The 273,030-nt window shown below is 54.5% G+C and overlaps 15 protein-coding genes, 3 long non-coding RNA genes and 1 other non-coding gene across 47 annotated transcripts; 10 read left to right on the plus strand and 9 right to left on the minus strand.

Annotated features, from left to right (window-relative positions):
- Window positions 1-27,413: 27,413 nt before the first annotated feature.
- Window positions 27,414-30,335, minus strand: LOC134476564 (uncharacterized). The gene is made up of 2 exons (XR_010048364.1): window positions 30,005-30,335; window positions 27,414-27,943 (listed from the first exon to the last, which is right to left on the minus strand). It is a non-coding gene; the product is annotated as an uncharacterized LOC134476564 (long non-coding RNA).
- A 12,693-nt stretch (window positions 30,336-43,028) lies between these two features.
- Window positions 43,029-49,268, minus strand: Aarsd1 (alanyl-tRNA synthetase domain containing 1). 4 transcript variants are annotated; one of them, XM_023563942.2, is made up of 11 exons: window positions 49,111-49,268; window positions 48,906-49,037; window positions 47,496-47,655; window positions 45,773-45,830; window positions 45,207-45,318; window positions 44,818-44,948; window positions 44,564-44,630; window positions 44,298-44,389; window positions 44,041-44,095; window positions 43,717-43,811; window positions 43,029-43,245 (listed from the first exon to the last, which is right to left on the minus strand). In XM_023563942.2, exons 1-11 carry the CDS (start codon window positions 49,147-49,149, stop codon window positions 43,110-43,112), a joined length of 1,077 nt encoding a protein of 358 aa, XP_023419710.1. In that variant the 5' UTR covers window positions 49,150-49,268; the 3' UTR covers window positions 43,029-43,109. The 4 variants fall into 4 exon arrangements, with proteins under 4 accessions (XP_023419710.1, XP_013005147.1, XP_005002524.1 ...); XM_013149693.3 differs by having other exon boundaries at window positions 45,045-45,318; window positions 47,496-47,614; window positions 49,111-49,267; XM_005002467.4 differs by having other exon boundaries at window positions 45,045-45,318; window positions 49,111-49,267.
- On the minus strand, window positions 46,555-46,692 carry LOC111755963 (small nucleolar RNA SNORA2/SNORA34 family). The gene has a single exon (XR_002790495.1). It is a non-coding gene; the product is annotated as a small nucleolar RNA SNORA2/SNORA34 family (small nucleolar RNA).
- A 2,335-nt stretch (window positions 49,269-51,603) lies between the features above and the next one.
- Ptges3l (prostaglandin E synthase 3 like) lies at window positions 51,604-55,196 on the minus strand. 2 transcript variants are annotated; one of them, XM_013149694.3, is made up of 7 exons: window positions 55,007-55,196; window positions 54,643-54,756; window positions 54,485-54,551; window positions 54,308-54,406; window positions 52,887-52,976; window positions 52,550-52,603; window positions 51,604-51,957 (listed from the first exon to the last, which is right to left on the minus strand). In XM_013149694.3, the coding sequence occupies exons 1-7, from the start codon at window positions 55,012-55,014 to the stop codon at window positions 51,916-51,918; spliced, it is 474 nt and encodes a 157-aa protein (XP_013005148.1). In that variant the 5' UTR covers window positions 55,015-55,196; the 3' UTR covers window positions 51,604-51,915. The 2 variants fall into 2 exon arrangements, with proteins under 2 accessions (XP_013005148.1, XP_063107708.1); XM_063251638.1 differs by lacking the exon at window positions 51,604-51,957 and having other exon boundaries at window positions 52,569-52,738.
- A 228-nt stretch (window positions 55,197-55,424) lies between these two features.
- Rundc1 (RUN domain containing 1) lies at window positions 55,425-62,774 on the plus strand. 2 transcript variants are annotated; one of them, XM_003467132.4, is made up of 5 exons: window positions 55,425-55,931; window positions 58,575-58,733; window positions 59,884-60,082; window positions 60,411-60,530; window positions 60,874-62,774. In XM_003467132.4, exons 1-5 carry the CDS (start codon window positions 55,425-55,427, stop codon window positions 61,737-61,739), a joined length of 1,851 nt encoding a protein of 616 aa, XP_003467180.1. In that variant the 3' UTR covers window positions 61,740-62,774. The 2 variants fall into 2 exon arrangements, with proteins under 2 accessions (XP_003467180.1, XP_063107702.1); XM_063251632.1 differs by lacking the exon at window positions 58,575-58,733.
- Window positions 62,775-65,025: 2,251 nt separating this feature from the next.
- On the plus strand, window positions 65,026-66,922 carry Rpl27 (ribosomal protein L27). 2 transcript variants are annotated; one of them, XM_063251640.1, is made up of 5 exons: window positions 65,026-65,160; window positions 65,357-65,439; window positions 66,034-66,203; window positions 66,634-66,744; window positions 66,830-66,922. In XM_063251640.1, exons 2-5 carry the CDS (start codon window positions 65,359-65,361, stop codon window positions 66,876-66,878), a joined length of 411 nt encoding a protein of 136 aa, XP_063107710.1. In that variant the 5' UTR covers window positions 65,026-65,160; window positions 65,357-65,358; the 3' UTR covers window positions 66,879-66,922. The 2 variants fall into 2 exon arrangements, with proteins under 2 accessions (XP_063107710.1, XP_063107711.1); XM_063251641.1 differs by having other exon boundaries at window positions 65,149-65,259.
- Window positions 66,923-67,466: 544 nt separating this feature from the next.
- Ifi35 (interferon induced protein 35) lies at window positions 67,467-74,535 on the plus strand. Of its 2 annotated transcripts, none has more exons than XM_003467134.4 (7): window positions 67,467-67,667; window positions 72,881-72,979; window positions 73,453-73,600; window positions 73,669-73,775; window positions 73,848-74,034; window positions 74,116-74,222; window positions 74,314-74,535. In XM_003467134.4, the coding sequence occupies exons 1-7, from the start codon at window positions 67,482-67,484 to the stop codon at window positions 74,503-74,505; spliced, it is 1,026 nt and encodes a 341-aa protein (XP_003467182.3). In that variant the 5' UTR covers window positions 67,467-67,481; the 3' UTR covers window positions 74,506-74,535. The 2 variants fall into 2 exon arrangements, with proteins under 2 accessions (XP_003467182.3, XP_005002525.2); XM_005002468.3 differs by having other exon boundaries at window positions 67,467-67,655.
- A 113-nt stretch (window positions 74,536-74,648) lies between these two features.
- On the minus strand, window positions 74,649-80,146 carry Vat1 (vesicle amine transport 1). Its single transcript, XM_003467135.5, has 6 exons — window positions 79,772-80,146; window positions 77,232-77,439; window positions 76,803-76,973; window positions 76,634-76,723; window positions 75,754-75,995; window positions 74,649-75,485 (listed from the first exon to the last, which is right to left on the minus strand). Exons 1-6 carry the CDS (start codon window positions 80,144-80,146, stop codon window positions 75,402-75,404), a joined length of 1,170 nt encoding a protein of 389 aa, XP_003467183.1. The 3' UTR covers window positions 74,649-75,401.
- On the plus strand, window positions 80,060-85,311 carry Rnd2 (Rho family GTPase 2). Of its 5 annotated transcripts, XM_063251636.1 has the most exons (7): window positions 80,060-80,195; window positions 81,434-81,594; window positions 81,704-82,491; window positions 82,672-82,838; window positions 83,468-83,577; window positions 84,065-84,199; window positions 84,583-85,311. In XM_063251636.1, the coding sequence occupies exons 3-7, from the start codon at window positions 82,133-82,135 to the stop codon at window positions 84,841-84,843; spliced, it is 1,032 nt and encodes a 343-aa protein (XP_063107706.1). In that variant the 5' UTR covers window positions 80,060-80,195; window positions 81,434-81,594; window positions 81,704-82,132; the 3' UTR covers window positions 84,844-85,311. The 5 variants fall into 5 exon arrangements, with proteins under 5 accessions (XP_063107706.1, XP_063107705.1, XP_063107707.1 ...); XM_063251635.1 differs by having other exon boundaries at window positions 81,434-82,491; XM_063251637.1 differs by having other exon boundaries at window positions 81,434-82,491; window positions 84,595-85,311.
- An 8,496-nt stretch (window positions 85,312-93,807) lies between these two features.
- On the minus strand, window positions 93,808-137,214 carry Brca1 (BRCA1 DNA repair associated). Of its 6 annotated transcripts, none has more exons than XM_063251651.1 (24): window positions 137,121-137,214; window positions 136,294-136,504; window positions 133,987-134,082; window positions 125,692-125,745; window positions 123,325-123,402; window positions 122,361-122,449; window positions 121,724-121,863; window positions 120,544-120,646; window positions 119,804-119,849; window positions 118,716-118,801; window positions 114,687-117,839; window positions 114,302-114,390; window positions 113,309-113,477; window positions 109,212-109,338; window positions 107,422-107,609; window positions 105,606-105,844; window positions 103,324-103,411; window positions 102,414-102,491; window positions 102,022-102,062; window positions 99,730-99,813; window positions 97,343-97,397; window positions 96,109-96,182; window positions 95,872-95,932; window positions 93,808-94,893 (listed from the first exon to the last, which is right to left on the minus strand). In XM_063251651.1, exons 3-24 carry the CDS (start codon window positions 134,076-134,078, stop codon window positions 94,769-94,771), a joined length of 5,259 nt encoding a protein of 1,752 aa, XP_063107721.1. In that variant the 5' UTR covers window positions 134,079-134,082; window positions 136,294-136,504; window positions 137,121-137,214; the 3' UTR covers window positions 93,808-94,768. The 6 variants fall into 6 exon arrangements, with proteins under 6 accessions (XP_063107721.1, XP_023419713.1, XP_013005152.1 ...); XM_023563945.2 differs by having other exon boundaries at window positions 113,309-113,480; XM_013149698.3 differs by having other exon boundaries at window positions 113,309-113,480; window positions 117,708-117,839; window positions 120,544-120,649.
- Window positions 137,215-137,264: 50 nt separating this feature from the next.
- Nbr1 (NBR1 autophagy cargo receptor) lies at window positions 137,265-155,858 on the plus strand. 4 transcript variants are annotated; one of them, XM_003467137.5, is made up of 21 exons: window positions 137,265-137,461; window positions 140,417-140,533; window positions 142,242-142,304; window positions 143,061-143,079; window positions 143,938-143,960; window positions 145,613-145,807; window positions 145,994-146,071; window positions 146,325-146,533; window positions 146,752-146,919; window positions 147,020-147,229; window positions 147,624-147,783; window positions 147,872-148,171; window positions 148,735-148,881; window positions 149,092-149,167; window positions 149,613-149,723; window positions 149,891-150,058; window positions 150,669-151,089; window positions 151,887-151,978; window positions 152,399-152,456; window positions 152,905-153,010; window positions 154,701-155,858. In XM_003467137.5, the coding sequence occupies exons 1-21, from the start codon at window positions 137,375-137,377 to the stop codon at window positions 154,872-154,874; spliced, it is 2,982 nt and encodes a 993-aa protein (XP_003467185.2). In that variant the 5' UTR covers window positions 137,265-137,374; the 3' UTR covers window positions 154,875-155,858. The 4 variants fall into 4 exon arrangements, with proteins under 4 accessions (XP_003467185.2, XP_063107723.1, XP_063107724.1 ...); XM_063251653.1 differs by lacking the exon at window positions 149,613-149,723; XM_063251654.1 differs by lacking the exon at window positions 146,752-146,919.
- Window positions 155,859-155,993: 135 nt separating this feature from the next.
- Window positions 155,994-161,310, plus strand: Tmem106a (transmembrane protein 106A). Its single transcript, XM_003467138.3, is given in 10 exon segments — window positions 155,994-157,293; window positions 157,631-157,694; window positions 158,551-158,704; window positions 159,376-159,409; window positions 159,412-159,515; window positions 159,634-159,674; window positions 159,980-160,033; window positions 160,284-160,420; window positions 160,785-160,947; window positions 161,142-161,310. Coding segments are annotated over 10 exon segments (1,116 nt in total). The 5' UTR covers window positions 155,994-157,097.
- A 216-nt stretch (window positions 161,311-161,526) lies between these two features.
- Window positions 161,527-165,056, minus strand: Ccdc200 (coiled-coil domain containing 200). The gene is made up of 4 exons (XM_063249724.1): window positions 164,899-165,056; window positions 162,900-163,185; window positions 162,451-162,509; window positions 161,527-161,685 (listed from the first exon to the last, which is right to left on the minus strand). The coding sequence occupies exons 1-4, from the start codon at window positions 164,989-164,991 to the stop codon at window positions 161,659-161,661; spliced, it is 465 nt and encodes a 154-aa protein (XP_063105794.1). The 5' UTR covers window positions 164,992-165,056; the 3' UTR covers window positions 161,527-161,658.
- A 9,233-nt stretch (window positions 165,057-174,289) lies between these two features.
- Window positions 174,290-176,062, plus strand: Arl4d (ADP ribosylation factor like GTPase 4D). Its single transcript, XM_005002472.4, has 2 exons — window positions 174,290-174,622; window positions 175,010-176,062. Exon 2 carries the CDS (start codon window positions 175,104-175,106, stop codon window positions 175,704-175,706), a length of 603 nt encoding a protein of 200 aa, XP_005002529.1. The 5' UTR covers window positions 174,290-174,622; window positions 175,010-175,103; the 3' UTR covers window positions 175,707-176,062.
- Window positions 176,063-197,081: 21,019 nt separating this feature from the next.
- On the plus strand, window positions 197,082-215,567 carry Dhx8 (DEAH-box helicase 8). Its single transcript, XM_003467007.5, has 23 exons — window positions 197,082-197,278; window positions 199,236-199,321; window positions 199,768-199,840; window positions 200,330-200,415; window positions 201,433-201,542; window positions 201,832-202,188; window positions 202,733-202,877; window positions 202,949-203,152; window positions 203,494-203,581; window positions 204,591-204,688; window positions 204,992-205,139; window positions 206,372-206,553; window positions 206,928-207,122; window positions 207,569-207,754; window positions 207,836-208,046; window positions 208,504-208,685; window positions 209,933-210,073; window positions 211,308-211,463; window positions 212,693-212,830; window positions 213,139-213,267; window positions 213,356-213,552; window positions 213,640-213,819; window positions 214,224-215,567. The coding sequence occupies exons 1-23, from the start codon at window positions 197,131-197,133 to the stop codon at window positions 214,441-214,443; spliced, it is 3,660 nt and encodes a 1,219-aa protein (XP_003467055.1). The 5' UTR covers window positions 197,082-197,130; the 3' UTR covers window positions 214,444-215,567.
- A 444-nt stretch (window positions 215,568-216,011) lies between these two features.
- Etv4 (ETS variant transcription factor 4) lies at window positions 216,012-226,474 on the minus strand. Of its 9 annotated transcripts, none has more exons than XM_063251646.1 (12): window positions 226,336-226,474; window positions 225,816-225,960; window positions 225,573-225,666; window positions 225,338-225,385; window positions 220,623-220,676; window positions 219,578-219,704; window positions 219,180-219,323; window positions 218,817-219,070; window positions 217,456-217,530; window positions 216,970-217,142; window positions 216,785-216,886; window positions 216,012-216,599 (listed from the first exon to the last, which is right to left on the minus strand). In XM_063251646.1, exons 2-12 carry the CDS (start codon window positions 225,873-225,875, stop codon window positions 216,375-216,377), a joined length of 1,356 nt encoding a protein of 451 aa, XP_063107716.1. In that variant the 5' UTR covers window positions 225,876-225,960; window positions 226,336-226,474; the 3' UTR covers window positions 216,012-216,374. The 9 variants fall into 9 exon arrangements, with proteins under 9 accessions (XP_063107716.1, XP_005002530.2, XP_063107718.1 ...); XM_005002473.4 differs by having other exon boundaries at window positions 226,074-226,410; XM_063251648.1 differs by lacking the exons at window positions 225,816-225,960; window positions 226,336-226,474 and adding exons at window positions 221,272-221,501; window positions 223,694-225,187.
- Window positions 226,475-226,538: 64 nt separating this feature from the next.
- LOC134476565 (uncharacterized) lies at window positions 226,539-231,789 on the plus strand. The gene is made up of 3 exons (XR_010048367.1): window positions 226,539-227,703; window positions 228,182-228,406; window positions 228,919-231,789. It is a non-coding gene; the product is annotated as an uncharacterized LOC134476565 (long non-coding RNA).
- A 15,355-nt stretch (window positions 231,790-247,144) lies between these two features.
- Window positions 247,145-256,702, plus strand: LOC134476566 (uncharacterized). The gene is made up of 2 exons (XR_010048368.1): window positions 247,145-249,062; window positions 251,590-256,702. It is a non-coding gene; the product is annotated as an uncharacterized LOC134476566 (long non-coding RNA).
- Window positions 256,703-260,082: 3,380 nt separating this feature from the next.
- On the minus strand, window positions 260,083-267,317 carry Meox1 (mesenchyme homeobox 1). 2 transcript variants are annotated; one of them, XM_013149466.2, is made up of 3 exons: window positions 266,582-267,317; window positions 261,102-261,268; window positions 260,083-260,467 (listed from the first exon to the last, which is right to left on the minus strand). In XM_013149466.2, exons 1-3 carry the CDS (start codon window positions 267,018-267,020, stop codon window positions 260,249-260,251), a joined length of 825 nt encoding a protein of 274 aa, XP_013004920.1. In that variant the 5' UTR covers window positions 267,021-267,317; the 3' UTR covers window positions 260,083-260,248. The 2 variants fall into 2 exon arrangements, with proteins under 2 accessions (XP_013004920.1, XP_013004921.1); XM_013149467.2 differs by lacking the exon at window positions 261,102-261,268 and having other exon boundaries at window positions 260,268-260,467.
- Between the last annotated feature and the right edge of the window lie 5,713 nt (window positions 267,318-273,030).

Here is a 273,030-nt window from a genome sequence, read left to right on the forward strand (position 1 = left end):
CTTAATATGTCCTAATCTAAGTTGTGTACTGACTATTTCTGACAAGGCTAATAGCTTTTCCTTAGGCAGGGGCCACTGAGGTACCCAAACCGGATCATTTGATTTTTAGGTGATTTTGATCGAAGTGGGTAGGAGAGCTTCTTTAGCGGCCCCTAAGAAAAACCCAGCCCTTGCCTACCTTTTTTGTTCTCTACTGGTATTGGGGATGTCCGACCCTGTAGGGCATTGCCCAAGCCTTTGCCGGGGGTATATCCCTGGTTCCTGAGTATATCCTTAGCCTGGGGGGAGCAGTTTGACGTAAGCGTGACATCCATCTGAGTGAGGATGTCCCTTCCCCATAGAGACACTGGCAACTGCAACACAAATGGTTGGAAATGGCCCTGATGACCCTCCTCATCGCACCAGAGCAGGGTTGAAGCACTAACCTGAGGAGCTGACACCATCCCCAGGCCCTGCAGCGTGTTATCTGCAGTGTTGGTGGGCCAGTTGGAGGGCCAATCCTTTCTAGAGATAATGGAATGGTCAGCTCCTGTGTCTAGGAGCCCTGTTATATTCTTGCCATTGACCTTAAGTGAGAGCATGGGCCTTTTATCAAGTGTCATATGGAGTCCCTCAAAGACTTCCCCTGAGGAACCGAAACCTTGACTTTCTCTAATTTTCTGCTTTGAGGGAAATCTCTTGTGGAGACTGGGGAGCAGCAAGAGCTGCGCTATCTTGTCTCCTTTATTGATTACCATAGTACCCACAAGAGATTGAACCATAATTTTAATATGTCCTGTGTAGTCTGAGTCTATGACCCCCGGGACTACTGTGAGACCCCGAAGGGCCGTGGAGGATCTCCCGATCACCAGACCCACGGAATTTTCGGGTAACGGTCCCTTAAAGGTGGTTTCAACCACTTGAACACCCATATCAGGCACTAATATAAGTCTGGAGGCGACACTGAGGTCCACACCTGCCGACCCAGGGGTGGCCCTTGTTGAAGGCTGCCATCCTGAGCTGTCCTGTCTCTGGGGCGGGGGCCCGCCTGTGAAGGGGGCCCCCTCTGGCCGTTTTTTGGCCCTCTAGCATCTCGTCCACAAATACGGTTGCCCTGAGCATCAAAGACCGACCTACACTCCTCAGCTTTGTGTGATCCCCTCTTGCATCGCCCACAAACATATGGTTCTTCATTCCTAGGACGAGGCCTAGCATCTGTATTGTTTGGGCAATGACGTTTAATGTGTCCTGGCTCCCCGCAGGCAAAACACCCTTTAGCCTTACATTCCCCTTCTAACCCGCGAGGTCCCCTCTGCTGTACAGCCGCGGCCAGGAGAGCAGCCACTCCCGAGTTGGAGAGCGGCCCCCCTATCTCTCTACATATCCTAATCCAGGCGTTGAGGTCCTTGTTCTTATGAGGAGCTATCGCTGCCTTGCACTCCTTTGTACATTGCTCGAAAATCAGCTGCCTTACCAGCGGTCGAGCCACTCCCGGATCAGAAAATATCTTATCGGCAGTATCTTGCATTCGGGCCACAAAGTCAACAAATGGCTCTGTGGTACCCTGAATTACTGGGAAAGAACCCTGCGACTCCTTATCGAGCGACTTAGGCTCCTGACAGCTGGTCTCTTTGGCCTCCTTGCCATTCAACTTTCCCTCGTCCTCGGAGTCAGACGACTCCGAGGCTAGAGCCCCGTCCTCCTCCTTAGCATCTTTGTTCCCCTTGACGGGCCCCTCTCGGGAGCTCCCTGACTGGGCCTGCTCAAATACCCTGCGTACTTTTGTAAGCTCTTGAGAGCTTTCTCCACAACCACCCTCGCTCTTAGTGTTGCTACCTAGCATGTTTCCCATCTTTTAATATGTTACTCACCGCGTGAGGCCCAAGGAATCCGCCACTTACGCGTGAGCCTGAGGGGAGTCTAAAAGCCCTGTAGGTGCGCGCCACCCAGAGCCCAGGCTTATCCCCAACTCACCTGTCTCGCAGCTCTGTACTGGAGCGTTGTCCACTGTCACGTCTCGGGGGTGATCAGTCCCCGTACGGGCCACCAAATGTCGATGTCCGCTCCCGGCCGGCAGGAAGGACACACGACAAAGTCTGGCAGTGGACAACCTTTTCTTTTATTTTTCTTCTCCGTACAGCCTGCCCTGGGATCGCTCCCAGCCGAAGCCTCCTTTGGTCCGCTCCCCGCGGCTCCTTCTGGGCTTCTACTTCCGGGCTTCTTCTTCTCCCCCAGGGGTGGCACCAGTATATATACGGATACAGTGTCCAATCATGTTAAAGTGAGCAAGGCAAGCTGATTGGCTAACATCATCAGTTGCCAGGCAGACTATATTGTTGAGCGGGTTGCTTACGCGGTAAGCAGAAAACTAACGTGCTCGATGGGAGGGGTAATCTTCCTCAGGCTTTACTCTTTACTACAGGCCTCACGTCCGCCAAGTGAGGCGACCGGGCTCGGGGCTGCGGCTCCCAACAGGTAATGACTCCTTTTCACTTCCCTTCCAATTCTGCTGAACAAGTCCTAACAAAGTCGGGTTGCCCAAAGCTAATCTTTATGATAGTGTCTAGTACATTTGAAGACAGGCAATATATAAGTATGCAGCAACACCCATTTAACTCTGTTTCTAAGTGTGAAATTGTGAATAAGATTATAAAAGCCCATACCTTTGTATAGGTTGGAACTGAGACCTGGTGAAAATCTCAGCATACTTCCTAGGAATTGTCTCTTTTGGAACTTTTCATCATGTGAAATAATAGAAACTTTGCAGAGTGACCTTCAGGGTGAGACGAAAATCACAATCTTCATCCCTGGAAAAAAAATGGCAGCTTGCTAGAAGCTAGATAGAGAATCTCTCTGGGGAAAACAGCCCAGATGGTAGAATATGACAAGGTGGACAGGGCCAGACTATTGGAGAACAATTCTCACTAACCCAGGAGGAAAAAGAAAGAAAAATAAAATTAGGAAGAGGAAGGAAAAGCACGGAGGAGGGCTGAAGCCTGACATGCTTACTGAAACCCATTCTGTGCTGTGCTGGGCGCTCTGTGGAGTCGGACAATTCAAGGTTGCACCGAAGCCACAGCTGCCAATAACAGGAGTTGGTGAGTCCCGGCCCTTGGCATGAGGACGCAGCACAGTGTGGAGTGGAGCCAAGGTGGAGAATTTTATTGGCTCTCAGTGAGTGCTGGAAATTGGGTCCTGTGGCGTGGGAGGGTGACTGGAAGACATCTTGGAGTAGGGCAGAGCCCCGTGCCCTGGTGGCATCAGTCAACCACCCCTGGCCCAGACAGGACTGGCTGGAGCAGCTTGGGCTGAACCACACCACTGGTCGGGACCCAATAGACAGGGACAAAATTGTTCTGACCCTGTGACGTCCGCCACAGCACATCGTAAAGTGAAGGCACTTGCAGGTTGACTGCCTCAGAGGGGAGGGGCCAACCCGCAGGGTCCCTGTGCACTACCTCAGATATCAGCAACTGGTGAGAGCAGCAAGCCCCCAGCCAGCACACTTTAGAAAAACTGTAAGTAATACAGAGACAGCCTGAGTCCTCCTCCACACACCTGTCTGAAAGAAACCAGAAACATAACAAGAGCAAAAGATAAGACAAAACTTCCAGCCACTGACCCTGGGAAAATAAGCGCAACAGAGGTAAACAGAAGAGAACCAGTCCAGCAATCATGCAATGTAAGCCACAACATCAGTAGACATAAAGAAATACACTCGTGACCTCATAGATGAACTTAAAACTGAAATTCTAACCCAAGTGAGACAAGAAATAAAAAGGTTAATTAAAGAAATGCTAAACCCCTCTCAAGAAAACACAGAGGGAAGAAGGGAAGAACCCAAAAAGGAAGAGAAACCTTTGGTAAAGAACATAAACAAAAGCTAGAATACCTGAAACAGATCCAAGAGACTACCAGGAAACTAAAAACTCCATTGAAAGCTGGCAAAATGCCTTGACAGAAACAAAAGTTAGCCTTTCAAAACTTGAAGAGAGATTTACAATGTGTGATCATGAAAGAAAAGACCTATTAAAAATAACAAGGAACCAAGAAATAACAATTCAAAGGTTAGAAGACAACAAGAGAATCTATAACTTAAGAATAAAAAATGTAAGCGAAGAAGCAGGAGTAACCACAAATGAATTACAAAGACTATTCACAGAAATAATTAAGGAAAACTTCCCAAGTATAGGAAAAAGAAATGATATCCACATAAATGAGGCATACAGAACTCCAGTCAACTACAACCAAAACAGATCATATAATAATCAACATTCCAGAAATCCACCACAAGAATGGAATATTAAAAGCAGCCAGAGAAAAGAAGCAGATCACCTACAAAGGACAAATTGTCAAAAAGTGTTAGATCAACACAAACACAAACTATTAAATCGAGAAGAGCCTGTGGGGAAACAGTACAACCTCTGAAAGAAAATAACCTCTAATCAAGATTAATGAACCCTGAAAATCTCTCTCAAAATTAATGGAGACAAGCTGGGGGTTTAGCTCAGCAGCATAAGCGCCTGCCTTGCAAGCATGCAGTCGTGAGTTCAATCCCCGGTACTGATAAAAAAATTTTTTTTAAATTAATGGAGAAACAAGATGTTTCCAAGACAAAGAGGAACTGTGGGAGTTCATGGCCACCAACCCAACCCTACAGAAAATACTGAAGAATATTCGAGAGAGAGAGAGAGAGAAAATACCAGGATTCTAGCAACAGTGGCAGAGAGGCCTCAATGAACAAGGAGGACAGTGGAATGAAGGAGAAAAATGGACAAATAATAGTGGAAAAATAGAATAGCAGAGTTGAGGCAGAGAAGGTGGGCTATAATTTTTAACATAGCCTAGATACACTAACAAAAAGAAACACAGGCAGAGTAGATTAGGAGGCAGGATCCATCAAGATGCTCTGAATAGGAAATATACTCAACCTGAAAGAAGGTTAATAAACTGAAAGTCAAAGATGAGAAAACGAAGCTCTAAGTGACAGGGAACCAGAGAGGAATAGGGACAACTCATCTAGCAGCCGCAGATAGGTTGGAAAGTTATGACACTTTTGTGCAGTGTAGAACTACAAAGCTAGAAGGAAGGAAAACCTTGTGGCTTTAGTAAGTAAAAGAGTACAGCTCAAAATCAAGCTCAGGGGTAAAAAGGTTCAGCACCACTCAGATAACGGGTTGCCCCCTTAATCTAAAAACTAAAGGAGTTAGTGGGACCCAAAATATACAAAGCATCCTGAGAAAGGGAAAAGTGCGGAATTGCCTAAAAAAGGAAGGCAGAGGACATTGTTAACAGTGTGTCAGGACTTAAAAGCCACAGTAATCTTATCGTTCTGCTTAGTTTGATTTTATTTTGTTCAGCTCAGTCTACTCATACTAGATTTGAGGGCACAGATAGCTACCCCCAAAATAGCAAGCTATGCCACAGTGACTATCCTTAGTTTCCTATTAACTTAAACTGAATCCCTGTATTACTTACATTGTCTTACTGTGACTGATCTTATTTGAAGCTGGTTTGTTAAAATGCTATTTTGCCTTTACTGATTTTATTCCAGTTTGGTATGCTTGATAATATCGAGTCTAAGAGTAGAGGCAACCACTCTGAAGATGACAAGATGCAATAATATACCCATTCTGATTTGATTATTAACTGCTTTTGAAGTCCTACAAATGTCTCCAAAGTTGTGTTTTTATTAAAATAGCTATGTAATGCTATGTTCATTATTAAATGTCTGATAATGTAGACAACTCTATTGAAAATAACAGGAGAAAGCATAGTAACTACTGCAGATCACCTAATAATGTGGTTTTATATGTCTTATTCATTTCATGTTTTTCTAAGAATTTGTTTTTTTGTCTTGTTATGATCTGTTTTCCCTGTAATATAGAAAGGATAGATATACATGTAGTGATTCACACATGGGGAGGATTTCTGAATAGATTATATAGTGCAGGATGTAACAAACAGATACTCTGAAGAAGAAGAGACACTAAGAAACCCAGTGCTAATTCTGTAACATTATGATATAAAATTTAGCAAAATTATTATTCACTATTCAGAGTGATATTAGTCTAGTCTCTTATGTTCAATTTCAGCATACATAAATATAAGGACAGCTATTGTGAAGAGAATGAGAAACATTATGGCAGTCACTATTGACTTCCCCAATGTCAGGTCTTGAAGACCTAAAAAGCCTTCATCATCCTGTAATGATTTGATTAGTTCTATAATGTTCAGAATGTATTCAATGTGTTTGAAGATGAGGACAACTATTTGGAAGAAAACTAGAGACAATAAGACAGACAGTGAAGATCTCCAGTGGACTTGCTTTGAAATCAGTGTTTCTTAAAATTGTTTCCTTATGATCTGTTTTGTTCTGTTTTGGTATGTTTAATCTTATCCTCTTTAAGATATGAGCAATTCTTTTGAAGACAGAAAGAGGCATTATAGTAGCCGTTGTTGATCACCTTGTATTTTGTTTTTACATCATATACTATGTCTGTTCTTGTTTTAATTGACTCCATTTTGCTTTGTCACATTTGGTTTTATTCTCTTCAAACAAAATAATAAGAACTGTAGGAGTAATAAAACCTAAAATGTGTAATTGTTATTATAAAAAAGAGAGGAAAAGAAAGTGCTGTAAAGGATATAACTGCATGTATGTTTAAGTTGTAAAACAGATAACCATATTACTAAGTTTTTGTTGGATCACTGAACAGAACTGTTTGCAGTCTCACTCTTTAAATGTCCACTTTGTATGCTTTAATTTTGTAACTTGAACAGTGACTTCTATGATTTCTTACTGTTTTTTTGAAATTCTGTATTACTTCTACCCTTTTTTCTGTTTTGCTTTTTTTTCTTTTTAAATAAAATCCTTTATTTAAAAAAAGAAATAATAGAAAATTCTTTGGCTAAATTTTTCCTAAGCCAGATTATTTTCATCCACTAGAATTTCCTTTGGTCTGGTCTAGAATGAAAACTAATCTGGATTGAAAATTGCTTCCCTAATTGGGTTTGGACTGAATGCTCTGGAGGAGGTTTTTGCTCTGAAAGTTTATTCCCCTTCCTCAGAGGACAGGACTATATTCTGACACTCAGAATCAAGTCATTCATCAGTCTTTCAGTTATAACCAGTTATTTCTGTAAACAAATGCTGCTTTGTCTTTTCAAGAAGGCAAACTGACCCAGTTTCTCCCAACAGACACCAGAGGGGGTTAAAGATTCCACATAGGAAAGACCACTAGAAGAGAGTTCCCAGAGAGCTAAAAGCGCCTCTTGGCCATCAAATACCACCTAAAGACAGGAGCGTGGGGAGTGCAGTCTTGAGCACCAAGGAGCTGGATCAACTGTGTCCTAAGTTCTTCTTGGCATCAAGCATCTGAGGTTATTTCTCCCCAGTTCTCAGTAAGATGCTCTTCAGATAGGTAGCTCGTGTCCATTTTCTCTCCCAAATGAGCCATCCTCATTCATAGATATGGGAGCAGATGGAGCACTCTACCCTGATTCCTAAAGATCATGACTCCCTAGTCTACCCATCTCCTGAGATGTCTGGTAGGCTCTGGGGAGATCCACACAGAACAGTGCCACCCTAGCAAATTCCAACAAATGCAGAAATACCACCAGTGGTGACACTGAGGCTTCTCTCACAGTGACCATCTTTTAAGATGACAAACACCTAGAAAGCATAAACTAATTCCTAATAAGAACACTCTAGAGCCAAAACGTACTTAACAGTGTTGACTCAGACTATCTGTGCTTTGTATCTGTGCTTTACATGAAGGAGAGTGGGCCCTGGGATAAAGTGACCGCTCAAATCTAGGCAGATAAAGTCAAGGCTCAGAATCCAGCGCGCATCCTACTGCTCCCTAATGTTATGGTTCTGGGTATGGAAAAGAATATGCAGCAGAACCCTGTGTGGAAGCAGGGTGCGAGTGGGAGAAAAAGGCTGAGCGGAGGATACAGAGTAGAAATGTAAGGCTTTCACCTTCTTCAGATGCGTGCAAGGGACTGGCCCAGGGTTTCTGACCTATCTATGTTACAACTTCTCCATCCCAGTCAACCTTCCTCCAAACACAAGTAAAGCACCCGTGTTCACACCAAGCCCATAGAGAATGATCATGGGTAGAGCCTCTGTAGGAGAGGGTGGGTGGTCCAAGGCCCTGAGGGGAACTTTTAGTTCATAACCTGAGAGTGTAACTGTTCGTCACAAAGCTTGTGGATTGTTTAACACTAACTCTGGCAGGGGGCTGAATCACATTAGAGTTGGAAGCTGAAGCGTGCACTAGAAGCAACAGAGTAACTTCAGAACCCCACCTCTCTGAGTTTGGAGGGCTGAGATGTGACTGAAAATCTACCTAGCCTGCCAGTTGCATAACTATGCTTTAATAAACATGCATACTTGAAGAGCAAAAGTATATACTCATTAAAATGTGTGCAAGACAACTTCAAAGCACTTGTATCTCGCTTTGGGCCACACCTCTGGCAGCTGGTCCAGTAGTGTCACATAATGGAAGCTCCTAAGTTACATAGGACCCAAGGCTTTCCAAGGGGTTGAGTAGCATTAAGTTGAATCCCTACCACTGGCTGCTGTTAACTCTGTACTAAGATACCTGTGAAACTCTGGCTTCTGAGGCAGAGAAGGACATGGAAATTAAGTTCTAGTTTTTGTTGTCTCAATAACCAGCTCTGTGGCTTGGGTGAATTCTCCCAGCTGCTTAGCAAAGATAACTGCATGTGCTGTATGCCACCAAGGAGCCTAAAATCTAGTGAAACAAGAGGTTGAAAAACCCAAGCAACAACTACTACAATATGTGGTATCCAAAATCCAAGGGAGTACACATAACACAACATGCAATGTCACGAAGCTGGTGAAGGGCTGGGGCTTTGTTATATCAGGGGAGATCACTGAGCCTCAGCTTTCTCACGTGTAAAGTGAAAGGCTGAGACAAGACCATCTCTGAGGATCCTGCCAGTCCTAATTGTATTTGTGATCCAACAGAAAGCGAAGGCAAGAAATTCTCAAAGCAGTCTTCCTTAGGGTTTATCAGAGCCTTGAGGTTATGCAAATGCACTCTGTACTCCTTTAAAGTTCTCTTCTATGGGACTCCAGATCTATAAAAGGAAGAAAGAAAGGAAAGGAGGGAGGGAGAGAGGTCAGAAGGGAGGGAGACAGGCAGGGAGAGAAAGGAATGAAAGAAAGAAGGTAGGAAGGAGGTTCACAGAAAGTAGACAGATGAAAGGGTCGAGGGAAAAAATTTTTTTTCTGATTTTAGGAATCATAGCAAGGGCCTTGCACATGCCAGGCGAGCGCTTTACCATTAAGTTACAAACCCCAGCACAGTGGATATTCTTAAATCTCATCTTAAAGACTATATTCATGGGCCGGGGATTTAGCTCAGTGGCATAAGTGCCTGCCTAGCAAGCACAAGGTCATGAGTTCAATCCCCGGTACCAAAAATAAATAAATAAAAACTATATTGTTATGGTTTGAGAACTGGTGGTCAACTTAACACCAGCTGGATTGCATCAGCATGCATTGAGAGAAGATGCTCCACCTGCAGAGGGCTGCCAGGATAAATAGGTGGAGAAGAAGGGAGGTGTTGAAGGGATTGAGGCATTAAAGAGGCATGTGGGTTCTCCTACAAGTTGCTGTCTGAGCTGTTGGTTCTCCTGGAGAAGCTTTGATCCTCACATCGAGCATTGATTCCTGGCTCCGGAGGGGAAGACATGTGCTGCTTGGTCTCCAGGATGAACTCATCACGCTGCTTCCTGGCACGTACCCGACTGTGCTTGTCATCGGAGGAGCTCGGGGCCTCTTCCGATGCACTCCGATGTCGCCGAGGATGGCTGTGGTGCCTTTCAGGACAGCCCTGGTCTTTGTTGTGAGTGTGACTTCTTGGCTCCAGCATAGAACCCTCATCCCAATAGCACAGCTCCTTCATCCTGCTGGCATGGACTTTCTGGCTTCCACCGCTGACCCTTGGGTCTTCCCAGCATGGATCTGTAAAAGAGACTGGCGTGAGTCCTTCTTGTGGGCTCTGGACTTTCAGCTGGACTCGTGGAGGTATTGTCCTGAGTTCTGGGTTTTTATCTAGACTCATGTGGGACATTGCTGTGGGGTTTAGACTCTTGTCTAAATAATCTATGTCTCTGGTGTTGTGGATAGATTTCCTGCATTTCCCTGGGTTAACTTCTGGTGACCATTATAAAAATATTATAAACTCTATGTCCTAATCCTAGTTCTCTGTGTACAACCCCTGACTACAACATATATTCATAATGTCTCTGTACCTCCTATAGAAAAAGTACAAACTTGTTTCACAAATGTTAAGTACTGATTTGTATTGTATGTCCCCCTTAACAATTCCCCCACTCTAGCTCCCACTGTGAAGTTTTGTATTTTCTTTATACCACTATTATGCTTGATACAATTGTGTCAAATTGAGAAGTCTCCAAGCTTAACTAAGTGACTCAGCAGCTCTACATCCTGAGGTGTACAACACAAGCCTTTACTGCTCTAGGATGTTGTTCAATTTAGCAATTTGAGAAGGTCAGATATTTAACTAAGTGACTCAGCAGGGTGCCAGGGTCCTTACTTTGTAACATCCTCAGCCTGGGCAACAGGACGACATCCAGATGGTGTGAATGATTCACCCACCCAAGGGTGTAGCCTGTTTACAACATAAAGGAGGAAAACAGGCTTGCTCTTCCCTCCTTTTTGCTGTTGTTAGTTTCCTGTCTTCTGCCACCTTCAACAGTTGCCCCTGTGCCATGCTACCCTGCCCTGGAGCCAGCTGATTATGGACTGAAACCTCTACAGAATATGATCTAAAAGAATCTTTCCTTCCTTAATTTTGGGCTTCAAGTATTTTATCTCAGCAACAAGAGAAAAGTAACCAGGACAGCATCCATGCTTTTATTAAACCATAGCTATCCACCTAACAGTCTTCTTACTACCCTGAAGACTGAGACAGAAGCCTAATAAAGATGAGATCCCTGCATCAGTTGGGAGAAGAGATAAATTGTATCCAGAAGGAGTGCATGATGATGAGATAACAGAGCTCACAGATACAGACAACCCAAATGCTGAACATACCAAGCCAGCTCTATGCTGGAAAACCCATCCGGTGGTGATAAGAGAAAACGAAGCAGCGCCAGCTGATGGCACCCAGTGGAGTGGCACCAAGTCTAGCCCAAATGACAGAGGTTACCCTGTACCACCATGGAATCTGGGAAAGCAATTCAGGCAACGCCAGGGGAACCTCTGGTGCCGGGTTATTGTGATTGTGGGATTCAGAAATAGATGGCGTTCTGTGTACTGGGTACCTCTCCTTTAGCCTTGGCTGCAAAATAGCCACCAGTATGGACAGGGGACCCACTCCATGCTTGAATAAGCTTATGCAACCATTCACCCAGTATAGGCCAATGTGAGGGATGTGCCCAAAACAGTAAGGAAATGGCAGTCATTCCTGTACAAGGTCAGGTCCTGTGGGAGCTGTGTACACAGCAGGAACTGTTTAATATTGAGGGGGCTGATGATGAATCCTTCACTTTAGGCAGGGAGACAGCAGTCCCTCCACACTGCATCACGGACGTCCCAGACAAAGATGGGAACGGGCAACCAGGGATGCCCACAAAGGTCACACATACATCTGAGTGGACAGATCTACAGGGAGCAAGAGTCAGTCAGGCCAAGACTGACAAAGACCTGAAGTGCTACCTCACTCAGGTAAAGTTACAGATGTTAAAGTTATAGATGGCTACTTGGTGCCATGGCATTAAGGGAGTGGCAACTTCTGCATATCTCCCAGGAATATAAAGTGTATGCCTCCACTACAGGAGTACCTCTCAGGAGGTGAGATACTCCACGGACTATGGCTCTAAATAACGACAGGGGAATTTTACTTGTGAGCATGTACTATGAAGGCAACAGTAAAAGGTCACACAAATCGCCCCCTCTTTAACACTGCTGGAACCCTGAAGGGTTACAGTTGTGAACTAGTACCACCCACCAGGAGGACATGATGAAATCAGCTGGGTGATCCAGGAACTGGAGAAGGAAGGAATTATCCATCTGGTGCATAGTCCTTAAATTTTTCCCGTATGGCTCCCAACAGCTCCTGGGTTAAAAATCTCAATGGCTCCTGGGAGCTAAATATGATCACTTCCCTGCTGCACACCACTGTACCCTTCTTTGAAGACCTGATGGATTGCTTTAGTCAGAAGGTGACTACTTGTCACTTTGTAGATTTGGCTAATTTAGCTTTATTTTCTAATGACACAATCCCTGACATCCAGGACCAGTTTGCTTTTATATGGAATGGCTTTTATATGGACTTTCCCAGTGCTCCCTTGAGGATATTTGTATCTCCCCATCTTGTTTTTTTTTTTTAATTTATTTAAAGAAAAGGAAACGAAAAAAAATACATGGAGATTAAAAAAAAAGGGTAGAAATAATTCTAAATTACAGACAAACAAAAGGTAAGAAATTGCCCATTGATAAGTTACAAATTGTCATCTTCGAAATGGCTGTTCAGGTTATAGAATTAAAGTATATAGAATGACATTCAAAAAAAAAAATGACCCTACAAACCATTCTGCTCTATGGCCGAACAAAAGCTCCGTAATATTGTGAGAGTTGACCCCCCTGCTATAACCCCCTCCCCGAGTTATAAAAAGCAGCAAAGAATGTTTCACTCCCTAACTCCCCAGAGCGGGGAATGAAAGGGTTAACTCCCTAACTCCCCAGAGCTATCAGAGCAGAGCAGAAAGAAATGCCTAACTCCCCAGAGCTATCAGAGCAGAGAAAAAAAAAAAGAAAGAATGCACCTACAAGGTTGTTCTGTCTCAACGAGATAAGTAAGACAAGTAACTGTTCTGTTCTGGGCACATAGTGACTGGGCTAGGACCCCCAGTCTCCATGGTTACTCAACCCCAAACCCCTCCAATCAATTTCTGCCAAATCCTATGCTGCTCAAAATTAACCAATGCAATCTGCTTCTGTAAACTCGCTTGCCTCCCGTTTGCGCCCTTAAAAACCCTGCACAATTCCCCCTCAGGGCCCTCCGCACTTGTTTGCCTGGGGGACCCCATGCGCATGGAAATAAACTTTTTTCCCTCACCAAGAGTTGAGTCCTTGGGGTCTCTTTCCCTGCGGCATCGGCCCTAACAATATGATTATCAGTCCCACCTATTTGTTTTACATCTCTAAGAGGATAAGGTTAACCATATCAAAACAGAACAGAACATTTTAAAAAAAAAATAAAAAACAATTTAAAGAAATACAGATTTCAAAGCAAGTCCACTGGAGATCTACCTTATCTAACTGTCTCTAGCTTCTTACAAATAGTTGTCCCTAACTTCACTCACTTTCTATACTTATTGCATATTATAGAACTAATCAAATCATTACAGGATGATGGAGTCTTTTTAGGTCCTCAAGTTCCAAATTAGGGAAGACAATACCAACTACCATCGCATCTCTCATTCTCTTTGTGATAGCCGTCCCCATCTCTGCATATGCTGAAGTTGAGCTGAAGAAACCAGTCCAGAGTCATTTTGATCAGCAAGCAATAGATTGCTAGAATTTATATTATAATGCTACAAAATAAGCCTCGGGTTTTTCAGGTCTCTTCCTCAGAGTATTTGTTCCTATCCTCTCTGTATTATAGGGAAAACCAAGTCATAACAAGACAACGAAACAATTTCCTAGATAAACATGCAATGGATAGGACTTATAAAACTATAATATAAATGATCTTCCGTAGCTACTATGTTTTCTCTTGTTATTTTCAATAGATTTGTCGACAACACTGGCTTATTATAGTTAAACATACTATCACCTATTTTTATAAAAACTTATCTTTGACTGCATTGTAGTATTTGAGAGCTGTTACTGATTCATACCAGTATGGATATCCTTTACATCTTGTCATGCTCAGAGTAGTTTCCTCTACTTTTAGGGTTGATTCTAACACGCATACCGATTTCAAATAGGATCAGTCAAGGCCAACCAATAGTCTTATGATTCAGATACAATTAAGATCAGTCATAGTAAGACAATGTAAGTAATACAGAATTTCAGCCTAAGTCAATAGAAAAGTAAGGATAGTTGCCGTGGTATAACCTGCTATTTTTGGTTCTAGAGGTCTGTGTCCTCAAATCTGATATGAGTGGACAGACCAGAACAAATTTAATTCAATCTAAATATGTCACTAAGACTACTGTGTCTTTTAAATCGTTATACACCATTAGCAATGACCTCTGCTTTTTTTTTTTAAATATAGTTTCAGAGCTGTCTCTACTAAAGACTAGCTTACCGTCTCTGCCTCATGTCTGCTACTCCACTTTTCTGCTATAATTTGTCCACCTTATTCCCTCATTGCATGGTCTGCCCCATTCACTGAGGCTTCTCTGCCACTGTAGCTGTAATCCTGATATCTCTTCCTCTCTTTCTCTGTAATGTCCTTCAGCGCTCTCTGTAGGGTTGGATTGGTGGCCACGAACTCCCACAGTTCCTCCTTGTCTTGAAAGTATCTTATTTCTTCATTAATTTTTAGAGAGAGTTTTGACGGATATATGAACTTAGGTTGCATATTTTTTTCCTTCAGGACTTGGAATATTTCTCCCCACTCCCTTCTTGACTTAAGAGTTTGTGTTGATAAGTCTGCTGTTATTTTGATAGATTTCCCGTTATAGGTAACCTGCATCCTTTCTCTGGCTGCTTTTAATATTCTGTTTTTTTGGTGGATTTCTGGGATCTCGATTATTATATGCCTAGGCGTAGATCTGTTTTGGTTGTAGGTAGCTGGCGTTCTGTATGCTTCTTTTATCTGGATATCATTTCTTTTTGCTATACGTGGGAAATTTTGCTTTAATATCTCTGTGAATATTTTTTGTATTTCATTTTTGGATGTTCCTGCTTCCTCACTCACATTCTTTATCCTTAGGTTATGTATCTTTTTATCATCTTCCAGTTTTAGAATTGCTTCTTTCTGGTTCCTTGTTATTTTTAAGAGGCTTTTTCTTTCACGTTCATAAGCCCTAAATCTCTCTTCAAGTTTCAGAAGGTTGTCTTTAGTTTCTGTCAAGGCATTTTGCCAATATTCAATGGAGTTCTGAGTTTCCTGATATTCTCTTTGGATCTGTTTCATGTATTCTAAGTTATGCTTAAATTCTTCTTCAGATGCTTCTCTTTCTTTTCTGATTTCCTCAGTTCTTCCATCTGTGTTCTCTTGGGCGGGGCTTGTCATTTCTTTAATTAATCTCTTTATATCTTGCCTCACTTGGATCAGGAGTACATCTTTAAATTCCTCTATGAGATCATGTAAGTACTTTTTAATTTCGGCTGATGCTGTGTCGAGTAGAGGATGGTTACTGTGCTTGTTCTCTTCAGTGTTTAGTTCTCTTGGGTTTAATTTCTCCTGTTGAACAGCTGGAGGTTTTTTTTTTATTTTTATCTCTTGTCATGTTTCTGGTTTCTTTCAGACTGTCCTGGAGTTCTCTGGCCCTCTCCGAATTGCTTAGGGCCTTTCAGAAGCGTGCTGGCTTGAGTTTTTGCTGTCCTCCCCAATTTGCTGTCTAGTCTCTAGCCTCTGTGTCAGTTAGTTCATAAATTAGGCTGTACTTTCTGGTTGTCACTGAGTTGTGACTATTTTGTGTCTGCTTATTGGGCCCCAAGCAGAGGCTTGGTTTAGCCCCAGTAGCTCCTGCCAGTTCTCTTTGAATCAGAAGCAGCTGAGTAATGGCACAGGATTCTGTCCAGGTCCCAGCCGTTCTCTTCCAAACCTCTCTGTGATAGGTGCACCAGAAAAGCAGATCTGCCCAAAACAAAGATGGCTCCCACTAAGTTCTCTGTGTGGAGCTGAAGCCAGCAAGTAATCAGGCTCTGCCAGGACTCAAGATGTCTTCCACCAGCCCTCCCTACAGGGGGACCTGGTGATGTCACCAAGCTGCGGTTTCTGCCACCAGGCTAATATGTCTGCACCAGACTCTGTGTTATTGATTTCCCCGTGGTGGCAGGCCAGCTGTTTTCTGGCCAAACCCAGCAGCCGCGGGGTTTTCTGTACTCACCAGAGTCCGGTGCAAGTCCTCGTTCCGGGACCGCCGCACACCAAGCTGTCCACTTTTCCCCCACTCGCGGCTCAGCGCTGACCGGTCAGATTTCTGTGCACCGTTTAGATTTGAATCGCCAGAGCTTTGTACATCCACTCTGGTGCAGCGGTGCAGAACTGGCTGCTACTTGGAGTCTTGATCTGGGTCTCAGTTTCCCGCGGTCTCCAAAAGCAACTCAGCTTTTCGTGCTGGGTCCACGAGTCTGTTTGTTGATTTAAGGGCGCGGGATTTGTAGCCTCCGGTCTCAGCACGACTTTAAATCCTCCAGCCGTACTGTCTTGGTTAATAAGAATCGCTATCGATTTGTCTGGTCCTCTCCATGCTGTCTTTTTTCAGCTTTGAGTTTGAATTCTCTGGAGAGATTCTTCGCTCGATCCCCTAGCTCGCCGCCATTTTCAGCACCTCCGTATCTCCCCATCTTGTGTCACAGCTTGGTGGAGTCAGAATTGGCTCTCTGACCAAAGCCACTGTCTTTGCAAATGTATTACTGATGATATTCTAATCATGTGTGACTCTCTTACAGACCTTGATGTAGCTGTACCAATGCTCCTAACAAAACATGTGGTTGTGTGGTCAACAGGACAAGCCGCAAGGGCCTGGACTGACAATCAAATTCTTGGGAGGTTCTCTGGTCAGATACAACAAAAGTTATCTCTGATACAGTCAGCGATAAGATGCCTACTGTGGTGACGCAGTTACAGACCTTTTCAGGGCTGTGGAGCCACTGGACAGCTTTCGTGCCACTCCTGGCCCAGGTGCTCTATGGTTAACAAAGAAAGTCAGCTGTTGGGGCTGGTACCAAGAAGTGAAAATAGTCTATAACACTGCAAAAAAAAGACTATAAAGATGGCTTAAGCCTTCTATGTCTTTGACATAGCCCAGTTGGGTGAGCTAGATGTCCATGTGACTATAGACAGTTCTGAGTGTGTGCTGTGGCATATGTTAGGACAGTTCTGACAACTGATAGGTTTCTAGTTTCAAATATAAAAAGGGGCCAAGGATAAATATTTACTGATTTGTTTTTTATTTTTGAGACAGGGTCTCAGTACATAGTTCAGCCTGGCTTTGAACTCACTATGTAGTCCAGGCTGGAATCAAATTCACAACAGTCCTCCCACCTCAGCCTCCTGAGTACTATGATTACGGGTATGCACCATCACATCTGACCACAGATACAGTCTTGAATAGATGGAGTCTCTCTGAGATGCTCCAGTACAAATGAGTGGTAAGCCCCTATTCCTGAAGATACCACATACACCGGATAGTTCAAACCACAGGCAATCAGCTGCTTAGACAGTTGTGTCAGGGAAGCCCCTTACTGACATCATATGGTTTGACACAGCAACAAGAAAGAGCAGCCAATGGGCCAAACTGCAAGCTGTATGCTTGGTAGCAGCACATTAGCTCTTATGGCTTGTGTCTAGATTTTCTCTGAAAGCCTCATGCAGTCACAGATGGAACTTTGCAAAGGTGGCTGAATCTAGTGTGTGAGGCTGGGACAAAGTGTGTGATGCTGGGATTAAGACTGTGTGATTACTAAATTAATCCACTGACTGGCTTGGCAAAGTTTTGGGTATGGATACCGGGAAGGCCCACCTGGGTGTGAGTGCTGTCTCTCTTAGAAGCACGTAGTCTGGATAGAATGTAAGGCATGGGAAGAGAGATGCTGCCATTGCTTGCTGCTTGCTGCTTTCAGCGGCTCCTGCCTTCTGCCTTCCACACCATGAACGGTTTTCTTCTCCTCTGTGATTCCCCTGTGCCACGCCACCCTGCTTTGGAGCCAGCAGATTCTACAAACTGTGAGCCAAAATAAGCCTTTCCTGCTACAACATTAGGTGTTGGCTCTTGTGTCTTTGCAATGAGAAAAGCAACTAAGAGGTTAGCCACCCCATTCGTGATTTGTACTGACAGCTGAGCAATACAGGTGGGGCCAACTCTCATGGTACTTGAATGACCAGACAGTGTTGCATTCCTCTCCCCCTTGGGCAAAGAACACTGAAAACTTCACCTACTGCGCCCAGCAGCTGAGAGGCTTTCAGAGCAAGGCACGAGGAAAGCAGCACAACACAGTAGTATTACTTGCTAGCTGTCTGCTAGCTGTCTGCCCCCTCTGAGAGGGTGGGCTGATGTGTGGTACAGTAATCAAACACTGGTGATTTGGCTTGACATATATTACCCTAGTACCTATGGTAATATATGTACCCTAGTACCTAGGGTAGTACCTAGGTAGTACCTAGGGTGCTACCTAGATACTACCCTAGATACTAAAGCCAATGGTACTGCTCTTGTCTTGCATACTGCCCATTCTTTTAATTATACTCAGTGGACCCGAGGACTGTTAAATGAAGCGCATCAGTTACACAAAACTGCTTTGCAGAACAGGATGGCTTTGGATATTCTCAGCCTTGTGAGGTGGCATTTGTGCCTAAAGTGGATTCTAAATATTGTGTGTACACACCACATAAACATGCCACGGTTAGTCAGGCATTGGGTGCTTGGCCAGAAAAACTACACAAACAGAGCTGTGTGCACGATAAACATGTAAACAAGTAGTCTGTATCTGTGTTACAACTTTTGACAACTTGCCAGCTTTTATAATACCGTACTTAAGAGAGACTTATCAATGTTACTGAGGTATTAAAGGCATGTCAGGGATTCACACAGCTCTGTGACTTTTCTTCAGGCTGTCCAAATTCCAAGTGAACCTCTCCAGTCTGGAACTGTGGCACAACATTATACTTTCATTCTAGGATTCTTGTCAGTCAATACTGTGACTAGAATGTACATCTCTGCCTTTCTTCCACTCCACTTCTATCCTGATAAAAGATTCCAAAAAAAGTGGCAGGTTAGAGAGAAAGTAAAGCAGCGATTATGTAAGAGGATCCAAGGAATTTTGTTTTACAAATTAAAATAAATTCTAGCTGGGAGTGTTGGTGCAGGTTTATAATCCCTGTACTTGGAAGTCTGAAGCAGGAGGCCTGCTGCGTGTTGGGGGACAGCCTGGGCTACACAGCACGAGGACTGCTGCAAGTTCAAGGCTATCATGGAATAAAGGGACCCTATTTCAAAAAAAAATTTTTTTCAATGAAGTTCTTGCAAAGCTAGCAGACTCCCAAGCAAATGTTGTGTACTAAGACAGTCATCTTTGTTCCTGAGCCCTTATCTTTAATTCTAGCTCTCCTGCCACTAAAATTTCACCAATTAGGTTTAATTCCCTACATCTATAGGTGACTGATTCTTTTTCACAGAGAAAAATGAAGGCATTTTCTTCTCCACAGAAACAATATGTGAATCAGGTAGAATGGGTAAAACTGTTTTGGAAGAAAGAAAAAGTTTGGGGAAAGCCAGACCCAGACTCTCTACATAAGCCAGCACTATTCACAGACTGTGGAGGGAGAAAACGAGGCCTCACAAAAAAGGTGATACCTCCTGGAAACCAGGGCCATGCACAGGCCACTGCCAGAGTGGGGACAGCCAGGCCCAAGCTCTCCCCATGAGCCAGCACCATTCGTGGACTGTGGAGGGAGAGAAAAAGGCCTCATCAAGAAGTGATCCTCTCCTGGAAACCATATCATTTTCATTATTTTGTTGGATTGGGTTTTATTCTCCTTTGTTTTGTTTGACTATAGACATATGATGACCATTGTTGATTTCATAAGGTTTTTAAGTCCTGTATCACTTATACTGGTTTATTTGGAATGGTTTTGTTCTATTTTATTTTATTTTCCTTTGCTTTATTCTCTTTAAAAAAACACAAAAGAAAGAACAAAGTGTCCCGTGTACGTAAAAATCACAATTTCGGGGAAAGCATCACATGACCTTCCATTCCCAAAAATAGTATTATAGAAAAACTTAAAATATGTATGAAAACACTATGAATATGACATTAGACATTTTCATGTGTAAGCTATTTTCTCAAAAAAAGTGATTTAAAGAAAGTGAATCAATGGAGAAATTTCAAAATATACTAATATATTTGAAGGTAATTTTTACCTCTAAAGGAAAGTTTTCTTTTAGTTTTTGTTTTTCTTTTTGTTTTGTCTTTTTGAGACAGGGTCTCACTATGCAGTTCAGGCTGACCTTGAGCTTCTTTTGTAGCCTAGGTGGTCTCGCACTCCCGATGATCCTCCTGCCTCAGCCTCCCGAGTGCTGGGATTACAGGCGTGAGCCACCACACCCAGCTCTAACATGAATTTTCTTGAGCAACCAAGGGATAAAAATATTCAAGATCTGGAGTTAACCATTTATCTGTTATGTCCTCAAAAGACTGTAATGAATACGATGATGGTATAGCCTGATCCTGTTAATAATGTAGGAAATCACGTTTAAATTGCCGTTCATTGTAAACCACTCCTTTACTGCTGGGTGCAGTGTTAATCACGACATTACAGAAGACTACCCAGCAAGCAGTCAGCTGAACATGGAGCTGGCTTTCCCAGCTCATTTGTGTGGGTGCCTCTGCCCACTTTCATGGTGAAGAGAGGCAATCGTGAACTGCTTGGTGTGGATGAATGACCATCCTGTGTCTCAGCCTCTCATTTGCACTAGAGGTGGGGATAAGACCACTTTTCTGTTTAAAATTTTAAGTGAGACGATGGACCCCAGACAACTCAAGCTTGAGGACCCAGTTTTCAACCACTGATGCCTCCAGGGCACAGATACAGTCCACGTCCACACACTAACACTGGCCTGCACATGAGGAGTCTGAGCTGCTCTGACCTTGCATTCCTTCAGGTACGGACCTTGCATTCCTTCAGGTACGACAGTTTAAAGATAACTGAAGGAACATGAGTTTTAGAACAACAATGTAACCTCAAGAATAAAAACAAAACTGAAATATTAAAAAGTAACAGACATCTCTACTTTACCCTTTCTTTTTCTGCTTATTTTTCTATATTCAGTCCCAGTTGTGACAAGGACAACCGATTCCTTTCTCCCACCTTCAAGCATCCACATTCCTTTGAAGAGATTTTTGTAGCTTCTTTCCTTGAATACTATGGGTTGTAGTCAGGGGTCACGCAGAAAACAATTAGAATCGGGACATGGAGTTTATAATATTGTTTTAGGATGGTCACCTAGAGTTAATACAAGAAACTGCAGGAAATCTATCCACAACACCAAAGACATAGAATATTTAGTCAAGGGACTAAATCCCACAGCAATATTCCAGATGAGTTCAGATGAAAACCCAGAGCTCAGGACACTAACTCCCATGAGTCCAACTGGAGGTCCAAGAAGTCACACCAGTCTCCTTTATGGTTCCATGCTGGGAAGCCAGAAAGTCCATGCCAGTGGGATGAAGGAGCTGTGTTAGTGGGATTAAGTTCTCTGCTGGAGCTGAGAAGTCACACTCACAACAAAGACCAGGGCTGTCCTGAAAGGCACCACAGCCATCCTCGGCAACATGGAGGCCCCGAGCTCCTCCGACAACAAGCACAGTCGGATACGTGCCAGCGTGACAAGTTCATCCTGAAGACCAAGTGGCACACATTGTCTTCTCCGGAGCCAGGAAGCAATGCTTGGTGTGTGGACCAGAGCTTCTCCAGGAGAACCAACGGCTCAAACAGCAACTTGTAGGAGAACCCACAATGGCTCAACAATGCCTCAGCTCAATAGCTTCTCCTTCTCCTTCTCCACATCTCTGTTACGCTGGCATCTTTCCTCAGGTGAAACATCTACCCTCAGCAGCATGGTGATTTAATTCTGCTGGCGTTAAGCTGACCACCAGTTTTCAATCCATACCACTGTTTTGGCACAAACTTCCTCTCCCTGTGCACTTAAGTACAGTCTGAGAGGGTTGGATAACATGATTAAGTACAACACTGTACTGTGCTCAAAAGAGCTCATATTTTACTACTATTATATTTTTGTATCGTATCATTCCAATCTTTGTCTCTATTCATTAGATGACTTTGGTCCCACAAACATCTAAATACTACAGATATTAGTCTCGTAATATGTAAGAATGGTTCTACTTTTGGGCCTGGAGCTCAATTGGGTTCTCCAGGCCATATAGCCTACACTGTAAGATTTCTCCATGGTCATGGATGTATCTAAATTTGCTTGAAAGGCCTCACTAGGCTCTGATTGTGTTTCTTGTTCCTGGGGGGGAAGGTGCCTGATACTTAATGATTATAACACAGTCAGAGTCACAGACATTCAGTGATATTGGAACAGCATGAAAGGGACAAAAGGTAGTGTGAAAAGGGAGCTGCATATGCATTCGCTCAAGACTGGCCATGCATTAGGTCCAGTGCACAGAGTAGAGGCTGTTAATTTAGCCTGGGCCCAAATTGCAGCCCTGGGTCATCTATCCTTCCCAGCCATCACTCCAGAGTGACGCTAGATGAGGAACAGATTCTAAAGATCAAATCAATCACACCAGATTTTCTGCCTAAGATAAATGATTACTATAGATGTCTCTTTTTTTTTTGGTGGGGGGAGGCTCAATGATATCCCCATTATCCTTAGAGCAAATTATCAGATGAAAATGTACTCTTCAGTTGTAACCTGTAAATCTGTAAACTGAGGATGGTTAATACCAACCTTCTCTGGATTCCTCTTGAATAGACCCAGTGGATCTATCTCTAGCCTAGAATATAATGCCAAGAAACAAACAGCAGTAGGCACTGATGGCCTGTCTCCACTCTTAGGTAAGAAAGGCTTGATTCTTTGCCAGGTTTCACCCAGGACCATGACCAGGACATGAACTTTATCTTACTTTCTTTCAATGCAGGGATTTTAAGTAACGGACAAATTTGTGAATCTCTGAAAATCTATTCACCTAAGAACCACTACACGATATAAAAGGCATGCTGCTTCCCTTGGCATTCAAATTCCCAGAAAAGGTAGGAAAGGAGAGAGGATCAAGCAAAAGAAATACGCCATGAGGCAAAAGGGTCACTGAGAGTTGGAGGCGCCTGTGCTGCTCCACAGGGACATCGAGGCCAGCCTGAACCACACAGCAAGACACAGTCTCAAAAAGCTAAAGAAAATAAAAATAAATTTTAAAAAGGAAAGAAAGAAAAGAAAAGAGATGCCAGAAAATTAACACAGTTTTGGGAGCTGATATAACTTGTTAGCATTCACTCAACCCAATTTCCCCAAGTTACCTTACCAGCAAAGCTTTGTGGCCCAGGCTGTCTGCCACATTTCTCACTGTCACTGTCCTGACCACAGCTGTCCACTTTCACCAAGCTGACATCATATCCTCCTGACTCCTCCTTCTCCCTGTGAAACTCTACACCTTGCTGCCAGCCCATCTTTTCAGGGCCCCTAGTAGGGGGCCGCAACAAGGGACTGACCTGCTGACAGCCTCCACTGTTCAAAGTCAAACTGCTCTGCGGGTGCCAAGGAAGGACTGGGAGCTCCCCACTAGCTGCCTTCTCGGCCTTCACCTCCGCTGTGCACAAGAGGAAACAACCTTGAACGGTTACTGTGAACCTGGAAACACAGCTGTCATCCTATCACTGTGTGACCCCACTCTGCCTCACACTGTAACAACAGTTGCCTTTGCAAGCTGCCTCTTCCTTAGCTTGCCCTGTTTGGCCTGATGGGGAGGGCAAGGGAGACCTGATGACAGAACAGGAAAGACATCCCAGTTAGTTATCCCCTAAAACAGCCTTTGCTGCTGCATTCCAGATGTTTCAGCAGAAAACTTGCAGGTGCATGCTCTTGGTGACTGAACAAAAATAAAGAACACCTGAAATTCCCAGAACTAGCAGTTACCAAAATGGGTTTGATTTGAATTTGCCGAGTCTTTCTAGACCACTGAGCTCGTACTTTGGGGGTATGTCCATATATGCCTGTTTTCATTTCAAATGTTCCACACTTCTGCTAAGATCACAGTCCCCAAAAAACAGATACTGTATTTGGATGAGTAAGGAGATCTGTAATTTAGAACACAGTCTGGGAAATTTAGTTACTTAGCAAGACCTTGTCACAAAATAAACATTCACAAGGGCAGGAGATGTAGCTCAGGGCTAGTCTCTAGTCTACCACCACCACCACTGCAGACATTGTATCCTTTACTCTTATAAGATAAAACAGATACCAAAGAATAACGTTCATACAATATGTGACAGTGACTGTACTTTAATGAACTTTATATATCTAATAACTATATTGTGTATTTTTAAATGGTTTTGTTGTGTTGTTCAGACTGGTCTCAAACTCATGGGCTCATGATCCTCTAACTTCAGCCTACTGAGTAGTTATGGCTCCAGGCACACACCACTGTGCCTGGCAGTATATTGTCTTATTGTGCCTGTTATGGAACATATGCTTGCATACATGTGTGTACATATGTACATATGTATAAAATAGAAATATTTCCCGTAAGGTCTCACAATGAAAGAAAGCATTTCCCTTATGTACTCTGCAGTCAGAAAAGCCTTGTTTCTAATATGGAATTATCTTAAAGGAGAAAGGTAGGAAGATAGTGCTAAGGTTTTAAAGAGTGAATACAAGGCTGGGGATTCATCTCAACAGCATAAGTGCCTTCCTGACAAGTGCAAGGTCGTGAGTTTGATCCCTGGTACCAAAAAAAATTTTTTTTAATTTTTCTAAAGAGTGAACTAGAGGATATTCACTTAAGGATATCCATCAGGGGCTGTGGGTGTAGCTCAGTGGAAAAGCAGTTGGTCAGTGTGCATAAGGCCCTCAGTTTGAACCTTACCATCATGAGAGACACAGAAACACAAACAGACTCTGTGTGTATGTGGCAGCTAAGAAATGTGCTGTAAATTTCATCTGGTCTAACAAACCCATTACTTCATACTCACTTTTCCAGTGTAAGTGTATCTCTCCACATTTCCTGACTTCATATTTTAAAGAAGTCTCAGATATCCCACACTGATCCTAAATTCCACAGATTTTTTAGGTAGAGGACTTAGAGCACGGCGGACACAAATATGTAAGTTTGTTCAAGTTCCAAACAAAACTCATAGCCCACCCAGAACCATCCCAGGACACTCTGACCCATTCTTGGGCTTGCACTGGCTCCTGTCTGCCACCAGAGGGGGCCAGACTGCAAGGTTCCTTACCTGCTAAAGCCCTGTAGAGAATTAAGGAACCCAGAACACCGCACTCCTTGCTTCTGCGACTTTGGCCAATGTACTGGCTGAGACTGTGCAACCAAGACTGGGTTAGAAGATTTCTTACGGTTTTCAAAGTTTCCAAGTTCAGATTTTATGATTACAATTGTTTCTTGGGAAATTTTCAGAAATAGAAGAAATCTTCAATTGAAATACAGCTTCACCAGATAGAGGAGTCTGATTCCCTCAGTAGTTGTCTCAGACACAGATGGTGGTTTAGGTAAAAGTTCTGTTCCTTCTCTTCCATCGGACTTCTCTGGTAACAGGTCCACCTGCGTATTAGTGACAGTAACTAACATTTGTGCAGACAGTCATGAGGCACCAGAACTGTGAAGAATATTCTGAGAACTTACTGAGTTCTGGACCCTGACTTGCTGGGTTAGCTGTCTGATTTTGGCAGATCAATCTGTCTTGAGCTGGTATTTTTAACCACGTAACAAGTGATTTCCTCTATATACCCTATAATTTTATAACACACAAACTGAATTCTTCAAAACTGTGATGTGTGGTACAGATATGATCTCCCCATCATCAATAATGTACCACTCTCTCAGCAGAACTGGAAAGCAGTGAGGTCAGCTTAATCAGCTTGTTTAAAGAGCTCTTTGGCAACAACTATCAAGAATTTTTAGACCTGGTACCAAAAAAAAAACTTTAAGGGCTGAGGTTGTAGCTTAGTGGTAGAGTGCTTGGCTAGCATGCGGAGGACCCTGAGTCCAAACCCCAGGAAGAAGAAGGAGGAGGAGGAGGAGGAGGAGGGCAGGGGGGAGGGAGAGGAGGGGGAGGAGGAGGAGGGCAGGGGGAGGGGGAGGAGGAGGGGGAGAAGAAGGAGGAGGAGGAGAAGAAGAAGAGGAGGAGGAGGAGGAAGAGGAGAGGAACAGGAAGAGGAGGAGGAGGAGGAGGAGGAGGAGGAGGAGGAGGAAGAAGAAGAAGAAGAAGAAGAAGAAGAAGAAGAAGAAGAAGAAGAAGAAGAAGAAGAAGAAGAAGAAGAAGAAGAAGAAGAAGAAGGTTTAAAATGACCAAACCTTTGGACCTAGTAACTCTGCTTCTGGGAATCCATCTTAAGGAAGTAATTCAAAATGCAGGAAAAACATTAGGTGTAAGTCATTGTAACCTTGTTCCTCACAGAATATAAAAAGAAACAAACTGAAATTCAAACCTAACAATTTCAAAGTTTACAAGCTAAATCTTAGAAACAACCCAAATGCCCATCAACCAAGGAATGGATAAAAAAGACATGATTGTTTTGTACAATGGAGTACTTTTCAGCAAAAAAGGAAGATAAACTGGAGATTTTGTAAAGGTAAATGGATGTGAAGCTGTGCAAGCACATGCACTCCACGGAGAAAAAAGTCAGCATCTCTCGAGAATCCACCATGCTGGGACTTGGGGGACCAACCAAGAAATCAACCAGCCAGGCTTCCGGATAAGCTATGCCAGCCACAGGCATTCCAGGGAAAGAAAACACAGCACCTCCCTGAGTCTACCAGCACCTGAGCTGAGAGTCACACAGTGTCCACCCTCCATTCCCACCCCCGTTAGCAGCTGGATGGTTTCCAGGACAGCCTGAGTTGATAGCAACTGAGGTAGAGAAAGCAACTACATGCTTGTACTCTTTAGTTGATTTTGCAGGCCTGGGGCCAGTGGTCTCAGCTTTTCTTGAGTGGGTAACAGTATGCAATATAGCAAATATGGGGGATTTCCTTCTATCTTGTCTTTGAAGTCTAATATTGTTTTCATTGTTTAGCTTTAGTCTGATTGTTTTGCTTTATTCAATATTTTTATTGTGCTTTTATAGTGTTTTGTTTTTGGTTTAATTTTGCTATACCTGATGGAAAGGACAACTATTGTGAAGATAAGATATACTATCATTGTTTTCCTGGCATCCTGCTCTGAAGTTTTATACCAATTTTGCTGCATTGTCTTGATTAGCCTTGTTCTGTCTTGTTTTTCTGAGTTTACTACATTTAAAGTTAAAAAAGAAAAAGGTAAATGGATGCAACTCGAGACCGTACTCATAAAATAAATCAGACTCACACATGGAAACATCTTATTATCTCCCTAGTGTGAGAAACTGAAAGAATAAATAAGATCCACAGTGTACAACAGATGGTGTGAAATGCCAAGAAACTATTCAAAAGGAAAGAGAAACTGGGAAGGGGAAAAGAGAAAAGAAGGAAGCGAAAAGCAAAAGAATAAAAATTGAAAAATATATATCACAGTATCTTGTTTTGAAATTTTTACTTCTGTTTAAAATACAAATTTTTTCTCTGTAAAGTAAAATTTAAAAACCAAGTTTACAGGGTTTTAAAAAATTACATGGAATAATCTGCATCTCTCAAACAACCAATGATGTTTATCATTTTTTCATATATTTATTTGCTATTTGTTCTTCAATCTAAGAAGCACACAGATGTCCATTTTTGGATTGGACCTTTGAAATCTGAGGGTCTGACTTTTTTCAGTCCTTTATAGATTACAGACATAAGTCCTCTGTCGGAAGGTCAGTTGGCTAACATTTTTCCCCATTTTGTGAGCTGTCTTTCACTCTGCTGGTGATGATTTTTTTTTTTATGTGCAAAAGCTTTTAAATAAGATGAGATCCCCATTGTTGATTATTTGAAGTACCTCCTGTGCAGTTTGAGTTTTGTTCATGAACTCTCTGCCTACACCTATGTCTTTAAAATTTCGGGCCAGGGATATAGCTCAGCAGCACAAGTGCCTGCCCGGCAAGCACCAGGTCACGAGTTTGATCCCTGGTAAAAAAAAAAAGAGAGAGAGAGAAAGAAAAGAAAAGATTTCTACCTGATTTTTTTTCCAATAGCTTTAATGTTTCTGTTTTAATACTTAGCTCTCTGAAGCAGAAAGAATAAGTAGGATCCAAAATGTACAATAGGTACTGTGAAATGGAAAGAAACTGTTCAAAAGGAAAATAAAATTGGGATGGGAGAAAGAAGAGAACAAAGAAAAGGAAAAACACATACATACATTCATACATACATACATACAAGACAGTTAAGATAACAATATTACTAATTCCTATTAGGTTATTGAAAAGAAAGGTTTGTGCCTATATTGTTTGACCAATTTTTCATACCTATATCTTGTAATATGGGCAACTACTTTGAAGATAACAATATGCAGTAAATGAACCATTGTTACTCTCCTATCCTGTTTTCAAATTTTGCATTGTTTTTTCTCTTTAAAATAAATTTTTTTAAACTAAAAAACTTTTAAAATAATAAATAATTTGATAAAATAAAAATGTCATATTAAAATTTTCTAAAGTTACATGGGATAATACATTCTCAAGGAAAGTGGAAAATCAAGATATAAAATTGCCTATACATATATTTACTGGTATTTTATTATTTATTTTGGGGGAGGACACAGGAATTGAGCTCAGGACCTCATGCTTGCCAGGCAGGTGCTGCCCACTGAACTAAATCCCCAACCCTGTAATTTTTTGTTGTTGTTTTTGGTACCAGGGATCTAACTCATGACCTCGAGCTTGCCAGGCAGGTGTTCGTGCTGCTGAGCTAAATCCCTGGATCCCAGTAATTTTTTTTTTTTTTTTTTTGTCTTTTCCTATTTTATCGGTACTGGAGATCAAACTCACGACCGCCTGCTTGCAAGGCAGGTGCTTATGCCGCTGAGCTAAATCCCCAGCCCCTCCCAGTAATTTTTTAAAAGGATATTAAAAAGTATAAATAAGCAGGTAGCAAAATGCTAAACTTATTTGGTGTTTTCTGTTCTTTGGAGAAAGAGCGGGAAGATGAACAGGTACAGTGTTTCTTTGTATCCCATTCCTCCAATGTCACTCCCAGCTGCTCTGTCAATAGCATGAGTGCCAAACCCTCCAATGCCAGCTAGCTGTTTCTTCGTAAATCCCCTAATCAGGGTAAAATACTCTGTTCTAATTGACTGAGCAAACTTTTGTCACTAGTCTTAGTGACCAATGTGGGGAGGGTCCAGGACTAGCTTCACAGCTGTGGATTAGTGTTGTCATCTATGAACAAAAAAGAAAAAACAAAATTGATATACTAATCTATCTTATAAAGCATTTTAGAAGGGTAACAAGTGTTTTCAAGGCTGTGGATACAAACAAATCCTTATAATCAGCAGGAATCTAAAGGACTATTGCCATTAGGGAAAATAAGACAAAGATTCCTCAAAAAATAACAATCATCATCATAAGTGGAGCATGGTAGTATCTATCTCTAGTCTCAGCTACTTAGGAGGTGATGGCAGCAGGACCACTTGAACTCAGGAGACAGAAACCAGGCTGGCAACATATCAAGAGCCTGTCTCGAAAAAAAATTAAAAGCAGAACTACTACTATGATCCAGGGTGCATGCGACAGGGTACACCTAACAAAAAGCTACTTTGAGGAGACAGCTGCGCTCCCGTGTTGAGTGCATCACTTTTATCCAAGATAGTCAAGATATGGAATCAACTTAGGTGTCCATCAAAAACTGCGGGGGATGCATCTCAGTGGCATCAGCGCCTGCCTGGTAAGCACAAGTTGCTCAGATTGATTCCCGGTGCCACAAAACACCAAACAAAACTTAGAAAAATAATCAAACAATAAATAAACAATTAAAAGAGCTGTGGATAAAATACTTTTTTAAATTTTAAAAACTGAATAAAGAAAATGTGAGATATTTACACACACACACACAGAGATACATACACTGGGATACTATTTAGACATAGAAAGAATAAAACATGGGACTTTGGGACAAGATGGGATGAGCTGAAGGAAATAAGTAAGTGAAATGGCCAGACACTGAAAGAGAAATACCGCGTGATCTTACTTATCTGTGGAGTTGAAGAACACTAATACTGTAAAGTCGCAGAATGGTGACGATGAGGTGATGCTGAGCAGATGTGAGGTAGTGAGGAGCTGCAGAGGGGAAGGCTGCTCAAACCATGTATAACTACAGCTCCAAAGAGTTCAACAGCTCAACAGGAATAAACTCCAGAGACCGACTTTCAGCAAGGTGACCAGTAGTCTTGAAAAATGAGGGGCTGGGGATTTAGCTCAGTGGCATAAGCGCCTGCCCTGCAAGCAGGCAGTCGTGAGTTCGATCCCTGGTACCGATGAAAAGGAAAAAGACCAAAAAAAAAAAAAAGAAAAGAAAAGAAAAATGAAGTGGACGCTGTAGCACAAAATGTTAACTGTGCGAACAGTGTGACTTTTAATTACACAGATTAACTACTCCACAACTAATATATGCTTCACAGCATCATGTTATACCCAGTAAACACATACAATGTTATGACAGTTGGGGAGGCTTGTTTTTTTTGAGACAGGGTCTCACTATGTAGTCCAGGGGCACCTTGAACTGCAAACAATCCTCCTGCCTCAGCCTCCCAGGTGCTGAGATTAAAGGTGTTTGTCACCATGCCTGGCATTATGCCAACTTTTTTAAATGTTAAAACTAAACACATTTACTGCATCTTTTTAAATTTCATATATGTAAAATAAAATGTATTTTACATAAATTTAAAACCCAGTGAACACAAACACTGTCCTCTCCAGGTATTTCTGCTAATGTCAATTCATTTCATTGAATTTTCTAGAAATCACATGTCCCAAGATAATAATGTATTCTTCAACTTCTTTGGAGTCAGTGATGCTTACTTTAAACCCTATAAGTCTCTACGTAGCCTGGGCTATATACAGTTTAAGGCTAGACAAAGCTACATAGCTAAAGGATGTCAAAAAATAAAAAAAAAATTTTAGAAAGATAAAGGAAGCATGGATGGATGGATGGATGGATGGATGGATGGAAGAAAAAAAGAAAGAAAGAAGCAAGCAATCACACTATAAATAAATTCATTGTTACTACTTAGCTCTGCATCCAAGCCAGGTATTTACAAAACCCAAAAGATTTAACTTAGTAATTTAAGGATCTTGATTTTGCCCTAAAGTATCCCGTATCTTCCCAGCATGTACAGTTTAAAGTAGATGATTAACGGTAGTTCATGTGATTCTCAAAATACACTAGTGTTAAAGTGATGCTTAGCCTGTGAGTCCAGGCCATACCTGATTCCTTTAGCTCTTTAATTTCCAAGTCTACACCCACCTTTCGATGTTCTGAAGTTAGTCCTAGATAGATACTGACACCAGGATAGGGTTCACTTCTCTGCACCCTGGGGCTCTCCATTGGCTGGGTTCTCTGTGCTCCAGTGTTCTCCTGTGACACGGGAAATGTTGTCAAAGGCGTATCTGCAATCTCCTGACTGTCACTGGTAGAAACCAGCTACCTATCAGATAAGCTCCCTCTTCTTGGTGGATACCCCGTAGTCCTTATTAACTACTTCATTGCTATCCCAATACCATGAAAGCAGTAATAGCTACCATTCACTGCATGCCCACTGTGTGCCTACAGCACCCCTACCCACTATGTGCTAACATCCTCAGCTCCACCCCTCCGTCCTTACTACTTACACTGTGTTAAGCAGTTAGGCTTTCTCAGCAACACACAAGTAATGTAAAATGAGGATTTCCAGGGCTTTCCACGGCTTGATCTCCAGATTCCTTTTGGCCTCTCAATGCCTACTCTTCCAAGATGGCTAAGTAGAACCAAACTCACAGGTACTTCAGGGCTTGCCTTTAAGTCATCCTGCAGAATATACTGGGTATCTTCAAGACTCATAATTCTGTTTTTCTGCTTGACTTGGACACCTGACTTAACAACATCATAGCAAGATTTTGGAAGCCTGGCATCAGCTTCTAAAAAGTTTCCCAAGAGGATAGCTTCCTTAATAACTGAGCCATCTAAGTCATTCCAGGGCACATCATCTGTAAGGAGGAAGGAGCAACTGTGAGAAACCAGATGCAATTGTGCAGCCACAGTCAAGTCACTCAGCCCCTTTATATATTAGTGTTTTGCTTTGTTTTCTTTGGTACCAGTAATCGAACTCATGACCTCGCACTTACCAGGCAAGCACTGTGCCGCTGAGCTAAATCCCCAGCTACACATTAATTTTTTTTTCTGAAATAAAACTATCTGGAAGGCCAGTCACAAATGAGAAGCCATCTGGGGATGACAATGCACAATGAAGTACGGTACCATTGTTGCCCCCTGGTTGATGCGTTTTGAAATTTTGTTGTAGTTTGTCTTTCTCCTCCTCCTCCTCATCTTCCTCTTTCTCCACTTCTTTTCTTTTTTATTCTTGAAATAAAATAGATTTGGAAAAAAACCAACAATACAAGAGAAGTCACTTCATTTATTTACCAAGAAAAACTCTGCCAGAGGGACAGGAAATAGTATTACCCATATCGTGTGTATACAAGCTCTCCCTCTGGCAGCCTTGGGGCCCCAGACATGCTTCATGGTATTCAGCTGAGTACCCCAACACATTCACCTCATGCCAGGTGCAGTGTTGTCTCCGAGACCACAAATACCAGGAAAGGGAGGTGATGCTTATTTACTTCTCATGTGAATATGCCTTCACTCACTGTGTGTAGGTATGTGTGGGTTGTGTGTTGTAGCTCTTTTATGTTAAGTAACTTTTGTTTTTTGTGGTGCTGGGGGTAGAACCCAAGGTCTTGCACATACTACATAGGAAAGTATTCTACCATTAAGCTACATGTGGAGTCCTTCTGTTCCTCTCTTAAAGAAGCTCTCCGGTCCTCACATATGTGACTACTTCACATTAAAGACCTGTAAGTCTCAACAGGCTTGCATGAAGAGACATGTAGGGTCTATGGGACCCTACCTATATTCAATTTTATATTTAGTTTTCAGAACCCAACTTTATCCTCATTTAAAAATGCTTAGAAGCTGGGCATAGTGACATACAACCCTAATCCCAGCATTTGGAAGGCTGAGGCAGGAGGATCACCACAAGCTCGAGGACAGCCTGGGGTATAGTGAGTTCAAAGTCAGCTTTAACTACATAGTGAGACCCTGCCTCAAAAAACTAAAAAACTGAGCTTAGTGAAAAGTCATGAGCCAGGCATAGTGGCTCACGCCTGTAATCCCAGCACTCAGGAGGCTGAGGTGGGAGGATTACTGCGAGTTCGAGACCAGCCTGGGCTACAAAGTGAGCTCAAGGCCAGCCTGAACTGCATAGCAAGATCCTGTTTCAAAAAAGACAAAAAAAAAAGAAAGAAAAGTCACACAGATTGTTAAATATTAACTCTCCAATTTAAAAATCATTGCTTGGAGGCCAGGCATGGTGACAGATACCTGTAATCCCAGCACTCAGGAAGTAGAGGCAGGAGGATCTCTATGAGTTCCAGGCCAGCCTGGGCTGCAAGGTGAATTTAAGGCCAGCCTGGACTAAAAGACACACACACACAAGGTGCTTGGGAACCAAACAATGTAGTCAGTGGTACAGCACTTCCCTAGAATTCCCAAAGCCCTGCATTTAGCCTGAGCATGAGGAAAAGCAATTACATATATTTGCATGCATTACCATTAACAAGCAGATGGATGCGCTTTGCTGAGTCTTAAAGTACAGGTACAACAAAGATTTCTGCCAGATCGCCATCTTATATTTTCCATAAACACAAAGAAGCATCCTAGAACAAATCTCCTAAGCAAGGTGGAGTGGCACAGCCCTGTAATCCTAGTACTCAGAGAGCTGACATAGGACAATCACGAGTTTGAGGCCAAGGCCAATCTGCACAATTTAAGGACAGCCTGTCTCAAACACTAAAACCAAAAATCTCCTATAATCCTGCATTTTCAGAAAAACAACGAAAATTTAAGGCTTGGTTAATTTGATCACCAGTTAAAATCTCTCATGTGATCAGGGAAAAGCTGTAGATGTCTGACTTCACCGTGGCTGCCTCCTAAAAGATCAGTTCCGTTGCGGCCCAGTTGTACAGCTCAGTGGAGAGGAGAACTCGACTCAGGCCCCTGGGTCCACCACTGCCCTGGCTACAGAAGGAAGCACACAAGGCAGGGATCATGTCTTCAGGGGACACTGTGGTCACCACACAGTGCTTTGGTGAAACATTTGCTATAAAGACTGGCAAGCTGCCTGAGCTTCTGGAAACAGAGAGACCCTGAGCTAACCCACACTGCCTCAGCACCATTCCAGCACCTAGAGTTGCTTACCATCCCTGCCAGTCTAGGGCCTGTCTGGCCCTGACTCAGCTGGCCACTGTCTCCTGCTCACTGGCTCCACCCAAGTCACAGAAGCCATCTCTCAGTTACTCCTGCAGGTCAAGCGCATCACCACCTCAAATCTCTGTACCAGCAGCTTCTTGTGCTGCCATTCTCTGCCCACGGATCGTAGCACAACTTCTTGTGTCACTTGTTTAGGGAAGCTTTCCTTGACCACCTACTCTGAAGGAACCCTGTATCAGAGGCTTCAGAACTTTTATTTTCCATGCAAATTTCCTTTATTCATCTGGTGCATTAACTATCTCCCCTTGACAGCAGTCAGTTCTCTGGGAACAGGCACCTTATCTATTGTACCACTGTATTCCCAAGTTCACACGGGGACTGTGGGAAGCCCTGTAATTGGCTGCCACCTTATATCTGCAGGCCGCACCACCTTAACCCCCTCTAGGAGTTAAGTTTGGTAGTTAAGCAGCACCTTGCCTAGCTTGTTTGGCCTTTTCAGGGATTATGCTTATGAGCCCGCATGTGGGAAATTTGAAAATTTGATTTAACCTAGAACCCTCAGTCTTGCCACTGTTGCTAAGTTACCTGCTGACATCTCAGAACCCAACTCCCTCCTCCCCCAATACCCTATATTTTTGTTACTTTTTCCTTGAACAAATGAGACTTGATCGGACTTCTGTCCTGTCTCCATTCTTTGCGTCTCTTGTCCCCTTTCATCCCCACTGCCCCTCTAGGGTCTCCGTGGACTTACCCACAGGCCAGGACACAGGACCTCAATGCTTACTGTTGAATCAGTCAATATAAGACTCTCTCCAAACCTCCCTCAAGTTCCATCTTCTGAATCAAAACTACCTGGGTCTCCTCTAACACCTTGCCCTTCTGGAAATGGATCTTCTCAGTTTAGTGCCCAAAGGTTCACTGACTGCCTGAATAACTCATCTTTCCAGATTCCCTAGGCTGGGGCTTGTTTAAATGTCTTCTCGTTTCTTTTGTTTTTTACTTTAACTCCTGGAGTGCCACTTGTTAGTTGTCTATATCGGGTTGCTCTATTGGTGGTATGCAGGGCACGCAGATAATGATTCCTAAGGTATCTTCCAGATGTAGCTGGGTTTTGGAGTCTGAGTCTGTTGGAAGATCTCGCCTCGTCAGTTTGTTGGAGAAGCTATTGCTTGCCTGGTTCTTTGTCACTGTGTCACAGTATTCTCTGTGTCCCAAATCAGTCTCAGTCATGGATTATCAGGGCCAACAGCTGTTTAGAACAATTATGTCAATTTTGACTGTGATGGCACCAATAGCATCAAACACAGCCTATAAAACAATAAATTCAGCCAACCTGATTTGCAGCTTTTAACGATGTAAACAGAGTTTGTGACCATATAACAGAATGCAGAACAATTATATACAACATGTAAGTCCATAGTATGTCAATTCTGTGCTCAAGAGTTAAGGTTCAAAATGGATTAAGGAGAAAACAGAGAAGTGGGAACAGAGAAAGAGATTACTGGTAGGTTGGAGGACAAAGATGGATCCCACCAACTTGGGGAAACTGATGCAGAAGACTGAGGGAAAAGAGAGGTGGAAGGGATAAAGGGTAGAATAGAGCAAAGCCACACCCACAAGGAGGCCGGAGCCACACTCAAAAACAAACAAGAAGCAAGAAAAAATTTTTAAAAATCAAGAAAAAAGGGGCTGGGGATTTAGCTCAGTGGCATAAGCACCTGCCTTGCAAGCAGGCGGTCGTGAGTTCGATCCCTGGTACCGATAAAAAGTTAATAAAAAAAAAATCAAGAAGAAAGAAACAAGAAAAAACGCGAGCCCACTTCCAGATTCTCTCCGGATGCGCCCTGAGCTGTGTCACTGCAGCCCTGCAAGCCAGGAGCTGCCTCCCGGGAGCAGCAGCAGCCTTGGCGCAGCCCCAAGGCCACAGTCCCGGTCCGCGCCCATCCGGGCGCCGCCAGGCGCCGCAGCACCCCGGTCCCGGTGCTAGGCTCACCCGCCCAGCTCCAGAATGGCCGGCTGATGACGCCCTCCTGGGAGGACCGGGGCCCAGCACTCCGCGCCACCGGCGGAGTCCCCCACGCCCGCCGCATCCGCAGTGTCTCCCCCAGAGGCCTGCGGGGTGCCGCCCGCCGCCGCAGCTGCCGCCTCCAAAGTATTTCCTCCCTGCAGAGCTCTGTGCCCTCCATCCCGACTTCAGACTCTCCTGGCCCGGGGAGCGCACTCCCACCCCGCCCCGCGCCCCCCGCCCTCCCCCTGCTCTGTTCCCGTCCAGACGGCCTCTCCAAGTGGCTGTTTTCTCTGCTGCCCACTATTCCGCCATCTTCCTGGAAGTCCAAGTGTAGTTGTCTGACTTTTAGGTCTGACAGTATGGACAGCTATTTTTTTATTCTATTTACTTTTTAATTTTATTTTTACTTTTATCAGTACCAGGGATCGAACTCACGACCTGCTTGCAAGGCAGGAGCTTATGCCGCTGAGCTAAACCCCCGGCCCTGGACAGCTATTTTGAGACCTTATGGTAGCCCTTGTTAAATTCCTATTGCCTTATTTTGAAGTTCTGTATTGCTTTCATTGTTCTGTTCTGATTGGCTTTACTCTTTGTAGTTTGGTTTGGTTTTATTCTCTTTAAAATAAAAATAAAATAAAAATTACTCTCAGTAGACAATTTCAGATAACCAATACAACAACCAATTTGTAAAAATTCGACACTGATGGGGCTGGGGATTTAGCTGCCTCCTTGCAAGCAGGCAGTCGTGAGTTCGATCCCCGGTACCGATAAAAAAATAAAAAATAAAAATCGACACTGACTTTCTCAAGCTGGAACAGGCTGGCTTGAGCACACCACTGTCTCACATGCATGGCAGTGAGTCTTGGTATCCGGTAGTGTGAGTTCTCAAACCCTGTTGTTCTTTCAAAATTGTTGTTTACTTCAGGGGTACTTGCCTCAAATTCACAACCAATATAACTACATCTATGTAGGTCTTCTTTACTTTCTTGTATCAGTGTCTTAGTTTTCAGTACAGAAACTGTACATATTAATCATGTATGTAACTGTTGTATGTTTTGTGCTGTTTTGGGGGGGGTTGTTTTGTTTGGTTGGTTGATTTTGGTACCAGGGATCAAACTCATGACCTTGCACTCACCAGGGAAGCATTTGTGCCGCTGAGCTAAACCCCCAGCCTATAAGTCGTTTATAAATTCTTGTTTAAAAAAAAGTTAGGAAGGGTCCTTTGGAAAGATTTTTATCCTGGCCAATGGAAGGGATCCAGCCCACTACCCACTTAGGGTCCAGGGTGTGCTTGTGTCTTTCCAAGGACACTGAAGGGCCTATGTGGGTGCCAAAGATACCATCTGACTATGTCATGCAGCCAGATCTAGAGAAGTTGATTCCGCCTCTCAAGAAGCGGACACTCAGTCCTGTGACAGTGATGCCTCTGAGACTGCTGTGTGGCCAGTAGGCAGGACGGGCTTGAGCAGACCTGGAGCCAACTAAAGAAACTCACGCAGAATGGCCCAGAGATGGCAACCAAGACACAGAACTGAACACCTGAGAAGAGTGTTAGAAATAACTGAGCTAAAGGTCATATGAAAGAAGGGGCCATGGAAGTTAACAGTATTTTTTTTCTTTTTTTTTTTTTATCGGTACCAGGGATCGAACTCATGACTGCCTGCTTGCAAGGCAGGCACTTATGCCACTGAGCTAAATCCCCAGCCCCAACAGTATTATTAAGACAATTACAAAAATTGTATAATTACAGATAGAAGGTTTTATTCCTTCCAAATTCTTTTTTTTTTTTTTTTTTTTGTCTTTTTCTTTTTTATGGATACTGGGTATCAAACTCACGACCACACAATTGCAAGGAAGGCACTTATGCTGCTAAATCCCCAGCCCTGCTTCCAAATTCTTGTAAGAGATCTCTGCTAAGCAACCTCCAAATAATTCTGGCTAGTCTATATATAATTACAAATTTGTAAAATTGTAAAAGATTATTATAAAATTTAATTTGGCCAAAAATACATCTGAGTGACCTCTGGTGTTGTAGGTAAACTGTCAGTCTGCCTGTGTTACTGTCTACTTGTCCAATCTGTTAAGCTGTGTACTTGTTTGTCCATTTGTCCAATAATTTCACAGCTTTTATTTGAACTCAACTGTTTTCATTTTTTCTTTTGCATTTTGGATTGTTCATAATTTCATTTGGCTTATAAATTTTTTTTAAAAAAAATTTTTGTTATCGGTACCAGGGATCAAACTCACGAGTGCCTGCTTGCAAGGCTGGTGCTTATGCCACTGAGCTAAATCCCCAACCCTGGCTTATAGATTTAAAAAGCATGCATGGGTTGCCAGCTGGTCAAAGTGATGCCAAAATTGTCTGTGTGAATGTAATATATATTGTTTATGAATGTAATATATATTGTTTATTGTTTATATATTGTACCTTGAAAGCCTCTCATTGTTCAAAAATAATGTGTTAATCATTGTGATTGGGTTTTCATGAGTCATCAAAAAATTATTACGATAATTAAACAGAAATCCCTTGGGGATGTAGACAAACTATTGGACAGGACTTTAATTGATGAATAAGGAAGCAGCTACCTGAATAATTATCCAGTCTTAGTTCATTAATAGGAAGCCCCAGTGATTTTTATTGCCCTACAGGAGACACCCCATTAAATATTTAAAAATACTATTATGTTTACATTGCTCATTCATCAAAAGATTAAATTTTCTAGACACAGAGATTTTTGATTTAAAGATGCTGTGGTACAGAGGCTTTCACATGGCTGTAACTGTTGGGTTTTGTAGTGTACTGACTGTGTTCGTGGCTGGAGATGTGCAGGTCTCCCAAAAGGTGAAACAAGAGTTGCTTCTAGTGGTAGACTAGACTTTCCTTCCAGATTCAGACCTCTGCCTTCAACAGAACCTTCCGTGATGTGTGTGCCACTAAAGGTCAACAAGTTAGGCAAGAGTTCCCTGTGTATTAGAGATAGCTTAAAAGGTCATACTGTGTTGAAATGGAAATTCAGGTGGTGTCACAAATGTCATTCTGTAATATTATGTATGGTGTTTGATTTCTAATTTGCTTTGTAAAACGTGTAACTGTTAACATTCTACAGGGATTCAGCTACTAGTGTCAGGGCAATTTTAAATGTATAAGGGAAACTTTTAAAACCTATATTCCTGGGCCGGGTGTTTAGCTCAGCGGCATAAGTGCCTGCTTGGCAAACGTGAAGTCGTGAGTTTGATCCCCAGTACTCCAAAAAAAAACAAACTTACATTCCTAACACTGTTCAAGGATGGGGCTGGGACGTGCAGCCTGTTCCCAGTTAGAAAACTACAAAACCAGGGATTTAGCTCAGCAGCATAAGTGCCTGCCTGGCATCCGCAAGGTCATGAGTTCAAACCCTAGTATCAAAAATAAAAAAGAAAAACTACAAAGCCCAGCTGGCCTTGCCATGCCCCATGCCAGGTGCAGCTTATAAGTGTAACAGCCACACAGCACATCTTGTTAGGTTTTACTTGCTTCCAAGTTTTTACCTCAAGAACAGCTCAGCTCAGTCTTAGACAGTAATTGGTCCCTCATGTTCCTATAACCTGGAGCTCCTGTTATACGACGTTAACCTCAATTAGCTTACGGGACATGAATCTTGCCTGGTAACATAAGACACCTATGACCAACTATAAAACACCTGTTATCTGCCATCTGTGTTTCCCTCTGAAAACCCTAAGTAACTGTTTGCCCCAGGGCCAGGGCTGCCGATCTGGAACTGTGATGTTGGTTAGCCAACCAGCATCATAAAGCTGATCGCTTTCCCAAGTTCCTTGGTGCTGTCTTCCATCTGCTCTGGTCCTGAATTTCACAGCACTACAATGCCCATGGTTAAGTGGAAATAACAGTTTTATTTGTATCTCAAAGTGCTTGAAATGCGGGTTGGAGATTTAGCTCAGCAGCATAAGCGCCTGCCCTGCAAGCGTGTGGTCCTGAGTTCAATCCCTGGTACCAGTAAAAAAAAAAAAAGTGCTTGAAATGCAAATAAAATTACAATGTAATATCATTAACTTTCTCTTCTGGATGTTCAACAACTGAAGTTTGGAGCCCAAAAACTAGAAAGATGGATAGGCTGGGAGGACAGCCAACATTGTGGCCCGAGCCCTGAAGTCAGTAAGGACCCAGGACATAAGACAACCTCGCTGCAACACCTATAACTTGGCAAGTCCCTGGTCTTCTGACCAAGGGGATTGTAGGACCACAGAGGAAAGTGGTCAGTGGTCAGTAGTGCGCCTGAGAGTCACCAAGAGAAAAGTCTCCCAAGCTTTCACAGAAAACAAGTTGGTGGAGCACCGGCTGTGACTCACCCAGAGGTGACCCTGACAGAAAAGCTGAGCAGTGCGGTACATGGTTCAGGATAAACCGAGAGGGGCCGTGACTGGCCTTGGCTGACAGCCAGAGGCTCGCCTTAACTCTGCCTTGAACATCTGGCAGGAAATAACTATGGAATGTGTACAGCAGCGTCACAGTAGCATGGTGCTATGAAAGGAACGCAGTCACAGACACCGTCTGCCCACTGCCAGCCATGCTGGTCGGTAAGTCCTGTCGGGTGAGCGGACTGTATAGGGTCAAACTGCAGACTACAGGGACCTGAAATCTTCAGACTAAAAATCTTTAGCCTAAACCAGCTCACTCAAAATGGAAATGGTTCAAGAATGAAAGGCCTTCCACAGAGCTTTCCAAACAGCCCCTCCAACTTCCACTGACTTCCAGCCGCTTATAAGTGCAAAACAGAAACGCGGAGGTAGAGGGGGCAGCTGAAGCTGGAGAGGATCACTCACGCCAGGACAAGCAAGGCCCCCCTGAGAACAGGAGGCTGAGGCAAGCCACACACACAAGCTGGTCCAGCCCCCTGCAGGCGAGGGGCCCAGGCCAGACAAGTTGCTAGGCAGTGGGGTTGGAATTGACATGGACCTCCCAGTTCAAATGCACTCCTGTGGTTGAGCACCCTCTTTTCTCCCAGCCAGAGGGCTCCACCACCTCGGCTTTCCGTGTACTGTGTCACTTTTCTCTCTCTATCCTCTCCCCCAGGAACTCCAGAGCTGCACAACAGATGCAGCTGTTGCCAAGTTGTCCAGGCTGGTCTCAAGTTTGAGACCCTTCTACCTCAGCCTCCCCAGCCCCTGGGATGACAGTGAGCATCTGTGCCCTGAGGGTGCGTTACAGCGGTGTCACATGGACCCCGTGTGTGCACAGAATGTTCCTACTCCACTGAACAACTCCTGTAAACCTCATAAAACATGAGCGAACCCTTCCCCTGAACACTGGGTCCCTGTTCCCTGTTACTGGATGGGGGACCCTGGGACAGGCAGGGAAGGCATCACCAGCGCAAAACCACTGCTTCTCCTCCTCAGACACCCGAGCTCCACCTTCACGGACGCACTGGAGCCCAACTTTTCCTAACTGCCTCCCTCCCCAGTGCCATAGTCATAGCCTGCGCTCCGGTCAGGATGTGGACCCAGGTGTCTCGGAGCTCGTGGCCACCAGCTGTGTGCAGGCTGTAAGGGCCCTGGGGAGACAGCCCAACTCCTGAGTAGCAGTGAGCAACCAACCCCCTCCCCCCCACCGTGTTGCTGCACCCTTGGGGGGGTTCTGGCTGTGTCCCCAGGGAGTCCACCTGCTGAAATCCCAGCCCCCAAGCCATTCAAGACCGTTCTATTTAACTTTGGGGGAAGTCGTCTAAAATTATGATTTGGGTTTGTCCAGGCCCTTGTCTCTTGCCACGCAAGCCAGCTGTGGCCTGGCACCGTGGGGCAGGGTTACATCAGCTGCAGACATCCTGGTTCCTTCAGAGCCCGGTAGGAACTAAAACACAGGGCTTCACCTTGAGAAAAGGACAAACCCATCGACTGGCTATCTCTCTCATCTTCATCAACACAGGCCCCCCGTTAGCATGAGGGCCCCCACCACCAGCTTCCGAGTCAGCCAGCACCCCCTCACCACTGTCCCCGTGTAACTGTGAGCAGCAGGCCACCCCACTCCACCACCTGTCTTCTGTGCCTTTTTGCAGTGGACCATAACACCTGGCAGGAGCCCGGGGTCTACTGCAGGGATCCCCACACCAAGCAGTGACATACGGTGTGATCCAGAAAGGCCCTGAAAATGTTTTAGTAAAAGGAAACACCACCAATGCCCTCAGGACCCCCTTCCTGGCTTCTCACACACTCAGCTCATGGCTCTTGCACTCTCTGCAGCAGGCCTAGAATCTTCTGAGTGTCATGGGTTGCACTGTCCTGGCTGCCTTGATGTCCATATTTCCCTTCCATGGTCATGTGGAAGAAGACTGGAAACGCCAGGCAGAGCAGGCACAGATGTCTGATGAACCCACTTGCTGTTGTGACCCAGCGGCGGCATTCACTTGGTTTTTTTTGTACCGAGGATCAAATTCACAATCTTTGCTTGCCGGGCAGGTGCCTGTGCTGCTGAGCTACATTCCCCGCCCACCACGCACATCTTTGGTCACACCTGTCGAGCGCTTCCATCAGGTGATGGGGCTCTAACAGGTGACGGTCATGGGGCCAGTCCTCAGAGATGTGATCAGTGCCGTCACAGAGCCCTGTAGCCTGGCCTAGCAGCACACGCCCGTCACCCATCACTGCAGGAGGCTGAGGCAGGAGTACTGCAACTGGACATGGCCACACAGGGACCTGGCCATAGTTGGTCGCAAGCAAACACAGAAGTAGACAAGCCAAACACACAGCTGGTGTGGAGGCCCTGGGTTTAATCCCCGGTGGCACCGAGAAGCAGACAGCTGTGTATCCACAGTAGACACATGTGCCTTCTCAGCCCTCCAAGCCCCGCAATCTCGCATGTTTCTGCAGCAGTGCCTGCGCCTCCATGCGCCGGCCCATCTTGGCGGCCTTGCCCTGGTAGCGGCCTTTCTTCCCGGCTCCTTTTCCTTCCAGGACCTCAGCCACCCTGAGGGACAGAAAGGGCTTTGGGAAAAGGTAAGCTCCCAAGGGCAGCCCTGGGACCCTTCTTAAAACTGGCAACTGGGGAAGGTAGGGTGCAGGCTGGCAAAGCCAGGAAAGGACGAGCACTGGGGGAGGGAGCACTCCCGGCTTGCCCAGCCCCCACTGCACATGTGGGTGACCACGCTGGTGACAGGTGTATGTCCACACGAAAGGATTCAAGATGGGCGTGGGGCCCACAGCTGTCCTCCACAGCAGAAGGACTGTAAGTCCTAAAGACCAAAAAACGTGAGCGCAGGATACCTGGAGCCACAGACCAGGCTGAGTCTCGGCTGAGTCTCGGCTCTGCTGTCTGCCAGAGCCCTGGCGGGGACACGAGGTCCCTCGTCTGCCAGAACCTCCCCACACTGGCCCCGTGGTGACAGCTGGGTGCCAGCCTCTGACCCACATGGGGGCCCCAAGCCCAGAAGAGCTTTACCTGGGTCCCAGGGTTTCTACGGTTTCAGGGGGCCCAGCCAGTAAGAAGAGCCCGGCCCCCTTCTCGTCCCCCACGGTTAGGAACAGGAGGGTATCCTGGAAGGGAGGGACAGCCAGACAGTGAGGGCCCGGCCCCAGGCCGCAAAACCCCCTGAGCCACCGCAGGAACCCTGAGGCAGTGAGAAGGAGGAGGAAGAAGAGGAGGAAGAGGCAGGGCCGCTGGCCACTGTCAATGCCGGCCACCTCAGCCTCCCAGCCGAGTCCCATGAGGGGCTTCCACAAAGGCCCCAGGGCCTCGCCAGGCCCAGCCCCGTGCTGCTCTCACCTCAGCCCCAACCTCGTTGGCAATGATGTTCATGAACTCGGAATCGCCGTCCTTCCTGCGACACAGGACACAGGCTGAGACCCAGGCACCCAGACCCTGGCTCAGGGCTGGGTGGGGCACCCCCGGCCCAGCCCTATGAGCCAGCACAGCTCAGGGGGCCAACACAGGACTCTGGAAGCCAGGCCCAGCTGGGAAATTCTGGGGCAACCAAGCCCAGGAGAGTGGGCTCTCAGGCCTCTGGAATCCCAGCTCCTCACCTGTGCAGCGCCACCACTCCACCCCAGTCTGGATCAGCCCTGAGGCTGCGGGCCACGTGCACGGCCAGGTCTCTGAGCAGGTTCAGATTGTTCTGAAATGGAGGGGACAGGGTGGTTGACAGGCAGAAGGGGACAGATCAGGGCGCCATCTCCCCAGCCTCACTGTTCCCTCCCGATCCCCTGGACACATCTACTCAAGCCAAGGCCAAGGCAGGAAAATCTACTCCAGGCGGGGCGGGTCCTCTCCACACCCGTGGACCAGTTACCTTTTGCAGGAGCTTCACGGAGCTCTGGAGCTTGGTCACCACTTGCACATGGTCCTCGGCCCCACACCTATGGGAGGAAGGAGGCACTGCTGCCCGGCCTGGGGTGCTAGAACAGGCCCAGGAGGACCAAGTGGGGGACAGAGGAGGAGGTAGCTCCGGGTGGGCCTGGCCTACACCCCCAGTCTTCCCACGGATGCAGACGGCACAGCTAAGGGCCCAGGCCTGGGGGTGGAGACAGAAAGAGACGGACGTACTTGAGCAGCGAGGTCAGAGCCTTCTCACTCTCGTGGCTCCGCTCCACCCACTTCAGCACACGCTGCCCAGCCAGGAAGAGCAGGTTGGTCTTATTCTTCTTTCCCTTCTCGGTGCCCAGGATCTTGATGATCTACGGTAGGGCCACAAGATGCGCACTGTCACATACAGGTGTGTACCACCTCAGGCAGGCAGGCAGCTACCCCACCGCCCAGGAGCCCCGCCCCACCTGCAGGTCACTGAGGTTGCTCACGTGGGTCCCACAGCACATGCTGGCGTCCACACCTTCGATGGTGACTACGCGCACCGGCCCTGCGTGATCGTCCGGCAGGCCCCGGCCCCGCACCTGCTCCACCTCCGGGTTGTCGGGGCTCAGCTCACGCACACTCACCATCAGCCGCGCACGGATCTTCTCATTCACACTTTGCTCGATGGCAGCCACCTGCTCCGCAGTCACGGAAGGGCTGTCCAGCTCAATGGCACTCCGCAGGCGGCCCAGCTCCCTGCCCAGAAGGAGGGCGCTGCCAGGAGCCACTCGCCACCAAACCCCTCAGACCAACAGTTTCCTTTAACCCTCAGAGACCCTCCAGGGCCAGGTGTGGTACCCCGTGGCACTCACTGCCCAGCCTGGGCACTCAGCGGCAGAGGCCCCAGTTTCAAATTTAAATAGGGATAGGGACGCAGCTTTGTGCGAAGGCCAAAAGGCAGAGCCATCCTTCCTGCCTCACAGGGAAGTGTTAGGGGACAGGATCAAAGCCATAAGGCCAGAGTGGCGGCGTCTGGACGCACTCTGGGTCTCTGGGTCCCAAACACCAAACTCTCCCAAGTGAAGGCGGACACTGCTTCAGTTGCCCTTGTGTTCCCCTGGGCAACCTGAAGTGGCCCCCTCTGGTCCTCCCCCCTCTGTCACCTCCTACTCCCAACCCATCTAGAGACAGGGCAGGGCTGGTCGCTCACCATGAAGTGGTCTTCAGTCCAAATAGCTGCTCGGCAACTGCGGTGATGAGATGCTGCCCTAGGTGACAAGAGCGAGGGACAGGAGCAGAGTGAGCCACCAGCTGGGGGGCGTGCCTGTGACCCCAGTGCTCAAGAGGCTAAGGCAGGGGGACGCAGAGTTCGGTGCCAGCCTGGACTGCATGGTCAGTCCTTGTCAGACCTAGACCTTGTCGTCTCAACCCCTCCACCCCTAAAGGAAGCACAGTAAGCAGCTCAGCTCCAAACTTTGCCAAGGTGTGGCCGCAGGCCTGGGGGATGCAGCAAAGGTCCCTGCTGAGGTCAGAATGACCTCAGCGACCGCTTGCTGAAGCAAGATTTCAACCCCTGCTCCTCTCCTCCTCAAGTATGCCACCAACTGACTGCGGGACAAGCATCTGAGCCAGGATGACTGCACTTTATGTAGAAAACATGCGTGCAAAGCAAAGGCTGAAGATAAACACTACAAACATGGTCCCCTGTGACAGAGCCAAGAGAAAACAGCAGTGGCAGGTCGCTGAAAAGTGTTTATCTCATTCTAAAATAAATAAAACAAGGATAATTTAAGTCTATACTTTTTATCCTGGTACATGTAATTAAATAAAGTTGAAACTGTAAGAGAGAGACTTGTTTGTTTTTTGAGACAAAGTCTCACTATGTAGCTCAGGCTGGCCTTGAACTCACAGCGATCTGCCTGCCTCAGCCTCCCAAGTACTGGGGTTACAGGATTGCACTACCACACCTGGCTGTAAGTTAATTTTTTAGTAAGCTGCTTCTTTCTAATGAATTGACCATTTCACTGCCCCAAGTTCTGAAACAGCCAACAGACCATAGAAAAACATCTCTTTAGGCTCCTGCTTGAAACCAACAGCATTAGGAAGCTGCTGGCCTTGATTCAGGGCCAGTACGTTCGGGTTCCAGCATGTGGTATGTGGCGTTCCTCTGTTCCCTCACTCCTACACTCAGTCAGCCCAGGTGCCCCGCATTCCAGACTTGGGGCTCAATCCCAGAGGCCAAGCAGTGACCCTGAGGGTGACGCCAAGGGTGAGGGGGAAGAGAAGACAGCCACTCTGGGGCAGAGCGAAGGGGCAGCCAGGGTGATCAAGAGCCAAGGGATGTTGCTGCAGCCACAGGCTGTGCACTGCCAGGTGAGACCTATGGCTCCACACAGCCCCGGGCACAGGTGGCCTCTCCAAGGGAGCCACAGGCTCAGGTCCTGTAAGGCCGAAGCCTGGTTTGATGCCTGGCCTCTTGCAACAGCAACAGAGAGGAGTGGCTAGACGCCAGCACCCATGGCTGCAGAGCCTGGAGGACAGGGAGCACCGGAACCAGGACACACAGTGCCAGGCCACAGTGCTAAGGGGCCGCCTGGGAGGCATGGGGGTGAATTCCAGACAGAACACCAGGACACCAGGGCACTAAGGAAGGGTGGAGCCAAGCAATCGCATTCCATCTGCACCCTACGGCTCAAGAGAGGCTGTGAGACAGCCAGGCGGTGCTGTTACCAAGGGGGACTCTGGTGACACCCAAGGCCTATGGTGACACCCCGTATTTCAATGGTTCCTGTTGCTTTTATCCAATCTGTCATATCCTGCTGAATCCGGGCTGACTCAGAAGGTCTCTTCCAGGTTGGCTCCAGGAAACCCCAAATTACATCCCAATCTCCATGGCAACTGCCTGTACATGTGACGCGCCCTTGTCCCCTTACCCGAGTGCTGCTGCATGTGGTCAAAGCGCCTCTCCCAGTCCACTCGGACACAGACCTGGCTCCCCGGGGCCAAGGGCATCTCTGTGAAGTGATCGGCTTCGGCTCCCCGGCGGGTCACTCTGAGCACAGGGACATCGTCAATCGTACCCCGGTCATCAGGCTGGACAAGAACAGGGCAGCTGATAGCCATCGCTTGGCCTCTTGCTGCAGGGTATGTCCGCAAGACAGTCCTGACCCAGAGCCCCGGGGGCATACAAGGGTCCCCTGTGGTCCATGACAGGCACCTCTGGACGCCACCTAAGCTCCTGTGCAGCCTGCCCTTCGGAACAGATGACACAATTCACGCAGGAAGAGACTCTAAGCACAGCAGCAGTGGTTTTATTTGGGTTTTTTCTTTTTAGAGGTTTTAGTAAAACCCAAAGAAAGTGTATCCTTGCTGTTGTTTCCTAGCGTATATTCTTCTCTTTATTAATCTCTAAAATGGCTGGGCAGGGAACCCAGTCCTGTAATCCCAGCTAGTCAGCAGGCTGAGGCAGGACAACCCCAAGTTAGAGGCCAGCCTGGGTAACTAAGCGAGACTGACTCCAAATTTATTTATTTATTTTGCATCCAAATTTAAAACAGAAAAGTCTCTGAAATGATCTGAGTTTTCCTGCCTCTCACTACTCCATTACTACCAGGATAAGATTCAAGAATGTTCCTTCCCTTATGAAAGTAGCCAGGGTCAAGCGCTTAGAAGGCACTGCGCCAGCCCAAAGATAAGACAAGGGTCCCCTGAACAGACACAGAGACGCGGCTGCGGCGGGATCTGGACCAGCGCTGGTGAACTTTTCGGTGACACAAACAGCCCACTGAGGCACGTCTGCCCTGGGCTCAGCACCACTGCTCTGTGCCTCGCCACGGTACTGGAGAGCACGTGCAGCTAGAGAAACGCAAGACACCGCGGAGATCCGGCCGGGCAAGATTCCTGCACAAAGAAGCGCTGACCACAAGAGGCCTGGGGGCCACCTGGGGCCACAGGTTTCTCCTCGGGACGCTTTCCGGCAGCGGCGTCTTCTCTGTCCCCGACCTCTCTAAGGCACCTCCTCTCTCAGGCACTGCCTCGGCCTTCCCATGCTCTCGACTTATTCTACGCGTAGATAAAGCAGCCGCCGCCCTGTCACTCCTCTTTACAGCCGGGAGTAACACTGGGCTGATTCCGTAGGTTTTGGTGTTTCTGAGCCAGGCTCTCACTACGCAGTCCAGCCTGGCCCGCCCTCGCGGCGAAGCTTCCGCCTCGGCCTCCCGCGCGCTGGGCGGCAGGCGCGCGTTCGGTCTGAACACATGTGCCCCAGCCTCTGCAGACACCACCACTCCCCCCCCCGCCCCGCCCCGCCCCGCCCCGGCCCCGGCCCCAGCCCGGGCCCGCACCTGGCCACCGCCCTCGGGAAAGAGCAGCGTGTCCTCCAGCACCACCCGGAACCCGCGCCGCGCCGCCTTCGGGTCCTCGCCCGCCAAGGCCGGCAGCTCCGTGGGGCAGCAGGCGACCACAACGGTGGAAAACTGGCGGGAGGGCGAGAGTCAGCCGGCCTGGCTCCCGCCCTCTGCCCCGCGCCCCCAGCCGGCCCCGCCGCACCTCCCGGGCATAGCTGTCGCGCTGACACTGGAACGCCATCGCGGACACTGGACCGCAGACGCCGGCTACGGGAGGCGGCGGGGACAAACTTCACCCGCGGCGCGTCTCTGCGCAGGCGCGTTGGAAGGAAGACGGCGCGTGGTTTGGCTAGTGTTCCTGAAACGCAGCGTGTTGAGTTGGTTCGGGACTGTTATAAAACTTGCCAGGGGCCGGAAGATTTAGCTCAACGGCAAAAGCACCTGTCTGGCAAGTGCGAAGTCGTGAATTTGATCCCTGGTACAAAACAACTTGCCGCATAGATGGCCAGGATGGTGCACGCTTGTGAACCCAGCACTTGGAGAGGATCGACAGGTCGAGTCCAGCCTGGGGCAACTTATGAATTTAGAGAAACCCTGCCTCAAAATTTAGAAATATATTCTATCCTGTTCTGTTCGATTTTGAGTATGTTTGAAGGTGGCATCTGCAGCTATTTTGAAGACAACAAAGGCACTGTACTATTGTTGATTTCATAAGATTTGGAAGTCCTGTATCACTTATTCTGGTTTTTTAGTTTTATTTTCCTTGGTTTTATCCTCTTTAAAAAATATATAAAAATAAAAAGTTGTCACTTTCTGTCGTTCAGGGCTCCAAGCCGCCCACAGGAGCTAAGTATTAGATACTGTATTACTACAGTATATAAAGAATATTTAAGGAGGGCTGGGGATTTAGCTCAGTGGCATAAGCACGTGCCTTGCAAGCAGGCAGTCATGAGTTCGATCCCTGGTACCGATAAAAACGAAAAAGACAAAAAAAAAAAAAAAAAAGAATATTTAAGGGCTGGGGATTTAGCTCAGCGCTATAAGCACATCCCTGACAAGTGAAAGGTTGTGAGTTCCATCCCTGGCAACAGCAAAAAAAATTAAAACATTTGTGACAAACCATAATTCCAGGACTCGGGAGGCTGAGACAGGAGGATCACAAGTTCCAGCCAGCCTGGGACACAGTGAACTCAAGGCCAATCTGAACGACACAGTGTAGAGACCCTGTCTCAAAAAATTTGTTTTTAAAGTATCTAAAGGCTGGGGGCTGGTGATTTAGCTCAGTGGCATAAGCGCCTGCCTTGCAAGCAGGCAGTGGTGAGTTCGATCCATGGTACCGATAAAAACGAAAAAGACCAAAAAAAAAAAGTATCTAAAGGCTTTGGGATTAAAACGCTCTCCTATTGGTGGGAGAGACACTTACAGTTTTATCAAAGAACTTGGGAAAGTAGGTGCAGACATGTCTGTATCCCAGCACTCCGGAGGACGAGACAGAATCAGCTAAAAAACAGGGCTGAGGATATAGCTCAGTGCAAAGGGCCTGGGTTCAATGCCCAGGGGCAAACTAAAAATTAAAACACTGGATTTCAAAGCATCTCTGACTTTGGGTTTTCAGAGTAGGGGTATCTGCCACCATGCCTCGTCACAGTTTTTTTTTTTTTCAGTACTTAATGGGGATTAAACTCAGGGCCTTTGCACTAAACTATATTGCCAAGACTGTTGTATTTTGAGTCTTGCTAAGTCATTAAATTGCACAAGTTGGGCTTGAATTTGAGATCCTTCTGCCCCAGTCCCTGGAACAGTTGAGAGATTCCAGGTGTGCGCATCATACCTAGCTCACCAACGTTTTCTGAGTCTAACATGTAAAAGACTGCAATTAGCCAGCTACTTCAGGACTTGAGGCAGATGACAAGCTCGAGCCCAGCCTCTAAATTTAAAAGGCCTGGGGATGTAGCTCAGCTCTCCCTGGGCTCAACCCCCATGCCATTACATGGCCGGCTAATTTAAAGGCTTTCATAGGCAGAGAGGGACCCAGCCCTGGAGGAAGAAGGCACACTGGGGTGGTGGCTGGAGCCTCCTTTTGAGTGGGCCAAGGCCTCAGCCTACAGCATGTGTACCTCCCCGGAGAAGCAGCACCCTGGGCCAGGGGCCCAGCCCGGCACAAACCCATAGGTGGCGGCCAGATCACCCTGGCCCGTGGGCCCTCCTTCCCAGAATGCCTTGTTCTTCTCTGTGCCCTGCCCCATGACTCATCTCCCATGTGGATCAATATTCACTCAGCTCTGTCCTTGTGATGCTGTAGGTTGACTGGGGTCTGACCCACGTGGTACCCACATTGTGACCTTGCTGTATGAATTGCCCGACATAGGGCCTTGGTGGCCACCTGCGTGTGACCCCTACTAGAAACCCAGGGTCTGTTCTTCCCCTGAAAACTCTCCTAACTTCTTCCACAGCAGACTGACACCCTGACACCCAGCAGGTGGGGGGTTATGATTAGTTCTGGAAACGGAAAGGAGTTTCTGTACAGAGCCAGAAGGGACTGCATGCTGGCTCCAGGGATGATGGCCCAGTGGCCCAGTGTAGCTCGTGGCTGTCCCTATAGCCTGTCTTCTCACTGCATCCAGGAGGCCAGAGACCCTGGGAGCCCTCCCCTGCCCAGAGGAGCTCGCAGGGAGCCACACATAAGAGGCCGAGGGTGGGTACCACAGATTTATTGTCATCTGTGTGTCTCTGGCTTTTGCACACGCATACACACTCAGGTAATCAAGCAGACCAGAGATTGTAAATAAGTCAGCAGGAGGCTAGGGGCCTCCATATGCCCCTCACTCTCCAGCCACCTGCACAGCACCTACACCAGAGTCTGGGAAGAAAATCCAAGGAGAAAAGGGAGCTCCACGGAAGCACTTCTGGGAAGCTCTGAGCACAGCAGGGCATGACAGAGAGGCCGTGGTCAGGCACAGTGCTCAGCAGCAGAGACATCTCGGCCTCCTTCCAGCATAGAGCGCTCTCAGAGACTACTGCCAGTCATATCACCGCCATCCGAGTCATCCTGGGGGACAGGATGGGGACGGGGCACTGGTGGGCCTCCACAAGATGCCCATTCCCCCGGCCGCACTTCCCACCTGACTTTCTAAACTGCACTTGTGGGGAGCAAACAGTGGAGGATTAGATCTGTGGACAGTAACATAGGCCACTAGCTCGCACCCCTGCCCTGCACCCCAGGTCTCGGGATTCCAGGGAGCACTTTGCTGCCTATGCCCTGAAGACGCTGGGCAAGGGCAGCTGCCCTGGGGGAAGAGCAGAGTGGAGGGAAGGGAAGGAGTCTTCCTGGGGATTTTTGGGTTTTTTGGTCTTGTTTCTGGTTTTTGAGATGGGGGTCTCACTATATGGTCCAGGCTGGCCTCAATCTCACACAGATCCTCCTGTCTCAGCTTTCTGGGTGCTGGTATTACAGGCATGTGCCACCATACCTGGGTTCACTGGGGTATCCTAAAGCTTGGCAAGGAACACATGCCCTTCTATGCCAAATTTGTTAACATGGACTGAGAACCAGGACCTCACCTAGTCGGAGCACGTGCTCTTCACGTGCTTAGCAGTCTGGGCTGCTCCCTGGAAGGGATCAAGGGGATGGCACTACTTACATCCAGGTCATCCATGGCGGGGGGCGGTCCCTTGGTGCTGACCTTCTGCAAAAGCTGGCGGGAGAGAAAAAGGTCACAAGAAAGGGCAGAGCCAAGCATGGGGCACAGGTCTGTCATCCCAGCACTTGGGAGGCTGAGGCAGGACGATCACCATGAGTTCCAGGTCAGCCTGGACTACGCAGCAAGACCCTGTCTCAAAGAAAGCAAACCAAACCACAAAAATACAAACACTCCACAAAACATGCAGAGCACAAACACCACTATACGATCTGTCCGGGGAGCGGGGAAACACGCCTGAGAATGCAGAGGCACCCGAGGGCCGGCGCGCGAAGCTCACCTCTGCATAGTGCTCCACCTGTGCCAGCTCCATCTCCTCGTCCCCCTCCCAGTCTCTCCAGTTGTCGTAGTCTACGGACAGCCACACTGGCTGCAGGAGGAAGCAGAGTTACTGGCAGGGAGGTTCAGGAGGCTGAATCGAGCAGGAAAGGGAAGAAGACGGCAGTGGAGGAGTCTCAGCCATCTCCATCCTCAGCATGGCCAGCCGTACCAAATGGGTCAGATGAGGCGGGCATACTGCCCTGGAAGGTTGGAGGCCTCAGGGTTGAAAAAGAAGCCAAGTGGGGAATAAAGAGGACAGAGGCTGAAGGCATGGCCTCTACTCAGGGCTGGGGATTTATACTAGGATGGCCAGATCCTCCTTGTTTTTCTTTCTTTCTTTTTTTTTTTTTTTTTTTTTTTTTTTTTTTTTTGTCTTTCTCTTTTTTATCAGTACCAGGGATCAAACTCACGTCTACACACTTGCAAGGCAGGCGCTTATGCCACTGAGCTAAATCCCCAGCCCCAGATCCTCCTTGTTTTTCAAAGACGCTAATAATCTGGGTTTGCAAGTAAAAATCCACTTTTGGAGGGGCAGGCAGCACTGAGGACTGACCCATGGCCTCAAGCATGCCAGGAAACACGATACTAAACTAAACTACACTTCCCAGGCCTTTTTATCTTTTGAGACAGGGTCCAAGGGTCTCACTAAGTTGCCCAGGAGGAATTTGTGATTCTTCTGCCTCGGTCTCCTGAGCAGTTGAGGTTATAGGCAAATATCCACTTTTTTTTTTTTTTTTTTTTTTTTTTGGTACCGAGGATCGAACTCGCCACTGAGCTAAAATCCCGGGACCCAAATATCCACATTTTTAAACGCCTGCGTGAATCAAAGACTGTCAATCTCAGTAACCAATCATAACAGTTTTCACACTGTGCCGCCTGCTCAAAGGGACGCAAAAGCCAGGTTCGGCCAGCAGGTGGCGCACTTTCCACAGCAGGGGAGAAGTGGCCACCAGCGCGTCTCCGGTGGGAGAGTGATCGTGAAAGGCAACGCAGAAGAGGACTGGAGTATGGGGTCCAGAATATGCAACAAGCCTCCCCACAAACCCAGACGGGTGAGGTTTGAGCCAGGAAGAAATGGATTAAAAAATATTTAGGAGTACATAGGCCGGTGGGTGCCAATTCCGGAAGGCTGAGGCAGAAAGAAGATCCTAAATTCCAGCCTGGCAGCTTAGTAACTCTGGGAGACCCTGTCTCAAAAAGTAAGGGATGGCATGCCGCCCCGTCAATCCCCCGTACCAGAAAATAATATCAAGAAGTGTAACTAGGCAGGAGTGGTGAGTTACCGACACTGGGCGGGAAGGAGCCGGTCTGCCCCGCTCACTTGGGGAGCTGCACCTGCGGGCAGCGAGCCATGCGGAAGGCCAGGCCCGCCCCTCTCACCTTGATGTCCTCCTTGGTGAGCCGCGGCCAGGCCACCTTCTCCTTCCACTTCCTCACAAAGCACGTCACGGAGCGGCCGGAGCGCTTATCCTGGGAGTCCTGCCGACAGGGCCTCGCTCAGTGCCTGGCTTTTCGGGCGCCCTCCAGAGCCCGGGGAGCCTGCGCGGCAGCCCTCACCTTGGAGTTCACCTTGGCGTAGAACTCGATTTCGTTGTACAGCTCCACTCCGTCGCCGTTCCTGCAGCTGCAGAGGCAACGAGGCCCAGGCGAGGTGAAGGCTGCAGCGGGCGCCGGGAAGGGGCGTCCGGGGAGCCAGCCCCGAGGGCAAACGCTACCTGAACACCACGCGGTGGTCCTCCAGGAGCACGCGCACGTCCGTGCTGTCCTCCACGCAGAACTCCATGAACACGTACTTGGGCCTGTCGTACCACAAGGTCCGGGCATGCTGCCTGCAGAGGGGTCCGCGTGGGGACGTTGGCAGGGCGGGCAGGGGGCGCCGGGAGCGTGGATGTGGATGCGCGGCGTGAAGGGTGAACCCGGGGAGAATCGGGGGCAGGAGGCAGCATAGGGGGAGCATTCGGGTCTCGCCGCCCTCGGCCCGGTCACAGAGCCCAGGGCTCCCAACGGCGCCTGCAGCTCGCAGAAGACCTGGGACAGGGACCGTGGGGGGAAGCCAAGTAGGTCCCCTGAACCTCTCACCGTGCCATGAGGATCCTGCTGCCCGGTGGTGTCTGGAGCCGCAGGCCTGGCCGCTATCTTTAGATCCTCCGACCGCCCCGGCAGCTGCTGCTCCTTATATGGCTGAGACAAGGGGAGCGAGGAAGGGACGAGGCTGGGCTGCCCGGGATCTGCACGGGAGGGGACTGGAGGAGCTCGGCCCAGCAAATGCACTCTCGGGGCCTCCAGATTCCAGGCGCGAGGGAACGACCCGTCCCCGGCCTCCGGAGCCCAATTCACAATAGCCGCTCAACCACACAGGACTGGCCAGGACGCCGGCGCCACGGAGCCGCCCTCCTCAGGACGTCCTCCCGGAAGTCCCGCCCCAGGCTTCCGACCCGCCCGCTGTTACCATGGCAGCGAGGCAGTGGGGCGGCTGTGTGGCTGCGCTTCCGGGAAGATGGCGGCCGTGCAAGCTGCCGCGGAGCCAGTGACAGCGGCGGCGGCGATCGCTGTGTCCAAGGCGAAGGACGCAGAAGAGGAAGAAGAAGAGTCACCGCCGCCGTGCGAGGCGGTGCGCTGGGCCCCGGTGGGGGCAGTGGCCGAGGCCGGGCCGGGGGTGGTGGCGTTCTCTGAGGCGGCGGAGGAGCCCGGTGCGGCCTCCGGGTCTCCCCCGGACTCGCCGGGCCGGGCGCTGCGGCGGCTGCGGGCTGAGCGGCGGCGGCTGGACTCGGCGCTGCTTGCGCTTTCCTCGCACTTCGCGCAGGTGCAGTTCCGCCTGCGCCAGGTGGTGCGCGGGGCGCCGGCCGAGCAGCAGCGCCTCCTGCGCGAGCTCGAGGACTTCGCCTTCCGCGGCTGCCCGCATGTGCTGGGGGACGAGGGGCCCAGGGACGCTGTCCACGACGAGGACGACGATGAGGGCGACAAGCCGCCCGGGCAGCGGCCGCGGGTGCGGTTGGAGAGCCAGGTGAGCAGTGGGGGGTGGTGACGGAGATGCAGGTGGCTGAAGCCACTGGCTGGATGGCGTCGGGTGTACCCGAGACAGGCGACATGTGTCCAGGTGTAGGTGGACAGAGAGGCCTGGGAACTGGCGTGCAGGATGCGTGACCTGAGGCGTGGGAAGGCGTGCACATCCGTGAGAACGTGAGGCTCAGGGAGTCTGCAGAGCGTGGAGAAGGCACCAGAGACCTCCCAGCTCTGGCTTCCTTGACCTGCGCCGCATCAAGTACTAAGTCTTTAGCACTTCTGGTGGAATCGGCCTGGCACAGGCTAAGTCCACACCCTGACCCTGAGCACGCAGCTCTCCACGCGCACCCTGCACTTTTGCTGATAGGAAAAATGGGCAAGTGAAAAGTGAGTTGGAATCCATCCATGGAAACTTAGGTTAATTCCCTTGGTTTCCTAGAATCTAGGCAGCCCATAAAGCTTGACATTCTGTTATCTGAGCTAGGCTTGGCTATCAGCCTCGTCTCTGAGCAAAAGGTCTAGGAGTCCTGATTGTACGAGTTTTATGACTGTAATAAAATTCTGCCACATCAAGAAGTTCTTTCCTGGGGCTGGGGATTTAGCTCAGCAGTGTAAGCGCCTAGCTGGCAAATGCAAGGTCATGAGTTTGATCCCCGGTACCAAAAATAAAAATAAAAATAAAAGAAGTTGTTTCCTACCGACCTTGAATCCCTGGAAGTGCTGTCTGGGTGCACTGTGAGACTGAGATGCGCTGCTTTCCCCATTTTTACTCTTGCAAGTTACAACCCACCTGTGGCTTACTGCTCACCACTCATTTTACAGGAGAAAGCAGATGCTGGCTTGTTTAATTTAATCAGAACTGTTCCTGAGCAATCCTGCTTACTTTCCCACCCTTCATTCAGAGACCCAAGCTCCTTGCTTGGGAGCAGCCACCTCAAATGACCACACTTAAAGACAGAAACCAAAGCTGGATGTGGTGGTGCACACCTATAACCCCAGCACTCAGGAGGCTGAGGCAGAAGAATCTCTGTGAGTTCAAGGCCAGCCTAGGCTGTATAGTGAGTGCAAGGGCAGTCTGAACTCCATAGGGAAACCCTGTCACAAAAAAAGAAGCCATAGAATTACTGTAGCCAGGACTTGCTTAGGTGCAAACAGCACCAAAGGTTCTATTGTGGTGACCCTGTTTTACTGTTCATTGTTAAGTTCAGAACACTGAAACACTTTAAAAAGGAAAAACAGTGCTTGATCTTCCCCGTGGCTTTCACACCCCCCCCCATAACCCCCTCCATAACCCAGAGTTTGCTTAGCTCAGGGAATGGCATCTGTTCTTTCCTGCCAAGCCCCAGAGCCCTTATCTGTCCTACAGAGTTGTAAGTCACTCTCCAGCCTCTACTGCAGGTGACAACATCCAGGGAGATGGGATCAGGATTTATGGCTGGAATACAAATCAAACAAAAACCAAACTCAGTTCCCTGTCCTTGGGCTGGCTGACTTCCTCCTGTCAGAGTTCAGTGTTTGAAATTCATTCTGTGCCTGACTTAGTTTACTATCACTCAGCAAATATGTACTGAGTGCTGCTGGTGCCAGGTGCTGCACGGCGCTTTGGGGATTCAAGGTCAGGGCCTCCTTGAGTTGATCCCTGGGTAGGGGAGCACAAAATGCAGAGCAGAAAGTGGCTCCCAGTGCCCACTCTCCTCAGGGCAGGGGAGCCCTTAGAGGAAAACCGGACCTTTGCTAGGTGGAGGAAGGATACAGGGTTCCAAAAAAAACCATGACTTGCTTGGGGGCACTCCAAGAGAAGAGTGTTTTCATGGAGGCAAGACTGAAGTGGAGGGTTGCTTTTTAAACAGTGAACAAAAGGTTAACTTGTTGCATTTCTTGTTCCCTCTCTGCCTCACCTGTGGAGGGCTTGGTAAGTACCATTTAAGGTTAAGTTTAATTCCGGGGACTTCCAATGCCTTTTACTCTCTTCCTCACATACACACACCACAGTGCAGCTGAGCTGCACCCCAGCCCATGTTTGCAGAGTTTGGCTACTCAGCATTGAGGAGTGAATGTCTGGCGATACATTCCCAGGAGACCATTTTGGCCAAGATTAGTTTTCTCTAGAGTAAGGAGACCTTTGAAGCACAGGAAGCAATCTTAACAAAAGGCCCCATTGTATTTAGACCCAATTGCCAGTGAAGGACAAATGTTTTCTTCATTTTTTTTTTTTTTTTCATTTTTATCGGTACCAGGGATCGAACTCACAACCGCCTGCTTGCAAGGCAGGTGCTTATGCTGCTGAGCTAAATCCCCAGCCCGACAAATGTTTTCTTAAGGGAAACACAAAAACAAGAAATCAACTTGGTGGTGCCTTACACTCAGGAGGCTGAGGCAGGAGACTCACTGTGCATTTGAGGCCAGCTGGGGCTACATAGTGAGACCTGCCTCAAAACAAAAATCGTTCCCACTCTTGAGTTGAGGGTTTCATCTGGGTGATCTGGAAGGAATATTGGACTGTCATTACCAACCTGAGCATTTTGTCTGTCAGGTACTGGGGTTGAGTGAGTCCCATGGGCGTAAGAGGCCGTGGGCCTCTACCGCTGAGTTTAGCCCAGCCAGAGAGGCTCTGTGTGTAAACAAGCCTAGTACGTTCTCTTAGAGTGAGCAGGAGCGCCAGGAGCGCCGAGAGGCCCAGCGGGAGAAGCAGAAGAAACTGATCTTGCAGCTCAAGAGCCAGTTGGATGACCTGGAGACGTTCGCCTACCAGGAGGGCAGCTATGATTCCCTGCCACAGTCCGTGGTCCTGGAAAGACAGCGGGTGAGTGGCCTGGGCCAGGCCAGCACTTCCCTCGCTGTTGGCGGCCTGTCCCCAGGAGCCCTTGGCCGACCAGGGGGCATTTACTGCCCCTCATGGAAGACGCAGGTCATCTGCATCCCAGTGTCACTAAGCCTTAGGGTGGTTGCAGTTCACCTTGGTGTTCTGTGGAGATTTTCCTTTTGTTGTCTAGAGTGGGACAAGAAGAGATGGAAGGACTCAACATGAGGAAGTCATTCTGGCTGGACCAGCAGTGTATGTGAGAGACTGAAGCAGGAGGATCAGGGAGCCCAGCAGTTTAAGGCCAGCTTTCCAACCTGACTTCTGTTGGAAGCCTTTAAAGAAAGTAACTATGAAACAGGCATGGTGGGACATGTCTGTAATCCCAGCACTCAGGAGGCTGGGGCAGGAGAGTCATTGTGAGTTTGAGACAGCCTGGGTTACAAAGTGAGCTCAAGACCAGCCTGAACTGCATGAGGAGACCCTGTCTCAAAAGATGAAGAAAAAAAAAAAGAGCCAGGGATTGAGCTCAGCAGTGTAAGCGCCTGTCTGGCAAGCATGAGACCATGAGTTCAATCCCGCTACCAAAATAAATAAATATAAAACTTCCTGAATCGTCGTCAGCAAATGTAGATTATTCACACCATCACTGAGTGAAAGTTGAATGGCGCAACTAAACATTTGCTGCATGGCTGGGCATGGGGGTACATGTGTATAACCCTAGGCTGAGGCAGGAGAATCACCGCAGCAGAACGACATAGGCCAGCCTCGCCATGTAGTTCAAGACCTGCATTATAAAGCAAGATCCCGTCTCAGAAAAAAAGAGTGGTGGTTCTCTCAGGGAAGAATGGAGAGGAAAGGGAAGAGAAGGCCTTGGTGAGATTCCTTCCCAATTGGGTACAGTGGGACGCCTGTCATTCCAGCTGCTCAGGAGGCTGGGGCAGGAAGATGGCAAGTTCAAAGCCAGTTAAGCAACATAATGGGGAAAAAACAGGATGGTGGCACATGCTTGTCATCCCAGCACTTGGAAGGCTGAGGCAGGGGGATAATGAGTTTGAGGCCAGCCTGGGCTACACAGAAAAACCCTGTCTCAAAAAAAAAAGCACCTGCACCCCGGCCGTCACCCAGTGGCTCCCTGACTCGATCTCCGCAGGTGATCATAGACGAGTTGATAAAGAAACTGGATGTGAACCTGAGCGAGGACATCGGCTCGCTATCCACCGAGGAGCTCCGTCAGCGCGTGAACGCGGCTGTGACGCAGATCATCAACCCGGTGCGCGTGAAGGAGCAGCTGGTGGAGCAGCTCAAAACCCAGATCCACGACCTGGAGATGTTCATCAGCTTCATCCAAGGTCAGCAGGGTGGGGGTGGCATCGGTCCAGCCCGGCTTGAGCCAAGGGCTATGCCCCATTAGAGAAGTCCGGCCACCTGGTGGAGTGCAGGGGGGCACGGGCCTTAGAGGCAGAGCTAAAATCCCCACCAGACGCATGCCGGCTTCCTCTGCTCCGGCAGCTGCCCACCTCTGGCCTCAAGTGTGCCTGTAAAGTGACTGCTTGAGCTTCTTGAACATTTATCAGGCCAAGCTCTGGTCACCGAGTTCACGGTGGCGTGGAGAGGGTTTGCAGACTGGCTGCCGGGCGAGTGCCCTTTTGCATCCCCTCATGTAACTCCTGGTTGCAGATGAGGCTGGGAGCCCCCTGCAGACCAGCAGCAGACCCTGCACGTGCAAGGCCAGTGAGAGGACGGTGGGCAGCTGTGGCAGGCCAGGTGTCGGCCAGGAGCCCCCAGAGAGCAGCACAGGTGAGGGGGGACCCCAGGCCACAAAATAGTGCGCAGCAGTGCTGGGGCTGCAGAGCAGGAAACTGCTGCGGGGTTTCTTGGGCCAGTGATGAAAATGCTGTAGACTCAAGTACAGAGGGCTGTACGCCTCCGGGAAGCCGCAGGGTGGGGGTGGCTCCGCACAGAACCCTGCCTGGGAGGAGGTGTGTCGTGGTGTGTCGACACCAAGTTGACGGAGCTGGTATCAACTGACGGATCGGAAGAGTCCAGCTCCCCTGGGGGGTCGCTTCGAGGTCCAGGCCAGCCTGGGCACCCAGCCAGACCCTGAAGCCTCTTGCTGACAAGCCACTGTCTTCCCAAACAGGGAAGGCCCACGACGTGAAGCACTCCAGGGAGCCGGGGCCTCACCTGCTGCGCCAGGTGCTGGCCGTGCTGCAGATGCTTGCCATGAGCCAGCTGGGCTGCGCCTCGGGCCAGGTCCCATCCAGCCTGTGGCAGGGGGGCCAGGCAGACAGGGACTACACTCCCCTGCTGAGGCGGCTGGAGGCCTCGGTAAACAGGGTGAAGCAGCTGGCCCTGCGCCAGCAGCCACAGGCCCACATGGCTACCACCTCCAGCCTGCAGGACGCTTCCTTGGGGGCCAGAGATGAGCTGACCACAGTGGTGCGGAAAGAGCTGACGGTGGCTGTGCGAGACCTGCTGGCCCACGGGCTGCACACCGCGTCCCCTGGGGTGAGCCTGGTGCTGGCGCCACTTGCCTGCCTGCTGCCAGCCTGGTCCTCAGGCCCCCAGGCGATGCATCCCTGGGAGCTCTTCGTGAAATACTACCAGGCCAAGAACGGCCGTGCCTACATGGAGTCCCCCGCCCGCAAGCTGTCCCAGGCCTTTGCCCTGCCTGTGGGCAGCAGTGCTGTGGTGACCCCCAAGCAGAGCCTGCTGAGCGCCATCCACCTGGTGCTGACCGAGCACGGCCCCTTCAAGCGCAGTGCAGACTCTGAGCTGAAGGCACTGGTGTGCTTGGCACTCAATGAGCAGCGCCTAGAGTCCTGGCTGGGCCTCCTCTGCAGGTCAGGCGCGCTCATCCAGCCGCACTACCAGCCCTGGAGCTACATGGCACACACCGGCTTCGAGAGTGCCCTGGATCTGCTTGGCCGCCTCAGCAGCCTCCACTTCCAGCTGCCTGTGGACCTGGCTGTGCGCCAGCTCAAGAACATCAAGGACGCCTTCTGAGGACAGGGCAGCGTCTGTGTCTCCTCCCTCCTGCATGCATCAGCAGTGCAGACCCCTTTGCTAGAAAGCAGGATAGAGCTCTGGGGCCCGACACCTGGCACATGGCTGGCAGGTCCCCCGGGTTCCGAGTGATCCAGCAGCCATCCAGGTCGGCCACCAAGGCACTGAGCCTTGTCTCAAGAATTGGGTGGGCCCAGCTCATGCCCAGCCCAGCATCTGTGCCTGGCATTGCGGGTCCTTGTGGTGATCACAGCTGCTGTTCCTAGTGCCTGGGTGGCCCAGAGCCCCTCCCCCCATCCAAAGTGGTCCAAGTGGAAGCTCCTGACTGAGCATAGCTGCCTCCTCCCACTCCAGTGCCAGCCCAAGCTGGGACTGGGCTCACAGCCGCCTTCCCACAGGGAGGGCTGTACTGGGACAAGGGAAAAGGTGATGCTGTTTGTCTGGAGGACCAGAGCTGGTGTCCTCTGTGGTCTTCGGACAGGACAGACACAGGAAATAAATCCAAGACCACGTCTGGAGCAAGCCCTTAGCACTGGAGTGTGCACTGGCCATGCATCCCCAGCAGTGACCGCTGCCCACCACTGGCCCTGGAGCAGGATGGCAGTAGGGCTCTGATGGCCTGGTGGGTCCTTTGGAGGGGAGAGGTGCTGCGGACCCATGTCCACTAACTCCCAGAGCACCTATGGCCTGGTCAGCACGACCTTTGAATCCTCATGTCACTGGGCTCCCGTGGGCCCTGCTGCACCTGAGCACTGCGGACTCAGCATCATGCGTGCAACTTGCCACTCCCCTGGGTTTCTGCATGTTGATGTATGTTTTAACTTAAATTGTGATCAGCAGCGTGGTACTTATCTAAGACGCATTACTGCTGTTAGAGCTGGCCCAGTTTCCCTGTAAGCAGGGTAAGTGAAGGGGCCAGGGCCAGGGCCGGGGCCAGGCCACTGCTCGAGGAGAATGCTTACCTGGTCCAATCCCCAGCACAAAAATAGTAAAAAAAAAATACACTTGTGATCACCAATAAAGTTATTTTGTGTAGCTGTCTGGGCCTTACCCCCCTCTGACCCTATCCTCTGTCCTAATACTGTCCAAATCCTGGGTCTTGATGCTGGGCGTGGTGGCATACGCCTGTAAGCCCAGCATTCAGGAAACTGAGGCATGAGGATCACCAGTTTCAGGCCAGCCTGGTCCGCTAGCAAAACCCTGTCTCAAAAAAAAAAAAAAAAAATCCCTCTTTATCACATAACTTTGTGGTATGATGCTGTCTGGTTCATTTCTGTTCTTTACTCACCCTCCGATTTTACCCTTTCAGGAGGAAAAAGTGTTTTTACCATACCTGCCAGAAAGCTCTGCCCAGAGCTCTGGGCTGGGTGGAGGTGAGCAGATGGGCCTCACTCTGCTAATGATGCCACCAGCACCCCAGGCCCCAGGTGCCTGTGAGGCCCCAGGATGGGGGAACAGCGCACTGCCCTTGTGGGAGGAGTCAAGTCAGGCCTGCAGCTGTGCAGTATTGGCACAGACTGTTCACAGATGTGCAGCCACAGCTTTGGGGTTGTGGTACAATAAAGCTGGAAGGTGCTGAGCATGGCAGTACACACCTATAATCCAGCTGCTTGGGAGGCTGAGGCAGGAGGATTGAAACTTCAAGGCCAGCCCAGGAGATCAAAAGAAAATGGGGGTAGGGTATGCTGGGATTCATCTGGGTGGCTGAGCGTTGCCTAGCATGTAGCCCTGGGTTCATGCACTGGACACACAAACAGCCCAAGGTGACTGCAAGGTTGCTGTTACTGTTTTATAAGAGAACAAAAGGCCAGCTGGGAGAAGCCCATGCAGGTGGGGCATTACGGGACAAGCCATGGGGAGAGTCTGTGCCACCAGCTCCAACTGCTGCTCTAGCACTGGTCCAGGAGGCCAGAGTAGTTGACCGCTGAGGTCCCTTTGCTTCCAGATGCCCTGCTCCAAACAGCAGAAAAGAACTGGACGCAGCCAGGTGCGTTTGCTTGCCCTGTAAGCCCAACACTGGAGGCTGAGGCTGGAGGATCACTGAGTTGAAGGCCAGCCTGGGCTACATAGGGAGACCTGTTTCAAACTAAAGTAGATATATAAATAAAAGTACTTTAAGGGGCTGGAGATTTAGCTCAGCGGCATAAGCGATGGCCTTGCAAGCACATGGTCGTGAGTTTGATCCCTGGTACCAATAAAATAAATACTTTTTTAAAAAATTTTCGTATCTTCCCCAAGATGAAGCCCAGGGAGGCCCTTACATGTTCAGAAGAGCAGGAACTATCAGACTTTTCCCTTTGACTCAGATGACTCTCTAGGTTCACAGAGTTGAGCCAGGGATTTTTTTAAGTGTGATGGGGGTGCTATCTGAGCTCGAAAATACCTGAAAAGGTGCGGTCAGGAAGTCCTGGTGAGCGATGGAAAGGAATTCACTTGGAAGCCAACTAGGCAGGTGGAGACCTAGATCCCCACTCATTTGCAAGACGGTTTAGAAACGATCTAGCAAGAAATTAACTGATCCTTTGAGCTGCATGCAATTCCTCCAATTCCCCCTGTCTAAAGGGGAGAAAAAACCGGTGTGAGCCACTACACCTGTAATCCCAACACTCAGGAGGCTGAGGCAGGAGGATTGTTGCAAGTTCAAGACCAGCCTGGGCTACAAAGTGAGCTGGAGATCAGCCTGGACTATCTCAAAGGAAAAAAAAAGGAGGAAAATAACCAAAGAGGACGCAGCAAGCTGCGGCTCACATATGTTGCTAGGCATCCTGCCAGGCACACAGTGGATGCTTGGTTTGTGGGGCGCTGTCAGGAGCGTGGGCACCAAAGCTGGACGGCCTGGGTCTCAGTCCCAGTTCCACTGCCCACTCTCGTGGACTTTGGGGAAATAACTCTCCAAACCTCTGAGCTTTCAGGGCAGGGCTGTCTCCTGGCAACGTGAGGTCAAATCAGTGTAAACATCGACCAGGCCTGGCAGCTGCAAGGTCTGTACAACGGCAGCTGGGACATCGCCAGCCTGGATGTCGGAGGCCAGGACCCTCGCTCCAAGTTTTTCTCCCGTCCTTGACAACAGTGAACACGATGGTGCCCCGTCCTAGCGCAAGAGGGCAGGAATGCAAGAAGGGATCGCAAAGCCCCAGGCCCACGCGCAGACACACCTCCGCACTTCGTGGCTGGAGACTGGACTCCTTTGCTTGCTTTTGTCTACGGCTACACCTGCTAATAAAGTTTCATTCAAATACAAGCGTTGCCAGGCTCTGCTTTCCCTTATGAGCTTCTTCCGCCCACAAGGCAGCCTCACCACCATATGCGTTCGGCTAGGCCTGAGGGGCAGGGCCGGAAGTGACGCACAGCCCCGTAGGGTGAAAGGTTAACGGAAGTTGGCTTCCTTCTTTTCCGCTGTGGCCCCGGCGCGGTACTGTCGGTGAGTAGTCTCAGTTCGGGTCTCCCAATCCGCCGCCATCCGCGATCGGGGGGCGGGTCTCCCGACGAGTGCGTTCAGTCTCTAGGTGCCCGAACGGCGGTGAGCATCTTAACGCTGCGGGCCTGCTTCCTGGGCTTGTAGGCTGGGGGTAGCCTGGGGCTTTGCGGAGTCCTTAGCAGCGCCTCCTGCCCTGCAGAAATGGGCAAGTTCATGAAACCGGGGAAAGTCGTGCTGGTCCTGGCCGGACGCTACTCTGGACGCAAAGCCGTCATCGTGAAGGTACCGGGGTCGGGGCGGCGGGCCGGGCCGGGCCGGGCTGGGCCGGGGCGGCGGGCCGAGCGGGGCCCGGCGGGAGGAGCGCAGGAGCGAGCGCCGTGATCAGCGGCCCTGGCCGTGCGGCCGACGCCCCGGCCGGAGCCGCTCCTCTCCTGTAAGGCAAGAGAAGCTGCTTTAGTTCCTGCCGCGGGCGAGGCGCTTGCATCTCAATCCGCGAAAGGCCGAGGCAGGACGATCTCGGCGAGTCAGAAGCCGCCTGTTTGGGCCCTATAGCAAGACTCTGTCAAGGGAAGAGGGCACCGCTTGGGGGACTCTGGTCCCGCTGCCTCCCTGTGGCAGTTCTAGCCACGGAGCACCACGGCCGTGCCGCCGTGGGGACCCTAAAGGGCTGCCAGCCGCCCCGTTCCGCGGGTGACAGGTGCCGCCGAGGCAATCACCTCTTCCCAGCCCCAGGGCTCTGCGTGTTCTCTGGAGGGGTGAGCACTATCCCTTAGCCCACACGCCCAGCAGGCTCTACCCCTCGGTGGAGCGGTCCCAGGTGCCTGCTTCCCGCGCAGAGCTGCCGCGCCCTTCTGACTGCAATTCTCCCTGGCCCAGAACATCGATGATGGCACCTCCGACCGCCCCTACAGTCACGCCTTAGTGGCCGGAATCGACCGCTACCCCCGCAAAGTGACGGCCGCCATGGGCAAGAAGAAGATCGCCAAGAGATCGAAGATAAAGTCCTTCGTGAAGGTTTACAACTACAACCACCTCATGCCCACCAGGTGACGCTGCAGGCGGGCTGTGTAGTGAGACCCTGCCCGCCGGCTGCCCTCTCGAGGGTGCGCGGGGACTGGAAGCCAGTGGACCTTGACCTTCATATGTGAGGCAGCTGGTGCTCGGTGATGGGAGGGGGCACCTGCTCCCTGGCACAGGTGTAGAGCAGAGGCTCCTGGGCAATCCTCAAAACCCCACAGCCAGGTGCCGCTGGGACTGCATTTGTCCTTGGGGTGCAGTGTAGGTTCTTAGTTGGAAGGAGAGTTGTGGAAATTTTTGACAGTTTTTGAATTTACATGAAAAGCCATTAAAGTAGGGGCTCCTAAAGAACACTGTGAGGACTTCAGTGCGGGTCCTGGGGTTTGGCTCTGAGCAACCCAGTGTCCCTGGAGGACCTGGGACCCTCAAAGCCCTGGCTAACCCTGCCCCGGTCCCCAGGTACTCTGTTGATATCCCCTTGGACAAGACCGTGGTCAACAAGGATGTCTTCAGAGACCCGGCCCTGAAGCGCAAGGCCCGGCGGGAGGCTAAGGTCAAGTTTGAGGAGAGGTAGGAGGCTCGGGGTTGGGTTTGGGTTTCCGGGAAAGGAAATGCCTTGTCTCCCCTCACTGCTGCCTTTTTCCTTCCCCTCTAGGTACAAGACGGGCAAGAACAAGTGGTTCTTCCAGAAGCTTCGGTTTTAGATGTGTTTTTGTTTCTCTTATTAAAATTTTTGAAAACCTCTGCACCTGCTGTGTATTGCTGGGGAGGGGCCTGGGGAGTCGGTCTTGGGGCTCAGTCTGTCACACCTCCAAAGATCACTGGTCTTGGAGTGGGCCATGTCCCCTCTGGGTTGGGGCACATCCCCAGTGTCCCTAGGAGGCCGAGCACCCTGCTCAGTCTGCCCTGGGCCAGTGCCGTGAGACAGCCCGGCACCCAGCCGGCCCTGCCTGAACCCAGTCTGTAGGGGCCTGACACGGCTGCCGCCTGCTGGGCCATGGGCCCACTGTACTGGGAAGCTGGCAGCCGTGGAACCCTCAGGGTCTCTGTGTCCAGGCACTGAAAGTCTGAGACAGGCTCGGCTGTGCCAGCTCAGGATCCAAGGGGCAGAAGTTGGGGCCTTTGCACTCACCCCTCTCAGCCCTTAGCCTGTGGTGCAGCTCCCGCTTGCTCCTGAAGGCGGGCCCAAGCCTGCGTCTGGCAGCGCATACAAGTTCATCAATTCGTGGTTCCCAGCGTGGCCCGGGGTTGGCGAATTGTGAGCCAGGGGCTGGCTCGGCCTCCCAGCCAACAGCAAGTGTGGGCCAATGAGGCCCCGCCTGGGGGCGGGCGCCCGGCAGCTTCTCAGAAATGAAAGTGGAAGTGGAGCAAGCAGCGGCGGCAGGGACTGGACCGGGCCTGGGACACCTAGGCTCCCGGGGCTAAGGGAGGCACCGGCCTTGCACTTGGAGCCTAAGCCAGCGCTGGAGACCATGGATGCGGTGAGCAGGCAGGTGGGGTACTCTCCGGAGGGGTCCCGGCCGCCCCCCACCTGTCCCAAGACTGGGAGCTGTGGAGCCCCACAGCTTTTCCTTGGCTCTTCTGAGACATGAGCGGCTTGGGTTGGCCTGGGACTCACTGTGCAGCCCAGGCTGGGCTCACTCTCAGCCAGGCTCCTGCCTCAGCCTCCCAGGTGACGGCCGCAGACCACCAACACCCCGCAGGCAGGCTGGGGGCATTTCTGCTTCTGACAGTCGGGCTCCTGGGGAGCACCCTGGTGCCCAGTCTCTCCTAGTAGAAGCCCACCCAGCCTGTCTCCCGTCCCCTGCTACCTATCCTTGTCTGCCGGCAGGAAGCTGAGCTGCCCTCTCACTCTGGCCCTGCTCCGCCGGGTCCCCGTCCCCAGCCAGACCAGCAGCACAGCCAGGCTGTTGACTGAATGACCCTGCCCTATGTCAGCATTTCAGCTTTGCCCTTCCTGACCCCGCCCCTCTGTCCCTGGTTCGGGGTCTGTCCGTGGTCATCCTTGGAATGTTACCCATGTAGAAAGTATAGAGAGAAGCTGGGCCTGGGATGGCAGGAGCCTGGGCTGGGCTCCTGCCATCCCAGCAGGCACTTGGAAGGCAGAGGCAGGAGGATCCTCACAAGATGGAGAATGGCATGACCTACAAAGTGAGTTCAAAGCCGACCTGGACTACATAGACCCTTTATACAAAAGAGAAAGTTTCAGGTCAAAGTTTGTTCCCGTGTCACCCAGGGAGGTCATGAGGCTGTGTGGGGTGTGATCACACCTGGTTTCCTCTCTCAGATGGGAAGATACTCAGCTTCCTCACTGGTGCCCGGAAGGATTAAGCTGTAGAAACCACACTGGAAGGTTTACCACGCCTGTAATCACAGTGCTTGGGAAGCTGAGGCAGGAGGATTACTGTGGGTTCGAGGTCAGCCTGGGCTTATACAGCCAGACCCTGTCTCAAGAAGGAAAGGACAAAGAAAGGAAGGGATTGGACTGGGTACACACACCCATAGTCCCAGCCACAGGGAACCTGACCTCTACAGTTTCGCCAAGATGCTATCAGCAGGAGCCTGCTGTGGGGCCCAGGCCTGTGATCTACCACTGCAGGAGGCTGAGGCAGAAGGGTCACAGGTTCAAGCCCAGCCTGGACAATTCAGTGACTTAGACTCCGTCTCAACTTAAAAAATGGGGGTGGGGTTGGGAAGTAGCTCAATGTAAAAGCCCTGGGTCCCAATGCTGTTAAAGGACATTGCTGTTCGATTTAGTGTGAGCCTTTTTTCAGCTCATTAAATGGCCCTCAATAGCACATTTTAAACTGGGTGTGGTGGCACACACCTGTAATCCAGGCCCTTGGGAGGCTGAGGTAGGAAAATTGCTAAGACTTCAAAGCTGGCGCAGCTATGGAGAAAGACCCAGTCTCAAACTCTAAGTCAAAAATACAGCTAAGGTGCATTTAATGATGCCACCCTCTGTACACCATCCTCCTTTTCCCTGGGGCCTGTGTTACAAGAGATGATGGCATCACCTGTCAGTGCACCAGGAAGAGGTCAGAGTTCAAAGTCCACTTCCTACCCTGTGTCACTTTCCTGCCATTGCAGTCAGAATACCAAGGCTTGCTCCAGCCATAAGTTGGAGACATCTGTGCATCAACTTCCTGTCCTTTCCCATGACATGCGTGACTGTTTTGTAACTGCCAAATTCAATGCCACCAAATTGCTAAACTGCCTGCGGTTTGCTGCTTTCCGAGCCGAGGCTGGGTACTGGCACAGGCCGACCTCGTCCTCGGGGCCCTGTGCCGAGCTTGTCCCAGGCTGGGCTGGGCTGTCTTGGTGCTGAAATCAAGCCCTGGGCTCTTTCTGCCCCTGGCCCAGTGCACCACAGCTTCATGACTGGGGGAGGAGCCCCGCCCCGCCAGGCCAGGCAGACCACAGGGTCTCCACAGCCCCCCCTGGACCGAAGCAAGCTCCTTTGCATGTTGGTCCCAGTCCTTTAGTTTGCAGTGCCAGGGATGGAACTCAGGGCTTTTGCATGGACCTCCATCTCCAGCCCTTTTTAAATTTCAAGGCAGCATCTCACCAAGTTACCAAGCTATCCAGGCTGAGCTGAACTTGAGACCCTCCTGTCTTGGCCTCCCAGAGTGCTGGGGTGACAGACGTGCATTCTCCTGCCTGGCTTGCACCTGTTCCTTCTGTGCGGCTGTCAGAAGCCCAGCTTGCCCCCCCACCCACTCCCCACCCACACACACACACCCCACCCCCACCCTCACCCCCCATCACACCAGGTGGAGTGAGGGCCACATGCATCCTCCTGGCCCTGCCAGATTGGCCTTGTGTTTTGTTTAGGGGGCTGGGCCTGCAGCGTGGCCTCATGTCTGCTTCCCAGGGCTGTGCTGCGGTGCTGCCCCCCAACCCAGCCTGAGTGCTCACTGTATTTGCAGAGCTGAACTTGGAACGCTCCAAGCTGCTTCCCACACTGGCCGGCACCTGCCAGCTTCCTGCCTCAGCTTCCAGGGTGTCTCAGATGCCACATCCAGATTGGGCTGTAGCTCTGTGACAGGGGGCTTTGCATGCAGGAGGCCTGGGTTCCATCTCCCAGTACCAAAACCCAAAGCGAAACAAAAGACAGAAACCACACCTTTCACCCTGCGCCTTTTCAGGAGTCTGCTCTAGTTTGTTCACTTCCTGTTGATTTCAAACTGAAGCTTCCTGTTTAAATTTGTTTTGAGAAAAAATTTTATCGGGGGTGGGCCTGAGCCTCTGGGGCCGGGCTCCTGCCTGGTTCAAGATGTGAAGAGAGCACCAAAGGGAAGGCAGGTTGGGCTGGACTGGAGACTGTGGTCATCTCACCCAAGTATTTCTTTTTTTTCTTTTTCTTTCTTTCTTGTTTTTTTAATTTGGTTTTGTGTTTTGAGACAGGGTCTCACTTTGCAATTCAGGCTGACCTTGAACTTGTTTATGGAGTCCAGGTGATCTCCTGCCTCAGCCTCCCGAGTGCTGGGATTACAGGTGTGCGCCACCATGCCCAGTGTCACACTGGATTTCTTCCGTGCCCTCTGCCACAGGCTCCCACCCTTTTCATTCGTTCACTGCATTCATTCAGCACACATTTTCTTTTCTTTTCTTTTTTTTTTTTGTACCAGGGATTGAACTCACGACCTCGTGCTTGCCAGGCAGGCACTTATGCCATGGAGCTAAATGCTTGGCCTTCAATACATATATATATATTTTTTTCCTTTTTATCGGTACCTGGGATCGAACTCACAACTGCCTGTTTGCAAGGCAGGTGCTTATGCCGCTGAGCTAAATCCCCAGCCCCAATACATATTTTCTAAACACCTCTGTGCCAAGGACTTTTCTGGGCCCTGGGGACACAGCGGTGACTGAGACAGAGTGCCGTCTGTCGGGGCAGCCCTTTGTGTCGGACGGGACCCCATTCAGCCACTTACTAGCCATAGACTCGAGGCCTCTGCCAGCCCTAGCCACAGAGCCTTGATTGTTCCCGCCTGAGTCGGCGGCGGTCACTGGACCAACTCCAGATCGCAGCAGCTGAAAGGCCATTTGGTGAAAATGGCAGACATGGGACAAGCTGGGGACAGGCAGCCTGTCCTGGGAAGCCCTGGCTGAGTCCTGCCTTGGGGGTGCCCAGCCCCTTCCCAGCTGTGAGGGTGTTGGAGGTGCAGAATCAGGAGCTCAGTGGTACCCACCATCAGGATAAAACCTCAGCTCAGCCCAGAGTGGAGGCAAGGCACCTATAATCCTATTACTTGGGAGGCTAAGGCAGAAGGATTATGAATCTCAACCCACCCTGGGGAAATTAGCAATGTAGTAAGAATTTGTTTCAACATATTTTTTTTTTTTTTGGAGACAGGCTCTTACCTAGCCAGCAAAAATAAAAGAATTAGCTGGTTATGATAACACATACTTGTCACCCCAGCACTCAGAAGGCTAAGGCAACAAGATCGTTGCAAACTCAAGACTGCTCTGGGTTACAAAAGTGAGCTCAAGGCCAGCCTGAACTGCATAATGTGACCCTGTCTCAAAAAAAAAAAAAAAAACAAATAAATCAATGAATATTTTTTAAAAATTTTGAAGAACTGCAGGTGTAGCTCAGCGGTAGCGCACTTACCGAGCTCGCAAGGCCTGAGGTTCAGTGCTCAGAACTACACTGGAGAAGACGCCAGCCTGGTGTCTGGCAGAGGAGGACTGAGCAAATGCTTGTCTGCACGGCCCAAGGTTCAGTCCTGCAAATCTAGGGTGTGGTGAAACAGGCCTGTGGTCTCAGCTGTTTGAGAGGCTGAGTCAGGAGAATTGCTAAGTGTGAAGCCAGCCTGGGGAATTTAACAAGGCCGTGTTTCAAAATTTCAAAAACTGAAAGCAAGAGCAGGGGACGTGGCCCAGGGCAGAGCAGCCTGGGTTTCTTCCCCAAGGCACAGACATGGGTACTGGGGACTGTGTTGCTGGGACATTTGCCATCAGCCCCACCCCTCCCGACTGGCATTAGCCCCCAGGACTGTGCCCCTCTGGAGTAACTGAGGGGCTGCCCCCGCTGTGGGTCCTGTTCTGTACCAACCGGAGGGCTGGACCTGCTGTCTGTGTCAGGTCATAGAGTGGAGTTGTGTGGGTTTTTTTTTTTTTTTTTTTAGTCTTTTTCCTTTTTATCAGTACCGGGGATCGAACTCACAGACTGTCTGCTTGCAAGGCAGGCACTTATGCCGCTGAGCTAAATCCCCAGACCCCTGTTGTGGTTTTTTTTTTTTTTTTTTTTTTTGTCTTTTTCCTTTTTATCGGTACTGGGGATCGAACTCATGACTGCCTGCTTGCAAGGCAGGCACTTATGACACTGAGCTAAATCTACAGCTCCCTATTGTATTGTTTTTGCAGCACCAGGTTAACCTGGAGCCTTCACAGTGAGCAATCCCCCCAGCCCTTTTTAAATTTGAAAATGAGGCCTCTCTAAATTACCCAGACTGGACTGGCCCTTGAGTGTGTCCTGCCTCAGCCTCCCAAAGAGCTGGAATGCCGGCATTGCACTGCCACCCTTGGGTGCTGAGCTTAGCTCTGCAGTATCGAAGCAGCCTGGGCTGCAGATGGGACTTCCACCCTCCTGGAAGCCACTGCACGGAGGCCGCCCCACTGGATAGGGGACAGAACAGGACCGGCCAGCGCAGGGCAGGGGCTGGGGCTCAGCACAGCAGCTGCCCTCTCCCACTCCCAGGCCCTCTCCGCCCTCCTGGAGGAACAGGCCAGGCTGAAGAGGAGGCTGCGGGAGCTTCAGCAGCTGAAAAGGAACACCAGGGTCACCCCCAGGCACAAGGTAAGGGAGGACGATGACCTGGGAAGCAGGGCAGGGGTCTCCTCTGGAGCAGGGCTGCCATTCCCTGCCTTGTGACCTTGGTGCTACCTGCGTCTCTGAACCTCAGCTGTCTAATCTGGAAAGCAGGCCAAGGTGAGGTGCGGTGTATGGGGTGGGGTGCCATTGTGCCCCCCACTCCACACCAGGTACTGGGATCCATCCCTCAGCACTGCTCAAACACAGGCTGGCTGTGGTGACACACACCTGTCTTTCCAGAACTCGGGATGCTAAAGTAGGAAGGTCTCTGTGAGTTCAAAGCCAGCCTGGGCTCCTTAGCCAGGCTCTGTCTGAAAAACTCAAAACAGCAAACCCCTCTGTGTGCAAAGCAGTGGCCCAGCACCTTTGCCTGAGCTCTGCCTGGAATACCCAAAGGACTGGTCTGGAGCTATCTCCATCCCTTCCCAAAGCAACCCTCAGCCCCCGTCTGCCCGCAGGTCCCGTTCCAAGTTCCTGAGGTCACCTTGGAGTTCCAGGGACGCACTGAGCAGGCCCAGGATGTGGCCAAGCCCTCAGTCTCCAAGCTGCGTATCTGCTGCCCCCTCTCAGGGGGCTCTGCCCTGGTGACCTTTGATGACCCCAAAGGTACGCCAGAGCCCGAGGAAGGGTGGGTGTGGGGTGGATACTTGGTACTGAACCTGTCCCTCCAACAGTGGCCGCACAGGTGTTGCGGCAGGAGGTGCACCAGGTAAACCTGGAGGAGTGCCGCCTGCGGGTGCAGGTGCAGCCGCTGGAACTGCCCATGGTGACCAGTGTGCAGGTGACCTGAGGCCTGGATGCGCAGGGCAGTGGGGCGGGAGACAGGACACCCGGTGACACCACTGTGCCACAGGTGTCCAACGAGACCAGCAGGCAGCATGTGCTGGTGAGTGGGCTGCTGGCAGGGCTGGCACTAGCCGAGGAGACACTGCTGGACAAGCTCGAGCTCTTCTTCAGCAAGCCCCGGCATGGAGGGGGCGAAGTGGACACCCGAGAGCTGCTGCAGGGCGGTGCTGTGCTGGGCTTTGCTGACGTGGGAGGTGAGGCCCAGGGGCTGGGCACTGGGGCGCCTGAGCCCAGAAGGAGCAGACTCGAGGCCGACACCCTCACTATCCTCACAGTGGCCCAGCACCTCTGCCAGGTTGGCCAGTTCCGGGTGCCGCTAGGTAGCCAGGAGGTGCCACTGAGAGTCACCCCCTATGTGAACGGAGTCATCCAGAAGGCCGTGGTGAGTGCCCTGCCCTGCCATCCCCCCACCTTGGTCCTCCTGTGCACTGCCCTGCCTCAGCCTCCCACTGAGGCTCCAGCTCCCTGTGCAGATCCAGTGGCAGCCAGTGCCCAACACAGTGCTGGTGCTGGGCATTGCCGACGTCCTGGATGGCCCAGAGCTGCACGACGTCCTGGAGGTCCACTTCCAGAAGCCCACATGCGGTGGCGGAGAGGTGGCGGCAGTGGCTGTGGTGCCGCCTGGGGAGCAGGGCCTGGCTGTGTTCACCTCGGAGTTGGGCTAGGGCTGGGGGCAGTAAAGTACAATCCACACAGCGGTATCCTCCCTGGCTTATTATGGGATTCGGTTGAGAAGCGGCTGGGGGGTGCGCCCCAGAGGAAGACCCGGCCTGACCAGGGTACCTGAGATGCAGAGTGACAGCGGCAATGGGTTTGGCTTTTTATTGACACAGACACAAAGACAGCTGCGGCACAGGCACAGAGAGTGGTGGCTCCCTGGCACGGCTCCCAGGGCCTCCTGCCGACTGCTACCATGAGGAAAGAGCTCAGCTGCAGGCCACGTGCCTGCCCAGTGGGTTGGGCCCCTGGGGAGAGCCGCCTGCCTCTTCCTCCTGCAGCTCCTTGGGTGGGAAAGGCACTGGGGCAGGCAGAGCGGCCGGGACTCAGCTCACTGCACAGGTTTCCGGTGCAAAGGCACTGAGAGCAGATGGCAGGGCCTCAGCGGCAGGAGGGGCACAGGGACCCAGACTTGGCCCAGGCCTGGCTCCCGGGGCCCCAAAGAGGCAGGCTCAAGGCCAGGAGGTGGACACGTCCTGTTGTGCTTAAGCAGCTAGGGACGGAAGCCCAGGCTGGGGGCTGCCAGCAGGAGGAAGGGGAGGGATGGGGACATGCAGGTCTTGAGGTGCGGCTGGGAGGGAGGTTGAGGCAGGGGGTACGAGGGAGAAACGGGGTGGGGGTGGTGCCCTCGGCACAAAAGTGGCAGGGAAGCAGCATGGCAGCAAGGACAGTGGCTGGAAGCAGCAGGCTCCCTCCCCGCCCTGTCCCCTGGCATAGCCTGGACATCCAAGCAGTGACTTCCCAACTCCTGGGAGGATGGAACGGGAAGGGGTGGGGCAGCCCACGAGGAGGGGGACAGGCACTGCCTCTGGCCCTGTCCCTGCCAACTCATCCCCAAGGGTCCCTAGTTCTCCTTCTCTGGCCCAGGCACCAGGATGACCTTGCCCACATTCTTCTTCTCCTGCAGCTGTCTCATGGCATCAGTCACCTGCAGCAGAAGGGAAGGCTGTGCTCCAGATGCCACCAGTGCCCCAGAGCCAGCCCAGAGGGGTTGCCCCTCGCTATTCCCTAGGAACGGTCCTTTCTTTGAGACACTAGCTAGGGACTAAACCCAGAACCTGCACACTGAAGGACACCCTCAGCCTCTTCTATTTTTAATTCTGAGACATGATCTCAGTCGCCCAAGGTGAATGTGAACTCGGGACCCTCCTGCCTCAGCCTCCAGGAATGGTGGCACTAAAGACCCTCACACCCACCTTCTCGAAGGGCCACACAGAGTCGATGCGGGGCTTGATGTGGCCCTGGCTGTACAGGGCAAGCAGCCGGGTTACCACACCACGCAGCAGCTCCTGGTCCTCCTCCAGGGCCCCCAGGTAGAAGCCACACACGGCCCGGTTGGACTGCAGCAGCTGCTGGGCCGTGACACTGAACTGGTTCCACCAGGTGCGGGCAATGGCCATTAGGTTCCGCTTGGGGCCGGTCATCATGTTGGCCACTCCTGTGGTAAGGGCACCCGAGCTATGTCCACTTCCTCCACGCCAGCGGCCTGCCCGACTTTGACACCACCTGACTTCACATTTACTCCGCTTTTACTTTTGTTACAGTTCACGAGGAGCTGGCATGTGTGCAGAACATGCTTGGCTTTGTTTTGGAGACAGCATCTTGCTATAGTTCAGGCTGCTCTTAAACACATAGCAACCTTCCTGCCTCAGCCTTCCAGGTGCTAGGATCACAGGTGTGCGTCATCACACCTGGCCTCAAATCTTAGTTTTTATGTCCTTTCCTTTGGTCTCCCCTTCCCCACCAATTTACTTTCCATGTAAAGCAGCAAAAGGTTTGACACAGTCTCCCTATGTAACCCACGCTGGCCTGAAACTCTCAAGGCTCCTCCTGCCTCAGCCTCCTGTGTGCTGGGGTGACAGGCGTGTGCCACCATGCTCTGCCTGAGTGAGTGTTTTGAATGGAACTGCACCTCACCCAGGGAGCCCAGGGTGGGATGGGAAGAAGGCAGCCTGGCTGCTGTTGCACCCAGAATGGAGCCCAGGGGATGCAGAATTTACACAGGGGACTGCCCAGGTCCTCCCCAAGACTGTGGTAGCCGAGGCCCCCACCCACCCACCCACCCGCCTGCCTCACCATAGGTGATGAGCCTGCCCATGGGTTTGAGGAGGCTGTAGCCCTTGGCAGTGTCTGAGCCGCCCAGGGGGTCCATGACGATGTCCACTCCTGTCACAGGGCAGGGACAGAGGTGGCTAGTGGGTCTGCACACTGAGCAGCCCCACCCTGCCCGAGCCGACCAGCCCACCTCGGGGGGAGATCTTCCTGATCTCCTCCACGTAGTCCGATGTGTGGTAGTCAATGGGGTGGGCGACCCCCTGCTCCCGGAGCACCTCATGCTTGCTGGCCGAGGCTGTCCCGAACACAGTCACATTCTCCACCGTGCGGCACAGCTGCAGGGCGGCCATGCCCACTCCCCCTGCAAGGACACAGCCCAGGAGTGCGTTCAGCTCATCTGGGGACCCAGGTCCCCAAATTTCGACAACCAAGCCAGGAGGAGGGCAGGGGAGGGTGCATTGCCAAGAACACCAGGCTGGACCTGAAGCCTGTGTGTTACCACAGCAACCTGGCTACAGGGGCCTCTGGGCACCACAGGCCAAAGCAGCCTGGTGTTGCCATGGTGACAGGCCAGCGGGGTTGGGCAGGGTGCAGAGCAGGATTGGGGAAGGTCGGTCACCTGCAGCCATGTGTACCAGGACACTGTGGCCTGGCCTCAGGTTGCCAAAGTCGAAGAGGACCATGTAGGCTGTCATGTAGTTGGCTAGCAGGGCTGCAGCCTCTTCAAAGCTCATGGCCTCAGGCATGAGGAAGGTGTGGGCAGCAGGGACTGTCACCTCCTCCTGCCACATGCCCCACCGAGTCAACACCATCACCCTGTCTCCTACCTTGAGGAAGGGAAGAAAAGCACCACCTGGTCACTCATTTGCTGCCCCTAGTGATCTCCTCCCCTCCCACATTCCAGTCCATTTTCCTAGAAGCAGCATTGAGGCCAGGGGCCTGGCTTCCCTGAGTGCTCACCAAGATCCAGGCCTGTTCCAAGTACACTGCACAAAAGTGCTCTATCATTAGACATGGCGGTGCACACGGGTAATCCCAGCAGCGGGAAGCTAAGGCAGGTGTGAGTTCAAGGCCAGCCTGGGACATATAGCCAGACTCAAAAGTCTCCAAAAAATAAAAAAGCCAGGTGTGATGGTGTGTGCGTCTGTAATCTTGGAGGCTGGGGCAGGGGAATCACTGTGATTTGGGGGCTACCCTGAACTACAGTGAAACCTTGTCTCAAAAAAAAAAAGTTAATCATCCCATCAGTGTTGAGGTGGCCCTACACTTCCTTCAGTTCCCTGATTGCACACTCCTGCTTTGTGTAAGAAACTACAGTTAGGCCAGCAGGCCAGCATAAAGCCCTCCATCAATAGCCAGCAACGTGACCAGTGTTCTTATCTGCAAAGCAGGGAAGTTACCAGGCTTAAGTGGAAAAAACCCACTCAGCAACCTCCAGCCCCACAAGCTCCCAGGGATCTGGTACAGTTAGGAGGGGGTGTCACCATCCAATAACCAAGGAAGAGGCCAGTGGGTGGCCAGGATCCACCCAGCACAGGACCTGGGATCTGGGGGTGGCCACATCACTAGCACTGAGACCCAGAAAACCTTCAGCCAGATCCAGGGCAGGGCCAGGATCCACAGGCCCCCTCTGCCTCTGGAGGGGAAGGAACAAAGATAACGGGTCTCTGTGCCTGGCTGCAGGCAGGACCAACACGGAGTTGGAGGACAGCCCACACCTGGCCTGGGGCCAACCAGGAAGGAAAGGAAGGCTAGGGGTCGAAGCAGGAGGGGATAGGACTGCACCAACCTACACTGTGGCCTACTGAGTTCCCAGCCCCTGGACCAAGGACAGCTTGGTGGGAGTCGGGATCTGGGCAGGAAGCCTGCTGCCCAGGCCCAGACCCACAGAGCTGGGCACAGGACAGCAGCCAGGTCAGGTAGTGGCCAGTGGGATGTGGGGCCCCGCAGGCAGGAGCTTCCCTCAGAGTGACAGCTTGCATCTAACCTGCTTGCAAGCTTGCAACGGGCCAGACACCGGGAAGCGGCCCCTCCAAACCGGTCCTTACATCAGTCTTGCAATTTCCTGTATTTACCCAGCGAAAAGCGCGGTGGATGTGTGTATGTGTGTGTGTGTGCATGGCCCCGCTGGGCACCCAGAACTGCACCTCCTTCCCCCAACATTCCTCTCCGAGGGGGTGACAGGCGTGGGGCGGGTGGGGCCAGAGCTGGACTAGGTGGGGGGACTCTGAAGAGGGAGGCTGTGCAGTATAAATCTCAGCCCTGCTCCGGGAGGGAGCTGGCCCTGAACCCCTGAACGCATGACTTGCGGAGGCCACACTCCAGGGTGCTCAGAAAGCTGGTCATCCAGAGATGTCCGGTGTCAGAGTCGTGGCCAGATGAGCGATAGACAGGAGAAAAGGCCTGGCAGAGCTGGGCCAACCTGCTTCCTGAAGCCCTTCCCACTCGGCCCGTCAAAGGCTAGATCCCCCAGGGGAGGCCAAGGTCCAGCAGAAAGTCCCCAGGCAGCGGGGTCTGGGCGAATGAGTCACGGCAGAAGGGGGGGCGAGGTCAAGGAAGACAAAGATCGTCTTCCCCCTCCCCCGCAATGGGCGTGTCCCGCCCACGCGGCTGCACGTGACTCTGGCTCGGATGGATCCCGCCCAGCCCCATGATACGGCCGCCACCCAGGTTCACCGAGCAGTTGCCTGGGTGTCCCGAGGTCTGGGGTTTGGGGTGCACTGATGGGTCAGGTAGTGGGAGGGTGCCCAGGTCACGGCGCCCATGCGCGTAAGTCTTACTGCCCCTACCACACCGTTTGGGGCGGTGGCCACGACTCAGAGTGTCAGGGACAGGACGATCACTCTATTCCTCCCCCAGAATAATCAATGCCATTCTGAAGCACCCCGAAATCTCAGTTCTGGCGGGGGCTCAGCTCTGGGTCAAGGAGCCCTGGTTCACTTGGGCGAGGCCCTGGATTCGAGCCCCAGCGCAGCAAAACGCAGAAAAACAAAGCGGGGCGTGGTGGGCTGGCCAGCAGCCGGGCCACTCCGCATGGTTGCGCCAGAAGCATCGAAGGTTCGAGCCCCGCCTGGGGATTCAGAGGCCGAGCGAGACCTCGTCTCCGACTAACGCGCGCTGGGGGTGTGGTCCCGCCGAGGCCTGGAGTCCCGCGCTCACCTTTCGGTCGGCCACGCCCTCGCCCACGGCCACCACCTCGCCCGCGCCCTCGATGCCGGGTGTGAGCGGCAGCGGCGGCAGGTGGTCGTGCACACCCTGGCGCGCGAACAGGTCGGAAAAATTGAGGCCGCAGGCGCGCACGCGCAGGCTCAGCTGGCCCGGCCCGGGCGCCAGGGGCGCGGCCGGCCGCCGCTGCAGCTTCACCTTCTCGTAGCCGCCAAATCCGGTGAGTACCAGGCAGCGCAGCGAGGGTTGGGCCGCCTCGGCCGGCGCGGGCTTCGGGGCCACGTCCTCCACGGGCGCCGCCTCCTCGGCCGCCGCCGCCGCCGTCGCCGACACTGCCGCCGCCCCTGCTCCGTCTCCCTCGGTGGACATAGCTGGAGTCGGGACTTACGCTCGGCAGCACCAGGGCGCCGCTGCTAAGGTCCGGGCCTGCTGGCGGGTGGCAAACTCGGGGGCGGGGCTGGGGCGGGGATATGGGGAGCTCGCGCCGATTGGGCTAGGCAAGTTCGGGGCCGGGCTACATGGGGGCGGGGCACCAGGTGGTGGTGCTCTGGAGGGCCCATCGCTGGCGGGGCAAGGTTGGGTCCGTGGGCCAGGCGCCCGGGCGGAGGCGGGACTTTAGGGGCGTGGCCTCGAATAGGGTTGCCTAGAGGGGCGGGGCTATGGGAGGCGGGGTGGGGCTCTAGAGGGTCTATCGCTGGCCCAGCTAGATTGGTTCTGGGGATGGGGTCAAGGGAGGGGCGGGACGTCGAGACATAAGGCAGGTCTAGAGGGGCGGGACTCAGGAGAGTGGGAGGGGCTTTCTGCCCATTTAAGGGGGTCATAGCCCCTGCTGAACAAACAGGAAACCGAGGAAAAGGGTACAAAGACGTATGAGAACATTCTTTGGGTTCATGGAGTCTTCGACTTAACTCATAATAAATCCCACGCACATTAAAAGCTCTGTGAAGGGTAGCCTAAAGGATGATCCCCACAATTGGAGACACGGAGCTAGGCTCCTCGGACCTGAGCCCCACCTGCCAAGCCTGCCTCTAGCCCTGGGGCCGCGGCGCCCTTCGGACACGCGCGGGCTGTAGCTCCCACTTCTCCCGAGCCCGAGGCGGCAGGGTCGCACCTTCGCGGCCAGCAGGGCCCCCTAGCCAGACCCGGCCTCAGAATACAGGAGAAGGCCGTGGAGGCCTGCCGTGGCAGTGGGCCGCCCGCAGGCGCCAGACTCTGGGCTCTCTCCCCAGCACCGCACACGCCAAGCACGCGAGTTATGACTCGTGATCGTCTGTGCCTCCCTTTCCTTTGGTGCACTGGACCCGCGGCTGCGTGTGGCGGACATCTTTACGACGCTATCTAAATAAACTCCAATTAAATCACGCACCTGCCACTTGGTTTTCGACCCTGGGAACTGAAACTGGGAACTTCGCACTGAGCCTGCCCCTATCCCCTGGTCCTTTTTTATTTCTTAATTTTGCGATAGGGTCTTAGTCACTAAGTCCCCAAACTGCTCGGGCTGGACTTGAACTTGCGATCCTCCTGCCTCGGCCTCCAGAGGTGCTGGGATTACAGGCGTGCGTCCCATCTGCGAAGAAATACTGACCAAGTAAGGGTGACCTTACCAGGCCATCTCTGGAGTGCCAGCTCTTCTTTCTCCCTTTCTCCTCTCCCCAGGCATCCACCAGAGGACGCCTGTCCCCTGACACTTCCTACCGCTTCGCGCTTGGCGGGAAGATCTCTGCTCAGCAGGCCAGGTGGCTAGGCCTGCCCCGCCCTCAAGGTCGCCAGCCCCTTCGTCGCCCAGGCGACGGAAAGCTATGACGTCATCTGGCGAGGTGTGTTGCAGTCTGCAGTCCCAGTTCCTCCAAACCCAGCGGTGGTCCTGACAGCAGAGTAGACAAAACCAAGACTCACACTTCCCGGGACATCTCTGCCTGTATCCAGGACGGGCATCACCTCAGCTCATGGTCGGCACGAGCACACCCGCGTGCACTCCTGGGAGCACGGAGGCCTGAGCTTCGCGCCTGTGCGTCTTGCACCCTACTCTAGGGATCTCTGCGCCAGCCAACTCCAGGGCGCGCGCCTGTCCTCCCAGCACTCTGGGAAGCTGAGGCAGGGAGATTGCAAGTTGGAGACCAACGTGTGCAACATAATGAGAGCCTGTCTCAAAATATAAAAGTTCCGGGGACGTGGCTCAGTGTGGAGGAGTTCAATCCCTAGTACTGGGGGTAGTATGGAAGGCGGTCTCAGCGGGGTTGCTGAGACTATTCCAGCGGTCTGGAATCCCACTCCGACTCTCTTCTCCAGGCCCCGCCCAGCCCTAGGGTTCCGCCCCTTGGATTGCGGCGGAGGCGGGGCGCCGGAGGCTACAGAATGGGAAGAGGCTGGGGAGGGGCCACGGGAGGCTGGAGGCGGTGTGGCTCGGGGGCGGGGCCTGCGGAGTTGGGCTCCGGGGCGGGGCTGTGGGCGGGGCTGGTGGGGCTCGGCGCGGGCCCGCGCGATGCCGGTGTCCGCGGCCCGGGTGGCTGCGGCGGCGGCGGCGAGAGGAGCGGCGGCGGGGGAGGCGGCGGTGGAGGTGGGTTGGCCCGGGCGGCGGACGACGCGGAGGTCGGCAGCGCGCAGCCGGGGCGATGGAGGCGCAAGGCGGCCGCTGCAAGATCGTGGTGGTGGGGGATGCGGAGTGCGGCAAGACGGCGCTGCTGCAGGTGTTCGCCAAGGACGCCTACCCCGGGGTGAGCGGGCCAGGGCGGCGAGGCCGGGCTGGGGCGGCGAGGCCAGGCTGGAGCGGCGGGCACGGGCGAGGGCCGGGGTCCTGCGCGGTCCAGGGGCGGTGGGGCGGGTCCCCACCGGCCCCAGACCAACTTATACAGGGCCGCGGGCTACGTGGGCTCTCACGCCGACCCCGTCCGCAGAGCTACGTCCCCACCGTCTTTGAGAACTACACTGCGAGCTTCGAGATTGACAAGCGCCGCATCGAGCTCAACATGTGGGACACTTCAGGTAGTCCGGACCCCTGGGTCCCCTGGCCTTCATTCCTGCCTCCGCCTGTACTCAGCCGGCCCCGCACATCCATTCCTGTGTAAGGAAATCTGTGTTCTATTGAATGTCGGGGAAACTGAGGCAGGACTGGGCGAGCCTGAGAGACTCCCAAAGGAGAGGGCCTGGTGCCGGGCTTCCCAGGCAGTCAGAGCCGCTGAGGGACAGATACCGGCTTTCTCCCACCGGGTAGAGCTGGAGTCATCTAAGGCCAAGTCCCAGGAGGACGCCAGAGCACTCTCCCTGGCCCACAACTCATTCCTGCAACAGGACAGGGCATGTGTCTTCACACACTTCCCAGAGAGCTTTGCAGGACGCCTGTCAAAGTCCAGTAAGCACACTTAAAATTTCCCGAGGGTCTCAGAGGGTTCCAAGCCTCAGGCTGGCACTGTGATGCACACCTGTAATCCCAGTACTGGGCAAAGAAACAACTCAACAAGACCCTGTCTCAAAATCCAAAAAAAAGAGGTGGCGCTGGGGAGGTAGGTCATTACTGCAACAATAAAGAAAGAAAAAAGTTAAAACTAAAATACAAAAAAAATCAAAACTCATCCAGCCTGGTGGCACATGCCTACAATCCCAGCACTGGTCCACTGTGGTCCCTTGGTCTCTGTCCCCCTGGAGCCACCACCATGGGGGCTGTGTTTTCCCCTCACTGCTGCCTTCACTCAGGTTCCTCTTACTATGACAATGTCCGGCCCCTGGCTTACCCGGACTCAGATGCTGTGCTCATCTGCTTTGACATCAGCCGGCCAGAGACACTGGACAACGTGCTCAAGAAGGTGGGGAACTGGGCGGCCGGCTGTGGTCCAGCGGGAGTGGAGAGGAGGAAGCAATATCTAGGGCAGCGACCTGGGTGATGGGTTTGTTCCTCCTGCTCCACCCCTTTCTGAAAATAACCTGGGAGCAGGACGAGGAAACAAGGAACTGGGCAGGGAGAAACACTGGGGGCAGAAGCCCAGTGGGCCTGCTCCTGGGCTCAGGGGTGCTGGCAGGGGTGCAGGAAGGGGGTTTTCTCCCCAGACCCTGTTTCAGGCAGAGTGGCAGGGAACAGACAGGAGTCGGCTGGGGGGGAGGGGCTGGTTCCCCATCTGGAAGGTGGCCCCTCTGTTCCCAGAACGCCAGGCCTTCCCAGCCCCCTAAAGGCCTCTCCTTGCTGTCTCTGAGGACCCTGGGCTCTCAGCCCACAGCCTCCATGCACACCTCCTGCACTACAGGCTGAGGAAGGGAACCGCCTCGCATCCCCAACCCTGTTTCTCCCCCCAACAGTGGCAAGGGGAGACACAGGAGTTCTGCCCCAACGCCAAGGTGGTGCTAGTTGGCTGTAAACTGGACATGCGGACTGACCTGGCCACCCTGCGGGAGCTGTCCAAGCAGAGGCTCATCCCAGTCACACACGAGCAGGTGGGACCTTAGACCTTTGACCTCTGACCCTCTCCCTGATTTAAAAATTGCTAACAGGGCATGGGGCACACACCTGTGATCCTAGTGCTATAGGAAGCTGAGGCAGGATGGTTGAAATTTCGAGCCAGCCCTAAGCAACTGTAGTGATTCATCAAGATGTGTCTCAAAATTAAAGATAAAAAAGTACTGGGGATGTAGCTCAGGGCAGTGGCCCTGGCTTTAGTCTTCAGTTCTGTAGAAAACAAAAACAAAACCACACTAGCCAGCTCATACTTTTGCTCTGGCCTCTGACCTGATCCTGTGACCCACTCCCTCGGGTGAACCCCAGCCTACTGCCCTGTGGACCCCTTGCTGGGCTGCATCCCAGGCTGCTCACCTCTCAGCTCCTCCCCCAGGGCACTGTGCTGGCCAAGCAGGTGGGTGCCGTATCCTACGTGGAGTGCTCCTCAAGGTCCTCCGAGCGCAGCGTCAGGGATGTCTTCCACGTGGCCACCGTGGCTTCCCTTGGCCATGGCCACCGGCAGCTGCGCCGCGCAGACTCGCGCCGGGGCCTGCAACGATCCACGCCACTGTCGGGCCGGCTGGAGCGGGGCAGCGAAGTCGAGATACACAAGGACCGAGCCAAGAGCTGCAGCCTGATGTGAGGCCCAGAGGGCAGGGTAGGAGGGCACCACTGCTGAGCACAGCCCGGGCCTCACAGGGCTTCCTGAACTCTGACACCAGCCAGAGGACTGGGCCAGCAAGTTCTTTCGGGGTACAGGGGCTGTCCAGATGGCTCGGCCTCTTTATCCTCTCTCTGCTGGGATTTAGGGGAGTTCAGGGTGGGCGTCGTCGTCGGCCCTGGGAAGCTGCGGTCACACAGTGACCCTGCTGCCCCACCACGAAGATCCCCTACCCCTTGTCCCGAATCCTGGCCCTGGCTTTTGTCCCCACGGTGAGTGCCTATCTTGTGAGTTTTGTGTCCCTCTCCTCTCCATCTCTTGCTGTCTGCACAGTTCTAACCTCCAGGCTGGCCAAGCTGGGAGAAGCCCCTGCTACCCCTCACCCCCACCAACTAACCTCCCCTTCCCTTCCGCAACAGTCCCCAAATAAAGCCAAGTCCATGGAAAACAGCCGGGGCTCTAGCTATGTTCCTTTTTTCCAAAACCAGTCTCCCCTCATCTGCCCCAAGAGGGCAGCTAGTCCAGGAGGGACTTCTGGTTCATGGACTTGGAGGGAGCAGGGTGGTAGACACGGTGGAGCAAGGTGACCTTTGGGAGCCAGATTTGGGGGTCCAGCTGACGAGGTGGACAATCCTCGGCATTAGGGGGTCCTGGTACACTCGGCTGGCCCACAACACTGGGACAGATGTTGGAGTCGCCCTTCCACAACTGACTACCCAGGGGGCTGTGGAGACTGAGACATCTCTGAAGCTGACCCCACGTAGACCTGAGTCTCCCCACAGTCAGCCGCTCGCTAGGTACTGGGCTCCCTTCTTCCATTCCGAGCCCGTGGATGGCTGGGGAGCCTTTGCTGTGAGCTGGAATCTGCTTGGCTGCACCCTTGGAGGATGGGAGCTAGGGGCACCCGTGGGGCCCAGGTGTCAGGTGTGCCTGAGTCTGTGCCTGTCCTGGTTTCCATCCCTGGCTCCAGTCCTGCTGGCCTCTTTTCAGGGACATCCTCCCCCGGGAGCCACACCAGGCCTTTCCTGCCCCTTCTCCCAGGCCTTGCCCTCTGTCCCGGATCCCACCTGAGGCACAGCCGCCCACTGCAGCCTGTGTGCCTTGAACTGGCTTGTGCTTAGAGACCCTGGTCCGTCTCCAGCCTGGGGAGGCCGCACCAGCACGGCGGGAAGGTACACGGTATGCAGGTGTTTGGGCAACAGGTGTTCATATCACACCTGGAGAGAGTGCTGAGGGTTGAATTTGCTGGGCAGTTCGGGGTTAGGAAAGCTGCTCTGGGCCAAAGGTCCAGAAGGCGCCAACTCTGGGCTTGAGAATGAACTTCTCCAGTGGAACTGAGAGGTCCATTGAGGCACTGCAGGGCCCAGGAGGGCAAAGGGACCTTATTCTGCGGTAAAGGAGCTGATAGGGACTTTAGGGGTGAGGTGACCAGGTTTGTTGTGTGTGTTTTCTGGTGTTTTTTGAGGCAGGGCCTCACGCTGGTAGTTCAGACTGGATTTCAAGTCACTATATAGCCCAGGCTGGCTATGAACTCCTGGAGACCCTCCTGCCTCAGTCTCCGGAATGCTGAGATCACAGGTGTGTGCTCCACATACCAGTTTCCTCTTCAGTGTGGCTCATTCTGCAGAGAACCTGCTGGAATCTGAGGCCTCCAGATTACAGGGAATTCTGTCCTCCTCTCCCTCCCTCCTTCTACTGGCCCTGTGCTCAGGGAATGCAGACAATCTCAATATCCGGCAAAGCAAAGATAATTAGGACGATAAATCAGCCAGAGGAGTCCCCAAAGTTTAATGTACTGCCATTCCTGCCAGGATAGCTGCTGGCCCTCTCTAAGAGCCCAGCACCAGCAGGAGGCTGGGGAGGGACTGGGCCTGTCCCCACATACCCTGCAGGCTGGGGTGCAGGAGTCACACCCCACTTCCGCTTCACAATTGTGTTTCCCCGACAAATTAGACACTCTTTAGGGAAACAGTATAGCTGTGTTAATCACTGAATGGAATAAACAACTAATCACTTTGTGATCCACCCAGGTTTCTTATCCTATTGCCTTTTGGGAGGAGCCAGAGGCTCTGACCCAGACAGATGGCCCCAGGGACAGAAAGGAGAGAGACGGAGCTCTGGAGACTGGAGGCTTTGGACCCATGTCCAGCCCCGAGCTTCCCAAGCTTCCTCCCTGGGGAGTGTGGCAAAGCCCCACGGCTCTCTGAGGTTCAGTTTTCACGCCTAGAAAAGGGGTTAATCGGCAGAGTGTGGTGGTACACACCTGTCATCCCAGTACTCTGGGAGGCTGAGGCAGGAGGATTGAAAGTCAAAGTCCTTGAGCTGGAGATTTAGCTCAAAGTCAAAGTCCTGCCTGGACAGCTCAGGCACTCTTAGACCGTCTCTCAAAAATAAGTGAAAAAGATCAAGGAGCTCAGTGCAAAGGCCTGGGTTCACTCCCCAATGCTGTGGGAATAAAGGGACTCATCTCCTGCATGGGTCCCCTTGTGTCACTGAGCAGTAAGACATCAGCACCCTCGATATGCAGGGGGTGGGGGCGGGGTCCCCAGAGAGCCTGAGGCCAGCAGGCCGGCTTCGACTGTGGCTGCTTCTTCAGAGGCCTCGGTCCTTCGGTCTCCATCTTTCCAACCCCCCAACACTTTCCTGTAGGAACTGTAGGACCCCATGTTGCCATGGTAATCCATCCCGGCTTCCCAATTCTCCAGTGGGCTGGAGAAGGGAGCTCTGCCCCTCAGTGGTATCTTTAGTGTCCCAGGGGTGATTCAATAGCTCTGCCCCTGCCTGGGAGGAGCGCCCACCCGTCTCAGCAGTGGACTCCAACCCCTCTCCTGTATCTGGCTGGCCTCTCCCTGCTTTCCTGGAGAGTGGGGTGAGGTGGGGGCGCCCTCAGGTCTGCAGGGTGGGGTGAGTCTCAGGAAGCTGCCCCCCAACAAAGCCAAAGGCAAGGGAGCCAGGTACCCTCCCCCAGCCTCTGCTGTTGACTCCTAAATAACAGATGTGTATCTGCATGTAAATGAGGTTGGGTGAATAATGGGGAGCTTTTCACTCAGCAGATGCCCCCTCCCCTCCGCACCCCTCTGCTGGCAGAAAGCAGGTCCTGGCTCCATGGCTTTGACCCCTAAAGGGGAGCAGCGCCTGAGGAGGACGGGGGAGCCTGGGACTGGGCCGGCCAGGGGTCTCTGGGGGGACCCTTGTCTCCCACCCTTTTCTGCAGGTGAGCGGTGGGCGCTTAGGCACTGGCAGGAGTGTTTCAGCAGTGGGGAATGAGAAGATGTCCCTGAGCCTGTCTGTCACCATCTGCCACGTTGGAGGAGGGACTTGGCCCCTCTGAGCCTCAGTGTTTGCCTCCTAGAGCAGGGAACAAGCAAGGTAAAAAGACAAAGCCTGAGGTCCCACAGCTGGGCACACGGCACACACTGGCTCCCTGCTCACCTCGCCCAGAAACAGAGACAGCTGCGTGTTCGGGCCTCTCCTGCTAGACACACTCTGGTTAGGGAATGAGGGAAGTTTAGGGGCTCAGGCCTGAAATCAAAGCACTTAAGAGGCTGAGGCAGGAGGGCTCCAGGCTTTGGAGCAAGACTGTCACACAAAGCCAAAAGCAGCAGCTTAGGAATTATCCTGGCTGCCTGGGAACGAGAAAGTGGTGGCCAGAGCAGAGGAAGAGAATAGATGGACACAGGAGACCAGAGGATGGAAACCCAAGCCCAGAACAGAACCAGGGCACCAGATGGTAAGGGCACCAGAAGCTTCTAGATGCACTGACACTGCCATCAGCTTGCTATTGTGCCTTTGGCCAGTCTCAAGTCCCCTCTTCACACCTTCCCCCCTCCTCTGTCAAACAAGTGGGTCACACACCTGCTTGCAGCACTCTGGGAGGCTGAGGCGGGTGGACTACAATTTAAAAAATAAAAGGTCTGGACTCAGTGGGAAGAATGGGGTTCAATCCCCAGTGCCACAAAAATAAAATGTGTGAGGGGCCTGGTTTGCTCGCCAAGGCCCCACTCCTGTGAAGACAGGAGTCCCCCCTCAGCCCCAGACCCATCCTTCTCCATCACTGACTGACCGATCTGCTGCCAGCAAACAACTGTCCATTGTGCCCTAGGAGGACAAGGGGAGGGTGCCCACTTGTGATGTAAATGAGCAGCACTGGCCCTGCCTGTCCCCATCAGTTGGCAAAAGCCGGCTCAGTTCCCATCTGGCCCTGGACGCCCGGCCCCGACTGGGTGCCTTTGTGTCTCCCTGGTGGCCACACCCTGCCAGGAGCCCAGGGCCAGGCCCCGCTCCCCTCTGCACCCCACAGTGGTTCTGTTTGGTTTTATTTTTTAGGAAACTGGGTGAAATCCTCAGGACACACACACACACAGCCACTGTGGGCATGTGGTTCAGTGGCACATGGGGTCATCACAGGGACAGGCTCTGCCCTTCCCCACAGCTGGAGTTGGCCGGGCTCCAGGAGGCAGGAGGGCACAAGAGGAGCTCTGAGGGGCTGGGGGGGTGCAGCTGGCCCTGGGCAGGCAGGGGAGCGAGGCTTTGGGCCCTGGGTTCAGCGACCAACTTGGCCGTCCACACTTCTCCCCTTCTCATCCTCTGGTGCTGGGTCAGGAGCCAGAGCTCTAGGGCTCTGTAGGCTACGAGATGACCCCACGGTTCTTGGGCTCCTCATTCTGAGGGCTTCAGGGAAGGACGGGCTGCAGGGAGGTGGGCATCCCCACCTCCTGGCCCAGGGAGCAGGAGCAGCTCAGCCCCCAGGCCTTGGTGTCCAGTCCTGCCACGGATCTCTGGGTGATGCTCACTGCCACTGCTCTGTGTGGGTTCCACAGCAGGCATCTGCTCACCTGTGTCGTGTACCCTGGGGTACACCCTTTCACTTCCCCTTGCCTGGGACATGCAGTATAAAACTCCTCTGGAGCTGGTGCCAGCCACTTTCTCATTGCAGAGCAGAGGCTTCCCGGAGCCACAGCCACCGCGCCCAGTGCCTGAGTCCTGGCTCCCCCGGCTCCCTGAGCCAGGGCACTGCTACCTGAAGCCAAGGAACAGGGGCGCCCAGCCTGCCACCCGCTCAGGAAGTGCCAAGGCCAGGCCTTGGTTCTGTCATCTGGAGAGTAGACCAGCAGTCCCTGCCCCAGCCAGGAGCTTCCGTGGCAGCGTGGGTCTGTGTATTTGGAGGCAGGCAGGCAGGAGCACCCCCATTCCCCTCAGTCCCCAACTGGCCGGCAGCCAGGTGGGTGACTTTAGGAGAGGCAAAAGAGAATCCAAGAGGAGATGGAGATGAGAGCGCATTCAGAAGGGGAGACATTCAGACATCCTATATTGTGTTCAGAGTAAGTCGGGGCCCCAAGTGGGCAGGAGGAGGGGGAGGCAATCGGCTCTTGCAGCAGACTTAGGCCAGCGTGGCCCAGTCTGCAATTCCCAGGGCCCGCAGGAGCACCCTTTAGTTCATGTATTTTCGGCAGATGCATAGCAGGTGGTAATGAAGCAGACGCCAGGTGCAAAAAATCCTGTGTCTTTTTTTTTTTTTTTTTTTTTGTCTCCTTTGACACGGTCTCACTATGCAGTTCAGGCTAGCCTGGGACTCACTTGAACCCAGGCTGGCCTGGGACTTGTGGCTATCCTTTCTGTCTCAGTCTCCTGAGTGCTGGGATTCAGGCATGTGCCATGACACCCAGCTTAAAATCCTGATTTCTAATAAAGACAAATGATTCAAACTGCCTGTACAGGATTACAAGGACTTTCTGGTCAACTAGAGAAGATAGACTATGAACACATATAACATCAATTAAAGTATAATAAATAAAGCAGAACTTTTTTTGTGGCACTAGGAAACTGAACTCAAGGTCTTCTGCACTGAGCTACATACCCAGCCCTTCTTACAGATTTGAAAAAAAAACCTTTTTGGGCTGGGGATTTAGCTCAGAGGCCCAAGCACTTGCTTGGTAAAGTGCAAGGTTGTGAGTTTGATCCCCAGTACTGGAAAAAAAAAAAAAAATCTTTTTAAAGACAGGGTCTCTTGCAGGTGCTGGTGGTGTACGCCTGTCACCCAGCACATGGGAGGCTGAGGCAGGAGGCTCACTGGAGTTTCAGGACAGCCTCAGCTACATACTAAGTCCAAGGTCAGCCTGAACTACATAGTGAGACCATGCCTCAAAACAAAACAAAATGAAAGACGTGGCTAGGGCTGTGGCTCAGTGTCCAGGTGCTGGGTTCAAACCCTACTCCTGCAAAAGAAATGGTGACAACTGTGTTGCTCCCCGAGAGGGAGCGGTCCCAGCAGCTGGGCTCTTGCTCCCCTTTCCTCCCCGTTTAGCCATGGCCTCCCACAGCCCCCCGCGTGGCCGTCCATGTCTGTGCCCAACCCTTAGGGCTTTGGGCCTTACATAGAGCCCTCTCTTCCCTTGTCAATAGAGATAAATTACAAAGCCATTTGTTTATTTGTTCTGTTACCTGAGGGCTGACTGGAACGGCCTGGTTTCTGTCAGAATTTGCTATTGCTATGCAGGAGTCAGAGCAGCAGCTGGGCTTTCACTGCAATTTAAATATTAATAAACCTGAAGCTGGGTCGGGCTTCTCAACCAGCAGCCCTCCTGCTCACAGGATGCTATATAATTTAATCTTTGTCCTTGGCTTGGCGCAAGGGAGCAGTCCTGCAACCTCAGAGATAAGAACTCTGGAGAGGGGCTGGGGATTTAGCTCAGGGGCATAAGCGCCTGCCTTGCAAGCAGGCAGTCGTGAGTTCGAGCCCTGGTACAGATAAAAACAAAAAAGACCAAAAAAAAACCAAAACCCTGGAGAACTGCTTTTGGATCCCCAGACTGGAGACACCTTGATCCCAGCTCTGAGGGGTGCCTGGGCCCTGGCTCCCACTCCGAGATCTCCAGCTGGACTGTTTTGAGAACCACTGTGTTAAACTGGAATGGAGATCTTCAAAGTTCCCAGTCCAAAGCTGGGTATGGTGGCACACTTTGGTAACCCCAGCACATAGGCTGAAGCAGGAGGGTCTTGAATCTGAAGTCAGCCTGGGCTATAAATCAAGACCCTTACAGAATCCTGAACACAAGAACGCAGAAACCCAAAGTTCTCACTCCCCAGCCTCCAGGTTGAGGTCTCCCCAGCCTCAATCCAACCAGTGCTTAGGTTTGCCTGACCCTCAGGAAATTTAGGACCAGCTCCATCTATACCTCCCCAGTCCCTGAGCCCACAGAAGCCAGGTGTTCCCAGCTCTCCTCCATTGCCCAGAGCCAATCTATTTCTTTAATTTCCTCTTGGTTCCGGGTAGGTTTCGGGCTGCTTGCAGGAGCTGAGCACCCTGAAGTACAGCGCTGCTGAGGACCATGCCCTCTGGATGCAGGTCCCATGCCTGCCATCCCATCTCCTCTGTGCAGGAGTCAGGGCTGCACCCTGGGCCAGCTCCTCCTCCTCTCCCAGGCACCGCCCACCTGTCCCAGCTTTCCAAGCACTTTGTTTCGCTGTGGTGGCCTGGTGTCGGGAGACAAACTGCAGCCCTCCACAACTGCCCTTCTTAGTGCAGGTCACTTTGGGAAAGGAGAAGCCTGGCCTTGCAGTTCCCAGGGCTGCTGGGGGGTCTCCGGTGGGAAGGTGCAGCGACACACCCCCAGGTGGGGGGGCAGAGGGGACCCAGAAGACAGGCACCTCCCAGAAACCTTATGCAGGGCTTGGGCTGGGAGACTGAGGGAGTCATGCGTACCTTCTGGTCTCACTGCAGAGCTGGCAGTGGCACCGGGGCCTGACAGCAGGACCCCAGACCTTTCACTGCCAGCCTGAGACAAGGTTTCCTACATTGTCCCGGCTGGCCTGGATCCTCTTGCTTCAAGCCTCCTGAGAACCTGTAACCATAGGAAGGCTTCCAAACACCTACTTATTATTTTTTAAAAAAATCCTTTTTTAGGCTAGGCGTGGTAGTGCATGCCTATAATCTCAGCACTGAGGAGGCTGAGGCAGGAGGATTGCTTCAAGCTCGAGGCCAGCCTGAACTGCATAGTGAAATCCTGTCTCAAATACTTTTTTTTTTAAAAAAAAGCCCTTGTTATTTTGAGACTGGGTCTTGCTATGTCACCTAGGCTTGGCTTGAACTTGTGTGATCCTCCTCCCTCGGCCTCCCAGCATGCTGAGATCCCAGGCTGTGGTGTGGGATCCGTGCCTAGCTGAGCTATGGAAACTCACACAGAATCTTTACCAATGAGGAAGTTGAGAGTCAGGGGCCACTTTTCATACAAGGTAATGAAAGCCCCCTTTCTAGGGATGGGGGAAGACAGGTAAAACACAAGCCTGACAGTGCTGGGTGCAGCGGAGGAGGCTCCCCTCTGAGTGGTGCTGGCCCAGGAGGGCTGTGTGGGCGGTGCCTGGGGCCTGGCCCAACACTAACCCGGATAGGGCTGGGAAGGGACCGGTGGCCGGAACCAAGGGTCCACGGACAGTGGGTGAACCCAAGCCCTCAGACACGGACCCAGCTCCACACATGGCCCTGCCCAGACCCCAGGGTGCAGCAGAGCCTCAGCTGTGCCCTGCGCACTCAACACTAGCAGCCACAGAGTCTCACCAGCCCGACCTGGACCCCTGCACCTGGAATGGAATGAGAAGCTACAGCTACATCTGTGGCTCTGGGACAAAGACTGGCAAATGGAGCTGCTGTTTCGGCTGTCTCTCACCCTGTGGGAGATGGGGCCACACCCTGTGTCATGGATGAGGTGGATGATTAAAAAGGGGCTGGGCTAGCGTGACAGGAAGGCCTGGTTCAGCCCCAGTGCCATAAAGAAAAGAGGTAAAAAAGCCTTCAGGGCTGAGTCCCACCAACAGCCATTCTTAGCGAGGTGGGATGGGGTGGCCCTGGAATCTAGGCCGCAGGATGCTGAGGCAGGAGGACTACCTGGAAGACAGAGCAGGAATAAATGACACGGTGCGACCTGTCTCAAAAAACAGAAACAAGAGTCATTCTTGGTTGCAGTGTCTGCTACCAAGTTTATTCGCAGAGTTAACAACACAGCATTTACACACGTTTTGCACCTTCAGGTCCGGGCTGTGCACCAGAACTATGAAGGACCCAATGTGTTCCATAGCCAGGACCAGTCCTGGGTAGTTTATGAAAACCTCCTTTTCCTTCAGCAAAATTGTTTATGGAGCTGTAGCACTCAGCAAGGGGGAAGGAACTACCTCAGGGAGCTCCAGCCCCTCCCGGGCTCACCCCTCGGCCCTGGTACACCTGCTCCTGGCACCACAGGTGAAGGCTAGCAGACATGGGGATTGCAGACCACTCTGGACACTGGTGCCAAGGTGGGAGGTGTTGGACAGCTCCTGCATCAGATTCCAAGATCCCTAACTACCTGAGCCCCACATTCAGTTCTGTGCCTTATCTCCCCAAGGCTTCACTTCCACATCTGCCTCAGCTTCAGGCCCCATTACAGGTCCCAGCGGCTCTGCCTCAGCCGAGGACAATGAAGGAACCTGCCTCCTGCACATCGGCAGGCTTAGCCAGAAATCACACAGCTCTGCAGAGCCCAAAGGCAACCCTGAGCGGGAAACCTGGGGGCCCAAGCCCTTCCCAGGCTTTTCTGCACAGAAGCTGTGTGGACACAGGACTGCAGAAGGAATATAGGGCACTCCCAGCCTGTGGAGCCCCACCCGCCCATTCCTCAGTCCAGGGAAACCCGGAGCCTTTGCACTGACCTGCACCCTGGCCCCTGCCTTTTTTTAAAAAAATTTTTAATTTTTTTATTTTTCCCTTTTATTTTTTGACAGTGTCTTGCTGAGTTGCCTGGATACTTGCAATCCTCCTGCCTCAGCCTCACAGACAGGTCTGGGATGACAGGCACGCAACACAACACTGTGCCTGGACAAGGCTGCTTCTGACGTGCGTTCTCCGGGTCCTGTGGCCCAGGCCTGCGGGTGGCTGCAGTCAGCGGGGTCTGTGAGGGCCATGTGGAATGAGATAGGCAGCCAGCTCCTGGCACTGGTAGAGGGCCACGCTGTCCAGCACCCACTCTCTGGTCACCACAGGTACCTGGCACAGCTGGCCTAGGGCTGGGGACAGACACAGGGATGTCAGCACTGATGTGACTCCCTCTGGGGAGCCCCAGTGTTGCCCCAGAAAGCTGAGGGCAACGCCTGATGGGAGCCCAGCCTTTGGCAGCAGGGTCAGCACTGCACGGCAAGGATATGGGAAACATCCTCAGGGGACAGTGACAGTGGCATTCAGACCCGGAAAACACACATGCGTGGGGAGCCTGCTAGTGACCAGCTGCACATCAGGGATGGTTGTAGTCTTCTTTGTTTTGGGGGACTCTGACTGTTACCCAGGTCAGCCTTGAACTTACAATCCCCCTGACTAGCCTCCTGAGCCAGCCCATGTAGCGAGCTACACTGTATTTCCTGTGGGGAATATTTGTATTTAACCCCAGTTAGCCTCACACACCAGCTGCACTGCTGCACACCCGCAGCCTCAGCTTTTCAGAAGGCTGAAAAGGAAGACCTCCTGCACTCAGGACTTTGAGGCCAGTTCAGGCAATTCGATGAAACCACATCTCAGACCAAATCTAGAACTAGCCAGACACAGCGGCACACACCTATCACCCCAGGACTTGGGAGGCTGAGGCAGGGGGACTGCCGGGAGTTCAAGGCCAGTCTAGTATACAATAGCGAGTTCAAGGCCAGCTTGAACTGCATAGTGAGACCCTGTCGCAAAAACACAAGGTGAGGATGGAACCAAAACTAAAACTGAAGCTGCCATGCCATGTAAAAAGGACCTCGAGCAGAGAGTCCCTGGCTCAAGAACAAGCCCCATTCTGGGTAGACTGTGAGGCAGACCTGCCCGAACCTGAGAGTGAGTCTTATGCATCCCCGGAAGTGTACACTCAGGTGCTAGGGAGTCAGGGACCTACTATCTTACTCTTATAACCCAGAACAAAATATGCTGAGGCGGTTCGGTCACTCTCTGAACCAACACAGCCTTCCAAGGCACCAGGATGGTGCCGCTCAGCTGCACCCCTGGAGAGCCCTTACCCGGGAAGCTGCCATCCTCTGTCCAGGCGTCCGGCTGCGTGACCACAATGGAGCGAGCTGCCTGCAGCAGGAGGGAAAGGGCACAGCATATCAGGGCACGACTCCGGCGTGCTCATCATGCTGAGCAGGGACACCTCCAAGAGGGGGTTCACACCGGGCTCCACCCCCCATCTGGAGGGGCCATGGTGGCACCGCACAGGGTGCGCTGGCCCTCATTCACCAGGGCCTCACACTTACGGTGCCGAGAGGCAGCAACGACAGCTCCTTGACCACAGTTGCCCCGCACAGCTGCAGCATCCACTCAAGCTGATCTGCAGGGTGACAGCCAGGCCTCTATCATGGTGACTCGGGAATGCACACTCCCAACCCCACCCCTTGGGGACAGAGGTGTCTCGGCCAGTGGCCACTGAGGCACTGTGCTCAGGACTGTCGCCAGACAGCGGCCGGGTTGGGGAAGCTTTAGTCTTTCACATCAGAGGTTCCCAAGGGGAAAGCCCCAAGGTCCCATTCCCGCTAACTGATAAACCGCCACGTAAGATGCTGCGTGCTAACCCTGGCTGGCACTGCAGGGCAGTCGTGACAGATGCCATGAAAGAGGGCAATTCAGGCATCAGAGAGAAACAGGCAGCCTGGTCAGGGCCTTGGTGCTGTGGAGGGTAAAGGCCACAGGTTGAACTGGATTCCGTACCACAGAAGAAATTCAGGTCTGCAAGTCAGGCACGGTGGTAGCCACCCTGAATTCTTGCTACTGAGAGGCTGAAGCAGGAGGATTGCAAGCTTGAGCCCAGCAAATTAGCACACCCTATCTCGAAGAGCTGGGGATGTGCCCTGGAGAGGGAACAGGAGGTAAGGGAGAGGAGGAGAGCAGGAAAGGATGGAAGGAGAAGACCATAACCCTGCAGGGCTGTCCCTTTTGCACCTGAAGAAGCCGCACCTCGGCTTGTTGCTAGAAACCACCGAGGAGCTCCCAGTTCTTTTTGTTTTTGATTTTTGAGCCAAGGTCTCATTACACAGCTCAGGATGGTGTTGAACTCACACAACCCTCCTGCCTCAGCCTCCCGAGGGCTAGGATTACAGGCATGTGTCACCATGTCTGGCTCCTAACTGACCAAACTAAGGTTCACTAACACCTCCAAAAGACGAGAAATGCAGTTTTTCTCTGCATGGCACAAAAGCATGGAGAAACTGTGCAGTAGCTCTTGGAAATCCCAATCCATTGAGGGAGGAAGCCGAACTCTGTGGCCAGGCCTTGTGCTACACCCACTAGCCAGCAGTGTCCTCAGTTGCCAAGGCTTACCGGGGGTGAGGACCCGAGGACCCGAGGACTCTCCGAGCAAAAACTGTGTGACAGGGCTGCGCCCCACGCCCAGCCTGCCTGCCCTTGAGAAGGGTGCAAGGCTGGAGGACACCCAGGCATCATCTGGGGGGTGGTGGTGGAAAACCCCGGACACCAACCACCCAGAGCCCATACCTGTGGGCATGTTGGTGAAGGGCCCATAGCAGTAGACATCCAGGCCTCTGAAGATCTGGTGAGGACAGAGGGACAGGGACAGACAGCAGCCGTTAAATTATGACAGGGAGACTTGGGAAAGATGGTTTCCTCCCCAACACCCGCTCTGTCCTGGGGAACGTTGGCCCAGTGTAAGAAGGCTTTTTATCACCCCAGGGCCGAGTGCCTTGTCCTGTCGCCCAGCCAGCCCAGGCTCCTCTGAGATCACCTTCACAGGTGACTTTGCCTTGTCAGAAATGAGAGGGGAGGCTGGGGATTTAGCTTAGCAGTTTAAGTGCCTGCCTGGCAAGCATAAGGTCATGAGTTCGATTCCCAGTATCAAAAAAAAAAAGAGACGAGAGGGGACAGTCATGGCCTGCTCAGTTCTGGAGAGGTCAGAATGGCAGCAAAGCCGTGCCCTTGGGCTCTGGCAGTCTTGCCCTCTGCCACCTGGGGACGCCTAGGGCAGGCTTCACAGCTAAGTCTGGAAGTCAAGGAGTTTCTGATGACACGGCTGGGTGACTTCTGTCTCCAGGGCTGGCAGCGCAGCTGGACAGGCTCTAGACCTGCCAGGCACTGGAATCGTGGGTGCATCGAGGAGCCCAGCTTCCCATCCACTTGAGTCTCTACACTGTGTAATGTGGCCAGGCAGCTGGACAGCACCCAAGTTTGCGCACAGCCCAGGCAGGTTCTTGGCATTGCAAGCATGGTGACCACCCAGCATGGTGCTGTCTTGTATTTTCCTTAGAGTAGCTGGGACCTAGGGCAAGTGGACAACTCTTCCCTTAGGGTCCTGGGTAGCTCTTGTGGGCTGCACCTGCTGCCTCCCCACTCCACTGAAAGGAGAAGTGCCTGTGCTGGGGACCGAGTTGGCCTCTAAGAAACAGGACAGGAGGTGATGTCCAGACTGGAAGCAATGACCTCCTGGACAAACATGTTCACATGCCCCATCCAGCCAGGACAGAGAAAGGACAGCAGGCCACCATCTCCGTCTTCAAGTGACAGCTCGCATCGGTGTCCCCCATGACCCCCGCCAGGCTCTGCAGGCAGTCACACAAGGCCCTGCCCTGCTGAGGGCATACAGCCACGGCCATGGAATTGCCGCTCACCCTCAACACTGTGGTGACAAGTGCTGTCCTCAGAATGTCACTCCAGTCCAGGTCCTTTCTGCCACTGCCAGCTGGCATGAAGCAAGAAGCCCAGAGTGCCTTTCCAAGTGCTGCGCGAGGCAATGAAGAGCATGGCTAACCCAGGGCTGGGGCTCCAGCCTTGGCTTGAGGCCCCTCCCAGAGTAGCTTTCTGGCCAGCATGGCAGCAGCACTCAGGAGGCTGAGGCAGAGGATCATGCAAGTTCAATCCTCCAGCTGGGCAGCATAGCAAGACCCTGACTCAAAAAACCAAATCAAACCAAACAAAACCCCCAAAATAAACAAGAGTGATGAACCGAAGCTGGTCTCTGTCAAGCTTCTGTGAGGCCAGGAGGCACTCAGTGGGAGGTGCCAAAGTGCCAAAGTGCCAACTACGCACACATGTGAAAATGCAGAATGGGAGCCGAGCTCAGCCAGAGCAGGTGCGGGCAACTGTGTGCTCTACACTGCCTTGTGTAACTTTCTCAGACACCATGGTATTAAGTTTCAGCCCCGGGGCTGGGGATTTAGCTCAGCAGCATAAGCGCCTGCCTTGCAAGCAGACAGTCGTGAGTTCGATCCCTGGTACCGATAAAAACGAAAAAGGCAAAAAAAAAAAAAAAAGAAAAGAAAAGTTTCAGCCCCGAGGAAGCTGGCTAGGCTCAACTCTTGCTTCCACTACTTACCCCCTGTGTGACCCTGGGCACTACACTCACTCTCTATGAATCTCACAGTTCTCATAAAACAGGGAACAACAAACCAGGCATGGAGGCGCCTTCCTGAGTCCCAGCACTCAGGAGGCTGAAGCAGGAGGGCCGCAGTCCAAGACCACCAGCCTGACAGGCACAACACACCACACTTAATAGACCTGTAAGGCAGTTACAGCATTGCCAATTGCTGACAGCACTCACAGCAAACACTGTATAAACAAATGTTAGCTGTGGGCTTGGACCCAGAGCCTTGCACACACTGCCACCTGGGTGTACCCTCAGCTCCCCCTTACTGTGCTGAGTTCAAGGCTTGTTAACTCGGCCAAGCTGGTCTCAAGCTCTTGGGCCTCCTGGCTCCCTACCAAGGAGCTGGGCACAGACTACACCTCACTCTGTTCTGCGGTTCTCCACAGCTGTGTGCTGGATGCTGGGCCCACCCCCGATTAATCCCAGTTCTGCCGCCTCCCAGCCAAGTCTAAATCCCATGCTGGACCCCGAGTCACACAGCCTCCTCGGCCCCCACGCTGCTCACCTGCCTGTCCTGGGACTCCCTTGCACGCCTTGGACCTTGATGGCTCCTTCCGTTGATCACGTCTCCTCTGACTTCGAAGTCATGCTGCAAGAGACCCAGGCCAAAGCTTGTGGTCAGCACTAAGCAGCGGCCAGCGGGGCAGCAGGGCCAATGTGTGGGTCCATGACTGACTGGGCGTGTACAAACACAGGACCTCCTTGCTTGGGGTCTGGGTGGGCAGATAGGAGACAGCCACAGGATCTCTGCATGCAGGAACCCACTGGCTTGGCGCCCGGGGCCAGTGTGGCCGGACCTGTAGCACCTGTTGTTCCCTTCAAAGAGACCAGTGCTGTGTGGGCAAGGACAGAACCTGGCACCCCGCCTTACATCACCCTGTACTGCCCGCTGAGGGAGGAAGGGCTTTCCAGGTTTCCATGGTTTAGAAAGGTAATGAAGCCCAAATAAGCAAAAATGCAGCCGTGCACACAATAGGGGCTCTTCCTGTCGCCATGCGGGCCAGGGAGGAACAGAGAATGAAGACCAGGGCTGGGGGCTCAGACTTCAGGGGGGCATGGGAAAGGCTCTGGAAGGAGTTTCACTGAAACTCAGCTGCAGGGAAACTTGAGCACTGCTAAGCGTACTATAAAGAAAAATGAAGTCCATGACCGCCAGCTGTGACACCTCAGTGGGTACACAGAAGGCAAGTTCAGTGACACACCTGCTGCCCATGAGAGAGGACTGCCAGGTCCATGGCCCTGTCACCCTCCAATTCTAAAGCATCTCCTGCCTATTTTACCTGCCTGAGTGTACAGCAGAAACCATAGCACCAGGAAAGAGCTTCTGGCCCTCTGATTCCCTTTGCCCCATTTACTGTTCCTGACCTCCGCTGTGCCTCGCAGGCACAAACCAAAGACTACCCAGCCTCCCCCACCCCCGGGCCAGCATTGGGGAGGCTGCCTCCGCACACAGCCTGACCACTGTTTCTAAGCCTCGTTCTTCCCCAGGACCCTAGGGATACAGCGATTCCTCACCCTGGCTTCCAAGCCTTCTTCCCTGTGCCCCTCTCCCACCCCACCCCGCTCATAACTAATTCCTGCTCCCCAGCAGGACCAGCCTGGCTTTTTTTTCCTTTTTTCGGTACCAGGGATCAAACTCATGGCTTCATGCTTGCCAGGCAGGTGTTGGGCTGCTGAGCTATGAGCTACATCCCTGTCCAGGACTGACACTTTTAATAAGCCAAGCCCACTTCTCAAGACCTTTATACCTGGTTTTTCCTCCCTGACCCCCCCTACCTGGGGTTAAACCCTGCAGGTTTCTGTAGCTGCATCCTGAGGCCTTTCCGTTCACTTTTTTTTTTCCTTCTCTTTCTTTCCTTTTACTTTTGTTCTTTCTGAGACAGGGTCTTGCTGTGCAGTTCAGACTAGCCTTGAACTCACTTTTTTTTTTTAACACTGGCTGGTCTGGAATTTGCAAGGATCCTCCTGCCTCAACCTCTGAGTGCAGGGGTGACAGATGTGAAGCCCCCTCGCCTGGCACCAGTTTTCTTTTTAAAACAGAGTCTCGCAGAGTCATTAGGTTGCCTGGCCTGGATATGAACTTGTAACTCTTCTGCCTCAGCCTCCCAGGGTGCTGGGGTCACAGGTGTGCATGGTCCCATGGTGTTGCTCTCTGCATTTTACAGGAAATGTTTTCACAGCATCAAGGTCTCAGCTCAACCTCTCTACACCACCCTCCCCAGCATGCCTGTCGAAAGGGCCCTGCCATGGCCTGGCCTGCAAGCCTGCTGGCCTAGGCAGCCTTTGCTGGTGGTGAACCCTCCCCTCCATCCCTGATCCATGCCTCGGCTGGCACCACCCATCTGATCACCACTGTGCTCCTAGGGCCTGGAACACAGTGAGCCATCGCCACACAGGCACCAAAAGCAGCACAGAACCGTTTAACACTGCTTCTCCCATTTTCTTTGGCCTGATCTATTGTCATCAGCAGCTCGTGGCTGTTCTAAAATTATTCCCCTCCCCCACCTCATCCTATTTTACCTCTGGGAGCTTGGCACCATGAAGAGCTATGACTCTGGAGGAACCCCATTTCAAAAGGCAGGGCCCTGGCCTGGAGGACGCAGTCAACCCCTTTCCTACAGGGTTTCCACACCTTTAAGGTCTGTGGTCCCTGTGAGCACCACCTCCAAAAGGACAGCTTCTTGGGAAACCCAGAACCAAGGAGCTGCTGTTGGGAGAGTCTGCAGTGGTAGCCATGCTTTGGCAGAGGGAGCAGTGCAGTGTGACAGCCTCCTCCGAGCAGCGCTGCTGTACCCACCTCATCCAGTACCCTGCCCGCCTTCATCGACTGGGTCACCCCTGCAGAGAGCACAGAAGACACAGTCACCGAGGAGACAGTGTGGCCACACCCAAGAGCAGCGGGCTGTGCTGGGCCTGGGAGGTGAGGAGCCGCCCAGAGGCAGAAATGCAGAGGTTGTGATGTTGCCCCCACTGCCCCGCCCCGAAAGCACTGCAGGACAGGTTATTTTCTGTGAGTTAGTAAAGAACCCATTTCCCCAACCTTGCCAGCTTATCGGGAGGGAACAACTAGATGTGTGCTGAAGATACAGCCAGCTCTGTGTCACCACTAAAGACCTCTGGGTAATTTAGACTCAGCATTAGCAAAAAGCTGAGGTACTGGTGGGAGGGGAACACTGTACCACCACTTACAGAGATAGCTAACCACCCATCTTCCTCCCGCGATGCCCAGGAAGTACTTCAGCGTCCGCTTGCACACAAGGTCGGTGTCTGTGGGGCGAAGGACACCAGAGGATGTGAGAGACCCGAGCAGGACGGTGCTGCTTGGAGAGCCAGAGCACCTCAGTATTGCAGTGGACCAAGAGGTACGGCCCGGGACCTCTGGAACCCAGCGGGGAGGGGGCTCGGTCATGGGGTTGGTCCACACCGAAGTAGGCAGGCTGAGTACCGGGGGCTGGGATGCCTGCTCTGCTAGCTGCTAACAGGCAACAGAACTCCGAGCTAAGTGCTGGGCCGGAACCATCACTGTGATCAGCCTCCTTGCAGACTCCCACCCCCTGCTTGGTCCCACAAACAGGTGCAGCAGGTGCAGGTGCAGAACCCCTTCCATTTGTGTCCCAGAGTTTCCAGGGCCCTCAGAAGAGCTGGCGGGTCCCACAGAAGGGCCCGCACTGCCCTGCACCTCGGCAGCAGGCACTGTGGCGGGGACTCAGCTACAACACCCTTGACACGGTGTTGAGCTCTTTGTGCAGCCACAACGAAAGCCAATTGCATGAGACACTTTGAACTGGGAAACTACAGCTAACTCAGTTCAGAAGTGGTGAGCGCTGCGTTGCCTGTTTGAAGACTCAACTGCCTTAGGGCTGATCCACATTTTAAAGCTTTCTTTTCACCTTTCAACAGCTTTGATTCAAACCTGGAACTTGAAATCGTTTCATCTTCCATGACATTTGCTCTACAATAACTGGTTTTTTGTGTCCCTCGCTCTGCCACCTGGTGCCAGGAGTGCCACCCTCTGACCCCGCAGAGGCCTAGAGCTGAGGCCACAGGTAGAGCTTGGGGCGCCACAGCAGGCCAGGTATGACTTGGGGGTTGCACTCACCTGTCTTCATGACCACGTGCGTGGTCTCTTCAGTGACCGCACTGGTCAGTGCCATGCAGTGTTTCCTAGCAAACTTCTGCACCAGCATCTGAAACAAACCCAAAGTTGTGTTCCAATAGACGAAGCGGGCAGCAGTAGATGGGCACCCACAGCAGCTGCTTGTTGTCACCGCAGGCTCTGAAGGGGTCCCCATCGCTGGCCGGAGTGGAGCCACCCTCACTTTGGATCTCCAACTCTCTCAGAAAGGGTACTTTCTGAAGGGAGACTGTCCTGAAGTCTCAAAATGAATAATTTAAGACTGATGCCGAATTGGAGAAAGACATCCTAATACATTGGGTACAGGGCTGGAAGACATGGTCACAGACCCCAAGTGCTCACTCCATCTTTAACAGCAATTTTGGTTCACCCTAGACGGTCTCTTTGTGGAGCCACGCTCCACTGTAACTCAGGCTTTTCAGCCTACATTCAGGAACTGGGAGACAACTTGTCTGCAGAGAACCTTAATGCTGAAAGGAAAAGAGTATTATGTGCCTTAAAACCAAGATTCGACTCTCAGTGACACAACACTCCAGTTAAGATGCCTTGACAGCCTGGTCAAAGCTGTTGACTGTGTCCTAAGGATTGGGGCTGGAAGAGACTCACACTCCCCAGTCATTAGTTACATCTATCAGACAAATAAAAACCGTAGGCGACAAAGAATTGAGCCAGGTTCCTTAGGGGCAGGGCCAGGGACTGGTGGCTGCGGTTTGTGGGGAGCGCTGTCCTCGGGGCCGCAGTGTCCACACCCTCCACTGGCCACCCAGCCACAAGGCCTGGAGAAAGGCAGGCTGAAGGTGCCACTGCCCTCAGCGGGGTCATCAGTGACTGAGCAGTAACTGCTGAATCTCAGCAGGGAAAGTGCACAGTGGGAGCCTCCGCCGCCGCCATCATAAACCATAAGTAAACCTCTGCAGGCCTGGAAGCAGCCCCAGGCTTCCTGTGCCTACTGACAGGCCACACGCAGCCCAGGCTGCAGCTCAGGGTGGCCCAAGACAAGAAGGGCCCTGGAGAGCTGGGCTCCACCAGCCAGGTGCACTGACACCGCGGTCACCTTCTCAGGTCTCCTGTCCGGCAACAGAGAAGGCGACGTGAAACCACAGCCCAGGGCAGGCTGGCAGCAGCAGGGCTTAGGGCCCTGAAGGGCGCTGCCTTTGGGTAGGTGGGTGGCAGCCACTAATGAATCTCCTGCAGTCTGGTGGCACCCTTTTAGGGTAGCGCAGGCTGCTGCCAGTCTGGTTTGGTTAGGTTTGATCCAGGCCGTTCAGATCTGGTCTGGGTGAGCGGAGCCCCACCATGGGGACCACAAGTAGCCGTGCTGGTTTCTCAGGATGGGCAGCACCCAAACGCAGCCAGACCATGGGTGCACAGGCTCTATCAGCTGTCAGTCACCATGCCAACGCTTTCACTCTGCCTCACCACATTCCAAATGAAATGTGCAATCCTTTCCAGAAGTTTCCAGAGGGTGCCTCTTCAGCAGCCCTCCCGTTCCCTCAATAAAAAGGTTTTTTTCTCTCCTCTTCTCCCTCATACCACAGAAGACTGAACAGGCTTCGTGGTTTTTTGGGGGGACAGGGTCTCGATATGCAATTCAGGCTGGCCTTGAGCTCACTTTGTAGCCCAGGTTGGGCTTGAACTTGAAATGATCCTCCTGCCTCAGCCTTCCGAGTGCTGGGATTATAGATGTGCACCCGCACACCTGACTTGGCTTCATTCAGTGCTGTTAATTTGGGTGTTCTCTACACTGAGAAACAATGCTCCTTCTGAGGGGCCCAAGGCTGCAGGGCAGTGACGACAGGGCTACTATGAGCAGCTGTCTTGCAGCCAGGACAAAGCCAAACACACTGAGAGAGGCCACCGCCTAGCAGCAGGCCTGGGAGCAGCCAAGTTTAGCCGCACACACGTAGGCACCCAGTCTGACGTGGCTTCAGTTGGGAAGATGCCCTCCCTCAGGGGAAGCCCCCACTCAGGCGCACAGTGCGGAGAGCAAAGATTCTAACTCTAATTTGAGAGCTTCGTGCCCTATGCCAAAGCACCTATCTTCTGCTACTATTAATCTCAAGCAAATATATTAAAAAACCAGTCCTAAGCTTTACTTAGATGTGAATTTTCAAAAATTAGGAATGGAAATGAAATCAAATGAGACAGTTGTGCTTACTTCCTAGATTTCTTGCTACGGGGACCTGTCCTGGGTATTTCCAGAAACCTGTCTATGGCCACTGTGGAGCTGCATGCGACACACTCACCGACTCCCTGGCACTCAGGCCTGATACCACCAGGGACACTCTCCTGGGGACCAGTCCAGTGCTCACGTCTTCTTCCCTTGAGGCTCCCCCGGCAGGGTCAGGGGCCTGAACAGCAGCTGGGCTCCAAGCAACCTGGCCCTGGAATAATTTCCATGCCAAGGGAGCTCCATCTTTGGCGGATGTGGGTTCAGGGCTGTCTGGGAAGAGGCTGGTTCCGGATTCCAGGTCAGAGGTGCCCACTGTAGGAAACAGGAGAGGTTCAACTGACATGACAGGGACTCTGCAATGAGCAGGCGCTAGTCTCTGCTAAGAATGAAAGAGAAGCATGAAACGAGGATGAGAGAAGAAATGGGTACATGAATCCATGGTGGCAGTGGTAAGGGGACTGACATCTCCTAAAGGACGTATGGTTTCACAAGACAAAAGCCACAATGTGTTTTTGCTTTCAGTCCACATTTCAGAAATGCAGCCTCAGGCCAGGCATAGTGGTGTAGACCTGTAATCCCAGCATTCAAGAGGCTGACGCAGCAGAATCACAAGTTCCAAACATAGCAAGACCCTGCCTCAAAACAAAAACAAAGCAATGCAGCCTAAGGAAATAACGCAAAAGCTTAATCATATGTGGACTGAAATGGTATTTACAATAGTGTGATTTAGAAATGACCTAATTGTCCAATATGATTAAATACCAAACATCTATTTTTTTTTTTTTTTTGGAGTCAGGTTCTTGCTCTGTAGCCCAGGCTGGCTTCAAACTCACAGTGCTCCTCCTGCCTCAGCCTCCCCAGTGTGGGGGTAACAGGCGTCCGCCACTGTGCCTCAGCTAACCCTCACTTTTAATTTCCTGTAAAGTAGAAAATACTGAAAATTATAACTATTTTTGTCACTACTGATGACATCACCATCACCTTCTCTGACTCATGAACCAGCAGATGTGACCGTCAAAGTAAGAGCAGCAGGGACATTCTCAGGACATGCCACTGCACTAGGGGTGAAAGTACTGAGCAGGAGGCACAGATTCCCAGAACGACCCGGATGAAAGCAGCCAAACAGCACCCTCAATGCCAAAGAGCACCTTTTATGATAGGAAGGTTCTGAGGATTAATTAAAAAGTTACTTTCCTGATTAAGCTAGATGTGTAAGCAAGCACAGTGGCACATGCCTGTCATCCCAGCACTAGGTAAGCTAAGGAGGACATTACTAGCCTGGGTTGCAAAGTGAGCTCATGGGTGGCCTGAACTGCATAGGGAGACCCTGTCTCAAAAAGAGAACATCTATGGTCGTACTGCCCTGAATGTGCACGGTCTCCTCAAAAAGTCTGATTTACAAGTCATAAAATATGCCATTTGTCAGAAGTGACTTAGGAGGTATAAAATACAGTAACTTTACTGAAGATATGGATTTACTTTGGAACTGACTCCTTTTTCAACAAATGACAGGCCTAAAACTTTATTCTAGGGCTTCAAACACTTTTCTTAACAGTTGAAGTACAACATTTAGAACATAGCAAAGCTTTCCCAAAACAGAGAAACATGAAGAGCTGTAACAATTTTCAAGGAAACTTAGATGGACACTCAAGTTTTTGGTTTTTTGTTTTAAGACAGTCTCACTATGTAGCACATGCAGGGCACAAACTCACAGGGATCTTCCTGTCTCAGCCTCCAAAGTACCCGGCAACATTCAAAAGTTTTAAAACACAGGCTTAAATATAACAGAAGCACCCACAACAGAGCTGTCCACTGGAAGCTGAGGAACAGATTATCTTAGTGAACTTGTGGCAGAATAAAAGCCAATTTTCTGTTAGAGGGAACAGTACCTGGCTTCTGACGTGGCAGACATGCTGGTGCCATTGGACTGTGCGGCCCCAACACTCCCAGTCCCTCCTCAACACACACAGCCTCAGCCAGCTGCTCCGGAGCCGGGCGGCCTCTGTCCTGCAGCCTCCTGGGCTGGCTGCGCACAGACCACCTGCCATTGGCCACGGAAGACCCGGGAGGGGATGCCCTGGAGAGCCAAGGGGAGGGACACTGTCACCACCTGCCAGAAAATGACCTACACCCTGCTCCAGGGCAAGGCATTCAGAGGCAAAGAGCCCCTGCTGCAGAAGCCCACATGGCAGCCCAGACCCCCAGACCATGAGGCCACCACAGAGCAGGGCTCCCTGACCACGGCCCCCATCGCCAGCACAGGCCATCTCTGAGCTCTTCAGGAGCTCTCACTTGGTCACTGCTGCCACTCAAACTCCACGCACTGTCCTGCCCGAGTCCAGGTGGACGCATAAGAGTCTGGCCTCTTACAAAGGCAGAAAGTGGGTTCATACTGAGGTCTCCACACTCATCCTCTTGACCTGACTTTGGTAGAACCCACAGACTCACCCCACTTCCTTGCCTTTTCCATACCTAACTTTATTCTGTAAACAATAGCCAACTGAGCCTCAGGAGAGGAGTGGGCACCTAGAGCACAGGAGCCAGGGCCAGATCCTCAGCACAGGGGGGAGCCAACTCCTAAATCTTGTTACAGAAGCATCTGGGCCCACCCAGCAGTGCTCCTCTGCCAGGCAGTTAGGACTTTACAAAATAAGGATTTTATTAAGACTGAGCTCAGTGGTAGGAGATGTGTTTAGATGCATAAGGCCCTGGGTTTAATTCCCACACACCCTAGATTTGATGGGGGGGGGGAGATGATTATCAACAGGTTTAAAGGGGCTCACAGATGAATGCACTGAAATAATCACCCGGTTCTTACTATGGGCTGGCACGGGGCTTCATGGATGGAAGCTGAGCTAGACCTGCACTGCTATCTCCAACTGCCTAGCACAGGGCGGAAGTGCATCCACGTGCAGCTCCTGGGATAGAAACCTCTCAGTGCCTGAGGCAGGAAGAAGGGATCAGGAATATTTTGTCTGGTTTTTTTTGGGTCAGGATCTCACTATGCAGTTCGGGCTGGGATGATGGGCGTGCACCCCCAGGCCCAGCTCTCAGTCCACAAATGAATGGGCAGCCAGCTCACTTGGTTAAAGCTCACCAGTGAGGTGTTCAGTGCCCGCAGATCATTTCACCTTGTAGCAAAGACAAGGCCAGTAGGTTCAGAAATATATCAGCCTCAGAAATATATCCCTGGTTCTAAACTTTAAGGGCTTGGAAAAGATGGAGTGGTTAGTTACTGACAACCTGCCATCACTTCCAAAATATAAATTTTAAAAACCACATATACGCAGCATGGGTCCCTTTCTGGACTGGTAAGATGTGTGATCCCCAGGGCTCTGAGTGCTTCTGAACATAAAAGCGCCATCTATTCTTAGCCAAGCGCTGGGGGGCAGCCTGTGATCCCAGCACTCGAAGTTGAGGCAGAATAGCACCATAAATTAAAGGCCAGCTGGGCTCCATAGCGGGACCCTGTGTCAAACAAAACAAAAGAAAGCACAACACAAAGAAGCTGTGTTTCATATCAAATCCAAATCCCAGCCCATAAACAAAGGGTGTGTCCCACAGCCACTGGAGTCAGGATGCCGGTGCCACAAACACTGTGGCAAGTAGGGCAGAAAAAATCACCAGAGGCTGCCTTCGGAAAAACATCACTTTAGTGGCCACAACCTGACTTTCGTACCTTTTGGCTCCTGGCTCCTCGTCTTCATGGGTGGGACAGTGTGGAGACGCAGGGTGCTTGTCAGCAGAAAGGGCCTTGGGGCTGTGGCCCACAAGGTGTTTGTTACTTCCCTCTGAGGCTAATCCTGCTTTAATGAATGAGAAGAAAACAGGGATAGTGGCTTTACTTCTTGTCCTGGTGGGGAGCGTGCACGTGAGGGTACGGACTTCTTTTTTTGGTGGTGGTCCTGGGGACTGAACCAAGAGCCACATCCCCTGCCTTTTTATTTTCAGACAGGCTCTCACCAAATCCAAGTGGCCAGGCTGTGCTGCAGCTTGTGACCCCTGTGTCTCAGCCTCTCGGAGTGCTGCGATTGCAGGTACGTGATGCTCCGGTGCCAGGGACACTGATTTGTAAAGGCAGCCATCGGCACCTACCACATTCTGCATGTAGCTGGGATAAGACACCAGGAGCAGAGGGGACTGCTACCTCCTGGGCACACGGACCACTCTCCTCCGTGATGCCCCTCTGCCCCATCACCCTGCAGCAGAGTCAGCTGATAGTGGACGGAAACTTCTCCACACTGTGAGCTAAGTGAACCTTTCCTGTCTTAACTTGTGGGTGTTAGGTATTTTTTTCTCAGCAATGAGAAAGTAACCAAGACAGTAACTAATGGTCAAGTGGCACCAGGAGGGGACAAATGTGAGGCATGGTGCTGGCATGGCGGCATGCTTTTATTTCGCCAACTGATTTAGTTTTGGAGCAGTGAGGATTAAACCTAGGGAGGGGCTTGAGTGTGCAGGGACCCAGCCTGGGCTCGACCAGCCATCCTCTTGCCACAGGCCAGGAGTGGCCGGCACCAGCACACCTCCTTTTATTTATTAATCCCTCCAAATACATCTGCTATTGTCTTTCAGGAAGAAATGTCCTCACAGCAAAAACAAATTAGCAATTACAAATATCTTCTGTACATTACGAAGTCACTGATGACTATAATTCATTTTGAGGTTTTATTAGAAACGCTAAAATCCATAAACTGAGGAGGAAAATTGAAACAAAAAGTTGTATTAACTAGGCTCTTTTTTAAGACAGTGGTTAGCCGGGGAAAGGCTTGATCAATTTCCTGAGCTAATCTGCAAACGCATTATTTTGTTTCCTTTATGCTCACCTTTCTCAGGCCTGGAGTTTCTAGGAACACAACTCTGCCCCAAGCTACCAGCTGCAACAGCAGGGCTGGCCCAAATCTAGTGTCGACCTTCCCCAAACACTGAATGACAACTGACAAAGGGAAACACCCAGCTTCCAAAGAATGACACCAGGCAGTACTAATCACTAGAGGCTGAAGGAAAGGAGTGAAAACTTCTGCACAAGTCCAGCTATTAAAATCCTTCCGGCACTGGAGCTGGAATGTGCGTCAGGCCCTGGCTCAAACCTCAGTGCCTGTAAACAGAGCAGGAAACAAAATAAAACCCATGAGAAAAGCGTTGGTCACCGGCTCCTTCCCTAAGCTTCCCTGCTGTCCCTGCACAGCAAGCCCAGCCTGGGCGGGATTCAATGCCTGCTTGTCTGGGCGGAGGAGTCAGGGAAGCCTCAGCCCAGCCCAGCACAATAGACTGAAGGCCCCGGCCAGTGCATGTCTTAACACGTTAAGGCACCGAGTGCCTCTCAGGTAGGTCACACTAGCTGGGCCGAAGGCTTAGTAAATTCACTGCAAACTTGGTGCAAAAAGTACAGGAAGAATCAAGAATAAACCCCTGGGGAGGAAGTTAAGCACACTCAGGGAACAATAATGCATCCACCTTTGAATAGCACAGAACCCACCTGCCCCATGGGTTTATGATTCCTAGCAAGGAGCCCAGACATTTTCAACAAGCACTCCGGGGCCAGAATGTATCCTGGGGCAGAATGGCTCAGCGGGTCTGAGAAGTCTGGCTGCTCTGTGGGCTCCTGTTTCTGAGGACAGGAGACCCAAGGAGATCGTGAGGATCTGGTGTGAAAGTGCTCCCTTGTGGAGAGGGAGTGAACACACACACCTGCAGCCAGACACTAAGCAGGCTTGGGAACGACCCTCAGACAAGCAGGGACACCTGCGCCAAGGAGCAGGCCTGGCATCAATTTCTTCTTTTCTTTTCCTTTTTCTTTGGCAGAGTTTTACTGCCTTGCCCTTGTGGCGAACCTCCTGCCCCAGTCTCCCTGTCGCTGGATTACAGGTGTACACCACCACCTGACCCTGTCACTGCCTTGAAGAAGTCTGGATCTTAGCTGCATGTGGTAGTGTGGACCTATAATCCCAGCTCTTCAAAAAGCTAAGGCAGGAAGATAAAAAATCTGGGCTGCTGACATGGGAAGTTTAGCAAGATACTATCTTGACATAAAATAAAGGCCCGAGGGCCTGGGATTTAGCTCAGTGGCATAAGCACCTGCCTGGCAAGTGTGAGATTATGAGTTCAATCCCCAGTACCAAAAAATAAAATATAAAATAAAATAAAGGCCAGAAACATAGCCCTGTAATCAAGTACTTGCTTAGCACGTGCCAGGCCCTGGGCCCCACCCCTCACATGGAGGGGGATTGAGATGGACAGAAAGCCCTCTCCCAGGATGGAGAAACTTCCCTGCCAAGGAGGAGAGGGCTCCAGCCCTGGGCTGGGACTGACCAGTACTCAGAACATCTCAGAAATGCAGCACAATGACACCCCACTATGGGACAAGACGGCTGCAGATGTGCACAGCCACAGTGGCAGGCTATCTCATGCTTCTGTACCGATGCCATCTGTTTTCAGAGAACAGAGCTGCACTGGGGATGGACTTGGGCCTTCCTGTGTGGGGCTGAACTAAGCGAAGACGTTGTTACAAAGAAAGCATTTAAGAAATAATCTGGCATGAGGTCATAGCAACGGGGTTTCCAGCTCTTCCTGTGTGAGCCACTGTTCTACCCTCAACACGAGAATTGGGGGCACACACACTTGGGAATAAGGTATGGACAGACTTGGGGTTCTGGAAAGTTCCAGAGGCTTTGTGCCTCCCTGGAGAACGGATGCTAACACAGGCTGGCATGGGCTCTGAGGCACTCTTGCCAAGCACTCTGGGGCTGCAGGTCCTCTGCCTCACTGCTGGACCTGGCCCCAGGGCCTCTGCACTGAGCCGTATCTCCAGCCCTTCTGCAATCCAAACTTGTGATCCTGTCTCAGCCCCGGGCTGTGGGGATCACAGGTGTGTGTCACCACACAGCCAGCCTTTTACAGGTCTACACATTTTGCCTCTATTTATTTTTTAAATCTAAAATTTTTTCTTCCAGACAGGATATTGTCAGGTTTGTGATAACCCTCTTGTTTCAGCCTCTTCTGTGCTAGGATGCCAGGAATGTTCTAACAGGCCCAGTGTTTGCCCCTTTTAAAGACTTGCCAGTGCTGGGCTTGGAGGCACATACCTGCAATCCCAGCCCTTGGGAGGCGGGGGCAGGGACTCCAAGACACCTGCCTTAGGTACAGAGTGAGCTCAAGGGCGGCCTGCACTTTGTACTGAGACCCTGCCTCAGAAAGCAAAAATTAAAAAAACTTTTTAAAAAAAACCACAGAGAAACAAAAAAACCAACCTTGCCTAATGTTCCGTCCCTCCATTAAAAACCTTAAGTTCAGCTCCCGAAGTAGACACCTTCCTATACATCAGGACACACACTGCTCTGACCGGAGAAAAGTGCTTCAAGGAGCCAGGTAGCAGTGCTCGAACTCTCAGTCTTGCGCTTGCCAAGCAGGTGCTTGTGCCGCCGGGCTCACCCCCAGCCCTGAGGTTTTCTGTCTTTCACGGCTTTCTACAGCAGCTTAGTGGCTGCCAGTCACCCAAGTGACCCCAGCTACTCAGCATGAGAACTGCACTGCCGGCCTCAGGGGACTGCCCATGGCATCCTCACTCAGTCAGAGGGTGCCCTGATGGTCACCCTAGCTCCCCTGAATGGTGCACTAGCCATAAACTGGGATTAGAACCGAGGCTCCCAAATGCCTGCATAGTGGCTCAGTAAATAAGAGCTGATCAGAGATCAGGCAGTCATGGTGCAGAAGGTGCAGAGGGTGCAGGGAGGGAAGCACTGAGCACAGGGTCCCAACTCGAGGTCACATACAAACCTCTGCCCAGCACGTGTGGTCCCAGGGCTGGCAGCTGCTCAGAGGGGCAGGAGTCAGGCACAACAGAGGCGGAGCTGTCTGAGTGTGGGCTCCCATGCTGCTCCAGCACGGCTTCCAGGTGGGCCATCTCCTGCTGCAGCCTCAGGAGGTTGTCCTGGATGGTGTCCTTCTGCTGCAAAACAAGTCACACTGTGATAAACATGCCCTGCAGCTAAAGTCTGCCATGATGATTAATTTTAGCATGGGATGGAGGTCACCACGCAGAGTCACAAGTCCCCACTACCACCCTTCAGACCACCACCCCCGTGCGAATCCCCGCCCCAAAAGGGTTTCCCAGTATCTTTGGAATAGGCAAATGGCATCCACTTCTCCCACAAACTTGCTTTACTGTGATGCCCTTTCCAATCGGGTATTTTAGTGGGGAGGTCAGCTCAGTGGTGCAGCTCTGGCCCACTTATGGGAAAAACATTCCCCATCATCTTGTCTAGATTGGTGACCATGCATCCTGAGGTAGGAAAAAGCAAAGGGCAAACTTGGCCATGTACTCGGAGTACCTGGCAAGCATTTACCACACCAGCACCATCCTGTTCCACGTTAGTGGCTGCATCTGAGGCTGGGACAGGCCCTGCTCGTGTGACCAAGCAGGCCTTAGTTCTGATCCTCTTGCCTCAGCTTTCCCAGCTGCTGGGGTCACAGGCATGCACCACTGTACCCAGCCCATGTCCCCTGCCTGACACAATGGCACTATCATCTGTTTCTGCTGTAGGACAGGTGGGCAGTGAGGGTGAGGGCTAGGGCTAGGGTTACCCGACAAGCTCCTGACTCCGTGGTTCGGTGAGCAGAGTGATATCTAGAGCTGGATGACACAAAGGGCAGCGTATGGAGCTTACAACCCAACTTGTCACATCAGCAGTGGGAGGGGAAGACATTCACAGATGGAAGAATGTCACAGGACCCACTGAGGATGTCACGCACGCACAGACACGCTCCTACCTGGGTGGTCAGGATGCTGCTTTGCGAGGACAGCCCCGAACAGGCGTCTGAGTGGTTCGTCTCGCTCTCATACCCAGACGCTGCCTCATCTGCAACGGCAACAGAGGCCCTGGTGTAGGCGTGGCCAGGGAGCACTATGCAGTCACCCAACTCTCTTCTCTGGGGTGCTGGGGTTTCCCTTGAGACCCCAGCCCTGCAGACCAGAGGCATGTGCATGGGCAGCCAGCCGCTAACACCTCCGATGGAGGCAGCACTCCAGCAGCTGCTGGCAGCTGACTCACGGAGGAGGAAGGTGAAGCAGCAGTGATGGTGCTCCCGTGGGGCACAGGCCACAGGCCCAGTTCCATGACTTATAGGGGCAGACACAGGAGCCTAGCTCCGATACCTGAGTGTGACCGCGTGCTCCGCCCTGTGCGGTGACTGTCTCCTTCAAGGCCAGCCTCCCCATCTTCATCATCAAAAACCGCGTCCCTGTGACTCAGGATGACCCCCTGGCTCCTAGAGCAATGCCCCACGAGCTCGGCAGGGGGGTGCGACATCAGGAAGGGGTCCTGTGAGTCTGTGTTGGCGGCAGAGTCCTCTGGGGCGCTACACTGGGACGAAAACAAACTGCCTGAGCATCTGATGTCCCCGTCTAGCTGGGGTTCTGGGGATGCCTTTGCTGCTACCACCAGGGCTGCTGGCTCGAGAGTGCAGTCACAGGAGCTGGTCTGCATCGACCTCACGCTCCCTTCTGTTCCTTTGAACACGTGCTCCATCACGCTCCCTTCTGTTCCTTTGAACACATGCTCCATCGCAAGAGTGCTGGGCCTGGTGGACTGGGGAGTCCTGGTGCCCTTCGTGAACAGCAGGTGCTGGAAACAGGGGAGCTCTTCATCTTCGCTGGACACGTTCTCCTGTGAGAACTCCAGCTTCTGTGCCCTTCTTCGGTGACCCTGGGCCAAAGCCCTACGGGTCAGAGGGCTGGGGCTCCTGCTCAACTGTCTTCTCTGGACACCTCTGCCAAAAACAGCAGACGTTTCCTTCACGTCATCCTCAGCGAAGCTGGTATCGTCCCTTCTGTCCTCATCTAACAGGTCATCGGGCGTCTCGGAACAGACCTGAGAAGCAGGACTCCTTCCCACAGGCAGTGCCACGTTCTCCACGATGGGACCAGGAGGGAAACCTGTGCAGGCAGCCGGGGATAAGGCTGCACTTGCCCCGGGCTTCTGTGCTTCTGGTTGCTGGCAGTGGTCCCCGGGCAGACCCTGCCTGCAGGTCTCAGGCTGCAGCAGCCCTGACCTGAGCACCACATCCAGCTCGGGCGCCCTGGGTCTCCCGAGGGCTGCTGGGCCATGCCCGCCGCTGGAGCCCACTTCGTTAGGACCGGAGCCCGAGCCCGAGCCCGAGCCCGAGCCCGAGCCCAAGCCCAAGCCAGCTTCCTGTGGAGCGTGGTGCCCGGGGCTGGGCGTGCCCTGGAGGATGCTCTGGCTCCCACTCTCCTCCTCCTCGGGTGATGTAGAACGGGCCTTCCCGACAGCAGACACTGACGGCTCCTGATGCGGGTTTCGAGGGATTCCAAGTGTGTCGGTGGCCAGGGGCTCAGTTTCGTTGCCTCCAGCCTGAGCTGATGGGCAGAGCTGTGAGGCCCAGTGGACGCTGCGTGGGGCCCCAGACCCTGTACGTACGGCTCTGCCCTGCCTGTCCACACCTTCCATTTGCTCACACTCCGTGACTCCTGGGCTTTGTTTCTTCAGGGACTCGGAGCAGGCAGGGGCCTTTGTGGGCCCCTTCTCCGGGTTTCCTAAATTTGAAAACAGAGCAAATGACCTACGCCTGGAAGCCTGGAACGTGTCCTGCAGATACTGAGTGTCCAGCTCACTGTCTTCCATGTCACTCACCACCTCCTGGATGTGGCTCACTTTGAGGCTCAGTGGAACCCTGGAACCTTCTGTGCAACCTCTGGCATCAGGTGGAAGCTCCTGAGGCTCTGTGACCACCATCTTTGGAGCCATGCACCGTTGCGCCACCCCCCACACCAGCCCCCGGTCCATGTCCACCAGCAAGGAGGTGCTGCCCTGCAAGCCGCAGTCAGTATCGGGGACCAGCAAGCCGCTGGTGCTCCCCGTGGACCGCACAGTTTGCAAGCCCTTTTCTCTGCCTAACCCCGGACCTTTGGGGTCTCTGGGGCTGCCAGGCACTTGGACTGCTGCTGGGTCCTCTTCTGCCTCCTTTTTCTGTGGGCCTGGACTGACGAATCCTTTAAGTTGAGCAGGGCTTGAAGTGCTAGCAGGCGAGCTGGGCATGTTGGCTGACTTCGGTGTGGGGTTGGCTGCCTCGGCTGGTCTCTCCCTTCCCTGTTCGCATGGCTTCTTACTTTCCTTGGTTCCAATGGAAGTTTCCAGGTGCCCTGAGATGAGCAGCTTTCTGCTGCACCTGCCTGGCACTTGCTGGGAGCCTTTTGCCATTGTCTCCTCCCTGCTGGCAGGATTACCAGTCTGCAGCTCAGTGAGATCCGGCGGGCCAGGGCGGGGCACACGGCTGGCTGAGGACCTGTGCCCCAGCCTGTCTTCCTGGGGAGCCTGTGAACAGCTTGTGCTGGGCTCCGGCCCCGTGCTGTTCACGGGCTCTGCCCTGGTGCTGGAAGCGGACTCATTCTCCAGGGACTGCTCTGAGTCAGGATCCTGCTGCCTCTGAACATCACCTCCCTCTGTGTTGTCCTCACAACTGCCTTTAGGGATATTCGTCACCTGACTGCTCTCTGCCATCTGCCCTGTTCCAGGGAGTATCTTCTCAGAAGTCTCTTGAGCAATTGCCAGGTCAGCTTGCTTGATAAAATCCTCAGGGCGAAGGCAAGGTGTGGATCTCCTGCTCCGCTTTACTTGCTTGCAGAGAGGCCGCTCTGGTGTCACTGGTGCTGCAGTAGTGAGGGTGGGCATGACTTGATTCCCAGGCGCAAGGCCCATGCTGGGGGAGCCCATCTTCCGCCTGTAGGTTTTCCCGAACACCTGATCTTGTACATTGCCCTTTGCCCTTTTGAAGCAGGCTCTCCTGCCAGCGTGGGCTGCAGTTCCCTGAGCATCACTGGCCAGTGAGTCAATTTTCATGGAAGAGACAGGCAAGCCCTCTGATTCTTCTGGGGCTTTGAGTGCGCCGGTTTCCTCAGCATCAGATTCAGACTTCCTGTCGCAGGCATGGTTGGATGTCACTGTGTCGTCACTCCTGGAAAACCACTCGTTCACTTTCTGAATGCTGCTATTTAGGGTGACCCAAGAGATATCCTGGGCCTCTCCAAGAGCCTCTGAGTGTGGCAGGTTCTGCTCATGCTGCTTCCCTGCACTCTCTGTGCTGGGAGCCCCTCCGCCAACGCAGTTGCCCGCACGCCTAGGCTGTCTGCTTTCATCACAGGCTTCAGCCTTTTCTGTACCCGTGCAGTCTTTGGTGGGTAACGAGCTGGCTCGTGTCTTGGTGCCACATAGCTCCACACACGGGTCTGAAACACAGCCGGGCTGCAGACAGTGGGTTTCTGCAATGCTCTTCTCAGGAACCTTGCAGGCAGCTGGAAACATACAAATTAATGAGGTGCTTCAACACCGAACTGTGACAAAAGACAGCCACAACTTGAGAGTGGGAACCGAGCACTAGCTTTCAAGAGAAACTACCTTCAAAACCACCATTGAGATAGGCTTGCTCTCGCTAGGCAGTTCAGGCTGGCCTCAAGCTCACAGCGATCCTCCTGCCTCAGTCTCCCGCGTGCTGGAATTATACGTATGTGCCACCACTCACAGCCCCCATTTTTAAAATGTAGCTTATGTTCTTTTCATGTGGTTCCTTTTCCCATAGATTTCACTGTTTCCAGGCAAGGTAATCAAAGTGCATGTCAGGTTTCCCTTTGCACATACAACACCTCTAGGAAAGGATTGAAGCACAGTGTCTGGGCTTCAGACACAGCTCCATGTCCCTCCACACACTCACATGCCCTGCATTCAGAAACCAGTTGGGAAAAGATGAAACATGCACGTCAGTAGAACATGAAGGGTGTGGGGCACAGTGGTGCATGCCTATCATCCTAGCACTCAGGAGACTGAGGCAGGAGGGTTGTCTTGATTTCAAGACCAGCCTAAACTGCATAGAGACTATGTCTCAAAAAACTAAAAGAGTGGGAAGGAGATTTAGCTCAGTGGCACAAGTATCTGCCTGGCAAGCACAAGGTTGTGAGTTCAATCCCCAGTATAATTACACTCACCAGGCCTATTACACTCACAGCCATCACATTGCGTGGAAATGTAGGCTGTCTGTGACAGCCTGAGAGAATCCCACTCTAACTCTGCCAAGAGGGCTGTGACTTAGAAAGGCCCAGTGCTCTCCGGAGTAACCCAACCCAAGGACTGCACCTACCCACCCGCTCCTTGGGCTGTCTATTGGGGAGGCTCACCATCACTCTGCTTTGCAGAATCTGAGCCGGCTTCAGCCTTGGCAGCTTGCGGAGTGAAGAATAACAATTCTTCTTGGTCCCTCACACTGCAGGGAGAGAGGAGGATGTGAGTGACGTGCTCATAGGAGTGTGAGATGAACAAAGGTAAATTCAGCCTCTCTAGGTAAGGTGCAGGAGCTGAACAACAGATGATGCCCACATCCACCTGCTCGCTCTCCTAAATAACCTCAAGTCAAAGTGGGAACATACGGCCCCAGAAACCAGGCCAGCAGTGCAGAGCACAACTTTATGGACATATGGGTAAAAGCGAGGCTTAAATGCCTGTTTAAAGAGTGAAGAATGCTCATACGCGCACCTTAAGGAGAAAGCAGGAACAAAGATAGCGGGACAAGGGGTCCACACCCCACTATGGGCTGCATAGAATTCAGCTCTGCCAACTGCTGTGTTCCTCTTCCCAGCTAGAAGCTACTTCCTTCTGCTTCTGGAGAACAATCCTGTACGTAGTTCCAGCTGGCCTTGAACCTGCTGTGGAGCCCAGGCAAGGTGTGACCTCAGGGTGCCCTGCCTCTCCTGGGCTGGCTGACAGGCTGAGGCCCCCACACCCAGGAATTTCCCCCAGTCCTAAGATTAGGGAGAAGCCACTTGCAAATAAAATCTGATTGATAATAATGCCATTCCAGCTCATATCAGCAATGATGGTGATTCTCAAGGAAAGCGCTCTGGTAGGAACCCAACTGGGGCCCGCTGATCAGCTGCTCTGTAATGTACACAGACAACGTTGGCAGCAGCGCTAGGCAACAGGGAAAGAAAGAGTGGGAGTGGGCTCTTCTAGTACTTGCACTGATCCCTGTCCCCACCACATACGACAGACTCAGCTAGAGGAAAAGTACCTGCTAGCACAGCTGTGTGGGTCCCACTGTTAGCCCACATTCCTTGGACACTGCTAATAAATAAAACAGACAGGTACAGAACAAGAGAGCTCTATAGTTTTCTCTAATACCATGATCCTAATCTAAGGAAAAGTTAGTCCTTAATATTAATGAAGTACAAACACACTGGCCCCATGGGCAAGGCTCCTTATTCCTCACCTGCAGTGATACGACTTGGTAACTGAGTCTTCAGAGGAATCTGACCCTGAAAGAACAGTCCCAGCCCCCCCAAACAGACCAGTGAGTGATTTTCTGAATTCAGAGGTTAAGCTAAAAACACATTCCTGCTGCAAAACAGATCCTCATTTAGCTAGAAGTATTCATGGAGGATAGTGGACCTGCTGCATGTGCCTTGGGGGCCCAGAGAAGGGACTAAGGCCCAGGCTCTGAAGCCAGCTGCCCAGCTGTGAGCCCATCTCCTACACGCTGACTGATCTGGCCCAGTGTCCACATCTCTCTGATTTTCACTGCCAAGCAGGAAGTGTTATGGTGGTACGTGGGAGCTGGGTGACTACCCTTTCCCACACTAAAAGACAAGGCATCATGGGAATGTGTTCCAACATTAAGCTCGTCTTAGAAGCTCTGCTTTTCCCAATCGAGGGTGCTCATCTAACTCTCTCTGCATGGGACTTTCCTCTTGCTACTTGCCATTTTCCCAAAGTTCATTTCTCTGTACTCATAACCAGATATTCCTTCTTTTGCTCCCTTGACACAGCAAAGTTCTCCAAGATGGAAACTTCATCTTTTACATTATTTATAGCTTGCCACAGATTCCATAAAATTATTGTTTATATTTCCCAAAACTCCTTGCCAGATGCATAGACAACAGAGGTCCTCAGCTAAGACGTAACAGTGACCCAGCCACTGCAATTGTGGACTAGGGAACCCATGGTCCTTACCCAGTTCAATGTAGACAGATTTACTTGGAGGCTGCACTTGCTGCTGGATCTTCCGAGGCCTGGAGATGGCAAGGTCAGATAGCGGGGCCCCCAGGCCAGCTTCCTGCTAAGTGTGAAGAGCAGTCACCACTGAGGGCCCTGGGCTTCATCCCTAGAGGAGCTCCCGGCCACAGGCAAAGCCACCAGTCAACTGCAGTTCAGGGCTGCTTGGAAAATGCCTGGCAACGCACTCCCTGAGATATCTAGGCTACACATGGCTTCAGTAATTTTTTTCTCTGTTATTTAAAGAATTTTCAAACAGAGTATTATGTTTTAAATAATTTTTTTCTAGAAATCTTTTTTCGATATTGGGAATCAAACTCAAGACCTTGCACTTGCCAAGCAGGTGCTTTGTGCCACTGAGCTATATCCTCGGCCCTTTCAATATTTTAAATATTAAAATATTTTAAAGCTGACATTTGAACATAGTGCTGCACAACTGTAATATCAGCAACCTAGGCTGGGGCAGGAAAATTTCAAGTCTGAGGCCAGCCTGGACAACAATGTAAAACATTTCACACAAAAAAAGAACAGAGCATGATGGCACCTGCTTGTAACCACAGCATCCTCTGGATGCTGAGGCAGGAGGGTTGTGGCACCTGGAATAGAGACCCTCTCTCAAAACAAACAAACAAACCCAAACCACACACACACATACAACAATAAGCTTCTGTGTTCCTAATGTTAGTAAAGGAGAGAATATTTATGTCTGGGATTTTTGTTGGCACTAAGGACAGAACTTAGCACATGCTAGGCAAGGACTCGGAACACTGAGCCACATACCCAGGCCCTGAATATTTAAAAGCCCAACATTATTGTACTGAAACTTCTCTTTTTCCTATTCTGTCCACCGACATCTTCTGAAAAGTGAATGCCCATATCTCAAGAACTATTATTTCAAAATCTCCATTATTTATTCACAGAAGAGTAACAGCAGAATAAATAGCTGCATTTTCTCTGATAATCATACCTTTGAAGCTGAGTAACTTCCAAATGCTTATGAAGCCCAGTGACCCAGACACGTCAGCCCTAATGGCCAGCGAAGGGAAGGCCTGTGGCCTCTACCATGACTCTGGACACCTAACACATCCCCACCACACCACTCATGGAAGAGGTCCTCAGAGGAACGCAAGCGCCTTACCACAGCAGGGCTTCCGGGCTCACTCTGCCGAAGCCTTTTAGCACGGTTTCGGTAGCCCATGCTCTGGATGATGGAAATCTCCTCCTTTACACGTTCAGGAGAACTACTTTGCTTTTTTGACAAGCTATCACTGTTTTCAACTGTGAATTACAAGGGAACACACTGCATAGTTAGCAAAAATGTACCAATTTTCTTTAAAGAAACTGAGAGAAATTCTGCATGTGTTCTTGGTTGTATTAAGCTGATTACGACAGGTATTCAGGTTACCCAAAATTTTTCTTTTAAAAAAACCAGCTTTGGAAATTCTATTCCTAAGAAACAACATACACACAATTGGCAAAGTTATTTCTATTCTTTTTTTTTCCACTTCAAAACTCATACATCTCTCTATCAACAGGAATCTAAGACACCACCGCGGCTGCCCAGGCCTGTGTGGGAAGGTGGTAGAGCAGGGAAGACCATCGGTGGGGAAGTGCTCCCGACTGTGGTGAAGCTGTGCCTTCCAAGGGTTTAACGCAAACCCTGACACAGAGCTAGAACTAACCGAGGCCATCGGGTCTCTTCACCCACACCGTGGCGAACACCACAAACATCCGGGCTTTAGGGCTACCACTCGGTCAGGCCTGGCCACACTCACCCTGCGAGCTGCAGTCCAGCTCGAAAGCGTGGATGGTTTTCTGCAGCTCTTCAACCAGCTGGCCGAACCGTGTGCTCTCCTGCAGGCTTCTGAAATTAATTGTTGGAGAAGCATGCTTAGCAAGGGATTCCCAACTTGCCCTTCAACTTTTGAAGGACACTAAAATGGGGAAAGGGATGTAAACAAATACTCGGTCAGGTTTCCTGCTCAGCCACAGCACAGAACCAAGCAACCTCACACAATAGATAACCATGCAACACTGCCTGCAGCGTACTGTGTGCCTGAACGGACTCCTTCTCTAAGTCTGCCATTCATGTAAGTCTACCAAAAACCTAACTCCCCAATGTATATCAGTGTGAGTCCTTAATAAATACAAATCCCTCACGGTAGAGATTTCCATCAAATAGAAGAAGAGACAGACAACATTCAAAGAGATTTAAACTTAGGAGAGTGGAAGGAAAACACAATTCACCCATCCTGGTGGGTGGATGAGCACCTGCTAAGCTCTGGGCACTGGAGGAACAGTATTGAGAGAGAAAGTGACCACCACAGAATTTCACCAGGCGGTGACACACAAATGCACTGTGGGGGTAAATAGATAAAAAAAATATGCCACGAGAGAAGGAGAAGGGAGAGGAGTAGCCAGTTGGCGCGGGGCGATGTGGCCCTGCTCTCTCTGAGACTTCCAATTCTAAAGGTGGCGAGCATCTCCAGCCACCATGCCCTAAGACCTCGACGTCACCTGAGGATGACCAGGCGGGATTGGCCTGGCTGTGCACGCACAGGGAAAAGGCATGATGTTGCTAACACCTGTGGAGCATGGATATCATGCAAAACTTTCAGGAAAACAGCCGTGGAAATGATTCATTGCCTGCTTCTTCCTGCTGAGGAGCGGCTAGGAGGACCCCCGCTGTGTCAGTCAAGGGCTCCTTCGACCAGCCCTATCATTACCCAAATAACAGACCTTTTGGTTATGCTGCTCTTACACAGAGGACACTGCGAAAGTCCTTTCTTCTGGTCGAGAAATTTCAGCATACAGAATCTGGAAACAATAAAGAAAAACAAGAACTTTCTTTTGTATCAAGAACACTAGGAAGACAGTCATGAAAAGAAAATCTCGGGGCTGGGGATTTAGCTCAGCGGCATAAGTACCTGCCTTGCAAGCAGGCGGTCGTGAGTTCGATCCCCGGTACCGATAAAAAAAAAAAAAAAAAAAAAAAAGAAAATCTCACAACTGCCCCAAGACAGCCAATGTTTTTAATTGTTTTAGATGCTACATGAACAGAGAACCAAACTACATAAGAAATAACCTATGAAACTAAATGTATATGCATGTATGGTTGTTATCATCATAGAAAATTATATAAATCTATATATAAATGTATTAAATGTATTAAAAAGTTAGCACGGCCAGGGCTTTAGCTCAGTGGCATAAGCACCTGCCTGGCAAGCATGAAGTCATGCATACAAAAACAAGAGCTTCGGTGGAGTAAGGGGAAAGATCATGCATAACAACCCTAACTATGCCACACTGCATAGTCGACATAAGTAAGTAGTTTAGGGGACATGATTCTAATTAGTGTGGAAATATCACCTGTGGCTGTAGTGGGACTCGGTGGCACAGCACCCACCTGGCACAGAGGTCCTGGCACTCTGCGGTGAGGGTCCCGAAAGCTGCCTCTGAGGCACATCAATCTCATTCACGCACCCATTCATTCTTTCTCTTCTAGTCCATGCTTGCAATAATAACGATTACACTCCCTATAGGGAACTTGTACATGTGCGTAACAGTCCAGTTCTTCTCCCCTTTCTCTACCCAGTTTAGTTATTTAGGTTCTTGGGACAGTTTTGCTATGTGGTGCAAAACTCACTGTGGTCGTCCTGCCTGAGCCAGCTGTGTGACATCAACATCCTTTAAAAACACAGGATGAGCCAGGCATGGTGGCTCATGTCTGTAATCCCAATACTCGGGAGGTTGAGGTGGGAGGATCGTTGCAAGTTTGAAACCAGCCTGGGCCATAAAGTGAGCTCAAGGCCAGCCTGAACTGCATTGCGAGACCCTGTCTCAAAAAACACAAAAAAATAAAAAATTAAAAATTAAAAAAAAAGACACAGGATGGAGGCCACATTTAGACGGAAACTCCACCATCCACTGTAAAACTCGGAACAAAGAGACCTCCATGTACCCGCCTGGCGAGCAATGCAGCTGAACAATTCAGAGTGCAGAGGAAGGGAAGCCCCGCTCACTGTGCCACCACACAGCAGTGAGGGATGTGCCATGCTGCAGCCTGCACAACACTTCCGCAAGTAACAGCAGACCTAGGTATGGAGAAACCAACCAAGCCAGCGACCTGAGTCCCTCTTTACACTAGGAAAATAACACGTGAAGAACACAAAGGTTGCTAACTAAACTCAAAAGAGAAAATGAAGCTGGGCATGGTGGCATGGGCCTGAGAGCCCAGCACCCCGGGAGGCTGAGGCTGCACTGAAAGCTGGAGCTCAACCTGAGCAACTTGGCAAGAACCTATCTCAAAATATACAAAGGGCTGAGGACACAGCTCCGTGTGAAGGACCAGGGCTTAATCCCCACACCAAGGAAAGAAAAAGAAGAAATGAATTTTTACATGACTCCAAATGACTGCGCTAAGGGAAATCCTGAAGGATCAACAGAACACTGGCACCACCCGTGGGCTCAGAGAACGAATTCTGCTTGTGTTAGAGCTCTGGGAGGCTCCATGGTGTCCCCGCTCAAGGAGAACACATGAGTTCTACACAAGGCTCTCAATGGGAAGACTTTGGGCGTGGCAGTGCACCCTGCACCCTAGCACTCTGGAAGGCTGAGGCAAGAAGATGGCAAGTTTGAGCCCAGCCTGGGCAACTGGATGAGACTCATCTCAAAAAAGGGAATGCAGGTTGATGTGAAGGCCCTGGGTTCAATTCCACATGTACACATACACAAACACACAGGCACACACAAAGAGAACAGCTTTTAAATACTAGGACTTTCTTTACCTTACCACCACCTGTGAAAACACTGGCTGGCAACACTCTGAGGGCCACCCTGGGACATGAAACCCGACAGCCGCCCAGAGGGGCCTCCCAGCACTCTGTACACAGATAAGCGAGGCTTGTCCAGAGGTCGAGCTGGGGCCAAATACGGTGACTTGGTAGATACTCTCCCACCAGAAAGGAACCCAGGTAGATTTTTTCATTGTGACTTAACTGATGAAGCTAAAGAAAGCTTCTATCCAGTTTTCTGTCCAGTTTTCCCTGTGCTATAAGAAGAAGCATAAAAGCTAATAAGGGGGTCACAAAAACCCCTCAAACTTACTTGCAAAATATGTGGTCACATTTTGTGGAAACAGGTTCTTTTATCAATTCCAGACTAGGATGGTAGAAGAGAAAAAAGAGAATTATAAATTAGGCTCAGCAACTTATTTAAAAATAAGTGTATTTTGAATACAGCAGTTTACCGTGACTCAATTTTTAATTTTAATTTTGTATTTTTGGCTTTTTGAGACAGGGTCTCACTATATAGTTCAGACTGGCCTTGAGCTTACTATGTAGACCAGTCTGCCCTGGAACTTGCAGTGATCCTTTTGCCTTGGCCTCCTGAGTGTCACAGGTGTGCACCACAACGTCTAGCAGTATGGCTTTGCATTTCATCAGTACTTATTAAATGTCTGCTAGGCTAGGAGTAATATGATCCTTACCTTTCCTAAGCTTTCAGACATTAAAACAGAATTACAGGCAGGAATGTGGCTCAGGGGTAAAATATTTGCTCAACATTTACAAGGCCTTAGGTTACATCCCCAGCACACAAAGAAAACAGAACATAAAAGAAATACCCCCAGAATTAGACTGATGGTTTCAATATTCTATATTGTCATTAACATTTATGAAATTGATAATGGAGCCTGGCATGGTGGTGCATTCTTGTAATCCCAACACTTGGGAGGCTGAGGCAGGAGGATCATTGGGAGTTTGAGACCTGCCTGGGCTATAAACTTTCAAGGCCAGTCTAAACTGCGTAGTGAGACCCTGTCTCAAAAAGACAAAAACAACAACAACAACAACAACAAAAAAAAACCACTTCCTATTAATTTTCCCTATATTTTTGAGCTATATGTATATGTGCATTTATGAATATAGACATCTGTATATATAATTTTTTGAGACAGTTTCACTATGTAGTCCAGGCTGGCCTTGAAGTCACTATGTAGCTCAGGCTAACTGAACTTGGGGGTGGTCCTCCTGACTCAGCTTCCTAAGCAGAGGGACTGCAGGCATGTGTCACCACCCTGGCCTGAGCTAGCATTCTGAGTGCACCTCCTGCAGTTTAAGTAAACACTGAACTCTACAAAGAAGCTTTTGCTTACAGCAGTTTCCCCTTATGCCTGGTTTCACTCCCTGCAGTTTCAGTTATTTAGAGTCAACAATGGTCTAAAAATATCAAATGGGAAACTCCACAAATAAACAATGCTAACATTTAAGCTGTGTGACCTTCTGAGCAGCAGGAAGAAGCCTCCCTGCTGTTTCTTCCAGAAAGTGGTCATCCCCACCTAGCATGTGCAGCCTGCCCACCTGCCGGACAGTCACCTGGTGGAGGTCTTGGTGATCAGAGTGTCAGGTGACAGGTACTGTATTAACATGACATTTCGTTTCTTTAACATGGTTCCAAAGCACAGGAACAGCTGTACTGGCAATCGGATATGCCAGGGCTAAGCCAAAAAGTGAAAGCTGCAAGTGAACTGGCAGGCGGTCTTTCCACTCAAGGCTCTACCCACACAACCCTGGCCCCCATAGTGAGGGCCCACACCTGGTGTTTCTTTTGGATCCCCTATCATTTTTTGGGCAGCATATGATTGCCTTTCTTGTTAACATGGAAAATTCCCAACATCTTCATAAATACGGTAAAATGGGCCCCACGTGGTGGTGCACCCCAATAGCCCCACACTCAGGAGGCTGGAGCAGGAGGATGTGAGTTGGAGGGCAGCTTGGCCTGCCTCCCTATGTAAGTACATTAAAAAAAAAAAAAAAAAAAAGAACTCCATGTACCACCACCCAGTTTCAACAACTGCCAGTCCTGTTCAATCCACGTTTGCCACTGCCACAGGTTATTTGTAGACAAATCCCAGTCAAGAGGTCACTTCATCTTAGTGGCACTAGGTACTGAGCCTGGGGCATGTTGGGCAAGCACCCCTCCCCTGACCTACCTCCCCAGCCCTTTTGGTAAAATTTTGCTTTTAGACAGGCCTGCTAAATTGCCCAAGATGGCCTCAAACTTACAATTTTTCTCCTTAGCCTCCAGAGTAGCTGGGATTGGGGCTGGAGATTTAGCTCAGCGGCATAAGCGCCTGCCTTGCAAGCAGGCAGTCGTGAGTTCGATCCCTGGCACCGATAAAAATGAAAAAGACAAAAAAAACAAACAAACAAACAGAGTAGCTGGGATTACAGATGTGCATCACTGCAATAGGTTAGAAACTTTTTCTTGGGTACCAGGGATCAAACTCACAACCTTACAACTTGCCAGGCAGGTGCTGTGCTACTGAGCTATATCTCTGACCCCTTGGAGACTTTTTTTTAAGCCTAAGTGTAAAATCATTATTACTCCTAAAAATGAGTAATTGTCTTAATGTCATCTAATATTAATGTTTTATTGTTTCACACTAGTTTTTTTTTTTTTTTTTGAGACAGGGTCTTGCTGTGCAGTTCAGGCTAGACTTGAGCTCCCTTTGTAGCCCAAGCTGGTCTTGAACTCACAATGTTCCTCCTGCCTCAGTCTCCTGTGTACTGGGATTACAGGTAGCATTGCCATGCCCAGCCATGCAATTTGTTTTTAATAGTTGGGTGTGTTTCAATCAGTACCCAAACAGTAATCTGGTACCCAAACAGCACCTGGTTCATGGTGGCACCTCTTTTTTCTACAGATTTCCTCTCTCGTTTTTTCTTCTTCTCACTTAAAAAACTACATTACTTAATTGCAATTTCCCTCATTTTAGAACTTGACAACTGCAGCCTCAAGGTGTGGTTCGGCAGGTTCGTCTAGTTTGGGACAGGCGAGCCTGTGGCCCAGTGCCCAGGGCGGGCCGTTTTGTGTCACTGAAAACTTTGTCACTATGTTTTTCTTTTAAGACAAAAGACTTTTTTCCAGCTAAACTACAGCATTCAGGGTTTCTTTTTTTTCAGCATTCAGGGCACTTGGGTCTGAAAGGCTCGCCATGGCTGCTCTAGTGTCTTGATTTCCAGTGAACAGCACATGCAGCCCTATGAAGTTCAGGTTCAACCTGGGAAGTGCTGTGTACCTTGTGATGTCCCTTCAGGAGCGCAGGGTGCTTGGTTTCTGATTACTTTTTAAAAACACTGAAATAAACACATACTAAGGGAATTGCCCACCCCTCCCTGTTCACAAAATCTAAACACCTTTCTGAATTTAATTCACTTAAAATACACACACACACAGAAATACATATATATGAACTAAATCCAGACCCTTCGAACTGAGCAATACCCTAGCCATTTCTCTAACTTTTACAGACCAGTTCTCACTAAATTGGCTACACTGGGCTCAAATATGTGGTCCTTCTGCCTCAGGTTCCCAGAGTGCCAAGCTTATAGGTATGTGCCACCACCCAGCCACAAGAACAAGTTAAACCTTCAGTATGTGCAAGCACAGGCTGCAACACATACATCAGGGGACGTCCTGAAGCCGCCTCCAGGAGCGCACACCTAGATGTGGCACACAGGTGAGGAGAAATACCTAAGAGCTGATAGGAATTGGTGTCAGAGAAAGAGAGAGGCAGAAAACACGGGTGGGGAGGGGACCCCAGGGAACACAAGGAGACAAGAGGACAGTGCAAAGAAACCAGCCACATGGCAGCCCAGCAGGGGCACAGCCAGGGTGGAGCACAGCGGGGGTCTTGGCAAGGGGGGGGGGCGACATCGTGTGGAGATTGTTCCGCCTGAGCAGCCAGGATCTTACGCTGAGTTCAGGGCTCCTGTGCCTTTGCTGAATGAGGGCTTTAGAAGATGATTTTCCTCAGCACAGTCAGGCCAGACACTCAAGAAAGAACACAGGCAGGGACAGGAATGTGGTTCTTCTCATGGAACACCGAACTTTCAGACAGGGTCACAAGAAACACTGGGACAACAGCCCTGTTGTACTAACAGAGCCACCTCTGGGCACTGTTTCCTTCTGCCACCCGTGTGCCACCCTTCCAGGGCTGCTTTGAGGATGAAATCAGGTACAAGGAGTGACTTGCACAGAAATTAGTTATTATTATTGGGACTTTAAAAAGGAAAACAGCTGGAGGTGGAACTACAGCTGTGGCATAAGCACCTGCCCGGCAAGTACAAGGTCCTGAGTTTGCAACTTGATTTTCTTTTTTTTATTTGGTACCAGGGATCAAACTTACGAGCTCATGCTTGCCAGGCAGGCACGTATGCCACTAAGCTGAATCCCCAGCCCAAGGTCCTGAGTTTGAGTCCTGGTACAAAAAAAAGAAAAGAACAAAAAAGAGGAAAAAAAAACAGCTGATGTAATCCTAGCACTTGGGAGGCTGAGGCATGAGAACTGCTGTGAGTTCAAGGCCAGCCTGGACTACATAAAAGCAGGTTCAAAGTCAGCTTGACAGGGTCCAGGATTTAGCTCAGTGGCTCAAACACTTGCCTGGTAAGCATGAGATTGGGAGTTCAATCCCCAGAATCAAAAAAATAAAAAAATTAGAATTGGTCTCTAAAACAGAAGCCTGACTAGAAAAGGTCAGCTTGGACTACATAAAGACTGTCTCAAAAACTAAAGTTAAAAATGAAAACGGTCCCCACAAAGAGAATTCTGATTTGTCACTAAATCACTACTTGCTAGATAAGCTAGATAGCACAGAAACTCTCAGAAAAAGGGGAACTGGATCTAGCTATGGCACCAGATGGCTTTCACTCTCACCACTGATTCAAGCCTGAAATAATTACATTCCAGTATGGTAATTATACTCCAAGCTGCACAAACACACCATAAACACAAACCCTAAGCAGATGAAAACTCCAGCGTGGGAAAGGTAATGAGTGGAGGAGGAGTCTGAGGGTGGGACAGGAGTGGGAAACCCTGGGGCATCCTTCTCGGTCCAGAGGTCCAAGCTTCGACAGTTTCTTTTCTTTCTTTTTTTTTTTTTTTTTTGGTCTTTTTCCTTTTTATCGGTACCGGGGATCGAACTCACGACTGCCTGCTTGCAAGGCAGGCACTTATGCCGCTGAGCTAAATCCCCAGCCCCTGCTTCAACACTTTCTAACCAGGCAACATTTTGAGCCCTTAACAGATAATTCACTGAATAAAGAAGCTAGATTTAAGTTTAAAAAATAAGAAACTGCAAATTCATCTTAGCAAATTGTTTGAAGTCAGACATTTGATAGTCATGTGCAAAAAGTTAAGAGAACACTAGTGATCATCTTAGATAGTAGCCAGTTGAGGCAGGCATAGAGGCACACACCTGTCACCCAGCACGCAGGAGGTTGAGGCAGAAGGATGGCTGAGTTTGATGCAGCCTGGTCTACGTAATGAGTACAAATCCTGCCTGAACTACATAGCAAGACCGTCTCAGAAAACCAAAACCAAACCAAGACCAGCCAAGGTACCACAACTAGACCTTGTCCAAAAAAAGAATAGGACACTGGGCACTGTATACCCTTGGGGTACAGCTCAGAGGCAGAGCATCTGCCCAGTGGGCACAGGGCTCTGAGTGCAGTGCTCAGTGCTGCAAAAAAATAATAAAAAGAGAGAAGCAGGTACAGCCCTACCTGCAACTCCTCATATAACTGTGTACACTGCAACGGTGAATGTAATGGACAGCCTTAGCTTTAAATTATTCCAAGTTAGTTTTTAGACTACTTACAAAAGAAAACAGAAAAAAAAAAAAAAAAAAAACCAGTAAGATAGAAAATACACAAGTGCTGACCAAAAAGAAAGATTTAGCAGTGACTTTCCTTCTTGCATCTTTAATTTTTATGTATCTGAGGTTTTTGTGTTTTATGTCTTTTTTCGTTTTTATCGGTACCAGGGATCAAACTCACAACCGCACACTTGCAAGGCAGGCGCTTATGCTGCTGAGCTAAATTCCCAGCCCTTGTATCTGAGTTTTTTAATTGATGGTTTAATCTGGCAGAATAAGGAAGAACATTACCCTTTCATGACTGAGTATCATGAGAATGCAAAATAAATGGCCCCATGAGCCACATCATTGAAGACTTTTGATCACCCCATAATTACTGTGGGTGAGTTTTGTGCTTTTTCAAAAGTAATTTTTTCTTACAATTTTATTTCCTGTCTCTCAGGTTCTGATGTTTCATAAATGAGGCTGTAAATCTCATTTTAGCCTTTTTTGTTTGGCGAAATGTTGAGGGGTAGGAAGAGGACAGCTAGTCTTGTCTCTCTCCAAAAACACAGCTTGTACAAACCTAAATCTTATTAACTTGATTCCAAGTATGGAAAACAACTTTGTTGAAGCACAAAAGCAAGTTTACTTTGAATTTACTCTCTTTCATTGAGGGTAACTGGCAATTGATACAACATTTTCAGTTTATTTTCTGACTGCCATCCACTACTATTACCATTATTTAAAAAATTTTGGGGAATTGGGCATGGTGGCACATTTCCATAAGTCCAGTGCTCTGGGAAGCTGAGGCAGGAAGATCACAAATTTGAGCCCAGCTGAGCAACCCAGTGACTGAGAAACTGTCTTGAGTAAAAAAGGGAAGCCAAGGGTGGTGGCACATACCTCTAGTCCCTGCATTTGGGAGGCTGAGGCAGGGGAACTGCTGTAAATTCAAAGTCACTCTATGCTACATAGCAAGACCCTCAAAAATAAATAAAAATAAGAAATGCTGGGAGGTAGCTCAGGGACAAGAGCCTACGGTGAGCATGCTCAATTCTGCATTAATGTATTTCAACAAGATTCTGGCTTCCATCCCCAGCAGCTAAGATGAATAAACACCAACAGGAAAACAATGCATCTTGTCATTTAATTAGTTTATTGAGTGGCTAATGATATCCTAGATACTGTTATACTGTTCTGACTGCTAAAGATATAAAATTAAACAGAAGAAAAACTTGAGTGCTCATGGAGTTTATATTTTGTGGGTTTTGAAAAGGATGAAATAATTACACAGAATGTCAGGCAGTAACTAATATTACAGAGCAAAATAAAGGGGGACGTGGGATAAGAGTGTGCTGTTTTAAATAGAGCTGTTGGAAGCTGCCTCTTGGAAAAGGTGATCCCCAAGCCAGCATTCTCAAGTCACTGCTGGGAAGAGCATTCTAGGACAGGAACAGCAGGTGCCACCAACAGTCACAGGTCAGGGTGAGCAGAGTGGTGGGTAAGAGGGAGCAAGGAGGCAGTGATTCTAATTCTCATCGTCTGACTGTCTCACCAGAGACCCTGGATGTACGTTTTAATTTATTCTGTAGATTTAAGAGAAGTTGGACAGCTCATCTAATTACTGCTCAGGGTTTTTGACTTTCTCCGAGCAATGCTTTAACTGTATTTATTTTTCACAGTGCTGAAGACTGACTCTAGAGCATAATTCTAACCCCAGCCTCAAGAAATGCTTTTAAATTCATTAAAAAAAAAAAAAAAAAAAAGAGCTGACGATTTAGCTCAGCAGTGCAGCGCCTGCCTGACAAGCACAAGGTCTTGAGTTCAATTCCTGGTAAGAAACAAAAAAACAGACACAAAAGTTTGTGGCCAGCCCTGAACAACACAGCAAGACCTCGTCTCAAAATTTAAAAAAAAATAAGGCGGGGGCTGAGGATTCATTTCAGGTGCAATTTTTGAGGGATAAGGTCCTAGATTCAATACTCAGTACACAGGGGAACTCTTTGGAAACAGAAATGTCCTGCATCTTGGTTGGGTTGGATGCGCTAGATGTGTCTGCCTGTGGGTGCACTCCCTCCTCTGCTGGGAATGTGGCTGAGTATCAAGGGTGCTGGCCTGAGTTCAATCCCCAGTACTGCACAGCAAAGAGCAATGACAAAAACTAGCTCACAGCCTTGCACACCTAAGATCTCTGCATCTCACCACTGGTAAACTAAACTTCAATTATGAAAAAAAAAGTCTTGAACCGTGCAGTCCCTGCTTCATTTCATAGCTGGAGAAAAACAAAGACCCACACAGGGGTGCGCATGCCAAAAGCTTCCATGAGCTGCAGCACTCTTGTTAAATGTACAAAGCCAGCTTCAGCAAGAGGTCCTTCCAAGCACCAGTCCCCCACAGACCCTGAGCATCTGCAGAATTGTTTTGCCATTGTTAATGGCATTCATTCTAACAAGTATCAAAAAAAAAAAAAAGTACAAGTATTCTTTACCCAAGTCAGGTTCCTCCCCAAAGCGGAGCCCATCCAGACAGGAAAAGAAAGGGGGCTTAGTGGGCTGAGAAGTTGGGGGCAGGGGCAGGAAGCAGGGAGGAGGAAAAGAAATAGTACTTCATGGTGTCTTAAAGCGCTTCCATCAAGAAATGCAGAAACTATCGCAGCCTCATCTTGACAGATGTGGTTTACTGTTTTTCTGCTTAGTACATCAGGCCAATGCTACTCAAAGCTACTCGTTTGCTTAGGAGACAGTCACAAAAGGAAGACTTACCAAATTGGACACTCCAAGACTTTCTGCATAGCATTAAGGACATTTTGTACTTCAACTCGAACCGCTGATACATCCATTTCTTTATGTTCCATTTAACTTAAACATAAAAGTTTTAAAACATATAGTGATACAGAATTTATAAAAACAGTAAACATCATCTTTAAAAACAGCAGAAATTTTAAAAGTTGAAATGCTTCGAAAATTTTAACACCACAGAATGAATAGTAAAAGTATTTCCTTAAAAAGATTTTGGGGGGCCGTTTGATTTTTTGAGACTCACCATGTAGTTTGTGCTGGTACTGAATTCACCATGTAACCCAGGCTGGCCATGAAGTAGAAGCAACCCTCTTTGTCTCAATCTACTGAGTGCTAGGATTACACCCAAACAAAAATAATTTTTTTGAGATTGAGTCTCACTATGTAGCCCAGGCTGGCCTGGAACTCATGGGGATCCTTACTGTCTCAGCCTCCCAAGTGCTTCAGTTACAGGCCTGCACACTATACCTAGCCCTTGGAAATATTCTAACAGTTGCTTTTTGTAATTACCAATTTGCATTTTGTATCTTTCACAAATAACCTCTAACCCTTCCTTTGGTCTTTTCCTTTTTCCAAGAAAAGGAAGGCCACAGTGGGGAGACCAGCTTCTTGCATCACCCAGTCTTTTTTTTTTTTTTCTTTGGTATGGGGCTCAAACTCATGACCATGTGCTTGCAAAGCAGGTGCTTATGCTGCTGACCTAATCCCCAGCCCCTTGTTTTTTTCTTAACAGATGTGTGCATAAAGAAAATGTAGTATTAGCGCACAATGGAGTACTACTATCATAAAGGAAGATAAACTTGGGGCTTTGGTAGGCAAATAGATGCACCTTGAAACTATAATGTTAAGTGAAATAATCAGACACACCAGTTTAAATAGCACATGACTTCTTTTATACAAGAAACTCAATTGATGCAGGCAGCTGAGTTAGTTAGAAATACTATAGAAAGTCAGACAGGGGTGGGTCCTCAATAGAGGCAGTGCAAAAGCCCAGATAGATACCTGGCAACTGTGGGGGACACTGACACCTTCTGCTGTGGGCCACGCCTCAAGACAAAAGACCACACAAATGCACCCATATCCTGAGGATCCATGTTCTAAATAGTTCCCCATCCCCCTGAGGAAGTCTGGAGTCACCATTCCAACCCCCTAAGGGGAAGAGTCTAGGCTAAGAATGTCGTCTTCGTAGGCGACTCACTTCCCCATTTGTCCCCAACTTAATCAATTTTAACTGAACTATTAATCTTATTGGCTAACCACAGTTCTATCCCACTTTATGCCCATCAGCCTTGCAAGTTCCCAGTTTTCCCCACCTTAAACCCGTCTCTCCCCATATTTTACTCCATACAAGTCCCTAAAAAAGACAGAGTCCTTGGCAACAGGCTCCGGACCTCATCTGTCTCTCAGACAGAAACTGTCTTTCTCTCAATAAGTATATTCCACTCTTAATCTGCATTGTTCCTAAAATTCATTCTTCAATATTAGAGAACACAAACTCGTGGACATAGTAGGTCAGGAGTTTTATTCCCCTATATCAAATATACAATATATATGGGGGGAGGAAAAGCAGACGACTGATAAAAGAAGTAAGGAGATCTTTTGCAAATGGGTGGGGGAATAAGGAAGGGAAATGGGGGAAATGAGGGGAGGGAAAAAAGAATGGCAGGTGAAAAAAATGATGAAAACTTTGCGAAGGGAACCAAGAGTTGGAGGAAGGGGGGGGGTAGAAAGAAACGAATTAAAGAGTATCGCGCCCAGTACCAACTGGCACCGAGAACCTGTACCGAGCAGGGCACGGCGTCCAGGCCAACGGCCGCAGCGGTCGGGAGGCTGCGAGGCTCAGGCGCTGCGGCCACGGCCCCCCCGGCCGCGCCTGCTCTTACTGGCGCCCTCCAGCGCTTCCCCAGCCCCTCGGGACGCCGACGGGACAGGGTTCTGCCCCGAACCCACTGGGCAGCTCTGGCTGGCCGCGAACCCGTGACCCTCTCGCCTCGGCCAGCAGAGCGTTCGGTCCGGGTCTCGAGGATTCTCCCCGCCCGGCCCTCTCCTTTCTCGCGGATCCCTCTTGCCGTTCTAGTCCGCTTTCCTGTGCCCCTCAGGCCGCGTTCCAGGTCCTGTCTCTAGGATTCCCCCCCGCCCCCGAACACAGAGTCCCCCACGAGCACTGGCCCACAAGCGGCCGTCCCGCCCCCACGGCTCAGAAACACCAGTCCTCGCTCCTTTAGGAGGCCGCTAGCTTCCCGCCGGCCCGCAGGAGCACCCACCGCTTACCTCTCCCGTTCCCCAGAGTCTCCAGCTTCACCCCGCGCAGAACGTCGGGGTTCCCCACGCCGGGGGTCGCAGGTATCTGACCAGAACGCCAGCTGTGTTCTGTCTCGAAAGCCCCTGAGAACTCACTCCGCGCAATCGCAGTTTCAATTTATCCGTAATTCCCGCGCTTTCTGTCGCCACGGCAACCAGCAGCGGCCGCCGCGCGTTAGCCCTTCAAAACGCGAGAACGAGCACGTGAACGGAAGGCCGGGACAGGGAGTGCCGAGCGTGTTCTAGGCTCGGGATTGGTTGCCCAGTCGTTCCGTGCGTGACGTTTTACTGACGCAAAACGCCGGCGCCCCTCCCTCCGACTCTAGGCTGCGAGTTCCGGTTTGTTACGTCCAAGAGTTTTGCAAAAGGATTGGAATGGCTAACACGTCTGAATTTGAGCGCAGGATAACGCTCGACGCAGCCTCAAGATGGGGTTCCATCCCCCTACCCGTTCTACTGCAATGGACGTATTCAGCGGGGGCAAATAAAAGGATCGTGAGGAACAAAACTACAACATCCGAAATGCATTGCGGAATGAAAAGTTTTCTGCCCAGTGCTCCTTGCAGACCGTAGTCCTAAACAGACGCGCTTCTGACTCCGAAACAAGCACGATTCCCACAACAACACATTTGGTAGATTAGAGACCTCTTAGTCATGCATGTCGATAGCAATGGGCTGGACTATTGTGTTTTTGTTTCTTATTAGCAGAGGCTAGGCTAAAAAAATATACAAATCCGAGGAAGACTACGATTCCCATCGAGCCCCGCGAATCCTGACAGTCCTCCAAGGTCACGTACCTGCGGGAACGTACAGGGAGCGCAAATGACCGGAGAGGGGAAGGCGCTCTGGCCCGCGCCTGCGCACTCCCGCTCCTCCATCCTTGGGTTTGTTATTGTTGTGAGGGTCAGCTGTCTCTGCCCCGCCCCCGCCCTACGCATTCTCGACCAATAAGTGGGGAACGAGGTTTGAAGGACAAGCCATAGGAGCCAATCGCCTTGCGAGGAACTTAGGGGCAACAAGGACTGGGCCCAGTCTCTCTCCGCCATGTTAGATGCGCCCCGCAGGGGTAGCCGTTGAGCTGGCGCCGGACGCTTGGTGCCCTGGCCTGCAGCAGGCGCCCCCAGGGGGCGGGAATCGGGTAAGGAAGCGGCTGCGGTGACCTGGGGGTGGGGTCTCATCACCCCTAGCGGGCTGACGGAAGTTAGGGGGGGCGTCCTGCGAAGTGCGGTGACTTTTCCGTGGTCTTGGGCAGCGGTCTCCGCGGTGGCCTCCGAGAGAGCCGCTGTGTCCTGAGGGCCGGAGGTATAAAGAATCTGGTCTCGGATCGCCGAGGGAGGCCGAGACCCTCTAGGCAGAGGAAACGAGAGCTCTCGGGACTGGTGACACAGTCGTGGGGACGTGGAGTAGTAGAAAACGCAGACGAGAGTGAAGTCTGGAGGAGAGAAGTGACAGTGCCCACACGTCTTCCCCTTCGCGTCCTCCTCCTCCTCGAGGACTTTTGGGGGCACCCCCATCCTGCTTTTAAGGAACAGTTCGCCGCTGTCGTAGTCCTTTTTGTCAAAAACGCAGCTTTCAGATTACGCATTTTAAGGCCTGGAGAGCTCCTTCGGGCTCTTGCTGTAGTCCGTAGTCAAAGCTCGGGTTCCCAGGTCGGCTTAGTTGAAGGTATTTGCGCAGGGCGAAAATCAACGTAGAGGAAAAGCCGAATTGTGCCAAGTGGAGGTGAGGCAGTGGCCTGGGTGTACAGCAGCGCCAGTTAAGAAGCTAGGCTGCCTCGACCTAACTGCCCCGTGCTGGCTTCAAACCTAAAGGAACAGATGAGGCTGGCTGTGGCGCTGGGATTTCCACAAGCTCAGAAGGAATGCTCCTGTTTAGGGAGTTTCACCTGTAATGGGGAAGGGGATTGCATACATCTGTAATCCCGGCCCTGCACTTGGGAAGCTGAGGCAGGAGAGGCCAGTTTGAGGCCAGCCTGGGCTGTATAGGAAGTTCAAGGCTATCCTGAAGTATAGAGCAGGACGCTGTCTCACAAAAACAACAACAACAACAACAAATTTTTCACATGAAGGCCAGAGAGGAATGGGCAGTTCTTAATGAAGACCTGGACATGGGCCACCTAAACTAGAATCTCCCACTTCCTGTTTCCTCCCATTGGCAGATCATCTGGATGAGCTCCAAAGTACAGAACTGATTTCTGATTGTGTCACTTGAGAAGAGAGGAAGAGTAGTTTTCTTCCAGACATTTAAAGTATGGAAGTGTGCTTCTTGACATTGGAAAGTCAGAATGCATTTCAAAATTTCCCCGGTGGGCAAGAATGAATCATCCGTCACTTTTTATTTCCCTCATTTTTTTTGCCCAGTGTCCTGTGGGACGCTCCCTGGATTGTAAGGACACCAAGAATCACATTCTATGGGAGTGAATCATGATTGTTGGCAGGATTGGTGCCACAAACTCACTTTATTTTGGGGGCGTGTCTACTTTTAAATGAAGGCAAAGAATAGAAAAAATGGATTCTAATGTTGGGTATGAAATGACCTCTGATCTTCATAGAGTTCAGGATCCTTCATATGACAGTTTCACAGAGCGCTGTGTTACATGATACAAAACTACTGTTAAGGTCCTAAAGACCATTTTTTTTGGAGACAGGCACCACCATGCCCAGTTTGAGACTGATTTATTATAATAACTTTGTGTTTGGGTACTGTTTTCGGGTAACCTGCACACACTTTGTGTTTGTTTATTGCCAGGGATCCAATTCGTGGCTTTTCTTATGCCAGGACACACTGTTCCCTAAGCTATAACCTTTGTCCCGTGCTCTGTTTATACTTGATTCTTATGTAGTAATAACATTATAATGTAGGCAAGGGCAGCTCTGTTCTGTAGATAGCATGACCAAAGCTCAGGGATGAGGTAACTCACTTGCCTTGTTACTGTTGACCCCAAGCTGTGTCTAGAAGCCATGTATGGCCAGCTCTTGTGACCTCTTCCCCCAGAATTTGAAGCTCCCAGACTTAATCTTGTTTTATCTCTCATCTCCTGTGCCTGAGGTAGAATCTGGCTCCATGTGGCTGCAAATTAAAAAGTGTCAATGATTATGTTTGAAAGCTAATATTTGCCCCATACCTGTAATCCCAGCACTAGAGAGGCTGAGGCAGGAGGATTGCCATGAGTTTAAGGCCAGCCTGAACTGCATAGTAAGGTACTGTCTTGAAAAAAAAAAAAATTGCTCTCCACTTTTGTCTGAATTTGATGTTCCTCTTTTTTTTTGTTTTTTCCCCTCTTGGTACTAGGGATTGAACTCATTGACCTTGCACTTGCCAGGCAGGTGCTTATGCTACTGAGCTAAATCCCCAGCTGATGTTCCTCATTTTAAGAATCCAGTGGACTACAAAAGCAATCATTTGGGAGACAGTGTTGAGTGCTGCCCCTTTGGTGGATCTTGTTTGGGCCTTTTAAGTCATTAAAACAGTTCTAGTAGAAAACCTGCATCTTCCAAGTTAAGAAAAGCCTGCTAGAAAAATGTGGACTGTCACTTTGAGTCTCCAGAGAATGAGAGTTCGTCTTACCCAACTTGGCTGCTACAAATATTTAATTGCCAAAGCTCTGTAATGTGCAGTAGAATCCTCAAGAGACTACAAATGCTAGATGATTTCTGTGGGTGTGATCAAAATAATCTCAGCAGGCTTTTATTTCTTTAGTTTTCTTTGAGACATGATCTCACTGTGAGGCCCAAAATGACCTTGCATTCCTCGGCTCAGGAGATCCTGCTGCCTCAGCCTGCGAAATACCTGGGAGTGTAGGTGCTCCTCCCTGAACTGCTGCAGTGGTTTCTAAGAAGAGTAGTGTTTGTGGCCTATTTGAAGTGCAGGTCTTTGTGGCATAGTCTGAGCACTAATACGTTTCTCACGAGGAACAATTGCTACGTAAACAGATTCAGCTTCCTGCTGGATTTTAGGTCTGTAAAGTAGGGAGGTTGATTTGTTCACTGCTGTTTTCCAAGCCTCCTCCTCCTCCTGGGTCTGCAGGAGTCCTTGTTGAATGCAGTTTATGCCACTTTCTCTTGTGCTATGTTCTCTCCCACTCCGCCCTCAGCTCCAGCCCCACAGCATGGAACCGCAGGTTACACTAAATGTGACTTTCAGGAATGAGACACAAAGCTTTCTGGTTTCCGATCCAGAGAACACAACTTGGGCTGACGTTGAAGCTATGGTAAGTATTCTGCTTTGTATCTTCACATTTTGTCCAGAGGTGTCTGCTTATGGCATACCTGTGAGCTCTGTCATATTTGCATTTCTGGGTTCCTCCAGAGGTTGGGCAGTGCCCTGTTCGAAGGCACAGGTAAATGGGTTTCTTTTGAAGAGCTTAGAGAAGATCAAGTGATTTTTTTTTTTTTTTAAGAGAGCCAGATTTTGAGAACCTGCCTACTTAGTCTGAGGAATGAATGGATCAGTTGGGCCCTACCCAAGCTGGGCCCCAAGGTGTGTCCTCCTCTAGGGCAGTGGGTCCACTGTCTCCAGCTGCCCTGGATACAAGAGCTCACTTTGTGCCAGAGCTGTGGGTGGCTTTTATTGCCCGGTGCTTACATAGCAGCCCTTCCCCACCTTTCCCTTGTCTTGATTTGCTCTTTGGACTGTGCGGATTCTATTGACTTTACTGTGATGAATGATTTACTTCATGTGTGTCTGTTCTGGGTTTGCACCACCACTCTGGGTAATTCCAGTGCTCTGGGAGGCTGAGGCAGGAGGATTACATCGAAAGTTCAAGCCCAGCCTGGGCAACTTAGTGGCTTTGCAAGACTGCATCTCTAAATAAAAGAACCTGGGCTTAGAAGTCTCTGAGTTCATTCTCAGGCACCATGTGCACGCCCACCCGCACATACACGCATACACACACCCTGCTTCCCCAGCCATTTGTGATACTAACTACAAGGAGGAAGTGGCCGCCCAAGCGGTGCATGCCTGTAATTCCAGCAGTTGGGAGGCGGGCATAAAGGACCTTGTGAGCTGGAGGCCAGCCTAGGCTACTAGTGAGACCCTGTCTCCAAAAGAAAGTGTAACGTAGAAGGAATAAGATGATAGCAACGCCTTAAAAAATGGGCTGATGGGGGCTGGGGATTTGCAAGCAGGCAGTCGTGAGTTCGATCCCTGGTACTGATAAAAACGAAAAAGAAAAAAAAAAAAATGGGCTGATGTCATTCTCTGCCCTCCAGCAAGTGTCTGTGTTGTCCTAGAAGGGTGGAATGCAGAAAAGGGTCAGCTCCCTGAGCCAGCAGGACACATCTGCAGGCCCTGCCCTTGTGAGGATGAGCCAGGCCAGGCTGAGTGACAGGTAGTGAAATCCAGCCTCTAAAAGAAAAAAGCTGGATCTTGTGCATCAGATGATCTGAAGAGCAGACCCCTTTTGTTTTTCTTTTCCAACTGGATAAGTGAGCTGACGGTTTGTCTTTCTCTTTTATTGTAAATTTTATTTATATTTAGATTTTTAAAAGTTTTTTTTTTTTTGAGACGGCGTTACTGAGGGCCCAGGTAGGACTTTTCATCCTCCTGCCTCAGCCTCTTAAGTGTTGGGATTACAGGCAGCACCATCGTGCCTGGCTTTTTTGTTGTTGTTGTTTTCTGAGAGAGCATCTTGTTGGTCAGGCCAAGTTGACCTAGAACTCGCTGTGTGGCTCAGCTGGCCTAGAACTCAGAATTCTGCCTCAGCCTCCTAAGTGTTAGGACCACAAGTATAATGCCAGCAAAAAGTTAAGAGAATGCTCCCCCCCCCTTTGAACTCAGGACTACGTGTGTGATAGCCAGCACTGTACCACTGAGCTGCACGTCCAGCCCAGAGCGCCCTTTCTTTTCTGATTTCTAGGTTTATGTTATGGCCTCCTTTTTGATGTCTTAATCCTATAATATGTGCATTTCATTTGCAGGTAAAAGTTTCTTTTGATCTGAACACTATTCAAATAAAATACCTGGATGAGGAGAATGAAGAGGTAAAGTACATTAGAGATCCACTGTTAAAACGTTCAGACCAGAGGTTTTGGGTGATTTGTTTGGGACGTGGACTTACCAAGTAGCACAGGTTGTCCTGGAACACAGCAGTCCTCCTTCCTCAGCCTCCTAAGTGTAGAAATCACAGCATGTGCCATCACGCCAGTCCACAGTAAAGTTGTTACTTTTGCAGAGTGATGTGGGGCTTGGAAAAGTTCGGAATCTTCCTCATCCTGTGCGTGTGATGATTAAATGCTGTTTGATTGGGGCTGGGGATTTAGCTCAGCGGCATAAGCGCCTGCCTTGCAAGCAGGCAGTCGTTCGATCCCCGGTACCGATAAAAAGGAAAAAAACAAAAAAAAAATGCTGTTTGATAGCTCAGCCTTGGTGGACTTGGGGAAGGGCATTAAAGGGAACCTACAGGGCAGCTTACAGTTAAGCTGGGGTGGGGCGCACGCCCCTCATCCCCACTCACCCCTCATCCCCGCTCTCGGGAGGCTGAGGCCGGAGGGCTGCTGGGCATTCAAAGCCCGCCTGAAAAATGTGGAGAGGCCCCACCTCACAAGAAGAGAAGAAGAAAGACAACTGAAAATGATGAAGTGGTCTTAGCTTTGAATGTAGTGCAAGCTTCCTCTTAGCTCAGGACAGTAAAGCAGCAGTGATGGCCTGCACTGGGCCCTGGCAGTGCTGTGCGTGCTGCACTCTTGTTACTGCTATTGTGCACAGGGAAACCGATCCCTTGTGCTCCTCTCTTTCAGATTTCCATCAACAGTCAAGGTGAGACCGAGGCCCGCGCACTCTGCCTGCCATCCCTGCTGCCCTGTCCTGCTCACTCGGAGCAGAGTGTGATGCCCCTGTGGCACCCACACACATGGCTTATGGTGGTTCCCGTCCTGCTACACCAGCCCTTGCTGTTTGCTGTGTGTTTTGTACGGGGAGGCCCATGGGTTTGGGCTGAGCATTCTGCTGCGTCCGTGTTGGGGAAGGGGTGCTTGTGAAGTGGGGCTGGCAGTGTGTTTTCCCCAGAGGCGCTGTGGTGTTGGGAGTTCAGGCTCCCAGGCCGGGACCAGAAAGCCCGTGCTGATCAGCAGGAAGGACAGTGTTGCTTATAGCTCTGTGACCCTGTGTGGCACCGGCCTCCTGTGAGCAAGCTGGGCCCAGTGCTTGCACCTGGTGTCTCCAGGAGCGAGGAAAGGGGCTCAGCGGCAGCTTCCGACATGGCGGCATGGGAAGGGAGTTTGCCAGCAGAGCCTGGAGGCTGCTGCTAATCTGTGCGGATCGTGAGCTGAGCCTTCTCCCAGCACAGTGCAGGCAGGGTGATGTAAGATGCGCACAGTAAAACTCAGCAAGCCAACCCATGTGGTCACCCGTTCCTGCACCCACCGCACAGGGCCCCTGTCATCCACTCCTTCGGCAATGATTCTGACTCTGGTCAGGTTGGGGGCACTGCCTGGAATCCCAGCACTTTGAGGCAGAGGCAGGAAGTGCAGCCTGGACTGCAAAAACAAGCAAGTCCTGAACAGGACACCCTGTCCCTAACTGTGCTCTTGGTGTCACACATTCGGTTTCAAGAGTGACTCTTAATAGAATTTTAAGGCTGGAGAAGCATCGTCACTGTTGTTTCTTTTGTTTTAGGGGAGTATGAAGAAGCACTGAAGGTAATGGTGTTTCATCTCATTGTCAAACGACTTCAGAGGATGTTCGTTGAGGGAAATGTGAGGGCCAAGGGTGGACTCAGTAGCAGTGTGGAAAGCACAAGCAGAAGTCACCCTCCACCAACATAGCGGGAAGCAAGTGGCAGTGGCCTGTCCCACTCTAATAGAAAGTGCTGCCCTGTCCCTCCTGCCCTCTTTGCTCACCATGGCACCACCAGCCTCCATTTGCCAGTACCGAGGCGGTGGTTTAGTGCTCTGTGCTGGAGGTCCCAGTTCTTCCAGAGGCTGAGACAGGAGGTTGGCAAGCTGGAGGCCAGCCTGGGAACTTAGCGAGACCCTGTCTCAATTTTAAAGATGTGAAAATGCTGGCCGGAGAAGTAGCTCAGTGGTGGAGTGCTGCCTGCCTGTGCAGGACCCTAGTTCGATTCCCAGTACTGCCAAGAAGCCCAGCTCTTGGTGTCTGAGGAATTTTATAATTCTCAGTGCTGGAGGCCCAATCCAGGGCCTCACGAACCAGGCAGGTACCCACCACTGAGCCACATCCATAGTGCCCGAGCCAAGAGGTGATCACCACAGTCACTGAGGGTGCTGTCTTCTCACGGAGTCCTGAGGACTGGCATGGCAGCTCACACCCGCAATCCCAGCACTGGGAGGCTGAGCCAGGAGGGTCCTGAGTTCAAAGGCAGCCTGGGCTACATAGTGAGCCCATCTCCGAAGAGAGAGTAAGGGATTTCTAAGTCTAATGTATAAAAATAGATAAAGGGGGGCTGGGGATTTAGTTCAGAGGCATAAGTACCTGCCTTGCAAGCAGACAGTTGTGAGTTCAATCCCCGGTACCCATAAAGTTTAAAAAAAAAAAAAAAGTGGATAAAGGGCCAGGCATGTAGCTCAGCAGCACTGTGCCTGCCTGGCAAGCGTGAAGTTGTAAGTTCAATTCCTGGTACAAAAAATTAAAAATTACCTTAAAAATTTAAAAAAAAAATAGTTGAAAGAACAGCACTGGTGGCTGATGACTAGGGGGTCTGGTTGTCCCCAGATCTCTTCATGAACCCTAAAGTGCCTTATGGAACCCCAAATGTTTATTGAAGTAGTTTGCAAACTAGAATTTTTCAGAAAGTTTTATTCAAAAAGGTGTGGCTACTTTGCCTTGCCTGCCAGTACTTTTAGTGGAAAAGTACACATTTCTTTTTTTTGTCTTTTTCCTTTTTATCAGTACCAGGGATCGAACTCACAACTGCCTGCTTACAAGGCAGGCGCTTATGCCACTGAGCTAAATCCCCAGCCCCCGAAAAGTACACATTTAATTACATGAGCTAGCTTGAAGTTCCTCAAGTTCTGTTAGCCTGGCATTGATTTTTGGAAACCTGATAGAGAGTTGATAGATGGTGGCTAGGCGTGATGGTGCACTCCTTTCACGCAGCACCATGGGAGGCTGAGGCAGGAGGATCTCCACAGGTTTATGCCCAGCCTGGGCTCCTCAGCAAGAACATGGCTCACCTGGAGGCCTTGCACTTATTCCCTTGTCCTGCGAGGCATGGGGCGAAGGCCTGACGGTCTCCGGCCTGGCTGCCTGCCCTCTCACACTTTGGGACTCTGAAGCTCCATGTGTACCAGGCCACCCACACTGGGGCTTTTGTTTCCTCCCCTGCTCCCAGATGGCGGGGAAGCAGGGGCACCAACTGCAGATGCAGGTGCTCGCAGGGCACCTCGCTGCTAACGAAGCCCCAGCCGTGGTGGGAGCAGAAAGACACAGCACCTCCCCGACTGGCAAGAAGCCACTGGCACACTACTCTGCCCTGGTGAGGGCCATGGGGTCGGAGCTGAGGAACCCTGCAGTGCCAGCCCCTGAGGTAGGTGGTGCACGAGCTGGATTCTGTTGGGGCCTCTTGGCTCTCCTCCTCCTCCTCCTCCTCCTCCTCTGCCCTGGACCTTGCTTTGACCTCACCCTGATGACGCTTGGGAGAAAGCCCACAGTGAGCCAGAAGGGGGGTGCCAGGCACCTGGAGTGACCTTGGTCCTGCTGTGTCCCTTCCCAGCCATTTCCGCTTACCCTGGGTGACCCAGACCACACTCAGGATAGACCTCCAGACTGGTTCACACGCTCCCTGGAGACCGTGAGTGTCCCCAGCATCCCCTGGGCTAGTCCTGGAGCATTTGCAGGGCGGGAGCAGGGAGACAGCTGGAGGCTGAGCCCGGGAGTGGCATGTGGGGCAGCCCTGCACAGGGAGGGAGGTGAGACCGGGTGGGGGTACCTCCACGTGTGCCCTTAGTGTCTGGCACCATCCTGCTGTGGCACACAAGGCAGGCCCCCACTCATCACCACCTCTGCCCCGTCCCAGCTCGCCTCCTTCCTGGTTTTTGTCACAGTTCAGAGAGCAAGTGGTGAAGGAAACCGTGGAGAAGCTGGAGCAGAGGTTCCAGCTCATCCTGCAGAGCCCACCCGGGGGCTCCCTCACCCCCGACTCTGCCCTGCCTGCTGCGGAGGAAGCGCCCCCACTGCCAGTGGCCCCGTTCAGCTGGCCTCTGGTGTGCAGCGGCTGCCACCGGCGGATTGTGGGCACACGCTACCAGTGCAGGTGAGCAGTCAGGCAGGGAAAGGGGCTGTCCACGGCCACGAGCCGCTGTCACTGAAGGAGCCTTACCCACCCTCCATACAGTCCCTGCAGGCCCCAGGGCAGACTCAGTGTCTTCAGTCTCCTGTGACCATTCCGGTGTGGGCAGGCCGGCCTTGGGCCGCACTGAGTTGGGGGTCTGTCCTCAGTGTGCCCCACGTCTTCCACACTGTGCCCCACAGCCTGTGCCCATCGTACAACATCTGTGAGGCCTGCGAGGCAGGCCCGTACGCCCACAGCGCCAGCCATGTGCTGCTGAAGCTGCGGAGACCCGTGCCCAGCACCCTGGACCCATGCTTGCACCCCAGGCTGCCTACACCCCAGCTCCCCACCGCCCTGGAGCAAGTCAGGTGACACTGGGGCTCAGGGCTATGAGAAGCCGAGGCAGTTCGGGGCCTGAGGGGTGTCCAAGCGCACTCTGTCCTCTGTGACGCCACCCTCACTGCACAGGCTCCAGAAACAGGTGGATAAGAACCTTCTGAAGGCAGAGAAGCAGAGGCTGCGCGCAGAGAAGAAGCAGCGGAAGGCAGAGGTGAAGGAGCTGAAGAAGCAGCTCAAGCTGCACCGGAAGATCCACCTGTGGAGCTCACTGCATGGCCTGCAGGGCACCCGGTCCCCACCAGGCCGGCCTGAGAGCCTGCTGCCGCCTGGCAGCCTGGGGTAAGCCAGGGCTGGGCCAGGCCTTAGGACCGCTGGCTTATTCGTCTGTCTGTGTCTCCTCTTCTTTGGAGATGGGGTGCCCGGGTCCCCTGACTGCTGTCATCCACAGTGGCCTTCAGGGGGAGGGTAGTGCTGCAGCTGCTCCCCAGCCTTGCTCTGCCTTGGCAGGCACTTAGGGACTGGCAGCCACTCTGGGGCTCTGGGGTCAGGGAGCCCTATCTCCAGCTGGGCTCCAGCCACACAGTTAGTCTCGTGCATGCAAATGCTGAGAGAGCAGAAGTGGGGGGCATTTTCCTGGCACCTCAGGCACGCGTGGAGCATCCCAAAGTCTCAGCCAGCTCATGGGCCCAGGACTGAAACCCCCAAGGAGTGGCTGAGCCCGAGTCTCCCCCAGGCTCCCCACGCGGCCCAATGCCCCGGTGCTGCCGACCTTTGGCGCCGCCTTCGTGGATGAGAACCTGCCGGACGGGACGCATCTGCCGCCGGGGACCAGGTTCCTGAAGCACTGGCGGATGAGGAACACAGGCACCATCAGCTGGAGCGCGGACACCAAGGTGCCTCCTCGCCCCACCCCCAGCACTCGGCATCTGCTCACTGCCACCCAGCCTCAGCACCCATCTTGCCCTACCCCTGTGCCCGCAGCTCAAGTTCATGTGGGGGAACCTGACACTTGCATCTGCCGAGAGGAAGGACGTCCTCGTGCCCTTCCTGGAGGCAGGCCATGTGGGTGTGGTGTCCGTGGAGTTTGTTGCACCTGCCCTGGAAGGGACCTACACGTCCCACTGGCGCCTGGCCCAGAATGGCCAGCAGTTTGGACCTCGGGTCTGGTGCAGCATCGTGGTGGACCCCTCTGCCCCTGCACAGCATCCTAGCGACACCAGCGATATGGAAGGGCCCATGAGCAGCTCCAGCGAAGGCGGCGGCCTCGGCTGCCCACAGGAGGTGAGCGTGGGGACCTGGCCGGCATGCCCACAGCTTCCTGCCCATCTGACAGGTACCCAAGACCTCTGGGAACCTCCCTGCTGGCTCCATTTCAGAGGCCCTCATCTGTAATCAGGCCACCCAAGGCTTAGGGCTGAGGTTGGGATACAGGGTTGTGCTGGTGGGGGTAGAGGGGCCTGGGCTTGTCTGCCCCCAGTGGCCCCTGCTGACCACAGGCCCGGCAGCCCTCCCACCAGTGAGGCCACTACCATGTGTCCTTCCTCTCTCCTTTTGCTGTACTGGGGGTTGAACCCAAGGTCTTGGTACCAAGCCACATCCCTGGCTCTCTCTAGTTTTGAGGCAGCTGGCTGTCACCCAGGGTGGACTCAAAGTTAGAGATCTCTTGCCTCAGCCTTCCAGAGTGCTGGGGTGGCCACTCACCTCATCAGGCCTGGCTGTTCCTTTTCTCATGGAGATTTAGCAGCAACTTCTCTGTGTATTTGCTTGCTCTAGGAGGCTGCAAGGGTCTGTCATGTGGCTTCTGTCAGGGATCTAAGGTTTGTCCCCATGGCTTGTCTCTGCAGGACGCCTTGGTCCTGGCTAAAGGAGAAACCCCTCTTTGGGTCAGGACTGAGCGCACAGGAGGGACCAGGGCCCACACCCTGCAGAAGGCGAAGAGCACAGCCAGCGAGCAGGGCTTGTACATCCCGTCTGTGGACCTGACTGCGCAGGTGGGGCGAGGGGAAGACTTGCACCCAGCCTCACATGGGGAGTGGTACGGCAAGGGCCTGTGTGTGTCCTGCGGCGGCTTCTGCCACCTCTATGCGCTGTCACACAGTGCTATCTCCTGCTACCTGGGCCATCCCTGGAGGGGGCAGGGCACACTCAGGGCTCCATGTGGAGTCCCAGCTGCTGCAGCCTCACACACCGCGTCTCCCCAGGACCTGCTGTCCTTTGAGCTGCTGGACATAAACATTGTGCAGGAGCTAGAGCAGGTGCCACACAACACCCCTGTGGGTAAGCATACTTTTGGGGTTCTGAGGGTTGCTCCCAGGAGGGAGCACAGGAGCCAGCTGCACCCTCACCTTACTATAAGGTGAGGGTGCATCCGCCTTCTCTATGTCCTCCCTTTGCCCCTTTACTTTTTGTGCTCTGTACCTTGGCCATGGCCACCAGGCCAGGGAAGTGCTGGCAATCTCTGGGTCTGGGGTCAGTGCCCACCTGTCGGCACAGGAGCACCCTAGGTCCAAGTCACATGGGAGGCGGGAAGCCACTGTGCTGCTGCTTCAGGGCCTTCCTTCTCCTGCTGTTCCTCCTCCTCCTTTCCTCCTCCTTTCTTTTTCCTCTTTTCCCCTTCTCCTCTTTCCCGTCCTCCTTCTCTTCCTCCTCCTCTTGCTCCCCCACCTGTCCCCCTTCTCCTTCCCCCTTCCTCAGCGCTGGGTCTCATGTCCTCACTCTCCAGACATGACTCCCTGCATGTCCCCTCTGCCACGTGACAGTCCGCTCCTGGAGAAGCCAGGCTTGGGCCAGATTCGGGAAGAGAGCGAGGGCCTGGAGCGTGAGGCGCTGCTGGGTAAGGCTCGGTGTCTGGACAGCCTTGCTGCCCCTTTCCACACCACCAGCCACCCACACTGCCCTCCCTGCCCGGGACACCTCGCCTGCGTGGTATCTCAGGCCTCCTGAGCTGGGCTCCCTGGCTCTGAGTGCCGACTCGCGCGCTCAGCCCCACACTCTCTCCAGATTCCACAGCCCCAGGAGAGAGCCAGGTGGAGAGCACAGCTGTAGTGGAAGACGTGGAGGAAGACCTGAGTGGGACCCAGTTTGTGTGTGAGACCGTCATCCGCTCCCTCACCCTGGACGCGGCCCCAGACCACAACCCGCCCTGCAGGCCCAAGGCCCCGCAGCAGCGTGAGTCTGCTCCACAACCAAGGCGCGCCCTGTTTCTGCAAAGGGCTCCTGGCAGGCTTGCATCTCCTCGCTACACTCCCCCAGCTGACTGCTCTATCCAGAAAGCAATGCGGGTGTTGGGCCTGGCTGTACAGGGAGGACTCCCCAGGAAGTCCCTGCCAGCAGTGGGGAGACGCAGGCATCCCAAGGCTCAGTTCTGCTTGAAGAAATAATGGAACAGGAACCACGGGCCAGACTTAGGTGGAGCAGCGCTGGGTGCCCTAGAAACTATCAAAATTCAGAGTGTGGGGCCCACGTCTGGGATCCCAGCACTCGTGAGGCTAAGGCAGGAGGATCGGCATGAATTTTTTTTTTTTTTTTGGTACTGGGGATCAAATTCACAACCATGTACTTGCAAGGCAGGCGCATATGCCACTGAGCTAAATCCCCAGCAGTCGGCATGATTTTAAGACCACACTGGGCTGTATAGTGAGACCATCACAAAGGGAAAAAAAACCCAAATCCAAATGTCAGGATATAGAGGTACCGAGACATAGTAGTGACAGCGCCCTCGCTGGTGGCGCAGAGCCTTCCCAGTGTCGCCTCTCAGGTGGGTCCTTCTATCCTTCAGTGAACCTCACCTCGCAGCAGGAGGGACCCCTGGGGAACGAGGAGGAGGAAGAGGACGCTGTCCACCTCACTGAGCCCGGTGCTGAGCAGGAAGACGACGAGGAGCTTGGGGATGAGGTGCAGAGCCAGTCATCCAGCTCCTCGGAGGACTACATCATCGTCCTGCCCGAGTGTTTTGACACCAGTCGCCCGCTCTCCGACTCCATGTACAGCGCTGCACCCTGGCAGCCGGGCCCGGGCCAAGGGGCTGAGGATGAGCCCAGGATGGAGTCCAAGCAGGAGCCCACTGAGGCGGGGACTGGTACTGGGACAGGGACGGGGCTCCCTGCTGGAGAGAGCCCATTGCAGGAGCACATCCCCAGTCCCTTCCCGGAGGCCTTCCAGACCCTGGAGATGACGGGGCTGCTGCCGGCGCCACCCAGGTACTAGTCATGGTCCCCCTAGGGCTGAGCAGAGCCCGGAGCACTGGCTTGGTCCCAGACATGCCCCCCTCAGTCCCGGAAGAGACTTGCTGTAGTAACGTCCGAGCATAGAGCAGGATACATGGTTTTCCTGGTGTTCACAGCACTGGGGCTGCCGAAGTGCTTGGTTTAGGCTCCCCTGGTCTCGGATACAGTCCGAGCACTCCTGAGTTTCTGGGAACCAGGCACTGTGGGGCCACGTTGCTGTTCCATGTATGGGCAAAGGCGGCAGCAGCTCGAGTGTGGGCATCAGGGACGTTGGGCCCATGGCAGTCCCTGCCTCTCTGTGCTGCAGCAAGTGCTGCTGTCCTGCCCCAGAGGCCAGCACTCGGGGCTGTCGCCGAAATAAGCAGACAGGGATGGGTATGGTGACACAGACCGGTCCTTTTGGCACTTTGGGAGGCTGAGGCAGGAGAATTTTCCCACGTGAGCCAAGCATGGGCCACTCAATAATTTAATAAGACCCTGTCTCAAAAAATTAGAGGGCTGGGGACGTAGTTCAGGGTGAACCCTTGGGTTCAATCCCTAGTACTGTAATAAAAAGTGGGAAAAAGAAAAAATTTTAAAAATACAGAGAGCCCAGGCTCTTCTAGCCTGCTGAGGAGCAAAATCGGGAGGAGCAGCCCCAGCCTGAGCCTGGGTCCCCTGTGGATGCAGGACTGGGCCTCTAGAGGGCAGGGTGGCGCCGCCCTGTGCCTGTGACTGTTCCCACCGCCACAGCTGTTCACCTGCTCACGCTCCCTGTGGGCTCTCCGCAGGCACCCTGTGTGTGTGCAGCCCGGCTCCCCTGGAGAGGATGTCCTAGTCACCTTGCCAGAATCCTCTGCTGTCCCCAGGCAGATGAGAGCAGGTAAGGCTGCCCACAGACTCTGTCACCCCACTTCATACGGCTCCTATGCACCCCTGGGGTCCAGCTGAGGACCCAGAGGATCTGGCAGAGGTGGCTGTCATGGGGGCAGGGGAGAGCCTAGGCGTGGAGTCATTGCTTCCTCAAGTCCATAGCCCCCGCAGTTGGGGTGCTGGTGCAGGGTGGGGCTTGTCCACCCCCAGAGGCACTTCCGCTACCCCAAGTACTGGTCCAGAAGTGCTGGAGAGCTAGTTCCTGTGTGAGAGGGTGGCCAAGGGGCCTCTCCTGACTCCCCACACCTCTATTGGGTCTCCATGGGTTCTCCTACTATTTTTCCGCCCTGCAAAGCTGCCCCAAAGGCCCAGCGCCCATGGGCAGGGTGCCGAGGGTGCTGCCTCTAACCAGCAGGTCTTTTGCTTTCAGAGTCCCGGAGCTCCCCAGGCCTGGCGAGCAGCAGACCGAAGAGCTGCGACCAAGCAAGGTGATGGCTTGTGTGTGCCCCAGGACCCTCATGGCAGCCGGGGAGGCCATGGCCCTGGGGTCCTGCTACTCCCGAACCAAACTTCGAGGAGCAACAGGCGTGTGTGGGGCAGATATGGGCGTGCAGCACCTGGGCTGCTTCTGGGTGCCAGTGGGGGCCAGGATTCTTCACCTACCCCACAGTGTCCAGAGCGAGGTGCTTCCTCTGAAAAGGGCATGGGCCCTGGGCCCCAGGCGCTTCACTAAGCTGTGGTGCAGCCCACACCTAGTACTGCAGGAGGAGCACAGGACTCTGCTTCCTGGGCCAACAATAGACCAAGATTTGCAGGCAGAGAGCTGATGGGAAGTGGTCTGTCCTCCCCTTACCTCGGGGTCTCTTTAGGAAACCTGGCCTGCTGGGAAGTTGGCGTATGGCCATCGTGTAAGGCATGATGGCTTTCCCTCCACAGGCACCTGCAAGGCAGCAGCATCGCCGGAGGGCTGGTGAAAGGCGCCTTGTCTGTTGCCACCTCTGCATACAAGGCCCTGTTTTCTGGGCCCCCAGTGACTGCCCAGGTCAGTGCCTGCCCATCTCTACCAAGCACGAGGATTGTGATACTGCAGAAAGCACACCTGCCTTTGGGTCGGTCTTTGCAGGCATAGAGCCGTGCGCCTTCCCAGTCCCAGCTGCAGTCAAGTTGTGTTAGGGGAAGTACAAGGCCCTTGAGTGCTCTGAGGACCCTCCAGGGCTGGAACCACAAGACAAGAAAGACTGGGCTCCTCAAAGGCTGGGAGATGTCGCCAGGTGGACAAAACAGGGAGGGTGTGGTTCACACAAACCATAAGGCCAGGGACCAGGGTACAGGCAGAGACCAGACTCTGGGAGAAGAGTAGGGATCTGGGGGGCTGGACTTCACATTGAGGTGAAAGGAGGTGACTCAAGGTATTCACACCGGCCCCCCAGCTCCTCTACTGCAGTATGTGGGTACCAGGAAGTCGGTGGAGAAACCACGTGAAACAGAAAGAGGGCATGTGCACGCCCGGAACCCTCGGCCTCCAGCAGCTGGAGCAGGAAGGTGGCAGGCTGGAGCCCAGCCTGGGAAAATAAGTGCAGAGCTTCTGGGTTCTATCCTAATAGGCAGCTGGTGATTTTACACAGCCACTATAAATGAGTTTGGAGAGGCCTCAGAAAGTCAAGATAGAGCTACTGTCTGTTTTTCTTTTTGAAATAGTTGAGGCTGGCCTTGAGCTCACCATAGTCCAGGCTGGCCTCAGCCACCTGAGGGAGGGAATCACAGGCCTGCATCACCATGCCTAGGCCGGAGCTCCTGTTTGACCCTGACCCTGCTATGCACTAGGTGGTGGTACACTGTGGCACAGGCACATGCAGCCCTCTCAGCGCATAAGCCACGTTGCCCCAGCGTCACCCACAGCCAGGCTTGCAAGTGTGACTGCAGTATGGGAATTGCAGCTAGATGAATGAGTTTGGGTTGTAGTTGGGGTGCCCTAAGGAGCATCCTGGGAAAGGCAGCATGCTGGAGGGCACCCTTGACACATCAGCCCACACGTGAAGCATGTGTTATCTCACACTAAAGTGGTCCTCAGGCAAAATAAAACCCATGGTGTTTGTAGAAAGACAGACGAAGCTGGAGACCTCCTGCTGAGTGAACTGTCTGCCCTGTCTAGGTGCGCAGTGGTTGGGTGGGGGTGCAGTGGGGATTCCTGTGCGGCAGGGACAGTTTCAAACACAAAGCCAGGGAAGAGAATCGCATGGGTTTCAACGCTGAGGCAGGCAAGGAGGACTCAAGGGACACCTGTGGTGATGAGGAGTAGGCACACAGCAGGCCCTGTGTAGGGGAAGGGTTGCGGGTGTCCGGGGGAGCCAATCTCCTGCAGAGCGGGTCCTGCTGCCACTGCAGGCGGCCTCCCTGCTGTGGTCCAAGGTGGGGCTGGAACCAGAGCAACGCAGAGGGGCCAGGAGAGGCTGCATGGCTCCCTGAGGGGCACCATGCATGGTGCCCTCCCCACACCCTGCTGTCCTTGGAGTCCCCTGGCTAAAGATCACTGCTTCCCAAATCACCTGCCTGCAGCCTTTGCCCCTCCCCAGACCGGCACCCTTTGCTTTCCTGATGCAAGCCCTCCAGCCGTCACTAGCATTTGGGGTGCACCTGGGACAAGTGGTGTGACTTAGGAGTCCAGGGGAGCTGGGGGCTGGGACTCCCGTGTTGCACAGCGGAGGCCAAGTACTGGTCTTGTCTTTCCACAGCCCCTGGTTTCTGAGCCCCAAACAGCAGCCCTGATGGCCCACCTCTTTGAGATGGGCTTCTGTGACCGGCAACTTAACCTCTGGCTGCTGAAGAAGCACAACCACAACCTCTTGCAGGTGGTGACCGAGCTCCTGCAGCTCAGCAACAACGACTGGTACAGCCAGCGCTACTGAGGCCCCATCCTGTTTGCCCACCCTGTCCTTGGGTGTGGTGGCGCCTGCCCGTTTTTACTCTGATGAATTTTTAGCGAGCCCTCCATGGAATCCACATGACAGTACCTGTTACAATATTTTTTGAAGCAAATCAAAGACCAGTACTTCCTAGGGGTTGACAGCTGGCAGAGGCAGGCCTCCACAATGGGGAGAGGTGCCCGGCCGTGCACTGGGCGGAGCTGCCTGTCCGGCTGTTTTTCTTTCTGCTTGTACTGAGGTTGAGTGTCCTCCTTTGGTCCAGCTGGAGATCTTAGTGGGTACCTCTTAATCGTCTTTATAAGAAATTAACCTTGGAGTTTTTTTGGATTCTCATGATTTCTGTGACCAACCCTAAGCCTCATGGCTGTGAGCACCTGCTCCCCTTTCCTGCAGAGAAAGTGGTCTCCAAAAGATGGGGATTCCAGCAGCACGGCGGGGCTTTCACCTTGCAGACTCTGATGGGGGGACCTATTGAGTGGTGCCTAGTAGTAGTCTTGCATATATTTTATTTAAGAGGAGAAACGGAGGTAGTGTATCCACTCACCTGTTGGGAAGGAAAAAGCCCCCCGGGTACCCAAAAGGAAAAGGGAGTTGGTAGGTGGCCAGGGAGCCCCAGGAGCTGCCTGCCCCCCAGACCAGCATCCTGCTTCCTGGAGTGGGGCGGAGATATGTCCAGGGAAATGACTTCAGAACAGCAGGCATCTGAGCCCCAGCCAGAGGGGCAGGGACGGTCACCGTGTTGTCATATGCCCAGTTGGTGTGTGTGACAGTGGCAGTTTAAGTTACTCATTGTACTATGTTTATCTTCGTGTAACTCCCGATCGCTACTAAGCCAGGGTTCAGACCGCAACTGGCCGGCCTGCTCTGCATTTGTAGCGTGGCTGTGGCTTGGGTGCTGGGCAGGCGCCGGATGGCCTGTGGTCCCCCACCGCGGCTAGAAGGGTGAAATAAATGATCTTGGATGCACTGCCTGGACCTGATTCTTGGGGACGGGGCTCTGGAGCTTTCGGTTCCGCGGGCCCTGGCCCTCTACCGAACACCAGGCCAGGAGAGTCCTGGAGCCTCCTCCACCGCCACAGACCCACTGGGTCAGGGGCTCGCTGCATGCATCCTCCAGGGCTAATCCTGCCCATGCTCCTCCCTGCCCGTTTCACCTCGGGCTCTACGGTCACTGCCTGCCCCCTGCCCAGGGCTGCTTCCGGCTGTGGCAGCAGAGAGGAGTGCAATCTCAGCCCTAAACCAGGTGAGGCTGCCTCTGCTTCAGAGGCAAAGATCTACAAGGCGTGGCGTGGCACACGCCTGTAGTCTAAGCACTCGGGAAGCTCCAAGGCAGGAGGATACTGCGAGTTGAGGCCAGCCTGGGCTACATACTGCGTTCAAGGTAGTCTGAACCTCAGTAGCAAGACCTTGCCTTGCACAGCAGGAAATTCCTGGCAAAATTCTGTGTGGCTCTATGGACCTGCCTCATCCGCCCACCACTTTGGGACTCAGGGGAAAGGAGGGAGGGCCTGGACCCTTCCTAGTGCCGGATAGACACCAAGGACTGTAGCCTCCAGCTTCCCTGCCTGCCCCACCTCAGAAACCAGTGAGGAAGAGGAGTGTGGCCACCCGGGCCTGTGGTTCCAGACTCCTTGGCACCCAGGACCGGCAGCCTCCTGCTAGGGGGAACAAAGCCCTGCCCCTGGTTGAGCCAGCACCACCAGGCGCAGGAAAGAACCTGTCATCCCAGCACTCAGGAGGCTAAGGCAGGAGGATCGCTGGAGTCTGAGTCCAACCTGGGCTACACAGTAAGACCTGTCTCAAAAAAGAAAAGAAAACTGGAAATCTGAGTACTCTCAAGACTACCAGAAGGCTGGCAGTCTTTCTGGAGGGCTGCTTTTCCTCCTGCAGAGAGGGCTGACGGCTGGGGGTGGGACCCTCTACTGCTCATTTAGGGAAGACCCGTCAGGTGCGGTCACTTTTGCTTTTGTTGTTCAGTTTTGTAGACAGTTGGCCTCCTGCAGTACAGCGAGGGGAGGTGCATGCAGGTTTTCCACCTTCAAGTCTGGTGTGACCACTCAGGCTGCCCCGGGCTGGGTTCAGCCCCTAGATTGTGGTAGGCTGCCTACCAAGCAAGCACCTGGCACTGGATGCTGCCAACCTGCCCACAGTGCGTGCGGGCCTCACCTGCCAGGTTCTCGTCACTAGCACAAAGCCCCCTGAGCCATGGGTGAGATGCTTTCCTGGCTGGGCTCCCCCGAGGAGGATGAGCACAGGCTTCTCCTGTGCCCCCGCCTGGCCACAGCCAGCTGCCACGCCAGCAGCGCCCAATCACCCTGCTCCTGTGTGCCTGGTAGAGGCGTGGCCAGTGGCAGCTGTGTGACTTGTCCTACCTGCCAGGGCAGCGGGAGGATCCCCCAAGGTGAGTGGCCATGCTCTGGTCCCCTTCGATGGCCAGGTCACTCTGGCCCAAGGTCCTTGGCTCCATGCTCCTTCCTCCCAGCTCCCATATGGCTCCCACCTCTGCTTAAACAGCAGTACTGTCTCGGCTGGGGGTGGGATGGTCACCTCCAGGGAAGCCAGGTGTTTTTGATTTGCCAGTGCAGACTCCACCCCTGTGCTGGGGCTTCCACTTCCAGTTTTGCTCAGAGCTGAGCTGCCAGACCAATGGGTTCACAGAGGTGGCGCCTGCTGCTGGCATGGAGTTTGGAGGTTGGGGTGCAGGGTCCCAGGCACACCTCTTACACTGTTCTCTCCAGAGCTGAAGAAGCAGCTGGTGGCCGTCATCCCCTATGGGGACCAGAGGCTGAAGCCCAGACACACGTAAGCTGCCTGTGCCCCAGTTCTATGGATGTCCACCTTGGGGTGGCATCACTTGTTTCCCGTGTTGAGGCTGCCTGTCTCCCCCAGGGTCGCTCGGCCCTGGGGCTTGCATGCCTCCCCCTTGCTGAGGGTCAGGGCTGGGTGCAGCAGCAGTGGCACAGAAAGGAAAGGGAAGGAAAGGAAAGCCAGGTGTGGCGCCCACCTGTCATTGCACCTACTCAGGAGGCTGAGGCAGACCTGCAAAGTCGAGGGCACCTGGCAGCTACTGAGACCCTGCCTCAAAAATAAGAGGGTGTTGGGGCTGGGGATTTAGCTCAGTGGCATAAGAGCCTGCCTTGCAAGTGTGTGGTGGTGAGTTCGATCCCTGGTACCAATAAAAAGAAAAGAAAAAAAAAATAAGAGGGTGTCGTTCAATGCTCCTGGGTTCTGTCCCAGTGCACCAGTCCTGGGATCACATGCTGATCGCCCTCTTCACAGCATGTGGCACAGTGGGGATACCTGAGGCCCCTGGTCCTTCACTGGTTCTGGGCTTCTCCCAGAAGGGAACCCTGGCCCTGACCACGCTCCTGGGGCATCCATTTTTCCTGGCCCAGCCCAGGTGACCCTCGCCTGGTGGGGAGTCAGGTGCCACGAGGTCCTTCTCCATGGCCTCAGCTTCGTCCCACCCACCTGCACTCTGGGAATTAAGACGCCAGTCCTGCCTGCTCCCTGCTCTGCTAGGACTGGGATGCAGGGGTGGTGCTGAGTGTGACCAGAGCACGGGAACCGGGGTGGGATGGGCAGGGCTACTTCTAGGAGATGTCAGGACCCCCAGCTTGGCTTCTCCCAGCTCCCCTCCGGCGCCACCTTCCTGCAGGAAGCTCTTTGTGTCCCTGGCAGTGCTCCTGTGCCTGGCCACCACCTCCTTGGTCACCTTCGTCTTCTTTCTTTAGAGCCTGGCTGTGTGCCCTGTGAGCCTCAACTCCTCTTCCGTGGCCTTTGACAAGGCCAATATCCTGCTCAATGCCACTGTGGGTGCCCTAGGTATGCCCCTTCCCGGCCACACCTCCCTGTGATACCCAGAGGGTCCCTGGGGTCCAGGAAGGTGCAGTGCAGGGTCAGATCTAGGCCACGTAAGTGATGGATGAGGAGGGCGCCCACAACATGAGAGAATCAGGAGTTGAGACTTTTGGTTTGGAGACTGGATCTCCCTATGTGGCTGGTGTGGTCCTAAGCTCAAGTGACCCTCCCGCCTCAGCCTCCTGAGTAGTTCAAACTTAGCAGCAACATGGGGGCAGCTCAGTGTAACTTTTCTTTTTTCTTTCCTTTTTAGTCCTGGGATTGAACCCAGGGCCTTCGCATTGAGCGTCATCCCCAGCCCTTTTCTTATTTAGAGACAGAGTCCAGGGTGTCACTGAGTGGCCTAGGCTGGGCTTGAACTTTTGACACTCCTGCCTCAGCCTCCCAGAGTGTTGGGACTACATGTGTGAGCCACCACACACAGCTCGGTGTAACCTTTTTAGAGACAGGGTCTCCTGTATAGCCCAGGCTGGCCTCGAACTCGAAACAGTTCTGCCTCAGCCTCCTGAGTGCCAGAATGACAGACAGCCATTCACATGGCCACCAAGGGATAGGGGTGCGCTGTTTGGTTGCTTCCTTCCCAGGGTTGGACCCCTCACCCCATTCCGCGTCTTCACCCCAGATCGTCTTGGACATCTCCAACCCCAACTACTGGCCATCACTGTGACCCAGCTGGCCATCCAGGTCCTGCACCTGTCCCTGGTGGTGGGCCAGCTCTCCGAGAGCTTCCTGCTCCATGTCGGCACTCTGGCCAAGGAGCAGGTGTGCCCTCCCAGATGGGCGGCCCCGCCGTGGGTGCGGGACGCAGGGCATGGGATGCAGGGTGCGGGGTACGGGGTGGAAAGGGCCTCGGGGGCTGAGCTCCTGCCCTGTCCTTCAGCTGTTCTACACCTTGGCTAGCAGGATTCACACAGCAGAATTGCAGACCAGAGCACGTAGAGAATGCCCGCCCAGGGCTCCCTCCCCACCGCACCGCTCAGGCAGGCTCAGGTGCTGCTGTTGGGCCTTGACGGGGTGGAACATGGGCGGGCCAGGTTAGCTTCACCAAGGCTGATCCCAAGGGCTCTGTGCCAAGAGCCACAGGAGCAGTGTCACAGCAGGTGACCGCGCTGGCCCCAGAGGGCAGAGGTGGTACCTGGGACCCAGTGGGAGGGAAAGGATATGGGGGTGTAGGGCTGCTGTGTGTGACCCCAGGGGCTCCATGTGACACGCTCTCTCTGTCCCAGCAAAATCTGTACCTGGCTGGAAATCAAGGTCTACCACATGCTGCTCCATATCCAGGAAGGGGGCCTCTGCTCATGCCTCTTTAGCTTTGGGTTTGGATTTTTTGAGACAGAACCTTGCTGTGTGGCCCAGGCTGGCCTTTAACACCAGGAAATTCTCCTGCCTCAGCCTTGCTTCAGTTGCGTCTCATGGGGGAAGGACACACCCTCGCCCTTAACCCCAAGTCTTCAGGATTGACACTGGGGAAACAGAGCAGAGAAAGTGAGGCCCCACTCCTGTAGCCTTGCCACTGCCCAATTCCTCCAGGGGGACGCTGACCTACTCCTGCCTGGGCTGCACCAAAGAGCCAGTCTTTGAGAGCTTCCAGTACGTGAACTGCCAGGGAAAGGCGCTGGCCCACCGGCCCACCGGCCCGCCACCCAGCCTTGGGAACTGGCCCCCATGTGAGCATGGAGGGGGACTGTGGCCTCTCGGGACCACAGCTGCTGTCATGCAGCTGCTCAGCTCTGGTCACGCGGTAGTGGCCATGCGGACCTGCTGTCTGGGAGTTCCCCCCGCTGGACAGGAAGGGACCCACTGTCCTTCCCAACTAGTGACTATCCCTGGCGCCCGGAGGACCACCATGTGCAGCCCCATTCCCTCCCTAGAAGACAGGTTACTACTGTCTTCCCTCACAGAGCTGAGGAGGAGCTGAGTCTGGAGCCACATGGGGGCCAGGCTGCATCGGCAGGGCCAGTGTGAGGTGTGCGGCAGCCTCGGGCCGGCCACTCCCTCCCAGAGGCCTCTGCAGCCCTTCCTGTCACTCAGCAGAGCCAGCCCCAGAGGACCGAGGTTCCCACAGGCCCCCGAAGGCTGTGGTCCTCATCACTCATCATTCACAGGTGGGCATAGGGGTGGCCGACCTGGGTGACAGCAGGGTCTTCGAGGGGAAGAGGCCAGGGGCTGGGGGAGCACATGTCAAGGATTTACAGTTAGTAAATCACACAAGCACCATGTGGAAGGAAGCTGCCTGGAGGGAGGGCGCCAGGCTTGCTCCAGCCTCACAGCCTGTTCCCTGCGGCTGGAGCACAAAAAGACACCCTGTGTCCCCCACTGAGCAGGCGCAGACCCCAGGCCTTCACACCACGTGATGCCCCAGGCCTGAGACCTGGGTCCCAACTGCAGTTTCCACAGCCGTCCTCGGGATGGAGGAAAAAAGGACCCCCCATGCCTGTCCCTTCTGCCTGGGCTGCTGGGCCTGGGAACCTTTGGGGGGTCTCTCCTGGGGGGTGTGGCTCAGGTCCCCCGGAGCAACTGCCTCCCCCATGCCCGCCAGCCAGCTGCTCAGGTGTAAGGCAGCCCTCCTGGACAGGACCTCAAACGGCACAGGACTGGGAAGGGGTGACATCTCCAGGGACCCACGGAGCCCAAAGCCCCACCCACTGGCTTCAGCTGCTGAACAAGGGCAGTGGCAGCTGCAGGGTGAGATCCTGTCTCAAAAAAAAAAAAGCCCATGAATTGCTTCCCCCCCCCCCCCGCCCTGAACTCACAAAGCTGGCCAGGCCCCACTCCAGGAGCCCCACTTTACTGCAGCCAAGGCTTCCCGGGGTGAGGGCTCCTCGGCACCCCCTTCAGGCTGTCACAGGTGCAGCTGCTCATTGTCTGTTCTTGGCCTGTTCATGGCCTGTGGTGTGCCCTGTGGTCACCACTGCTGGAGGTAATCAGTTGACTGAGAAAAGGGAGGGACAGAAGCCAACAGGTCAGCATCTGCGTACCCCCTGAGGCCAGGGACCTCATCCTGCAGTTCACCCTAAATCCTGCACAGAGGAACCTCACACTTGGACCTCTCCAAAGCTTGCACCGCCTGCGATCCTCCTTAAGTTACCATCTCAGTGGGGCCTCTGGGAGGCTGAGGCAGGAGGATCCCAAGTTTGAGCCCAGCCTGGGTAATTCAGTGACTTAGCATAACTGTTTCAAAATACAATTAAAAAGGAGTGGAGGGGCTGTAGCTCAGTGCTAATGCCTAGCAAGGTAAGAAGCAGTTACTATGTTGCTCTCAAGGAATGTGAAGAGCAAAAAAAAAACAAACAAAAAACCCCCACAAAAAACAGTTATTATGTTGTCAGGCAGGGTGACACACACCTGCAGGCCCTGGGAGGCCCGAGCTTCACAAGTTGAAGGCCAGGGGCAACTCTGCAAGGCCCAAAGGGCGAGGGTGTAGCTCAGTGATGGGCACCTGGTCTGTGTTCTCTCCCGAGTGCCTCACTAGTTAAATCTCATAAACACCCCAGTGCCCTCAGTTGACAAAGAGGTAAAGAAGATGTGGTTTTAAATGCAGTGGAGTAGTACTCTGCCATGAAGAAGGACAGACTTGAAAAAGTTCTAGGTAAATGCGTGCAACTCAGCTTGCTGCCTTACGCCTGTGCACACTCACTCACTCTCACTCACTCCTGACCACAGCCCCGCTCCCCCTCCTGCTAGGTCCCTGCCTCACCGTGAGCCGTGGGTACCGGGTGGTTTTGGCAGGGCCAGGCTGGCATGGGTTCTGGAGGCCTGGGGACAGAAGCAAACACAGGTGACCGGAGCCCAGAGAGGGAAGTGCTGGCGCTGGGGGTAGGGACAGAAAGCTGCTGCCCTGGGGAGAGGACAGGTGAGTTCGGACTGGCAGGCAGCCAGGGCCCCTGCCTTGTGGGGTGCAGGACATATGCACTGGTGAAACTGCAGTCCCGTCCACCCCTGCCTGCCCACCTCCCACCCACAGCAGAAGGCCTGGCTTCCCCTCCTCAGCCTTGGGTCAGCACGAAACCACCCAGAGGCAGTGGGCACTGAAGCGGGGAAGGCTGGAGTCTTGGCCAGCCAGGCAATGGATCAGGGACTCAGGGTGCAGGGCAGGGCAGGGATTGGGGCGCCATCCTCACCCCTCCACCTCAGCACCCCACTGACCAGGTCTGGGGAGGATGGGTGGCCAGGCTTGGGATCTACAGTCCTCACAGGGGGTCTGCCCCGCTGCATCAAGGCCTGGCCTGTAAGAGCACTGAGGGAGGGTGTCCTGTCCCCCTGGTGGCGCTGGCTGCTGGGCTGGTTGTGGCTGGCCCGGTGGTGGCTGGACTGGTGGGAGCTGGGCTGCTGGGCGCTGGGCCGATGGTGGCTGCAGTTGCTCCTTGGGCTCTGGCGGTGTTGGGGGTCTCTTCTCGGGGTGATACCCCTCCTTTTGGTCTTCCTGCAGTTTCTGGCAAGAAGCCCCCAAAGTGTTACCTTCTGCCTCTCACCTGTCATCTCCGGCCAAGGAACTTGGGGCAGCAGGCACAGGACAGTGGTGGTGGGCATGCCTGCCCCAGGCTGTCCCCCCACCCCACAGCCCCTGCCTAGGAACAGAATCTTTGGGGCACCTGCATTCTGATTCACTGGAGCTGGCTGAGTACAGTGGCTGTGGGGTGCAGGGACCAGGGATTGGGCGGGGCTGCCCACAGGGCTGTCCGGCCAGGTGAGCCAACTGTAACACAGCTGATGTAACCAAAGGCCCAATGCTGTGATCAATATGAAAATAGTAACTGATCATTCTAAGTCTTCAAAACCCAGCACACAGTTATACTTAACAGCACATCCTCATTGGGATACCATGCCAGGTGGGGTGTTGTGTCTATGACTCCCATCCCATGGAGAGGCTGGGGCAGGAGGATCACAAGTTCAAGCCCAGCCTGGGGGACTTAGCCACTTATGACTCTGTCTCAAAATAATCTTTTTTTTTGGGGGGGGGTCTTTTTTCCTTTTTATCGGTACTGGGGATCGAACTCACGACTGCCTGCTTGTAAGGCAGGTACTTATGCCCCTGAGCTAAATCCCCAGCCCCTCAAAATAATCTTTTGAGGCAAGGTCTCACTATGTAGTTCAGGTTGGCTTTGAACTCACTATGTAGCCCTGGCTGCTTTCAAACTCTTGGAAATCCTCCTGCCTCAGCCTCCGGAGTGCAGGGATTACAGGTGTGTGCTACCATGTCAGTTGTAAAGGAATTTTTTTAAAGGTTGGGATTGAGCTGGGCATGGTGATGCATGCCTGTAAACCCAGCACTAGGGAGGCTGAGGCAGGAGGATCATTGCAATTTCCAGACCAGCCTGAGCTACAGAGAGAGCTCAAGGCCAGCCTGAACTGCATAGAGACCCTGTTTCAAAAAGACAAAAAAAAAAAAAAAAAAAAAGGCTAGGAATGTAGCTTAGTGCAAAGGCCCTGGGTTCAATCAGTACCCCCTGCACACACCTGGCAGTGGGTGCTGTACCTAAGGCACATCCCCGCCCTTCAGACAGCATCTGGCTCAGCTGCCCAAGCTGGCTTCCGGAGATCCTGTTATCTTTCTGCCTCAGCCTCCTGAGTAGTTAGGCTTAGAGCCATGCATCTCCACACCAGCTTCATCAACAATGTTTTGGGGCTGGGGATTTAGCTCAGCAGCATAAGCGCCTGCCTTGCAAGCAGGCAGTCGTAAGTTCAATCCTTGGTACCAATAAAAAGGAAAAAGACAAAAAAAAATGTTTTTTTTTTTTTTTTTAACAAGGTATTGGAACTGGAAAAAAAATGTTTTATCTGTATTTAAATTTCATATGACTTACAGTTGAAAAAGTAGATTCCTATATCCAAATGGTGGCAAACGTACTTAAAATTTATTAAACAAGTCAATTGAATATTTGCCCTCATTTTATATTTAAATGTAAGAAAGATAAAATTCAGCTCCTCCTTCTCAGCAGCCTGGCTGACAAACTCCCGGGCTCACGAGCTGGGGCCACGGGTGGTGCTGCTACCTGTGTGTGTGAGGCCACGGGTTGGATTCCCAGCAGCAGAAGCACATAAAGCAGTCTCTCTGGGGAGCCTGGTGGAAGGCCTTTGAGGCCGGGCCTCTGGGCAGCCTCCAGGGTGCCCCATCTCCCCTACCTTCCCTGTCCTCACCCCGCACCTGCTGCTGCTGCTGCTGCTGGGCCAGCAGCCTCTGCCTCCCGTCCAGAGCCATCTGGCGGCGCCGGGCCTCCCAGTGGTAGGCGCTGCCCATGATGGGGAGGCCAGGACCCCGCCCGGCCCCTGCAGTAGCTTGGCCACCTCACAATGCAGCCCCCGTGGACTGGCTGGGCGGGGCTGTCCCTGCAGCGCTGGGGGTCCAGGCAGCAGGGAGGCGTCTACCCAGTGTGGAGCCACAGTGTGCCCCAGTAGGGTTCCCTCCGCACCCCCCAGGAGGCTTCCGCAGCAGAGCCCGGCCCTTCCTGCACTTTGGTGTTGGACCCAAATTCAGTCCTGGCTGGGCCACCCACCCACTAGTTTGGGGACTTGGGTAGGACACCCAGCATCCTCTTCCCAGAGAAACTGCTGGAAGATTCCAGCGGATGCTTGATGAGTACCTGCCTGGGTCCGGTGGACCTCCCAGCTCTGTGGTGGGCTGGCAGTGTGCTGAGCTGAGCCCCACTGGGTCTTTTTTTTTTTTTTTTTTTTTGTCTTTTTCCTTTTTATCGGTACCAGGGATCGAACTCACGACTGCCTGCTTGCAAGGCAGGCGTTTATGCCGCTGAGCTAAATCCCCAGCCCCCAGCCCCACTGGGTCTTGTCCTCCCTTGGTAAAAACAGGGTTAGTGCCCATCATGGTGGTACAAAGGTGTCGATCAGTGACATGGGAGGCTGAGGCATGAGGATCGAAAGTCCAAGGTCAACTCAATGAGACCGTGTCTCAAAATAAAAAATAAAAAGGGCTTAAAAAATCCAAAACAATGTGGCTGCCTTGCAAGCAGGCAGTTGTGAGTTTGATCCCCAGTACCGATAAAAAGGAAAAAGACAAAAAAAAAAAAAAATCCAAAACAATAAGCCAAACATATATGCACATCCTACACACGTGTGAGCCGACGTATCCACATGTCTGTCTGTCTGTCTGTCTGCTACAAGACAGGCAGTAGTATGGAAAAAGAAAAGCCAGGTGAGGTGGAAGTGGAGTAGAGGAGCCGAGGATGGGGATTCCTCGAACGCTCCCTCTTCTGGTACTGGGAGCAAACCCAGGGCTTTAGCTCTGAGCTATGTCCCTAAGTCTTCGTGTTTGTTTGTTTTTTACCTCTGAGACAGGTTCTCCCTAAGTGGTCCAGCCAGGACTGCATCTTCCTGTCTCAGCCTCCCAGAGTGCGGGGATTACAGGCGAAGTCCAGCACAAAGGCTCTTCGCAATTTAGCTTCTCAATTTAGCTTGTGGAGCTGGGATCGGGAAGCTCCGGCCTGCTCGCCCACCAGGCTGCCCAGGGGCTTCCCTCTTCGCGACCAAAGATAAGTCCATCCAAACGCAGGTGCCATGCGCGCATGCGCGGAGAGCGGGGGTGGGGGTGGGGGTGGGTGATGGGACGGGGGCGGTTACACCTCCGCAAGGCGAGGGGAGACATGCAGATGAAGATGGTGAGTTCGTCGGCAGAATGCAAGCGTGGAATTCCATGTGGAAACCTTGAAGAAGGAAGGAGCCGAGGAAGGGGCACAGGCGAGAGGATAAGGACCCAGGCAGGAGGGCAGGAGCCGGGCGGGTCGGCGACGGTGATCTCAGAGTGAGGGCAGCGGACGGTCCAGAGGGTGCGCGTACTCACAGATGCTAGTTTAGATCCTAAATACGGTGTGTGCTCAGCTGGATGCTTAGAGTGCTCTCTTTTATTCTAATTAGTTGAGTCTGATAGGTGGTCTTTGAATGGGCCCTGAAGCAGGGCTGACTTGAGATTCGAGCAGTACCGGGCTTGGGTCCCGCCGCATTCCTTTATTATTTCCTTCCTGCTGGCCGCAGGGTGCTCGGCTTAAACCTACTAGCTTCTTTTCTATCTTCTCCACCTCTGTCTCCCATCCCTTAACCTTCTTTATTGCAGAGTACTGCTCCCCGTGCGTAAACACCTCATTCCCTCCGGCCAATTGTCCAATGATGGCTGTGCGGGCTGCTTCCAAGATTGAGCCTCTGTCAATTGTGCTGTTATAAACCCAGGTGTGGGGGATCACTGGCTTCACCTCGTGGGAAGATAGGTGCCCAGGAGGCACAGGGCTGCCTGGAACTAGATCCAGCTTGTGGGTGGCTAATTAGGTGGGATTAATGCAGTCGGGAGGTGGTGGGGGAGGGTGGACCTGAGCCCTCAAGGGAGCCAGCGCTATGGCTGGAGCTCAGGCAAAGGGGCCAGGGCAGCACAGGGGCGTGGGTCTGGGCCTCCCCGCTAGGGACTGCAGTGACTTGGAGTTACCCTGCAATCAGCACCCGGGTTGGGGTGGGGGGGCAACTGGATACAGACCCAGATAGCAGCCAGAGCAGCCCGGCCCATGCTCCTTCCCGGAAGCCTCGCCCACCCCTGCGCCCCAGGCCTTGCGGATCAGGATCCGCTCAGGGTCAGGATCTGCTCAGCACTGTCCTGAGTCCTGTGGGTTGACTGGGGTCCGCCCGGCACTGAGTCCACCCGGACAGGGGGCCTCGGGGACCGCTCTCACGTCACCCCTCCTGCCTTCCAGAGCTTCCCTTGTCCCATTTGGTTTTGGCTCCCATGTGGCCACACGCTCACAGTCTTAACCATGGCCAGCTTTCACTTTATCCAACCAAGGATACAGTCCTGCCAAGAACAATTCTTAACCATCTTCTTCACAACTGTAACCTCTCTCATGTACATCAGCTGCCTAACTAGATACCCCAAACCACAGCTACAGACACACCATAGAAACTCCCCCATCGGGGAGCCACTGCCGGGATGTCTCCTCAGACCTCTGACATGCCCCCCCCCCCCAGTCTATACCCAGCCTCAAACCAAAACGCTATGCTTTTACCCTTAGCACACTCCACAGATGGCAGGCCGCAACCTTGAGTTCCAAGGATAATGGCTCGAACCAGCTGAACTGGAGGGACTCCAAACCCCATGTTATGGTCCGATGGATCAATGTATCCAGCCCAGGAAAAGACTCATCAGGGAGAGAAATCCCGGGAACCCCCGACTCTGGGTCACTATATGTCCTGAAAATTCGCACCACGACTCCTGTTTTAACATCTGCTGATATCACTGCCGTTACTGGAGCTGTGAAAGTATTGGTTCAAGTGGCCCAAAAGGATTTTACAAAAACAGTGACAAATACAGTAACGCCTCCTCTGAGCCCAAACCTGACAGGTTCACAGATGGGATGGCTTCTGTTCACCATAGAAGACCCCCTCAAATTCCCAGCTGCTCTAAGATGGGGTTTTGCAATGTACTGCAACCAACAGGAGGGTACCAATTCTTTACCATAAAAAAGACATTAATCGGGGGCTGGGGATTTAGCTCGGTGGCATAAGCACTTGCCTTGCAAGTAGGCGGTCATGAGTTCGATCCCCAGTACCCATAAAAAAAAAAAAAGATTAATCCCAAGGCTTAGTACTGTTCCTCTCCTGATGTCTCGGGACCCAAAGAAAGCACACACAGAACTAAATCAGTTTACTTCACTAACCGTGACTCAGATTTTCGACATGACCTACACTTTGCTCTGGAAGGAGCCAATTAGCCCCATACTGACTGCTGGCTATGCCTGCCTTTCCCAGCAGACATTTACATGGTTTAACCCATAATACTCAGCCAATCAAGTCTTGAACCAAACATGACCTCACATCCAGTTGCTGGCCCTCTCCAGATAGCTCCAGACCAGCCCTGGCCCCACCTGCATACAGTCCACTCTGAGAGACTCTAACTGTACCAATACTCCAACCCCCTTCCTGATCTCTCTGAGCTATTTTGGGGGAACTACCGGCCTGAACCCACTACATCATCCTTAATCCCCAAAGTCAGACTCTACACCCTCCCCTAGACACCTCTTCCACCTGTGGCCACGGAGCGTCCTCCCACCTCCCCGCACACTGGGCAAGCACATGCACCGTTGGATTGGATTTTTAGCTCCGCATGTCTCCCTCTTAACGGATAAGAAAACTCTGAGGAACCCTCAAGCCCTAAATACCACTGAAACTGCAGAGCCGTATGGTTAGTTAGCTCCAGGACTAGCAGGTACGGGGGTCTTTGCGGCTACTGGAATGGTGGCGGGGGACTGGGAAGGAGCCTCAGCTCCTATCCTGTATGATCCACAATCCCGAAAGGCCCATAACATCGGTCTCCCAAAGCGTTAGTTCACTGCAAGGCCAAATCCAACTCGTTGGCAATGGTGGTCCTTCAGTGAGGCAGGGCACTTGATGTGCCCACAGCAGAGAAAGAGGGGTTCTGTGCTGTGGTGGGAGAGGAATGCTGCTGCTTTGTCAACCAATCAGGATAGCCAGAGACCAGGAATAAAAACTCAAAAAACGGGCTAGGGATTTAGCTCTGCGGTATAAGTGCCTGCCAGGCAAGTGTGAGATTGTGAGTTCAGACCTTGGCACCACAAAAAAACAAAAAAACCGTCAAAAATCCAGCAGCTAATATATGAGGGAGGCAATATTTTCCAGAAGCTACCTCTTCATCTTCATGGTGGGGCTCCCTAGGGTCCTGGATGCCATTCTAATTCCCATTATGGGTCCCCTAATAACCGTAGTAATTTTTTTTGCTTTTTGCCCCCTGTGCCATCAGGCTCCTCTTATATTTTCTCCAAATTAGAATACAGGCGCTCACTACCAAAGAACCTGCTACTGAGCGACATCACTACCCCATAAGCGCAGACAAAACGCACCCCTCAATCACATCCCCTTCTACCCTAGGCCCAAAGACGCGCCGCCCCCCCCCCCCAGCAGGAAGCAGCCAGAGAGACTCCAACAGCGCCCCCTAACACCAAAGAGATGGGAATGTTAGGTCCCCAACTGCGAGGCAGAGGGTCATCAATTGGTTCAAAGCTGAGCCCTGATAATGCACAGCTCCTTCTTCCCGGAAACCCCTATGGCTTCTCCTTCCCAAAAGTCTGCCAAATCTCGGGCATGTGAAGATTTACCCAGCTTTCTGCACTCCACTAAATAAATTGGCTCACACCAGTGCCCAGAGCACTGCATCGGGACTCTTTAACAGTATTGCCTATAGACTCCAACGTCATGCATACCAGAGACAAGACTTACCGACCTACCTTTTAACTTTTATGCTTTCAGATGCCTTCCCCATCAGAGCCTGCATCAGGCAGAGCCTGCCCTTTGTCTGCGGAGCCACCACAGCCTTCCCTGTGCTGACTCCTTCCATGCCCCTCTTAAACTCTTTCTTACCTACTCATCTCCTCTCTTTAATGTTCTGCCCTGCTCTAGATTGAGTATAGGTCACTCAATCACTTTCTCTCGGATGGACCCTTCCCACCCCTCACTTCTGCTGTCCCTGGAGTTCATTCCTGGGTTTCAGGGGACATGAATGCATCACACCTGACACCCAGCAGGACAGGGATATCTGCACCCCAAGCCCCAGGAGGCTCTGCATGCTGCCAGCCACAAGGATATGCTTCCTGAAGAGAACTGTGCCCACCATCACCTGCTGCACTGTCCCTGCACCTTCTGTCCCCTGGACAGCTGGCCAGTCACCGAGGACCACCCCTTTCCCTCCTTCAGCCCTCTTCTATTGCCACCTGGGCCCTGTAGTTTCTCGGTTACTTATTTATTTATTTACTAGTGTTCTGTTTTGTTGTTTTGAGCCAGCCATGCAGTGCAGACTGGCTTTGAACTCGTCATTGATAGAACTGTGAGGGGAGGACCGGCGGTGGCTGAGAAGATAAGAAGTATGAAATATAAATGACCTTTATTTTGAGAATGTGGGGAGAGACACCCCTGACCCACTGGGGTGCGCCATCTCCACCCTGGGGCCCGCGATCTCTCCATGGAACATGTGTTGTAAGGCACATAAAGTAGCCTCGGCTTGGGGTGGAACCTAAGGGGGACATTAGGGATGCACAGGTAGCCCATTGGTCTTTGTTTGGTGCCAGAGGTAGATTCCTAAGGGTGGGGGAGATAGGAGCTCCTTGGCTTTACTGGCTACAGTATCCGGCCTGGGCCAAAACCCTTTCAGTCATGCAGTTTGGGCTGGCCTTAAACTTGCGTCGATCCTCCTGCCTCAGCCTTCTGAGCACTGGGATGACAGGTGTGTGCCACCATGCCCAGCTTCAAGTAGTATCAGTCTGATCTCACATTCATACAAACTTAAGGGGCCACATTGCCTCAGACTGTGGGATGGGGCCTGTAGAAAGGAAGGCTTCAGAAGGCCAAGGAACCTGGGTAAGGTCATCCAGAGGTCCAGTCCACGCACTGGGAACCCAGCAGTGACAAGCTTGCCACCAGGGGGCAGCATCGGCCCCGCTGGCTCTATCGGTGGAGGGCAGCTGTGGCCCTGGCACACACGCTGCACTCACTTTGAGAGGTTTTGTGTCTTCGTTTTATTCAAGAGGAAGAGAACCAGGGCTTGAGTCAGGCCTGATAGTGGACACCTGTAACCCCATCACTCGGGAGGCTGAGGCAGGAGGATCACCACAAGTTTGAGGCCAGCCTGGGCTATATAACAAGATTCTGTCTCACCACCCCTCTCCCCAAAAGCTGGGATTGAACCCTGGGCCTGGGACTTCCAGCAGGCAGCTGCTTCTGTCCTGTCCCCCTCCCGTGACCACCCCTGGGCGAGAGGCTGTGGGAACAGGGATGGGTCCTCAGTGCTCCCTTCCTGAGCAACTCTGTCCTCCTTACGGATTAAAAACTGGTGATCAACTTAACACCAGCAAGGTTAAATCAGCAAGATGCTGAGTGTAGATGGGCACCTGAGGAAAGCTGCCAGCATAAACAGAAATGTGGAGAGGAAGTGTGGCTGTTCGAGCCGTTGGTTTTCCTGGAGGAGCTCATCATGACTAGTGTCCCCGATATGAATTCCACTGTTATCACTGGGGGAGCTCAGGACCTTGTGGCTGAGAGTGGCTGTGGTTCACTTTGGGGGAGCTCTGGTCCTTACATTGAACACTGCTTCCTGGCTCCAGAGGGGAAGACGTGTGCTGTTTAATCTCCAGGACAAACTCGTCATGCTGGCTTTCTGGCATGTACTCGGCATTCTTATCATTGGAGGAGCTCTGGGCCTCTGTATCCCTGAGGATGGCTGTAGTGCTTTTCAGGACAGTCCTGATCTTTGTTTTGAGTGTGACTTTTTGGTTCTAGCATAGAACCCTCAACCTACCAGCATAGCTCCTTCACCCTGCTGGCATAGACTTCCTAGCTTCCACCACTGACCTTTGGGCTTTCTCAGCACAGATCTGAAAAACAGACTGGTGTGAGTCCTTGTCGTGGGCTCTAGACCTCCAGTTAGACTTGTGGGAACCACTGTCATGAGTTCTAGGTCTTCATCTGGACTCATGCAGGACATTGCTGTGGGATCCAGGCCCTTGGCTGGATTTTCTATGTCTTTAGTGTTGTGGACAGATTTTCTGCACTGTCTTGTATTTATCTCTGGCTGACCATATAAAGTAATAATATAAATTCTGTATCCTGTCTGTAATTGTCCTTCTTGCAACCCCCGACCACAACACCCTCTTACCCACAACACCCAACCCAAGGCTGAGTTGTCCAAACCCTCTCACATGTTCAGGAAGTGATGCACCCAGGGGACAAGGCCTTTCCAAATCCAGGTACTGGGGGACAGAGCTCACCCCAGTTCTTAGCCCACAGTGGGGGTGCTGTCCCATGTCAGGGCTCTGGGAGTTTGATGCCACCAGGACCTCCTGACCTGCAGAGTCTCACCGGCACTGCAGCAGCCTGAAGTGTGGGTGTTACCCCGTGAAACCAGCTAAGGGATGAGGCTGGGCTCTGCATGCAGGGAGCTCAGGGTCAGTCTGGTCACCCACCATGCACTCATCCATCTGTTCACACGCTGGGAAGCCCAGGTTATCCTGCCCAGCTGCAGCTGCAAGAGGGGGACAGTGCCACAGGAGAAACAGATAGTATCCACCATCTGTCCCTCTGCCTGGGACACTCACCTGACTTCTGTCACTTATACAGGGCTCTAATTAGCACCTTTTTCATTTTTAAATGTTTACTTATTTTTTTGGACTTTTGAAGACAGGTCTCCCTGTGTAGTTCACAAGGGCCTTGAAGGTGGATTCTCCTGCCTCAGCCTCCTGAGTCCCACCTTGCATCTGGCAAGGATACCTTTCTGAAAAGCCCCCCACCCAGCACCCTTTCCCCTCTCCTGCTTGGATGCCTTACACGGAACTCAGATCCTGCTCAAAACCAGTGGCCATAGCAGTGCCCTGCTCTGCAGCGCGTGCCCAGGTGGCAGGGCTGCCTGAAGGAGATCTATCCTGGGTGTTGGACAGAGATCTATCCTGGGGGTGCAGGGAGATGGAAGCCAGGCCCCGCCCACCTCCTGTCCATCTATTCTTCAGCACGACCCAGGGCAACTTGAAAGCAGTAGGAGGTGGGGCTCCTTCATCAGAAAGTGGTTTCCACCTGGGTGTGGCCAGGAGTCCTGGAGAGACTACCAGAAGTCCTGGAGAGACCACCAGCAACCGTGAAGAAACTGGCCCTGAGTCATTGGTTTTAGAGGCTCCTAAGTTTGGTTTGACACCAGGTCGGCTCATTTTAGCTTGGCAACCTTGGACAATCACCTAACCTCTCTGTGCTTCCGTTTCTTCTTTTTCTTTTTTAATCCCAGCACTGGGAATTGAACCCAGGGCTTTTGTGCTGAGCAACTTCCCAGCCCATTTTTAATTTTCTGTTTTGAGATAGAGTCTCACTAAATTGCCTGGGCTGGGCTTGAACTTGTGATCCTCCTGCCTCAGCCTTCCAGAGTGCTAGGATTCCTCATGTGTACCACGTAGATGGCCCCGTTTCTTCTTGTTAGGTTAACCATACTCAGGCTGAGTTAGGTATTTTAAAAGGAAAAATAGGTGTGATGGGAATCCCAGCACCGGGAAAGACCATTGATGCCACAAATCCAAGGTCACCCTGGGAGTTTGGGTTCAAAGCCAGGCTGGACTACACATGGAGACGCTGTCTCAGGACCAAAGAGGAAAACATGTAAAATTCCCAGAAACTGGTGTGCTGTGGTCACTGAGCAGGGTATCCCCTCCGCTGGCATCCCAGGGCTCAGCTCTGCCTCTGTGGCCGCCCGAAGCTGCAATCCTTCACCGTCACCCCGACCTGGGGTGTCACAAACTCATTTCCTGCGTTTGGGGCAGGTGGACTCCTGCACAGTGGGAGCCAGGTGCCAGGTGTGGCGGGAGGTGGTGCCCAGCCCGCTGGTGTTGAAGGACAGACGGACGAGCGTGGGCGCTGGATGGTGCAGGGTGGCAGGAAAGGGCGGGCCCTGTGTCTGCCAGCAACTTCCTTTGCGTCAGCCCCCTGCGTAAGGAGCCGCCTGCCAACGCGGGGTGCTTCGATCCGTTGCCCGGGTACAGCCCCTCCCCTCGAGGGGGGCCGGTCCGGTTTCCTAGGCGGGGTCTCTATCCCAGTGCTCTCTGGTCCTCCTGGATCAGCCTCAGCAGGGAGCCCAGCTCCGCGTAGACCTGGCCACCGGGACCTCTCTGCCTCCCGCCCGGGGTGCCACGCCGGCTGCGGGCTCAGCTGCAGAGGGCAGCACGCGGCAGACCGCCATGAATGGGCATCCGCGCCCCGCCCCCTCATCTGATTGGCTCGTGGTCCGTGACGTCACGAGAGCTTTTTAAGGCAGAGCCGCGGCCCGCTCCACAGTCGGCTAGGCGCCGGAGGTGGGGGTGCTGCGTCCCAGTAAGACGTGCGGGAGCGGTAGTGCGGAGGTAGGGGTTCCGGGAGCCGCCGTGCACCGGGGAGGCCGCGTCGGCGAACGTAGGGGGAGATGCGGAGAGAGTCACCTAGCGAGAGCCTAGGTCGAGGGGCTGAGGGCCGGGGAGCAGAACCCTGAGCCGCACCCGGACTCCTGGGCTCCAGGGTGCTCTCCTAGACAAGGAGGTCCTGGCATCCCGGAGAAGAGCTGTTTGGAGCAGGTCACCTGCGGGCTCTGACTCTCCTCTGAGCGTCTCCAGGGAGGGGGACACCGGCTTCACACCTGCCACTGTTAAGAGACGAAATGCAGGGACAGCAGCTGAATGAGAGCGGACCCCCGAGGTGCACATTTGGCCTTCAGTACTAAACGTGTGCTTTTCCTCCGGCGCCCTCTCCTCCAGGTAACTGCTGACCTCGCCGCGGGGCTGGCCATTTCCAGGTCCCCGCCCCCTTCTGCCTGAGCCCGCTCCCGAGGGGCCAAGTGCCCTCCTCCCCATGGGCAACCACTTGACGGAGCTGGCGTCCGGCGTCCCCTTCCTGCCGCACCTGCAGGCCCTGCACGTGGTAGTGCTGGGGTTGGACGCGGCCGGCAAGACCTCCCTTCTCTACCGCCTTAAATTCGAGGAGTTTATCCGGAGTGCGCCCACCAAGGGCTTCAACACGGAGAAGATCCGGGTGCCGCTGGGGGACTCCCGCGGCGTCACCTTCCAGGTGTGGGACGTCGGCGGACAGGAGAAACTGCGGCCGCTGTGGCGTTCCTATACCCGCGGCACCGACGGGCTGGTGTTCGTGGTGGATGCCGTGGAGACCGAGAGGCTGGAGGAGGCCAGGGCAGAGCTACATCGCATCAGCCTGGCCTCGGCCAACCAGGGGCTGCCAGTGCTTGTGCTGGCCAACAAGCAGGACCAGCCCGGCGCACTGAGCGCTGCTGAGGTGGAAAAGCGGCTGGGGGTCCGAGAGCTGGCAGCTGCTACCCTCACCCACGTGCAGGGCTGCAGCGCCGTGGATGGGCTGGGGCTGCAGCTGGGTCTGGAGCGCCTCTACCAACTGATCCTCAGGAGAAAGAGGGCGCCCCGGGCCAGCAAGAAACGACGGTGACCTGGGCTCCCCGTGCCCACCACGGGGGTCTGCATACTCCAGAGCCAGCAGGGTCGCTCATGCCTGAGAAGCTAGGGCTGGAGCGTGACAGCTTTGTGACCTCCTCTACCCACCTCTACCCTTCTATGCTGTCTTTCTGGCTGTGTCCAGCAGGGTGGAAGTTGCTGGACTTCGTGGGGCTTCCTTAGTGCTCCCTCAAGACAGCAATCAGAGTCTGTGATGTGACTGTGACATTGCCCAGGACCCTCACCAATCCTGGCAGGTCCACAGCCTTTTTATAAGCCATGCGTGCTTCCTGTTTTATTATATTTTTTACCGTTCCCCTGTAAGTTATTAAAGATGAGGACTCACGCTCACTGCCTGGCCTGGCATGTTCCACTCTCCTTTTCCAGCCCGGGGCAGGATTCGGGAGGAGGCTTATTTTGAAGCTGAGTTTGCAGAACGAGCTCTCTCAAAACTGCATTGTCAGCCAGGCAGAGTGGTACACACTGAGCTCAGCAATCTGGGAAGCTGAGGCAGGAGGATCACAAGTTGGAGCCCAGCCTGGTGTAACTTAGCAAGACCCCATCTCAGAAAAAAAAAAAAAAAAAAAATAAGGACAAGAGATGTAGCAAAGGGCCTGGATTCAGTTCACAGGACCAGGAAAAAAAAAAAAAAAACCAATTAGCTATGTCCTTCTGGTATCACTGATACCAGAGGGTGCTTGGGGGCCCTTCGGTTGCTGCCTGGTGTCTGGTTTTTGGGTCACCTCCTCCCTGACTTCCCTTTCTTTCCTCCCCCTCTGGCTGTCCTGATATGATACCAGCTGCTCCTTGCAGGTTTACCCTGGATGCCACCACCACCAGCCTCAGGCGCCCCTCTCTCCTTGGCTGTGGGGCTTCCCTTCTCTGCCCTTGCCAGCTTGGTCTGGAAGAGCACAGAGAATGGAAAGTGTCTGGCCCTGAGCCACGAGTGGCTGTGTCCTGCTGACTGAGCTCCTGGCAGGCTCTAGGGTTCTCACAAGGGTGGTTACCCCTCAGGGACAGGAGGGGCAAGCAGGCCCGATTCAGTGCTAGAAGAGAATCTGAACAACCAGAGCCTCCTACTCCACTCAGAGGGAGCAGAGTCAATGTGCTGCGCAGATCCTTCCAGCCCCCGCACTTTGTGCAAACCCAGCAACTTGGGTGCAGGGTGTGGGTGTGGGAGTTGGGCCGCTCCAGGATGAGCTAAAAGAAGCAGGGGAGAAGAAGGTGGTACCCACCCTTGCTGGGGAGCTGGGGAGCTTCTTGGAGCTCCTTCCCCAGCCTGGCTGCCCTCCTTCACCCTGGCAGGACAGGCAAGTGGCAGGGACTCCTGAGGCTGCTCAGGCCTGCACAAGGTCCACTCCTCAGAGCTGCTGGCCTGGCTCTACAGGAGACACGTGCCACAGTGGCCTCCCCCAGGGCACACATGTGACTCAGCCTTGTTTTCTGGGGCAGAGCCCTGCAGGCTAGGAACAGCTCCTAAGTCTGGCTCTGCCACCCCACCCCATCCGGAAGAACCTTGGTTTCCACCTCCAGTGCTCAGGGTAGCAGAGCTCACCTGGGGAGGCTGGGACATGTTCTCCTTGCCCCTGGGCCCGGCTGTCAGCTGGGGGCAGTAGAAGGGGAATACAGAGGACAGGGGTGGGGCTCCCTTGCCCCGGGCCTGCTATGAAGGAGGCCATACTGTGTTTTGGGACTTGGAGTCACTCTCCTGCCTTGGCCTACTTTTGGGCAGGAAGGCCAATGGGCAGGGCCACTTCCTGTCTGAGAGGATCAAGGAAGGACATCCAGGTCTCTTGAGGCCACCCTGAACCCAAGTGGCCCAAACAGAGACTCAGAGAGGTCTCCTGAGGAGGCCCAGGGTGTCAAGGTCTCCTCTAGTGCCCTGTGCTGTCCCGGCTACGGGGGAGAGAAAGGAAAGTGGAAGGAGCGGCCCTGAGGCCCAGAGCAGGCAATGTCCCCGCTGGGCCTCCCTGTCCTGTCCTGATTAGATGATTAGCTTAAAGCCCAGCCTTTCTTCCTGGGCAGAGAAAGTTTGGTCCTGCTGTGGACGGAGCCCTGGCTGAAGCTCCGAGGACCTGGACACCTGGGGCACCACTTGTCCCCAGCAGGAGGCTCCTCACTGAGCTGGGAGAGGATTCCTACACCTCTTCCAACCCCTACAGGGAGCAAACCCAGGGTCTTCACATAGAGCCACAGCCCAGCATTTTGTAAAACTTAAAACTTTCAGACAGGGTCTTACTACATTGCTTAGGTTGATTGTTTTTTTTTTTTTTTTTTTACTGTAACCAGGGATCGAACTCATTACCGTGAGCTTGCAAGGCAGGTGCTTACACCACTGAGCTAAATCCCAGTCCCTCCTACATTGAGTTTTATTGTAAGATACTCCTGCCTCAGCCTCCCAGAGTGCTGGGGCTAAAGGTGTATGCCAGCTTCTTTCCCTTTCTTCTTCCTCTTCCTTATTTTCTCTCTATTATTATTATTATTATTATTATTATTATTATTGTTATTAATTTTTGCATGTGGGAGCTGGGTAGGGAGCCCAGGCACAAATGCTGTGCCTCTGAGTTAGGCAGGAGGCTTGAAAATTCAAATCCTACCTGAGGAGACCCTGTCTCCAAAAGGAGGGTAGCTGGCTGGGAATGTAGCTCATTTCAAAGGTTCAGCCCACTACCACACTCACACACTTACACACACTCACATATACACATACACTCACAGACACACACACACACACAAGTATGCCTCAGCACGGAGTGGTTGTATCCAGGGCACACGTACGGCCAGCCCTCAGCAAGGTGCTGAAGTTTGTGTTCATCTTGCAGTTGGGCTGAGCAGGGGCCCAGCTTCTCCTGCAGATCTGGGGTCCTGGACTCTGAGGAGCGGAGGGGGCAGCTGTGAAATCCCTGCCCACCTGCAGGCTGCCCGCTCAGAAGGTACCCGTGAGGCTGGGCTCTGAGGCTGCTGCCTGGGGGCGGCGCTGGGCAGGTAGCCAGGGTTCCCCGGCACCCACTGGCACAGACGTCAGCCGAGTAGGGAATGGAGCCTGGAATAAACCTCCTCCTCGCTCAGGGAGGGAGCCAGGCAGGGCCAGGGAGGCGGGCGGAGAGAGGACAAGAGGGGCCTGCAGCCCCCAGAGGACAAGGGGTCTGACCCTTCATGGGGCCTGAACTAAGCCCCCTGGAGCCCCCACCCCTCATTCTCAGTTGCCCAGGTGAGCCTTTCTCGGTGGGGGGCAGCCCCGGCTCTGGGACTGAAGCCCCACACCTCCTGGTCCAGGGTTACAGCTGCCTCAGCCTCCCGAGTTCTGGGATGACAGGTGTAGGCCATCACTGCAGTCAGGTAGGAAAAGGAGCTTCCAGACAGACATGCCTGGAGAGGGGCCTGGAGGCTTCCTGGAGGGGCGAGGACTGAGAACCGGATGGGAGCAACTTGAAACCAGCCAGGTACATCTTGATTTACATGGGGCTGGGCTCAGGCTCCTGCCTGGGTCCCACCTGCCACTCCGGAGGGCAGGGCCGAGTCCGGAGGTGGACCCAGTTTCATCCTCCCTACCCTGTGACTGCCTGGCCTGGGATGCCCCTGCCTGCTCCACCCACTGTCACCGAGGACAGCCCAGCTGTATGCCATAACCCGGGGGAACTGGGTGGGGCTCTGAGGTCCAGGGTGCCTCTGTCCACCGGGCAGACGCCAGGTGAGTGGAGAAGTGGGATGGGGTCTAGAAGGACCCTAAGTCCCTTAACCTGGGTGCGGCGTCCCAGCACTCAGGAGGCTGAGGCAGGAGGACAGCCACAAATTTGAGGTCAGCCTTGTGCTGCACAGCAAGACCCACTCTCAAAGAAACACAAAAACCAAGTACCCATGGGCACAATTTCACACTGACTGCATTTGATCATGATATTTCTTTTGTTATCCTGAGTAAGTAAAATACTTGCATAAAATTATTTCACCTGGGGCTGGGGATTTAGCTTAGCGGCATAAGCGCCTGCCTTGCAAGCAGGCAGTCCTGAGTTCGATCCCTGGTACCGATAAAAACGAAAAAGACAAAAAAAAAAAAATTATTTCACCTGTTTCTTGAGCTTTTAAAGAATGTGGCTATGGGGGCTGGGGATTTAGCTCAGTGGCATAAGTGCCTGCCTTGCAAGCAGGCAGTCATGAGTTCGATCCCTGGTACCAGTTTTTTTTAAAAAAAGAATGTGGCTATGTGGCCTGGGTTGGGGCCACAGAGTGAGACCCTGTGAAGAAAGAACCACAGACTCACAGACACAAGGCTTCTGGACCTGCTGCTGTGTGTGTCGATGAAGTGAGCCACTCCTTGTGACCCCACAGCTGGGTCCTCTCTACACACTGCCCAGGCTGGCCTTGAACTCACAGCAATCCTCCTGCCTCAAAGCCCCCCCCCCCACTGTGTAGGGGTTACAGGCGTGCACCTCCATGCTGGGCTGGGGCTCTGTACTTCTCATGTGGGGTGTAAGCCGGGTGCTTGGGGGAAGGAGCACGGGGGAGGGGATGAAGCGTCTTCCTTTCTGTGGGATCAGAAGAGGAACGGCCTGGAACCTTGAGGGTCAGGACTGGGGGCTGATGGCCCCTGGAACTTCCTGGACAGTGCAGGGCAGGGCTCTGCGTTTTCACATCCTCCCCACCTTCCCTGTGCTCCACTGATTCCTGGTCCTTGGCGTCCCCGGCTCAGTCCAGGGCATTTTTTACTCCCCACCGCTCCATGCTCCCTTGGTGCCAGCCAGGCCTCTGTGCTGTCCTGAGCCCACCTGGGCGGATGGATGGGGCCTCCACAGCGGCAGGGGGGCATCACCAGTGCAGATCTTGCTCTGGACACCCGGGTCACCCGATTGCCTGGCCTGACTCTGCACATGTAGAATGGGCAGCCCACGTGGATGTGGGATGCTTGGGCTGAGCGCCGGGCTCAGATGACTGAGTGTGCTCGGCCCTGTGGCACTGGCTCCGCCTTTCTTCTCCCAAGCTGAGCCTGCCACACTCATCCACTCATTCTCCCTTCTTTTTGAGGTCAGGTTCTGTCCTGGGAGGTGGCACCAGGTTACACCTCTGCAAGTTTCACGTGAGCCTCGCCCTGGCCAGACCTGGTATCGCCAGGTGGGCAGGAGGCTGGGGCAGCCGGGCCAGCCCCGTGACAGCAGGAAAGGAAAAGTGGCCCTCCTAGGGCACACAAGGGTGACCCAGTTTACCGCTGTGGAGGGAAGACCCCCAGGCCCGCCGGGTGGGGGCCCCTCCCTCTCTGGAGGCGCAGGTCTGGGGCGCAGCACAGGTCTGACCAGGGCAGTGGTCCTGGCACCGGGGGCCCTGATATGTAGTCAGAGTCAGGAGAGCCCAGGGCCGAGTCCTGGCTGGGCTGTCGGGCTAGGGTTAGGGTAATCCAGTGATGAGTATGGATGGCAGCTGCTTGGCTCTCTGACAGCTCTGGGTTAGAGCTGCCCGGCGTGGGAGGAGGCCAGGCGGGCCCTCGGCCACCCCCTCTCTGAGCTGGGCCCAAGCCCAGGAGGGAGTTTTTCTTTCATTTTGTTTTCCACTGCAATCCTGGGGGAGAGCCAGGGCCCCACACAAGGCAGCAATCACCCCATCCTGGGCTGTGTCTCCCAGCCCCTTTCAGTTTCTATTTTGAGGCAGGGCCTTGCTAAATTGTTGGTCTGGAATTTACAGCCCTCCTGCCTCAGCCTCCTGAGTGACTTGGATTATAGGGTGTGCCCTCCCAGCTCAGGGGAGTCTTGAGGTCATCCAAATGCAGAACAGATGGTGTTGGGGGGAGCATGAGGGAGGAGGGACATGAGGGTCCCCTTGCTGGCTGGTCTCTGTGGTATGGATTTAGCAACTGAACCTTGGTTCGTTTCATTTGAATTTTTCAGGATTATTTTATTTTTTGTTTTGTTTTTTTGAGATGTGGGTCTTGCTATGTGGTTCAGGCTGGCCTTGGACTCATTCTGTAAGCCAGGCTGGTTAGGAACTTTGGGAATCCTCCTGCCTCAGCCTCCTGAGTACTGGGACTTCAGCCTGACTTTCTTGTTTTATCATGGGATTTCTAATTATCCTATAGGAAAGGAAGACTTTGGAGCCAAAATATTTCTTTCTGCTTTCTGCCCCTCTTACCATTCAAGGAAAATAGGAACTAGGATGGTGGAAAGAAGAGAAATGCCAGCTTCCTGCAGACACGATTCCCATTGGCTAAGACTACAGAGCCGCTGGAGAACATCCCACCCAATGACTTTCAAACTCACTCTCTTTTCTTAATTTTTTTGCAGTACTGAGAGTTGAAGCCAAGGCCTTTGACTGAGCTACATCCTTAGTTGTTTTTATTTTATTTTATTTTATTTTGAGACAGGCACTCATTAAGTCATTCCATTGCCCAGGCTGAGCTGAAACTTGTGATCCTCCTGCCTCAGCCTCCCAGGGTTCTGGCTTTATGGGTGTGCACCATCATGCAGCTTTATTTTTTAATTTTGGGACAGGGTTTCACTAAGTTGCCCAGGTTGGTCTCAGATTTGTGATTCTCTTGCCTCAGCCTCCTGGGTACCTGAGATTACAAGAGGGCATCACCATGCCCAGCTTCAAAGTGGTTTTCAAAAGGCACTGGGAAGGGGCTGGGGATTTAGCTCAGCGGCATAAGCGCCTGCCTTGCAAGCAGGCAGTCGTGAGTTCGATCCCTGGTACCGATGAAAAGGAAAAAGACAAAAAAAAAAAAAAAAAAAAAAAAAAAAAAAAAAAAGGCACTGGGAACCAGGGGGGTGGCATAGGCCTGTAATCCCAGCTTTCAGGAGGTTGAGGCAGGAGGATCATTGTGGGAGATTGAGGCCAACCTGGATACATAGCAAGACCTTGTCTCGAAGCAAAACAAAACAAAACCCCTCAAAAAATCCCTCAACACCCCCAAAACAAAAACTAAATCAAATGAAACAGAACAGAACCGACAAAAAGAAAAGCACCCCTTCAGATGCAGGTACCAAGCCACCAGAGCTGTGGGGTGGTGGTGGTGACAGCCAGGGCTCTGTGACTGAGTCCAGGGCTGACACCGCCCCTGCCTTGTGCCTGGGAGGTGGAACTGTCGGTCCTGTGGGGGTTGGAGAGAGGGCCTCCACCCCCTCAGGCAGAGCAGGGTCTCCCACATCACTTCGTACAGTGGTCTCAGGGCTCCCCGAGTCCCCTGACCACCAGGCCCTTGGGGCCTGCAGCAGTGTCTGGTGGAAGATGGGCACACAGGCTGTTTCAGATGTAAGGTGGAAGGCGGAGGGAGGGGTGGACGGGTGGATGGACAGGTGGACAGATGGATTTTAGGGGGGGCAGGTGGAGGGGTGGATGGATGGGGGGGTGAGGGGGGGCTCAATGGAGGGCAGTGCTTCCTCGCTGAAGGCTTTGGGGTGGAAGGCTTTGGGGTGGAAAGGTTGGGGGTTCCTGTCGGGTTCCCAAGCACTGATTCCCCGCTCTGTGTGAATTTGCTTCCTAGAACATTGTACATGGCCACATTTAGATGCAAGAAAAAAAGCAACTTCCCGCGCCAATCAGAAGTCAGAAAAGCCATCATGGGGTCACCTAGGCTGCAGGGGCCCAGGTGGAACTGCTCAGACACAGCGTCTGAGGGAGACGCCTCTATGCCCCTGGCGGCTGTGACAGTGATGGAGACCCTGAAAATAGCACAACCTAGAGATGCCAGGCAAGGGCACGGGCGGCGGAGTGCCACTGCCTCCCTGCAGCCAAGACCAAGAAGGTTTGGAAGAAAGAAGGAAGTAGGGGCTGGATATGGGGCCGCATGCCTGGGACACAGCCAGGTGGGAGGATGGAAGGTTTGAGGCCAGCCTGGGCAGGCTGAGATCTTGCTGCTTCCTTAAGGACACCCAGCTGTCTTTAGTGACCTAGACAGCCGATATGCTGTGTGCCAGTGCTGGGGAATCTACTTCCTCTGCTCTTTGTCGTGTGCCAAGTTTTAGAAGTGACTTTGACTATAATATTAACCCCATGATGCTTCCATTTAAAGTTAGTGACATTGCCAGGCAGGGTGGTGCATGCTGAGGGTGGCTGAGGCAGGAGGACCATGCTGAGTTCAAGGCCAACCTGGGCTGCATAGTGAGACCAGAAAATGATCAAGTGAGTGACGAGGACTCATGCTGCAGAGATGCGGAGGACATCCGTGGTCCCTCGTCTCGGGTGTTGGCTGTGACTTCCTGGGAAGTAGCTGAGGAGGCTGGCTGGGCAGCATCGGTAAGGCTGGAGCAGCCCTGCCTGCTGGGGCTGGGGATGGGCAGGGACCCCGAGTTCTGCTCACTGGGAAGGAAGAGGAGTGGCTGGAATGCAGTGCCCCTTTCTGTGACCCTGCCTGGCCCTGGGAGCGGTGGTCTGGACCCTGGTCAAGCCCTGGTTTCCTGGAGAGCAGCTTGGGCACTGAGCTCCTGGCTAGGGTCCTGGGGATCTAGCTTGGGACAACTGTCCCCCGGGGGTCTGCCTTCAGGGTGCAGAGGAGGGATGGGGCTGTCTCGGGGCTCAGGGGCCTCCTAGCAGCCATGGGTGCAGGTCCTGGCCAGCTCCAGTGGGGCTGGACCCTCCTGACCAATCTGCCAGCAAGACCAGCATGGAGGCCCCAGCAGGGCAGGAAAGGCACGGCCAAACCAAGTTGATCAACCCCACATGGTGGCAGCTGGACTTTTCTAAGGGGCAGGGTTCATATACACCAAGCTCTGGGAGGCTGAGGCAGGAGGATCACAAGTGAGAGCCCAGCCTGGGCAACTGAGTGACCTAGGGAGACCCTATCTCAAAACAGAAAGTGTAAACAAGGCCAGGGATGGTGTTCAGGATGAAGGCCCTGGAGGGGGTCACAGGGACCACAGAGAGAGAGAGATGGAGAGACAGAAAGAGAGATGGAGAGACAGAAAGGGAGAGAGAGAGAGACAGAGAGAGACAGAGAGATGGAGAGAGAGGGAGAGACAGACAGAGAGAGAGAGAGAGAGACACAGAGAGAAAGAGAGGGACAGAGACAGGGAGCCAGGGCCCCTGAACTGGGGCGGATACTGCACCACCCGGACGCCCTTGGCTGCTCCATCCCTGGGAAGAGTGGGCTCCGGACTGTCATCTCATCGCCTGCTGACTCAGCGCCTGTTTCTAAGAATCCTGGGAATAACAGACATGAAGTCACTCGTGGGAGAGCAGGCAGGCATCGAGGACCTGGAGCCAGGCTCCACCGTGCCGACTAGGAACCAGTGCGTCCTTCCGTGCAGCCCAGGGATCACACAGGACCGCGGGCTTCCCCAGATGACCTTTCCTTGCCCAGCTTTGTCTCTGTCCCTCAGCCCCCACGGCTGCTATGGAGCCCAGGCTGGCCTCAAATGCACCCTGACCCTCCTGCCTCAGCCTCCTGAGTGCTGGGATCACTGGCAAGGGCCACCACACCCAGCTCGGGCATTAGGATGGCAACGCTGTCCCAAAACAAGCCTGTTGCACAGTCGGGCACAGTGAAAGTTTGTTGAGTGAATGCCCAATGTTCCCTGTCTGGAATGAGGACACCATGGTGGTGAGGGCTCTCATCTATCCTTGGTACGTGGTCAGTGCTTACCCAGTCCATGGGCGCAAGGTGGGAGGGCAGTGCAGGCGAATCCGGTCCTTAAATCATGCTGAACTCTGCCACACCGCACCCCACAGGCCCCATCCTGGCCAGTGTGGACACAGTCATCTGTCACCAGCTGACATCTACCCTGGGGGACATCATCCAGGGGGCAGAAAAGACCCGGAAATCTCCATCCCCATTGGCCCCAACCTCTGGGAAACTGGGTTTTGGTGGAGATGGCCCAGCTAATCTCTTGGTCTCCGAGGCACTAGATGGTCAAAGCCTCCTGACAAGGCTGTCACCAAATGACATCACCTGTGTCCCCACAGGAAAGCTGGCTACCCCACTTGCCAAGTCCCATGGGGCAGAGGAGGCAATAAGGCCTGGGTTTAGGGGCTCGGACGCAGGTGACAGGGCCACAGCCACCTGAATTCTCCATCCTGCGTTAGCTGGGGCTTGGAACTGTACCTGGGGTGCACACCTGTGATCCCAGTTCCTCAGGAGGCTGAGACAGGAGGACCTCAGGGGCTGTCATAGATTTACATCCATCATTCTTGGGAACTGCCCAGTGTGCCACAGATGACAGGTGTGGAGTCTGACACCTGTGGGGTGCCGAAGAGTCTTCTCCTCTCTTTTGTGTGCTGTGGGTGGATCCCAGGGTTCCACTGCTGAGCCGTGTCTCTGGCCTGATGGGGTTTCAGGTACACCTGGGTGAGTGGGACACAGGGATAATTTTCCTAGCATGGCCTCAAAATCTGCCCCCTGAGAGCTAAGCCGCCATCCCTGTGCGCTGACACCAGGGTGCAGCTCTGGCTCTCAACTTTCTCTCTCCGCCTTTGGTAGATGGAAAGGTGGCCGGGCCCAGCCTTCGGAGGGCAGAGGGCACAGCCTGAGTGGGAAGGGGCAGAGACAGAGGGAGCTGGCTAAAGAGTGCGGCTACCAGCTGCCGGCCAGGACACTCCAGGACCCACTGGGGAGAGAGTGACCCTAAGTCATCCTGCCTGGCCCATGGCTGCAGGGACAGCAATGTGGAGAGTGCAGGCCACCAGCGATCCCCAGCCCTATCCCACCTTGGAGGGACTGTGGCTGTGAAGGCTGTGGCCCTGAGGGGCCAGTGAGGGCGTGGACAGGGTCTGTGTGCCTCTCTGGCCACAGACACAGGTGGCGCTGCAGCAGCAGATGCCGGAAGCATCAGCCTGTGTCTGCCCATGGTGCATGGAAGCCATCGAATCAATGGGCTCTGTCCAAGGGACCAGGAGCATCAGAATATTCTCAGTGCTTTTCAGTATCAGGGGCCTCACCCTGAGCTACACCCTCAGTCCTTTTTTGCTTTTGGAGATGGGTTCTTTCTAAGTCACTAAGTTAACCAGTCTAGCGTAGAACTCGAAACCCTCCTGCCTCAGCCTCCCAGAGTGCTGAGAGGACAGACATGTGTTAACACACTGGAAGAACTGCCACATCTTTAAAAAGAAAAAAAAAAAATACACAAAAAACAGAGGGAACTTAAGCATCCCAGTATTGACAGCTCTAGAAGTGAGGTTCTAGCCTGCTGGTCTCTGATTTGCCGGGTGGGCTACATCTCCAGTCTCTTTCTGGTGCTCTCCAGGCCCCGCCCCGTCCACGTTCGACCCTGTCCCACCCAATTCGACCACGCCCTCCCACTCTCGACCACACCCACTCCAGACCATACCCTCTCCAGGCCCCTCCCTTCCTCCAGCCCTGCCCACTTTAGGCTCCGCCCACAGCCCGCCCCGCCCCTTCAGGCAGAGAAGCCCGGAACCTCTGCGCTCTTTACTCCATTTCCGGCTGTCCGCTGCCCCCCCCCCCCGTCGCTTTTTTCCCGTTTGCGCAGGTCTGCGCCTTCCTTCGCGTTAGCGCCACCTCCTCCAGGAAGCCTACCCGATGCACCGTGGGGTCCTGCTGCGCAGGCCTGAGCGCCTTCCTTGGGGACCAGACAGCTCAGGGGTTAGGTCCTGCTGCCAGCGCCACGCCGGCCACGAACCGGGTCAGAGCCCTAAGCCTCCCCGGCCACTGGCGCTCGGTGGACGGCAGAGACCTCAGCCTCAGGACAGGGGCACCATTCACCCCGCGAGGATTTTGTGCTCTTGGGTGTAAACGCGCCCTGGACCGAGCCTCCCCGCACAGGGACAGCTAGAGACAGTCCGGAACCGGAGGCCGGAGGACAGTGCGAGCCCTTGTTTGTCTGTGGAGACGCGTGTTCCCACCCTGGTACATGATCCTGGAGCCTTGTCGTGAAGATGACCCTATAAGCCGGGCGCGGTGGCGCAGGCCTGTCATCCCTGCACTCAGGAGGCTGAGACAGGAGGATCGCCTCAAATCTGGCCTCCTTCGTGAGTCCCAGTTGCAAAGAACCACCACCATGGGGCTGGAGATTTAGCTCAGCGGCATAAGCACCTGCCTTGGGAGCAGGCAGTCCTGAGTTCGATCCCTGGTACAGATAAAAAGGAAAAAGACCAAAAAAAAAAAAACAAGAACCACCACCACCGATAGCAGCAGTCGATGGCTGTGGGGTGCGTGGGGCACATTTCAGAACTCTTTGGGCTGTGGTCACCCCTGACAACTCGTTTAATTCTCCCCAGAACACTGAGTAAGTACTTTAAAAAGTCGTGGTTTTTCCCACTGCTGGGGAGTTGAACCCAGAACCTCATGTGTGCCAGGTGAGCACTCTGCCCGGAGCTGTGGCCCCAGGGCTTCCTGTCTCCATTTTACAGCTGGAAAAGCAGAGCCCAGGAGGCAGAGCAACGGTCAGGGGCTTCCTGGGAATCAAACCCTCAGCAGGGCTGAGGTGCTTGCTTGTTGCTCTCTAGGGGCTGGGTTCCCGCCCAGCACCCGGCCCAAACAGGCACTGCAGGTCTTGAATCCAGGCTCCCACATGAGACCTGTGGTGACCAGCGAGTCTAGGCTGCCCCAGGAGCAGGCTCTGAAAATCCTGGCCGGGAGCCCTCAGGCCCCAAAGCCTGAGCCCCTGCTGGGTGGCTCTGAAGCCAGGACCAAAGTGGGAGCCAAGGGAAAGGGCCACACCTGTGATCCAGCACCCCAGGAGGCCAAGGCAGGAGGGTGGCGAGTTCAAGGCCAGCCTGGCAACTGCAAGACTTGGTGAGACCTTGTCTCAAAATAGAAAATAAGAGGGCAGAGCCCAGGGCCTGTCAAACCGTAGCACCACGAAACAGATGCAAACAGTGCTCTACTCCTGGCTGAATAAAGAGCAAGGCTGGCCTGAGGGGTGACTTGAAGGCCCCACAAGATGAACTGGACTCAGGGACTTGGGCCTCTTCTCCCTCCAGATGTTTCTGTGGTGGTTTTCCCAGAGTCCTGAGGGCAGACCCTGGTTGCCTGCGGCTGAGCTGAGTCAGGGCAAAGCCTCACTGCCGGCTTCCAGGACCGCAGCCTGAGGGCTCAAGATCTGAGATCTGCTTTTTATAAAAGAACTACAAATGGTCCCTTTCTGAAAACATGAAGAGAAGTATGAATGCCTAGTATGGGGGTATAGCCTTATGATCCCCAGCACTGGAGAGGCTGAGGCAAGAGGATCGCTGAGAATTCGAGGCCAACCTGTGCTCTGTGTGGAGACCTTGTCTGTGTCAGGCAGAAGTAAATGGAAAAGGACCTCTGCTCAGTGCCTGAGTCGTTGAGTTGATTTCTGCCTGTGAGTCATATGATCTCCCGGGAGGGGGTTCTGCACCCCCCTTTGTAGCCCTTCATCCCTAACAGCTGGGGTGGGTGTGGGGCTTGCTGCTGTCCCGGGGGTCTCAGTGCTGATGATCCTGAGAGGGCACAGTGTTGAGTTGTCCCCAGCGTCCTGGCTGAGCCAGGTTGTCCTTTAAGGATCTGATCCTTCCCGGCTGTTGCACAATGGTTTTCAGGGTTGGGCTGAGCTGGCATCTGGCGGGGTTGAAGAGGCAAAACGAGGTGGGAACCCGGGCCAGGGGGCCACTATGATACACCTTGGGTCCCTTGGGTGGCCTGGCTGTGGCTCCGGCAGCCATTGGGTCTCCCAGACTGGTCCCAGCACCATGGCCCCCTCACAGCCCAGCCCTGGGGCACGTGTGACCTTGCGGTGTCCACCCCTTACACAGCGGCTCCTGCACGGCTGGACTTGGGTGCTGAGCTTTGGTGGACAGGGGCTGCAGGGGCCCAGGTTCTGCTCCCTCCCACGGCTCTGACCCACATGCAACTCAGAGTGGCCCCCAGACCTGGCGCTGCGGCAGGAAGCAGGGGCAAGCAGCTGTCTGGTGGGGTGGAAAAACAGGATGTGTCATGCACCCCTACTGACACCCTACAGCAAGTGATATCACTGCCTACTACAAACATGGACTCCTGACAGTGGAAATTAAAAGTGGGTCGTTGTGCAGCACACCTGTCAGCCCAGCATGTAGGAGGCTGAAGCAGGAGGGTCTGGACCAATCAGCTGAGGTCATCTGGGGCCAGAGGTGGATTACAGCCAGGAGACCCTGAGCCCTGGGTTCCTGATTCCCCTGCCAGAGACAAGAAGTCCTGGGCATCTTCACCTGGGCCCTGGATGACCACCATGACAGTAGACCAGTGACAGAGGCTGTGAACTCGGCTTGTACGGGTTCTGAGGCAGCCCCGGGGCAGCACTGTTCACACGCAGGCAGAATGGTGTGTCCACCAGGTGCCTACTTTCCCCTTGGCTTTTGTTTTCTCATGTGGGGTGGGGATCTGGGGCCCTAACACTGAGCCACATCCACTGCCTGTCTTAGGGGATGGAATCTTAGTGATGTGGATGAAACACCCGTGGGCAGCTCCACGCCAGCTGGATCAGATGGGCACGGTGCCACGTGCAGATGGCCCACCTGGGAGAGCTTCCAGCATAGGGGGAGTCGAGAAGAATTGCGGGGTGCTGTGGGTTCTTCTAAGTATGGCTGTTCAAGCCGTTGGTTCTCCTGGAAGAGCTCGTCATGACTAGTGTCCCCAATATGAATTCTGTTACCACTGGAGGAGCTCGGGACCTTGTTGGTGAGAGTGCCTGTGGTTCACTTTGTGGGGGGCTCTGGAGGGGAAGTTGTGTGCCATTTAATCTCCAGAGAAACTCGTTACCCTGGCTTTCTGGCATGTACTTGACTGTTCTTATGATCCGAGGAGCTTGGGGCCTCTTGTCCCTGAGGACAAGAGGCTGGCTGTGGTGCTTTTCAGGACAGCCCTGGTCTTTATTTTGAGTGTGACTTCTTGGCTCCAGCACAGAATCTTGACCCACCAGCATAGCTCCTTCACCCTGCTGGCATGGACTTTCTAGCTTCCACTGCTGACCTTTGGGTTTCCCCAGTGCAGATCCATAAAACAGACTGGGGTGAGTCCTTGTCGTGGGCTCTAGACCTCCAGTTAGACTTGTGGGAGGCATTGTCATGGGCTCTAGGTCTTCATCTGGACTCTTGCAGGACATTGCTGTGGGATCTAGGCCCTTGGCTGAATGTTCTGGGTCTTTGGTGCTGTGGAAAGATTTCCTGCACTTTCTTGTGTTTAACTCTAGGTGACCATCATAAAATATTATAAATTCTGTGTCCTGTATATAGTTGTTTTCCCTGCAACCCTTGACCATAACACTCGCTAAGCCACTAAGTTGCCCGGACTGGGCTCAAACTTGCAATTCGCCTGCCTCAGCCTCCCGAGAGCTGGGACGAAGGCCTGTGCTTCCACACCCAGTTTGAAGCCCAGGATTTTGAGCCCAGTCTGGGCGATGTGATGAGATCTGCCTCTCTAAAATTAAAAGAAGAGACAAACAAAAACAAGACAGGAAAGAAAGAAAAAAGAAAACAGCGCCACAAACACACAGCACTGGGTAGAAGGGCCGGTCACCTGGCACAACAGCTGCCCTGGGACCCTCTGATTTTTGTGATCCAAGGGTCCCACAGTGGTTCTCCTGTGGCATGGTTTAGAACATAAGTGTGGCAGGTGTGGTGATGGGCACCTGTAACACCAGTGCTCGGGAGGCTGAGGCAGGAGGGTCTCTGCATTCGAGGACAGCTTGGACTACACATTAAACTACACAACAGGCCCTGTTTCAAAGAAAAGAAATAGAAAAACAGCGCAGTGTCCTAGGTTTCCTGCCCATGAGGAGTTGAGCAGCTGCCACGCTTAAGAGATTCACTGTGTATTCACCCCATGATGTGGGCATGTGATTGGACTCTTAGCCCGAGGGTAGCCGCAGGTCCAAGTGGAAGATGCATCAACCAAACCCTGGTGTAGGGGTCTCACATCACCCCTTTCCCGCAGGGGCCGCCGCCTGCGGCTGAGTCAACACCAAAACAAAGGTGGAAACAGCTTCGTGTGTGTTCACCAAGTCTGCACACTGCGGGTTTCCAGTGTGGAGAACACTGGTGCAGACCCACAGGGGAGCTGACTCCGGCATCCCCTTTCTGGGCAGCAGGAAAGTTACAGCCACGGTGCTCCTGGAGCTTGGCATGGTAGCACCTGCCTGTCACTTAGCACGTGGGAGGCTGAGGCAGAAGGATGCTGTGAGTTCCAGACCAGCCGGGACTACATAGCGAGACCCTTCTCTAAAACCAGTCCCAAAACAGAGGAGGTCACTGCACAGGTGATTCATTGGTTCAAACTAGAGGAAGAGCTGGGGGCCGCACCAGAGAATGAAAAGTGAGCAGGGTCTGACTGCTCTGGAGTCCTGGCCCCGCAGCAAGCACTCAAGTCACTGTTACCATGGCTCTTCAGGCCAAGCCACCGTGCCTTTGTGACAGTGACTGTTGGCTGTGACCGTCCGGCTCCGCGTCCCCCTGAGGACCACAGTGTCCCCCGCAGGGAGGCCACGCTTGCCCTTTTGTTTGAGGCACAGGAAGCCCCATGACTTTCCTCACTCCCCTGCAGCGCTACCCTCAGTGCACCGGCTCAGCTCTTCCAGTCTGCAGGTCTGCAGCCTTGCGCTTTCTTCTTGGTTTTCTTGCTGGGATCCGTCCTGGGATCAAGCAGAAATAGTCTGAGAAAAAAGTAGCGCTGGGGCTGGGGTGCAAGGGAGCACAGGCCCGGGGGGTGTGGCAGACTGGCACACGTGCATGCATGTTGGGAGCCGCGTCTGTGATAGCTCGCCTTGCGCGGCGGACGTGCGGCCTGTGGTAAAGAGCAAAGCCTGAGGTAGATTACCCCTCCCATCGAATATGTTAGTTTCCTGCTTACCGCGTAAACAACCCGCTCAACAATATAGTCTGCCTGGCAACTGATGATGTTAGCCAATCAGCTTGCCTTGCTTACTTTAACATGATTGGACACTGTACCCGTATATATACCGGTGCCACCCCTGGGCGGAAGAAGAAGCCAGGTAGAAGCCCAGAAGTAAAAGCCCAAAAGGAGCCGCGGAGAGCGGACCGGTAGAGGCTTTGGGGCAGACTGAAGCACAAAAGGAGCCGTGGAGAGCGGACCAGAGGAGGCTTCAGCTGGGAGAACCCAGGGCAGGCTGTACGGAGAAGGAAAATAAAAAGAAAAGGTTGTCCACTACCAGACTTTGTCGTGTGTCCTTCCTGCCGGCCGGGAGCGGACATCGACATTTGGAGGCCCGCCCGGGGACTGATCACCCCCGAGACGTGACAGTGGACAACGCTCCAGTACAGAGCTGCGAGACAGGTGAGTTGGGGATAAGCCTGGGCTCTGGGTGGCGCGCACCTACAGGGCTTTTAGACTCCCCTCAGGCTCACGCGTAAGTGGCGGATTCCTTGGGCCTCACGCGGTGAGTAACATATTAAAAGATGGGAAACATGTTAGGTAGCAACACTAAGAGCGAGGGTGGTTGTGGAGAAAGCTCTCAAGAGCTTACAAAAGTACGCAGGGTATCTGAGCAGGCCCAGTCAGGGAGCTCCCGAGAGGGGTCCGTCAAGGGGAACAAGGATGCTAAGGAGGAGGACGGGGCTCTAGCCTCGGAGTCGTCTGACTCCGAGGACGAGGGAAAGTTGAATGGCAAGGAGGCCAAAGAGACCAGCTGTCAGGAGCCTAAATCGCTCAATAAGGAGTCGCAGGGTTCTTTTCCAGCGTTGCCCCGCGAATTGCGCTCTGCTCAACCTGGTCTGCGGAGGAGTAGAGAGCTCCTGAGCGCTCCCCGGCGCGAGAGGGAGGCGATCCCTCGCCACGAGGCGGCCGCCTGGGAGCTCCCTCCCCTTTCGCCAGAACAGGAAGTGATGCACGGGCCCCCATTTTCCGCCCAATCACGGCCGCTGTCTTATGCTCCGCCGCCGGCGGGTCGGTATTTTTACAGGCGGCTTTGGCAGGGGGGACGCTTGTCTCATGAGGTACATCCACCTGGGATAGATAGTGGCCCCTACGGGATATTTCCTGTACAAGTAGCTATGGGCCAGGGACGCAATGTATGGGAGCCTTTTGAGATAAAGCAGATTAGAGAACTTAAAAATGCAGTTACAACCTTTGGGCCGACTGCGCCTTACACCATTGCCATGCTGGAGAATCTGTCTTCTGGGCCCCTCACCCCCGCGGACTGGATTCAGCTGGCAAAGGCATGTCTGCCCTCGGGCAGTTACCTGGATTGGCGAGCCTGGTACACAGAGTTCTCTGCCGAGCAGGCTGAGAAAAACGCCGGTCGAGGAAATGGGGGCTGGGGATTTAGCTTAGCGGCATAAGCGCCTGCCTTGTAAGCAGGCAATCGCCAGTTCGATCCCTGGTACCAATAAAAAAAAAAAAAAAAAAAAAAAAAAACGAAAAAGATAAAAATAAAAAATAAAAAATAAAAAACAAAAAGGGGGAGTAAGCCAAGGCCTGCCTCCAAAGGCGCGGTTATCTATGACAGGACAATGGATGGGCCCGGATCCAGTGGTCAGCTGGAACCGAGGCGCGGTTTGTGTTTTTCCACAGGAACCGGGACGAGAACCACTGTGGATACCGGAGAGACTGACACGGGCAACAAAGCCCTCGACTGAAGATCAGACCTGCCCTACTGGAGATCCATCACAGACCAACCAATAAGATGAATAGAAATAGCGGTAGCCCGAAATGGACAAGAAGATCCTCAGGCATATGCATGGCTTGCTCAATTGGCCCACGACCGAGTCTAGATATGGCGGGCATCCCTCATTCTCCTCCATAAGGTGACAATACACAGCAGGGTAGGTGAGTCAATGACGGGTAAGAGCGTGCCTCCCCAGCACGACTCGACCTAAGCCAGGCCCTACCCCATCCTGCACGTAAGCCGCTGGACTGTTAGATGCTGCCCAGGTCTAAATTTCTCTCCGAGGGGATTTCTTTACGGAGAGGAAATGAGTGCAAGCTTGTGTGCATCCAGGTTCCGTCCAGTTTGTGCCTGGCCCTAGAAAAAGGACGAGGGCCTCAGGGCCTTGGCAGACTATGGCATGGCCAACCAGGGTCTAAGCCAAGGACCTACGGTGGACCTACACATAGGGCATAAGCCTCTGCACCCAGTCCAGGAAGGGCTACGATGCGCACATTCATAAAAAATAAAATAGGGGGAGATGTTGGGAGCCGCGTCTGTGATAGCTCGCCTTGCGCGGCGGACGTGCGGCCTGTGGTAAAGAGCAAAGCCTGAGGTAGATTACCCCTCCCATCGAATATGTTAGTTTCCTGCTTACCGCGTAAACAACCCGCTCAACAATATAGTCTGCCTGGCAACTGATGATGTTAGCCAATCAGCTTGCCTTGCTTACTTTAACATGATTGGACACTGTACCCGTATATATACCGGTGCCACCCCTGGGCGGAAGAAGAAGCCAGGTAGAAGCCCAGAAGTAAAAGCCCAAAAGGAGCCGCGGAGAGCGGACCGGTAGAGGCTTTGGGGCAGACTGAAGCACAAAAGGAGCCGTGGAGAGCGGACCAGAGGAGGCTTCAGCTGGGAGAACCCAGGGCAGGCTGTACGGAGAAGGAAAATAAAAAGAAAAGGTTGTCCACTACCAGACTTTGTCGTGTGTCCTTCCTGCCGGCCGGGAGCGGACATCGACACATGCACACACACGCAGATACATGTGCACACATGTGCAGGTAACGTCCGTGTGGCTGCAGGTTGAGAATAGAACATGATTTTGTGGGGTGGGATTGAGACAGGGTCTTGTGTAGCCCAGGCTTGCCTCAAACTCCCAGCAGTCATCCTGCCTCAGCCTTCAAAGTGCTGGGATAACAGGCATGCAGCTTGGAAAAGTTTTGCTCTCACTTGAGCAGTAGGATGGGTAGTGAGTATCCAGTATTTAATCTTAATTTTTGTTTTGGTGGATGTAAAAAAAACTCTTTTGGGCTGGTTTTTTGTTTGTTTGTTTGTTTGTTTTGTCTTTTTCTTTTTTATCGGTACCAGGAATCAAACTCACGACTGCCTGCTTGCAAGGGAGGCGCTTATGCCGCTGAGCTAAATCCCCTGGGCTGGTCTTTTTGAGACAGGGTCTCACTATGCAGTTCAGGCTGGTTCTGAGCTCACTTTGTAGCCCAGGTTAGTCTCAAACTTGCAGGGATCCTCCTGCCTCAGCCTCCTGAGTGTTAGTAATGTACCACCATACCCAGTTATGGAAGTAAATTATGTACTGGAAACTATTAATAGGCATATTTAAGGGTCACATAGTGGGCATCCAAGGAGGGTGATGCAGTAATAATAAATAATTCAGTATACCTCATATTATGTTAAAATATACGTTTTACTCAAAGACAGCCCCCTCCCAGTGCTGGGGACAGAACTCAGGGTCTTGGCACAGAGGCACCTGCTCTATCACTGAGTAGCACATTCACCTAAATTCATTTTGTTTCTCGGTGTTGGGGTTGAACTCAGCACTTCTGCACTGAGCAACATCCCTGGGCCTTTTTATATTTCAAGAAAATGAATTAAGTCACTAATTTCCATGGGCTGGGCTTGAATTTGTGATCCTCCTGTCTCAGCCTCCTGGAGTGACAGGTGGGCACCACCAGGCTAGGCTGGCAGTGGCCTCTGAGCTGTGTTTGACTCCCTGTCCTCAGAAAGGAGAATGTCAGAGGAGCCCATATGCACCCACGTCAGGCTGTCAAGTTATCTGTATCTATGTAATTGTTTTCCTTTGTTTAAACAAATTCCTTGCTGTTGCGTGAAATATGTGACAGCAAATAAAACCGTCACTCCTGGAAATGTGCAGTTTAGAGGCATATAAATGAGATGCAGTGCATTCTGCTGTTCATATTTATGGTTGAGACATATGTTCACTAATTCCCAAACAATTCCGAAAGCACAGATGGTATTCACTGCTTTATGGTCATGGTTCTCTGGCCCCTTTTCTAACCAGCTTTGGATATGAAACAGACTCCTTATCTGCATCCCCTTCTGAGCCAAGCGTTTTGCTAAGCTGGTCCTGCTGGGCCAGACTCGAAGTCCTCCTGCCTCAGCCTCCCTGAGTGCTGGGATTGCAGGCATGCGCCATTGCCCCTGACTACTTGGCAGCCTGATGCACTGGGCTCCGGGAGCTCAGGGAAGGCTTGTGACAGTGTCACCAGCCATCAGCCCTGGGAGCACAGAGCCTGGACCAGCGCTGCCGCCTCCCTGACACTTTAAGGCCTAGGGCCAGGCTCCTGCAACGCAGGCGCGGACGGTCCTCCTCGGCCCTTCTCCGGCTCCTTGTGCAGCCCAGGACGCCCCCTGCCGACGCAGTGGCGGAACAGCGCCGGGAGGGAGCGTTTCTGGGCTCGCGGGCGGAATATTTTTTTTCACCCATAGAGAGCGCCATTCTGTGCGTAGAGCAACTCACTCCTGTTAGCCCTTCTGTACGCACTTCCGGGTTAACCTCTATGATCTATCGGTTCACAGCAGCAGACGTTTCCGAAGTGTCAAGGCGCTGTAAACAAAACAGTCACAGACGGACCCGGAAGTAAAAGCAAAAGGCTGCTCGGGCCGGAAGCAGGCTGGGCAGGCGCAGCCATGGCGGTGGCGCTGACGCCTGTGGGAGCGCTGGGCGGCTCGGAGCCAGGCCCAGCGGAGGAGCTCGCCAAGCTCGAATATCTGTCCTTGGTGTCCAAGGTTTGCACCGAGCTGGACAATCACTTGGGGATCAACGACAAGGACCTGGGTGAGTCCGAGGGCCTTGGGCTGGGTCGGCGGCCGCGACCCGGGGACGATGGCTGTGGGGTCGCCGTCAGCTTCGCTGGGACTGCGGTCGCCTTGCTTGGACACCGGTTCTGGACCTTCGGGGCCAACCGTCTTGGGACTCGGATTAAGAAACCCCAAAGGCGAGCAGGGCCCGGGCCAAGACCCAGGTTGGGGCCCGTTGAGGAGGTGACGGGCGGGGTCGGGCGGATGCACGGAGGACACCGAGGTCCACTATCACAATGGGGGTCATGGGCACCCGTGTGATCGCTGTCTTCCCACACAGTCGGACTGAGGGCGGGGTGCAGGGCAGGGCCAGAGCGCGTGGGACTCAGCTCCCCCAAAATGAGAAAGGGGATAGGGAGGTGAGAGTTTTAGAGTTATCTTTTATTTTTATTATTCTTTTTAGTAATGGGAATTGAACTTAAGGCTACATCTTAGCCTTGGCCCTAGTTTTGAGATAGAGTCTCACTAAACTGTTCAGGCTGGCCTTGGATTTGACATCCTTCTGCCTCAGCCTCTCAGAGAGCTGGCACTTCTGTTGTTCACCACTGCAGGAAAGGCTGGGGATGTTACTTGTTTTGAGACAGAGTATCGCATTGTAGCACAGGCTGGCCTTAAACTCACTATGCAGCCCAAGCTGGCCTGAAACGTGAAACAGTTCTCTTGCTCACCTCCTAAGTGCTGGGGATACAGGCGGGTGCCACCACGTTGTTTGGAAGGTTAGATTTGTAATCTTGGTGGGGAGGTCCTTGCTTTCTTTGAAGCTGTTTTTCTGTCTGTGAAGTGGGATATCTTCAGGCCCATGTAGCACCTGAGAAAATGCCGTGTAATGAGTATGCAGCGAGTATAATTAATTGGTCACTTTTCTTCTACCTTGTGGCAGGATGGGCCTGCCTCCTACAGTCCTAACACCCCTGATGTGAAAGCCTGAAATTTGATGCTGAGCACTGATGGGATGCTGGCGTGTCAGCATACTGCTGCTGCCTGCTGGGAATGAGCTCTTGGCACAAGGCTGGCTGAGTGGATGCCGTGTGACTTGGTTTCCCCTCCATCTTTCTCCAAAGAGCATAGCTGAAGTTTGGTTGCCTGGGTGCCAGTCTTGTTTTGGTTACTACTGGGGCGGATGATGCCTAAGGCCCTGAGAACAGAACTGTGGTCTCTGCTTAGGAGGTCGTGAGGAGAACCCAGCCAAGCACCCGGTGTAGTACCAGGCAGGTAGCAGGAGCCTTAGTCACTGGCAGTGACAGATTGACAGTTCATGTGTGATTGTGGAGTGCAGTCTGCGAGCACTCAGCTCCCAGGTGCTGTCATCAAACAGATGAAAGCGCGTCAGGGGCTGTCGAGCGTCTGCCCAGCATGGCCCAAGCCTCGGGTTCAGTCTCCAGTACTGGAAAAGAAAAAAGGAAAGGTTAATTTCAGCCTGGAAGTGGCAGGGAAATACTAGTCCTACAGATCCTCTGCGCTGTTTATATTTGTTTAGATTAGATTTGATTAGAGTCAAAGGGAAATCATTGACAATGTCAGGTGTGAGCTTCTGGAGGCTGGAGGCTGCAGGACAGATCCCGCTGTGCGCTTCCCGTGTCCCCTGTGGCCACCTCGAGGGTCTGTCGTTGCCGGGCACTGATGGCTGTGTGAGAGGAGGGTCTGATGCTCCCAGGGCTCAATCCTGCTTTAAAGGCCTGCAGGGGCTTGGCGGAGCTCTGGGGTGGAAGCGGCTTCTTCTCATTTCCCAGCACTCCCCGCCCTGAGCGGAAGGAGTCTGGACCAGGAAGCCCTGTGTGACTGTATTGTCCAGGGCTTTACCCTCGCTGGACAGCAGCCTACACTGTCACAAGTGTGTATAGCACAATTAGTTTGTCTTCCACGTACTTGGAACTAATTTCCTGCTCAAGTCTGCTTAATTCCTTTCCTGCTTAATTCCTTTTCTGTGTTTGCAGCTGAGTTTGTGATCAGCCTTGCTGAGAAAAATACCACCCTTGATACTTTCAAGGCTTCCCTGGTCAAAAATGGCGCAGAATTCACGGTATGCTTGTCTGGAAACTTACTCTTTCTTGTTTCTTTCCTTCCTTCTTTCTTCAGAAGGAGAAATATATTTTGGCCTCTTTTCTTTTTTTAAATGTCTGTCATAAGTTTAATTGCTAGGGGTTAATGCAGGACTTAGATGAAGGAAGGAGGAGGTCTCTGCCCAGCGTAGTGACCCTACAATGGAGCAGGGCTAGCGAACCTGGCCTTTGGGTCCCCTTTCTGGGACAGTGTGGATATTTTCATTCCTCTCCCTGTGAATCAGGGAGGCAGGAATTGGAGGCGGGCTTGGAGTTAGCGCTAGACAGAGGGAGCTCGGTGGTAGGAGGGACTGAGTGAGCCTTCTTCTGGACACGGGCTCAGCTCTGTGTAGTGGCACCTCCCAGCCTGCTCCGCGCCCACTTAGTCAGACCCAGCTGCTGCTGCCACACTGCCCACTCCCCACAGGACTCTCTAGTCAGCAACCTGCTGCGCCTCATCCAGACCATGCGGCCGCCGGCCAAGGCATCCACAAGCAAAGGTGAGTGGTCCCTTGGTCAGTGTGGCCCGGCGCTCGGCCACTTCCTTCCTGCTGTCTGGGTGTGCTGAGCACTGAAGGTTTCCAAGGGACTTGAGACAGAACTAAAATGTTTTTACCCCAGTGCCTTTGCACTGAGTGGCATCCTCACCCCTTTCCTGTTCTAAGACAGAGTCTCAGCCAGGTGCTGAGTTGCCCAGGCTGGGCTCCAACTTGTCATCTCTTGCCTCAGCCTCCCAGGGTGCTGGGTTACGGCATCAGGATGCAGGCAGAGGACACAGATATATGCAGCCCTTCAGAGGCCCAGGTGGGGGGAGGGGTCTGGGTAGAGAGTGTGTGTGGAGTGCATTACCTCCCCGAGTGGCTGTGAACTCAGTAGGGGGCAAAGTAGTCCTGTAGGGAGGTCGCCTTGTTAACCAGCCCTAGAAATGTGTGTGTGTTTTTAATTCTCTCCTGCTCTCTCCCTGCCTCTGTGCTCCTGGATGGAATTAGATCCAGTTGTTAAGCCCAAGACTGAGAAGGAGAAGCTGAAGGAGCTGTTCCCAGGGCTCTGCCAGCCCGACAACCCCGCTGTCCGGGTATGACCACTCTGAGGGCGTCTGCTCCCCCTGGGGGCCTCCATCCTGCTCTGTCTGTCTAGTGACATGTAGAGTTTTCATGTTGTTTTGTGGTACTGGGAATCAAACTGTAGACCTTGCACTTACAGGCAGGCAGTGGCACTGTGCCACTGTTTTCTGTTTTTTGAGACAAGGTCTCCCTGTGTAGTTCAGGCTGGCCTTGAAGTCCCTATGTTGTCCTGGTTGGTCTCAAACTCTCGGGATCCTCCTGGCTCAGCCTCATGAGTGCTGGAGTGACAGGCAGGTGTCATATGATTTGTTCTTTTTTTTTTGTCTTTTTCGTTTTTATCGGTACCAAGGATTGAACTTACGACTGCCTGCTTGCAAGGCAGGCGCTTATGCCGCTGAGCTAAATCCCCAGCCCTCACCATGTGATTTGTTCCTTTGAACTTTGCAGGGCCCTCCCAGTGAGCAGGTGGTATGGTAGCTCCCAAGTACCCCGTATGTGGGGTGATGCTGGAGGTGCTGAGGGTGAGGTTCGGGAAGTAGGAAGCCGTGTTTGGGGTGTGAAATTGATGTGCCTTGAGTGTGAAATGAGTGGGACTTTTGGTTCTGTTACTTACTGGGGGGGCCTAATTTTTGAGGCACTTTTGTTTTTCACCTTGACTTTCCTAAGTCTTTGTTGAGTACCTCCTATACCCTTGTGCGGGAGTGACGAGTGGGCCGGGAAGGCCGAAAGGGACCCAGTGGGTACAGACAGGCAACACAGAGACAGCAGCACAGTGGCCCCGGGACCCTCTGGAGAGTCGCTGCAGCTCTGAGGCCAGCCTGGCCTGCTAGCATGACCCTGTCTCAAAAAAACAAAAACCTAGAAAAGAAGTGGCACAGCATTTACCCCGACCTGCACACGGCCCTCCGAGTGCTTCCCGTTGTTTACAGTGGCTGATACAATATAAATCACTCTCTGGGCGCCTGCCCTTTGGGGATCTGCGTGTCTTCTCCCCAGTGGTTGATCCCGCATGCCCCTCCACCCTGCAGACCATGCTGGATGAGGATGATGTGAAGGTCGCCGTGGACGTCCTGAAGGAGCTCGAGGCCCTGATGCCCAGTGCTGCAGGCCAGGAGAAGCCGCGAGACGCGGAGCACAGGTGCGTGGTAGGTCCCGTCCTCTGGAGCGTGGGCCGCCCTCGTGGTTATAGAAGGAGTTGGATGTGGAAGAGATGATGGGGCTGCAGTCGGGTGTTGCAGTTGGGTGTGTCTCATGTTTGCACATGAGTGTGTGTGTGCGTGTGTGTGCGGTGCAGCTGATGGCTCTGTGGGGCAGCTGGATCCCGGGCTGCCCCCCTGTTGCCTGCCGTGTGCTGTGCCAGGCCCTCGGGATGCAGCGGTAAGGTCTGGCTAGTTGCTTTCTCAAACAGGTCCTTGTTGGTTTATCAGGGACAGGATGAAGAAGAAAAAGCGCAGCCGGAGCCGGGACCGGGACCGGGACAGGGACAGAGAGCGAGATAGAGACAGAGACCACAGGCGCAGGCACCGGTCCCGCTCGCGGTCCCGGTCCCGGCCCCGGGACAGGAATAAAGGGAGGTCCAGGTACCGGTCCAGGAGCAGGAGCCAGAGCCCCCCCAAGGAGCGGAAGGAGCCCCGGGACAAGTACGGGGAGAGGGGCCTGGACAGGTGGCGGGACAAGCATGTGGACCGCCCACCACCCGAGGAGCCGGCCATCGGCGACATCTACAATGGCAAGGTCACCAGCATCATGCAGTTCGGATGCTTTGTGCAGCTGGAAGGGCTGAGGTAGGTGCTGCCTGGCTGCTGCCGAGGAGTGCGGTCACTGGGCAGCTCGAAGGCTTGGGAACTGACTCTCGTTTCTCCATGCCAGGGGTGGAACCCAGGGCCTCGAGCTGAGTGGTGTCCCCAGCCCCCTTTTTGGATTTTAATGAGAGGACCCTGGCTGAGCCTCACAGGCATGACCCAAACTTGTGGTCTCCCTGCCTCAGCCTCCCCTCAGCATCCTTTGTTCTCAGTTTCCCCTGATCACTCACCCTTGCACCCGAGAGCTTTCAGGAGCCTTGGGAGATTGGGTCCCCGCCTTCCCCAGCCGGCCCTGTCCCGAGCCAGGGTGGCCGAGCTAATCCTCGGTCATTGGCTTCCTCCTCCGAAGGTTGAGACTTCCGTTTTTGCGTTCTCCTCCCTCCCCGCCTGCCCTCTGTACTGGGACTGGGCCTGGCCTCCTGTGCGGGGCAGGTGTGTCTGCCCGAGCTGCCCTGTGCTCCCCTGTCCACCCTGCGGTGCCCCGCGTGCCAGGGCCAGGCACTCAGCTGCGTCTGCCTCTCCCCAGGAAGCGGTGGGAAGGCCTGGTGCACATTTCCGAGCTGCGGCGCGAGGGCCGCGTGGCCAATGTGGCGGATGTGGTGAGCAAAGGTCAGCGGGTCAAGGTCAAGGTGCTGTCCTTCACTGGGACCAAGACCAGCCTGAGCATGAAGGTGGGTGCACGTGGCTGCAGGCAGGAGGGGTGGGGCCGAGGTAGAGAGTGACCGGCGCCCGCCCTGCCTAGGATGTGGATCAGGAGAGTGGGGAGGACCTGAACCCCAACCGCCGGCGGAACCTGGTCGGGGAGGCCAGCGAGGAGGCTGCAATGAGGAACCCGGACAGACCCAGCCACCTGTCGCTGGTCAGCGCCCCCGAGGTAGAGGACGACTCGCTGGAGCGCAAGCGCCTGACACGCATCTCGGACCCTGAGAAGTGGGAGATCAAGCAGGTAGGAGTGCAGCGGGGAGGGAGGGAGACCCCATGTCCCCCTGAGCAGGGCAGGCAGTCCTGGGGCTTCCTGGGAGGGGATGTGAAGTGGTGTTCAGGCCTCTGTCCTGTCCTTGTTGTTCTTCAGCAGGCTCAGAGGGCAGTGCAGCTCCATGCGTGGCTGCCGGGTGCGGCTCCATGCTCCTCCTTCCTGGGGCTTTGCGTGCTGGGGGGAGGAGGGGTCACCCGGGATGTGCCTGGTTGGAGGAGGAGAAACCCGTGTCCTGCAGCAGCCCCTGGCGCTGGCTTGGGGCTGCAGACTGTCCCGCTGAGTGACAGTGTTGTCTCTGTCCTCTGGCTCAGATGATCGCGGCCAATGTCCTCTCCAAAGAGGAGTTCCCAGACTTCGATGAGGAGACCGGCATCCTCCCGAAGGTGGACGATGAGGAAGGTAGCTCCACCCCCACGTGTCCCTGTGCCCTTGGCCTCTGGGTGGGAGCGAGAAGCTCGATAGTGGGATGGTTGTCGCACTGGTCGCCTGTATTTCCAGGGTATAAAAAGTCACAGCTCCTGTGTTGGGAGAAGCAGTTCAAGCTCACGGTCCTAGTGAGGTACCGGCTTGAACTCGCCACCTTGGGGGGTGCTGCTCTTAAGAAGGCTGTTCACTCCACCCATCCTCAGGAACCAAGTCCTAGAGCAGCACGGGCTGTGCCCCCTGCCAGTGGGCCTGGCACAGGCGCAAGGAGCCCCTCTGGGGCCAAGCACTGGCCTCTTTTTTTTTTCCAACTGGTTGTCACCCTGACCTGTGCCCACAGTCATTTTTAATTTTTTTTGTTTTTATTTTTTATGTTTTTAGTTTTTACTTTTACTTATTAATTTATTTTTTCTTGCTGGGGACTGAACTCATGACCTTGCGTTTGCCAAACAGGCACTTAATGCTGCTGAGCTAAACCCCAGCCTTGATTTTTATTTTTTGAGACATGTCTTATTTGGGTCCAGGCATGGCTCAGACCCATGACCTTCTCTCCTCGGCCTCCCCTAGGGCCAGGATGGGTGCCCCAGTGGTCTCGCTCCACGTCCTTGCTCTGGGGTGGGTGTGCTTTCAGACAGGGTCTCGTTCTGTAGCTCAGGCTGAACTCCCACTGCAGCAACCCTCCTGCCTCGGCCTCCTGGATGTGGTGTGGCAGGTGCCGACCATGCCAGGCTTCCCAGCTCATTTTGAAGAGGTTTTTGCATGGATTGAGTCCTCTACTATGAAGTGGGGTGGCAGTGCCTTGTGCTTAGCGTGTCAGTGCAGGGCAGTGTTCCCTGCGGACCCAGGCTGGGACAGGTGGGCTCGGGTTTGGGGCCTTCGCTTTGCCCCCCACCGAGGAAGCCCTGTGGAGGAAGACAGTTGGTGTTGACGGGAGCACAAGTGACTATGTCTCTGTTGCATGGCTGCCTCCCCTGTCTGGACCCAGACGAGGACCTGGAGATCGAACTGGTGGAGGAGGAGCCCCCGTTCCTTCGGGGCCACACAAAGCAGAGCATGGACATGAGCCCCATCAAGATCGTCAAGGTGAGGCCTGGGTGTGCCCGGCCAGGCGTGTGTGGTGCCAGAGGGCATGAGTCAGCAGGCGCAGGGAGCCACGGGGAGGGGCCCCCAGGACGGGGACACGTGGCCATCTGTGACCCCTGGTAGTGTGCCAGTCGCCCCAGGATGCACAGCTGCCTTCATGCTGAGGCACGTGGGCTCCCATCCTCTGCTCCTTAGCGGGGGTCACATGTCTGGCTTTGCTCCCTGGCTTTGCTCCGAGGGGAGCCTGGCTCTGCTGCAGCCTGGGCTCTAAGACACTGGTGCCACCACCTCCCCTCTCTGCAGAACCCCGATGGCTCCCTGTCCCAGGCTGCCATGATGCAGAGTGCGCTGGCCAAGGAGCGGCGTGAGCTGAAGCAGGCACAGCGCGAGGCTGAGATGGACTCCATCCCCATGGGCCTCAACAAGCACTGGGTGGACCCCCTGCCTGATGGTAGGCGAACAGGGTGCCATGGGGGCCAGGGTCCCCTCCCCATCGGGTGTCAGCTCCCTGCGCCTCTCCCAGACCAAGTGGGAAGCAGCAGAAACGTGGTTAACCCCAGCCCCCCACAGGCTGGCCGAGGACTTTGGCTAAGGAATTTAAGAAAATTCTTTTTGACTGGGGACACAGCTCAGCGGCACAAGCACCTGCCTGGCAAGCATGAGGTCCTGGTACCCTAAAGCCCTGCATTGCCTGGGCTCCCAGCACCAGGCCGCGGTCCTGGCAGCGCTCACTCCGCTGTGTGGAATAGACATGCACGCTCACCTGAGTCTCGGCTCAGTGGAGATCCAGGCGTTTGTCAGAGGCCATGGCATAGCTCGTGAGGTGCTGGGTTGGTGCTGGGCACACGCACAAGCCACATCTGGGCTGACCACCCTGGCTGCCCGGGAGTGGCCTGGGCAGGGAGGGTCTGAGTCAGGAGTGGGCTGCAGGCCGTGTGGGTGTGAGTGACGCTGGCTGGGTGGAGGCAGGCCCAGTGGTGGGTCAGCCCCTCCCCACCCCCTCAAAATGGGCTCCTTTTCCAGGGCTTTGGCCATCAGAGGTGTGATATGTTTGCATATTTCAGAGAACCATTATGGGGTTGTTGGTTTTTTTTTTTTTTTGAGATTGTATCCCTATGTAGCCCAGGCTGACCTGGAACTGACAGCGATCCTCCTGCTTCAGCCTCCTAAGTGCTGGGATCATAGACTTGCACCACCAATTGTTTTTTTGTTCCTCACCCAAGATCCAGGGTTAACTGGGGACAAACCCACGGGTGCTGTATCCCAGAGCTACATCCCCAGCCTTTTTTATTTTGTATTTAGAGACGGGGTCTTGCTGAGTTGCTCTGGCAACCAGAATTTGCAGACTTTCTCCCTTGGTTCCCTCAGTGTTGTGATCACAGCGTGCTCGATGGCCAGGCCGGGCCCTGGGGTTAATTGTGAGAACCCAAGTTAAGAGTCTAGAGGCTGCTGGGGAAGGGAGGGGAGAGGCACTTCCTCTCGGGGTGCTGGCAGTGTCCCTAAAGCCAGCAGTGGCCCAGCTTGGTGAATGCACAGTGACCCACAGGGGACCCCTGGCATGGGCGAGTCGAGCACCCGGGTCAGGGCTGGGTCCCCTCGCAATGCCTCCCCATCAGCACAGCGTGTGCCCCCAGGGTCCCCGAGTCCAGGTGGGGACGGGACTCAGCCAGTGGCTTCTTCCAGCTGAAGGCCGGCAGATTGCAGCCAACATGCGGGGCATAGGAGTGATGCCCAGTGACATCCCCGAGTGGAAGAAGCATGCGTTCGGCGGCAACAAGGCGTCGTACGGCAAGAAGACGCAGCTGTCCATTGTGGAGCAGCGGGAGGGCCTACCCATCTACAGGCTGAAGGGGCAGCTGGTGCAGGTGGGCACGGCCCCAAAGTAGGAACAGCGGTGCGACCACTTCTGCATTGGGGTGCAGGGCCAGCAGCCCAGGGCAGTAACTGGAGGGAGCACTGGGCCGAAGGACCCCAGCGGCCAGGATGGTGCTGCGGTCCCTGCGTCCTGCTCCCCGGGCCCTGGTTTCAGGCCGTTGGCTTCCTTGGGGTTGCCGAACTCCCGCTTGCTGGCTCCTTCGCTGTTAGTGTAGAAATGAGTACGGGGGAGAGGTGCCAGGACAGTGGTGGCGGGAGGCACCCTTCCATAGCCCCGTGACTTCCCATGGTCTCCCCGAGCGTGTGTTAGAGCAGGCCCAGTGCCTGGAGGGGACGGGTGACCTTCTCTCCCTTGTGTCTTCAGGCCGTGCACGACAATCAGATCCTCATTGTCATTGGTGAGACTGGGTCCGGGAAGACCACGCAGATCACCCAGTACCTAGCTGAGGCCGGCTATACAGCTCGCGGCAAGATCGGCTGCACGCAGCCACGGCGTGTGGCCGCCATGTCCGTGGCCAAGCGTGTGTCCGAGGAGTTTGGCTGCTGCCTGGGCCAGGAGGTGGGTGCCCCCCTCTGCGGGCTCGGCATGTCCTGGCCTAGGGACAGGAAGCACCGTGGTGAAATTCCTCTGTACTAGGCCCAGCAGCACATGGGATAGGCCCTGGGAAATAGGAGGAAGGTGCTTGGACAGGGCTCAGGCCTGGGAGGGGGAAGGGAGGCTAGTGGGGCGGGGGGGGGCAAACCCTGCAGTGCACAGCCCTCAGGACGCCTCTAATACGTACCCGTCCTAAAAGACTACAAGAAAGGTCAGGACTCAAGGCTAGACGCAGGGGTGCACACCCATCATTCCAGCACCTGGGAGGCCGAGGCAGCACGGTCGCCTTGAGCTTAAGGCCAGGCTGGACCTCATCTGGAGAGGTCAGGAAACGGCTCGAGGTGGAAGTCTGACCTCACCCAAGCACGCTGGGGGCAGGTGAGCGTCTAAGCCCGTGCCGCCCTCGGCAGGTGGGCTACACCATCCGCTTTGAGGACTGCACCAGCCCGGAAACTGTCATCAAGTATATGACAGATGGCATGCTGCTGCGGGAGTGCCTGATCGACCCTGACCTGACGCAGTACGCCATCATCATGCTGGACGAGGCGCACGAGCGCACCATCCACACTGACGTGCTCTTCGGGCTGCTCAAGAAGGTGCGTGGGGCCAGGTCTCACAGGAGACTACTCTCCCCCCTGGTGGTGGGGCGCTCAGGCCTGACCCGCTGCATCCCCCAGACAGTGCAGAAACGGCCGGACATGAAGCTGATCGTCACCTCAGCCACACTGGACGCGGTAAAATTTTCCCAGTATTTCTACGAGGCGCCCATCTTCACCATCCCGGGCCGCACCTACCCCGTGGAGATCCTGTACACCAAGGAGCCCGAGACAGACTACCTGGATGCCAGCCTCATCACTGTCATGCAGATCCACCTCACTGAGCCACCAGGTAGGCTGAGTTGCGTTTGCTTCCTGGCTTTCTCTCTCCACTCGAGGTGCCTCCTGTACCCTGGTTACAGACATGCACTGCCCCGCATGGCTGATGGCACCTTTGCCTGGCAGGCATGGTCTGAGGCCCGGAAATACAGCTTCTCAGACGTGGGTAGAAGTGGTCTGGGTCTGTTTAGAGGTCAGAATAGGAACATGCACTTTCTGTCTGTCTGTCTGTCTGTCGCTGTGGACTCGGTGTTAAGCCTGCTGTGGTCCCTGCTGCCTGGGAGGCTGAGGCAGGGGGATCACTTCAGCCCAGGTATTTGGGGCCAATGTAGCAGAGAAACATGGGAGGCGTGTGGCTCGGTGTCACGCTTGCCTTCCATGTGTAAAGCCCCAAGTTTGAGACTGGCACCCCATGCGCACTCTTGTGTGCACACATGCATGCATTCTCAAGTCCTGCTCCACCCCCGCAGGCGACATCCTGGTCTTCCTGACCGGGCAGGAGGAGATCGACACGGCCTGTGAGATCCTGTACGAGCGGATGAAGTCGCTGGGCCCTGATGTGCCCGAGCTTATCATTCTGCCCGTGTACTCCGCACTGCCCAGCGAGATGCAGACCCGCATCTTCGACCCTGCCCCACCGGGCAGCAGGAAGGTGAGGCGCGGCTGTAGCGGGCTCCTGGCCTTGACCTCTCCCCACCACCCTGTCTGTGTCACACTTCTCCAGTTAATGCATGTGACAGGTCCATGGGTGTGGTGGTGTCTGCATGGATACACAGCTATGATTGAGGCTGCTCAGCATGGCCACCACCTCATGCTGTCCTGTGAGCCTGCCGGGCTTTGAGTGGGGGTCTTGCTGTGGATCCTAGGCTGGCTTCACGTGCAGAGGTACGAGGACTGGGATGACAGGTGCGCACCACCACACCCAGCTGGTCTTTGCTGCTGTTTGCTGATGAGGACAGTTCTCAGCTGCTCTGTGTCCACTGCTGCCTAGGTCGTTTCCCCTGTGGACTTAACAACACTGGCAATGCACCATTGTCTCCCATTATGAATCAGGGCCTGCACGCCCAGCCACATCTCTGGTCCATTTTTTATTTTTGTTTTGAGACAGAGTCTTGCTTAGTTGTACAGGCTGGGCTCGAACTTGGAATCCTCCTGCTTCAGCCTCCTGGAGTGCAGAGATGACACATGTGTACTACCTCACCTGGTTTGGTTTACAGGTTTTCATGTACACACAGCAGGTACACACACACACACACACACACACACACACACGTGTTCATTTCCTTAGGAGTAGAGACAGATGGGCTTGGATGGCAAGGAAGCTGGAACAGAGGACGCGTTGCAGGTGCCTGGGTGGCAGGGAAAGTCCGGTCGCTGCGGGGACAGTGGTTCCTGGAGAAACAGGCGGGTCCCAGTTCTCCCCATCTCCCAGTGCTGCTTTCCCGAGGACTGAGCGGGGCCTCTGGGCGGGGGACAGCAGTGCCAGGCTGAGCGCCATCGCCTCTGAGGTGACGGCTGCTGCTACACACGTGGCTGTTGGACTCGTGGCTCTGTGGTTCCCATAGCAGCAGACAGATAGCCATCCACTTCGCATTTCTGCAGAGCAGCCCTCGCTGGGGAGGGGAACCTCATTTGCCCTGGCCCATGCGGTGCCAGGAGACTGCGGGCTTTCCAGAGGTCCTGGGGTGACAGTGCCAGTGAGTCTGGACGGCAAGCCTAAGTGGCACAGGACGGTTGGCTCTTCCCTGTCCTGCCCTCCAAGGGGTCATCCACCCGGCCTGGTGGTGGAGGAAGGTGCTGAGCTGCCATGCGCAGGGTGACCTCCAAGGGCATGGCCTCCCGGGTGCAGCCTTGCAGGCAGGCGTCTCCCTCACCCTGCTCTGTCCTGACCTTGTCCAGGTCGTGATTGCTACCAACATTGCAGAGACCTCGTTGACCATTGATGGCATCTACTATGTGGTAGACCCTGGCTTTGTGAAACAGAAGGTCTATAACTCCAAGACGGGCATCGACCAGCTTGTGGTGACACCCATCTCCCAGGTACGCCTTGGCGCCGGTGTTGGTGTCGGCCTTGGCGCTGGAGCTGCATGGGTGGGGTGGAGGTGGAGACGGGCAGTGCTGCCCCCTTGTACCCTAGAGCAGGGTCTCGACAGTGCTGTGCCCCTCAGACCCTGACCCGCAGAGGAGCTTGGATCCTGGCATGCTGGATTACCCGATTCTCGTGTAAAGATTTTTTTAAAAATTATTTGATTTTGGTCTTTTTGGGACAAGGTCTTGCTCTGCAATCCAGGCTGGCCTTGGACTCTTGAGGATCCTCTTGCCTCAGTCTCCCAAGCGCTGGGATGACAGGCGTGCACACCAGGTCCAGTTCATGCTGATAATCTATACAAACTATACCACTTTTCATCTTGACTCAGATTGCAATAGCAGATGGCAGAGGGTTCGGGGAGTGCCCAGAGTTTTCTTACAGGCTCACAGAGCACCAGCCTGTGTGGCAGAGGAGACCGTGGGCGACCTGTGCCCCAGTACACATGCAGCTCCTGGGAGGAGTGTGGACTCGGGCTGAGCTCAAGTCCGACCTGCCCTGCTCTGGGAATCTCTGTGTGCGGCACCAGGGGCCGTGTGTGACCACCGCTGTCACCCTGCATACTCTGCTCTTTGCCATGGGGCTGTGGTTGAACACAGACCCCCAATGCCAAGCTCGCCCCCCTGGGGTGCCTGTAACAGCCCAGGAGAAACTCGGCTTTGTTTTATGTGTGGTTCACTGTCCCAACGCCCAGCGGAGCCCGAGTTCCAGGTGGACCATCTGGGAGTCTGAGGAAAACGGCTCATTGCAAGGGGTAGCCCAGGGTCAGGAGTCGATTTGCACACGAAAAAGCCCCTGGGCAGTGTTCCTGTCAAGGGGACCAAGGCCGAGGAGTTTGTGTGGCAGGGCCTGGCAGAGATGCACCCCACGCATGGCGGGGAGGAGTGGCTGGGAGGGAGCAGGATACTGCAGGCGCAGTGCCAGCTGGGCCCAGCACCCAGCCATGGTCCCAGGGACACCAGCCTGGCCTGGGCCGTCTGTCACTGGCACTGTGGTCTGATGGCGGTCTTGATAGCAGAGCCCCAGCGTCCGCCCAGGGTGGGTCCTGGTCTGTTCTGCTTGCTTCCCTCGTCACCCTAACTGCAGGGTTGTTACATTGTGCCCTGTGATGTGCTGGGTGTGCCCAGAAGGGATGGGTGCCGCCGTTCTTAGCTTCTAACATCCTTGTCTCTGTGTGTCCGTCCCCAGGCCCAGGCGAAGCAGCGCGCGGGCAGGGCGGGTCGCACGGGCCCAGGGAAATGCTACCGGCTGTACACGGAGCGCGCGTACCGTGACGAGATGCTGACCACCAACGTGCCCGAGATCCAGAGGACCAACCTGGCCAGCACTGTGCTGTCTCTCAAGGTAGCAGGCAGCACTGGCCCAGGGCTCTGCGGGTGTGTAGAGAGTCTGGATGAGGGTCTGTTCCTTACAGGAGCTATAGGATGTTTGGTTGTAACAGGTGTTGGTCAGAAGCGGTGTTAAAAGTTTGTGTATTTTATGTTTGATTTTTGAGAGACGGTCTCACTGTGTAGTTCAGGCTGGCCTTGAATTTGTAGTAACCTTTTTGCTTCAGCCTTCTGGTTGTTGGGGTTACAGGGAGGAACCACCACACCCTACCGAGGACTGCTCAGAGCCTCACGTGCCTGCAGAGGGGACAACAGGGGATAAAGAAAGACACAGACACAAATTTCAGGGGACCCAGGGCTCTGGGGCTGCTCATCTCTGGTGCACTGGCTCGGCTGCCAGCATGGGGGATGGGGGGGCCAAGGTTTCGTGAGTAGTGCATTGGGGAGTGGTGGGGGAGGGGGAGGTTGATGGGGACCAGGTGCTCTCTGCACCCAGCTGCCTGTGTGGTGCCCACTGTGCTCGCCAGACACCGTCTCCTCAGGGCACATAGCCTTCCCCACACCTCCTGGCTCCTGAGGCCACCCAGTGCCGAAACCTGGTTCTCAACAGTCCCTGGCAGCAGTGATTTTGAAAAAGGAATCAGGGACACAGAATCCAGGGTACACCATGGGCCACCTCGGCCTCAGCACCACCGGCTTCTGGTCCGATTCTGCTCTGGGAGGAGGGGGTGCGCTGCCTGGAGCCTGGTGCTGCCCGGCACAGAGAACTCTTTCGTGCCTGTGCAGCCGTGCTCCACAGGCTTGCATGGGGTCAGTGTGTTGCGGTCCGCATGGGGCCTGCCGAGCCCCTCAGCTTGAGCCTTGTGTTGGTGCTCGCTGTGGCTTGGGTCCCTGTCTCCTGCTCGCCAGTGCTCACTGCCGACCCCGTCACCTTAGAGCGATGTCTCCTTCAGTCCTTAGCCCTGTTCAGACCAGGTGATTGTTGTCTTGCTTTTGAGTTATGTGTTATCATTTTGGGTTACTGGTTCTCAAGTTTTCTGAGAAAGGGCGAGCTTTATACTAGCCCGGCCTGGGCCTCAAGCTCACTGCACTCCTCCTGCCTCAGCTTCCCAGCACCCCCATTCGCCACTCTAGTGTCCGAGCTTTAAACAGCTCAGCCCAGAGGATCCTTCCAGCCTGGCTGGCGGCTTCCTGATTGCACGGTCCCCCTGCGTGTCCCTGCTGACCCGCTGTGTCCCCTCCTAGGCCATGGGCATCAATGACCTGCTGTCCTTTGACTTCATGGACGCCCCCCCGATGGAGACCCTCATCACAGCCATGGAGCAGCTCTACACGCTGGGGGCCCTGGACGACGAGGGCCTGCTCACCCGCCTGGGCCGCAGGGTGAGCATGCATGCCGCTCTTGGGCCCCCTTTACTATGACGTTAACCATCCCCCATCCCGCTTTTTTAAGAGGATTTAGTGAGAGGAAACTTTTGCCTTAGAGGGACACAAGGGGCCGTCAAGGGGCTTCCCGTCCACCGCTCCTCTCTGTAGGGAAAGACGTGGTCGCAGTTCCCTGACATGGGCTCTACTGAGCCCGCTTCACCCCCACCCCACCCCAAGGGAGCTGAGTCCCCTCTCCCGTGTTGCGCCAGGGATTGTTAGGGGAGATGGCCGGCCGGCCCCTGACTGTGCCCGTGCACCCCTAGATGGCTGAGTTCCCACTGGAGCCGATGCTGTGCAAGATGCTCATCATGTCTGTGCACTTGGGCTGCAGTGAGGAGATGCTGACCATCGTGTCCATGCTGTCCGTGCAGAATGTCTTCTACCGGCCCAAGGCAAGTGGGGCATGGGGTGAGTGGGGCATGGGTACGGGGCAGGTAGGAAGTGACCAGTAGGAAGTGACCAGCCTCCCCCACACGGCAGGACAAGCAAGCACTAGCCGACCAGAAGAAGGCCAAATTCCACCAGACCGAGGGTGACCACCTCACGCTGCTGGCCGTGTATAACTCCTGGAAGAACAACAAGTTCTCCAATCCCTGGTGCTACGAGAACTTCATCCAGGCGCGCTCCCTGCGCCGGGCACAGGACATCCGCAAGCAGATGCTGGGCATCATGGACAGGTGGGTGGGCTTTGGGGCCCTGCAAGCGCCATCCCGTCCTCCACTCCAGAGGGATGGCTCACAGTGCTGCCCCTGCTGTCACTGCAGGCACAAGCTGGATGTGGTGTCCTGTGGCAAGTCCACCGTGCGCGTGCAGAAGGCCATCTGCAGTGGCTTCTTCCGCAACGCTGCCAAGAAGGACCCACAGGAGGGCTACCGCACACTCATCGATCAGCAGGTGGTCTACATCCACCCCTCCAGTGCCCTCTTCAACCGGCAGCCCGAGTGGTAGGTGCAGCCCACCCCGCCTGGTCTGTGTGCCCAACCTACATCCCGGTGTTGCAAAGTCCAGCGTAGCGTAGGTCCTCGGGGATCACAGGCAGGAGCAAGGGGCATCCTGGGGCTGACCTTTCAGAGCAGGGTTTGAAAAGCAAGGGGACTGTGGGGTTGGGGTGATGGTGCAGCCCTGTGACCCCAAGCCCTGGAGGCTGAGGCACTTTGAGGCCAGCCTGGGCGGTGAGGGGCACCTGTCCCCAAGAAACAAAAGCAGCCAAAACCAGGCTGTTCTGGAGAAGCCAGTGGGAAACGAGTGTCAAGCAGCCATGCCCGGCATGGGGTCCCTGGAAGTCTGAGTGGGAGCTGGGGCTGGGGCACGGGCCACCCCTGAGCCAGGCTGATGCCTCTCTGGGCAGGGTGGTATACCATGAGCTGGTGCTGACCACAAAGGAGTACATGCGCGAGGTCACCACCATCGACCCACGCTGGCTGGTGGAGTTCGCGCCCGCCTTCTTCAAGGTGTCCGACCCCACCAAGCTCAGCAAGCAGAAGAAGCAGCAGCGCCTGGAGCCACTGTACAACCGCTATGAGGAGCCCAATGCCTGGCGGATCTCTCGCGCCTTCCGACGGCGCTGAGGCCCAGCCACCACCTGCGCTGCCACCTGTGCCCCCAGCCCTCCCTGTCCCTCCATGTCCTCAGAAATATTTATTTTTGTAAGGAAATGAGAATGGCCTCCCGTGCCTGTGTCTGTCTCCGGGAGGCTCAGGCTGAACCCTGTCTGAGAGGAGCCACTGGGAGCCGCCTTTGGCTCAGCCTGCCCGGCCCTGCCCCTTCGGCTGAATTCTCCTCGACCTTGTGGGACGCTGCAGGCAGGCACTGCCACATGCGTGGGGATGGAGGTGCCCAAGTGCGGGGCTTCACGGTCCTGTAGGCAGCAGGCCTCTGACCTCCGCCCCAGGGCTGGGTCTCTGAGGTTTGTCTCCAAGGCTCCTTGGGCAGTGGGTACCACCACCCCCAGAAAGCTGAGAGGCCCTGCTCTGGGGACACTGCAGGGGGCCTGCGCCCTGCCCATCTGTGGGTCCTGCAGCACTGGACGCCAAGACTGTGTTGTCACTGGGAAGCAGGAAAGCACCTTGCAAACAGTTCACGGGTTCATGGGAACAGGTGGGGTGTGTGGGCCACAGGCCCCGTGGCCCCCTCTTCCTGCCCCACCCCACCTCCAGCTAGGTCTCATGCCAGGCCTGCTCCTCAGCACAGTCCCCACTCTGCGTAAGAAAGGAACTTTGGGTTCTGCTTTGTGGCCCTGCGGGTTGGACCCCGGGAACTGATCTGAGCCCCAGGCCTCTGGAGAAAGCCTCACCACATTGCCCAAGCTGGCCTTGGACTTGGGATGCTTCCGCTTCAGCCTCCCTCTTCCCACTAGTTAGGTTCCCACTAGTTAGGTCTGGTGGAGCTGGGGTCTCTGCCATGACAGTGTGGCCAGGTGTGGCCTCCTGCTGTCCATGGGAGAGGCAGCCTGCTGTACTCACTGTGGCCTGGGTCTCCCACACTGACAGCCTGGGGGTGTGGGTCTTGGGCACACTGGGGTCTTCCCAGCTTTGAAGTCTTGGTCACCCCAGCTCGGGAGTCCCAGCCTGCTCACAGAGCTACCCTTGGTGCAGCTGCTGGCTTCTAACAACCCTGCCCCCTCCCCTCACAGAGCCCTCCCTGTCACCCTTCCCTTGTGGTCAAGTGGAATTAAATTATATATTTTTCTAAAGTTTAGGATTGATCTTCTGTCAATCCTAAGGACTAACCTTGCAGTAACTCAGGCAGCACACTGGTAGACATTTCTACCAGTGGCAGAGGCCAGGCTCAGGTGTGGGTGGTGCCTCTGCTTAACTGCTAGCCTGGGGTCTAGTGACACCAACCACGCCTCCCCACTCCTATGTTGGAGGGTACTGCTCGGGCCCTTCTGCAAGACAGGATTTCCAGCCCCTGCTGCTCTACACTGTCTTCACTCATGGGACAGTCTGTTTCCCCGAGAGGCCAGCAGCCCAGAGGGGAGACATGCTGTGGGGTACTTGTAGGTGACCACGATCCCTGCCCAGGAGGGTTTGCACCAAGCATCATCCTGGGACCTCTGCTCAGGAGGGAAGGGCAGGGGGTACTGGCCATATCTCATGTGCCTGGCATACACACTGCCCAGGAAGCACAGAGCAGAGACACTCGAAGGGAGGCAGGGCCTTTATTAAGGTTGCTGGGCGCAGAGGAGGAGCCCATCCCCCCATCCAGCACCCTAGGGACCTGCCCCACCCCAGACAGCACCAAGAACTGATGGGCTGCACCCTCCAGGGCCACAGCCTAGGTAGGGCAGAGTTTGGGAGAGTGGGAAGCTCAGGGGACCCCAGGCCCCTTTGGTCCCCAGGATGCATAAGATGCTCCGACCCTCCTTTAGAGCTGGCCCTTCATCCGTGCTCTGTGTGGGCTGGCAGTTCCGGGGGTAAGTGGGGTTTGCCCCAGGCCGTGAGCTCAGCTTCCTTGCTGTGTTTATGGGCAGCACCCACTGGGGCGGGCAGTGTGGCTGCTAGTATGAGTAGCTGCCCTTGGTGCCAAAGGGCTGGGCGGGGCCAGCCAGCTCCGGGAGATAGACAGGGCTCTCATCCAGGTGGGACAAAGGGACCGTGTCCTCCTCACTGACTGGCCGGTCAAACTCAGCCTTCAGAGCTGGCCGCTGATTGTCCGGGAAGGCCAGTGAGAACAGAGCCTCGGGCTCGCACACGAACTTGTACACGTAGCGCTCCCCAGCCACCTGCGGGGGAGGGTGCAGTCAGCCCCGAGGTGTCCTGAAGCATGAGGCTGGGGGACCCAGGGACACGGGACCCTGAGGCCCATCCCCATGCTCAGGCCTGTGAGGGGATCCCATGGGGCTGCCCTGTTCTCGTCCCACCTGGACCCCACCCTCTCTCTAGCCCAGAGCCCGGCGACCCCGGTGACCTTCTGCATGATGCCCTTCTCGTAGTAGTACCGCAGTGAGCGGCTCAGTTTGTCATAGTTCATGGCCGGCCGATTCTTCTGGATGCCCCAGAGTCTGGCGACCTGGGGAAGGGACAAGTGCTGGGGTGGCGGGAAGGGCGCGAAGAGCGCACAGCTTGGGGCCAGCGTGGGCATTGGGCACCCACCTCCTCTGGCTCTATCAGCTTGAACTCCATGCCCCGGCCGGTCCAGGCAATGAAGTGGGCGTTTGTGGGGTCATCCAGCAGGGCCACCAGGAACTGCCAGAGCTGCAGGGTACCTCGGCGTTGGTAGGGCGGCCCCTCTCGGAAGGCACTAAACCCCTCCTGCTTGACATCCCCTAGGGACACAGGAAGGAGGAAGGGGCCTGCTCGCTGGCCACGGTTCACAGCAACCTGTCCCTTGCCACAGTGCCTCCCGTAGGGATACATGGAGGGGGCAGGTGTGGACCTGATCCTCCCTCGAATTCACTGCTTTGACCTTCAAATGTCTCAGGGACGACACAGACATCATTGGGGAAAAGCGGCAGAGGTTTCTCATAGCCATAACCTTGGGAGGACGTGGGGGCAGCTCACACCAGGGGGTTCGCTGACCTGGGAGCCCAAGAGTCCCTCCCCCACCTTGGCAGGGATCGTGGGGAAGGGCCGCCTTACCCATGACCCGGTCACCTGCAACAGGCCCCGAGAAGCCCTCTGGGTGGAGGTACATCGAGGCACAGCCAGGGACGTCTGAGGGAGGACAGAGTGCTGTTTAGGGGGTGACCGGGTGGGGGCTCTGCCCTAGCCTGCCAACTGCCAGCGCCTGGGCAAAGCTTGCCCACAGCAGCCCCAGGCCTGGGCCCCTTGCTCAAGGGCTGGGGTGGCACAGCTGGGCCAGGATTCCAGGAGCAGCTGCTTCCTGTGTGCCCAGGGGGATGAGGAGGCGCCATGAACCTCCGGGGAGGGAGTAGGGTGTCCGAAGCCTGGGACGCCCTCGGACTGGAACGGATGCACGTCCGGTCGGCAGGTCAGGTTCCCTGTACTAGACTCTGTTTTTGTGTGTGTGTGTGTGTGTGTGTGTGTGTGTGTGTGCATGTGACAGGCAGGTTGCGCCTCTGGGCTGCTTTCCAGCCCAGCAGCCATCTCATTCCACTCCACAGCGTGGACACCTGGCTGCACCCTCAGATGCCACCAATCCGGTCCCCACCCCTTCCGCCTGCCCCCTCCACTCCCAGGAGGCGAGCTGAAACCCGACACTCGGGAGGCGGGGCCAGCCCAGCCATCCTCCATTTTGTGAATGGAATTCCTGACTCCCTTCAGCCCCTGGGCGGAGGAGCCCAAGGACTTGAACAGGCTCTGGCCTGCTGCTTTGGGAGGTCAAGGCCTAGCCCTGCCACCTCCCTGCCAGGCTGGCTTGGACCGACCCTGGAGGACAGACTGGGTCCCCGGGGTAGGGGCTGTTCACTGGGCGGGTGGAAAAGGGGTTCACAGCAACCCTGCCCCGGCACCCCGCTTCAGGTGAAAGATGTGGAAAGGCTCGTGTGCCCTGAGAAGTATGGGCCTGGCTATGACCAGTGCCTGACCTCCACTTGTTCAACCCCGTGCCCACCCAGGTCCCCACCTCTGCTCCAGCTCAGGACCTTAGTCTTAGGAACTAAAACCCCAAGCACCAGCTAGAAGCCAACGCCTTCACTTCCCTATTGACTGCACACCCTTACCTCCCTTCCCGCCCTACCAGGCCTGATCAAACCCAAGGCAGCACACTGAGCCACACTCTCAGCGCTTTTTAATTCTCAGACAGGGTCTCCCAAGTTGCCCAAACTAGGCTCAGACTTGTGATCCTCTTGCCTCAGCCTCCTAGGTGCTGGGGTGACAGGCCTGTGCCACCACCCTCAGCTGCCTTTATCTTTCTGTCTATGCCTGCTGTCTGGAAAAGACAGTTCTTCCCAAAGTAGAAGAAAGCTAGCGGGTATATGGGCATCCTAGCCGGGACAGCCTGGGAAGCTGAGTCTGTGGGAGCGGGAGAGGCCTCTCACCTGAGTCGTAGGCGAAGTCCATATGCTCCTGCTTGACTACCACCCCTGCCCCTGGGTACTTGTGCCCGCCGAGCCCGCCCCGGCCTGCCTGCTCGTACAGGGGGTCGTGGTATTCCTGCTTGAAGCCCTGGTGTGTGTACGGCGGGCAGGGCTCGGGCAGCGGGTGCTGATAGGGGGCTGCCAGGGGGTCCCCGGAGCCTCCCTGGGGAGGCGTGAAGGAGCGGCAGATGTCCAGGGGCTGCTGGAAGATAGGGCTGTACACGTGGGCAGGGACGGAGAGCAGAGAACTCCTGTTAGGCCCTCCTGTGGGGGATCCCTGCGTGACTCTCCTGGGGGTAACTTCCTGCCTCCCCCAAGCCTCACCTGTGTTCCCCGAGGTGCCCGTGGCTGGGGTGGGGCTGGCTGGGCCCAGTGGACCTTAGGAGACTCCGGGGCTCTGCCCTAGGGAAGGGCTGCAGGGGTGACTGGCCAGGGGCACAGGGGGCAGGGGACTTAATGGAGATTTGTCTGCAGGGCACAAGCACCAGGATGGAGAGGGAGAGGGGTAAAGGGGTGGAGAGAGGAAGGTGAGGTGAGGTGTGGGGTGGGGCAGAGGGAGGCAGGGATTCCCCCTCCTCTGTCCAGGGACTAGGCCTGGTCAGAGCAGCCAGCCGGGGTGGGAGGGCAGGCTCATGGTGGCCCGGACACCTCCGAGGCCGTTGTCTGCCTACCCGTGTCTCTGCTCACAGGTAGAGGCCTCCCTCCTGGACCCCCGGCCTCACCTGGAGTAGAGGCACTGGTCTCCATGGTGGTAGGGCCGTGGTGGCTTCCTGCTGCAGGACAGGACAGGCTCTGCACAGGGGCTCTGGGGCTCCTTCTTGATCCGCGTGGTTGGGCTGTGGAAGGCTACTGCAGGCACAGGGAGGTCACAGGTGTCAGGGGGGCTCTGAGCCCACTAAGGACCCCTTGAAGCTCCTCCTTCCCTTGCTCTCAGGCTGGTTTTTCCCTTGCACTGGTGACTAGGCCCATGGTTGTCACACTGAGCTGTATTCCTAGACCTCTTTTATTCTCAGACTGTGTCTTCCTGCCTCAGCCTTCCAAGAATGCTGTGATGACCAGAATGACCCTCACACCCTGCTGACAAAACTGTCTACAAGTTCAGCCCTTCAGGTTGTATAACCTGAGACCCAAAAAGCTCCTTCTGGGTAGCAAGCGCCCCAGCTTGGGGCCTGTGGCCTCCTCAGTGCCCTGGGAAACCCCAAGAGAGAAGCCCTACTGGGCAAGGCTGGAGCGGCCCGTCAGCAAGTCTGCCAGTGACTTTAGACAGGTGCTCACAGTTATCTGTGCATGATGCAGCCTTTCCTGTGACCGGCTAGGAGCAACCGCCCATGTGACCCAAGCCACAGCAGATGCCCCAGCGAAGCACCTGTCGTTAGACCACTGATTCTGAACAATGATGCCACTGTCACTGGGCCCGACTCCCAAGTGTGGCTGGGGGGTGCTGACCCAAGCACAATGGAGAGCATCCAAACCATGCCTCCCACACACACAGCCAGCCATCCCTGGGGTGGAGGCAGGAAGCCGAGGACAGCAAGCCCTGGGGCCCTGATGTACCCCTCACTCCAGGGAGGATCAGAGAGGGACACTGTCCACCCTGAGGTTGCACAGCTGGGCAGGGAGAGCCCCAGACCCCAGATGAAAACCAAGGTCATCTCCTCCCTCTTGCTGCCTTGGTCCTGAGGCCCAGCCCAGCACCCTCTGCTCAGCAGTCTGGTTCTTGACTCCCTTCCTGTCCTCCCCGCCCATCCCCCAGCTCCCCATACTCACAGTTCTCTGAGTGGAAATCAGGAACAAACTGCTCATCGCTGTCCGGGACCTGAGCTGTGGAGAGAGGGAGTCTGGGAAGGGGCAGGAGGGGGGACAGCACTGCCACCTCAGTGGGCTTGGCACCCTGGACCTCTGCTCTCCAGCCGGGCTCTGTTTCCTGGGGACTGCAGGAGTCCTGGCTGGAGGCCTGGGGATGCAGAGCCAAATGGGGAGCGTCTGAACCTGGCGCCCAGAAGTCTGCACTGGGAGGACTTCCTGGTGGCTTTGGGACATGGAGGACATGGAGTGGAAAGAAGGTGGCAGTTGGAAGAGGTGGAGACATGGGGTCTCCTGCCACACAAGGCTGGGGGACAGAAGGGCAGGGGCATGGCTAGGCTTGAGGGCAGGTGGGGAAGCTCATGGAGCAGGGCAAGTGCTCCCAGTGGCCGCAGGACTGTGATTCCCTGGCTGCCGGGTACAGCACGGGCAGGGGAGGGCGCTCCCTCTGCTCTGCCCAGCGAAGGGGACACAGACTCCAGCGGGGAGGGGTACGGGGGGGAAGACCCCAGTCTGCAGTGAGGGGAGGCCAGGACTCAAGCCCTGGCCTCAGCTGCGTACCCCACCACTCTGCAATCCCATCCAGGCCCTGTACTTTGGGCTCCAGCCTTGCCTGTCTCACTCCTTGGCTTCTCCAGCATCCCGGAAGGGTGGACGAGGTGTCACCTTACACGGAACAGGCGCACTGACACGGCTGAGGGTAGCCTTGCCACACACGGGACCAGACAGCCCGGGACACACATGTGTCTCTAAGGGCTCTCCAGCCTGTGTGGTAGGAGGGGCCTTGGGCTCACTCTGCACACCGTGGCGGTGGTGACGCTCTGAGCGGTGGCCGGTCCATGCCTGCAAATCGGCCTCTGCTCTTTTAAGAGCTCCCTCTATTTGCTCCAGAAAACCTCGCTCTCCCGGGCCCATCCAGGCCGCCTTCATTCACTCTAGATGGCACGGAATATAAAAGGCCTTCGGGGCCATGATTTGTCTGCTATTATTACAATCTGTCCCACAGGGTTTAGAGATCATTTCTTGACAAATAGGCGAGGGTGTTAGGGACCCAGGAGCCACAGGCAGCAAAGGGTTTGTGACAGGGCGCTAGGACAAAGGGATCAGGTAAATCAGTGGCCACGCAGTGCCATGGCAGATACACAACCAGCTCACACTCATCTTTCTGGGAGCCCTGTGCGTTCAAGGCAGCAGTGCCCAGGCTTGGTCTGCAGTGCATTCCCAGCCCCGTCCCTGCCCAAGTTGGCCAGGTAGCTATGTTTGTAACCTGCACTTTTGTGGTCACCCTTAGGCAGAGGCTTGCATGCTCACAGCTGATGGTACACACTGGTCTCCAGCAGGCAGAAGCAGAGACAGGAGAGGGTTCGGGCCCAGTCTGGGTTACACAGCCAGGCCTGGTCTCAAAACCCCAAAAGAACGGCTCCTTTGAAAGCGCTAGAGACTGTAAGGACAGGGGGTCTGCTCAGCCTGGGCACAGGGCCCGAGGGACCCCCATGGGTGCAGGTGAGGGGCATTAGGAGCAGGTGAGCCACTGTCCCCTTCCTGACACGTGGGTAACAAGCCCCGGGGCAGGGGTGCAGAACTGACACATGTGGGGCCCCCTGGGGTCTCATTAGCGGTCACTTTCCACTGAGTAATAGGCTGGGGGTGGTGCTGTTGACATCACCCGATAGGGAGCCTAGAAGCCTGGGTTACCAGGCCTCCTTCTGCCTCAGGCCTACAAGTCTCCCAGAACCTCCCAGATATGCCCCTCGACTTGATGATCACACCCAAAGCGCTGATGCTACCCCCTTCCAGGAGCCCGGTGAACCCTTTACCCACAGAGGACCAGGCCTGGTTACCCAGACTGTCCACAAGGCCAGAGCCCACGCTCCTGGAGAGCAGGCTTCGGTGACCACGTAGCTGACTTGGCTGAGTGCTGGCCCAGGTCCACCCTCCTCTCCGCCCCTAAAGGTACAAAGGTGCCAGGGGACGGGGCTGATGCTCGGGCCAGGGAAGAGAGAGGAGAGGCCTGGGGCCGCCCCAGATGTGCCCCGGGGGAACTGGGGAGCTGCAGTAGCCAGGTAACCAGGCCCCGGTGCAGCCACCACCCACTTGGGGTCCTGGCTGCAGGTGCCACCAAGCTAGAAGGAGCCAGCGCTCCTCCTGTGCAGAGGACATGGTCTCCAGGAGCCTCCGAAGGGGAGGGGACAGGAATATGGAGCTGCTGAACAGGCAGGGTGTGGGGAGGGGGCTCAGTGTCCTGCTCAGCAGGTGGCCCAGACACAGATCTTACACACTCAGGGAGGCACATGCCCTGGCTCTGACACACCCCACAGCACACATCTGCACTTGGAGCCCCTGGAGGAGGGCTGGGGAGCAGGGATTCTGGGCAAAATTCTGATCCTTCTTTTCATAGAAAATCCATGCGCCCCAAGGCCTGGGGCCCCCTACAATTCCATGCATGGTCTCCAAGGGACAGGGACCCTGCAACTACCATAGGCATCAGGAACGAAAGACCCCCACAAGGACATCGGTGGCCAGCACTGTCCCTTACTGCCAAATGGCCGAGATCATCATCCCCAAGGGCTCCTGAAGGCTCCAGCCAAGCCCATGAAGGAGCCCAGGACCAAGACCAGGAGCAAAACCAGCACAGCTTTCCCACACCTGTGCACATCCTCGGCTCAGCATGCCCACACCGGGGTTCCTTCCCTGTGCCAACCTGACCTCTTCTTGAGCACCCCAGCAACACCCTGGGCACCCAGAAGTCGGACACATCCTCTCAGTCCAACAGCATCGGCCTCCACCCAGCAACACCCAGTGGGGGAGATGTCCAGCCTGCCTCCAGATAGAGACGTACCCAGTGCCCCCTCCCGCCTGCCAAGCTGCCCACCCTAGCTCCCAGCCCCACCCTCACCGCCGGGATCCCCCCTTCTCTCCACCAGGAGCCTGGGTTCGGGACCCGGTTTCCGCGTGCCCACTGCTGGCATGTTTCCAAAGGACCTAGCCTCTCCCTGCCGCCCCAAAGCTCCCCCTGGGTGCCCAGGGACACTGACCTGGTGGGAAGAGGCAGGAGAGAAGGCCGGGGTGGTGCTGGGGTGGTGCGGGGCCACAGGGCCCCGGCAGCTGCATCTGTCTCCGCAGAGAGAGCAACAAGGAGCGAATGGCCTGAGCACCCCCAGGCCTGGTCACCAGCGCCAGCTGGGAACCCGAGCGGCTCCTCCCGAGCAGCAGAGGGAACCACGGCGCTCCCAGCCCCCTCACACGCACACCTCCCCTCCTCCCCACCCACGGGATTTAAATGGACAGGGACCAGTGTGCGTGCATACACACACATGTGCACACTCGCCATCACACCGACACAAGCACACATGAATATGCACCATCTCTACAGGCATCCCTGGGGGGTGCTTCCAAGAACCCCCCCAACCCAGGCACAAATGGACTGACCGCTGCCCGAATGCCAACCTCAGAGCCACCCAGCTCGAAGCCCTGGGCTGCCCACTGGGGACCCTGACAGCCAGGTAACGGAGCCCCCACAGAGAGGCTTCGAAAGGAAGTCGCTGAGCAGCTTCAAACTGACACCTCCTTCCGTATCAGCCCAGCTCCAGAACCTGGAGGGGGGTAAGGGGGCTGGGTACAGCTCTGCCCACACCAGGGGGGCACTTGGCAGCCTCAGGGGAAGGTGCCCACGGCACCCCGACCCCTGCCTTAATTCTCCCGATGTCTCCAAAGCCCTTCTGTCCTCACATTCTCTCGGTGCCGAGGTGCTGGACAGACCAAGTCTCACTTCAGGGTGGACAGGTCAGGTGCTGCAGAGGGTTCCGGGGAGCTGGATTTGAGCTTAAATAACTGGCAAGAAGAAACCCCCACGATGGAGGAACGGGGGTCCCAGATAGAGAAAAGCCCTCAAAAAGGGGCTCCCAGCTTCCCAGGCTCTCGGTCCTCAGGGTTACAATACAGGGGTGCCTGCTCAAGACGGGGCGTTAACCCTTCCCTCAGAGCTGCTCTAAAGCTCTGCCTGCCGCCTGCACCCCACCAGTGACGCTCTCGGGCTCCACCCTGGCCAGCTCAAAGCTGTCCCCCCAAAACCTGCAGGAAGGGGGGACTTTGGCACAGAGGCATTACTGGAGGGACACAGGCAGGGGTGTCACCGCCATTAGAATTACAATTGAGGCCGAGGGGAGGTGGCCCCATCCTCTTGCCAGCGTGCTGAGAAAAGAATTATTCAAACTTTTGTTTTCCTCTTGGCTTGGACAGTAAATCAGCCCTGGGAGTGGGGAAGAAGAAAAACTGAGAGGATTCGAGTCAGTGTTTGCGCAGCTCTGCAGGACGGGAGATTAATTCTTCCTTCTTCTCCTCCTGCCCCGCCAAAGTCCTCCTGCCCCCGCCAAACCCCGTCACCCGAGCACACACCTGGGCCCAGCGGCTCCTGCCAAACAAACTTTGTAAATGAAATTTTCAACCAGGAAAACAGGCCCGGAGCCAAGTTCCACTCAAGTAAGTACCCCACACAATGGTCTGATTCATCCTCAGACCTCGTTAGCAGCCTGGGTCGGGCCGGAGAAAATAAATATCCATATAAGTGTCCGAACTGGACGCCGGTGCGCGGCAAGGGCGAGGCGCGGGGCTCGAAGGGCGCCTTCAGGCGGGGAAGGGGGCAAGGCTGGGATCCTCAACCATGGGGCTGGAAAACTCACCTTCCGCGAGCCACGTCTCCTGGAAGTGACTTAGGTCCTGGAAGAGCTCTGAAGGCCGAATGATGAACTGGTGGTGAGGTGGCTGGTGGGGCGCTGGGAGGGGGGACCCTGGGTTCCGTGGGGCTTCCCGCCACCCCGTGGGGTAGTGGCCCAGAACTAGCAGTTTCCGGGAGTCGGGGGTGGGGCGAGTGTTTCCGCCGGCCCTCCCGGTGAGGAGAGGGGCTCTCGTCTTTACCCTCTGAGTCCGGGGGCGGCAGGGAGCCAGGGTCCATGAGCTGCCTCTGCGGCACCATCAGCCCTCCGCGAAGGCTCCCATTTCCGGACAGTTTCTGAGGGGAGGGGAGGTGGGCTCCGGTCAGCCCAGCGTTCAGCCAGGGGAGGTCCTAGGGGATGGGACTGCGGGGTGATTGCGTCCAAAGGTGCTGGGTCCCGGAGGGATGAGGGGTGACTGGAGGCGGGGGGAGGGGGCGACGCTCACGCTGCAGGCGGTGTACGGCACTTGCTGGTCCAGGGATCCGCCTTTCATCCTCGGCTCCATCAGGCCGCTCCCGAGCCACCCGGCTGGGCCGCGCAGGGGCACGCGGCGCGGGGGTGGTGGTGGTGATGGCACTGTCCTGAGAGAGCTGCGAAGGGGGGACGGGGGCAGGGAGGGGACAGTCCTGAGGCTCTGGGTGGCCACGGAACTTCTCCGGCTCGGGGATGGCGAGGAGGGGTCTGGCACCCACAGGGGTCCCACCTGCTCCGGGGGGCGCCGCTCTGTGGTCGGCAGTCCGCGCGGCGGGCTCGGTTACATAAGACGCGTGTGCATGCGTGTGCACGTGTGTGGGTGTGCGCGCGCGCGGGCGCACCTCACCCCGCGCCCCCTCTAATCCCACATCCCAGAGTCCCCCGCCCCCCACCCGGCCCTGGGACCTGCGGAGGCGGCGGGCAGAGTGCGGGGCGTAGGAGGCGCGCGGAGCTCATGGACTTTCTGCCGCCGCCCCCTCCCGCTGCCTCACCTGAGGCCCGGGCGTAGGCGCGGGAGCCGCAGGGGGGTCCCTAGCCCGCCCGGGAAGACGCCCGGGCAGCGCGGCAGGGCGGGAGCGAGGCCGCACCGGCCCGGGTCCCCGCGCGCCGGGGGCTCGGTGCGCCGTGGCCAGTTGTGAGCCCGGGGGAGCCGCTGATTGGTGCGTTTCCTCCGCGCGGCCTCGCTTGCCCCCCCAACCGCACAGCCCGCTCCCTTTGTTTCATTGACTTTCCTGAATGAAACCCCAGGGCCCGGCCCTCCCACCAATCCGGAGGCTCGCTCTCCGAGCCGGGGGCGGAGCTTCCCAGCCGCGGAGCCAATCATACGGTAGGGGCTGGCTCTGGGTTTCATTCACGTCTTGGGCTCCCATTCATAAAAAAATGAACTCCTTGCGACCGGAGTTCATTCATAAAGATCCTAGGGAAAAGGAGCGAAGTTGAGAGCCCCGCAGCTCTTCTGCGGCGCTCGGCGTCTGCCCCGGCGCAAGGCGCGGGCGTGGGCATACGTCTGCTGCGTCTGTGTGCAGGGGGAGTGTGAACGTGTCTGTGTGCGCGCCTCGGCAGGGTGGGGGCAGGGAGCGCGTGCCCAGAGGAGCCGTAATAACTGGCATTTATGAAACTCCGGCTTCCACGTGCTCGTTTCGTTCCCACAGCCGGGTGCGGCCGTTCTATTGTTTCCATTTTACAGATCATGCAGGAAAGCTCGGAGGGGACCCAAGTCCTCCGAGCTCCTTCAGTCCCAAGAGCCCCTCGAGGCTGCGGTCGTGTATTCACAGCGCTGTGACCCCCGTGCGTGCACAGTATGTGCTCAGTAAATGCGAAGGCACGGAAGCCAGGCCTGCCCTTTGGGGCCTGTGCTTAGCAGAGCCGCTCTGTGACCCGCTTTCTCCTGATTGGCAAGGTCTGAGAGTAACTCAGCCGTCTTCCCTCCTCCCTGAAACCCCAGGGGTCCTGAGAGCAAAGCCCCAAGTTCTGGTGTCTTGGGCTTGGTGGGTTCGGCCCAGGCCCGAGGCTGGGCCCGGTCTCCCCCACCTCATGCACTCATCGCTGCCTCCAGTGACGACTGATCACGCCAGACACGGAACCGAGCGGCAGACAGGCGGGCAGGTGGGCAGGCAGGTAGCCATGCCCAGCTTCTGACGTCCGGACCCGGGTCCCTGCCTTTCCAAAGACGCCCAGGGTTCCTGCTTCCTGCTAACTGCGCTGTCAGCTACAGGCTTTGCAAAGCCGGCCGGGAGAGGCCGCTTTCAAGACCCGGCTGAGTGCAGCTTCCTTCAGGGAGGGACCCTCGGGAGCTTACCCTGCCTGTTCCTAGACCTTGCAGCGCCAGAGTGCTTAGTCTCCAAGGCTGGCTGAGACAGGTGAGAACCAAGTTCCCCTGCTCTGCTGAAGCTCGAATGTGCTGCCCCCTCCTCCAGAAAGCCTGGGTTGCCTGACACTGGCTCTGGTCTGGGGTTGCACACTGGGCTTGTTTGACAAGCAGGTCCATTAAAGAACGCACTCATGGTGTTCCCCAGCAGCCCTGCCCCAGGAAGGTGGGACAAGCCCCAGCAAATCCTACTCTGGCTGGGTGGAACCAGTTCAGGGAGTCTCTCCAGGCCTGGGCAGCAGGGGAGGGGCAGCATTGTTTGCTTCTTGTGGGGTCCAGGCGATGTGGGTCCCCGGCAGCTTGAGGTTGCAGCTGGGGCCTCTATGGGGCCAGAGCACCTCACAGTTCTGATGGGGGCAGTGCCCTCCCTGTCCCTGTTCTCCCAGGCTGGGCAGGGACTGAGGGCCTTCCTGCCTCTCTGGGCCACCACTGCCACCCTGTCACTGCTTCTGACAGCTTCTCTCCTACAGCCCAAGAGGGAAGCTGGGTGGCCCTCAGGACTCACGCCAGAGCGACATCACCAGCCAGCCCACTCTGCACTCAGCCTGGACCCTTGGGAACTCCTGTGATCCCGGGAGGGTCCACTGTGACTGGTGTTCTCAGCCTACAAAAGAAGAGGGGACAACGCCTGTACCAAGAGCCACACAGCGGGTGACCCTGCAGACACCTAGTGCACAGACCTGGGGGCGCTATAGGTGCTTGGGGTCCCTGTGAAATACTTTTGGGCAGGGTGGGTCCCACAGCTGTTCTCTCCCCTTCAGTCGCCTGAGGGCTCTGCCCTGCCTCTCAGGAGTCTCTGTGAGAAATGTAGCAGGTGCAGTGGTGCACGCTGTCTGTAATTAATCCCAGTTACTGGGGAGACTGAGGCAGGAGGATGAGCATTTGAGGCCAGCCTGGGCTGCTTCAGGACATCAAGGCCTCTGATGGAGGAGAAGGGAGAGGGTCAGAAGTCATGGGGGCATGGCCTCCCCCTGGAAGCAGGCCCTCCCTGGGTAGGGGGCTGGCCTCCCTGCTCTGGGGTAGGTTCCTGGGGATGCTTCTGTGGGTGACCTGGCAACCCTTGGTCAGAGATAGAAATGTCTTCTGGGCCCAGGACTGCTGAGTCTCAGAGGATTGGGGGCAGAGTGCAGAGGGACCCCAGGGCAACTTTGGCACATGGCCCCAGGCAGGAGGACAGGGACAAACACTGTCTAATCGTCATCCTCAGGCCTGCCACACTGGAACTGTCGCAGTGGCGTGTTCGAGGGGTCAAGCAGACGAGAGAGTGCAGATTGAGGAGACTGTGGGGTCTTTCCCAGGGGCCAGAGGGTCAGGACCACCACTACCCAAAAAGAAAAAACATCCTGGGACTTCCTTTGCTTTTCTTTTTTGGGGTGAGGGGGTGGGAGATGAGAAAAGTTCTTTTTTGTTTTAAAGTTTTGTTTATCTATTTATTTGCAACATGGCTTTGCTGTATACTCCAGACTGGCCCTGACCTCAGGGTGACCCTCCTGCCTCAGCCTCCTATGCAGGAGTGGTGGAATCATAGACAAGCACCAGAACAATGTGCTCTCTCGATGTCCTCTGTTCACAGTTTCCTCCAAAACACGGGGGTTCTGAATGTGTGTCCGTGGATGTGGGCCCCAGAAACTAAAGAGGGCGAGCACAGCTGTTATCAGAATCAATCTTTTTTTTTTTGTACTGGAAATCGAACTTAGGACCCTGTGCTTACTGGGCAAGTGCTGTGCCATTAAGCTAAATCTGTAGGCCCTCAGGGTCAATCTACAGATTCCCCACCCCACCCAGCTCAGAAGCCACCACCCTGGTGCCTTTTATCACATGGAGGGAGGGGACCCTGCGGGGGAGGGAATGGGGCCACCTCCCTGGGTTGTTCCCCTGCCCCAGGGCCCAAGGCCCACAGCCTCTGCACCTGGTCCTCAGGGAGGTACAACCCAGCTGGGCCACTCAGTCTCGGCAGCACGGAGGCATTCTAGGGGCTGTGGGGAGTCCCCGCAGTCTCCGAGATGCTCAGCTGTCAGGGACGGGAGCCCCTGTGACAATTATGTTATTCTCAGGACACAAGAGATGAGTACAGTGATTTCCATAGCCCCCGTGAGGAGCTGGATTTAGGATTTTTGAGGGGAGCTGTCACTTTTTGAGGAGCTATACTTAGAATGTGCCAGAAACCCAACCTCCACCCCCAGCCCTTTTTGCTTTTTGGTTTTGAAACAAGGTCTTGCTAAGTTGCCTGAGCTGGCCTCAGACTCACAATCCTCCGCTGTGCCCGGCATGTTGTGACATTTCTAAACAAGCTGAATCTCTGTGTTCACCTTCCTTTGCAGTGTGGTTTTCTGAGGGGAGACTGGGTCCGTGCTGGGCAGCCGGACAGCGAGGGTCCCCTGGGGAACGATGCACCTCTGACCCTCGGATGGCACTGGTGACTTCTGCCCTCCATGTGCTGCCGGCCACGGATCGGGACCCCAGAGGCACAGCCCCACTTTGTCCTGTGCACCCCACCCCGTTAGCTCTGATTACCACCGCTCTGTGAGCTGCTGCTGGGTAGAAGATTCTCTTCCTCCCTTTGAATTTTGCCCCTTTCTGTCAAAGGGAGGCAAATGGGCACCAGCGGCAGGGCTGAAAGGTGAGGGTGGGATCTGAGCCAGTTGGGCCCAGTCCAAGGCGCTCCCCTTTTTAATTAAGTGTGGACTTGAGTTATGAGGGGCCGAGGCTCCCGCAGGGCAGGGAGGTGATTTCTCCCCGGGAAGTTCCACTTAGTGGCTCCTCTGCCTGTGTCTGTATTTGTTCTTCTTTGCCATAAAGGGCAGCGGGGTAGGGGGACCCCAGCTCGCCAGGGCGGGGCAGGGCTGGCCGGAGCCTGGAGATCTGAACCTCCTGGACTCCCCTTTGGGGGAATAGGGCAGCTTTGGCTTTATTTCTCCTCCCACAAACAAAACCTCTTTCTATTTCTTTTTTCCTTTTGCACTGAGCCAGGTCCTCAGCCCTTTATTTAGTTTTTGCTTTGGGCAGGATCTTGCTAAGCCAAGAAGTTTAGCAGGCTGGGTTGGAACTTGGTGCCCTCCTGCTCAGCCTCCTGGAATGGTGGTGCCTGGGTAAAACCTCTTTCTTCCATCCCGGTGACCCCTGGCTTGCAGCTGTGGCCAGAGCTGCTCTCTGGGCTCTCACCCACCCTGAGGTGACCCTGGCCAGTGAGTACGCCGCAGTGGTTGGTTCACAACCCGGGGTCACAGCTGAGCCCCGTCCTGAGTAAGGGTTCTGCTCTCCACCACTGTGGGGACCTGGTGGCCACATGCTGAAAGACCCCTAACCAGATGGGACCCCACGTTCTGCTCTGTTTTGAGACTAGGTCTCACTGTGCAGTTCAGGCTGAGCTGGAACTCACGGTCATCCTCCTGCCTCAGCTTCCTGAGTGCAAGGATCACAGGTATGAGCCATGGGGTCTGGCTGGGACCCACACTGTGTGGTGTGCATGGGGACCCCCACCTTTCTGGAATCCACTTTGCTTACACACCTCTTCCAGAGCAGCACTTCGGGGGCCACTTGGGAGCTGAACACCCCAAAGTCCAGAGGGGGACTCACCCTGTGTCCTGATGGGCAGAGAGGAAGCTGACCCTCCCCCATCTCCACTACTTAAGGTGGCAGCTGCTGAGCTAACAAAGGCCTCAGTGAGTTGCTCTTTCTCCTCAGATTTTCATTTTTGTTTTTTAAAATGTTAGTATCCTCATTACTGTTGTACACCTTGCTGTGGAGCCCAGGCTGACCTCAAATTGGCAGTGAGCTTCCTGCCTCAGCCTCCTCAGTGCTGGATCATGTATTATTTCTGAAGAGCTGGGCTCTTGCTGTGCTGTCCTAGGCTGGCCTTGAACTCCTGGCCCAAGCTCAGTCTGACCAAGGGCAGGTGGGCGGGACTCCTGGTCCGCAGGTTGCTGGCTCTGCCATGCTAGACACTGGAAGATCTGCTGGGGTCCTGTGGTCAGCTCCTTAGGGGCCGCCCAAGTGACTCCCACAGAGGGAAAGCTGCTGGGGGGCTTTCTGCTCCCTAAAAATTGAGCATGTAAAGTACATTTAATTAAAATGATAAATCTGACTGCAGTGTGGGTTTTATAGCCTCGGGAAAGGGTCTGCTTTACGTTGTTTGCAGAAAGGGTCGGTGGAGGCAGAGAGCAGAGCTCGGGGCTCCAGGCTGGTGAAGCAACCAGGGCTCCGCCTCTCCGGTTCCCGTGCCCAGCACCCCTGCTCTCCTGGTGCACAGCGGGGGGCGGGGGAGCATCGACTCACCCCACCCCTCGCCCACCACTGCCTACCCCTCATGGTGCCCAGTCTCTGCCGGGTCCCTTGCTCCTTCCCAGCCTGAGTCCTTGTGCCACACTTTTATTTATCTTTATCTTTTGTAGTGCGGGAGATTAAGTCCAGGACCCAGTGTTCGGTGAGACCCCTCCCCGGGATCCTCCCTGACTGATCCCCCAGGCCTTGGAGTTTGGGCCTTGTCTGGGCTCCACTCTGAAGTCACCCAGTCTGCCCCCCTCCTCCCTCGGGTGGCTCAGGTCAGCCAGGTTTCTGCTTGGCCCCATGAGGGCAGCACTGGAGACAGAAAGTGGCCAGACTGACTTGGTCACTTCTCCTGACCGTCACCCCAGCTCCTGGACCAGGGAAGAACCCACTTGACTGTGTTATGCCTCTTCTGCAGCTCTGCTGGGGACATGGGGCTGCCTAGCACCTAGCAGTTCAGAAGCCTCAAGACAGCCTGGTGCAAGAGGAGGGGTGCACGGTCCCCAACCTGTCCTCAGGCCTCTGTGTGTGCAGAGAAACCTGAGAGGGCTTGGGGAGCCCAGCACTGTGCCCCCTTTCTGGAGCTGAGCAGGACGATGTCAACTTTGGGAATCTAGGGAACCCATCAGGGACCCTGTTTGGAGACACAGCAGCCAACAACCCAGAAGGAAGGCCCCTGGCTTTCAGCTGGATGCTTAGCACCTGCAGCTGTGCTTTCTAAGTTTGGGAGCAAAGGGTATTTGGGGTGTCAGGGGTGTCTCTACCAGCCAGTGCTTCCTGTTTAGCTGGGGTGGGGGAAGCACAGAGGTTTTTGTTTATTTCGCTTTTGTTTTCTGAGACAGGGTCTTGCATTGCTGCCTGGGCCAGCCTTGAATATGCAAGGATCCTCCTGTCTGAGCCTCCCAAGTGTTGGGGCACAGTGATATTTTTCATGATCAAGTTTGAGGCTTTGCAGGGTGACCCAAGGTCCCTAGGTCCTGGCGCTGTCCTTTGCTGGTCTCCGCTGACCCTGCCAAGAACAGGGCTATAGGCCAAGGCAGTTGGGACTGTGCATAGCCCTGGTGCCAAGATGCCCCAGGGGAGGGTGGAGCCACAGAGGCCCTGGGTCCCCTTGGGTCTCTGGGGAGCTGCAGGGCTGAACCCCAGGTGATGCGGACTCCCTACCTTCAGGGTGCTGGCTGTGGCTGGGTCCCCCTCCTGTGGTTCCCTGGGGTCCACGTACTGGGGACTCCACAGCTCTCCGCTCCTCCTCTGCCTTCTGCAGCTCCTGCTCTGAGCTGTGCGGCGGGTCAGGTACCCGGGGCAGCTGGGGCTTCAGGACTCATGGTGAGCAAACCTGGCCTGGGCTGTTAGGCACTTTCCATTCAGACCCTGTGGCGCTGGGCAGCGGCTTCGAGGGATGCCAGCGCTGGGGTCCCAGCCAGATGTAAAGCCATGGTGGGTAGCGCGGGGCTGGGGGACGTGGAGGACGCCGACCTGTTCACTCATCCATGTGTTTGTTTACTGAGCAGCTAATGCATGCTGAGGCTGCACCAGAGCTCAGAGAGGCAGAGGGGCCATGCCCAGGCCCAAAGCCCCCGGCCTCCAGGGACAGTGCGCCCAGGACACCGCAGCCGGGCTCCCCGATGGGAGATGGGGCCTGACCGCCCTGCCCCACAGTGCCCGGCCAGGTACCCGCACACCCTCAGCCCGGCTTCTGAGAAGCCCGCTTCCCAGCAGAGCCCACTCCCAGGGTGCCCCTCCTGGTTTTTCCTGCCAACTCCCCTTTATAATCGCCTGCGGGAGGGGGCGGCGGTAGCCCTTTGTCTGCAGGAAGGAAGCAATTAAATTATTAGCACTCTAAGAAATTAAACGACCTAACTTATGGTAGAATAAGTTTAGCAAAAGAAGGAAAAAAAGAGAGAGGAGGAGGAGGAGGAGAAGCCCTGTAATGTGAGAAAACAATTAGGAAGAGTTATAGAAGGCTGGGCCGCCTTTATTGTCTTAAAGTTAGCAGTTCATTGATTCCAGGGCAGGAGGTGGCGGCAAAGACGCTCAGGAAGCGCCTCCGCTGGCTGCCGCAAAGGGACAGACAGGAGGAGGCGGTGGCAGGAGGTCAGGGCTGCACCCACCTGGGTGAGAGAAAGAGGGTTAGTGCCCCAGCTGCTCACATTCGTCCCAGGTATGGGCCCTGAGGGACCCAGCCCAGCTGGGGACCAGGACGGGCTGCCCTGACCTCCTGTAGCATGGGATTGGGGAGGTGAACCTCACGTTGCTCCAAGTGTAACAGAAAGTGTGCCCCAGCCGGGGTGCTTCAAACAGCTGGACAGATGGACAGACAGACTGCATCCTCCTCCCTTTGGGACCGATGTGAGCTGATCAGGTGTGGAGCCAGGACCCCTCCTCCAGACCTCCGAGGGCACTTGGGAAAACTTGAGGGCACCCCTTCCCCTTGGGACTTGGAGAGATCCTCACTCTGTCCTTCGGGCTGTGACCAGTGACCAAAGAGGTCAGCATTGTTGGTCTTCCCGCCGACACACCAGATGCTCCAATGGGCAGAGACTCCAAAATGACACCCAGGGTGTGGAGGAAGATTGATTTCCATGAGTCCCCCTGATCCGGGTCATTCCCAGAATTCCGGGCCCTGATCGCTGGTGGGCTCAGCCTTCTATGGGGCAAGCAGGGAGAGCAGAGCAGAGGGGCTGTCCACTGAGGATTGGCTTCCACAGGGTGCGTCGCAGTGACCAGCTGTGGGTTGCAGTGACCAGCTGTTTCTAAGAAACAACAGTAACAGGAGCTGTGACCAGAACTATTACCTGGGCAACTAAGAACCTGAAGTCCATGGCTGGCAGGGAATCTGCTGCCACACAAGGAGCACCTGCACTCTGAGGCTGAGGCAGGAGAATCTCGAGTGTGAGGTCAGCTTGGGCAAACCCTGTCACAAAATAAAAAGTAAGTGGAGTGCAGCTCAGCATGAAGGACCTGGGTTCCGTGCCCAGTACTAGAAGGAAGGAAGGACAGAAGCAGAAGGAGACTGGAGTCCATAGAATCTTCTGGACAGACCTCAAACACTTGGAGACTCCTGGAAGAGCCAGGGGTTACTACCGCCCGCAGCCGAGGGAGGTTGCTCCCAGCCAATGCAGGAAAGCGGTAAGAAGGGGCGGGGGCCCTGGACTCCCAGGAAGGCCAGGCGCGAAGTGGACCTGGGAGGTGGCAGAGGCTGGAGCAGGGGGCCCTGTGTGGGGACCCAGCTTGGTGCGGGGCCAGTGATGTCTCCCTCTCTCTCTCTCTCTGGCTCTCTCTCTCTGTCTCTCTGGCTCTGGGCTGTGACTACATGTGGTCCCCAGCTGCCCCTTGGGTTGCTTCTTCCGTTGCTTCCAGGGCTTCCAGACCAGCATAGCCCACGAGTGCTGAAGCCCCTGTGAGCCTGGGCACGTCCTCCTGGGGCCCACGTGGTCAATGCCGCACATGCTCCATGCAGACAGTAGTCTGGGGACCAGGTGAGGACAGTGCTCAGAAGGGACATAGCTCTGAAAGCAGTTCCGTCCCGTGGTGGCTCTGTGGGTGTGGAGCCCATGCCTGCCCAAGGTCAGCGGCATCCATGTGCGAAGGTTCTCATTTGACACCAGCCTCAGGGACGCCTTGCTGTGCAGAGGGGAGCAAAGAGGGAATAAGGCGGGATGGAGGTGTAAGTAAAAAAATCCTCCCCCAAAGGAAATAACCACCCATTCTGAAAAGCTCAGGAAACTGGGCCGGGTGATGCACACCTGAATCCCAGCTCTCAGAAGGCTGAGGCAGGAGGATCACCATGAGTTCCAGACCAGCCTGAGTGACATAGTGAGTTCAGGGCTGCCTGAACTGCATAGCAAGACCTGCTCTCAAAAAAAAGAAAAAAAAAAAAAAAAAAAGAATAAAAATAAAACCCTCAGGAAACAGAGATAGACAGTATGGAAAAAGAATGTTGGGATAGGGCTGGGGAGTTAGCTCAGTGGCATAAGCGCCTGCCTTGCAAGGAGGCAGTCATGAGTTTGACCCCTGGTGCCGATTAAAAAAAAAAAAAAAATGAAAAAACAACAGAACTTTAGAATGTTGGGATAAAAAAGGTATGGATAGGGGGCTGGGGATTTAGCTCAGTGGCATAGGCACCTGCCTTGCAAGCAGGTGGTTGTGAGTTCGATCCCCGGTACTGATAAAAAGAGAAAAAAAATGTAAAAAAAAAAGGCATGGATAGATAAGCAGATGGAGGAATAAATGAGTGAAAATGGAAGGATGAATGGACAGAAGAATGAATGAGTGGATAGAGGGTGAATCAGTGGATGGACAGATGAACAGGTACAAGTGAGGGTGTGAATGAGTGGATGTGTTTACCATGAAAGGATGGGTGGATAAATAATGGGTGGGTGGACGAGTGGATGGGTGGGTAGTGGGTAGTGGATGGGTGGGTGGACAGGTGCGTGGGTGTATGGGTGGGTGAACGAAATGGAGATCAGGATTCTACATGCACCTGTGGTAATAGGCCGGGACTGCTGAGCATGGCTAATGTAACCCCATCCTTTGGAAGCAGAAGGTGAGGTCCTTACATCATGAGGTATTGGGCTGGGTGTGTGGGAACACTGTGATCTGAGGGAGAACAGATTCGATCCCATTTGATCTCTGTAGTTGTAATCCATGCCGTATGCAGTGTCTCAGCCGCTGCAGGGGTGCAGCCCCCTGCAGGGGGCCTGAGTCCTGGCCCACTGCCCAGTGAGGAGGAGTTCAGGTTGCGAAGCCAGTGTGGGGCAGAGCTGGCTTGGGACACCTTGGGGAAGTGGCAGGAGGTTTGGGCCCCCAGGCTTCTGCAGCAGCCACGGAGCTAAGTGCTTGGGCAGGGCTGTGTTCCAAGAAAGCTTGATTTATGAGTCTGACATTTGGATTTCGTATAATTCCATGTGCCACCAGGACTGCTCTGTTGATTCTTTCAGATCATGGAAGGGCGTACAAGGGATTCAGAGCCCGTGAGCCGCGTGCAGACCTCAGGGCTGGAGTTTGGGGTCCACCTGGGGTGTGGAATGGGGCAGGGCACCGTGAGTGGCCTGGAGCAGGTGCCCATGGGACTTGGCAATCATCACGGTCACTGTGGGACTGGGCGTCCCTGGGGACCCCGCTGACCCTTCCGCCCCGCCTGGCCTTGGCATTTGGAGCTGGTGGTATGGAGGAGTCGTGCCCAGGATGCCCCTCTCCAGGCCCGATTGGCAGCAGTAGTCTGGTCCCATCTGCCTAGGGTGGCTCATGCAAGGACAGAGCCTTCCCGGCAGCCATGTCCTTGGCACCACGTTCCTTACCCCTTTCCTAGGACCCTGCTTGAGGCCAGGACCTTCCTCCTGCAGGGTGTAGCTGGGCACTGGCCCGGCTTCTGGGGCATGGACGGGAAGCTCAAAGCCTGATGGGGCTGCTGGGGGCCAGGAGCAGGGTGTGGGGGGCTCTGTTCTCACCTCTGGGCAGACATCCTGGCCCAGCAGCTCACAGGGGTGGGCACTGGGCTGAGCCTTGAGTCTCCACCCTAGCCCTCAAAACAGTCGGAAATAGGAGCCATGGCGCCAGGCTGCCACCCTGGCCATGGGCATGGCGCCCTCACCCGCAGGCAGCAGGACTGCAGTGGACCTGTGGCCGGTCCAGCTTCAAGTGCAGGAGGTGGAGCTGCGGCCAGCTGAGCCCTGTCCCCTTGGGGGACAGTGGGACCCCACTGCCAGCTGGGCCTCTCTGTGGAGGGGGCTGCGCTTCCCAGGGGAGAGGATGTGTGAGGACATGTGTGAGTGTGTGTGTGTGTAGGCGTGCTGGGGTGTGACGTACATACGGTGTGAGATGTGCATGTGCAAGTGTGTAGCATTGTGTGTGCAAGGGTGAGAACCACAAGAAAGCAGAGCCCGAACCTCCCCTCTCCCTTGAAATCTGGATTTAGGGGCCCTGGGGCCCACAGAGGACACACATGTCTGTGTTGCACATGGAGGGTCACATGGAGGCTCACACCTGCTGCTGTCTGTGTCTCCCCATGCACCTGGCCACGGGGTTGCTCTGGGCGCATGGGTCTGGGAGCTGGTGACCCTGTCCACATGGGGTGGTGGTGTCGTTTCCGGCTGTGCTGGGGTCTCTGAGAGAGCGAGCCAGGGAGAGGAACTGGGCACAGAGTCTGGATGATTGGACTCACTGGATGGAGCAGAGCATGGACCCTGCAGCTCAGGTCCTGCCAATGCCAGGAGGGCTGACCACGTGGGGACTGAAGTCCCAAGCTGGCCAGGTATGAGGGCCCCTTGCAAAGCTCTGGGCAGACCTGGACATCCCTGGGTAGCACCGGCCATGCTCTTGGGTTGGGTGTGGCCAGTTAGTCCTCTGCGCCCCACTGTCCCCACTGCTGCCTGAGTCCCAGCAGGGCCACCCGGGGGCTCCCCCATGCCTCCATGTGGCCCAGGGTCGCCTTGGCTCATGAGGAGTTCTGGCCACAGACCCAGTGCCAGGGGGCCCTGGCCAGCCCCTGCCCCACCGCTGGAGCCCACGTGTTCCTCACGTGTGGAGGCTGAGTCCCCCACCTCAGAGGTCCAGGCCCATGCAGAGCTCTCCCCGCCTGTGCTCTCCTCCTCCTTCCTTCCCGCTGTCCCCTTCTTTCTGGGTCCTCTTCTCTCCCTGGCCTCTGACGCCTCTGACTTCTCCTCACCCGCCGTGGCCTGCTAGCTATCCCAGGAGAGTGGAGAGGCCGGGCCAGCACCTCGGGGCTGCTTCCCGCTTGGCTGCGGCACCTGGGGCAGCGGAATCTCCAGCCCCGTCTTGTCCCCAGACAATGGGGACCACAGTCGTCTTCCCGCTCACACTGAGCCTCCTCCTCTCCTTTCGTGGTCTTAGGACAGGGACCCAGGCTTTTGCTGCCCCCCAGATGCCCCCAACTCTTCTTACTTTTTATTTTGAGCATAGTCTCACTAAGTCGCCCAGGCTGGCCTCAAACTCAAGATCCTCCTGCCCTAGCCTCCTGAGTAGCCAGGGTGACCGTGTGTGCCTGCGTGTGCCCCTGCAGCCTGTGACTTCTTCTGTTAATGAACTCTTCCCTACCACAGCAGGGAAGTCCCCGACAGCCCACCAAGGCCACCACCTCAGGGCCCCAACCATCCCCCTTAAGTCAGTGGGGTGTGGGATGTGAGGGGAACAAAGGAGCCCCGTCCACCCCTCTCCTGCCCCGCCAGTAAAACCGATCGATGTGGCCCTTTTTAAGTTGGTTGGATCAGTGACCCAGAAAATAGCTCCTGCTGAAAAGGAAATGACAGTCAATAAAGGGGGCCATCAATGGGAAAAATCTATTAGGGAGAGTGTGGAGCCCTCGGTGTTAAGGGAGACCCCTGGCCCGGAGCCACCAACCGTGAGCACTGGCCAGAGCAGCGTTTAACCCTCCAAGAACCGGCCTGCGTCCCTGGGTGCCGCACAGTCTCACAGCTGGTCTTTCCACCTGGCTTTCGGCATCCGTCCAGGGCTCGACCTGGGGCACTGCCCTTCCCGCTTCAGCTGCTGCTCTGCCCAAATGTCAGTGCCCTGGATGGCGGCCTCCTGATGCCACCCCCTGCTGGCGCAGGAAGCCTGCTCAGAGAGCAGGGGAGGGTCAAGAGGGCGGCCTGTGGCGTCCAGGTACCTGGCCTGCATGCTGCCTCAGCGAAGCTTCAACTGCCTGCCCCTGGGAGGGAACACAGGAGTTAGTGGTGTTCAGGTACAAATCTGGGATCCCGAGGCAGCCGGGAGATGCAGTTGCTGGCCTGGGAAAATGCAACACCAGCTGCCTCCCTGACTCCACCTTCATCACTTGCACTGGGCTGCGTGTGGCATCTTGAGATTCTCCTGCCCCAGCCTCCCAGAGTGCTGAGGGGACGGGCGTGCACCCCGGTGTCCTGCTGCCCTTGGTCCTTTGATCTGCCTTTGGGCAGAGCCTCTTGCTGGTCAGCTCCCCGTCCGGTGGCTGTGTGTCCTGTCTCATCATTGCTATTGGAGCCTGGGATGAGCTAGAGTAACCGGCCACAGTGGTTACACCTTAGGGTGTTGGCAGGGGCGCGGGGACTTCGTGCCTCATGGTGAGCTGTCGTGACAGTGTGCACCCTCCCTCCGCCAGTCCCGGGCCGGGCTCAGAGTGGCGAAACTTGGGGACATTGAGAGATGTGTGGCCTTGTAGGAGAGCCACAGGCAGCTTTGTGCAAACAGCTTCTTCCTTCCTGTGGAACCGCTGACCACCACAGCTGGCCCTGGCTCTGAGGTCCCACGAACTGGGAACTGGGCTCCGGTCGCTCTGAATCACAGGCCACAGCTTCTCTCTGTGGTTCGGGGACTTCAGGGCACTCTGCTGGGTTAGGAGCCCAGATCTCCCCGGGTCCTCTCTGCCCTGTGAGGACAGAGTCTGGCCACACACAGCCCGAGCTGGACCCTGTCACTGGCTCACAGCTTTGGTGGCTCCATCTGGCTGTGTCACCTGTGTGTGACGCCCTCTCCGAGCCTCAGTCTCCTGTCTGGGAAATGGGCCCAGGGTTCCCTGGGCACGGCTGTTGTTAGGTATGTGGAGGACTTGGGTTCACCCCTGCCCAGCTCAGTGGGACCTCGGTGGGGCGGTTTTTACCACATGGCCTTTTGAGTCATTGCCAGGGTTGCTGTTCCCCTGAGCTGAGCCCCAGCCGGCGTCCCCCTGGACTTGGGGACCAGTGAACCCCTCTGAAATGGAGAGACACAGGGACCAGGATTACAGTGCCACCCACCAGCCACCAGCCAAGGATAGAGGCTGGGGCTCCCCTGAGCCCAGGGTTGCTGTTCCCCTGAGCTGAGCCCCAGCCCCCTTCAGTCTTCACTTTGGGAAAGGGTCTGTCTCCCTCCAGTGTTCAATCCTCCTGCCTCAGCCTCCTCAGCAGCTGGGATTCCAGGTTCCAGGTGTGCACCATAATGCTCAGGACAGGCTCTTACTTGTAAAAATGAGGATCCTGTGTTGTAAAGTGCAGGATTATTTATTGAAAACCAAATAGTTGTGTGTGATAGCACAGGCCTGAATTTCCAGAACTCTGGGAGGAAAATCACAAGTTTGAGACCAGACTGGGCCTTGTAGCAGAACCAAAATGCAAAAACACGGGGTGGCTGTGTGGAGTCATAAGACAGAGCCTAGTGTGAATTCAGGCCCCAGACTCCATACAGCTTTGGGTTTTCTTTCAGTGTAAACTGAGGTCGGGCTCCTGACCGCGCCAGGGCTCCAGGGCGGTAGTTGCGTGTCGTTGCCACCAGGTGGCGGTGTTGGCAAAGCCGCGGGAAAGGCCCCTTGCACCGGATCGTCCAGGGAGGCGAGGGGACAGACCAGAGAGGGCAGCGCTTCTTCTGCTACACACAGCAAGCCCGGCGACGCTGCCGCCTCTGGGGAGCTCCGTCCTGGCCTCTATCTTTGGCTGGTGGCTGGTGGCTGGTGGGTGGGGACTGTAACCCTGGTCCCTGTGTCTCTCCATTTCGAGGGGTTCACTGGTCCCCAAGTCCAGGGGGACGCTGGCCGGGGCTCAGCCTGCTCCCTCACACCCAGAAGGACTGGGTCTGGGTTTGTAAGTCTTATCTTATTAGATTTGAATTTTTCACTTTTTTTTTTTTGAGCCAGGAATTGAACTCAGGACCTCAGACTCACGAGGCAGGTGCCGTTGTAGCCCAGTGACACCCCGGTGTCTGGGTTCTCATCTTCATAAGCACAGGCCCACAGCGTGGGTGCGTGTACTTGTGCTCCCTGGTCTCTGCTGCTTTGCAGGGTCCTTCCCTCCTGCAAGGCCGCCCTGTCCCACAGGTCCTGCATGGACGCTGTGCCTCTGGGCAGTGCGTCTGGGACATACCAGCGGCTCAGAGAGAGAGAGTGCAGCCAGGGGCCTGCTGTCCCCTCCCCATTCTGAACTCGTGACAGCCCTTTACCCTGTTGGCTGGGCGTGGGGGAGCAGCCCCTCCCACCACCACTCCCCGCAGCTTCCCAGGGCACCTGCTCCCTCCCAGGCCGCCGGTGGAAATGTGGTTTTTGAATTTGGGAAGTCTCCATTAAGCCCTTTTATTTAAGGAGGATGTCATTACTGTGCGTCCCCGAGGACGGTTAGGTTCTATTAGGCAGCCGCAGACTTCCTCAGAGCTGTCTGGGGGCTGGTTCCTGGGCAGGAAAACTCGAGACAGGAAGGGGAGGAGTGGAGATCCTAGTCAGGGGCTACCTGTGGCTGCCGGGTCACAGCCCAAGCGTCCCAGCACCCGCCAGCGGCTCAGCTTCTGAGCTGGGTGCAGGGGGCTTCAGCCTCCCCTGCACCCCACACCCCGAACCCCCCACCCCTCAGGCCGAGCCTTAGGACAGCCCACCTTCCCTTGACCTCTGCTGCGCGCCAGAGCCACCAGAACGAGGGGCAGGGACAGCACAGCCTCTGGCCCCTCCCCAGAGGTGTCTCGACTCCTGGGGTCCTGCCCTAGCTCCTGGGAGGATGGAGCACACTCAGCATGCAGGGTACACACACGTGTGCCCCCCGAAGGGTCAGGAGCTGCAAGGGTGGCGCCGTGTAAAGCTCACCGCTTGAGGGCCCTCACAGGCCCATGGCTCTGGTGACCACCAGAGCAGGGAGGAGGCCTCCTGGCTGTGTCCATGGCTCAGGGTCCGTGGGGTGGCAGGGCCTCTGGTGGCCACGTGTCCGTGGCCATCTGTTCTTCCCTGGGCTGCAGCTGCTGGCACCGACATCCCCGCCCTGCTGACCCAGCTGGTTCCTTCTCCTTTCCTGCTGCCACCATTGTTCTGGGGAGAAGTTGCCTGTCTCCCTCCGGGAGGGACAGTGTATTTCTGGGTCCTCTGCACCCCTGCAGGGCCTCCTGCTAGTGGGCACTGCCCCTGAGCTCCGACTCCTGCGTCTCCCTCTTCCCCACACTCTGCCACTTTGCCCACAGCCCGGAGGGGCCATGCTGAGCACTTTCTGGGTGACAAGTGACCCATGGTCCGGGTGATCTGACGCTCAGCCCTGACTGGGACCACACTCCCTGTCTGCCTGGGGCTCCCAGGAGTGGCTCTTCAGCTTCCTGGGAGCAGATGATGGCCCATAGTGCTGGGTGAGGAGGAATGGGTGGGGCCAGGAAGCCAGCTGCAGTCACTGGATTTTAAAAATAAACTTTTTTTGTTGTTTTTTGAGACAGATCTCGCTATGTAGCCCAGGCTGGCCTCAAATTCACAGTGATCCTCCTGCTTCAGCCTCCTGAATGCTGGAATGACAGGTGTGTGCTGCCAACCCTGGAATGCTTTAAATTAAATTAAACTTAAATTAAACTTTAAATTAAATTTTGGAATAATCTTACATTTATGGAAAAGTCGCAATGATAGCTCATATAGACTTTACCCGGCCTACCTTCCCGTTAGCATCTGACAAAACTAATGTAGTTCTGTTGGACCCAGAACTTTAACTAATTAAACTTCCACCTGTATTTGGCTTCGCTCAGATTTCCCATTCAAATCCTCTTTCTCTGCCAGGTGCTAACCCTGGAGTACACGCAGGCTTGTAAACTCGTGTTCTGTGCAACAGCGGTGCCTATCTAACCCTAACCCTCCAGAGGCCAAGACACAGAGATCTGAGTCCCAGCCCAGCCTGGGTAATTGAATGACTTAGTGAGACCCTGTCTCATATGAATCATCAGGAAAGGGTCACAGACATAGCTCTGCCCCAAGGGCCTGGGCTCAGTCTCTAGAACCAAAAAGGAAAAACAAAAAGAACAGGGTAGAAGCCTTTAGCAGACAGCTGTCCTCATGTGGCCCAGGGCATTCTGGGCCTGCTAGGCTGCCTGTCTAAGAAAGACCTCGGCTTGTGGCTGTGCACGTCGTGGGGGCAGGTCCAGTTTCCCGATTATCCTGTCTGTGCACGAGATCCTGGGTCCTGGCCCTGGCCCTGGAGGGAAGTGTACCCACCCCCCTCTTTCATCTCAAGTTCTGAACCCTCAGTCACAGGTCTGTAACCTGCAGCGTGAGGGTCAGAGGGTCACAGCTCCCATGGCTTTTTAGCTAGAGACAGAAGGAGGAGCCTCACCAGGTGTGGTGGCTCATCCTTGTCCTCCCAGTGCTTGGGAGGGTGAGGCAGAAGGATCTTGGCATGCTGGAGATCAGCCTGGGCTCCACAGTGAGACCTTGTTTGGCTTTGCCGTGGTCCTTCTTGAATCTAGAACAGTAGCTCCTGGCCTTGAACTCACTATGTAGCCCTGACTGACCTGGAACTCCTGGCGATCCTCCTGCCTCAGCCTCCTGGGTGCTGGGTTCCAGGCGTGTGCCACCTCACCTGGTGCTTCTGCTGCTTTTTTAGGTGCTTGGACAGCCTGGGTGCTGTGCTCAGTCTCCATCCCCAGCTTGCCTTCTCTTTTCTCAGTCTCCCCGAGGCAGGCTCCTGGCAGAGCCCTTATCCCCCGATGGCTACCACGACTGCTACCACGTAGAGCAGCAGGCTATGGGGTATGGGACTTGGGTGCCCCAGCCCACGTGAGAAGCCCTCCGAATTCCCCTTGCTGGGGGAGGAAATTAAAACTAAACCAAATTAATTTCACCGCGCACTGAACGTGGCTTAAGCAAACACAGATAAGTGCATGGTGCCAGTTCACAGCGAGGCCGGGGTGGGGGGCAGAGGCGCTCAATAGTCTCCGTGCAGCGGGCTCTTGGGCGGCAGGGACCCCCGCGGGTGTGCAGGCCTGCACGTTGCTTCCACGGATTCCAGGCGGATGAGGCTTCCTGGCTGCGCACCCGGGTCACGCGGGTCAGGCGGGGGTGGGGGGAGTAGGAGCCGCGAGGGGGGGGCCGCATTCCTGGAGGCTGCATCACCAGCTCAGCTGCGTCTCCGCACCCGATGCAGCCATAACACATGAGCTCAGCGCTGCTCCCGCGTGTGGTCCCCGCGCCCCACCCCGTACCACTGCCTCCGCCCTCTGCCCCTCTCTGAGCCTCTGTAGGGCCCCGCCGTCCCCAGGCTCTGAGCTCTAAGCTCCGCACCCTTGGGGGACACCACTCCTGGTTCTTACCCCAGCTGCTACCTGCGAGAAGCCCGCCCAGATCGCCCCAGATGGGGGCAACATCGCTGTTTTCTGTGCTCCCTGGCTCACTGTTCTCAGCTCGGGGTATCTGATGCACCCAAAGGGTTGCTCTGGGAGTTGGATCCAGGGTGCCGTCTCCAGAGACAGGGTCTCCCAGCATCACCCAGGCTGGCTTCGCACCTGCAGCTCTTCTGCCTCAGCCTCCCAGGACGTGGGTTCACCACACCCAGTCCACTCCTCAGGTCTCGGTGGGGGTGACCAGGCTGTGTTTCTCAGAAGAGGAGACAGTGTTGCCACAGTGGTCCTCATGACACCCTGCGGACTTGTCCCTGCTAGGCAGTCACAGTGCCCTCATGGTCCCCTCCCCATGTCCAGGGCCTAGCAGGGGCACCAGGCTGCTCACTGAACAGGACCAGGCAGTGATGGGTTCTGGGGACCCTGCCCACCATGTCTTTCACTTTGCTCCAGCCCTGCAGCTGGGAGGGCGTTATGGTCACCCTGAGTCGCCCCTCAAGTCCTGGCCACTGACACCTTGGAGAGTGCAGGCACCCCACAGCCGATGTCCCTGGCGGGGATGGTCACAGCCCGATGGGTTGCCGAGGGCGCCACGGGCCCTGTCCCTTTGTCCCCTTGGGAAGCCTGCTGCCTGCCTCGCTGCGCTCACAGGTGGGAGCTCAGCCTGGGCGAGGTGCTGGGTCCTGGGCGCTGGCTTCCTTCTCTGTGGAAGGGGCACAGCAGCGCCCTTGCAGCACCACAGTGGGGAGCAGAGGGCACACAGGCCTGGCCTGGCGGGAGCGGCCTCCGCCTCACCAGGGCTCCAGGAAAGGAATTCAAAGCCAGGTGTGGTGGTGGACAGCCACCTGCCACTTAGGAGGCTGAGGCAGGAGGATCGCAGTGAGTTCCAGGTCAACCTGAGCTACACAGTGAGACCCTGTCTCAAAACACCGAAGAAACAACAGAAAAGGACACACTCTGCCCTGTGAGCTCCAGGTGCGGCCTGCTTCCCTCACCCCCTTCTGCCCTTGGGACGGGTCCCAGATGGGGTGGGGCAGCTGGTTTATGGGCACTGAGCCCAGGCAAGACCCTGACTTCAGACAGTGGAGGTTTGTGCAAGAACCAAACCCAGAAGCACCTGAGCAGCAGGCTGGGACCTAAACCCGACCCTCATGGACCGGGCAGTGTGAAGCCGTGTGTGACCCTGGCCTCTCAGCCAGCATTGCCCCTCAGCCCATCACAGTCATTGTTCTGGCCAGAGTGGATCTGGGAGGAGGCATTTGCTAAGATTCTGGAAAAATAAGAATGGATCAAAAATGCACAGAGCTGAAATTCCCTCCTGGGAAGGTGAGGCACCCTGGACTCGGCCTACAGGGGCTTGGCCCCTGGCCGGGGTCACCACGGCAGGTGTCCTGCCCACCAGGCCAGGGTCTTGGGCTCTGGGTGGGATGCAGAGAGATGGGTACCCCGAGATCTTGAGGTAAAGGTGTACTTTTCACCTTTCCCAGAGGGTGATGGGAGCTGGGAGTCCTGTGGCCCTCAGTTTCCCTGTCTGCAAAGTGCAGAGGGCAGCCAACAGAGAGCTCCTCAGGGACACCCCCCCCCCCAGGCTGCTCCAGGGACCTGCAACGGCCAGGCCTCCCCTCTTCCTGCGCTGAGGATGCTGGGCTGGGACAGCACCAGACCCATAGCCTCACTCCTCCCCCTTCCCTGGGCACCTGGGACCTTGCCCCCCCCACTGCACTTGCTCCTGTATCCCTCCTTCTGTTTCCAAGTTAAGGCCGCTGGGGTCTAAGGAAAGCTGTCAGCACCTCCCTGGGAAAACATGGGGAACTCGCCCACAGATGACAGATCCTAACCTGAGGTGCAGGCACCGGATGTGCGGGAATAGCTGTGTGTAGAGGGGCCAAGTGGGAGTCATCAGTCTCCTGTGCACCTCGTACACACAGCCAGGAGGGATTTTCTGTTTGGTTTCTTTGGGTTCTGGGGTCCACTCAGGGCCTCACCCACTCCTTACCCTACACTGAGCTCCTCCCTGGCCCCTTTGAGGCAGATTGAACTTGAGATCCTCCTGCCTCAGCCTCCACAGTGACCCAGGTTTGAGGTGTGTGCTGCTGTGCCTGGCTTAAGGCACCTTTGTGTTCTAAATAATTTGGCCATGGAACACAGCGTCCTGGTGTGGAATTTCCCCCTTGTTGTGGCTCCAACAGTTTTGGGTGGGGAGCACTTGGCTTTTGGGCTTGGGCCCACGTAACTGGGTGGGCGGCTGATTTTTTTTTTTTTTTTTAGCGGGGGAGAGAAATCTGTCTTTTGGGAAAATGGCTCGAGGGTTGCAGGCTGCAGGGAGCCGAGCCGAAGGACCTTGGCCCGCCTGTGGCCCCACCTGTGGCCCTGGCCTGTGCAGCCGCTGCAGGCTGCTTCTCCTGAGGTCTGGAGAGAGGAAGAGCTCCTGAGGTCTGGAGAGAGGAAGAGCCCCTCCTTGCTGAGCGCTGGACCTGTCCCTTGAGGTGACATCATTGCTGGCTCTCTGCCACCCCTGCAGCTTCTGGAGTGTGGGGGCTGTGCTGCCGGCCCAGCCTCCACCGGCCAATTTATTGCCGCCTGCTTTTCTTGGATCTGACAGCGCAGAGTTGGAGAAAGGGTTTGAATTGGTCCCAAGGAAATAATTCAGAAGAGGACAACATCCCAGGCCAGGAGGGTCTGGTGTGCGGCAGTCTCGCCGGTCAGTGGGGACCTGGATCTTAGAACTGGGGTGGCTGCATCTCTCCCTGACCCCCGCCAGCACCTGTGACAAGGGCTGTTGGCTCAAATGTGTGGTGGAAGAGAAACTTCATCCTCACGGACTCTCCCTCCTTGCTCTTCAGAGCCGCTCCACCACTAAATTGCATAGAATGGGCTCAAACTTGCAATCCTCCTGCCTCAGCCTTCTGAGAGCCAGGCTGACAGGTGGCACCACAGTGCTGGCTCATTCTGAGCTTCCCACGGGGCTGACGCCGGGTGTCAGGGACCGTGCTCACCACCCCAAAGCCCACAGGAAAGCGCCTCCCTTGTGCAGACTGTGGCTTCCTCCCAGGGAACAAGCCCAGGAAGAGAGCAGAAGGTGGCAACAGGAAGGCACCCTCAGGGTTCAAGACGCCCTGCACCCTCCAGACTTGGCGTCTCTCTGGCATCTGCGTTTGGTGACCAAGGCTGGGTCCACGGTGTAGCAGCAGCTACTCGGGAGTCAGTAAAAATCCTTGGTGTCTCTGAGGGGAAGCCAGGCCACCCACGAGGCCCTGACAGAGCCCAGGCTGGGCACAGCACTAGGAATTCCCAGCCTGCACCCTGGCAGCGTGAGGGTTCTGCACTCTGACAGAGTGCAAAGGTGGCACAGAGGGGGAGCTGCTGGGGAAGAGAGTCTGCTCCCCACCAGCACCCAGGGGCTCCTGACACCACCAATTCCACATGGGCGTCGTGCACGGACCCCAGATGACACAGTCCCAGGGGAAGGGAACCAGAGCCTTGCTTCTCTCCCCTAGGGGAGGTGTTTGCAGGAGGAGCGGGTGGTACTCTGCATCATGAGCCCCCGAGCATGTCTGAAACACCCTCAAGAACACCCCAGCTAGGGGCTGGGGATTTGGCTCAGTGGCATAAACACCTGCCTCGCAAGCAAGGTCGTGAGTTCGATCTCCGGTACTAATAAAAATGAAAAAGACAAAAAAAAAAAAGAACACCCCAGCTAAGCACGGTGGCACATGCCTATAATCCCACCACTTGGAAGGCTGAGGCAGGAGGATCGCCATGGATTCAAGGCCAGCCTGAACTGCATAGCAAGACTGTCTCAAACAAACAATGAAAGAAACAAAAACCCAGACCATGTCAGATCCATGCCGCTTTCCACAGCTGCTAGGCCACTTCCGTCACCCACAGGGCTGCCGACTTTTATCTGTCTGCTTGCCTTCAGGGCCAGAAGTTCAATTTAGAATTCTCGTCTCTTCAATTGTTCATTTGTGGTCTACTTTCCGTGCTGGAAGAAAGGGAAAGCCTATGTCTCTCTGGCTATTTTTTGTAGCCCAGAACAAAACAAACTACTCGGTAGGTAGTTATGGATGATGGGTGGGTGGATGGGTGGGTGGATGCCTGAGTGGATGAATGGGGAACAAATTAGTGATATTTCTTGGTTTCTCAGCTCCAATGAGCCCGGCCTATATCTGGGGACCGTGTCAGGGCTGATCAGATGGCCTAATTCAGGGTCTGTCAGAGCCCTCCAGGTCTGGGGACCTGTCCTGAGAGGACCCTACCCTGGGGCCCAGGGGAAGTGATTTGTGATCCCTCTGCCATCCCTGGGCCCCATATGAAGCCTGGCGAAGTCTCAGCCCTCTCACCAAGACCTGACAGCCCTGCCAGCTTCCGAGTTCCCCAGATAAGAAGCCGTACTCTGACACCGCCTGGGTGGTGACATCCAGGCTGGACGCTGACTGAGCGGGAGACATGACCTCACTGCCCCTCATCTGGCCGACTGGGCTGTGGGCTCAGCCTGGCTGTCCCAGAGCAGGACCCACGCCTAGGCTCCGATCCAGAGCCCCGGGAAGGCTGAGGGCTTGGCGGGTTCAGGAAGCCCGGGCAGGGCGCCCCCTGACTCTGGGCTTCTGCTGGTGCCCCCAGTGCCCGGAGGTTTCTGCATGAGGGAGAGAATGGGGGCAAATCCGGTCTCCCCAGAGCTCCTGAGGTGGCAATGAAGCGGTGACTCGCTGTGGTCTCCCCAGGACTCCAGGGATGCTTTGGTTTATGTTTCCAAAGATGATTTAAACCTGGCTTTGTAGGACTAGGGATCCTGGGGCCCAGGTGTCTGGGGACCAAGGATGCTTGGTGGTTTGCTTCTGATGGCTCTGCATGGTGGAGAAGCCTCAGGGCGCTGGAGCCAGTGGAGGCGGAGGAGGGGCCCTGGCCTCTGGGTCCATCCTGCTGTCACTCGCTTTGTCAGATGGTGATGGAGCTGGGTTGGAGGAAGCTGAGTCAGATCTGTTTCCTGAGAGCAGAGCCTCCATCCTTTCCCGCCCTGTGTGTGCTGCTGACAGCTACGCAGCCACTAAATCAATCTCGCTCCTCAGGGATGCTGGACACTGACCCCGTGGCCCTTGGGACAGCGGTCTCTCCACAGATGTACCTGGCAGGGAGTCAGCAGGAGCCTGGGGCTCTGCCCGCAGTGTCCTGGAGGAGCCTGGAGGTCACTCAGCCGCCTGCTCATTGAGGATGTATAGCTTGGGGCAGACGAGTCCCTCGGGAAGGGTGGGCAGCTCTGAGCCATCCCCGAGGAGGAGGCTTCCTGTTGCCAGGTGCTGGGGTGGTGGGGGCTGTGGAGCTTGGGATTCGAGGTTGGCCTGGGGCACCCCCAGCAGAACCGGGCTCCTGACAGAGCCATGCAGCTTTCCTGGGGCCAAGGTGCAGGATGCAGCCCCTTCATCCCTGTGTCCCCTCCGTGCATCCCCGGCTTCAGAGGACACAAAGCCCCTTTATTGGGCAGCAGGAGGAAGCCAGGAAGTCGGCCACGCTCCTGACAACGGCCGTCTGGTGTGGGTGAAATATGGTGGGGCCAGGGGACGCTGCTCCCGCCTGCCCCAGAAAGCTCGAGGCTGCCTGACGGTGCACACCTGTGTGCATGTGTGGGGCAGAGCCATGTGGGTGCAAGGCACGAGTGTGGCCATGTCACGTGGGTTTAGCGCTGCCCAGGCAGGGACTGGGGCTCCGTATGTACGGGTAGCTGGGGGGCTGAGACCTGCATCCTGCCCTCCGACCTGATGCCTGAGACACGGCTGCCAGGAGGAAAAGCTGGGCCCCTGCCAGGCCCCGGGCCATCTGTCTTCCAGGAGGAGCAGGAGGGGTCCCCGCCCCTGCCTCCATGGCTCCACATCTGGACTGCAGCTGCTCAGCCCTTGCAGACCTGCTCTCTCCAAAGTGCGGGGAGGCAGAGCCTCGGGGAGCACACCAAATCCTGGGGTCCTCCGCAGGCTGGAGCAGACTGTTTCCCTATCTGCACCGGGGCTGAGAACCTGGGCAGCCGGGCTCAGTGCCCAGAAGGTGTGCGAATGTTCAGGAAAGGCCTGCCAGAGGCTAGGGACACGGGGATACCAGCAGCACCAGTGGCTGGGAGATCACACTGCTGGCTGTTTTGTCCTTTGAAAAGGATCTTGGTGTACAGCCCAGGCTGACCTCCAACTCAGACGAAACTTGGGCTCGCCCCAAGCCTGTGGTAACCTTCCTGCTTCAGCCTCCTGATTGCTGGGGTCACAAGCAGGGGAGGATCATACGAACACCTCTGTATGTAAAACTGATGGAACTGGGTTCTGGGGAAAGCACAGTGGTATAAGCACCTGCCCCGCAAAGGCGGGGTCCTGAGTTCAATTCCCGACACCAAAAGAGAAAAAAGATGGCTCTTTGGAGATCACCTCCACCAGCTCTGACCTGGGGGAAACTGAGGCCCAGAGCTTAGAGAGTGGATCGTGGTTATGTTAGGCACTCGCCAGGTGAGGACGCCCAGAGCCTGGGCCCCCTCCATGCCCTGCCACCCCCGCCCCCCCTGCCATCAGCCCCAAGCCACCTGGAGCTCCGTCTGTCTTTCCAGACCTCCACTCCCGACAGCTCCGGAAGTCTGCGGCAGACGATGCAGGACTGACAGATGTCTGCAGGGGCTGCCGGACTGCTCCATGTGATGTGACACAAACCACTCCTTCCTCCGTAATCGCCCTTCCGGCCCAGGAGCCCTGTGCCGCCATCCCTCCGTCCTTGAGCGCAGAGTGATGCGAAGTCCCCAGCGGTCTGGCCTGGCTGACGTAATGGTAGAGGTTCAGGCTTCGCCTCTCCTGGGCTGGGTGCACTTTACAGGGTTCTGCTTGTGGTGGAGAGGTTCATTCTCAGCAGATGGGGCCACTCTCGCCCTCTCGGGGCCCCTGGCTTGTCTTCCATGCCCAGGGCCGCACTGTGGGCTGAGGCTGGTTGGTAGGGCCGGCCCTGTCCACACTGCAAGGTGCCTGGCGTCCCGGCCCTATCCTGTGGCCAGCTTTGTGGCCCAAGTCACAGGTGTCACAGGACAGCCCCCCACCCATTCCTCTTTCCAGGCTGCAGCTCAGACCCATAGCAGAGCTGGACGTGGTGGCACACACCTGTCACCCCAGCAATGGGAGGCTGAGGCAGGAGGATCATTGGAGTCTAGAGTCAGCCTGGGCTCCATAGTGAGTTCAAGGCCAGCCTGCACTGCATACTGAGACCCAGCCTCTGAAAAAAAAAAAAAACAGAAATACATAAAAACAAAAGAGGATTAAGAGACTCAGCAAACACTCGGTTCTCATAGTTTCAGGGTGTTTCCCCTGAGGTAGAATTCATTTAGGATTCACTGCCAGCTTTTAGCGAGCACAGTCCTGTGACATCCCCTGTGGTCACTGTGTGAGCCAGTGTCACTCCCTGCTGTGAACACCATCGAGCTGGACCTTATGGCCCCCGCATGAGTGTGTCTGGGTCCCTACCACACGTCCCAGGGATCTGCCGACCCAGGAGCCATTGGGCAGGAGACTTTGGGGCCTAGGTTCTGTCTCCCGGCAGTTTCTAGGGTCAGCCACCCCGTGGCAGAGATCAGTCCTTCATCCCATCCTACGAGCACATGACACCCCACGGCACCCTCCGACATGCTCGTCTCTCTGCTCATCAGATCTGAGCTGTTTCTACCTCCTGTCTGCCAGGAATCAAGGCCGTATGCATTCTTTTTGTTGTTGTTGTTGTTTTGTTTGTTTGTCTTTTTGAGACAGGGTCTATGCAGTTCAGGCTGGCCTGGGGGTCACTTTGTAGACCAGACTGATCTTGAACTTGTAATGATCCTCCTGCCTCAGCCTCCCGAGTGCTGAGATCACAGGTGAGCACTATCCTACCTGGCTCCCATTCACATTCTCTCCTTTCTTTCTTTCTTTTTTTTTTTTTTTTTGTCTAATTTGAGACAGGGACCTGCTATGCTGTTCAAGCTGGCCTTGGGCTCACTTGTAGTTCATATTGGCCTTAAACTCATGAAGATCTTCCTGCCTCAGCTCCTGAGTGCCGGGATGACTGGTGTGCACCACTGCGCTTAGCTCTGGTACAAGTTTTGGGATAGACGTGTTTTCATTTTCCTTGGGGATAGACTGAGAAATGGATCTCAGGGTGATGAACAAGTCTGAGGAACCACCAGGCTTTGACCCCAGTTCACAGGCCTGCCGGCAAGGTGTACACTGCTCCTCCTCCTCCTCCTTCTTGCCCTCCTCCCTCCTGTGGCATCGCAGCCTCTCGGCATATGCTCCATAGCAGTCACCATGGCCTCAGTTTGTGGCTTCTGTTGACCGGCAGTGGTGAACACATCACAGTGCAGGGCCTGTCATCCTTGGAGAGACGTCTCAAGGTTCTCACCCCCATCTTGACCGGATTCTCTCTTTATCACCGCCTGGTGAGAGCTCTTTATTCTGGCTCCTGTTTTCCCCAGAACCTAGTGGGAAGCTTTTCCTCCCATCTGTCCTCCATGCTCGATGTACAGAGCTGCCAAGCCATAGGCCCAGAAGCCATGAGCCAGCCATGGACGGACACCTCTGACACAGGAGCCAGACCCAGCCTCCTTCCCAGTCCTGCAGGGGAAGGTGACTGGGGCAGAACTCCGCTGCTGTGGCCGGTGCTGATGGGATGCTGAGCTGGAGGGAAGGAGGACCTGGGCGCCACCTTGGCACCTGCACTGTATCCTGGACCAGCAACCCCCAGACAGGGCAGGGAGGCAATGGCCTAGGAGACAGCTCACAGGTGCCTGTTCTGTGGCCACTGAGGAGGGGATGACTGGCCCTGGCTTGCCGGTCCTGCCAGAGTCCCAGGGCCCCTGACCCTGGAAGGACAGCATGGCCCGAGCCAGCCCCACACCCTGCCCCAAGTGGCAGCGAAGGATGAGGTCATGGAACCCGGCTTAGTGTGCATTTCTTTTCTTCTCCACAATGGAAACTCTTGTCTCAGAGAGGAGAGGGGGGCAGACGGGGGAGGCCCCGGAATTTGACACAGGAGCTGCGGGGGATATGCAGGGGAGATGAGAAACAAGCTCTCACATCCTTGCTGTGGGGGGAGGGTGCGATGGCCCCCCAGCCTGGCCACAGCCTCTCCAGCATGAGTGATTCCTTCCACCCTGCAGCTGCCTGCAGGGAAGGGCAGGGGAGGATTGAATCCCTGCCTGCTCCGGCTCCTGTAGCCCCTCAGGGCCTTGAGCCTTCGCTCCCCTGGGGGGCAGGAAAGAGCCACCCCCATCTGCAGCTGTGGCTTCTGGGGTCTCAGTTGCCCACAGTTAGCTCTGATCTAAAAATAGGAAGTGGAACTTCCCAGAGATCCAGGATCCCTGCGTTCTAAACCACTTTCCCCAGCAGTGGTTGCAGTGATTGTGCCCCATCCTTTCACTTGGTCACCGGGCCTTTCTGAGATGCTGTGGCCCCAGGATCTCAGACACAGGTGTGTGTGCTGCTCTGGCGAAGTTCTGGTCCGGGGTGGAGGGTTGCTGACTGTGCAGTGGCCGGACAAAGAAGAGGGGCCTCTGGGTCACCCCAGGGACTCCTCTTCCCGAGGCTACTCCTCCCGCCAGCTCCCAGCTCCGAGCTGGTCCAGTGCTTAACACGATTGCAGGAGAAAGCTCAGACGTCTTGAAACGCCGCCCCCAGGTAAGGGTGACCCCATGTTCCCGCTGCTCCTCCACCCAGTGCTAGACAGCACTGGGCCCGGGAGCGGCTGCTGGTCCCTGCAGGCCTCACCGCTTCCACTGCAGCTCCCTGCCTGGACCCGGGGCCTCCTGCAGGTGCAGGTGCAGGTGCAGGTGCAGATGCAGGAGCCCCCCCAGCTCTGGGGGGTGATCCTACACGCAAGGCACACACACGTGTGCACACATCACAGCAGCTCTGGGGCCTAAGGGGGAGCAGTCCAGGGAACAGTTGTGTGACTCCTGGAGGGGGGGCAGGGGTCCCCCTGAGGTTTGGAGGTACTGCCTGCAGCCCAACTCAACCCCACCATGGGACTGAAGTATAGGCTCTGCTCCCCACATGGTGCTGTCCCTCTTTCCTCGAGTTCTCGTTGATTCTCCTGCCTGTTTTCTATTGTGCTGGGATGAATCCAGGCGGCGAGAGAAGACGTCACTGGGGCAGAGAAGCCGGAGGCTGGGGCAGCCTGGCTGGGGGTGGCAGTGACCTGGGAAGAGGAGCAACGAATGTGGCTGCCCCACATCTGGCAAAACCCCTGCCCTCCTGGGCCTTTGTTCCTGGTCTGTGAAGTGGGTGTCATGGTGCTCCCCACCCCCCCGGCAGCGGAGAGGTCTGATGGTGCCTCGGAAAGGGAGAACGGGCCCCAGAAGTGAGCAGTCAGTGCTGTGAGGTGTGAGCCCTGGAAACCCCAGATGCTTTCAACCTTTGTGGCATCAGCACCGTGGGTGCCTCGGGCTCCTCTGTGAGCATCCCTTTATCCTCCTGCCATGCCCGGCCCCCCTGGGCAAGAGTGCTAACCAGGCCCTCAGAGCACTGGCAGCCCAGCCCTGTCCCCGTAGGGCAGGTGGCTGCCGCTTCATCCCTCCCTGTGCAGCCCAAGACACAGGCCATTGGGACCCTGTCCTGTGTGGCCCAGCGGGGCCAGGTGGGCTGGTGCCACAACCCTTCCTCCCTGTCCTCGATGTCCCTTCCTTCCTGTCCGGGTGGGGGCAGAACCCATCAGGCTGCCTGGCCGGCTCCCCGGCCTGGCAGCTGCTCCCCTGGAACGGAGCAGTGACAGGGTGGACTTGGTCACCCTGGTCATGCTTGTGGTCCTGACCAGCGCAGAAGACTTCCCAACAGCGACTCAGCCCAGCCCGCTCTGGGTCTGGAAGCCTCCTCGGAAGAAACGCAGACTGGGAATTAAAATGGAAAAAGCCGTTCCTGTGATCATTTAGCGCCTGGCCAGGACACGGAGCCACTATCCCAGGGAGCTCCTGAGCCTACGCATCGCCCAGGACCCGGCTGCTGTCCCACGCGGGGGCAGAAACGGACCTATTGGCCCAGAGCCCGGGGTCTGGCGGCAGCAGGCAGAAGCAGTCCGGATCCAAACCCTGCCTGGTGTGTTCGCTCCGCCCCTTCCGTTGGTGACGCCCACCACCAGCCCTGCAGTCCCCTCAGGCTGCATGGGGGACGTTTGGCTCCCTTTGCTCTGCCTTTTGGCCCAAGAGGCCTCAGCTCCTCCCCACGTTGTAGGGGGCAGAGGGCCCAGGCTGCCAGAACTCTTGGCTTCCGACTCTGAGGCAGCCCCAAGAAGAGAATTTGGGGAACATGCGGGGCGTCTCCTTCAAGGCCCGACCGAAGCTGGCAGCATCTCTCTCTGTGCTTGAGATGCTTCCACACCGTGGCCAAGATGTGGCCACATAAGCCTGTCCTGCTTCCTTCCAATGCTCTGTGCCTCCCATCCGGCAGCAGGGAGGCTGGAAACGCACAGAAGTGAGGAACGGCAGTCGCCAGACCTTTGGACAGACAGGGGCTCTCTTCTCTAAAAAAGAGGGAAAAGCCTTTGGCAAAAAACTTAAATTCTTCCAGCCAGGCATGGTGGCACACACTTGTCATCCCAGCACTCAGGAGGCTGAGGCAGGAGGATCGTTGTGAGTTCAAGGCCAGCCTGGTCTACAAAGTGAGCTCTAAGCCAGCCTGAACTGCATGGTGAGACCCTGTCTCAAAAAGACACAGAAAGGGAAACACTGGCTGTGGCGGGGTCACAGCTCAGGGAGCCTGGCCTGGGGATTGCAGGGCCTTGATGGGGATGTGGAGGAGGACCTCGGAGGGGGGGGGGCACAGCCAGCCTGACTGCCAGGGTTCCAGGTCAGGATTAGGCTTTGGGACCCACAGGGGGTGCAGCTGCTGTGTGACATAGTGAGATCTGGGCCTGTCTGCTCCCCCAGGAACACTGGCGAGGCCCTTGGTGAGGCCCGGGGTGAGGTGGGACTGCCGGCGCAGGGGGAGCCGCAACAAGGTTCCGGAAGCAAAGAGCCCCATGTGAGACCTGGGCAGTTGAGGTCAGAGCGGAGCCCTTTTGGTCTCCCTGCTCCCCACGTCGCCCTCCCCGCTCCCCGGTCGCCTGAGTCCATGCCTGAGGGAGCTCTGTCCTCTCGTGTCTGTGCCCGAACTCAGCCAAGACCAGGCCACCTCGAGGTCCAGCCTCAAGGCACAGGAAGGCCTGGCGCACAGTAAATGACCACTTCACGCTGCCTTCCCCTCCGCCTCCTGGCAGCGAAGATGTTGCTTAACCGAGAGGTCTGGAAGCCTGGGAAGACCCTGGTGGGGCTGGGGTGCCAGTCCTGGGTTCTGGATTGGACTCGTCACCAGTTCCTGGCGATGCCCCAGATGACACCAGCCATGTGGAACCGAGCCCAGCATGGAGACGGATTCCAGAGAATCTGGGGATCCTTCCTGGTCCTTCCCAAGAAGGAGCGAGCAGAACCAGGAGCCCGGGGAGAGGCAGGAAGGGAGAGGATGTGGGCTGGCAGCAGGAGGAGCCCTGCAAAGTGGGCATGGAACTGCTGCTGGCCTGGCCTGAGCCCAGTGGACAGTGCCTGGGCCCTGTCAGGGAGGGGGTGGCTGTGCCTGGGGGCTGCAGCAGGGCCCCTGTATCCCCTCCTGGCCCTGACTGAAGAGAGGGCGTCTGCAGCAGCCCCCCAGCCACTTGTGGGAGACTCCTGGTCTCTGTCAGTGCAGGAGTCGTGTAACCAGGCTTTGTCATCACAGTTCTGAATTTCATATTCTCAGCCCAGTGTGATCCTAGTGCTCGGGAGGCTGAGGCAGGAGGGTTGCCATGAGTTCAAGGGCAGCCTGGGCCACACAGTGGGACCCTGCCTCAAACAACAACAAACAAATAAACTGGAATGGACAAAGAGGATGTTTTGTGGTCAGGGCCTGACAGTGACCAGGGTCTGATGGAATGGGGGCACTTAGGGAGCCTTGAGTCAGGGAGAGGCACTGGAGGCTCCAATTCTGGTGATGATGACGGGAACACAGGCTGTGGCAGGGACAGGGTGTGTGTGGGGGGGTCTCACTATGGCTGCTGACACCACTTCTGGTCAGTGCCCACGCCTGTCCGGATGCTTCGATGCGGAACCCTGGCCAGGTCTCCTCCCTACAGGTGGAGACTTGGAGAGGAGTGTTGGCACTTTATCTTCAGTTTTTTTTTTTTTTTTTTTTTTGGTATCAGAAATCGAACTCAGAAATTGGGCTCACCAGGCCGGCGCTTATGCTGCTGAGCTACAGCCCTGGCCACTGTCAGAGTTCCACTAACCCCCAGTCCCTCCAGACTGGATTGCAGCACCAGGGAAGAGCTGGGCCTGTGATCAGCGGCAGAGAGCCTGGATTTGATCCTTGGCTTGTGAGATTCTTCTTTTTTTCTTTTTTTCCGTACCAGGGATCGAACTCATAGCCTCGTGCTTGCCAGGCAGCGCTTATGCGACTGAGCTAAGTCCTCAGCTCCAAGAGTCCTTTTCTAATGAAAGCACTCATCTTCTAGTCACTGACCTTTGACTCTCTGGTGACTCATCGGCTGGGGAAATTAGGAGACGAACCCCTCCAGTGGGAAGGAAGACTGTCTGCACAGGGGAAAAGGGTTTTATTTCTTTATTTTGTTTTGTTTTATTCTTTTTCAATGACTACATTCGTGCCCAGCTTTGGAAGACCCTGAATGTGATTCTGGGTGTAGAGGTCTTGCCTGTTTCTCATTGCTTCTGGCCATTAGGTGACCACAGGTGATCTTCAGACGGTCACGCATGGGAGTTTTAGCACTGAGCACGAGAAGAAAGGGACCCAGGAGCTCTGCTTTCTTTTCTTACTGATTTTATTTCTCAGTTCTTTCCTTACAAAGTGTGCTAACCTGGCCCAGTTAAATGTCACCTCAGAAGCTGCTCTGGGAAGGAGCTGGGATGGCCAGCTTGCCTGGAGTGGGGATGGGGTCCTTTCCACGCACAAAGAATTAAACCTACTTCAAAGACCCCAGCTCCGGCTGACCTCCAGCTTCGACTGCCAGCTGGGATTGGAGACCCCATTCGGAGCACAGGCTGGGCAGCATGTCCCTTGCTGGGACTGCAGTTCCTCAAGTGGTTGGGTTGAGTCATCCATTCTCCGGTGACCTCCCGAGGGGCTGCAGCAGTGCATGTGCCGTTGACTGGACAGTCAAGACCCCCAAGACATGCTGGGAGCTGAGGTTACCCTCCAGGGGGCTGCATCTTTGTGCTGGGTGTGGCCAGGGTCCTTGAGGAGCACGGGACATGAAAGGATCCACCCCAGGGTCTGTTCTGGGCCCCCAGCTGGCCCCTCCTGTGGCCCCTGTGCACTGTCCAGCCCTGAGCTCCTCGGTGTGGACACCGACAGGGCTTCCGCTCGGAGTCTGCAGATTGGAGTGGGAGCTGCGGCTCCAGGCCTTCACTCACCTGTCCCAGCTGCGCCCCACAGTGAGCTGGGCCATCGGGGCGGCCACCCAGGCACAAGGCAGAGCCATTGGCATAGGGACCAGGACCTGCCCAGCCTGCCTGGGGCAGAGACTTGAGGCTTGGGGCCTTTGTGTATGTCCTCTCTATTGGTCAGGGTTTTACTAGAGAGAACAGATATAACCCGGAATATACAGAAACAACAAGATTGGCTTATGATAGTCAGTCACAGAGTCTGATGAGGAAGCGTGCAGAGGGTGTCTATGCACTGGAGGCTGAAGGATTCAATCCAAGATCTGGAGTTCACCCTAGTGTCTTGTGCAAGTCCACACCAGCAGGCTGATAGGTCCTCGACAGAAGGCCGAAGGCTCTGTGATGAAAGGCTGCAGAGTCTACACTGGGAAGCTGAAGAGTCTGTACTGGAAGCCAGCAGGAGAGGTCCAAACCAAAGGCGAGGACTGGAGCTTCTCCCAAGAATGGCATGGATTTGTCCTTCCTCCTCCCCTTTTATACCTCGAGGTGATAACTCACCCTAGGGTGGGTCTTCTACATCCTTGGGTGTAGAATTGCTAAACCCATTTAGTTAGCTTCTAACTGTCTCAAGTTGACACAATCAGTCAACCACTAGATCCTCCCATTTCCTTTGTGAGTCATGAGGGGCCCAGGCCCCTTGCCCCGAAGGCCAGGTGGCCAGCCTGGAGGGGCTAGGACAGGAAGGCGACAGGAGGAGGCAACCGGGAGACCCAAGAGGCAGCTTCCCCATCTGTGCAGCTTGGTGGGGGCTGCGTGGTTCCCTGGAAAGCGAGGGCCAAGGCCAGGCCTGGGGCTGTCAGATGGGGAAACTCTGGGTGGGACCTGGGGCTGCTGGGGAGGCTGGGACCAGAGTTGGTCCGAGGTTGGGGTGCATGGGGTGATGTCCTCTGTGCTCACTCGGAGATGGGGTGGTTGGGGAGTCCCTGTCATCAGCGTCCTGGCCCTGAGGGGAGACGGGCTGGCCCCCCTTTACCCGCTTCCACTTCATCCTCCGGTTCTGGAACCACACTTTGACCTGTGGAGAGAGCCAGGGGCCTGGTCACTTGGGCCAGGGTGACCAGTCCTATGGGGGTGCCCGAGGGAGCCAGGTTGCACCAGGACACTGGCAGGAACTAGCACGTACCCCACCCACCCCAGGGTCCTGCACCACCAGGGGGACGGCTCCCTCTCTCCTGTGAACCTGGGTGCCTTGCACAGGTGGGGCAGGTCCCCATTTACAGCAGGATCCAGGGGTCTGGGTCTGGGTGGGGGCAGGTGGGATTAGGCGCTGGGTCTCCAGGTTCAATATCCATTGCCCGGGATGGCACCGCCCACGGGAAGTTGCCACCACTTTGCCACTATCACTCTGGTCCTGTCCTCACCCAGACCAGAGCCCACACAGGCCCAGGGTGCTGTCTGAGGCACCCCGAGTCTGTGGCACCTGAGCCTCCTGCAGAGCCCACCCAAGGTGCGGTTCTGAGTCTACGCCCCGAACCCTGAACCCGAGGACCCTGGAACCTGCACTGTGGACCGCACCTGGCGATTCCAGCGCCTGCAGCGCTGGCCCAGCCGGGGAGCTTCAGAGATGTGGGTGCCGGACTCCCTATCGTGTCCCTGTCGTCTCCCTGCCCTCTCCCAGAGAATCTGGGGCTCCCTGATGCGGGGGGCACCTGGCGCTCGGAGAGGTCCAGGTTCATGGCAATCTCGTATCTTCGCAGGCGCGTCAGGTAGTTGTGGTGTGCGAACTCGGCCTCCAGCTCACGCAGCTGCTCCCTGGTGAAGGCTGTCCTCTCCTTGCGGGCCTTGGCCTCCAACTTTTTGCCGGGCTCCTGCAGGTCTGGGAGAGGGGCCGCCCGCGGGCAGGTGGGCGCATCTTCCCCTCCTCCCACCCCCTGCAGGGGTAGGCCGGGGCCTTGGCACTGAGCCTCAACCCAGCTCTTTAAAAAACGTACTTCCCATCTGGAGCCAGGGGCTCCCTAGATTCCTAAGTCCCCCAGCTGGCTCTAAGTCACCCTAGAGCTCCAAAGAAAAAAGCTGCTGCCCCCCACACCCTGGTTGGGAAGATCTTTGACCCCGAAGGAGTTGCTCTTGGCCCATCCTGAGCTCCCTGGAACCCCACAGCCCAGCCCCCATGCAAGCCCCATGTGTGTGGCCTGCAGACCAGACCCACAGCCCCTGTGAACACACATGTCAGAGGCAGGCAGCCCCACGAGTCTTTTCCGTGCTTGCCCAGGTGCTCACCCCTTGGCTCTGGCTTTGCAGTGCTCTGGGGGGCCGGCAGCCTTGTAGGGGCAGCTGGTCATAGGGCTGGGTCCTGGCTGCCCTGCAGGGCCAGGTTGGGAGAGGCGAGGACCCGGGCTGGGGCTCTCAAGGACATAGGGGAGCTTAGTCCTGGCTACTAAGTGCAGGGTGCGTATCTGTGCCAGCCCCCAACCCCCCACATGGCCCCCCATCTTTACACTGCCTACCATGCTTTGAGGGGCAGCTGCATTTTATAGAGCAGAGCACGGCGCTCAGGGACATAGCAGCCGGGGTTCACCCAGGTGGAGGACAGGGGCCCAATGTTCTATAAAGTGGCAGGGATGGGGAGGTGCCAGGGAGGAGCCCAGCCCAGACACCGTGGCCCCCGGTGCCACCATCTGCTGGCGACTGGGTCTGGCCTGGTCCCCAATGGACTCCTCATCCTCCCCACACTGGACCAGAGCTGCAGGTCCCCTGACAACCCTCTTCAGCCACTCTGCTCAGGTGCCCTGGCTGTGGCAACCCTCCAGTGGGCAGAGGCAGAGGCTACGGAGACGTCGGTCCAAGGAAAGGGGTCTGGAGTTGTCTTACCACAGCCTACTCCAGGGCCCTGGCCTCCAGCCTGTTTCTGTCACAGCCTGGCAGGGGGCTTACACGGCGTTATGCACCTCAAATCTCTTGGGGGCCACTTTGAGGAAGTCATTTAGCCACTGTGGGCTCCAGGCTCCAGGTGACGTGTGTGGAGATGCTCTTAAAGCCTAAAGGTTAGCCAGGCTGTCACCCCAGGAGGCTGAGGCAGGAGGATCATGGTAAGTTCAAGGCCAGAGAAACTGGGTCTCAAAACAAAACGAATAAAACAAGCAAATGAGCAGAAACTCTGAAGGTGCTTCTGGCTCCAGAGACACTGTGGAACAAGCCAACTCACGGGAGAGGCGACTGGGTCTGGCCTGGTCCCCAATGGACTCCGGTCCATTGGCCTGGGGATGTCTTAGGCCTGGGGAGATGGAACGTGGTCCCTGCTCATGAGGATGGACAAGGACCCCCTGGCTACCCCTGCTCAGTGTCCACCCTGCCTTGGCCAGAGCTCCGGGGCAGGCATAGGAATGAAAGACTTCCAGGTAACCAGGGAGAGGGGAAGTGGCCTCCCTTCTGGCTGCCCTGGTCAGTGGGGTAAACCCCCAGGATCCCACTGACCAGCACTGTTAGGATGAGGGACGTGTGCATGAGGGGCCAGCTGCAGAGCCACATGCTGAGTCTGCACAGTCAGGAGAAACCTGAGAGTCAAACTGAGAAAATAAGTCTACTTACAACAGCACACAAAGAATAAAATACTTAGGAGTGAATTCAGCCGGGTGCGGGACACCTCCCAGCCCTCGGGAGGCTGAGACAGGAGAATCCCTTCAACTGGACTCCACAGCAAGACTCTGACTCAAAACACCAAAACTGAAAACCTTCTGCCCAGCAAAGGAAGCGGTCAACAGGGTAAAAAGGTGGGATGGAAGAAATGTTTGCAAACTGACACCTGACGGGGTGAATGTTCAGAAGGTATAAAGGACTGCCACTGGACGACGACCAGAACCCTCAAAGGACCAACTGAAAGTGGGCAAAGAGCTTCAGTTTCTCCAAAAGAGACACAAAGTCCACAAGCAGATGAGAGGGCCTCGGCAGAAGCCGGCAGAGGATGCAGAGCAGCGACTGCCTGCTTGAGGGGGGTACGAGTGGTGGAAGCCGGGACCCTGGGGTGTAAAACGGGCAGCAACTGGGGCTCCCCAAGGCCAGGGTCACCATGTGACCCAGCGAGTCCACTTCCCGTCCACACCCGAGATATTGGAAACCTGGACTCTGCTGCCCACCATCCCTACGTTGCCCTTGTGTGGGGTGGATAAAGGGAACATGGTACTCAGTGACCGGTGGTTACTGAGCTTATGGGAGGAAATTCTCCGTGCCTGACGCCCTCGGTGAAATGAGAGGACATCGTGCTAAGTGCAATCAACAAGCCGTGCATAGTGGCACAGGCTTGTTATCCCAGCACTCGGGAGGCCGAGGCAGGAAGATCGATGTGAGTTCAAGACAAAGTGAGCTCAGGGCCAGGCTGAACCACATAGTGAGACCCTGTCTCAAGTGACAATAAGTAAGTAAATAAATAAGTGGGTCACAAAAGGCTGGATTCTGCAGGATCCCTCAGAGGCATCTCACTACCTGAACCCTCAGGGGGTGGCATGGTGGAGACGGGCTGGAGAAGGGCAGAGGTCCACTCAGTGGATGTAGGGTTTGAACTTGTATGATGGGACAGCCCTGGAATCACCACAGGACAGTGTGCCTGCAGGTGGCAGCTTCATGGGTCCCCCAAAAGCGTTCAGATGGTGAACATTGTGTGGAGCAGTTTGGGGGCAGACACACAGTGACAGACACCGATCTCCAACATCAGATCTCGGGGTGGGCGTCTTGGACCCCGACTTCCTTTGCAAGCTGCAGCTGTGGCCAGGAAATCCGAGGTCCCAGGAGATCTCTGATGCCGAGGCTGCTGCAGAGCCGCGTCAACGGAGAGGCGGCCAATAAGAGCCACCGTGAGCACAGTGGAGACGTTTTAGACAGCGGAGAAGATGCGGTCAGAACTGCAGAACCCTGGAAATGCTGGGGCAATGTGTGTGCACCATGTGCGTGTGTGTGTGTACACGAGTGTGTGCGTGTGACCCAGCGTGATCCCATGTGCTTGGTGGCAGGGTGAGGGCAGCAGGAGGTCAGGTGCAGGCAGGACCAATCGGATCTGCACCATGGACCTGGCGTAGGGTTCAGCATGGGGTGGGGCAGAGGCAGTGGGCACAGCTTGGGCAGGGGACGTGGGGCACCAGGAGCCCGGGCAGTGCATCCCGGCTGGAGCAGGGTGGGAAAGACAGAACAGAGAGTGGGCAGAGGATGGGAGCCGCTAGTGACCGGTAACCTCCCCTTGAACCCTGCCAGGAATTCAACACGAAATCCCTCCTTGCCATAAATTAAAGACCAGCTGGGTAACAGTGACGGTTTGGAGGAAATAGCAGTGGCCTCACAGCTGTCCTGCCGGCAGGGGTCTTCAAAGCCCGCTGGCCCTGCCTTTGGAGGGTGGGATGAGGGAGCAGGATGGGGAGCGGAGGCCCCTGAGGGAGTGGGGGTGAGGGAGGCGGGAGGGCAAGGAGCCTCCTCTGCCCACCCCCGCAGTGCAGGTCCTCCCAGGCTGAGCCGGCCCAGCACTCGCCGATCTTTACGGCACATGGAGCCAGACTTCCCACGTATTGCGGCCTGGACTCAGCAATTCAGGGTCCCCGATGAGCACTTGCCCCAGGCCCATCCTGAGGGCTCCCCTGGCTCACAGCACCATGCCGTGGCCTGGCCTCCCATGGAGATGAGACGGGCACCAGAATTCTGTGCTGCGCCCCTACTGTGCTGTGGGGGAGCCGAAAAGGCGTCCCCACGGAAATAGTCCACGTGAGAGGTGCAGCTCAGGAAAGAAGCTGTGCTTGGTGCCAGCATGGCGACCCCAAAGAACCCAAGATGAACAAAACGGGACTTGGAATGAGGGTGGCCAGGGGGCTGGGGCTAGGGGCTGGACAGGGCCAGCACCACAGCCACAGCTGGCAGTGGAGGCGGCAGGGCCAGGTAGGGTGGCACACCTGGGATGGGGTCTGCCTGTGGCCAGCAGGCCAGCAGGCTTTGCCAGTGCCCTGACCTCGTAGCCCTGGAAAGGGCTGGAATGGCCCTGAGAGGGGTGAAGATGCCGGGCTCCACAGCGAGGCAGGGACGTGAAGGTGTGGTCTGGGGTGTGGCTGGGCTTTACCCTCAGGGGACATCATAGCTTTCTGTGGAGGGCAGATGGGAGTTGGGGAAGGTGTCACCCACTGTCATGCAGGAGGAGGACACCAGGCACAGGCTGATGTCCACTCAGGATGACAGCTGAGGTGGGGTGCAAGGTGTGAGGGCCGGCGTGAGGTCCAGGCTTGTGCCACCCCAGGGTGACGGAGCTTTGGTTTGCCTGGGTCCAAGGAACCCAGGATGTGGACGCCCTGTACTCAGGTGGGCAGAGCTGGGAGGAGAGGCCGAGTGTCCACCTCAGTGCAGGCCCACTCCTGCTGGGCCCAGCCCCATCCCTATCTCCCATGCACTAGCTGAGATGCTAATTCCCCCAGCACCCCCACCTTGCAAACTAGGGGGACCCCAGAGAGTGGACACCCGTTGAGCACCCCCACTGCCAACAGCCCTCAGTGGACTCTTCTTTGTGGCTTCCACACCTGGCCGCTCCCTGTGTCCACCCTAGTGTCTCCAAGAGAACTGAAGGTCTGAGGGGTAGCTGGTGCCTCCCCTGGGGCCACACAAGAGGGGTAGGGGGCTGGAGGCCAGGAAAGGTGGGGACGGGGACCACATAGAGGTGGGCACGGTAGGAGGCAGGGGACAGTGCAGGAGGGGCCAGACTGCTGAGCAACCCACAAACAGTGCCCTCCTTGTGCTCCATCCCAAGCTGGGCCTGGCCAGACCCTGGACGCCTCCCTAGGGTCTCTGTCCCCTGGGCTTGACACAGCCCAGCTCTCTGGTCTGGCTCTTGTGGGCAGCTGCCCCCCTTAGACTGCTGCAGGCCACCAAGTCGCAGTCTCTGGGCCCCACGCCCAGGGCTCCCCCAGATACTAAGTGGACCCTGGGGCCCTGGGACCCCTCCAGCCCAACTGTGCCTGCAATCCTGCCCTGGGGTCCCTTGCCTGCTGCTCTTGCCCAGCACCCTTTGGGAATGCAGATGGCATCGTCACTGTCCAGACTCTGAGAGCCCTGAGCTCTCAGAGGTCTCCACGTCCCTTGTGATGACACTGTGCGGCACAAGTGTTCAGGACTAAGGAAGCAGCTGCCCAGCCAACGGTAAGACCCCAGTAGACCCCTCGACACGTACCTGCTGCCGCTTTCCTCCGTCGGGACAGCGTCCTCTCCACCTCGCCAGCGGTGCTCCCCAGCATCCCAAAGTCCTCCCCTGGGCCTTCCACAGGCTCCATCTCTCCAGGGTCCCCAGCCTGGCTGGGATGCGGCCTCTGCCAGGATTCGGGGACAGGGGGGTGCCAGTCTGGCAGCCTCGGGAACGCGGGGTGCTGCTCCGTGAAGACGCACTGCTCTCGGGGCAGGCTGTGCGGGGTGACAGCCAGGCAGGAGGCCGAGAAGTCGGGGTATGCGGCTGAGGCTGGGAAGTCTGGCTTCTGGTGGAAGGAGAACGGGGCCGGCGGGCAATGGGGTGACCCTGAGGCGACGCTGCCCTCGGCGTGGAGGTTCCGCAGGCAGCCCCAGAGCGGGGCCGGGCCCAGGGGGCTCCTTAAGCAGCGGCTGCCCTCGGGGTCCATGGGCTCCGCCACCCACCAGGAGTTCAACTTCTTGAGCTCAGAGGTTAAAGATCGAAAAAGCAAAAAAGAGGAGCTGGAAGAAAAGGTGCTCCGCACCAGGAGCCAAAAACAGAACCGAAGTGACCGTGTCCGCAAAGCCGCACACGCTAGCGTGCACAGGGGTTCCTGCGGCGCCCTCACACCTGGCCAATACGGCTGCCCCCGGGCACGTGTGTCGGGGACTGCGCCACACACGTGCAAGGCCCACCAGTTGCAGGGACCAGGAGCCACCTGGAGCCAGAGCCGGGCTGGGCTCTCGGAGGGATGGCCCAGGGAGGAGAGGCTTTTAAATTCTGCAATGGGGAGAGTGACAAATTTCTGTGGTGAAACATGAGAGAGGAGAAGGAGGGGCAAGGCCCCTCCAACCAGGCGTCAGGGTCTCCTCACCAGAAATCAAACCTGCGGTGATGGGATTTGCAGCTGGGGCTTTTAAAGAAACATGGTCTGTGTTTCTGTAAAGAGTGAGAAAACCCCCGCTGCAGGACACTCACGCATGCACACACAGGGGTGCACATACACCCTCTCATCAGTGTGACTCTTCCAGCACCATAAAGTTACTGTGATTGCACTGTTAACAAAATTCTCCAGGTCTTGCGTTTGGAAGAAGCCCTGAGGCCTTCAGGAGCCAAACTCCTGGGAGGGGCGGCTGTGAGTACCTGAGACGGCTGGGCTGGGCTGGCCTGGGGATTTTGAGTTCCTTCTGGGGCCACCATGGGAGGAAGGTAGATTAGGAGAAATCCTTTTTGCAGATCCCAGCGGCCCACTATGGTCTGGAGTCTGCGGAAAGATGTGCTCCAAAAGACTCCTTCCTCTTCACCCCAGGGACTGTCCCCGGTCAGGGCCTTTTATTTTATTTTGTTTCTAAGACAGGGTCTCACTGTAACTCAGCCTAGCCTTGAACTCACAACAACCCTCCTGCCTTGGCCTCCTGAGTGTTGGGGTGACAGGGGTGCTTTTAAACCTCCAGCTCATCCGCCAATCGCGCAAGATTGTCAAAGAGACCCCCAAGCTTTTCCAGGGCTCACCTCTTGGCATCCTGTCCTCAGCCCACCATCTCCCCTTGGCACCCGAGGTCCAGGCCCGGGGTGGGAACAGAAATGTGGGGCTCCTTGGTCTTTTGGGGTTCTCCCTGAAGGGGCCCCAATATTTCAGCCAGACAATCCTAAAGTGCTATAAAGGGGTGCTGTCTTACGAACTTGTCACAGTGTGACCCCTATCGGGGCACAGGTAGCCTGCGCAGTGGTCACACAAACCTGCCTGGATCTGGGCCTGTCGGGGTCATGGTGGGATGACCTGGAGGTCAGGAGGGCTTGGGGCACGGCTGGGTACCCTGTGCTTGGTGCTGCCCTGGCACCTTGGCGCCTGAGCAGCTGCCAACATCTGTCAGCCCCGGGCGTCACCTGGGGTCCGGCCTCTCCATCTCCCTGACAGCCCCCTCCTGAGCCAAGGAAAACAGCCGGGCCCCAGCGGCTCATCTGTCAGGGTACCCAGCACCTTCGTCTTCCACCACCCTGCAGCCTCAGGCCACAAAAGCACGGTGGCCTGGGCCGAGCAGCCATGGGGGGTGGGAATGGGGTTCCCAGGGCCAAATCTGCGCCACCCCTGAGATCTGCCATCCTGTCTGTCGTACACGGGGATCGCCTCGGTCCTGGGTATGGCCGGTGTGTGTGGGGGGGGTGCAGGGTCTAGGGGTGGCCGCCCCCAGGTCCGGCCTTGGTGGCCCAGAGTTGACAGTGCCTACCTGGTGTGGCTGCTCCAGGACAAACGTCCAGGCCAGAGTTGCCCATGGGTCGAGGCCGGGGTGAACATGTGACTTCCCTCCCTGGGCCCTGCTGGTCCAGCTGCCCCGAGGGGCGCCCCACTCCACCTGGCTCATTCTTCCATGGCCACATGGCAGGGGTGGAAGTCACAGTCCTGGGAGTGTGTCAGTCAGAGGCCAAGACCTGGTCCTGCCTGCGGTGGGCACACAGATCTGCGTAGCCATTCCCGTCTGCCTAGGCCTCAGTTTTCTCCCCTGTGAAATGGGAACAATTTCCCCTCAGCAGCTTCAGAAAGAAGTCAGGTGGCCCCAGGGGCTGTCATCCTGGTGCAGTGTGTAGCGGTGACACAGATGTCACCTGGATGGCCCCAGAGTGGCCCTGGGATGTCTTTCTGGGCCAGCAGAGAGGGCAGTGGAGCCAAGACATAAACTGCATGGCAAAACCCAGAGTCCAATGGGACCCCCTGTTGGTGAGACCCTGAGGGATCAGGCAGGGGACAGGTGGGTGGGGGACAGGTGGCTCTGGACCCCAGGAACGGCTAGAACAAGGGCAGGCACCTGCTCTTCCAAGGCCTCGAGGCCCAGAGTCACCCTGCCCAGGTCCCCAGCAGAGGACGCAGTTCCTGCCCCACACCAGAACCTCCCTAAGTCCCCAGGGACCCAGGCGCAAGCCACACGGATGGACTCTGCCCCCTGGGCCGTGGCAGCATTTAGGGAGCAGAGAGGGGAGGAAGGACAGTGTCCCCCACCCCTGCATCCAAGGGAAGCTCGGCAATCCTCAGCAGCTGACCCCCCTGACCAGCACTTTCCTCTTGACAGAGCAGAGCTGCAAGGGGTGCTGGGAGTTGGGGGCCCCCCCTGCAGCCCCCAGATATTTGCTGTTTACCTGAGACTCAAATGCAACATGCGTCACCTCTGTCTCTTTCCAAACTGGCTGTGCGGGGTGGCGGGGAGGTGGCAAGGTGACGGGGGTAGGGGTGGGGGTGGGAGCCTGGCTCTCCGGCAGCCGGGAAACCGCATTAAGCAAACCGGACATGGTATGGATTTATGGAGTGCGTGGGGCGCAGGGGATGTTCTGCTTTCCCCTCTGTTTACCTAGCAGCATTTTAAAAATCCAACTTGGTCATGTGGGGACCAGGCCTGAGTCGTGGCTTGGGCTCCAAGGGGCCTGGTGTGTCCTGCAGTTTGTGGGTCTGGCGTGGCAGCAGCCGGGGGTGGGGAGCCCTGTCCCTGGCACCGATGAGCAGGAAGCTTTAGTCCTGCAGGGGGCCAGAGGAGGACCAGGCCCACCATGTGAGCAGGGACTCGGGCTGGCCATGGGGCCGGATCTCGAGTGTTTCAACCACAGCCCCAGTTCTTCAGTTCTTCAATTCTGGCTGCAATCCGTCGGGATGTCCGTGTCGGCAGTGAATTGAAAACCCCTGATGGAGGCTGAGCGGCCGGGTGCAGTCTCTTCTGACTGCTGACCCCCTCGTCTGGGTCCCTGGCTCCAGATGAGGACGCCAAGGAGGCCCTGGTAGGTGGAGGGGTGCAGGACCTGACACAGGTTCTGGGCTCCACTCATCGAGGTTGGGAATCTGACCCGAGGCCACCCAAGTGCCTATTTGCTTTGTGTGCGTGAATGTGGGGTCCACATGTTTGTTCAGTGGCTGCTGCACGCTGCCAGTAACCCTGAGGGGCCGAGTGAACTCGGATCCTTTCTTATCTCCCTGGAGAGGTGGGGAGGGTCAGGGAGGTTGGGCAGCCTGGAAGGCCGGATCCAGGCCTTGCTGCCCATTGACCGATGGAACCGTCAGACAGTGTCTTCGGGGCCAGATCTGCGCTGGTACTGAGCCACTCACAGAGGGGCCAGCATGGCCCTGGGACCATAGGTCCACTGTCGGCCCTCTGAGCAGGCGTTTCCAGGAGCAGTGCTCAGGCCCAATCTGACCTCTGTCCCCTGGATCCGAGGGGCTCCAGCCAGGACCCTGTGCCCCTGCCGCCCTCATCCCCAGGCTGTTGGGGTGTAGTGGTCCTCACTGCTCTGTGTGGTCTTGGTCCACCTGGGCAATGGGGTGGGAAAGTGGGAGGAGCTTGCTCCCGGCCATGGCTGCAGCCAGCGGGGCTTTCTGGCTCCCCATCTCTTGGTGGCCCATGGGAGTGGAAGGTGGGGGCCTTGGACTGAACCCCAGCCTCAGGGCTGGTGCTCTGGCCTCCTGGGTTGGGGGAAACGGCTCCACGCAGGCCAGGATGGGCCAAGCAGCTGAAACCCCGGTGAGGGTCACTGCTCCTAGAACAGCAGAGCTCTTGAAGAGGTGACGGAGTGCGCACAGGTTTCCGGCCCTTCCCGTTATAAAGGAAGAAATAAATGGCCTCCCCGCAAGGCGGCGCGTCGACGGACGGGGGCGGGGAGCGTGGGCGGCGGGGGCAGGGTGCGGTCAGGAAGGTTGGTGAGCAGGTCGCGCACTGGGAGAGGCCGGGGAGTGGCCCCACCGTGCACACGCCGGTGTCCTCCCGCACGAGGCCCCACGCAAGGTCGGACGCTGAGCTCCCCTGAGGCGGGACTGCAGCGCCCTCTGGGGGTGGCCCTCGGAACTGCAGCTCGTGGACGGTCCTCGTGCCAGAGCGCGGTAAAGCGGCGCCCCCTTAAAACATGGCAAGGTGGGGTGCAGGGGTCCTTGGGACACTGGGGGACAGGAAGTGACAGCCCCTGGCTGCCGGCAGGGGACAGGGAGACTGGCAGAGCCATAGAAGGACGCTGAGCGCCCGCGGCTGGGGCTGGGTCTGCACCAGTCCCCTCACTGTCACTGCCACCCTCAGTCGCCCGTCACCTCGCTGTACCTTGGGAGCCTTTTCCATGGGCAGAGAGCCCGAAGCAGCTGCCCAGGAGGCCTGAGAGCCCCCGAGTCAGGAGGCCCGGCAGCCCCTGGGCCCAGCTAGCTGCACAGGGAGGAGCTGGGCACAGCAGAGCGTGAGGACGCAGACCCGGTTTCGGGGCTGCCTGGACACGGTCAGGGCGTCGGGAGAGGTCGGCAGGGATGTGTGGGGCAAGGGTGCCCAGGATGGGCCGGGGAGGCTGCTGGAGGGGCCGAGGCCTTGTGGGCAGCTTGGGTGTGGCCTCCCCAGCCAGGAGCCACGAGGAAGATGCCCACACCTCTGCCAGGTTCCTGCCAGGGTCACAGTCCTCTCTCTCTCTGTGCCCCCAAAGCCATATCCTGGGGCCCTGCAGGAGCCTCCAGCCCCAGGCAGGCACAGAATGAGGTCCCAGGCAAGCCCTGGAGCTGGTTGGGAGGACGCAGGGCAGGGACCCTGGCTTGTGTCCTTGGAGACCCCTCAGCAAGCAGCCTGGGTTGGTAGCTGGGGCCCATAGGGTGACCCGCCATGGTGGGGTGTCAGCACTGCCACCATCGCTTTCAGAGGAGATAGAGCTGAGCTCTGACCAGGGTCTCTGAAGCCAAGGCCACCGTGAATCTGCTTTTCTCAGTCGTCACTGTGTGGAGGACCCTGGCAGCAGAGAGAACGTGCAGCTCCTGCCTCAGCCCTGGTTCCAGGCTCCATCCTGGAAATGAAAACCAGAAGCCCGCATCCATGCTGGGGACCCTGGGGGCCGTGGGGTCGACCCTGAGAGCGGGAGTCCCAGCTCTCAGCAGCCGTCCTCCCTCTGCTTCTGAAGCATCCCCCGGGCTCCATCTTCACTCCCTGCAGCAGGGCTGGCACCTTCCCAATGGTTGTGGTGGTGCCCAGGGGACACATGGCCTTTGGGACAGGCACAGACTCCCACGCCAGGCGGAGAGACAGCTCTGCCCCAGACTTGGTGGCCCAAGCCATCATCCTGGCACTCAGGAGGCTGAGGTAGGAAGATCTCTGCAAGTTTAAGGCCTGGGCTACATAGTGAGACCCGGTCTCAAACAAGGACAACAAAAACAGCATGACTCCGGCTCTGGAGCCCTTGGGTCTTAAATTTGTCCCGGTGCTCGCCAGCTTGGAGGCCCAGACCGGGCCAAGAACTGGTCCCTTAGTGACTCCGTTTCCTCATTTCCTCCCATACTCCAACCCAGGAGCTCACTTGGGCATGGGCTGCCTGGGGAGCTTTGAGGGGCGAGGGTGGGGACTTCTCGGTCCTTCCTTCAGGGTCACACTGGAGGCTGGGGGGTGGGCGGGACCAGCTGGCCCTGAGCCTGGGGCGCCAGCTTCACCCTGTCCTCCTGTGGCTGCCTCTGTTGTCCACACAGG

The sequence above is a fragment of the Cavia porcellus genome, unplaced genomic scaffold, assembly GCF_034190915.1.
Source record: "Cavia porcellus strain 051 isolate PalLab524CR breed Dunkin Hartley unplaced genomic scaffold, mCavPor4.1 scaffold_6, whole genome shotgun sequence".
Lineage (NCBI taxonomy): Eukaryota > Metazoa > Chordata > Mammalia > Rodentia > Caviidae > Cavia > Cavia porcellus.

Bases quoted from the DNA above. Each gene is read 5' to 3' on its own strand.
- Ccdc200 (XM_063249724.1), bottom strand. From the start codon at position 164,991: ATGGGCAGCGCCTACCACTGGGAGGCCCGGCGCCGCCAGATGGCTCTG. The intron at 163,186-164,898 runs GTGCGGGGTGAG...GCTTCTTGCCAG, and splicing joins AGCAGCAGCAGCAGCAGCAG to AAACTGCAGGAAGACCAAAA. The intron at 161,686-162,450 runs GTGAGGCAGGGA...CCCTTTTCTCAG, and splicing joins CCCGGTACCCACGGCTCACG to TCAACTGATTACCTCCAGCA.
- Brca1 (XM_013149696.3), bottom strand. From the start codon at position 134,078: ATGGAACATAAAGAAATGGATGTATCAGCGGTTCGAGTTGAAGTACAA. The intron at 123,403-125,691 runs GTAAGTTTGAGG...TATTGTTTCCAG, and splicing joins TGTGACCACATATTTTGCAA to ATTCTGTATGCTGAAATTTC. The intron at 96,183-97,342 runs GTATGGGCTCTG...GTCACCCTGCAG, and splicing joins CTTCACCAACATGCCCACAG to ATCAGCTTGAGTGGATGCTG.
- Rundc1 (XM_003467132.4), top strand. From the start codon at position 55,425: ATGGCGGCCGTGCAAGCTGCCGCGGAGCCAGTGACAGCGGCGGCGGCG. The intron at 55,932-58,574 runs GTGAGCAGTGGG...ACGTTCTCTTAG, and splicing joins GGGTGCGGTTGGAGAGCCAG to AGTGAGCAGGAGCGCCAGGA. The intron at 60,083-60,410 runs GTCAGCAGGGTG...TCCTGGTTGCAG, and splicing joins GTTCATCAGCTTCATCCAAG to ATGAGGCTGGGAGCCCCCTG.
- Vat1 (XM_003467135.5), bottom strand. From the start codon at position 80,146: ATGTCCACCGAGGGAGACGGAGCAGGGGCGGCGGCAGTGTCGGCGACG. The intron at 77,440-79,771 runs GTGAGCGCGGGA...CCCTTCCTCAAG, and splicing joins AGGGCGTGGCCGACCGAAAG to GTAGGAGACAGGGTGATGGT. The intron at 76,974-77,231 runs GTGACCGACCTT...GTGTCCTTGCAG, and splicing joins CCTGGTACACATGGCTGCAG to GGGGAGTGGGCATGGCCGCC.
- Etv4 (XM_063251642.1), bottom strand. From the start codon at position 220,944: ATGTCTCCACCTCTTCCAACTGCCACCTTCTTTCCACTCCATGTCCTC. The intron at 219,705-220,622 runs GTGAGTATGGGG...CTGTGCCTGCAG, and splicing joins TGATTTCCACTCAGAGAACT to TAGCCTTCCACAGCCCAACC. The intron at 216,600-216,784 runs GTCACCGGGGTC...CCTCCCCCGCAG, and splicing joins AGAAGGGCATCATGCAGAAG to GTGGCTGGGGAGCGCTACGT.
- Ptges3l (XM_013149694.3), bottom strand. The intron at 54,407-54,484 runs GTGAGGGCTGCC...CCCTGTCGGCAG, and splicing joins ACGCCAAGGTGAACTCCAAG to GACTCCCAGGATAAGCGCTC. The intron at 52,977-54,307 runs GTGAGAGGGGCG...TTCCTCCTGCAG, and splicing joins TCACCAAGGAGGACATCAAG to CCAGTGTGGCTGTCCGTAGA.
- Rnd2 (XM_063251635.1), top strand. From the start codon at position 82,133: ATGGGAAGAGGCTGGGGAGGGGCCACGGGAGGCTGGAGGCGGTGTGGC. The intron at 82,492-82,671 runs GTGAGCGGGCCA...CCCCGTCCGCAG, and splicing joins CCAAGGACGCCTACCCCGGG to AGCTACGTCCCCACCGTCTT. The intron at 82,839-83,467 runs GTAAGGAAATCT...GCCTTCACTCAG, and splicing joins CCCCGCACATCCATTCCTGT to GTTCCTCTTACTATGACAAT.
- Aarsd1 (XM_005002467.4), bottom strand. From the start codon at position 49,149: ATGGCGTTCCAGTGTCAGCGCGACAGCTATGCCCGGGAG. The intron at 45,831-47,495 runs GTAAGGGGACAA...CTTGTCACCTAG, and splicing joins CCACATGCAGCAGCACTCGG to GGCAGCATCTCATCACCGCA. The intron at 44,390-44,563 runs GTAACTGGTCCA...CCTCCATTTCAG, and splicing joins CCGTGAAGCTCCTGCAAAAG to AACAATCTGAACCTGCTCAG.
- Dhx8 (XM_003467007.5), top strand. From the start codon at position 197,131: ATGGCGGTGGCGCTGACGCCTGTGGGAGCGCTGGGCGGCTCGGAGCCA. The intron at 200,416-201,432 runs GTATGACCACTC...TCCACCCTGCAG, and splicing joins CCGACAACCCCGCTGTCCGG to ACCATGCTGGATGAGGATGA. The intron at 206,554-206,927 runs GTGGGCACGGCC...TTGTGTCTTCAG, and splicing joins TGAAGGGGCAGCTGGTGCAG to GCCGTGCACGACAATCAGAT.
- Ifi35 (XM_003467134.4), top strand. From the start codon at position 67,482: ATGAGGCCCCGCCTGGGGGCGGGCGCCCGGCAGCTTCTCAGAAATGAA. The intron at 72,980-73,452 runs GTAAGGGAGGAC...GTCTGCCCGCAG, and splicing joins GGGTCACCCCCAGGCACAAG to GTCCCGTTCCAAGTTCCTGA. The intron at 74,223-74,313 runs GTGAGTGCCCTG...CTCCCTGTGCAG, and splicing joins GAGTCATCCAGAAGGCCGTG to ATCCAGTGGCAGCCAGTGCC.
- Arl4d (XM_005002472.4), top strand. From the start codon at position 175,104: ATGGGCAACCACTTGACGGAGCTGGCGTCCGGCGTCCCCTTCCTGCCG.
- Rpl27 (XM_063251640.1), top strand. From the start codon at position 65,359: ATGGGCAAGTTCATGAAACCGGGGAAAGTCGTGCTGGTCCTGGCCGGA. The intron at 66,204-66,633 runs GTGACGCTGCAG...CCCGGTCCCCAG, and splicing joins AACCACCTCATGCCCACCAG to GTACTCTGTTGATATCCCCT. The intron at 66,745-66,829 runs GTAGGAGGCTCG...CTTCCCCTCTAG, and splicing joins AAGGTCAAGTTTGAGGAGAG to GTACAAGACGGGCAAGAACA.
- Nbr1 (XM_003467137.5), top strand. From the start codon at position 137,375: ATGCGCCCCGCAGGGGTAGCCGTTGAGCTGGCGCCGGACGCTTGGTGC. The intron at 148,882-149,091 runs GTGGGGCGAGGG...GCGTCTCCCCAG, and splicing joins CTGTGGACCTGACTGCGCAG to GACCTGCTGTCCTTTGAGCT. The intron at 153,011-154,700 runs GTCAGTGCCTGC...GTCTTTCCACAG, and splicing joins GGCCCCCAGTGACTGCCCAG to CCCCTGGTTTCTGAGCCCCA.
- Meox1 (XM_013149466.2), bottom strand. From the start codon at position 267,020: ATGGACCCCGAGGGCAGCCGCTGCTTAAGGAGCCCCCTGGGCCCGGCC. The intron at 261,269-266,581 runs GTACGTGTCGAG...CCCCTCTCCCAG, and splicing joins ACGGAGGAAAGCGGCAGCAG to ACCTGCAGGAGCCCGGCAAA. The intron at 260,468-261,101 runs GTGCCCCCCGCA...CTCTCTCCACAG, and splicing joins TGGACCTCTCCGAGCGCCAG to GTCAAAGTGTGGTTCCAGAA.